This window comes from Dipodomys spectabilis, unplaced genomic scaffold (genome assembly GCF_019054845.1).
Source record: "Dipodomys spectabilis isolate Male_0828 unplaced genomic scaffold, ASM1905484v1 ptg000118l, whole genome shotgun sequence".
Lineage (NCBI taxonomy): Eukaryota > Metazoa > Chordata > Mammalia > Rodentia > Heteromyidae > Dipodomys > Dipodomys spectabilis.
The window spans coordinates 3098844-3381353 of record NW_024870795.1 but is presented as its reverse complement, the minus strand read 5'-3'; the positions used below and the strand labels follow the sequence as shown (position 1 = coordinate 3381353).

Below are 282510 nucleotides of genomic sequence, written 5' to 3'. Positions count from 1 at the left end.
ACTTGAGCCACAGCGCCACTTCCGGGTTTTATCTTTTTGCTTATGTGGTGCTGAGGAATCGAACCCAGGGCCTCAGGCATGCAAGGCAAGCGCTCTACCACTGAGCCACCTTCCCAGCCCCTTTGGAGTTTTCTTTTGGCAGGTCCTGGGGCTTGAACTCAGGGTCTGGGTACTGTCCCTGAGCCTCTTTGTGATCAAGGCTAGCACTTTACCACTTGAGCCACAGCACCACTTCTGACTTTTTCTAAGTAGTTTATTGGAGATAAGAGTCTTATGGACTTTTCTGCTCAGGCTAGCTTCAAGCTGTGATCCTCAGATCTCAGCCTCCTTAGTAGCTTACAGACATGAGCCACCTGCACCCGACTGAATTTAGTTCATTTTTACCACTATTATTTCATCCTAAATTTTTTGTATATTAAGCAGAAATTAATACATTTTAAAAGGCCATTTAGAAAAAAATCAGCCACTTGAAAATTTTGTTTTATGTTGATCAAATGTTATAAAAAAAATTGTGTCTTCATTTGAACTTACTGGCTATAGTGGATCTTTTTGGCTTTTATTCAAATGGCTAAATTTGTTTGGTAAAAAGGACTTGTGTGTCCTGACAGATCTCAGTGTAATTACATTTTTTTGTTGTTGTTAAATGGTACCAGTTTATCATTAGCTTGTATTGAAACTTTTTGTTTTATGTATTAATTTTTTGGGGGGTCCTAGAGCCTGAACTCAGAGCTTGGGCACTGTTCCTGAGCTTTTGTATTCAAGGCTAGCACTCATCACTTGAGCCACAGATCCACTTCTGGCATTAGTTATTATTAATCATAATAATAGTGTTTATTATTATAATGGGGCTAAGACTCATGGACTTTTCCTGCCTGGGTTGGCTTCAACCCATGATCCTTGGATCTCAGCCTTCTGAGTAGCTAGGATTATAGATGTGAATGAGCCACTAGAAACCCAGCTATATACTTTCTCTTGAGAAATAAAATCTTAAGTTGGTGCCTATAATCCCAGATACTTGTGAATCAGAGATCAGGAGGATGGTAATTCAAGACCAGCCCAACTAAGTAGTTCAAGACCAGTCCAGGCAAGAAGTTAGGCCAGGCACCGGTGGCTCATGCCTGTAATCCTAGCTACTCAGGAGACTGAAATCTGAGGATCAGGATTCAAAGCCAGCCCAGGCAGGAAAGTCCGTGAGACTCATCTCCAATTAACCACCAGAAAACTGGAAGTGGCACTGTCACTTAAGTGGTAGAGTGCTTGCCTTGAACTGAAGAGTTCAGGGACAGCCCCCAAGTCCAGAGTTCAAGCCCCACAGCTGACAAAAAAAAAAAAGTAAGTACCTTAACTAGTAGTTGAGTGTGGTAGTTTACATAGTATAGTTCAGGCTGGCCTGGGCAAAGATTATAAGACCCTCTGCCCAAAATAACTAAAGGAAAAAGGGCTGAGGGCATATCTCAAGTGATAGACCTGCCTGGTAAGCTTGAGGTCTTCAGCCCCTATTACCACAGTGTGGTGCATACAAGTGATCCCTAAGGAAACAGGCAGAAGGGTCTCAAGCTATAGGCATGTGTGGGATATATAGCAACACCTTCTCTCAAAAAAGAAAATAGTTGGCACTGATGGATCATGCCTGTAATCCTAGCTCTAGCTACTCAGAGATTGAGATCTGAGGGTCGTTGTTCAAAGACAGCCTGGGGAAGAAAGTATGTGAGGCTCTGTCTCCAATAAATTACATAGAAAAGTGCTCTGGCACAAGTGGTAGAGTGCTAGAGTTGAGCTAGATAAAAAATGCTCAGTGACAGAGCTCATGCCCCAAGTTCAAACCTCAGGACTAGTACACACACAAAAGAATCTTGGTTAGGGATGTAACTCTGGTACAGAGCTTGCCTAGGGTGTGTAAAGTCTGCATTCCAGCACCAGTAGAAATTTTATATTTGTTGTTATTATTTGTTGGTTGTGGGACTTGAACTCAAGGCTTGGGCACTGTCCCTGAGCCTCTTTGTGCTCAAAACTAGCAATCTACCACTTGAGCCATAGCGCCACTTCTGGTTTTTGAGTGGTTACTTGGAGATAAGAGTCTCACTGGGCTTTTCTGCCCTGGCTGGCTTCAAACCACGATCTTCAGATTTTAGCCTCCTGGGTAGCTAGGATTACAGGCATGAGCCACCAGAGCCTGGCTAGAAAAGAATTTTAAAGCTGGGTCCCAATGGCTTATACCTCTAATCATAGCTACTTAGGAAATGAGATCTAAGGATAATGGTTCAAAGCCAAGCCCAGGCAGGAAAGTTAATGAGATTCTTAGATCCCGTTAACCATGAAAAAAGCTGGAAATAGAGCTGTGGCTCAAGTGTTAGATAACTGAGGCCCTGACCTCAAGCCCCAGGACCAACACATACAAAAAAATTTTTTGAGGGGCTGGGAAGGTGGCTCAGTGGTAGAGCGCTTCCTTGCATGCATGAGGTCCTGGGTTCAATTCCTCAGCACCACATAAGCAGAAAAGAAAGCCAGAAGTGGCATTGTGGCTCAAGTGGTAGAGCACTAGCCTTGAGCTGAAGAGCTAAGGGACAGCGCCCAGGCCCAGAGTTCAGGCCCCACAAAAAAAAAAAAATTTTTTTTTTAAGGAAAAATTTTACTATTTGTGAAATTTATGTAGTAATCACAATCTCAATAAAAATTATAAAAAAAATTTTACTGAGTAATACTTCAATATAATATATAGAGAGTTAATGAAAAAATTTGATCTAAATACAATAAACTGAATGTTCAGTGGCAGAGGATCATGCCTGTAATTCCAGCTACTCGAGAATTTTGGACTATCTTGATCCAGTCCAGTTCTGAAATACTGTCTGAAAAGCCACTAAAACGGAGGAGCTTTGGTTTTAACTCAAGTGGTGGTGCTTGCATAACAAGCTCAAGGTTCTGATTTTAGCACCCATTATCACCAGAAAATAAGTGTAGCCAGCATTAAATGCTATTATTGAAACTTTGTATATAGAAAGTAATGTAGATATGCTTGTTAATTGTGATGTCTCTTCTATTTACTTTGCCAAAGGTGAAAGAAAAGATAAGTGAGGCTATTTGTTGTGTATGGCAAAGTGTCTTTAGGTGCTTCATGCTTGTAGTTTCAGGTACTTGCCAAGGTGAGTACCCCAGGAGGCTGAGGTAGGAGGATTACAAACTTAAGACCAGTCTAGGCAAAATTTCAGGACCAGCATACACAAAAATTTTTTGAAGAAATTTCTTTTTTTTGGGTGGGGGGAGGGGGTCTGGTCATGGGCCTGAACTCTGGGCCTGGGCGCTGTCTCTCAGCTCATCAGCTCAAGGCTAGCGCACTACCATTTGAGCCACAGTGCCACTTCTAGCTTTTTTCTTTTTGCTTATGTGGTGCTGAGGAATCGAACCCAGGGCCTCATGCATGCAAGGCAAGCGCTCTACCACTGAGCCACCTTCCCAGCCCCAGAAATTTCTTTTTAAAAAAAAATGTTTTAAAATTTTTTGCCAGTCCTGGGGTTTGAACTCAGGGCATGAGCACTCTGTCCCTGAGCAGCTTTTGCTCAAGGCTAGCATTCTACCATTTGAGCCATAGTGCCACTTCTGGCCTTTTCTGTTTATATGGTAATGAGGAATCAAACCCAGGGTTTAATGCATCTAGGCAAGCACTCTACCACTAAGCCACATTCCCAGCCCTTGAAGGAACTTCGAAAGGGTTATTTTAATTCAGATTTGTTTAGATTATGTTAATCATTGGGCAGTGCTGTGCAACCTTAAAAATAAGTAGAAAATTCCTGAGGATATTTTCATTTGTATTTACTTTTCATAGTAGTGGAGTTTAAACTCAGGGTCTTGCACTTGCCAAACAAGTTAGTTTTTTCTTAGTTTTCAAATTGGATTTCATGTTTATGCTCAGGCTATACTTGATTGTGAGCCTCCTTTTTTTTTTTTTTTCTAGTCGGTGGTGGGGCTTGAACTCTGGGCCTGAGCGCTGTCCCTCAGGTCTTCAACTCAAGGCGAGCGCTCTACCCCTTGAGCTACAGCGCCATTTCTGGTTTTTTGGTGGTTTATTGGAGATAAGAGTTTCACAGACTTTCCTGCCCAGGCTGGCTTTGAACTGTGATCCTCAGATCTCAGCCTCCTGAGTAGCTAGAATTACAGGCGTGAGCCACCAGCGCCCGGCTTTTGTGAGCCTACTTTTTATACTTATTGCATAGCTAGGATGACAAGTACAAGCCACCATGTCCAGTAATGGGGTTTGAACTCAAGGACATTGTCCTTGAATTTGCTTTGTTTTTTGTTTTTTGCTCAAGGCTAGCACTCTACCACTTTGAGCCATAGCTCCACTTCCAGTTTTCTGGTTGTTAATTAGAGGTTAGAGCTCACAGACTCTCTTACCTGGGCTGGCCTCAAATTGCAATCCTCAGCTCAACCTCCTAAGTAGCTAAGATTTACAGTTGCTAATCACTGGCTAGTCCAACTTTTTATTGGTTGATATCAGGGGTCTAGGGAACTTTTTGCTTGGGCTGGGCCCAACCCTCTATCCTCCAAATCTACTACTCCTAGATAGCTAGGATTATAAGTCTGAGCCATATTGCCTAGTTTCCCCACCATACCTAAGACAAGGTTACACTCTTGATCCTTCAGCCATTAGGAAAAAAAAAATTGGGGGATTTTCTTAAAAATGCAGACTGATGCATCGGAGTTGAGGTGAAATAGGAGTCTATTTCAGCAAGTTCCTAGGTGAAGCCAGTTTTCCTGATTCCATTTTTAAAGTAGAGTCATAGATAATCTCACATTTCAGCAGATTTCACAGACTAAATCTTAGCTATCAACAACAAGTGCTTACATTAGTTTGCCTGTACCTGTTTGGTCGAGGTTTTTAAGTTGTGAAGGGATGGTATAATTCAGTGGTAGACCACTTTTGTATGCAGAAGGCCCTGGTTTGATTCCTGTGCCACCGAAAAACCAAAACGAAAAAACCAGGAAACATTAGGTAAGGTGAAATGAATTTAGAAAGTAGGTCTTAATAGTTTCAGGGAATTGCTAGCAAATAATAGGAAGGAAAACTAAAAATACAAGCTGAGTATTAGGGAGAGAGTAGATAGAAAACAGGTTATAACAGGAGTTATAGAAAGTAAAAAATATACTTAAGACTTATAAAGGGAAGACTGGTAGGTTAATAAAAATAATGTGATATATTTATGTTTGAGCTAAATTTGCCCCTCAAAGAAGCTAATATTCTTCATTATGACAAACTTCAAGTAAACTAAGGAGAAAATCATTAAAGGTGAATTCAAAACAACTTTGAAGGATTAAGAAAGGTGGGAAATGTTCAAGAAGGATATCCAATTTTCTTTCTGGCTACTTAAAATTTTATTTTGAACTAGTGTAAGACCCACAAGAAGTTGCAAAAATAGTAGAGTTCACCTAGCCACTCCAGATCCACCATGACAACACCTTAGATAACTGGTTCCTCATGAAGCCGGGAAACCCACAGGGAGCAGCCTCTGCAACTGAAAGTCAGACCTTGTTTGGGAATGTCCAATTATTAACTCAATGGGAAAAATAAAAATATACAAATGATGTATGGAAAAGTACTTTATTTTCCTTTTTTACGGCAAGCTCTTTCCCCCCTGTGGTAGGTTGGTAATACCTATAAGCGATGATGAGAGTTGTGTGTCCCAGGCCTTGTGCTACGGAGGCGTTTTACACGTAACCCACAACACCACAAGGTAGGTGTGTAGTCCCTGAATCACACATACAGAAAGAACTCAGACATTGAGGTAAGTGAGATTTGTAGCTAGTGGCTACCTAAGAGGGGCAGAGGCACAGTTCAAACTCTGCTCTACTTGACTGAAGTGTGCATTCTGTGTGTGTGTGTGTGTGTGTGTGTGTGTGTGTGTGTGTGCGCGCGCGTGCACATGCGCGCGCGCGCGTGCTTCCTTCAGAACTTGAATTCAGGCCCTCAAGCTCTCACTTAACGTACTTGCTGTCTGCTGACGATTTCCCTCTTGAGCCACAACTTGAGTCAGCATTTAGCATTTTACTAGTTAATTCGAGGTGGAGTCCTGAAGACTTGCCTGTCCAAGCTGGCTTGGAGCATGATTCTCTGGATCTCAGCCTCCTGAGTAGTGAGGATTACAGATGTGAGCTACAGGTGCCTGGCTTGAGGTGTACATTCTTAACTAGATTGGAAGCAGATGTAGTATGAGGCAAATGCTAAATTTATATTTACTTTAAAGCTCTTTGAATCTAATGCCAGACTAGTTGAAATTTAAAGTAGGGGGAATGGCTGTAGTAGAACACTTGCTTAGTATCATATTCAAGACCCTGGGTTCCATCTCCAGCACCAAAAAAAAAAGTGTTTTGTGCAAGATTAAGGATTATTAAGGTCTTTTTTTCTCCCTTGCACTTTATGTTGAAAATTGACATTTGTTTTGCTTTTCTTCTGTCATTTATTTAGAAAAATTTAAGCCAAAAGTTGTTGGATATTAGTCTCTAAGAAAGCCAGTTGGGGGCTGGGAATATAGTTTAGTGGTGGAGTGCTTGTTAACATACTTGAAAACCTGGATTCATTCCACATCACTGGGGGAGATGACCTTTGTTGTTATTGTTGTTTGTTTATTGTTCTCAAATCTCAGCCTCCTGAGCACCTAGGATTAAAGACGTGAGCCATGGGCACCCAATTTAGCTTTTTCTTTCTTTTTTTTTTTTTTTTTTTGTGGGGGCGTGTCCGGTTGTGGGGCCTGAACTCTGGGCCTGGGCGCTGTCCCTCAGCTCTTCAGCTCAAGGCTAGCACTCTACCACTTGAGCTACAGCGCCACTTCCGGCTTTTTTCTTTTTGCGTATGTGGTGCTGAGGAATCAAACCCATGGCCTTGCAAGGCAAGCGCTCTACCACTGAGCTACCTTCCCAGCCCCTAGCTTTCTCTTTTTTAAAATAGTTCTAATTGCTGTGTTTGTGATGGCACACGCCTGTAATTCCTTGTACTCCCAAGACTGATGGAGGAGGATCCTGAGTTTTGAGGCCAGCCATGGCAGCTTAGTAAGATCCTGTCAAAAGGGGTGGGGTGTGGCTCAGAGGTACAGTGCTTACGTAGAATGCAGTGTCCTGGGGTCTATGTCTACTACAACAAAGAAACTATAAACTACCATTTGGAACTTAATGTTAGGATGGGAGAATTGAAGTCAATGTGTTGAAATGTCTATAATTTCAAAGACAAGCCTGATGGAAAAACTAATAAATGTTTCCAATGTGCCATTGTCTTTAAGTTTCTTGTGTTAATATATTTAACTTTATATAAACCCTGGAAAATATAAATGTGATACTAAGACAAATACTTCCATCCAAAACTTTGTAGCTATCAGGGCTACGATTTGGTACTCAGCCAGGTGGGTGTGGAATGAGCTGACACTTATCAACCACTGCACTGCTTTCTACCTTTTTACTTCATGCAGTCCTAAGAGGTAAATGCCATCAGGCTCCTTTGAAATATTGAAAACCTTGAATATTACCAAGTAGGTAGCTTAACAAATTCTTATTTATTTTTTTTGGGTCCGGTCATGGGGCTTGAACTCTGGGCCTGGGTGCTGTCCCTCAGCTCTTCAGCTCAAGGCTAGCACTCTGCCACTTGAGCCACAGCACCACTTCCAGCTGTTTTCTTTTTGCTTATGCAGTGCTGAGGAATTGAACCCAGGGCCTCAGGCATGCAAGGCAAGCGCTCTACCACTGAGCCACCTTCCCAGCCCGCTTAACAAATTCTTAATAGGTGGGACAATGGCTGGTTTTTGTAGGAATCGAAGAGTTTAAGAACTGTTTTGTGTTGTGATACCTAAGTTGATAGTCTCTGGATACCTCCCTTTATAAGTAAGTGCACTTATTGTGGCCTTCATTAATTGAAAATGACTGGCTGTGTGTGTGTGTCAGTGTCCCTGTACTGGAACTTAAAATCAGGGTCTTGTTTGTTTGTCTGTTTGTCATAAAGCTTGAATTCAAGACCTGTCAGGTTTTTTTGTTTTTGTTTTTAATTTTGCTCAAGGTTAGTGCTCTATCTCTTGAGCCATAGTTCCACTTCTGGCTTTTTTGGTGCTTAATTGGAGATAAGAGCCTCTCTCAAAGACTTTTCCTTCCCAGGCTGGCGTTGAACCACAGTCCTCAGACCTTAGTCTCATGAGTAGCTAGGATTATAGGTGTGAGCTACCAAGCCCTGCTGATCCACATTTTTTTAAAAAAAATCCTTATTCCCTGAAACACCTCTTTCTTGGGTCTTTTGTTCTACTTTAGAAACTTCATCCTCTTTCAGGCTCAAAGGATTTTATGTTGATTATTAATCATAATCATTCCATTCTCATGACACGATAATTTTGAGTAACAGTTATTACTGTTTGTTTTAACAAGCATTAGGAGACTAGATGGTCCTAACACTATAGCATGGAGATAAGTAGGGACATCTGGCAAAGGGGACGAAGGAATAGAGACTTCTGGGAAAAAAGTGCTTTGAGAGCACCTCTAGGGATTGAACCAGGACCATACAAGCACTCTGAAACTTGACTCCCCACCCAGTCCCTAGGAGCACCTCTTGATTCCACAAATTGCAATCTTAATCATTTTATTTAATCATGTCATGCTGATTCTTTTTGATAACTTCTCAATTTCTCATCAGTCCAATATCCCAATATTTTTAACCTTTAAAAAAATAGTACATGACTTGGAACCAGTATAGAAATAAATACCAGACTAGCCATAAGAATTAACAGCTGTACTTGAGTACTTGATTAGAATTCCAACTAGTTGATTTTTTAAAAGCTTACATTAACAGCTGAGTGCTGGTAGCTCACACCTGTAATCCTAACTACTCCTGAGACAGATCTGCGGATCACAGGTTGAAGCCAGCCCAGGCCGAAAAGTCTGTGGGACTCTATCTCTAACCACCAGGAAGCCAGAAGAAGAGCTGTGGCTCAAAGTAAGTGGTAGAACGTTAGCCTTGAGCAAAAAAATCCTAAGGAACACACACAAATCTAAGGACTAACAAAAATACTAAGTACTTTGGCCAAGCCTAGTACTGGCACAAAACCAATTTGCATTAACAGATTCTAAGAATTCAATAGTACTTTTTAAAGTCAATTACATTTTATTTATTAAAACATCAAGTTACATCAACTTCTGACATTTTTTTCCTCTTTTGCTACTAGAGTGTGAATTTAGGGCCTTGCCTTTGCTAGGCTGGTACAACATCATTGATGCACTCTCCATTATTTGCACTGCTTATTTTTGAGATAGAGTCACTTCTTGCTCAGGCACACAGGTGGGCTTTCATACACCTATTTTAGTTTTCCTCTCCTCACTAGAATAGCATTTGGGCACCATCATGCCCAGCTGTCAGTTGGTTTCCCCCATTGAGCTAGTGTGTGTGTGTGGGGGGGGGGGGTGTCATGGGGCTTGAGCTTGGCCTGGGCACTGTCCCTAAGCTCTTCAGCTCAAAGCTAGCACTCTACCACTTGAGCCACAGTGCCACGTCCAGCTTTTTCTGTTTATGTGGTACTGAGGAATTGAACCCAGGGCCTCATGCATGCGAGGCAAGCACTCTACCACTGAGCCACCTTCCCAGGCCCTGAGTTAATGTTTTATAAAAGAGATTAAGTCTACATGTATCCCAACATATATGACTTGTAACTTGTAGAACATTACTGTGAACCTGAAAGCTACTTCCTAAATTATTATGCCTTTAATCTTTACTCCTTATCTCTATTTGTCCTACACAATTGTGATTATCATTCACACAAACACAAAGATTTCCATTGTGTCATGATGTCAAAGTACTTTAAGTTTTAGATCTCTCCTTAGTTCCCTGATTCTCCTTTGGCCTTTTACTTCTTGCCCAATCAGGCTACAATTTTTGAGTGCCTTCCTGACAGATTTAGGAAGGTTATACTGACTCTTCATGTCCTGGTCCAGCATAACTCATCATTCCCTAACACCTGGGAGAGTCCGTTGTTCTGAGACAAATTAGGATACACTGTCACTGATGAGAAAGGAATAAATAATATGGCTGACCTTTCAAACTCACAAAAATTATTTTTTTTTTTTTGTTGGTCATGGTGCCTAAACTCTGGGCCTGAGCGCTGTCCCTTAGCTCTTCAGTTCAAGGCCAGCACTCTACCACTTCAGCCACAGCACTACTTCCAGCTTTTTCTGCTCATGTGATGCTGAGGAATTGAACACAGGGCTTCATGCATGCAAGGCAAGCGCTCTACCACTGAGCCACCTTCCCAGCCCACAAAAAATAATTTTTAGACTCCAACTAGTGGGCCCTCCTTTTTTGGGGGGTGGGGGCAGGGGAGCAACTTCGTGGTAAATTGGAGATAAGAATCTCACTGCCTTTCCTGCCCACGCTGACTTTGAACTGTGATCCTCAGGTCTGAGCTTCCTGAGTAGCTAGGATTATAGCCAGTGGCCCCCTTCAGGGAGCTTTTGGAGTCACAAAAAGACAGGTTTCTGGCTAATTATTTGGAGTCTTTTGGATTTTTCTGTCTAGACTGCCTGTGAACCCATGTTTGAACCACTGGTGCCCATCGGCTATTTTTTTTGGGTCCAGTCGTGGGGCCTGAACTCTGGGCCTGGGCGCTGTCCCTCAGCTCTTCAGCTCAAGGCTAGCGCTCTACCATTTGAGCCACAGTGCCACTTCCGGCTTTTTTCTTTTTGCTTATGTGGTGCTGAGGAATCCAACCCAGGGCCTCATGCATGCAAGGCAAGCGCTTTACCACTGAGCCACCTTCCCAGCCCCTGCGATTTTTATTTCTAAAGCCAAAAGTGCTAGAATGTTGCTGTGGTTTGTTTCCATATTGGCATAGTCATACATACTGTGGGGAAGTGTAACGAACAGTGTTTTCATTTAATAAGCTCCCATAGTTACATGGCTTCCTATGGCTTTTGTGTTCTAGTGGTCTCTAATTGGGAAAACTACAAAGAAGGTTGGTATTTTGATCTTGGCCATAATATCTACTATTACTCATAAAACAACTCGCATTCATTGTGTTGCTATTGATAGCTAGACTCTGGAAGCTATATGATCTTAAATGCTAACTCCTGAGTTAAGGAGAACAGGTTCACAGAGGTTAAATGATGGTGGGACAGCTAGTTTGTGACAAAGCAAGTACTAGAGTTTAGAATTTGCTCCTCTCATCTTTCTAGAAGTACAACTTTTGGGGGGGCGGGGGGCGGTCATGGGGCTTGAACTCTGGGCCTGGGTGCTGTCCTTCAGCTCTTCAGCTCAAGGCAAGCACTCTACCACTTGAGCCACAGTGCTACTTAGGGTTTTCTGAGTGGTTTATTGGAGATAAGAGTCTCACAGCCTTTCCTGCCCAGGCTGACTTTGAACCATGATCCTCAGATCTCAGCCTCCTAAGAAGTTAGGATTACAGGCGTGAGCTACCAGCGCCTGGCTGAAGTACAACTTTTTAAAGAAAGACAGTACACTTAAGTTTGACTTGGGAGGTTTTGGGGGAGTGTTAGTACTGTGATTTGAACTCAACCTCATGCTTACTTGGCAGGTGCTCTATCTTGAGCCATATCTCCAGTCCTCTTTTGCTTTAATTTTTTTCAGATATGGTATCACACTTCACCAAGGGATAGCCTCAGACTTGGATCCTCCATTTTTGCCTCCTAGTATCTAGGATCACAGATGTGTACCACCACACCCAGTTTATTTGTTGAGATGGGAGTCCTGCTAACTTTTGCCCCAGCTGTCCTCAAACAGCAATCCTCCCCATCTTTGCCTCCTGAGTAGCTGGGATCCCAGGCATATATTGTCTACAGGGCCTTTTAGGGAGGGTGTGTGTGTACTGGGACTGGGGCTAGAACTCAGGGCCTCAAGTTCTTGCTCATCTTTTTCTGTCATGGCTGGTGCTCTACTATTTGAGCCACTTCAGTACTCACACATCTTCAGTACCACACATCTTCAGTGGATTTCATTTTGTCATGTCCTTGTTGGGACAAGATAAAAAGATCAAAAGGGTTTTTTTTTTTTTTTTTTTTTTTAACAGTACTGAATGAAGTTCAGCTGGCCTCATGCTTGCTAGACAGGCACTCTGCCACAAGCCACATTTCTACCCTGGGTTTATGGTTTTTCAAGTTGATTTGCTGTGTGTTTTTGTCCTTGACTTTAGCATTGTAGAATATTTTTAGCAGGTGTTATAATTGAGGATGTGTTCTTTGCGTGTGAAAAATTTAGTCTTTTTAATGTTTTAATACACTTTGAGACATTACTGGGTAGGTTGCCCAGGCTGGCTATGGACTCTAATCTTCTGCATCATCTTTTCCCCCTTTTCCCAATATTGCAGGCATGTGCTGCAAAAGTTTTAGCTTTTCAGAGAAAAAAAGAAAAAAGTTTAATATAAAGTGTAGAACTTGATGGCTTTGCTTGTCCTTTGGACAAACCTAAACATTCAGTTCACACGTCATTTTATGGTGCTCAAAGAGCACCTGCTGTTATGCTTGAGGCCTTGGGTTTGATGGTAACAGAACAGCAGGGAAAAAACAGACACACATTACCACACATTTCTGTCTTTTGCTGTTATTGGGGTTCGGGCTCAGAGCTTCGTGCTTTTAATAGGCTTTCCTTTTTTTTTTTTTAATCAGTCATGGGCCCTGAACTCTGGGTCTGGGTGCTGTCCCTCATCTCTTCAGCTCAAGGCTAGCACTCTACCACTTGAGCCACAGTGCCACTTCTGGCTTTTTGTTTTTTCTGCTTATGTGGTGCTCAGGAATCGACCCCAGGGCCTCATGCATGCAAGGCAAGCACTCTACCACTGAGCCACCTTCCCAGCCCCGCTTTCTTTTGGCAATCTCCCACATGAGTCACCCCTTCCAGCCCTGGTTTTTACTGGTTATTTTGGAGATAGAATGTTGTAGACTTTTCTGTCCTTGCTGGTTCGGAACTTATACCTCTTCCTCCGTGCCCCCCCCCCCCCCCCCGTAATTCCTTTCTCTTTTCCTTTTTTCTTTTCTTTTTCTTTTTGGTCCTGGAGCATAAACTCAGGATCTAAGTACTGTCCCTGAGCTGCTTTTGCTCAAGGCTAGCACGAACCATACTGCTACTTCCAGCTTTTTCTGAGTAGTTTATTGGAGATAAAGAGTCTCATGGGACTTTCCTGCCTGGGCTGGCTTTGAACAGCAATCTTCAGATCTCAGCCTTCTGAATAGTTAGAGTTACAGGCATAAGCCACCAGCACTGGGCTACAATTTCTTATTAGCATATATTAGTAGTACAGGTTTTGTTTTATGTTTGTTTTACATAGTGGTAGGGGTCAAATCCAGGACCTTATCATGTTGGCAAGTGTTATTACCAGTGTGCTGCCCCTTTACCCTTTCCATCTTTCTTTTTTCTTTTTGCCTATCCTGGGGCTTGAACTCGGGGCCTGGACACCATCCCTGAGTTTCTGTTGCTCAAAGTTAGTACTCTACCACTTTGAGCCATAACACTACTTCTGGCCTTTTCTGAGTAGTTTATTGGAGACAAGAATCTCATGGCCTTTCCTGCCTGGGCTGGCTTTGAACCGCAATCTTTAGATCTCAGCCTCCTGTGTAGCTAGAATTACAGACTTGAGCCACTGATGAGGGCTCTTTTCCCCCTCTTTTTTTTTTTTTTTTTTGTCGGTCGTGGGGCTTGAACTCTGGGCCTGGGCGCTGTCCCTCAGCTCTTCAGCTCAAGGCGAGCGCTCTACCACTTGAGCTACAGCGCCACTTCCGGTTTTCTGGTGGTTTATTGGAGATAGCAGTCTCTTGGTCTCTCCTGCCCGGGCTGGCTTTGAACCTCAATCCTCAGATCTCAGCCTCCTGAGTAGCTAGGATTACAGGTGTGAGCCACCAGCACCCGGCTTCTCCACCTCTTTTTAATGCCAATGATTATTGATTGGTAGTGAGCCAGAGGAGGAGGAGTACTTTAACTTTTTGGTCAGCTTCTGTAAAAAGAGAAGTAACAAATTTTCTTGCAGGTCTAAAATTTAAGTATCATCAAATACATTGTCAAAAAATCTGCATTTGCAGATGCCAGCCAGTTAGGAAAACTCTCAAAGGTCCTTGCTTTTGCCTTTGCAAAAATAAAAATATCCTAGGGGTTGGGGATTTAGCTCAGTGGAAGAGTACTTGCCTTGGCAAGTGCAAGGCCCTGAGTTTGGAACTCATCTCTGAAAAAAAAAAAAGGTGAAAATATCCTATAAAGCAGTATTTATATAAATAATGCCCTGTGTTTCGCTTTACTAGTAGCATTTAGTCAGAGTGCTTTTAGGGGCTTTTTAAAATCTTCATGCCACTACATTACATGTGAGGACATTGAGGTACAAGGATGTTTAACTTGTTTTCCCCCAACTTTATCCAGGTAGTTTCTAATTGACCATGAATTAATTACTATCTAACAGAACTGTTTTTAAAAAAGTATTATAGATTAACGATTTTTACTTTTGTTTCATTATTTTGTTTTTACCTTTCCTCTTTCCTTCTTTCCTTTAACTTCCCTCTTAACACCAGTATTTAAACTTTAAATACTAGGCTCTAAGTTTGCTGTGTTGGTTAAGAGCCCCATACTCAGAGTAGAAAATTCAAAATGTGATTGGGCCAGTGGCTCACGCCTGTAATCCTAGCTACTCAGGAAGCTGAGATCTAAGGATCATGTTCAAAGCCAGCCCCGGCAGGAAAGTCCGTGAGACTTTTTTGTTGTTGTTGGTCATGGGGCTTGAACTCTGGGCATGGGCACTGTCCCACAGCTCTTCAGCTCAAGGCTCACGGACTTTCCTGCCCAGACTGGCTTTCAACCATGATCCTCAGATCTCAGCTTCCTGAGTAGCTAGGATTACAGGCATGAGTCACTGGCACCCGGCTCCATGAGACTGTTATCTCCAATAAACCACCAGAAAACTGGAAGTGGTGCTGTGGTTCAAGTGGTAGAGTGCTGGCATTGAGCTGAAGAGAGCAAAGATAGTGCTCAAGCCCAGAGTTCAAGCCCCATGACCAACAACAACAACAACAACAAATAATTCAAAATGTATTCATATTTTTAGAACTTTTATAAGACATCTCAGAATGGTTAGTCTTTACAGAATGAATTTACTTCATTGGCCAGTGTCTTTTTTAAATTTTTTTTGTTTTGATTACAGTTTTTTGGGGGAGAGCTATCAGCATCCTCTCTGCCTGTTTATAATAAAATTTAAATATTCTACATGTTTTCCTGGGTATCTGTCAGAGATGGTATAAAATTTGGTAAGTAATATACTACGATTTTTTATGTCTTAGAGGTTTTTCATTCAATCACGTTTGAGTTTTTTTCTGGCCTTTATTTGTTTTAAAGCCATAGTGATTCTGAGTAGTTTTAACTGAAAATGCTTGTGCTGATGCTAATTTTGATCTCTTCCCACTAGCCTATATCGACTGTTCCATCTTAATGGAGGACCTAGGTAAAAAGTATATGGAACATTTTCTAACATTAGGGTTATGAGAAATTTCTTATTGTTTAAGTACATACTTTAAGTATTCAATCTAACAGTTACTTACAAGACAATGTAAATGTGTTATGTAAGCCAAAGCAATTAAGGATATTTTAATTCTCTTCTTAGTATAAACATGGCATTAATTTTCATAATTCCTTAAAACGTTCTCTTATATTACTTCAGGACTTTTTTTTTTTTTTTGGTCGGTTTTGGGGCCTGAACTCAAGGCTAGCGCTCTACCACTTGAGCCACAGCGCCACTTCCATTTTTTTCTGCTTATGTGGTGCTGAGGAATTGAACCCAGGGCCTCTTGCATGCAAGGCAAGCATTCTTGAACCATTGAACCACCTTCCCAGCCCCAACTTCAGGACTTTCTTAAGATTTAATGACATTTCCTCTCTGAGTGAATTTTTGTGTGTATGTGTGTGTGTATACACACATGTGTGCACTTGAACTCAGGGCCTGGGCTTATCTCAGCTTTTTTGCTCAGGGCTGGCTCTCTACCACTTGAGCCACAGCTCTACTCCTGGCTCTTTGGTGGTTAATTGGAGATAAGAGTCTACTAGACTTTTGTGCCCAGGCTTGTCTTCTTCTTTTTTTTTTTTTTTTGTCTGTTGTGGGGCTTGAACTTGGCTTGGGTGCTGTCCCTGTGCTCTTCAGCTGAAAGCAAGCTCTCTACAGCTTGAGCTGCAGTGCCACTTCTGGTTTTCCGGTGGTTTATTGGAGATAAGAGTCTCATGGACTTAACTGACCAGGCTGGCTTTGAACTGCGATCCTCAAATCTCAGCCTCCTGAGTAGCTAGGATTACACACTGGCACCTGGCTCAGGCTTGGCTTCTAACTGTGGTCCTTAGATCTCACCTTCCTGAGTAACTAGGATTATACACATGAGCCACCAGGTCCTGGCTGTGGGTGAAATTGTATGCTGAACATTTGAGTTGTTAATGGAAAGTGACTAAAAAATTATTGTAAAACGTATTTTGAATCGATTAGTACCACACAGGAATGCTTTCTTCTGTTTCTGAAACCCTCATTAGGTTTTTGGTTTTTGTTTTGGTTGGTCATGGGCTTGCACTTGAGGTCTGGGCACTGTCCCTGGATTCATTTTGCTCAAGGCTAGCACTCTACCACTTTGAGCCACAGCACCACCAGTTTTCTGGTGGTTAATTGAAGATAAGAGTCTCATGGGGACTTTCCTGCCCATGTTAGCTTCGATCTTCGATCCTCAGATCTCAGCCTTCTGAGTGGCTAGGATTATAGATGTGAGCCACCAGTTCCTGGTCCCTCAGCCCCGCATTAGAGTTAAAACTGTGTCAGCTCACATTTTGGAGATGGTCATGTGGCCATGAAGCTGGTCCTTGTAAGTTCTATTCAATGACTGCAAGAAATAGAACACCAAGGAACCTTAGGAGTGACTTAATCCTTTTCCTTTTTTATTAAGTTGTTTTTAAGCAACTAAAAAAAAATCTATTAATATATGCCACACAGTTTTAACTTTTTTTCTGGTTGGTCCTGGGGCCTGAACTCAGGGCCTTCACATTACGCCTGAGCCTCTTTGTGTTAAGGGCTAGTGCTCTACTACTTGAGTCACAGCGCTACCTCTGGCCTTCTCTGAGGAGTTTATTGGAGATAAGAATCTCACGGACTTTCTTGCCTGAGCTGGCTTTGAACCAGGATCCTCAAGTCTCAGTCTCCTCAGTAGCTAGGATTATAGGCTTAAGCTACCAGTGCCTGGCTACAATTTTAATTTTTTTTTTTTTTGGTCGATCGTAGGGCTTGAACTCTGGGCTTGGGTGCTGTCCCTGCACTCTTCAGCTCAAGACGAGTTCTCTACCGCTTAAGCCACAGCGCCACTTCTGATTTTCTAGTGTTTTATTGGAGATAAAAGTCTCATGGATTTTCCTGCCTGGGCTGGCTTTGAACCAAGATTCTCAGCTCTCAGCCTCCCGAGTAGCCGGTGTGAGCCACCGGCACCTGGCCAGTTTTAACTTTTAAGGGTCATTTTAGTGACTTAAAAAAAACCCACTAACACATGAATCACTATCAATACATTTATTTTTGAACACAAGCTATTTTTAGTGCTTTTTACCTGGAACGAGCTGAAAGTATGTTTATACTGCATTACTTTTGAGCAGATTGCCTAGTTAATAATTGAACAGTACTGGGTTGTCCTGCAGTCAGTGAGAACGCAAGCCTTTTATGTGTGTAAGACTGGTTCTCTCCCCACATTTTGTCTCCATAATCAATCTTTTTTTTTTTTTTTTTGGTCGGTTGTGGGGCTTGAACGCTGGGCCTGGGCACTGTCCCTGCACTCTTCAGCTGAAAGTGAGCTCTCTACCACTTTAGCCACAGTGGCACTTCCGGTTTTCTAGTGGTTTATTGGAGATAAGAGTCTCACGGACTTTCTTTTCTGGGCTGGCTTTGAACCTTGTTCCTTAGATCTCAGCCTCCTGAGTAGCTAGGATTACAGGTGTGAGCTACCATAATCAATCTTCAAGACCACAGATCTGACAACCACTTAGGAGAGGCTGAGAATAATATGTCAAAAATATTCCCCTTTGGGCTGGAAAGGTGGTTCAGTGGTAGAGCGCTTGCCTTGCATGCTTGAGGCCCTGGGTTCAATTCCTCAGCACTACATAAGCAGAAAAAAAAAAAAACCCGAAAGTGGCACTATGGCTCAGATGGTAAGCACTCTACCACTAAGCCCACATTCCCAGCCCCTAAAAACACAATTTTTAATTTATCACTGTAAAACTTAATGAGGTTGGGGGTGGCTCAGTAGTAGAGCATTTGCTAGCATGTAAGAAACCTTGAAATTCGATCTCTAGCACTGCAATAAATATTTAATATTTGGAAAAAATATTTTAGTCAGGCAAATACTTGTATAATAAAATTTCAGGAACTTACCTGTTTCTTAATGCCAAGAGAAATAGTCTAATAATATAAGAATAGCTAGGGACATATGAAAATACTGCACCCATTTTTTTTTTCTCTCTCTCTTTTGGTACTACTTTGGATTTCCTGCTTGCTAGGCAACTAGTGTTCTACTAACTTGATCCATGCCTCCAGCCTTTTTATCTTTATGTTTGTCTTTATTATTAATTAACTATTTTTGCCCAAGACTGGCTTTGGACTATGATTCTCCTACTTATACTTCTCACTTGGCTGGGGTTATGACATATCATGCTTGTTAAGATTTGAGGGGAGGTCTCACTAAAGTTTTGCCCTTGCTGGCCTCAAACTCAAAGCTATAACCCTCATAAGCCCTCTGCTTCCCAACTGTCTATTTTTTAAAGAGACAGCCCAGCCAGGCACTAGTGGCTCGCTCTGTAATCCTAGCTATTCAGGAGGCTGACATGTGAAGGTCACAGTGTGAAGCCAACAAGGACAGGAAAGTCTGAGACTCTTACCTCCAATTAACCACCAAAAAACCAGAAGTAGACTGTATCTCAAGTGGTAGAGGGCTGGCCTTGAACAGCAAAGCTAAGGGAAAGGATCCTAATCCTCAGTGAAAGCCCAAATAACATAACTGGCAGTGTTCATTCAAATTCATAATATTGAGCTTTTGTTCTTTGCTTTATTATTGTTTATTTATTTATTTTTGGATGTGGGGCTTGAACTTAAGGCCTGGGAGCAATCCCTGAGCTCTTTTGCTCAAGGCTAGTACTCTACCACTTTGAGCCACAGCTCCACTTCCCATTTTTGAGTGGTTTTTGGGAGATTCTCCCGGGGACTTTTCTGCCCAAGCTGGCTTTGAACAGTGATTCTCAGATCTCAGCCTCCTGAGTAGCTAAGATTATGGGCATGAGCTATCTGAACCTGGCTACTTTTTTCTTTTTAGTGAAAGTATTGGAGGTTGAACTCAGAGCTTTATGCCTTTGCTCTAGTTTTTTTGCTCACAGCTGGTACTCTACCACTTAAGCCACATATGCTGTTTTGACTTTGCTGGTGGATTAAGAGTTTCTTGGATTTATCTGCCAAGCCTGACTTTAGATCTCAATGTTCTAAGTAGATGTCTTAAGTAGCTAGGATTTTAGGCGTGAACGACTAGTGCCTGACTATTACCACTTTTAATACTTTCAACTTTTTTTAAACATTTCACTCAATAGTTGTATAGATTTGAAGAAGGAGACCTTGATTCATGTAGCTGTGTGAATGATGGTATTAAGAGACACATACATTAGCGGATCATGAAAGGAGAAAATGATATTGCTAATTTGCCAATGGTTAGAAAATAATAGTTAATGTATGCTAATAATTGTTGTTGTTGTTGGTTGTGGGGCCTGAACTCTGGGCCTGAGCTGTCCCTCAGCTCTTTAGCTCAAGGCTAGCACTCTACCACTTAAGCCACAGTGCCACTTCCTACTTTTTCTGTTTATGTGGTGCTGAGGAATTGAACTCAGGGCCTCATGCATGCAAAGCAAGCACTCTATCACCGAGCCATCTTCCCAACCCACTAATAATTTTTTTTGTTTTTTCGGGGGATCCGGTCGTGGGGCCTGAACTCTGGGCCTGGGTGCTATCCCTCAGCTCTTCAGCTCAAGGCTAGCACTCTACCACTTGAGCCACAGTGCCACTTCCGGCTTTTTTCTTTTTGCTTATGTGGTGCTGAGGAATCGAACCCAGGGCCTCAGGCATGCAAGGCAAGCGCTCTACCACTGAGCCACCTTCCCAGCCCCAGCCCCCCCACTAATAATTTTTTTAATGGTAATAAGTTTTATGACTCTTGCCACCCATATATATGTGTATATATATATATATATATATATATATATATATATTTTATTTATTTATTTATTTTTTGCCAGTCCTTGGGCTTGGAGTCAGGGCCTAGGCACTGTCCCTGAGCTTCTTTCTCTCAAGACTAGCACTCTACCACTTGAGCCACAGCACCACTTCCAGCTTTTTCTGTTTATGTGGTACTGAGGAATCGAACCCAGGGCTTCATGCATGCTAGGCAAGCACTCTAAGCCACATCCCTGGCCCTCTTGCCAGTTGTAATAACAATATTCCTGGCTCTTGAGAGGCTGAGGCAGGAAAACCTCACGTCTGAGGCCAGCCCAGGCTAGATAGGAGAAACCTTGTCTCTTTTAACAGCCAAAGACTGTGGACCTTAGCCACCTATTTAACATGTGGGAGCCCATAAAAGGTAATGATGGCATTTTCCTTTGAAGTTCAGACTAGCCTTTGGTTCGTGATCTTGCAGCAGCTCCAGCCATTGCTCCTGTACCACTACCCAAAGGGAAGGTGGAATCCTTTCACTTCATTCCTCACAGTCTGCTGAGACCATGATGGCAAAGGTTCACTCTTGGGATACAAGATAGAAGAAAGGGAGGACTTTGGCAAACATATCCTTCAGGTAATACTTTATATGAGAAGCAATAGTTGTTGTTGTTTGTACCAGTCCTGGGGCTTGAATGCGGGGATTGGGTGCTGTCCATGAGATTCTTTTTCTCAAGGCTAGTGTTTTATCACTTGAGTCAAGGTTCCACTTCCAGTTTTTTCTGAGTAGTTTATTGAAGATATGAGGCTCATGGACTTTCCTGCTCTGTCTGGCTTTGAACATGGATCCCCAGATTTCACCCTCCTTGGATTACAGGTATGAGCCACTAGCACCCAGCTAATGGTTCTTTTAACTACAGATTTGCCTCTAGTTTCCCTTTTGTTGTTGTTGTTGTTGTTGTTGTTGCTCATGGGGCTTGAACTCTGGGCCTGGGCTCTGTCCCTCAGCTCTTCAGCTCAAGGCGAGCGCTCTACCACTTAAGCTACAGCGCCACTTCCTGCCTCTAGTTTCAACATTGATTCCTCCCCAGACAACTTTCCAACTTCCAAAAGCTTTGGCACAGTATCTTTAAAGGAAGTGGGAAGAGTGCCTGCAAATGTTAGAAGAGGGAAACATTTTCTCAAATTAAAAAAGTAAATAAAGGCAGTGACTGAAGTGTAGTTTAGTATTAGGCCATTTGCCTAGTGTACATAAGGCTCTGGATTCAACCCTTCACACTGCAAGTGAGGAAGAGAGACAGAGGGAGGGAGAGAGAGGGAGAGAGAGAGAGAGAGAGAGCACGCAGAGGAGCTGAGTGTTGGTGGCTTATGCCTGTACTCCTAGCTACTCAGCCTGTAATCCTAGCTACTCAAGAGGCTGAGATCTGAGGATCATGGTTCAAAGCCAGCCCAGGCAGAAAAATCCGTGAAACTCTTATCTCTAATAAACCACCAGAAAACTAGAAGTGGCGTTGTGGCTCAAGAGGTAGAGAGCTGAGGGACAGCACCCAGGCCCAGAGTTCAACCCCCACGGCCGACAAAAAAAAAGAGAGAGAAAGTACCAAGTACCGAGGAAAGGCTGCAGGGAGGGAGAGGCAGTAAGCACGAGGTAGGGATGGTAACTATCAAAAGTAATTTGTGGTCTTTCTATGAGGATTGCTTGGAACTAACATAAAATGAGGGTTTTATTTCTTAGGCATTATATTTGAAGAAGAATGGAAAGGTAGCTCAAGGCACAATTGTTTTTTGTATTTTTTTTGTCAGTCATGGGCCTGGCCACTGTCCCTCAGCTCTTCAGCTCAAGTCTAGCACTCTACCACTTGAGCCACAATGCCACTTCCGGCTTTTTTCTGCTTATGTGGTGCTGAGGAATTGAATCCAGGGCCTCATGCATGCAAGGCAAGCGCTCTACCACTGAGCCACCTTCCCAGCCTCTTAAAAAATTTTTCTTAAATAATTTTTTAAATTTATTTTTTGTCAGTCATTCAGGGCCTAGGCACTGTCTCTGAGCTCTGCCACTTTGAGCCACAACTCCATTTTTAGTTTTCTGGTGATTAATTGGAGATGAGTCTCATGGGACTTTCCTGCCTGGGCTGGCTTTAAACTGCAATCCTTAGATCTCAGCCTCCTGAGTAGCTAGGATGACAGGTGTGAGCCACCGGTGCTCAACTCAAAAATAATTTTATTATTACTAATAATGTGTTGTACAGAGGAGCTGCCATTTCATAAGTCAGGCAATGAGTACATTTTCTTTTTTGAACTATGTCACCCCCTTCTTTTGCTTTCCCCTTTCCTCCTTCCATCCCTGCTTACAATTCACATAGGTTGGAGGCACAAATTTGCAGCAGAAGCTCTATATATAGAGAACAGAAATGACTAGTTTTGTTTTGTGTCATTTCAGGGACTTGAATTTAAGTCCTCATACTCTCAGATTTCTTGCTCATGGCTGGTGCGCTACTATTTGAGTCATGCCTCTAGTCAGGCATTTTACTGGCTAATTGGAGATGGAGTCGCCTCATAAAGCTTTCTCCTCAGGCTAGCTTCAACCCATGATTCTCTAGGTCTCAACCTCCTGTGTTGCTAACTTTACAGATTTGTGCCATCATTACCCTGCTAGAAACCATAGGAGAAGGCTTCATGAAGATCATTTTGGGGGCTTCAGATCAATGGAAAACAGAAAATATTTGAGATTATTCTCAAGATTTTTTTCTGGTTCCTTAAGTCCTCACAATAATGATTATATTTAACTAGTTGCTTTATAAAACATTACAGAGGTCGCACTTGTTAACAGTGTATCAAACTGTAGTTAACAGTTTGTTGAGTATGTTTTATTTATGTATTTATTTTTGTCAGTTGTAGGGCTTGAACTCTGGGCCTGGGCGCTGTCCCTGCACTCTTCAGCTCAAGGAGAGCATTCTGCCTATTGAGCCACAGTGCCACTTGTGATTTTCTTGTGGTTTATTGGAAATAAGAGTCTCACAGAGTTTCCTGCCATGGCTGGCTTTGAACTGTGATCCTCAGATCTCAGCCTCCTGCGTAGCTAGGATTACAGGCGTGAGCCACCAGCGCCTGGCTTGTTTGTTTGTTTTGTTGAATTTTATAAAGGAAATGAAATGCCAAATCCTGTTAAACTTGTTCTGGGACAGCCTAGAAGAGATTTTTTTTTTCAGACACTTGAACCAGGTAAATACAAACAGGCAGAACTTCTCTTACCCCATGGAGTGCTCCATCAATATGAATACTCTAATAAACAGCAACTAAAATAATTTATTATTATTATTATTATTTTGTCGGTTTTGGGGCTTGAACTCTGGTCCTGGGCGCTGTCCTTGAAATCTTCAGCTCAAGGCTAGCACTCTACCACTTGAGCCACAGTGCCACTTCTGGCCTTTTCTATTTATGTGGTACTAAAGAATCAAACCCAGGGCCTCATGCATGTGAGGAAGCACTCTGCCCAGCCACCTTCCCAGCCCCTCAAATAATCTTAACAGACACTAAGTTAAAATGGTGTGACAGCATTTCAGGAGCAGAGACTGCAGTTTATAGTTAGCCTTTTGTTTTACTATGTCCACAGCATCTTAAAATCAGAAGAGATTGCCATATTTAGGGAATCAGTAGCCATTTTACCTCAACATTCACTAACGGGCCAGTTGGCTCATTGAGTTTTGCCATTGACTTTGGTCCTGAATTGAGAGTGAAATAGAGGTGCTGGGACAAATTAGCCTCTAGTCACAATATGTCTTGAGAATATTTTTCTCTATAAAGACATCCTAGGCAGGGAGTGTTGAATATTGTGTGAAAGCAGTGTTGCTTCTGTTGGAAATGCATATTTTCAAGCTTTACGTAAACACTTGACAAGGTGGCAACTGCATTTGTTGTAGACAAATGAGAAACACTGGCTCCCAGCTCTCCTTACCTTTTTTGCTCAAAAAAAGCTGTCACTTGAGCCACAGCTCGGCCTCTGGCTTTTTAAAATTTTTATTGTTATTATAAAGGTGATTTACAAAGGAGTTACAGTTACATAAGTCAGGTAAAGAATATATATCTTTTTGGACAAGGTTACCCTTTCCTTTGCTCTCTCCAGTTTTACCTTCCCCTCTTCATCCACAACTTCTATAGTTCATTTTCAACATAATATCTAGTGAGTACCATTGCTGCATTTGTTTACCCTTTGTCCCTCCATTTCTGTGTCCCCCTTGCCCTAAAGACAGATAAATGAACAAACAAGACAAAAAGCCCTTGCTGGGAACGTGGCTTAGTGGTAGAGTGCTTTCCTACCATGCATGAAGCTCTGGGTTCGGTTCCTCAGTACCACATAAACAGAAAAAGCTGGAAGTGGCGCTGAGGCTCAAGTCGTTGAGTGCTCGCCCTGAGCAAAAGAAGCTCAGGCACAGTGCCCAGGCCCTGAGTACAAGCTCCAGGACTGGCACAAAAAGAAAAGTAACAAAAAAACCTCTTACTTCCATTTCCTGGTGTTCATTTCAGTAAATATTATTATTATTAATTATTAATATTATGTCATATGATCAGATGCACACAAGCATTGTGCCTTTGTGTTCCTCTCCTTAAGCGTATTCTCCTTTGGTCTCACTGTGTGTGAATGCCTAGAGTCATGTATGATTTATCATTTCCCAGTGTATTTTAGATCTAGCTTGTGTATATGAGTGAAAATGTGCTGTTTGTTACTTAACATGATTTATTCTAGGTCCATTCATTTCTTTGCAAAAGACATATTATTCTTTCTATTTTTTATTTTTTATTTTTTTGGGGGGTCTGGTAGTGGGGCCTGAACTCTGGCCTGGGCACTGTCCCTCAGCTCTTCAGCTCAAGGCTAGCTCTCTACCACTTGAGCCACAGTGCCACTTCCGGCTTTTTTCTTTTTGCTTATGTGGTGCTGAGGAATCAAACCCAGGGCCTCGAGCATGCAAGGCAAGCGCTCTACCACTGAGCCACCTTCCCAGCCCCATGTTATTCTTTCTAATGGTGGTATAAAATTCCATTGTGTATAGGTACCACATTTTTTGGATCCACTTATCTAGTGTAGGACATCTGGGCTGTTTCCATAGCTTAGCTATTGTGAATAGCACAGTAACGAACATGGATTTGCAAGTGTCTTTACAATATCCTGGCTTGTGATGTTCTGGGTAGATGCCCAGGAGTGGTATTGTCTGTGTCGTAAGGAAAGATGTATGTTTAGGTTTTTGGTAAACCTCCAACTGCTGTCAAAAGTGGTCACTTCTGTCTTTTTGCTGGTTAGTTGGAGATGAGTCTTTTGGATTTGTATGCCTAGGCTGATATTGAACTGTGATCCTCATGTCTAAGCCTCCAGAGTAGCTAAGGATGAGCTAGCTACTCTTTGTGAGCCACTACTCTGTGTGAGCTATACTAGTGTGAGCCACTAGTGCTTAGCTTAGAACCCCTCTTTTTTTCAGGTTCAGTGGTCAACTTCTTATTAACCAGGCATAAATAGAAGCCAAAATAACCAGTTCTCCAGAGCATGAGAGTGATTGCCTTGAACACAGGTACAGATACAATCATCACAGAACTCAGCCTCCTGAGTAGCTAGGATTACAGACATGAACCACCTGAAGGTAGTTTCACATGCTAACTTTTTCTTTGCCTTTCTAGCTGCTAAGGTAGATAAAAGTCACTGTAAAGTACATGTTTCTAAATAACATCTAGTGTGTATGTTCCTGAGCCACTGAGTGTATCACTTGGAATCCATGCCCATTCAGCAAGGATCCTGCCTGGTCATGTGGTCAGAATGCACACATTCTGCTCTCATATTGATAGCTTTTCCTACCGTTCTCCCTAAAGCCAGTCTGTCACCTCAGACTTCCCCTCATCTAGAGACTTTCATGTCCATCCCCAGACCAGTGAGCTAGCTCTGCCACATCTGGGTGCCACAGGGACTTGAGTTGTCAGTAAGTCAGGGTAGCCAACCTGTTTATGATTTATTGGGAAACTAAATGTATTTTGTTTTCTCACTACTTGATGTGTAGAAAGTTTTGATTTTTAAGTTATGAATTGAATTGGAAAAGTGTGAAGGCATTTCTTGGTTAGTTTCAGATGAATTCTTCAATATATTTTTTTCTTACGTAAGTTTATTTTAATGTGTACCTCCTATAAATAAAAAAGTAGTTGAGTGAGCTGAGTGTGGTGGTGCAGTTCTGTAATCACAGCAGTAGGAACTCTTAAGTAGAAGACTGTGGAGTTGAGTAATCTGAGATGAGTAACTTAATGAGATAAACCTTTTAAATTTAAAGCTTGTGCCAATGATAATCAGAAAAAGTTCGATTTTTTTCTGGTTTAAGTAGTATGTAAATTAACTAATTAATTAATTATTTTGTTGGTTGTGCGGCTTGAACCCTGGGCCTGGGCACTGTCCTTGACTTTTTCAGCTCAAGGTGAGTGCTCTGCCAATTAAACCACAGAACTACTTCAGTTTTCTGGTGGTTAATTGGAGATAAGAGTCTGAAGGACTTTCCACTTTCCTGCCTGGGCTGGCTTTGAACCATGATTCTCAGATCTCAGCCTTCAGTATAGCTAGGATTACAGGCATGAGCCACTGGCACCCAGCAGAATTACTGTGGGCTAGGTTTTTGTTTTTGTTTTTTGGCCAGTCCTCAGTGCCAGGGCTCTGTCCTTGAGCCTCTCTGTGCTTGAGGCTAGCGCTCTACCACTTGAGCTACAGTGCCACTTCTTAAATATACTTTAAATTCTTTTTCTTTTGTTGGTCATGGGGCCTGAACTCTGGGCCTCGGCGCTGTCCCTCAGCTCTTCAGCTCAAGGATAGCGCTCTACTACTTGAGCCACAGCACCACTTCCAGCTTTTTCTGTTTATATGGTGCTGAGGAATCGAACCCAGGGCCTCATGCGTACCACTGAGCTACCTTCCCAACCCCATATACTTTAATTTTTTTTTTTTTTTTTTTTACAGACAAGATGTTAAATTCTTTTTTTTTTTTTTTTTGGTCGGTCGTGGGGCTTGAACTCTGGGCCTGGGCGCTGTCCCTCAGCTCTTCAGCTCAAGGCAAGCGCTCTACCACTTGAGGTACAGCGCCACTTCTGGTTTTCTGGTGGTTTATTGGAGATAGGAGTCTCACGGTCTCTCCTGCCCGGGCTGGCTTTGAACCGCGATCCTCAGATCTCAGCCTCCTGAGTAGCTAGGATTACAGGTGTGAGCCACCAGCGCCCGGCTAAGATGTTAAATTCTTTTACCTTTGCTGTGGTTAAAACAACCTAAGAACCAGTCAAGCTCCCCTTCTACCAATGACATACAAACAGTGGCAGGACTACTTTTAGTACAGAATAAACAACTTTCAAGGAAAATTAATTTTTAACTAAATTAAACATGTTACCAATAAATAAAAAAATCTAAAGGTAGTATCTTCAATTCTACAATCCTGGCATAACACTTACACCAACTTAAAAAGTAAAAATTTCTCCCCAATAGTAATTACAGGTATTAATGCAGCAAGCTATGAAATGAAATTACTCCAGTGTATTTTTTTAAAAAGAAAAATCCTAGCAACCAAACTTGAATTTTAAAGTGTTGGCATTTCTACAAGTTTACACATTCTAAATAACTAATATTTTCTTAGAACATAATTCAGACAATTGTTTGCATTTCAATATATTCTTAAGGAAATGATTAAAGGAACATTTAGTACACCATATCTGAAAGAGCTTATATTTCTGATTTCCCGCTACAAAAAGCATCAACTTCTATTTAGAACTGTAACTAGCGATAAATTATACTTCAAGAACATAAACATTTGGTCTGATGTATCAATTAAAATGATCTAATGACATCTGTTGCAGATAGGAAGGTATTTTAATCCTATGTACAGAAAAAAAAAAGTACAGCTGTCTCCTTGTACTTGAAATATATAAAACCAACACTACTATTTACACACTTAAAAAATTTAAATTTATTTAAGTAAGCATAGTGCACGTCCTTAATGGAAAAAAGCATGTTATAGGGAGCTGAGAAGCCTGATGAGATTGTTAAACTATATATATGTTATCTGAAGAAGCATATCTGCTTTTTGGTTCAGCAGTAGAGCGCTTGCCTTGCATGCATGAGGCCCTGGGTTCGATTCCTCAGCACCACATAAACAGAAAAAGCTGGAAGTGGCACTGTGGCTCAAGTGGTAGAGAGCTAGCCTTGAGCTGAAGAGCTGAGGGACAGCGCCCAGGCCCAGAGTTCAGGCCCCACAACCAATCACAAAAACAAAAAACAAACAAAAAACCCACTAAGAACAATTTGCTAGCATTCATCATTGGTTCCTTTCATTAGGGTTGCTTTTCCTCTCTATGCTCTTCCTGCAAAATCAAGGACAGACGTACTAAATTGCTAACTTAATGTTTGGTCTTCTTGAGAATCATAAATTCTTTAATTGAACATTTTCTAAAGGAAGCAGGGTGCTGGTAGCTTACACCTGTAATCCTGGCTGCTCAGGAGGCTGAGATCTGGGGAGCCCAGTTCATAGCCTGCCAAGGGAAGACAGATCCAAGAGACTCTAATCTCCAACTAACCAACAGAAAGCCAGAAGCAGGGGTGTAGCTCAAGTGGCAAAGGGCCAGCCTTGAGCAAAAAAGCTAGGCAAGAATGCAAGGCCTTGGGGGGCTGGGAAGGTGGCTCAGTGGTAGAGCGCATGCCTTGCATGCCAGAGGCCCTGGGTTCGATTCCTTAGCACCACATAAGCAAAAAGAAAAAAGCTGGAAGTGGCGCTGTGGCTCAAGTGGTAGAGCGCTAGCCTTGAGCTGAAGAGCTGAGGGACAGTGCCCAGGCCCAGAGTTCAGGCCCCACGACCGGACCCAAAAAACAACAACAAAAAGAATGCAAGGCCTTGGGTTCAAACCCTAGAACTAGCACTGTTTCTGTTTTTTGTTTTTAATTTATAAAGGAACACAGAAGCCCGGTGTGGTAGCTTGTAGTCCCAACCCTTCTGGAAGGTTACTTGAGCCTGAGTATAAGACTAACCATAGAAAACTCCATCCTGTAGCCAACTGGTGCTGTGAGCTTGCCTAAGAGGTGGTTTTTATTAAGGAAAATAACTGGCAACTCATGTCCACGTACTTCTAAGTTATGACGCATGCCAGTTAAAGTTGTGAGACCTTAGACTGCACCCCAATCACTTAATTTTATGTGTTTCCCTGTTTACTTCCCTGTTTACCTTCAAGATTTCCTGATTGATGCTGAAATGGAAGCCAGCTGATGCAGAGATTTGGGGAAATGATATCCGAAGAATGCAAAGGGAAATATGAATTCTTTTCTAGCCTTCCCAAACCTGCTTTGTTGTGTCTAATCCAGCACAGTCAGAGGAAAAGAACTGAGTTCGTGGAATTTGCCAGCTAAGCCTTACAGCCATCCTTAATGGAAATATACTGAATATATACTGAATATATGGAAATATACTGAAAAAGGTAAGTGTACTGTCTGCCCTGAAGGAAGGGACATAAAGGTAGGTAGTTCCTTTATTCTAAGCTTCAAAACCTTTCTTTCCTCTCTTCAGGGTATGTCTCACAGCTAAGCTGGAACTTGCATCAAAATAGTGCTTTTAAAATTATAGCTGGGGAGCCGGGCGCTGGTGGCTCACGCCTGTAATCCTAGCTACTCAGGAGGCTGAGATCTGAGGATCACGGTTCAAAGCCAGCCCGGGCAGAAGAGACTGTGAAACTCCTATCTCCAATAAACCACCAGAAAATCGGAAGTGGCGCTGTAGCTCAAGTGGTAGAGCGCTCGCTTTGAGCTGAAGAGCTGAGGGACAGTGCCCAGGCCCAGAGTTCAAGCCCCACGACTGACAAAAAAAAAATTATAGCTGGGGGTGTGATAGTACACCCCTGTACTCCCAGCACTTGGGAAGCTGAAGCATGAAGATCATGAATTTGAGGCCAGCCCAGGCTGTATAACAAAACCTGGTCTCAAATTCAGTTGAGTTTCAGCCTAATCCCTCAGCGTATAAAAAAAGAAAAACAAAACTTGGAATGTTTCAAAGGTCTTATCAAACTACATTTGTATTAGATAACAATCAGAGTAAAATTATAGTTTCCATGGTTTCTGTTTTTAAAGCCACCAAATTTGTTTTATAGACAGAGCAAAATTACTGGGAATCAATTATTCACATACATTGCACATATCTATGCAGTAGGCATTGTGCCAGGCCCTGGAGTTACTTTTTTATTTTATTTTAATTTTTTTGGGCCCGGTCGTGGGGCCTGAACTCTGGGCTTGGGTGCTGTCCCTCAGCTCTTCAGCTCAAGGCTAGCGCTCTACCACTTGAGCCACAGCGCCACTTCCAGCTTTTTTCTTTTTGCTTATATGGTGCTGAGGAATCGAACCCAGGGCCTCAGGCTTGCAAGGTATGCGCTCTACCACTGAGCCACCTTCCCAGCTCCCAGGCCCTGGAGTTACAAAGGTGGACTAGCATACAGAATTCATGTCCTCAACGAGTTACTTTGGTGCAGTGGAGAGAGGATTTTAGCTTAGGGAGTCAGCATCTGATAGCATGAAGCAAATTCCATTTCCTCATCCACAATTCATTCTAATAACCAGGAGCATATGTGAACATTTACTACAAATTACTAAAGCCTAATTTCCAAGTAGGGTTACTTGGCCTACATTTGTAGAACTGTGATCTAGAGACCAGCACCTAGGCTGATCGTAGAGCCTACGTTTCTTTGTTGTAGGGCTTCTTTGTTGTGCCTGGGTGCCATCCCTGAGCTCTTTTGCTCAAGGCTAGAGCTCTACCATTTTGAGCCACAGTGTCACTACCAGTTTTTTGGTGGTTAATTGGAGCTAAAGGGTCTCAAGGACTTTCCTGCCTGGGCTGGCTTTGAACCATGATCCTTAGATCTCAGCCTCCTAAGTAGCTAGGAGTATAAGCCTGACTCACCAGTACCTGGCTAGAGTCTACACATTTAGTTTGGGTGTGATACTTATATGTCATACCTTGCTGCAAGTACTAGATCAATTTGTATATTGACCCTACCTCTTCACCCAGACACAGAAGTCTGACCTGGAATAGGGGAGAAGATCTGGCTCAAGTTCCTCTGCTTTTGGAATGTGGACCTTCTCTTGTAGCTGCTAAATCAAGAGAAGTCCAACTCCTGCTGAGCTGTTCTCCAGGATTCTACAAACAGAACAGATTAGGTTTAGTGCAGAAGTGAAGAGAAACCACTGAGTAACTTCAGGTAGGTAATGACCCTCCCCTCCCCATGTATGCATAGCCTCACACCTCTGGCTCTGTTGTGTTATGCTGTAAATCTGATTTGCTATTAATAAACGGTTTCCTGAAGCAAGTGGGCATTTTGTCTCATTTCCCATTAGATTCAGATTCATTATCTACCTTATTATATTACTGACACCTCCTTCAAAACTGAAGGTGTCATTAAAGTAAGTGCACTTCTATATACCTAATACTGTTGAGGGTTAAAAAATACCTATTTGAGCTGGGCGCTGGTGGCTCACGCCTGTAATCCTAGCTACTCAGGAGGCTGAGAGCTGAGGATCTTGGTTCAAAGCCAGCCCAGGCAGGAAAGACCGTGAGACTCCTATCTCCAGTAAACCACCAGAAAACCGGAAGTGGCGCTGTAGCTCAAGTGGTAGAGTGCTCACCTTGAGCTGAAGAGCTGAGGGACAGCACTCAGGCCCAGAGTTCAAGCCCCACGATAGACAAAAAAAAAAAAGCCTATTTGAATACCAGGTATAGTGGTACACACTGTAATTCCAGTTCTGAGTGGTTTCTCTTCACTGAGAGGAAGAGGCCAGCCTGGGGCTGTACAGTGAAACCTATGCAAAAAACCTCAAGGGCAAAGGATCTTGACTCAGTTGCAAGAGTGCTTGCCTAGTGTAAGCCAGACCCTGAATATGATCCTCAGCAATGCTCTAGTGAAATCAAGTTAACAGTGAGGTTTCCCTCCAAGTGAGTTCTGCTTCGGGAAATACATGGAAGCCGGCCTGTAAGGTGGCTCAGGACAGGGTGCACCACACACACAAATTAGAATTAAATATAAGAAGGGATCAAATGGAAGGCAATTTGGAATCTAGGTCTTTTGGATAACGAAGTAGTAGTTGTCAGAACCTAATTTCAAAAATGAAATAATACTGATGGGGGCTGGGAAGGTGGCTCAGTGGTAGAGCGCTTGCATGCCTGAGGCCCTGGGTTCAATTCCTCAGCACCACATAAGCAAAAAGAAAAAAGCTGGAAGTGGCACTGTGTCTCAAGTGGGAGAGTGCTAGCCTTGAGCTGAAGAGCTGAGGGACAGCGCCCAGGCCCAGAGTTCAGGCCCCACGACCGGACCCAATAAATAAATAATACTGAGTGTGACTTAGTGGGAGAGTGCCTGCTTGGTATGCATGAGGTTTGGGGCTCAGTCCTCATCACAAAAAAAAAAGAAGAAGAAAAACTCAACCACAGTGAAAAGAAATACATTTTTTAAAACCCTAGAATACTTAAAATACACATGGAGGCAGGGAGTTTTAAAAAAGTCTAGTTATCCGTTTTCCTGGCTCCAAGTCCCTCACTCTTTCTAATAGATCACAGATTTCTCATAAGCATTTGTTGAACATCTCAAAATGGTGAAAAAAAAAATACAAGGACCAAGTGGACAGTGTTTCCCAAAGAAAAACATGAGTTGGTTGGATTTAAATTAGACCTTTCCCTACTCTGACCAGCAGGTGGCCCTAGTTTCACATGTAACAGGTTTTTATGGCTTTCTAGACTGTACCGTGTGGTTAAGAAATGCGTGATTTGGTTTTGGGTTTTTTTGGTCGGTCATGGGGCTTGAACTTGGCCTGGGCGCTGTCCCTCAGCTCTTCAGCTCAAGGCGAGCGCTCTACCACTTGAGCCATAGCGCCACTCCCACTTTTCTGGTGGTTAATTGGTTATCTCCAATTAATTGGCACCTGGCTTGCATGATACTTTTACCCACTGATTATGATTAAAAGATCATAATTTCAAGCCAGGCACTGGTGGTTCAAAGCCAGCCTAAGCAGGAAAGTCCTTGAAACTTTTATCTCCAATTAGTCAACAGAAAACTAGAAGTGGTGCTGTGGCTCAAAGTGGTAGAGCACTAGCCTTGAGCAAAAAACAGCTCAGGGACAGTGCCAAGATCCTGAGTTCAAGCCTCATGACTCACCCCTCCCCTCCAAAAAAAAAAAAATCCTTTGGGCTCCTATTGATACCAGGATATAGTTCAGTAATTTCAATGCAATATAATAAAAAAAATCTTTGTTAATCAGCTGGGAAGGACAGAGGGAAGGTAACTGGAGAGAATTTCTGTCTCCTTCCTCTTTTTCTTCTCTTCTACCTTTTTTCTCACTAATTTTTCCGTTTTGTCATGAGATATACCTTCAAGTTTATTGCAACCTAAGACAAACTTAGACATTTAAATGCATTTACTGTGATACCACTATATTAACCACCTAGGTTGTGCAGTTAATACTATGTTTTGCTTCCTCTAGACAGTTCTTCCTCTTATCAGCTAAGTCATTGTATTCTCAGGATTCATTTCAAAGTCAGTGTTGTTATAAGAAAGTATTTCATTTCTTGCCTGGGTTCTTGATGCAGAATTCTCAAAACCCTTGGAATTTCCTGACTGGTGTCTTTTGTTGTTCTTAAGAATTTCCCTCTTCCCTTTTTAAAAATCACAAGCTGGGTACTGGTGGCTCATGACTGTAATCCTAGCTATTCAGGAAGCTGAGATCTGAGGATCATAGTTCAAAGCCAGCCCAGGCAGGAAAGTTCCTGAGATTCTTATCTACAATTAACCACCAGAAAACTGGAAGTGGTGCTGTGGCTCAAGTGGTAGAGTGCTCACCTTGAGCTGAAGAGCTCAGGAACAGTGCCCAGGCCCAGAGTTCAAGCCCCACGACCGACCAAAAAAAAAACCCACCTGGGTTTATGCTGTGGAGGTGACTACCAGGTGGCTGTTTACCAGAAAAAGGGCTGGAACTTTAAAAAATGTATATATTGATATTATATAAAGGTGATGTACAGAGAAGTTCCTGCTATTTAAGAGTACATTTCTTTTTGGACAAAACCCCTTCCCTTGCTCTCTCCCAGGAGAGCTGAAATTTTGTTCCTAACCACCAATCTCCAAGAAGGAGCTGAGCTGGAGAGTAAGCTCTATAAAAACAACAGAACTGGGCTGGGAAGGTAGCTCAGTGGTAGAGCGATTGCCTTGCATGCATGAGGCCCTGGGTTCGATTCCTCAGCACCACATAAGCAAAAAGAAAAAAGCCAGAAGTGGCACTGTGGCTCAAGTGGTAGAACGCTAGCCTTGAGCTGAAGAGCTGAGGGACAGTGCCCAGGCCCAGAGTTCAGGCCCGACAACCAGACCCCCCCAAAAAACAAAACAAAACAAAAAACAACCCAGAACTATAGCCAGGTGTTAGTGGCTCTTGCCTATAATCCTAGCTACCCTAGAGGTTGAGATCTGAGGCTTGTAGTTCAAAGCCAGCCAGCTCAGGCAGAAAAGTCTATGAGATTCTTATCTCCAGTTAACCCCCCAAAAAGCTCAACAGAGAGTTGTGGCTCAAGCAATAGAAGACTAGCTTTGAACAAATAAAGCTCGGGTATGGCAGAAATATATCTTGGTATCAGGCCCTGAGTTCAAGCCTCAGGACCAGACGACCCCTTCCCCCTCACAAAAAAACAAACCAACAACAACAAAAACCCCACTGATTTGATGCATGTCTGGGTGGGGAGGGATGAGTGGGGGGGGGTGAGCGTCGGGAGCAGAGGGTCCATCTCTAATCATACCCCTGTCCCTCTGCATTATTTCCATCTAGCTGTTCTGAGTTGTATCTTCTATCATTGGTAAAAACCTATGGTACTTTCCTGAGTTATCCAGTATTGCAGAGGCAAGGAGGACACTTGGGAATCCCCTGTTTATAGGCAGTCTGTCCAAAGAACCAGAAGCTGACACTTGCAACTGGCATCTGAATTCGAGACAGTGTTTGGAGCCTGAGTATGGGATTCACATTGACTCAGTAGGAATTGACAAGAGTTCCTTTGACTCATCGGCCACCCTGTTGGTGTCCTGAGCATTTGGAGAATTGGTTACTGGTGTAGAAAAGCAATTCTCACATTTGCACTGTGAGCAAAGGAGTAATTTCCTTATACAGTAGGTTACAGATATCAATTTAGTACACGACCCCCAACTAATGCAGCCATGATTAGCTCTGCATCTACCAGCATAAATCCTTTGCGTTGGCAGCATCTCTTCCATGAAAGCATCATCTGCTGGGGGTTTAGTTGATGGTTCTTGTTTGATGGAGCTCTGTTTGGCCAAGCATCACAATAAAGACGTTGCTGGCAGCCTGCTGACATGGGGTTTACCCAGCATGGTCCAAGATTGGGTAGTCAAAGGTCCAAGGCAGGCTCCTTGTCTTCGGCAGGAGCCTTCACAGGGGGTAAGCTTCCACTCTTCCGCTCTCCTGACATGCCTCCCACCTGCTGCGAGTTTTCTAGGAGAAACACTGTTCCTTCCCACATGGATTAGGGAACAATGTCAGTTTCCGAAGCAAAGTGTGTTGCTATGGGAACCTAAAGTTATTTGCAGTTGCAAAATGATGGCGAGTAATCAGTGACACAACCTGAAACACTCCATAATTGTCCTTCAAGAAGAATAGGGTACAATGTTTTATTCTTAGGTAGGGGGAACTTTTGTGCTTTTATCCCCAGGGGAGCTGGGGGGAGGGGAGCAGAAGGGGGAGGGGAAAAGCAGCTCTGGTATGCAGACACACTCCTAGTGGTCCCGCCTTGCCCTTCTGCTATGGATCTCTTACAATTCATTCCTCTTCCAGAGCTGCTTTTCCCTTCAGGAAGATAGGGCATCAGCAGTCTAAGGCTGACCATCAAGCTATGGGTTCTCTAAGGGAATGGGTACCTGCATATTTGGAAGGCCTGTGAGGGAAGGAGCCTTGGTAAGAAGGTGGTCTACATAGCTCTGCAAAAGCCCCACATTCCCACAGAACACAAATCTACACACAGTTCTCAGCCACTGCTGTGACCATGCCATTACTATAATAGAACTAACCTGCTGTCCTGGGTCTGGAGGTGGTGTGGAGTGTGGGGGGAGAGGGAGTGGCTCATGTTTGAAATACTTCTAATTTTCACTTACTGCCTAATTTATTTGGGGTTGTTAAGGAGCAAACCCAGGGCCTCATATGCTTTACCACAATACATGATAGTCCCCTTGCCAATTTTGTTTTGTTTTGCTTTTGCTTTTGCTTTTGCTTTTGCAGGGTCTCCCTATGTTGTTTTAAATCCTTGGACTCAAGCAATCCTCAGATCTCCCATCTCAGCCTCTCAAGTAGCTGGGACTATAGATACATACCCCTGTACCAGTGACAGTGCATTTTTAAAAAAGATGATCTGATATAGTTAAAGCAACAATGTTTATGAACTTAAAGGAAGAGCAAACAAGAATTCAATAAGCCCTATAGGACTTTAACATCTGCTGCAAAGATTTGTGTGTGTGTGCACGTGTGTGCGTGTGTGTGCTGTGTGCGCACGCATGTGTGCATGTGCGCCCGTGCCCACACTGGTCCTGCAGCTTGAGCTCAGGGCTTGGGTGCTATTTCTGAGCTTCTTTGATGTAAGGCTAGTGCACTACCACTTGAGCCACAGAGCCACTTCCAGTCTTTTCTGAGTAGTTTATTGGAGAAAAGAGTCTAACGGACTTTGCTGCCTGGGCTGGCTTCAAACTACGATCCTCTAATCTCAGCCTCCTGGTTGGATTACAGGCATGAGCCATCAATGCCCAGTTACTGCAAAGACATTTGAAAGAAGTCAGGCAATCGTAGCTCATGCTTGTAATCCCAACTACTCAGGAGGCTGAAATCTAAAGATTGAGTTCAAAGCTAGCCAGGGCAAAAATATCCGTGAGACTCTTCAGTTAACTCAAAAAGTGCAAGTGTGGTTCAAGTTGAGTTTCAAACTTGAGGTAAAAAGTTAAGGGACAGCACTCAGGACCTGAGTTAAAGCCCTAGTATCAAAGAAAATAAAAGAAGGAAAGTGCTGCTAAACTCCTCGGTTTCCACCCCTGGTGTTGCTCTAGTGGGCGGGAGGAAAGATGGCTAATCACAAACCAAATGTGAGTGCTTGGGAGAATCTCAGCCATCTGTCTCCGCTCTTAGTCCTGAGGACATAGCCTTCTCTGAGAATTTGATAAAAGCTAGGAGCCATTTCTTTTTAGGTACAATTCAGGGAGCTAAAATCTTTATCATGAGGCTGAGGTTGTAGCTCAGTCCCCAAGACATAAGCACATCTTCCTGTGTGTGAGGCCCAGGTGTTCCGTTCCACACCACAAAAAAAAGGAAAAGAAATGTATCCTAGATCCTACTCAATTCGCTTTCATATTGTAGTTAAAGATTGTGATTTTCACAGTTAGAACATGCAGGAGTATTTTCATGATGAGGTCATCTACAGATAGATTATATTTTACTCTGAGCTTCTCTAACAACAATTACCTGCATCCATTACAGAGCCTTGGAAAAGAAGGTATTAGATAGTCAAAATGCTGGCACTGTTTTTGTTATTGTGCTGGTACTAGGTCTTGAACTCAGGCCTGGGTGCTATCCGTTAGTGGTTTTCTTGTTCTTTTTGTTTTTGCCAGTCCTGGGGCTTGAACTCAGGGCCTGAACACAGTCCCTGGGCCATTTTGTGTTCAAGGATAATGCTTTACCACTTGAGCCACAGCGCCACTTCCGGCTTTTTTCTTTTTGCTTATGTGGTGCTGAGGAATTGAACCCAAGGCCTCAGACATGCAAGGCAAGCGCTCTACCACTGAGCCACCTTCCCAGCCCACTTCCAGCTTTCTCTGAGTAATTTATTGGAGATAAGTATCTCGTGGACTTTTCTGCCTAAGCTGGCTTTGAACCCTGATCCTCAGCCTCCTGAGAATGTAGCTAGGATTACAGGCATGAGCCACCAGCACCTGGCACCGTTAGCTTTTTCACTCACGACTGGTGCTCTACCACTTGAGCCACAGCTCTACTTCTGGCATCCTGGTGATTAACTGGAGACAAGAATCTCACAGATTTGGGGCTGGGAAGGTAGCTCAGCGGTAGAGTGCATGCCTTGCAAGCATGAGGCACTGGGTTCGATTCCTCAGCACCACATAAACAGGAAAAGCCGGAAGTGGCGCTGTGGCTCCAGTGGTAGAGCGCTAGCCTTGAGCTGAAGAGCTGAGGGCAGCACCCAGACCCAGAGTTCAAGCCCCATGACAGGCAAAAAAAAAAAAAAAAGAATCTCACAGATTTTCCTACCTGGGCAGGCTTCAAACAGATCTCAGCTTTCTTTTGTTGTTTGTTTGTTTTTTGTTGGTCGTGGGGCTTGAACTCTGGGCCTGAGTGCTGTCCCTCAGCTCTTTAGCTCAAGGCTAGCGCTCTACCACTTGAGCTACAGTGCCACTTCCAGTTTTCTGGTGGTTTATTGGAGATAAGAGTTTCACAGACTTAGGGCTGGTAAGGTGGTTCAGTGGTAGAGCGCTTGCCTTGCATGCATGAGGCCCTGGGTTTGACTCCTCAGCACCACATAAGCAAAAAAGAAAAAAGCCAGAAGTGGCACTGTGGCTCAAGTGGTAGAGCGCTAGCCTTGAGCTGAAGAGCTGAGGGACAGCGCCCAGGCCCCACGACTGAATCAAAAAAAAAAAAAAAGAGTTTCACAGACTTTCCTGCCTGGGCTGGCTTTGAACCACAATCCTCAGATCTCAGCTTCCTGAGTAGCTAGGATTACAGACATGAGCCACTGGCGCCCGGCAAGATCTCAGCTTTCTGAATAGCTAGGATCACAGGCCACCAGAGCTGTCAGTGCTATTTAAAACACACATTTAAACAAGATTCTGATTGCTTAGACAACTTTCAAACTTTGCCAGTGGTTCATGTTAGGACTTCCAGAACTCTTTAAACCAAAAACAGGTGGCTTCTGAAGGTAGCAGAGGGTTCCAAGGGAATCATAATTAATTGCACAGGGCTCAACAAACTGATGAGGGATGATTATGGTTTGAAATATTGATGCTTTTTTTTTTTTAAATTTTTTTGGTCCAGTTGTGGGGCCTGAACTCTGGGCCTGGGCGCTGTCCCTCAGCTCTTCAGCTCAAGGCTAGTGCCCTACCACTTGAGCCACAGCACCACTTCTGGCTTTTTTCTTTTTGCTTATGTGGTGCTGAGGAATTGAACCCAGGGCCTCAGGCATGCAAGGCAAGCACTCTACCACTGAGCCAACTTCCAAGCCCCGAAATATTGATACTTTTAGTACTGTTTTTCATGGATACATAGGGGAGCCTCTTCTCTCTCTCTTCTTAAGCTCTTTGTAATCTATGACAATGATTTAGTAGGCTCTGATTTTATAGGCTGAAATGAAACATTAAAAAATAGTATCTTGCGGGGCTGGGAAGGTGGCTCAGTGGTAGAGCGCTTGCCTTGCATGCCTGAGGCCCTGAGTTCGATTCCTCAGCACCACATAAGCAGGAAAAAAAAAGCCGGAAGTGGCGCTGTGTCTCAAGTGGTAGAGCGCTAGCCTTGAGCTGAAGAGCTGAGGGACAGCGCCCAGGCCCAGAGTTCAAGCCCCACGACCGGACCCAAAAAAAAAAAAAAAAAATAGTATCTTGAGCCAGTAGCCAGTGGGTGGCTCATGCCTATAATCCTAGTGCTCAGGAGGCTGAGATCTGAAGGTTGCAATTCAAAGCCAGCCGGGGCAGGAAAGTCCATGAGACTCTCATTTCCAATTAAACACCAAAAAAGCAGAAGTGGTGCTCAAAGTGGTAGAGTACTACCTTTGAGCAAACAAGCTTAGGGACAGCACCCAGGTCCTGCGTTCAAGCCTTACTACTGACAAAAAAAAAAAAAAATCTTGGAGGATTGGGAATATAGCTTAAGAGGCAGAGTGCCTTCCTAGAAGTATAAGGCTCTGAGTTAAAACCCTGATGTTATGTATTTAATCTTGGACTAAGGGTATTATAACTCTATGGTAGAATACTTAGAATATACAAAACCCTAGATTTGATCTCTACACTGCAAAAAAGTAAATTAAAAAAATTTTTTTAGATTTGATTCTCATTGGACCATCTCTTCCCCCTTACCTGGAAATTTTCTCTATCTCTGCCTTGCATGGCAGTATAGTATTTACATCAGTTGGCATGTTATCAGTGTCCTTTTTACTAGTCTGTAATTGGAAAGGTTGGTTTTGCAGTCAAGACCTTGCCTTGTATTTGAGAATGATGCTCATTGAAATCCTTCTAAGGAATAAGTTGGACAACCATAGAGATAATGCTGCCAAAGCCCCTCCAAGAACTGAGGTTCTAAACCCAGTTTACAGAGCTCAGTCTTTTTTTTTTTTTTTTTTTGGTTAGTCGTGGTTCTTGAACTCTGGGCTTGGGCGCTGTCCCTTCGCTCTTCAGCTCAAGACAAACACTCTCCTGCTTGAGCCACAGCGCCACTTCCAGTTTTCTAGTGGTTTATTGGAAATAAGAGTTTCATGGACTTTCCTGCCTGGGGTTGGCTTTGAACCACAATCCTCAGATCTCAGCCTCCTAAGTAGCTAGGATTACAGGCGTGAGCCACCGGCACCTGGCCAGAGCTCAGTCTTGTAGGTGGAGAAGGAAGGTCACTTGCCCGCAGGCCCAAGGATCTTGGATATTTGAGGATGCAAAAAGAGAGGAATTTACCCAAATTTCTTGTTAAAATTTCCAGCACATTTTAAATGCCTACGTGGTAAATTAGCATTCTTGCTATTATAATTAGGCTAACCCTAAAGAGCATCCTTAGTTTACAATTAACCTTTGTTTGAGATTATTATTAATATTATTAGCAGTTTCCTGCTTGCTAGGCAGGTGCTGTAGCCACTAAGCCACACCGCAGCACTTTTCTCATTGGTTATTTATTTACTTGTATATGTATTTATTTTGCAGTATTGGGGTTTAAATCAGGACCTTGCACTTGCAAGGCAGATGCTCTAATACTGTACCACACCTCTAGCCCCTGCACTAGTTTTGTTTTGTTTTTATTTGTTTTGTTTTGTTGTAGGGCTTGAACTCAGGGCCTTGGGTGCTGACCCTGAGTCTCTTTGTACTTACAGCTAGCTAGCTCTACCACTTGAGCTACACTGCCACTTTCGGTTTTTGAGTGGTTAATTGGAGACAGGAGTCTCACAGAGACTTATCTGCACGGGATTGCTTTGAACCGCAATTCTCAGATCTCAGCCTCCTGAGTAGTTAGGATTATAGGCGTGAGTCACTGATGCCCAAGCTTGCACTAGTTTTTTGTTTTTTTTTTTCAAAATTTTTATTGTGTTTAAGTGGTTACATAATCCCCCAAGTTTCACAGTATTGTGGGATAGTGATGCTTAGTTAATGTCACAAACACATTCTAACTTTCATGGGGCAAATTGTCTATCATGCTCTATAACATGTGTGAGTTATATGAACTTTGCGATACAGTTATTTCTTCCACATTGGGTGATATGTACATTTGTTTTGCATAGCATCAGCTGTTCCCTCTTTCCCACTTGTTCCCTCCCTCCCATGGCTGCCATTGAGTTGCTAAGTTCATTTTGGTCAATGTCCAGTGCAGCTGATGGGTCCCGCTGTTCTATGTTTTTCCCTGATTCCCTCTAGTTCTGTGTCGTCCTCCTGGTTTCCCTCCTGTGTGCACATATATATCATACATGTGATCAGCAGCATGGGGTTATCTAGTAGTGCTTTGACCAGATGAGTGGAAGTCCTTTGTTTCTTAAGTCTTGTTAATTTTGTCGTATCACCTTACATTTTGGATTTAACATCCACTTATCAGGGAGACCATGTGCCATTGGTCTCTTTGCTCTTGGCTTACCTCGTTCAACATGATGCACTAGTTATTTTTGAGATAGGTCTCTCTATCCATGAGTATGCCTCAGCCATGATCCTCCTATATTATGATGACAAGCTCATGTCACCACATCCAGCTTTATGTAAATATTTCTGCCCCTTGGCCGCTTCTCAGCCTCCCACTTACCTGGGATGACAGGATGGATGTCACTGTGTTCAGTTATTGGTTGAAAATGGTATTTTAGGATCTTTTTGGGGGACCTGGGCTGCCTTCAAACCTTGATCATCTCAATCTCAGCCAAGTAGCTACTAGGATGAGTCATACACCCATCTTGAGGGTTTTGTGTGTATGTGTGTGTGTGTGTGTGTGTTTTAAAATCAATAGAGGTATATTTGTTTCCTGTTGCTGCAACAACTTGTCACAAACTTGGCAGTTAAAGCGAGTCAAATTGTGCAAGAGATGTAGTTTAGTAGTAGAGTGTTCAGTGGTTAGAAGTATGTGTTTAGCATATACTGGACCCTGGGATTGTTTGCTCTCCAGTACCACAAAACACATACACGCACACACACACACACACACACACACACACACACACTTATTATCCTATGGTTCTGGAGGCTAGAAATCCAGATTGGATCTCACTGGGTAGAAATTGTGGTGCTGGCTGGACTATATTTTGGTCGTAAGGGAACACCCATTTCCTTGCCTTTTCTATCTTTTAAATCTGTCCTAAATTGTTTGGCTTATGGCCCCTTCTAATTTCAGAGCAAGCAATAGGTGGTCAATAATGCCATCTTGTTATGATCCTTTTTCTTGGTCACTCATGGGTCTTGAATTTAGGGCCTTGGCACTGTCCCTGAGCTCTTTCGCTCAAGGATAGCACTCTACCACTTTGAGCCACAGCTCCACTTTGAGTTTTCTGGTGGTTAATTGGAGAAAAGAGTATCATGGGCTTTCCTACCAGGGCTAGCTGTGAACTGCAATCCTCAGATCTCATCCTCTTGAGTATCTAGGATTATAGGTGTGAGCCACCAGCACTCAGCTTTCTGTTCTGCCTCTTGTCAACCACTTTTGGGCCTATCCTATCCACTTAATCCAGGATAATTTCCATCTCAGGTAACACATGCATATCATCCCAACAATCACAAGAAACTTAAAATAAGAAGATTGAGGCTCAGCCTGGAGGAAACTGAGACCCTATCTTAAACTATAACCAGTGCAGAACCAGACTTGAGGCCCTGAGTTCAAACCCCTGGGCAAAAGAAAGAGAGAGAGAGAGAGAGAGAAAAGAAAAAGAACAACCAAGACAGAAAATGTAGTTTTGAAGCTCAGAGTCAGCCCACCAACTCTTGCCTTTTCCACAGCTAGAACAAGAGACCCCAACATTCCCCTTTTTGGCTTTTGCTAACTGGGTTACTAGCACCCAAAGAGCTTTCTTTAAAGTGAACAGCACACATTAGCATATCTGAAGTCTAATTTACATCACAATTGCCCCCCCCCCTCTCTCTGAGCTTCAAGTATAGAGGTCCTGCTCCACTTCCTGGCTCTGCAGCTCACTAACTTTTCTTTGACTAACTTGAAATGTCTTCAGAGGAGGAACTGAGAGCTTTCCTGGAAAGTTGGGGTTGGTTGTGAATGGGATGGTCCCACCTACATCACCACCCCTGTATTGACAGAACCATTTTTTGCTCTAGGCTAGTGCTCTACCACTCGAACCACAGCTCTAGTTCCAATTTTTTTAGTAATTCATTGGAGGTAAGAATCTCATGAACTTTTTTGCCCAGGCTGGCTTCAAACCATAATTCTTAGATCTCATTGAGTAGCTAGGATATAAGTGTGACCCACTGGCACCTGGCAGCATTTTGCTGCTTATTTTGGAGATGGATTCTTGCAGACTTTCCTGCCCAGGATGGCCATGAACACCTATCCTCTGATCTTAGCCCCCTGAGTAGCTAAGATTACATATGTAAACCGCCTGTGACAGTCTAAGTGAAATTAATTTTTAAGTTTAATGTAACTGTGTGTGTGTGTGTGTGTGTGTGTGTGTGTTTGCGTGTGTGGTGGTGGTAGTCCTGGGGCTTGAGCCCAGTCTTGGGTGCTATTCCTGAGCTTTTTTGTTCAAGGCTAGCCTTGACTACTTAAACTGCAAGATTTTCTTTTTCTTCCTTTCTTTCTTTCTTTTTCTTTCTTTCTTTCTTTTTTTTTTTTTTTTGTTGGTTATGGGGCTTGAACTCTGGGCTTGGGCACTATCCCTCAGCTCTTTAACTCAGGGCAAGCACTCTACCACTTGAGCTACAGCGCCACTTCCAGTTTTCTAGTGATTTATTGGAGATAAGAATCTCAAGGACTTTACTGCCTGGGCTGGCTTTGAACCATGATCCTCAGATCTCAGCCTCCTGAGTAGATAGGATTACAGTCATGAGTCACTGGTGCCCAGCTAAACTGCAAGATTTTCTTAGCTGAAACTATCCCCTTTAAGCAAACTCCCTCTGTCTATCCTCCCTCTGCACTGGACATTGACACCACCGATTAGCCTCCTATCAACACAGCCCACAGTTTTGGAAAGAGCCTGAGACCAAGGCCATGTCAGGTGCTGATGCCCCTGGCAGACACAAATGTGTTAAAACCTGGAAACTACTCATTCAAAATAAGATTGCTCTCCCACCCTACCTCCTCCATCTCTCCCCCCTTCTATCTGCCCTGCCTGACTTTACTTTTTCTGCCTAATATTGAAAGGGACCTAGTTGTAAAGGGGTACTCCATTTCCCCTTCAGTGAAACTGAGGGATACTTGTTTGCCCTTCCCAGGTTTTCAGCCTGAATAAAACCTGTTGGTCTGTTGAGTTCACCTTTCTGCTCTTTTCTTCTTCTTACAGCAGATGTCTGCCTCCATTCTTGCTTCTGATGAGAGAATAATTCAGGCAAGAGTCTAAATGTAAAAATGATAGGGACATGGTAAAGGGCAAAGAAATATTTATCATGTGGCTCAACTGATCACCAGTTTTCTTCTGGGCATGTGTAATAGTTGGAGAAAGGAAACCTCCATGTGGTTGTTCAAGCAGGAGGGAGTGTATTAGCAAAACCAAACTGTCAGCCTGCACAAGATGTGTGCAGAGGAGCAGACTTATGGCAGGGAGAAAGGCTATATAGGGAGAGGGCGGGGAGGAGATGTAGCCACAGAAGATGTGGAAGTGACCTCAGAGCCTGAGGTACCTCCCACTGCCCCCAGATGAGCCAGTTACCTGGGTTACAGGTGCTAGGTGGGGTCTTCTAGAGAGGAGAAAGAGCCATGTTTCCCTGGGGGACCTAACATTCCAGCCTTTTGATAGTTATAAAGGGATATTGATTCTCTTTGGCTACTTCTTGCTGGCTAGGGGCATCGACATTAGGGGTAGAAGTTGGAGATGTCATCTGGTCTAGGAGAAGGTGGTAGTAAGAGTTCCATGGTGGTGAATGTGCATATGTGTCTTTGGATGAATCTGAAAGAAGTCTTAGGATGTAGGGGCTGAACAAATAGAAAAAAAAATATTAGAAGGCACACAAACAGCAGAAGTAAAGGCAACCATCCTTTCAAAATGGAAAAAAAAAAAATGGATGACTTGGCTAGTTCCTATCTTCTGAGTTCTAGGCAGTCCTGGAATTGGTAGACCATATCCCTAACCACTCCTGATTAACATCTGGCAACTGGGTTTGGGAGAGAATGGTGGACTGGTTAAGAATAACTAGTCAGCCAGGTGCTGGTGGCTCACACCTGTAATCCTATCTATACTCAGGAGGCTGATATCTGAGGATCATGGTTTGAAGCTAGCCCAGGCAGAAAAGTCCAACTAGCCACTCAAAAACTGGAACTGGCACTGTGGCTCAAGTGGTAGAGCACTAGCCTTGAGCACTAAGGACCTCAGGTACAGCATCTAGGCCCTGAGTTCAAGCCCCACAACTGGCAAAAAATTTTAAAAAGAAAAGAATAGTTAGATGTGGCAGGGGGGGCTGAATTGGAGTTGTTAAAGGACCTATGCGAGGCCTTGATTTTTTTTCTTTAACTGTTCTATGGATGTCTGGACTATAGAGAATGGATGGGAGACCCTGGAAGGTTCCAAGGCAAACTGTCCTGAGTCCAAGACTCACTATAACTAGAAATAGCTGGTAACAAAGGCAAGAATGTAAATTCCTGACCAGTTAGAAGAAGGACAGGTATGAGCATTGGATAGGCATGCTTATTAAGTATTTTCTTTTGATCTCCCAGCCCTAGTTAGTTTTGAAAGGGCAAACAGAAAGTGATTTTATTTAGGATCTGACACCATCCCCTCTTTTCTGCACAGTTCTTCCAACTGGCTCTGGATGGACTGTCATTGCCAGCACTAGCTCTGTCTGGGTGGGTCTAGGAGGTGTCTTTCTGGGTTGGCATTTTTACTAGTTACTGGGATGATATGTCCCAGTTGACTAATGGCATGTCCCACATTGATTAAATTAGAGGGTTTTTGTCTGATTAAATTAGAGATTTTTGGTTTTGTTTTGTTTATTTCCAATTGAAGCGAAAAGGAGATCAATAGAAGTAGTTTTTAAGCAGGGTTTACCTGAAACTTAATTGAAAATAGACGTTAAGTTTGAACAATAAATACTTGCAAGAGTTATCCTTCTGTGAGTCTGACTCAAATCTGTAATGACAAAATTCAATAGTGGTCATAATGAGAGTTTTGAAACAGCAGCTGATTAAATAATCTAGTTAATTTCTAACTGAATATGGCACTTTAGGGTACTAATTGAGATTAAAACCCATTGACAGTTCCGTGTCCAAGATATGTTACATACTTGGGAAACAGACATTAGACACATTTGTTCACACCTAAATCTGATGAGCTTCTTTACAGTTTAAAACTGTCCTTTTTTTCTTTTGGCCTGTGGAGCCAGTTAAGTCTTGGTTACCAGAAAACGTTTAAAATTGTTTTGGTAAACAGACACATTAGTAAAAAATGGACCATTGAATACTTGCTATAGAGTAAGGGAAGTGTGCCTGGTGGAAGAGTGGGGGCCACATGAAAACCCACCATGTAGCCAAGATGGTGAATTTCTGGACAAGTCACTATGATAAAAAAGTAAAAATGCTTTATTAAGTAAGCAAGCAGACAAGCAGACAAACACAAGCAGAAAGGATCACACGAACAGTGTGTGTGTTCTCAAATGGAGGAAGAAAAACAGACAGATTGAATGACTACAAGACAAGGAAATTTACCTTTCCCGAGGAGATGGCTGGGAGGCTTATACCTACCCCCATCCTGTGTCAGTCACAAAGGCCTGGCAGGCACAGGGATGAAGGTGAAGTGTTACCAGATCTTTCACAGATTTTCCTTCTCCATTTTTCTGTTAGCTCCCTCCAAGGATGGGGAGTGTGGCTCTCAGTATTCTGGCATTCTTCTACCACCTCCCACAGAGAGACAGCTTTTAGGCCAGGTTATGGTCCTCAAAGCTGGTGCAGCATAGATGTTCCCCAGGGCAATCTTTGGGGGTACAATGCTCCCTTCATCCTAAATGAAGGAAAGCCTTCATGGAGCTTCTTGTAATGCCCCATTCAGGACACAGGGCCAGTGAGGGAAGGAATGAGGCAGCCAGGAACCACAACTCTGAGCAGGAAAGAAGTTGGCTCCCAGCTTGAAGAAGTTTGGCAAGCTTCCGGTGCAGGAAGGGAAAACATCCTTGATAGTCTCCCACAGCAAACGGACACAACCTGGTTGACAGAGAATACCAACTCTTCACCCAGAAAAGGCCAAATCTCCCCAGAGGAAAGTGATTCTCATGGTGGAGGAAGAATGTCTGCTTTCTGATATTCCTCAGACTAGAGCTTCAGCCTGGAATAAAGCCCTGGCACTCCCTTCCCCATTTGAGGACCCAGGATGGCTTCTTTGCACACTGGCTTTTCTTTTTCTTTTTTTCTTTCGTCAACTTAAGACCACCTAGCAAATACTATCACATGAGCCATGCCTACAGTCTAGGATGGTAGGGTTTTTTTGTTGTTGTTGTTGTTGTTGTTGTTCTGGGGCTGAGAATTAAGTTCAAGGCCTTTTGCATGCTAGGCAAGCACCCTAACTTTGAGCTACAAGCTTAGCCCAGCCCAGCCCTTTCCTATTCTTTAAAGGTGGGCTAGGCTAGCCTAAGGCCAGCTAAGAGGAAGACAGCAAGAAGCCCTGAATTCAAATCCCAGTACCAAAAAATACCCCCAAAATACAGAGAGACAGACACACAGAGACAGACACAGAGAGAGAGAGAGAGAAGGAGGACGATAAGGAGGAGAAAAGGACATTGATTATAGTTAAAGTAGGGAGTTTGAGTCTGACCCACACTATCTTGGCCACATGGTGGATGGTAGGTCTGGCATCTTGTCTTCATGGTAGGAGAAGGTGAAGCCTTCCCCTCCCAGATGATAGGCATGCCTAAATCCTTGGAGGCAGGGGTGGGCATTTCACTGATAGGTTTCTAAATCTGTCAGACTGAGAGTTTCCTATGACCCTTCCCCCTGACCTGACCCTATTTATGCCTGACCAGCTCAGGTGCCGTGATATTATGCCACATGTCTCCGTGGTCTTGTCCTGTCTCATGTCTTTTGGCTCTTCTCTGGTTACTATGGCATCTGAATTCAGCTCTCCACTGGATCTGAATTGGTTTGTTGGTATTGTTTTTGTTCTTTCTTCCCTCTCTGTCCTTCATGGCTCAGTTTTGTACCAGTGTTAAGTATTTGTTGGCTACTGGTCTTTGAGACAGGTGTCCACCATGCAGTTGCCAGCCTTTTAATCAAAACACCAAGATTCAACCTCTCAAAATGTGGCTCCTCTGTTTTCTCACCTTATAACAGTAGCAAGTTCACTTTACAAAAACACTAACAGACAAGTTGAATGGTACAGTTCCAATCACCAGCACTATTTTTTATAATGGTACAAAGCCAGCTTTTGGTGGCTCATGCCTATAACCAAACTGCTGAGATGGCTGAGATCTGAGGATCTTGGTTTAAAGCCAACCTGGGCAGGAACGTCTGTGTGAGACTCTTATCTACAGTTAACCATTAAGAAGCTAGAAGTAGAGCTATGGTAGAGCAGTAGCCTTGAGCACAAAGCTCCAGTACAGCAGCCAGGCCCTGAGTTCAAGAATCTTCAGAAGGGCTGGGAAGGTGGCTCAGTGGTACAGTGCTTGTCTTGCATGCATGAGGCCCTGGGTTCAATTCCTCAGTACCACATAAGCAGAAAATGCTGGAAGTGGCACTGTGGCTCAAGTGGTAGAGCGCTAGCCTTGAGCTGAAGAGCCCAGGGACAGCACCCAGGCCAAGTTCAAGCCCCACAACTGGCAAAAAAAAAAAAAAGGAATCCCCAGAACTGGGACACACACACACACACACACACACACACATTCAAAATTGCTTTCCTGCCATGATTTTGATTTGTCAGTGTGTGGAGGTGGAACTTTTGAGATGGCTTAGTGAAGGATCATGGGACCCCTGACCCTGGAAAAGGTTAAGGAAATTCTTACTAGAAGGTTGTTATAAAAGGAGCTAGTCGGGCTGGGAAGGTGGCTCAGTGGTAGAGCGATTGCCTTGCATGCATGAGGCCCTGGGTTTGATTCCTCAGCACCACATAAGCAGAAAAAGCTGGAAGTGGCGCTGTGGCTTAAAGTGGGAGTGCTAGCCTTAAGCAAAATGACATCAGGAACAGTGCCCAGGCCCCAAGTTAAACCCTACACACAAAGGCGCCTACCTGGTTCCTCTTGATTCCAGACATGACCACTTGGTCAATAGCCTATCCACACCCTTCTGCTGGTTAGTTGTTGATAAGATTCTCCCAGAGCTGGGCGCTGGTGGCTTATGCCAGTAACCCTAGCTACTCAGGAGGCTGAGATGAGAATCTCTGGTTCAAAGCCAGCCTGGGCAAGAAAGTCCACGAGACTCATCTCTAGTAAAGTACTCAGGAAAAGCTGGAAGTGGCACTGTGGCTCAAGTGGCAGCTAGCCTTGAGTACACAGAAGCCCTGGGACAGCACCCAGGCCCTGAGTTTAAGCCCCTGGACCAGCAATGAATAAATAAATAAATAGATAAAAAGAATCTCTCAGATTTGTCTTCCTAAGCTGGCTTCAAATTTGATCCTCAGACTTCAACCTTCTGAATAGCTAGGATTACAGGCTTGCACCACCAATGAATGCTGTATTTGCACTTTTTTTTTTTTTTCAGTTGTGGGACTTGATCTCAGGGCCTTAGTGCTGTCCCTGAGCTCTTTTGCTCAAGGGACTCTACCACTTTGAGCCACAATGCCACTTCCAGTTTTCTGGTGATTAATTGGAAATAAGAGTCTCATAGACTTTCCCACTTGGGTGGCTTTGAATTGCAATCCTCAGATCTCAGTCTCCTGAGTAGCTAGGATTAAAGGCATGAGCCAGAGGTGCCTGGCCTGTCTTTACAATTTTTTTGTTTGTGTTTTTTTTGGTCAGTTGTAGGGCCAGAACTCTGCACCTGGGCACTGTCCCTTAGCTCTTCAGCTCAAGGATAGCATTCTACGTCTTGAACCACAGCTCCACTTCTGGCCTTTTCTGCTTATGTGGTAGAGGAATTATGCAGGGCAAGCATTCTACCACTGAGCCACCTCCCCAGTCCTGTTTTTGTTTTTGTTGCCCATCCTGGATCTTGAAATCAGGGCTGAGTGCTGTCCTTCAGCTTCTTTGTGCTCAAGGCTAGTGCTCTACCACTTAAGCCACAGCTCCACTTCCATATTTCCAGGTTTTTTGGGGTTTTTTTTTTTTGTTTGTTTGTTTTTTGTCAGTCATGGGGCTTAACTCTGGGCCTGGGCACTGTCCCTGAGCTCTTCAGCTCAAGGCTAGTGCTATACCACCTGAGCTACAGCACTACTTATGCTTTTCTGAGTGGTTTATTGGAGATAAGAGTCTCGAGGACTTTCCTGCTTGGGCTAGCTTTGTTTTGCTTTGTTTTTTTGTTTTTTGTTTTTTGTCAGTCATGGGGGTTGAACTCTGGGCCTGGGCGCTGTCCTTGCGCTCTTCAGCTCAAGGCGAGCATTCTACCACTTGAGCCACAGCGCCACTTCTGGTTTTCTAGTGTTTTATTGGAGGTAAGAGTCTCTTGGGCTTTCCTGCTCGGACTGGCTTTGAACCTCAGATCTCAGCCTCCTGAGTAGCTAGGAGTACAGGCTTGAGCCACCAGTGTCCAGCCATATTTGCAGTTTTTAAAGCAGAAAAATATAACCTGAATACCCAGAGTCTAGAGTGTAGCTCGGTATTAGAGTACGTGCTCAGCATGCACAGGGTGCAGGGTTCAATCCCTCACAAGAACCCAACAATTAAATGCAGCATGTGTCTGTCTCCCTTGTGTCTGCCCTGGGTCACTGGGATCTCCCAGGGCTCAGTTTCCACTTGAATAAAGTGGGCCTCTCCAGGGTCCTTCCTGGCTTTAACAATTCATAAGTCTAGGGACATCTTTGTTAAACCAAGGAAAGCGTTCAGAGCCTGAGTCTGACAGCCCATGCGAACGCCTCCCCGCTCAGCAGCAAAATATATTTCTGTCTTGACATCTATGATGGAAGCTTAATTGCCGATAAGTGGCTGACATCTGGATTAGATGCATTTGGGAGGCTTAGAGGAACTAAATCTATCATGGACTTCGGAAGCTCCTCCAGAGAGCTGGGCTACCAGAGAATGAAGGGAGGGGCCTACGGTATGGGGGGACACCAGCTGGGCCATGGGACCTGTGAGTCCCCTGGTATGACCTCCTCTGCAGCGCCTCAGCGAGAAGTAGCAGCAGAGCCAATAGATGCCATCTCTAGGATGCTGTGGTTCCCTGGCACAACAGTATTCACTTCTGTGGTCCTGTAGTGTGGCTGACAGCCCCATGAGGTATCTACTGGTGAGTACTGTTGATTGATTGCTTAGTATGTGCCAGATCTGTCCTAAGCATTTGATGTCAAATATCTCACAATGTTATGTGGTAGGTACTAGTATCCCCAAGTCAGAGAAAAAAGGGCATAATAGCTCAAGTCAAACAGTTTGCTTGGCACTGGTGGCTTATACTTGTAATCCTAACTACTCAGGAGACTGAGATCTGAGGATTGAGATTTGAAGCCAGCCCAGGCAGGAAAGTCCATGAGACTCGTATCTCCAATGAACTTCCAAAAATTGAGAAATGGAGCAGTGGCTCAAGTGGTAGTACACCAGCCAGCCTTGAGTAAAAAAAAAAAAAACAAGTGAAATTGTGAGGCCCTGAGTTCAAGCTCCAAGACAGACAGACAGACACACACACACACACACACACACACACACACACACGTGTAGAATTGAGACCCAAGCAGCTCCAGAATCCACACTCTCAACTTGTCTACTGTCTTGTAGGATAGCTCTGAAGCACGTGTTATTACTTCCATTTCCAGTAGGTCAAATGACTGACAATAACTGCACAAAATGCATGGAGAGTGCGGATCCCATGGAGGTTTGTGTGTTCTCAAAGCCTATACTGTGTGCCGGCTCTGAGGAGTCATGGAGGGGACTCAAAGCACACTTATAGACGGCCTGGCAGGCAGGACTGTCTTTGTCCTAGACCTATCAATTTACCACAAACCCTTACGCCAGTCACAGCCTCTTTCTGGATTCCCCCAAATCCTTCTAGTAAATGAGAGGGTGTAGGATCTCCCTGATTGTGACAGGTCCTGTAGGATGAGATGGAGTAAGGAGACGAAGGCTTGACAGAGAAAAAAAAGAGTGGGCTTCATATTATAATTATTGTTGTTGTTATTTATTTTCTAGTTGTGGGGTCGAACTGAGGGTCTAGGTGCTATCTCTGAGTTCTTTTTTTTTTTTTAACTTTTTAAAAGCATTTAATTTATTGAAACACTCCTGTTTACATAGATCTGCTTGTATTGTTTTGCTCTGTACTGACACATAAATAAAGTTTTCTACATTATTTTCAGGCAGGGGTTGTGGTAAGATTTTCTTTTGTGTTTGTAATATTATCATTTAGAGTTTGTCTCCTCACCATGGAAAAGAGATTTTGGTTGTTGTCAGTGGTTATTTTAAGAGTGAGCACATTTAGGAGCTACTAGGCCTAGAGCAGGGTATAAATAAGGCCCATTTACTTTAGGATCAAGGAGCTTCTTTCTCAACTTCACAAAACGAGTCCTCCACCACTGAACTCCATTCTCTCTGGAGGCTCGATGAAGGCTAACCAATCTGACGTGTGTGTAGGTAACAGCCCCATGGACTGGCACTTGTAAACAGCCAGCGCCAAGCCCATCAAGTTCCCAATGAGATAAACCAGACCCTGAAGAAACTTCTGGCTTGAACTCTCTAGCATCTTGAAAGTGGCTGAAATGGCCATGAGTGCCTGGACAGGCCATCATGCACACCATCATGGTAGGGAAGATGGAGATGGTGTTACCGGCCATGTACATGATGAAGAGGTTCATGGGGATCTGTTTGAGGGGGCCCAGGGTGATGTCCCAGCAGCGACGCATACATGAGTTCTTAACTCCACTGCAAACAATCTGAGATTGGGATGGTGACTGGGTTCAGGATGACGGATGAAGGCAGTAAATTAAAGCCCCATAGTACATCCTGGCCGATTACACGTGTAGAGTCCTGCTGCCTCCACTGGGTCTGCTCAGCTCAATGGCCCACTTGAACCACCAGCCTCGGCTGGCGACCAGGCCGCCCAGACTGAGTTCTTCTGCTCAAGGCGAGCATTCTTACCACTTTGAGCCACAGCACCATTTCCAGTTTTCTGGTGGTTAATTGGAGGTATGAGTATCATGGATTTTCCTGCCTAGGCTGGCTTTGAACCAGGATCCTCAAGTTTCTGCCTCCTGAGTGGGTAGGATTACAGGCGTGAGTCACCAATGTCCAGCTTCAATTTATTTTTACCTAGTATACTAGGGTTTGAACTCAGAGCCTCAAACTGACTTGGCTTGCTTGCTCAATGATGCTTTATTATGGAAGCCATTACCCAGCCTGGCTTTTTTCTGCTTACTTTGGAGATAGAGTCTCTCAAACTTTTCTACTTGGGCTAGCTTGAAATTGAGATCCTTCACATCTCAGCCTCCTGATAGCTGGGATTATAGAAGTGAGCAACTGGGGGCTGGGAATGTGGCTTAGTGGTAGAGTGCCTGACTAGCATGTGCAAAGCCCTGGGTTCAATTCCTCAGTACCACATCAACAGAAAAAGCCAGAAGTGGTGCTGTGGCTCAAGTGGTAAAGTGCTAGCCTTGAGCAAAAGAAGCTCAGGGACAGTGCCCAGACCATGAGTTCAAGCCCCAGGACTGGCAAAAGAAAAGAAAAAGAAAAAAAAGTGAGCAACTAGCACCCAACTCTGCTTCCAACTCCAATTGAGAACAGAAGAGGTGACAATGCCCTGTAGTTTAAATCCCCAAACCACCCTTCTACATCTCCCTGCTTCCTCTTAGAGGAAAAGAACGAGGAAAGTTACCACAAACATGGTAGCTTATAGCTGGGTGCTATTCTTTATAAACTACCTAGTCTAATGGTATTGTGTTACATCAGTCTTAAATGGACTAGGGCAAGGATTCAAGTCCAGGTCCTGCAATTTCTTTTTTTCCTTTTCTTCCCCCCACCCCCATACTGGCGTTTGAATTCAGGGCCTAGGTCCTGTCCCTGAACTTCTTTTGTTCAAGACTAGTGCTCTATCATTTGAGCCACATCATCACTTCCAGCTTTTTCTGAGTAGTTTATTGAAGATAAGAGTCTCAAGGGCTTTTCTGCCTGGGCTAGCTTTTAATTGCGAGCCTCAGATCTCAGCCTCATGAATAGCCACCAGCAGCACCTGGCTTTCCTCCTCCCTTTTTTCTCTATGATTATTCTTTCTAGGTCATACAAACTGGTCCTTTTTATTTTTATTTTTTGCCAGTCCTGGGGCTTGAATTCAGGGTCTGGGCACTGTCCCTAAGCTCTAGTGCTCTACCATGGTGGCACTTACAGATTTTTTTTTTTTTTTTTTTTGGGTCCGGTTGTGGGGCCTGAACTCTGGGCCTGAGCGCTGTCCCTCAGCTCTTCAGCTCAAGGCTAGCGCTCTACCACTTGAGCCACAGCGCCACTTCCGGCTTTTTTCTTTTTGCTTATGTGGTGCTGAGAAATCGAACCCAGGGCCTCATGCATGCAAGGCAAGCGCTCTACCACTGAGCCACCTTCCCAGCCCCACTTATAGATTTTTTTTATGAGATAAGTCTCACAGACTTTCCTGCCTAGGCTGATTTTGAACCGATACCCTCAGATCTCAGCCTCTTGAGTAGCTAGGACTACAAGCATAAACCACCAGTGCCTGGCTAAATCTTGCCATTTCTTTGCTGTGAGAGCAAATTACTTTCCTTCTCTGAGTCTCAGCTTCCCCAGTGTACAATAGGGAGCTAGTACTGTCTCCTGAACTCCACTGTAGATTGTCTGAGAGCATGCAGCCACCAGTTACAGCAGGACACAGGAAGCGGCAGCTGTTACTGTTTTTTGGAAACACGTGTTTGAGCACTACAATTCTAAGTAGTTCATTTGGTGAAGGCAACATTTTTCTTGGGAGCAGATGCCCAGTGGCTGTGATGACATCTGTGGACAAAAAAAAAAAAATCTCTCCTGGATGAAATGAAGTGAGGTGATTCATGGATGCAGGGTGTCTAGCACTTAGGGATGTGGTGCTCCAAAGCTGAGAGTTCTCACCGGTATTTAAAATTCAGCAGGCTTTCTTATGCAGACTTTAAGCGGCTTTAGCACAAGGTGAATGGCTAAGATTTGCAGAGAATATTCTTCAGAAATTCAGCTCATGCTGTCTGTCAAGAGACTGGAATCTTGCTGGACACTGGTGGCTCATGCCTGTAATCCTAGCTACTTGAAGCTGAAATCTGAGGTTCACTGTTCAAAGACAGTGCAGGCAGGAAAATCCTTGAGACTCTTATCTCCAATGAACCACCTAAAGGCTGGAAGTGGAACTGTGGCTGGAGTGGTAGATCACTAACCTTGAGAAAAAAAAGAGTTCAGGGACAGTGCCCAGGCCTTGAGTTAGGTTCTGTCTGTGTATTTTAAATAAAAGTTGCTTGTTGACAAGCTTGAATTTGTAACTGGAAGAAAAAAAAAGCCTGAGCGGTGAACTGTAAGGTTGTCATGGAAACAATTTTATGTAAACTTTATTTAGGAGCAGAGGAAGAAGGGGAACCAGCAAAGATAAGAAGTACTTCTAGATCTAGGCACCAGTGGCTTACCTTGTAATCCTAGCTACTCAGGAGACTGAGATCTGGGGCTGGGAAGGTAGCTCAGTGGTAGAGCACTTGCCTTGCATGCCTGAGGCCCTGGGTTCGATTCCTCAGCACCACATAAGCAAAAAGAAAAAAGCCGGAAGTGGTGCTGTGGCTCAAGTGGTAGAGCACTAGCCTTGAGCTGAAGAGCTGAGGGACAGCGCCCAGGCCCAGAGTTCAGGCCCCACTACCGGACCCCAAAAAAAAAAAAAAGAGACTGAGATCTGAGGATTGTGGTTTGAGCCAGTCTGGACAGACAAATCTGAGAGACTGTCATCTCCAGTTAACTATCAAAAATGTAGAAGTAGAGGCATAGCTCAAGACATACAGTGTGATTCTTGAATGAAAGCTAAACAAGAGCATGAGGCTATGAGTTCAAGCCCTAGTACTACAACCACCCCCACCCAAAAGAAGTAGAATTAATGATGCTTTTCTATTTGAATTAAACTAATGTTTGCATTTTTTGTTTGTAATGGCCTGGCACTGAAACCACACCTGGATAGCTTGGGAAAAACTCTCATGTAGACATCACCAACCGGACTGGGAGGAAACCACACCTGGATAGCTTGGGAAAAACTCTCATGTAGACATCACCAACCGGACTGGGAGGAAACCACACCTGGATAGCTTGGGAAAAACTCTCATGTAGACATCACCAACCCGGACTGGGAGGGCCCATTATCCTCCTCTTTTGTCACAGGCTACTCAAGTGACTTGCTCAAGGTCAGGAGCTAGTGAGTCACGGAGTGGGGATATGAACCCAGCTAGAGAGATTCCTGGGCCTAGCTACCAAGACACTGCATGCTGCTACTCAGGCTATGTGAGCCACTATTTGAGCTTGTTCTACCTAGAGGCTATTTGGGAACAAAGCAGGAGGGGACATGGGGGGGTGGAGGTGGGAGGGGTGCTTTAGTGGCTTTGACCTGTAATGCTAGTTACTCAGGGAACTAAGATCTGATGATTAAGGTTCAGAACTAGCCTGGACAGAAAGCCAGTCTCTGTGAGATTCTTTTATTTCCAATTAGCCACCAAAAAGCTGAGAGGGGAGCTACAGCTCGGGGGTAGAGCACCTGCCTTGGGCAAAGAAAGCTAAGGGACAGCACCTAGACTCTGAGTTTAAGCCCTAGTGCTGCCACCAAAAACAAATATTCCAATTTGGGAGTATCCTGCTAAAGAGATGGTAAGAATGGCTAGAATTCAGACCAGAAGTCCTCAGGATTCAGGATTCCTAGGTTAAAAAAAAAAAAAAGGCCGGGTGCCGGTGGCTCACACCTGTAATCCTAGCTACTCAGGAGGCTGAGATCTGAGGATCGAGGTTCAAAGCCAGCCTGGGCAGGAAAGTCCGTGAGACTCTTATCTCCAATAAACCACTAGAAAACTGGAAGTGGTGCTGTGGCTCAGGTGGTAGAGCACTCGCCTTGAGCTGAAGAGCACAGGGACAGCGCCCAACCCCAGAGTTCAAGCCCCACAACTGACAAAAAAAAAAAAAAAAGTTCTTTCTCCTCCCCAGTGTTTCACTATCTCAGTTTTTAGTTAAGCCATCACCTGTAGAAAGCAGAATGCATCCAGCAGACCCAAATGCTAAAGAGAAAGGGCAGGAAGCTCGTGAGGTCTCATATTAGCTGGGCATGTGCCAGGCTAGCCTCCCTATCATAGCAGAACAGCCATCAGGTACCTGTAGCTCCTGGGAAGGAAAGAGCTACAGAAGCCTTGGCAAAAAGCTTATGGAGGTGACAACCATTGGCTGGGACCCTTGAGGCAGGGACCCGCCCATGGAGTAGCTTCAGTTCCTTTTGACTATTCTGCTTTGCAGTATTGTTGCTCATTCTTGATGAAGAAATGAAGGCAAGATGTATGACCTTGCTCAAGGTCACAAGGTTAGGAAATACAGAGCCTGGACTTCCCAGGTCCTCTTTCCTGCCCAGCTGACCAGACCCAGCTCTTGTACTAAGTTACTGTCCCATACTGAGGGACAGTGATCCTCCTTCCATTCCCTCCAAGCTACTGGATGCTCCCTGAGGCCAGAACTGCGAACACTCCCCTCTGTGGAATGGACCTTTGATTGATGGATGCAACTCCTTTATGAAAAATAATTAAAAGCAGCCAACTGGGCGTTTACAGTCTCAGCTGTTGCCACCTCTGTTATTTCTGAAATAATTAATGACGGAGCCTGTCTAATCTCACTTGAGGTGTGAGGAGCAGGGGAAGGGAGGGGGCTGCTGCCTCTGCTCCAGGAGGTTCTTGGAGGTTTATTTTTATAAACTGGGCCTTGGAGCCTTTGCTGAGCTGGCCCCGCTTTCTGGCTCTGCAGCTACACTGCAGGAGCCTGTATGATGGCTGAACCAGCTGGGTGGGGTGTCCTCCCAAAGGGATTGCTCCCTGAGGGTTGCTTTTCCTCACCCCCACCCCAGGATCCTGCCCAGTGCCACTCATGGCCCACAGTAGAGTCAGAGGCATTGCCATGGTACGTGGTCACCCCAATATCACTTCCACACCAGCACCTCAGGAGTGGAGCATTGTCTTCTTCACACACACACCCAATTCCTTTCCCTCTCTCTGCGCATGCGCTCTCTCTCCTTTTCTTTCTCTCTCTCTCCCTTCCTCTCCTCTCTCTCTCTCTCCCTCCCTCCCTCCCTCCCTTCCTTCCTTCCTTCCTTCCCTCCTTCCTCCCTCCTTCCCTCTCTCTCTTTCCTTCCTTCCTTCCTTCCTTCCTTCCTTCCTTCCTTCCTCCCTCCCTCCCTCCCTCCCTCCCCCTCTCTTTTCTTTCTTTCTTTCCTTCCTTCCTCCTTTCTTTCTTTCTTTCTTTCTTTCTTCTTTCTTTCTTTCTTTCTTTCTTTCTTTCTTTCTTTCTTTCTTTCTTTCTTTCTTTCTTTCTTTCTTTCTTTCTTTCTTTCTTTCTTTCTTTCTTCCATTCCTGGGGCTTGAACTCAGGGCCTAGGCACTGTCACTGAGCTTCTTTTGCTCAAGGCTAGCACTCTACCACTTGAGCCACAGCACCAATTTGGCTTTTTCTGTTGATGTGGTGCTGAGGAATTAAACTCAGGGCTTGATGAATGCTAGGGAAGCACTCTACCACTCAGCCACATTCCTCTTTCTTTTCTTGTCAGTTGTGGGGCTTGAACTTGGGGCCTGGGTACTGTCCTTGAGCTTTTGCACTCAAATCTAGCACTATACCACTTTGAGCCACAGCGAAACTTCTGGTTTTCTGGTGTTTAATTGGAGATAAGAGTTTCACAGCCGGGCGCTGGTGGCTCACGCCTGTAATCCTAGCTACTCAGGAGGCTGAGATCTGAGGATCGCGGTTCAAAGCCAGACCGGGCAAGAGAGACTGTGAGACTCCTATCTCCAATAAACCACCAGAAAACCGGAAGTGGCGCTGTAGCTCAAGTGGTAGAGCGCTCGCCTTGAGCTGAAGAGCTGAGGGACAGTGCCCAAGCCCAGAGTTCAAGCCCCACGACCGACCAAAAAAAAAAAAAAGAGTTTCACAGACTTTCCTGCCCGGGTTGGCTTCAAACTGTGACCCTCTCAGTAGCTAGGATTACAGGTGTGAGCCACCAGCACCCAGCATCACCCACATTTTCTAATGGGGAGGCTAAATTAGCTTTAAAAGCAAAGTCACCTACCTAGAATCCTGCCAGTAGCATGCAGCAGAAGACAAGGTCTCCAGGAACCTGATGCTGGGGGAGTGTAGAGGGAGCAGGCGCTAGGGATAAAACCCAGGGCCTGGAGTGTACAGCTCATTCTGCACCCCTGAGCTGCACCCTAGCCCCAGTTCTCTCTTAACCAGAAAATCAGTAGGGGAGCAGGAAAATCTCCTTGGGGGATTAGAGGCATGGTTTACTTGGTAGAGCTAATGAACGAAAGTGTCAGGTACCAAGTTTGAGTCCTGGTCTTAGACCTAAGAAAGAGAGAGAAAGAGCAGGGGGAGGAAGAAAGAAAGAAAGAGAAAGGAAAAGCCAGGCGCTGGTGGCTCACATCTGTAATCCTAGCTACTCAGGAGGCTGAGATCTGAGGATCGCGGTTCAAAGCCAGCCCGGGCAGGAAAGTCCGTGAGACTCTTATCTCAAAAACTAGGAGTGGTGCTGTGGTTCAAGCAGTAGAGCGCTTGCCTTGAGCTGAAGAGCTGAAGAGCTGAGGGGAGCTGAGGGACGGCGCCCAAGCCCAGAGTTAAAGCCTCATGACCATCAAAAAAAACAAAACAAGAAAGAGAAAGAGAGAAAAAGAAAAAGAAAAGAAAGAAAGAGAAAGAAAGAAAGAACGAAAGAAAGAAAGAAAGAAAACCTCCTTCAGGGGCAGGGGCCAGGCCAGGACCCCAGGAATTCCCACCTTCACCTGCGTGTGTCTCTCCTCTTCTGGTCCTGAAAGATACATTCAGATCCCTTCTGCATACGGGGTAGTCACACATTTCTTACCTCTTCTTGGAGGCGTCAGGAGAAACAAGCCTGTTGGGTACAACGCAAACCTTGAGGACAAGAGGAGCAACTTTCATCTTCCACAGCAGGTCTCAGGCAGATAAGAGTTCTTCCTGTTGTACTGGAGACACAGGAATGCCATGAAAATCTCCAGCCCAGAGCCCTCAGCTCAACTCAGCACTGTGACCAAAAATAAATCATTGACCATTTATTTTATTTATCTATTTACTTACCTATGTTTTAAACTGAGGGCCTCTTTCCTAAACTTGGCATTTTAGCTCGTGGCTAGTGCTCTACCACTTGAACCATACCTCTAATTCTGCTTTTTGATAATTAATTGAAGAGTCTCTTGGGGATTTGTCTTCTAGGGCTGGCTTTGAACTCTGATCCTTTGATCCTCAGATTTCAGCCTCCTAAGGATCTAGGATTGCAGGTGTCAGACACTAGAGCTAGCATAAGCATTTTGGCCTTTCATAGTCAACTTCTATGAACTGTTCATCTTTTTCCCATTTTCAACAGTGCATTATTTTCTTCCTAGTTCCTTTGTGTGTGTGTGTGTGTGTGTGTGTGTGTGTGTGTGTGTGCGCCAATACTGAGGCTTGAACTCAGCCTGGGCACTGTCCTTGAACTTTTTTTGCTCAAGGCTAGCTAGCACTCTACCACTTGGAGCCATGCCTTCACTTCGGTTTTCTGGTGGTTCATTGGAGATAAGAGTCTCCTGGGTTTTCCTGCCTGGGCTAGCTTCAAACTTCAATCCTCAGCCTTCTGAGTAGCTAGAATTATAGGCATGAACCAACAGCACCTGGCCCTAGGTCCTTCTTAGGACTTTGTTGTTACGTTTTGTTTTCAAGTGCTAGGGATGGAATGCAGGGTCTTGCACATGCTAGGCAAGCACTTCACCACTGAACAGAACCTTAGCCTTTGGTATTTGAGGCAAGGCTTCAGAAACTGTGGGGCCACGCTGTCCCCAAACTTTCAAGCCTCCTTTCTGCTTCCATCTGTGAGCTGGACAATTTTTTGTACTAGCCCTTTGTGATATATATATATATATATATGTATATATATATATATATGTAAAATTTGTAGTGCTGGGGATTGAATCCAGAGCTTCGCGCACACTAGACAAGCACTCTATCTCTTAGCTACGTCCTCAGTCCTAAACTCTTGTTTTCTGTGGAAATATTTTCGTTTAATCTGTTATTTTGAATTTGTTTACAGTGTCATTTGCCATAGAGAAAACTTTATCTCTTATGTAGTCAAATCTGTCACCATGATAATATTTTAAGGAAGAGAAATGTATTTTTAAGGTACAAATTTTAATTTAGACAGTGTAATTTTGGTGTGAAGGTTGATTTTGCTTGCCTGCCATATGCTTGACTATTCTAGGTAATGTGAAAAATAGAAAATAACAGGTCAGTTTATACAGCAAGCTTTTTTTGACTGCTTTGTTTATAATGACTCCTCTACCTCCAAAGGATTATGGTGTCATCATGACAATGACAACGGCCATAATAAAAGCCCCTACTGTGCACAGCCATGATAAAAGCCCCTACTGTGTGCAGCCATGATAAAAGCCCCTACTGTGTGCCAAATAATGCCACATACATTACTCCTTTCATCCATATAACAGCTTCTGGATGCAGGTACCTTTTAATATATATATATATATATATATATATATATTTTTTTTTTTTTTTTTTCTGGTGTTTACTTGGAGATTAGAATCTCTCAGACTTTCCTGCCTGGGGTGACTTTGAATCACAATCCTCCGATCTCAGCCTCCTGAATAACTAGGATTACAGGCTTTGTCTTCTGAAAGTTAGAAGTCAAGGCCTCCTGCTTGCTAGGCAAGTGCTCTCCCACTGAGCCCTTTTGCTTGTCTGGGCAATGTCCCTTAACTTTTTCCACACACAGCTAGTGCTCTATCATTTGAGCCACAGCTCTACTTTAGGCTTTTTGGTGGTTAATTAGAAAAAAATAAGAGTCTAATAGACTTTCTTACCAGGACCTGTCTTTGAATCCTCAAATCTCAGCTTGGAACTAGTTATTTTTGACTTAGGCTTTACCTCCTGCCTCCATGAACATGATCATTCTGTTTTAGGCTTCCTGTCATAGCTGGGATAATAGAACCCAGCTATTGGTTGAGAAGGAGTGTCACTTATATGCCCAGGCTGATCTTGAACAGTGATCCTTCCTGACTCAGCCTCCCAAGTAGCTAAGGTTACAGGCATGAGCAACTAGCTCTTGGCTTTTTGTTGTTTGCAGTGCTGGGAATGGAACCTAGCATGCTGGCAGAATAATAGGATTAAGCTACATACAACCCCAGGTTCAGCCTTCTAAAGTGTTCAATTCAGTAACTTTTAAAGTATATTCACAAAGTTGTACCAGTTACTACTATTTCAATCCAGAATCTCTTCATTACCCCCCAAAAGAATGCTATATATTGTCCTTATCTCTATTTTATTTATTTAGTTATCTATTTATTTATTTTTGTTTTTTTTTTTTACCGGTTGTGGGGTCTCAACTCTGGGCCTGGGCGCTGTTCCTCAGTTCTTAAGCTCAAAGCTAGCCCTCTACCACTTGAGCCACAGCGCCACTTCCAGCTTTTTCTGCTTATATAGTGCTGAAGATTCGAACCCAGGGCCTCATGCGTGCAAGACAAGCAAGCACTCTTCCACTGAGCCACCTTCCCAACCCCTCCATTTTATAAATGAGAAAATTTAGGCTTGAGAAGCTTATATAACCAGCCAAGACCACACAACTAGTCCTGGATTTGAACCAAAGCCCCATTGCCTGGCTGGCAATTAGTCTTTTCAATGAAGAGAGCCAGATAAGTAAAAATTTCAGGGTCATTTGTGAATAAGTAAGACTATTTTTCTCTTACTGAGAGAATAAATTTTAATTTAGACAGAACAAACAAGAGGAAGTAATTTCTAACTGTCCTCACATGGCCAGACAGGGACATAGAAATCGTTCTGAGGACTAAATTCAGACCGATGTAATGGAGCCAGTCACTCCAGTCCAAGGTCAGGAGCACCAAATGTGCAAGGTATCTTCCATCTCAGCAATCCTGTGTCTAAGGGTGACCTGGCACATAGTAGGTCCGTTAGAGGGCATAATGTGACATCGAACATTTCATGGAGTGCGGGCACAGTGGCTCACATCTGTAATCCTAGCTACTCAAGAGGCACAGATGGGGAGGATTGTGGTTTGAGGCTAGCCCAGGCCTCATCTCAATCAATTAAAAAAAAACTGGGTATAGCCTGCCATCTTAGCTATGAAGGGGTGGTAAACAGGAAGATGGCAGTTCAGGCTAACCTAGGGAAAAAGTGAGAACCTATTCAAGAAATAGCTGAAGCAATAAGGGCTATCAGTATGGCTTACATGGCCTAGTACTTACCAAGCCCTAAGTTTAAACCCAAGAACCACTAAAAAAGATACATATATATATATATATATATATATATATATATATATATATCTGTGTGTTGTCCAGCATTTTTGAGTCTCACAGAGCCATAAAGGCCTCTTTCTTTGATCTGCATCAACCCTTTACCCAACAAGAAAGGCCCTTACTCTGCTAGTCCCCTACTCATTGGGCAGGCAGGCTGTACCACCTGACCCTCAGCCTACAAATGTCACCAGCAGTGGGGCTGTGGAATGACTCACACACTTAGGAGCCCAAAGTCACCACGCCCTCCAAGTCACTTTGAAGTCGACCTCCCAAAAGCTAATAATGGGCTTGTGATCAGCCTCAGGTCTCCTGAGGTGTGTGAGTAGGTTTATTTACTTATTTATTTGTCGGTCGTGGGGCTTGAACTCTGGGCCTGCGAGCTGTCCCTCAGCTCTTCAGCTCAAGGCGAGCGCTCTACCACTTGAGCCACAGCACCACCTCTGGTTTTCTGAGTGGTTTATTGGAAATAAGAGTCTCACAGACTTTTCCTGTCCAGACTGGTTTTGAACTCGATCCTCAGATCTCAGCCTCCTGAGTAGGTAGGATTAAGGCTGAGCCACTGGCGCCCGCTACGTGAGTAGGTTTAGTTAGTAACTTCTGCTTGAGTTCATCTGTCCACGTGTTTCAGTAGTACCATCTTGTATGCTTTCGAGGGTGCTCCTCCCTGTATCCCTCTGTCCCTCCCTTACCTAGGGGAATAGGAGGCCTGGGCCAGAGGACGTCCTGCGGCCCTTTCCCAGCATCACATCTGCTTTCTCCTTTTTGTTTTTTAATTTAAATTTTATTGTAAACTGATGTACAGAGGAGTACAGTTACATAAGTCAGGTAATGAGTACCTCTCTCTCTCTCTCTCTCTCTCTCTCTCCCTCTCCTGCCAGTCTTGGGGCTTGAACTCAGAACTCAGGACCTGGGCTCTGTTCCTGAGAGTGCTCAAGGCTAGCACTCTACCACTTGAGCCACAGCCTCACTTCCAGCTTTTTCTGTGTATGTGTTACTGAGGAATCAAACCCAGGATTTCCTTCATGCTAAGTCAACACTCTATCACTAAGCTACATTCCCAACCTAGTATACTTCTTTTTGAACAGTGGTACCCTCTCCCTCATTTTCTCCCACTCTTTCCCCTCCCAACTTCACCCCCCCCCAAGTTGTAAAGTTCATTTCAGTGGGCTCCTCTCACTTAGGTCTGTGGTTCGGGTAAGAAAGACAGGGTGTGGATACAGCTCCATCTGAAATAGTGCTATTTCAAGGTTATTTCAGTTATGAGAGCCAATGCCCTCCCTCCCACCCTTCGTTTTGTTTAGAGTCTTGACTAATTACATACTCAGTCTATGAGTAAAGCATTCCCAGTACTTGCTACACATCTTGGCATGCAGTCTTATTCAAGGAAGGCTCCCATATAAAGAGAGAAAAAACTTTATCTGTGAGAAAGTCAGGATTAAAATGAAGAATAAGAAGTTAGGGCCTGGATGTAGTTGAGTGATAAAACATGGAACACTGGCATGATTTAGGGGAAGTCCTGGGTCAGATTCCCCAGTAATGGAAGAAAAAAGTCTAAGACCATCACAAAACTGGAGCTGAGGGGTAATAAAGAGGGTTAGTCTGATCATGGTACATTGTATATATGTATAGACGTTCCAAAATGAAATCCCCTTGTACAATTAATTAACACTAATAAAAATGTAAAAAAATTAAAAGACACACACACACACAGAAAATAACTTGAAGCTGGGTACCAGTGGTTCCACACCTGTAATCCTAGCTTCTCAGAGATCTGAGAATCTCAGCTCAAAACCAGTAGTCACCAAAGAATGGGAAGCGGAGGCTCAAGTGGCAGAGTGCCAACTTTGAGCAAAAAAAAAGCCCAGTGACCATGCCCAGGCCTGAGTTCAAGCTCCAGTACTGGCAAAAAAAAAGAAACACAATAATGTCTAATTTCTAATGTAGTTCAGTCTACTGACTACCACGAGAGTCGAGGCAGGAGTGTGACCTGGGTGCTCAGCCGTGAAGCACTCCCCACGCAGAATTCAGATGGGGCTCCGGCTTGGCTAGGGAGAGATTCCAGCTGTGTTTCGCTCCATCTGTCTGGAAGTTAGCATCCCTTCAGTTCTGTATGCAAGCCATAACCCGCGTATTGTGAGCAATCCCTGTGGCTTTAGTGCCCAGCCTGGCAGGCAGTTGGGTCTACATTATGGTTACTGCAGATCTCTTGAAATATTTTTCATGCTCATCTCCGCTTGGAATTAGAGCAGTTACTATCCTAGCTGCTCAATCGTGTTACTGAATGTGTGGATAAAGAAGCACTTATGACTATATCATGGATTTAAAAGTACGTTTTGACAACTGTATTTGGTTATCATTTGTGATTCTAAGCAAACTGTTTCACAAATTCAGAAACATGCTCTGAGGAATGGTCCATAGCTTTTGTTTAATTGTCACAGGAGCTTCTAACAGTGAAACAAGTCAGAGGTCCTTCATCTAGCCATATTGTATTGTTATACTTAGAGTATGGTTCTTAGGCCTGGGGAAATCTCAGACTAGCCAGCTTGTATCCAGCATCCATAGCACTCATCTCACAAGATTATTATAATATTTAAATGAAAGAGACTATGTGGCCTGCTACATAATGTGTAGGAAAAAGAAATCTGTTCATATTTACTATTTTCTTTTTTGGGGAGGTGGGGTCAGTTGTGGAACTTGAACTCTGGGCTTAGGTGCTGTCCCTGAGCTCTTCAGCTCAAGGCTAGTAACCTACCACTTGAGCCACAGCACCACTTTCTACTTTTTCTGTTTATGTGGTACTGAGGAATTGAACCCAGGGCTTCATGCATACTAGGTAAGCACTCTACCACTGAATCATTTTCCCAGCCTCGTATTTACTATTTTCTTTTCCCCAGTGCAAGGACTGTACCACTAAGCTATATTCCCAACCCAGTTTCTTCAACTTAATTATTTCTCAGTACAGGATTGAATGGGGATTCAACTTGAGCTATGCCCCAATTATTTCTATTTGTGTGTATGTGTGCAAGTGTGTGTGTGTGTGTGCAAGTGTGTGTGTGTGTGTGTGTGTGTGTGTGCGCGCGCGCACGTGCCTGTCCTAGAACTTGAACTTAGGGCCTGGGCACTGTCCCTGAGCTTTATTGCTCAACTCTAGCGCTTTACTACTTGAGGCATCGCTCCACTTCAGGCTTTTTTTGGGTAGTTAACTGAAGATAAAAATCTCACGGACTTGCTAGCCAAGGCTGGCTTTGAATGGCTCTCCTTAGATCTCACCCTTCTACCCTTCTGAATGAGCTAGGACTACATGCATGAGCCATTGGCACCCAACCCTATTTCTTCAACTTTATAATGAGGTCGCTAATTTGTAGCAGTGTTTTGATGAAATTTTTATATGTATAAAATACTTCATATAATATCTGGTATAGAATGGTTTTCAAAAAATAGAAGCCACTCTTCTCACTGGAAGTCTCCCCAGGGCTTTTCTGAAGAAAAGCTGGAGACAGGCCAGCTTCCTTCCAAGGCTTCCTTCTGTGACAAGGCTGCTTGCTTCTACTAGGTGATAAGCCAGTGTTTGGACATTTCTCCTTCCTACCTGCTGCCCCTGTCGTCCCTTCACCCCATCAGAATAAGCCTGGCAGGAAAAACCTGTGCTGTCACCACATGGAAAATACCAGGTAAGCTGGGTGTCAGTGACTCATGCCTGTGATCTTAACTACCCAGACAGAAGGCTGAGATCTGAGGATCATAGTTTGAAGCAAGCTGAAGCAGGAAAGTCTGTGAGATTTTTTTAAAAAGTAAATTGCATGGTTTAATTCAATAATCTACACTAACTGAGAGAACAAAAGAGTTCAAGATTATGTGAAATTGTAGCTGGGTGCTGGTGGCTCATGCCTGAAACCCTAGCCTCTTAGGAGACTGAGATCTGAGATCATGATTTGAAACCAGCCCTGGCAGAAAAGTCCTTGTGAGATTTATTTCCAATTAACCACTCAAAAACTGGAAATGGCACTGTGGTTCAAAGTGGTAGAACACTGCACTAGCCTTGAGCAAAAGCTTTCAGGACAGTACCCAGGCCCTGGGTTTAAACCCTAGTACCCACCCACCCCAACCCACCCCCCAAAAAAAGATTATATGAAATTGCAACAATTCAAAAAGAATTAATAGTTGATTAGGAAAGGGTTTTTGGTAAACTGAGTATAAGTAACCCTGGGCTCTAATAATTCTTTTTTTTTTTTTTGGGTCCGGTCCTGGGGCCTGAACTCTGGGCCTGGGCGCTGTCCCTCAGCTCTTCAGCTCAAGGCTAGCACTCTACCACTTGAGCCACAGCGCCACTTCCAGCTTTTTTCTTTTTGCTTATGTGGTCCTAAGGAATCGAACCCAGGGTCTCGAGCATGCAAGGCAAGTGCTCTACCACTGAGCCACCTTCCCAGCCCCTAATGATTCATTTTTTCCCAAAGATAAGGTCTTTTTTTTTTTTTTTTAATGGAGTGGGTACAGTTTCATAAGTAAGGTAATGAGTACATTTCTTTTGGAACAATGTTACCCCCTCCCCCATGAGACTTTTTTTTTCTTTTTTGCCAGTCCTGGGCTTGAACTCTGATCCTGGGCACTGTCCCTGAGCTTCCTTTGCTCAAGGCTAGCACTCTACCACTTGAGCCACAGTGCCACTTCCGGCTTTTTCTCTTTATGTGGTACTAAGGGATCGAACCCAGGGCTTCATTCATGCTAAGCAAGCACTCTACCACTAAGCCACATTCCCAATCCTGTGAGACTCTTATCTCCAAATAACCACCAGAAAACCACAGAACTAGAACGGTGGCTCAAGTAGTAGAGTGCTAACCTTGAGCAAAAGATCTCTGGGACAGTGTCTAGGCTCAGAGTTTAAGCCCAGGACTGGCCAAAAAAAAAAAAGAAAAAGAAAAAAAAAAAGAAGCCGGGCGGCGGTGGCTCACACCTGTCATCCTAGCTACTCAGGAGACTGAGATCTGAGGATCGTGGTTCAAAGCCAGTCCGGGCACGACAGTCCATGAAACTCTTATCTCCAATAAACCACTAGAAAACCGGAAGTTATGCTGTAGCTCAAGTGATAGAGCGCTAGCCTTGAGCTGAAGAGCTGAGGGACAGCACCCGGCCCAAAGTTCAAGCCCCCTGACCAACCAAAAAAAAAAAAAAAGAAAAGGACCAGGTGAGAGAGCTTGCCTAGCAACCACAAGGCCTGAGTTCAAATCCATAATACTACCAAAAAAATTACTACTAGGGGCTGGGAAGGTGGCTCAGTGGTAGAGCGCTTGCTTTGCATACATGAGGCCCTAGGTTCTATTCCTCAGCACCGCATAAGCAAAAAGAAAAAAGCCGGAAGTGGCGCTGTGGCTCAAGTGGTAGAGTGCCAGCCTTGAGCTGAAGAGCTGAGGGACAGCGCCCAGGCCCAGAGTTCAGGCCCATGACCGGATCAAAAAATAAATAAATAAAAATAAATAAATAAATAAATAAAATTACTACTAGTAGTAGCTCCACTTCAGGCTTTTTGTTGGTTAATTGGAGGTATCAGAGACTTACAGACTTTCCTTCCTGGACTGGCTTGAATCTCAATCCTCACATCTCAGTCTCCTGAGTAGATAGTAGATACTACTACAACTACTACTGTTGCTGCTGCTGCTGCTAGTAAGAGTGTTAGCATTTTCCCAATCTCCAGTGCTTTTAACTCCACTCAGATCTGAACTCCTCCCTGCCCTAGAGGTCCCACCAGGATAGCTGGCCACTTGCACTCTCAGGCCAGACCTACCTGCACATGCAGAGTACATCCCACTACCACCAGTCCCAGAGATACCACCTGAACAGGGCCAGATGCCATATTGCTCCCTCTCCCAAGGACGATATGGCCCCTCTAATAAACCTTGAAATAATCTTTCTCCTGTGCCTGCCTGCCTCCACATGGTCCCCTGGGATGGCTGGGATGGATCCTAATAAATAGTAGTAAAATACCAGATGACTAGAGCTGAAATGTCTGGATCTTGTGCTATAAAGATGCAAACTGAGAGGCTGGGAATGTGGCTTAGTGGTAGAGTGCTTGCCTAGCATGCATGAAGCCCTGGGTTCAATTCCTCAGTACCACATAAACAGAAAAAGCCACAAGTGAGGCTGTGGCTCAAGTGGTAGAGTGCTAGCCTTGAGCCAAAGAAGCTCAGGGACAGTGCCCAGGTCCTGAGTTCAATCCCCAGGACTGACTACATATACACACAAAAAAAGATAGAAACTGAGTCCAGAGGGTGAAGGGACACAGATTTATCCACTGCCCTTGCTACACACTGCTGAATCTCTTCTTATCCTCCCTGCTTGGCAGTAAAAAAAGAGACAATGAAGGGCAAAGGTCCTGGATTCTGTCTCTAGTACTGGAAAAGAAAGGAAAAGAAAAGAGAGGGGCCAGGTGCGGATGGCTCACTCCTGTAATCCTGGCTTCTCAGGAGGTGAGATCTGAGGATTGTGGTTCAGCTGGACAGGAGAGTCCACGAGACTCATCTCCATTTAAACACCACTGGCCTTGAGCAAAAGAAGCTCAGAGACAGAGATCAAGCTCCAGGACCAGGATGAGAGGCAGGGGAGGAAGGAGGGAGGAGAGGAGAGGAGAAGAGAGGAAAGGGGAGGGAAGAAGAGAGGAGAGGAGGGGAGAGGAGATTAGAGGACAGGAGAGGAGAGAGGAGAGATGATCCCAGAAGGAGTCAACCCTAAATTTTGCAGGATTAGGTGTGTAAGGAATGAACCTAGTAGGAGAGCCAGTTACTAAGTATTTACTTGTGCCTGGCCTTATGTTAAGTGCTGGCTACACATGGCTGGCTTCTCATCTTCTCCCTTCAATCTGTGACTCACAGAAAAGGAGGCTGCATTACTTGCCTGAGGTCACAGAAGTAGGAAGGGGCCTGCTGACACCCAGAGGCCCTTCTGTGACTTTCTCTCGCTGTGTGGCTTGGGGCCCAGCCCCTGCAGCCCCTGCACCCCCCTCTCCACCTGCTGTCAAGTCACCCAGGTTGAAGATGGGAAGGAACTGGGCTGGATGCCTGCTGCCCCTGCCATGGACAATCCTCTCCTTCTTTGTCAAGACCGCAGGGTGGCCTGGGCCTGCTAATTGGGTTTGTATTGGGGCTGATTTATATTTGTGCTCAGCATGCATCCGCACCCCCTACCAAGAAAGCAGATGGGCACGTTGTGCCTTTGAAAGAAATATAATTAAGGCAATTTAGCATCTTCTTCAAAGGATGCTCTTCCTCCACTTGGTGGAAGCATATTTTGGAGCTGCTTTAGAGTGTTTGAGGTTTGATTCTGTGGTACTCGCAGCTGGCCCACTTTGGAGGAGGCTGGAGGAAGAAGAAGGAAGCTTCTATTTATTATTTTTAAATGCGTAGGGTCTGGGTCAGGAAGGGAGAAGCCAGCAACTCCACTCAGGGCTGGTGGCCACCTGCTTTGTGGTCTTTTTGAGAAACTGTCTTCCTTTTTGAGCGTTGGTACCACGTTTTGCAGTGCTAGAGGGTCAAGCCAGGACCTGAAGTGTGCCAGGAAGAGCTCCTCCACTGAGCTCAGACCCCACCCTCCTGACACATTTGTAATTTACATAAAGAAGCAATCTGATGTTAACTGCAGTCCTAGAAGATTCAGGATCCTCGGAGATAATGAACAAATCTTTCCCACCATCCTGACTGAAGCCAGACTGGAAAACCTTGGGTTTAAATGCAAAGCAAAACAAAACAAAAAACAATATAGAGCTATTTAAAAACAACTATAGGGCTGGAATGGAGCTTACTGGTAGAGTGTTTGCCTAGCATGCATAGAGTCTTGGGTTCGATTCCTCGGTACCACACAAGCAGAAAAAGCCAGAAGTGGCACTGTGGCTCACATAGTAGAGTGTTAGCCTTGAGCAAAAGAAGCTCAGGGACAGTGCCAGGCCCTGAGTGCAAGCCCCAGGACTAGCAAAAGAATAAAATAAAATAAAAAATAAAATGAAAACAACTATAGAACTGTAGAGCCAGAAATAACTTTAGTGACTCTGTGTGTGTGTGTGTGTGTGTGTGTGTGTGTGTGTGTGTGTGTGTGTGTGTGTGGTGTGTGTGTGTGTGTGCAGGTATTAGGGTTTGAACTTGGGGCCTGGGTGTTATCCTTTAAGTTTTTCACTCTGGGCTGGTACTCTACCATTGGAGCTACAGCTCTATTGCTTGCTTTTTGGTGGTTAATTGGAGATAAGAGTCCCGTAGACTTTCCTGCCTTGACTGGCGGGAACCTCAATCCTCAGAGCCCAGTCTTCTGAGTAGCTAAGATTACAGTGTGAGCCATTGGTGCCCATTAATGTAATGTGAACAGAAAGATTATTGATATAAAACAGTTTGTCAGGGGCTGGGGGTTTAGCCCAGCAAGGCCCTGGGTTCGGTCCTCAGCCCTGGAAAAAAAAATAATAATAATAAAAAAAATAAAAGAGTTTGTCACAAGCTTCAAATCACTGTTTTTCTTTTATATCTATTTTATTTAAGTCACATGAGTCTCAGGCTTAAAAAAAAAAGCCAGGGGGCTGGGAAGGTGGCTCAGTGGTAGAGCACTTGCCTTGCATGCACGAGGCCCTGGGCTTGATTCCTCAGCACCACATAAGCAAAAAGAAAAAAGCTGGAAGTGGCGCTGTGGCTCAAGTGGTAGAGTGCTAGCCTTGACCTGAAGAGCTGAGGGACAGCGCCAAGGCCCAGAGTTCAGGCCCCACGACCGGACTCAAAAAATAAATAAATAAATAAATTTTAAAAAGTCAGCTGGGTACTGGTGGCTCACACCTGTAATCCTAACTACTCAGGAGGCTGAGATCTGAGGATCATGGTTCAAAGCCAGCCTTGGCAAGAAAGTCCTTGAGACTCTTATCTCCAGTTAATCACAGAAAAAGCCAGAAGTTGTGCTGTGACTCAAAGCAGTAGAGTGCTAGACTTGAGCAATAAGACCCCAGAGACAGTGCCCAGGCCCAGAGTTCAAGCCCCAGGACTGGCAAAACAACAACAACAAATGCCAACAATATGGTGTCCCGAAGAAAATAAAAAGCAACAGTGCCTTGCACTTACCCACTCGGCTGACATTCAGTTCTTGCCTGAGATTTCTTTCAGGTTACCTGCATAGCATAGCTGTGCTTTTGTTTACTGATGGCTCCTTCCTTTCCTTCCTTTGGCAACACTGGGGTTTGAATGTAGGGCCTTGTGCTTTATATGCATTTTATAGTTGTACCGCCAGCTGTGCATATACACAACTGCATTTGGAGGCACCTGAATGGGACCATAGCCTATAAACTATTCTGTGACCTACTTTTTCCTCTTCTTTTTTGTTTTGCAGTGCTAGGGATGGAACGCAGAACCTTGACTATGCTAGATAAGCACTCTATCACTGAGCTACAATATTATACTCCCAGCTCTTGTAACTTATTTTTCACTAAGCTTTTTTCCAACGAGAACTTACCACATTAACACACTGAAATGTATTGAAATCTGAGGGTCTGGGAGGTAGTGCAAATGGGGAATGGAACTCAGGACCTTGCTCCTGCTAGTCAAGTGCTCTATCACTGGGCCATACTGCCAGCCCTACATTTTTTAAAAATTCTTAATCATTTGATGATAGTTCATAATACAGATATAATATTATTTGTTTAACCAGAAGGCATTGAAAGGCATTTAGGTCATCTTAATATTTTTTCCTCCACAATGATAAGCAATCTGTGCATGTGAGAGTATTTTTGTAAGATGATACTTAACAATAGACATGTTAAAACACCTTCCTTATGCAATAATTTGACAGACACTGTGAAATTGTTCTAAAGTAAATAAATAAATACCCCCAAATACTGCCCCCATCTGCCCTTGTCCTGGTAAGTTAGCTGGGGCATTCCCCAACCCCAGCACAAGCTGTGTGTTAGCAATCATTTTCAGTGTCTTTAGATGGGGATGAGGGAGCATCAACCTTCACATCGTAAAGTTACCTTTCCAATGATTGTTTCTTCCTGCAGGAAATTTGGAGATTCTTTGTGCTTTGAAGGGAATATCTGAGATTTCATAAAGAGGTTTAGGAATCTCCAACGTGTGTCCAGCAGTGAATTATCCATTCCAGAAGTTTCCATTGGATTTCAGAGACTGCCAAAATGTCTTCTCTTTGGAGAGATGAGAGCTGCTCTTCCCCCCATCTGAAGGTTAAATTTGGAAGTCGCACTCGTGTGTTATTATTATTTTTCTTTCCTTCTTCATTCCTGCCTTTCAGCTTTGTCTCATCCCTGTGGGAGTGGTGGGGTGGGATTACACAGTAATGAGCCTGCTGGATGTGTGGGTTTACAGCAGCAATCCTACTTCTCTGCGCTCAGTTCAACATGAGCAAGAACCCAGCTCCTTAGCAGACTTCTCTCTGTACTGATACACTGCACATGCGCACAGCTGAAACCCCACCAGGCCCACGGGGCTTGGGAGCTTTAGGGGCCAGAGGAGGGAAAGACAGGGAAGCCACTTTTCAGAGCAGTCAGTGGGGGGGGGAAGTGACACACGGTTAGCTACTCCCTCTAGCCTCCTTACAGCTTGCTTCTGAGTTAGCCCAGCCCTTCCCTCCTGCTTTATTCCTTCAGAATGGCCTCACTGAGAATTTCAGTCCTACTTGTTTTCAGTCTCTCTTAAGGGTAGTTGTTAGGATTCCTGTTTTCTAGTTAGAAAAGTCATCTCAAGCCAAGTTGACCAGGGCCCCAGAACCAGCCTCCTGTTAGGAGTCCTGGATCTATCAGTTCTCAGCTATGAAACCTTGGGTAAGTAATTACTCTTTCTGTTTTTTTGGGGGGTTGGGGGTGGTGCAGGGCCAGGACTCTGTGTACCTGATGCTTTGGCTAGTGCTCCACCAACTGAGCCCCCCCTCCAACCCCATGATTACGCTCTGTCTGCTGTCCCTTCCCTTCCCTTGCCTTCCCTTCCTTTGCCTTCTTTCTATTTTTGGTCAGTACTGGATCTTAAACTCAAAACCTTGCGCTCTGGAGCTCTACCACCTGGATCAGGCCTCCAGTTCTACCTTTTTTGCTGGCTAGTTGGAGATAAGGGTATCTAGGTTTCATCTACCCGGGCTAGCTCCAAAGCTCAATCCTCAGATCTCGACCTCCTGAATAGCTAGGATTAGAAGCATGAACCACTGGTACCTCACTTTAGTTCTTGTCTCCCCCCTCCCCTCCCCCCTCCCCTCCTCCTTCCCCTCCCCCCTCCCCTCCGTACCCTGAGGAGAGTGATTTCAGCCCTTTGATCTTTAGATTATTCCTCTATAAAATGGATGATAATTCCCTTTCTCAAAGGCTGTTGTGAAGATTAGTGAAGTAATATTTAAGTTTTGTCCCTGGTGCCTGAGAAAGTTACGGGGGGGGGGGGGGGGGGGGGCTGCCACCTTCCTGGCTCAATCTGTTTCACTGGATGAATTCAGCCTTTCCCCTAATGCATTGAAATGTTGGCTGATCAGCAACTGAGGATTCTGTCTCTCCCCAAGGTCTGGATTGGTCCTGGGAGAACTTAGGGGCATTGCTGACTAGCCCTCATCTCTGCTGCTTTGATCAGGCCCTGCCCTCTGGCAACAACTTCCTCCCTGGTCTCCCCCATGACAGGTCCTCATCTTCACTTGACCTATACTTTCTTCTAGAGTTTTCCCCACAGCATACCAGTCAGCTCAACAACTGTCTATCAAATATTTGACCTAGGGGGCCTTTGCTGTTGTTGTTGGCTTGTTCTCTGGACCCAGGCCCTTGTCTGTGCTGAGTGCATGCTCTATTTGTGAGCTACATCCAGCCCCTTAAATGCTTGATTTTTTTTCTCCTTATTTGTTGTTGTTGTTGTTAGACACAAGATCTCACATATGTAGCCTAAGCTGGCCTTGAACTCCAGAGTCCCCCGCTTCTGCCTGGGATCACTGTGGTATGCCTGCCACCACACATGGTGTGGTGCTGTTAAAAATTGTCTTTGCTTTGTTTATGTGACAAAAAATTCTCTGCTTGACTGAAAGTCAGGCCTTTGAACCCTCTCCCTGGCCTCCTTGTGTATCTCCTCACAAAATCTACTTTCAGAAAGATGATTTCTCTAAGTCTGTTTAGCAAGAAGTCTGCCCCCTGCCTTCTTCCATAGCTGATCATCTTTTTTTTTTGGTCAGTCGTGGGGCTTGAACTCTGGGCCTGGGCGCTGTCCCTCAGCTCTTCAGCTCAAGGCCAGCGCTCTACCACTTGAGCCACAGTGCCACTTCCGGTTTTCTGGTGGTTAATTGGCGATAAGAGTCTCACAGACTTTCCTATCCAGGTTGCCTATGAACCTCGATCCTCAGATCTCAGCCTCCTGAGTAGCTAGGATTATAGGTGGTGAACCACCGGCTCCTGGCCCATAGCTGATCATCTTTAATGTAGGGTCCCCTATCCTCCATGCCTCTCCAGTACCCAGCAAGAGTCTGGCTAGCTGGGCTTCCCTAGAATGACCCTCACGCCTGATGTTTCCTCTTAATTTCTTCCCACTTGCCTTGCCTGTGACTGTGCAGTGCGTCCTGTATTAGTATCACACTCTCACTCCCTCGCTGGGATTCCTGGCTGTGGTCTCACATCTAGCTCTGTGGTCCTAAACAAAGCCTGCCGAACATGCTTAAACAAGTATCATCAAAGGATTTTTTTTTTTTTGTCGGTCGTGGGGCTTGAACTCCGGGCCTGGGCGCTGTCCCTCAGCTCTTCAGCTCAAGGCGAGCACTCTACCACTTGAGCCACAGCGCCACTTCCGGTTTTCTGGTGGTTTATTGGAGATAGGAGTCTCACGGTCTTTCCTGCCCGGGCTGGCTTTGAACCGCGATCCTCAGATCTCAGCCTCCTGAGTAGCTAGGATTACAGGCGTGAGCCACCAGCACCCGGCTTAAAGGATTTTTTTTTTAAAGAACAATATCAGTAGAAACATTTGGGAATAGCAGCAAGACTTTACCTGTTTCCATAGCTGCTTTAAACTTCATTAAATTTGCACTACAGAATCAAAAACTCCTTAAGTTTCTTTTTTTTTTAAAACATGGAATTTTTGCTTTCTTTTTTTTTTTTGGGGTCTGGTCATGGGGCCTGAACTTGGCCTGGGTGCTGTCCCTCAGCTCAAGGCTAGCGCTCTACCACTTGAGCCATAGTGCCACTTCCGGCTTTTTTCTTTTTGTGTATGTGGTGCTGGGGAATTGAACCCAGGGCTTCATGCATGCAAGGCAAGCGCTCTACCACTGAGCTACCTTCCCAGCCCCTCCTTAAGTTTCTATAGGGAAAGATTTTTGTCCTGGGGCCCAACCATAAATGTCCCCTGTGGGATGAACCTCTTGCCAGGGCTATCTTTAAGATATAAGAAAGACTCTTCTCTCTTTCCCTCCCTCCTTCTCTCCCACCCTCCTTCTCTCCCTCCCTCCCTCTCATCCACCAGCCCTGCCTTCCCCTGGGATTTCTATTCCCCAGGCCAGGCAATAGAGCTCTTAATTAAATTCTCTTGTTAGAAGTGGAGCCAGAAGGAAAACAAACAGAAAATCCTGTCCTCGGGATGGTTAGGCCTCCTGCTGACTCAGGCTGAGATAGCATCACTGACCGCTTAGGCATCCAGCCCTCCCTGCTCCTGGAAACTTCCTGTTGGTGCAGGCAAGTTGGGCAGGCAGCTCAGCCCAGCTCAGCCCACCACGTCTGGCCCAGAGGAAATTGCGATGGGAGGTCCAGGCCTGTTATCAGGAGTCTCAGAGTGTTCCAGTAAGAAATGAGTATTTGGTCTCCAGTCCATGGGAAGAAAAGAGGACAGGAGGCTTCAAAGATGGGAAAGAGGGCATGGAGACACCCAGCTGTGGATTCAGGGACCAACGGGGTACATGTCCCCAAAGGCAGCAGGCACCTGATCCTCTGTCCCATGCCTTCCCTGGGGACTCTTTTCTCCCCTAGCCACACGCTAGAGCACCTAACTAGGAGTCAGGAAGCCCCAAGTCTAGTCAGAATCTGTTACTAGGTCACTGTGACTAGTTAATAATTGATAACCAAGCCAGGCACTGTGGTCCATGCCGATAATCCTAACTAATCAGGAGGCTGAGGTCTGAGGATGGAAGTGTGAAGCCCATTGAATTGGGGCAGGAAAGTCTGTAAGACTCTTATCTCCAGTTAACCACAAAAAAAATTCTAGAAGTGGGGCTGTGGCTCAAGTGGTAGAGTGAAAAAGCTAAGGAAGAGTGTGAGTTCAAGTCCCAGGATTGGTGCATGTGCCAATGCATACACGTGCATGCACTCTCTCACACACATACACACACACACATCAGAGCCAAAAGTGTTGTGCTAAACCTCAAACATGGATGATCTCACTCAATTCTCCCAACTTGATCCTTTTCCAGACAAGGAAACAGGCTCAGTGAGGTTAAGTGACCAACTTGGAGTCACACAGCCAGAAAGCAATAAAACTGAGAATCAAACCACGTGACCGGGCTCCAGAACTCAAGCTCCCAACCATACTCTCCTGTAAGTTCCTCCTAAGCCCTGATCTGTAGATTAACAGAATTGGTATATTTGAACTCCTAAGACCAGAGCGTTCCAACTTTGACATTTTGTGCTTTATGCAACACTCACTGTATTGATGGGGCCCTGAGCTGGGAATTCAGAGGCAAGCAAGGCTTCACCTCTGTCTGCAGGTTGTAAATTCCTTGAGAAGAAAAATCACATCTTAATTATCCTTGCTGGTCCTGCACCACTAACACAGCAATGTGGAAGGAGATGGACTCAGAATACTTTAGCACCTGATTCCCAGGGAATCAGACATAACTAAGGTCTTGTTACTAGCCTTGTAGAGAGAAATTGACTTAATTTGTGTGTCTGTCTCTTCATCTGCAGAGTGGAAATAGACAATAGTTCTTTTGCCCAAGGGTACGGGAGATGATAAGTATAGTGGTTGGTACAAAACCATGACCCAGTAAACACTGATATCTGGACACATTAGACTTTCCAATGTTCACTTCACCCTTGCCCTAGCTGGTGGGTTTCGCAGTGCCCCTCTCTAGTGTCCCAAGTAAAAGCTGGGAACTAGTTCCTGAACCTGCCCAGCCATATCCTGAGCTGTAAGGAGGAGGAAAGAGTCCGAGGCTGGTCCTGATTTCTGATTCCCAGGAATCCTCCTCTGGGCTGTGATTCCTTCCAGGGGGCACACACGTCCCCACTGTCTAGACAGAATGTCCCTGAAGAAACTGCACAGCACAGTTTTGTAACAAAGCCTTCCCAAGACACAAGTCAATACTGGACACAGGAGCTAGCCAACACTTCAGAAGAAGGAAGGCCCAGGGAAGAGTCCTGCTTTTAGAGGCTGGACCCTGAGGAGTAGGAGCGGCTGGGCAGCTTCTTCCATTCACTTCCATTCACTTATCCATTTATCCCTCCATCTACCCAGGTTCAGCATGTGCCAGGCTCAGAGCTAGGCATGTGGCTACCTAGGTGAATAAAATACAACCTTCCCCCTAGAGTGCTCATTGTATTAGGGGAGATGGACACAAAATAATCATGGAAGGTGCAGTGTCCACCCACAATGACAATAACCAAGGATACTCACAGTGTTCCCTCCCTGCCAGGTACTGTACTGTATGTGTGCCATACCTACATATTAGGTACCTTACTGGATGATTTCATACTGGCCTTCATCATGACTCCATGAGGCAGGCAGAGTTCAGCATGACCATTGTACAGATGAGCAAACTGAAGCTCACAGAATTCAGACAACATGCCTAATTGTCCAGTCTTGGAGCAGTGCAATGAAGAGTCAAACCCCATTAGAATCATAGGGCCTATACATTTCACCCCACATCAGCAGGGAACTCCAGAGAAGGGAACCACCCTCTTCCACACAGGAGGAATGGGGGTACCACTTGAGAAGGGCATTTCCCAGCTTGGCCTGAAAGGGTGAGTATGGATGGACAAGGAGGGAGGAGGCTTCTTATGTGCATTGGAAATGGGAGTGGGGACTTTCTAGATGGAAGAAGTGTGGCTCTGGGAAAGTTGGGGAACACAGGGTGGGTATGATTGAAGAGAATCAGGAATACCAGGATAGAAAGGCCAGACCTGCTCAGGAGCTGTGGGAAGTGGAGGTCTTCAGTCTGGGGATCAGAGCTGGATTTAGAAAATCTACTTTAGGAAAACATGGACAGTAGGTGGCAGGGAGCAGCTAAGAGTTAGTCCAGGTGTGTGTGTGTGTGTGTGTGTGTGTGTGTGTGTGTGTGTGTGTGTGTGTGATGATGATGATAACAATGACAGAGACTGGGACAGCGATGCTAGATGGGTATCCACATGGGTACTAGGACTTCTAGCCTCCCCTATCCAGTCTGCCATGGCCTTGCCCAAGCTCTGCCCTGGGTCCCTTGGCTCCAAGGGTGAAGAGATCATGCCATGTCCTGGCCTCCAGACTTTATCGTCTAAGGGGGGCCCCCTGTGCCTCCAGCCCACCTCAGCCACTCCCTGCCATATCACCACATCTAAAACCCTGCAGCTTCCATTTGCAGGAATCCTCTCTTTAGCCTCAACACTGCTGCACAAGTTACACCTCCCAGGAGACCGCCCCTGCTTCCCTTGCCCTGTCTGCTAGACGCCTCCTCCCATCCTTCAAGGCTCAGCACAGGGCAGCCCTGCCCACGGCCCACCTCCCGAGTGGGGGGTGCACCTCTCTTCCTTCCAGCGCAGGGCTGTGTTTCAGATGCGGGTGGCTTCTTTCCTTGCACCACAAGCCCCTTGAGTCCAGGGATGGCTCTTCACAGATCTGCTGGCCCAGGAGAGGGGCTGAGAAGCTGCCACAAACCCTCTGCAGACCCAGCCTTTTTTGCCAGCCAGCTTTCCAATGTCTCTTACCATTGTGAGCTGCCTTTATCATCATCCATTGTGATCAGGTGCTACATTAGAAGGCTTCTCAGGAGAGGTTTGCCCCGCTAATGCCCTACTTAGGGCAGCTTTTGGGACCACCAGGGTCTTTTTTTTAATCAAAGGACACACACCCAGAATGTGCCCTGGAGATTACACGTGTAAATTTTCAACTGCAGGAGCTCCAAATGCTGAGCTTTGCAGAGAAGAGACCCTTTGCTGCTTTGAGACTCTGGGTCAGGGTCTATTTGGGGCCATGTCTGCAGTTGGCATGGTTCAATCTTCTTATTTCCTATGTGGGCAAAGAGCCCAGGACCTGAGCAGAGTGGAGATGGTAGAGGTGTGGTTGCCTGCCGATAACTCCTGACTATTTGCCAGAGATTTATTTGCCTGGGATTTGCGCTAAGACAAAAAGAACTTGTGCATTATTAATGATCATTGATCACAGCCTTCCAAAAAAGAGAAGAGATTGAGAGGCTTCGAGCCAATCATCAGATGATAAGCCAGAAGAATGAGGTGTAGGCACAGGAGGGGAGGGCCAGGTGGGTAGAGAATTTTGTGCAGACAGAAGGACACAGAAGGACACTGAGAAGAATGTGAGGAAGAGCCGCGGAGTTTGGGGGTGTGCCAGATTCTAAACAGCTGTGTGGGGTGCCTGTAGATGCAGCCAGTCTCCTCCTGACCCCCAGCTAAGAAGACTTCCTGACAGAATGTTAGAGGGGCAGAAGGTCACTTAATAATGATAACAGGGACAACTCATCAAGATGCTCCTTATAACAAGGCTTCAAAAGACCCAAAAACACTGGCAAGGACACAGCAGACCAGCTCAGTCCGGGCTGTAGGAAACGTGGACACACACCCGGCCCAGGCTCTGTGTCTCTGGGGTGGAAGTCCCCTGCTGTTTCTCTCTTTAAGCTCAAGTCTTCTGTCTTCCCTGGCTCTCAGCACCCCGACACCTGCTGGAACCCTGCACAGCCCGGCTGGCCCTCAGAATCCTCTGCATTACCCCCTCTGACCTCTACGGCTTGTCCAGCCCTGGACCTGGCTGGTGCTGTCCACGCCGGATGGTGCTGGGGCAGCACCCCTTCCTCTGCCGTCTGGCTCCAACGCAGTGAGTTCTCCCTCTCTGCCTCCTTTCCCCCTTGATTGCCCTTCATAGTTGTGTGTGTGGCGTAGGCGTTTGGGGGCGCCCCCCCCCCCAGCCTTCAAGCCCCAGGCCCCGCACCCCGCCCTCGGTCCCGTCCACGTGCTCTGCCTCGATCGCACCCGGCACAGAGCAAGTCAATATCTATTTCGTAAAGAGAGAAAGGAAAATCCAATTCGGGATGAAGACAGGAAGCAGGGGTGCGCGGGGCCCGGCCCGGCCCTTCTCGGGGCGCACTCGGACCCCCGCCCGGCCCACCGTCCTCCCACAGGTGGGGAATGGGAGCGAGCCCGGGGCCTCCGCCTGCGTCCCAGACCCGGGCAGGTAGGGACTCGAGGACCGGAGAGGCTGGGACTGGGGGGGGGGGGTCCCCTCCTGGAGGGCGGGGGCCAAGTGGGGAGCGAGCCGGGCAGGGGAGGAGCTGGGGGGGGAGCGCGGGGAGCGGCGGGCGGGGCGGGCGCGGGCAGAGCGCGGAGCGCGAGCCGCAGGGCGCTGGGAGCGCGGCGGGCGGCGGGCGGCGGGCGGCGGGCGGCGGGCGGCGGGCGGCGGGCGGCGGGCGGCGGGCGGCGGGCGGCGGGGTCTCGGCGGAGACGAAGCCGGAGCTCCAGGATGCCGGGACGGTGAGCGCGCACCCGGAGCCCGTCCGCACCTGCCAGCCCCGGGCAGTGGTGAGCGCCCGAGCCCAGTGAGACCGGGGAGGGGGCGCGGCGCAGCCCGGCACAGCCCGGGGGTCCCGAGGGTCTTGCGGGGGGAAGAGGCGCGCGCAGGGGGCGCCCCTAACTCGCAGCCGCCTTGCGGCGCCTCGGGACGGGCGGGGCGCCAGCCGGGCCCGAGGGCAGCGTCCCGGGTCGCCGTCGGAGCCTGGGTCCCCGGGGCGGGCACAGGTGGCCCGGGCTCCCGGACGCGCGATTCCGGCACCCGAGGGGCGCGAGGGGCTCCCCGAGGCCGGGGCTGCGACGCCCCCACGTGGCCCTGGGAGGCCGGGGAAGCGGGCGCTGCCCCCTGCCGGCCAGGTCGGGGCGCAGCTCCGGGGCACCTCCCCTCCCCACGCCCCGCGCCGCCTTTCTGGGGGGGCCTTGGAGCCTGGCTCGGGGAGGGCGCTGGCTTGCTTGTGACCTTGGCCGGGTCCCTGGCATCTCTCCGGCCTGGGTATGCACAGCCATCCTGGAGAGGATGCTTCTCCAGCCCGCAGACGCGTGGGAATCAATGGGATGCCATTTTAATTAATGCATTTCTGTGAGGGTCCTGGGGCTTGAACTCACGGCCTGGGCGCTGTCCCTGCGCTGCCACTTGAACCACACACAGATCCAGCTTTTCGCTGGTCAATTGGAGATGAAAGTCTCGTGGACTTTTTTTTTTTTCTTCTGCTAGACTGACTTCAAACTGTGATCCTCCAGCTGAGGTGCCATTTTATTATATCCTGTAAAATCTGTGACAAGTCTTAGCTAATCTAGAAGGGTCCTAAGAAAAAGACTGCGTTATTGCAGATGCAGAGAATAGGAGCATGAATCCTGCCCAGGATCTTACTCCTTGTAGGAAGCTGTAGGGCTAAAACCCCCTGCTGTGCTAGCTCTGGGGAAAGTTGAAGGATTAAGGCAGGTTGGCTGCATTAACAAACTGCCCTTAGCTGTGCACTAACTGAAATCTCTGGAAAGCTCTTAACCTCTCTGAGCAGCAAGAATAACAATGTCCACCCCTCAGGCTTGTTGTCAATCCAATGGGCCCATTACTTAACAGAACACCTGACCCTCAACCAGAAGAGCTCAGCTGCTGGAGGCATCGCCACGCTGGTTCATGGGAGCAACCTCCCATCTCCTCCTTGGGATCCCTTGCTGGTGTTTGCAGGCTGAGCATGTGTTTGCTGTTTGTGACAGCAGAGTGGCTACTTGAGCAGCTGGGCCTTCGATCTTCGATCCTGCCCTGCAGGTGGGCAAAAGTGGATGGGCTTGGCATGGACTCATCCAGAAAGCCAGGCCCTGGCAGGGATGTAGGAAATTGGGGTACAGGCCCTGGCAGGGGATGTAGGAAGTTGGGGTGCAGACCAGCCGGGCATGACTGGAAAGGCCTGAAGCTTCCACTCTGTCCACTTTGTACTGAGCCAGAAATAGAGAAGTGCTTCCTCAAAGTTTGCCAGCAGCCTAATGGGTAGGTACTGGAGTGGGTCCCCCGGAGATCCCTTTTCTCCCAGGCCGTGGATGAATGACTGAACTGTTGTTGTTGTTGTTTTGTTCTTTGGCAGTGCTGTGTATATGAGCAGAAATGCAGCTGCAGCGAGCTTGGAGTTCCCAGACCTGAGAGGTCCTTCTTATGGTAGATGCCTAGCCTCAGGCCCTAGGAAACTGCCTTCAGCTTTAACGTTCCCTCTCAGCAGCAGTTAACAGTTCCACCACACACTCTCCCTCCAGCAACACTCTTCTCTTGGCTCTTGAGACAACACTGTCCTCTCTTTCCTCTGTCTTCTGTTGATCAGGCAGACACGGACCTTTGCACTGCTAGAAACTGCTCTGTTCTCCAGAGCCCCTTCTGCCCTTGTAGGCCCTCGTGATTGCATCCACCCCTCTGGCTTTAGTTACTACCCCCTCTGTGCACGTGACTCATGAATTGATATCTCCAGCCCAGAGCACTTCTTGGGCTGGCAACCTATCCATTTATTGTCAGCCAGTCCTTCGTTGCTCAGGCCCTGCGGATACAGCAATGAGCTAGACAGAAGGTATGTGTTAATAGGGGAGGCATAGGGAGCGTATGGAGAGAACCACCAAATGAGTGGAAATATCAGATAGGCCTGTGGTAAGTGCTAAAATGAACACAGTCCGAGGTAAGGGAGGAAGAGATATGGTGTGTCGGCTGGTCAAAGCGGTGATATTTAAGTGGGCAGCTGGTAGAAAGGGGTGAGGTCAAGGTCGGGGGGAGAGGGGGAGAGTAGACCACAAAGGGCCTTATGGGTCATGGTGAGGGTTTGGGATTTGATGCTAAGAGACCAGGGAGCCATTGGAGGTTATAAATAGGGGACAGAAGCTAAGTGTGGTGGCAACACCTGTAATCCCAGTACTAAGGGGGTGAGGCAGGAGGATGGAGAGTTCAAGGCCAGCTTGGAATATGCAGTGAGACTCTGTCAAAAATAAAGAAGGGCCGGGCACTGGTGGCTCATGCCTGTAATCCTAGCTACTCAGGAGGCTGAGATCTGAGGATTGTAGTTCAATGCCAGCCAGGGCAGGAAAGTCCTTGAGACTCTTTTTTTTTTTTTTTGTCATGGGCCTTGAACTCTGGGCCTGGGTGCTGTTCCTCAGCTCAGCTATTCAACTCAAGGCTAGCGCTCTACCACTTGAGCCACAGCGCCACTTCTGGCTTTTTTTCTGCTTATGTGGTGCTGAGGATTCGAACCCAGGGCCTCATGCATGCAAGGCAAGCGCTCTACCACTGAGCCAACTACCCAGCCCTCCTTGAGACTCTTATCTCCAATAAACCACCAGGAAACCGGAAGTGGCTCTGTGGCTCAAGTGGTAGAGTGCTAGCCTTGAGCTGAAGAGCTCAGGGTCAGTGCCCAGGCTGAGTTCAAGCCCTACAACCAACAAAAAAGGAAAGAAAGAAAGAAAGAAAAAGAGAAAGAGACAGAGAGAAAGGAAGGAAGGAGGGAGGAAGGGAAAGAGAAAGAGAGGGAGGGAGGGTGAATACTGTTACTTATTGTTATTATTGTGTGTGTGTGTGTGTGTGTGTGTGTGTGTGTGTGCACGTGCCAGTACTGACTAAGCCTCTTGTTCTTAGTTTTTTTGCTTAAAGCTGGCATTCTATCACTTGAATGCCACTTCCAGCTTTGTGCTAGTTAATTGGAGAGAAAGGTTTCATGAATTTTTTCTGCTTGGGTGCCTAGGCTGGCTTCAAACTATAGTCTTCCAACCTTCTTAGTGATTAGGGGAAGTGGATGGTGGTGGCTGCTGGGATTTTTTTTTGTGGGGGGGGTCTGGTCGTGGGGCCTGAACTCTGGGCCTGGGCGCTGTCCCTCAGCTCTTCAGCTCAAGGCTAGTGCTCTACCATTTGAGCCACAGCGCCACTTCCGGCTTTTTTTCTTTTTTCTTACGTGGTGCTGAGGAATCAAACCCAGGGCTTCATGCATGCAAGGCAAGCGCTCTACCACTGAGCCACCGTCCCAGCCCCGTTGCTGCTGATTTTGTATGCATGGTGGTAAGGACCGGAGCCAGGGTTTTGTGTTTGGCATTTGTGTGTGTGTGTGTGTGCCAGTCCTGGGGCTTAACTTCAGTGCCTGGGTGCTATACCTGAGCTTCTTTTGCTCAAGGCTAGCACTCTACTACTTGAGCCACAGAGCCACTTCTGGCTTTTCTTTTCTTTTTTTTTTTTTTTTTTGCTGTTGTTATTAACTAGAGATAAGAGTCTCACAGAGGTTCTTGCACAGAATGGCTTGAACTGCAATCCTCAGCTCTCAGCCTCCTGAGTAGCTAGGATTACAGGCATGAGCTACCAGCACCCAGCTTACTTTGGCATTCTACCATTGAGCAACACTCCTGTGCCCAATGCTATATTTCTCTAGAGTCTATTTGTTTGGTTTTGCTTTTGTGTTGATATCAGGGTTAGAACTCAGGGCCTTGTGCTTTCATTAAATTGATTGCTCATAACTGGTACTCTACCACATGAGGTATACCTCCAGTCCGGCTTTTTGTTAGTTAATTGGAGATGGAGTCTTGCAGCCTTTGCTGCCCAGGCTGGTTTTGAACTTCAGTCCTCCAGGTCTCAAACTCTTTAGTAGCTAGGATTACAGACATGAAGCAAGTGTTCAGCTCCAGGGCCATGTGAACTTTACAAGAGTTGTTCTAGATTCCTTATGAGTGCTCCAGGCACTGGAGCAGAGAGGAGATGAGCACATCTTGGCAGTAAGCTGCACAGGCAAACCTAGAGTCCAGAGAGGGATGCAAGGAGAGAGAGTTCAGGCCAGTGGACCAGGGAATGGCAGCTTCCTAGACAAAGGCCTCCTGGAAGCTTCTATGTGAGAAGGGGAATGGGAAAGATCGCTCTCCCAGGCAGAGATCAGAGCCTGACCCAAGATGGGAAGAGAAGACAGAGGACTGGAGATGGGACCTGCAGGGACGCGAGCAATCTGTGCTGTTAAGACCAAGTCTTTAGACTTGGCCAGTGTCTTGTGTGAGCCTCAACGTCCCCATTTCTGTGAGATCACTGATGAAGAGCCAGGGCAGATTGGGAGAGAGAACCCCAAGTTTGAGAGCTGGGCTGGGGGTGTGGTTCACAAATCCCTGGACTGGATTCCCAGCACCATGAAACACAAAGAGGGAGACGGGAGGGAGAGAAGCGAAGAAAAAAAGGGGAGGAGATGGAAAAGGAAGGGCAGGGCAGGGCAATCAAGTTTCGCAGCTGGCATGGAAGAAGAGCAGAATGCCAGATATTGTCAGAAAGGCTGGTCTATACCAGAGAAAGATGATGGCTTGGCTGGGTTTGAAGATAACTAAAAGGCAATTGGAGCCAGAGTTATAGAAAGGAAAACCATATTCTTTTGTTGGTTCTTTGAGTACATCTTTTCTTTTTTTCTTTTTCTTTTTGTGTATGTGTAAGATGGGGTTTGAACTCAGGACCTTGTGCTTGTTCGGCATGTACTCTATGGTTGAGCCACACTTACAGCTACATTTTTGCTCAGGTTATTCTGAGATAGGGTCTCTATTTTTGTCCAAGCCTATGCCTGGACTATAATTCACTTATTTTGTGCTCCTTGTCCTAGTTGGGATGACAGGCACACATAGCTTCTTTTGCTGAGATGTATTCTTAGTGGACTCTCCTGCCCACGCTTGCCTGGAAACTCCATCCTCCTGACTTCAGCCTCCCATGTAGCTAAGATGACAGGAATGTGCCAGAAGAGATCTTGCTGAGCCAGGCACTGGTGACTCACGCCTGTAATCCTAACTGCTCACGAGGCTGAGATCTGAGGATCCCGATACAAAGCCAGCCCAAGACCAAAAGTCCATAAGACATTTATCTACAATTAGTCACTCTCAAACTGGAAGTGACACTGTGGCTCAAAGTGGTAGAGCACTAGCCTTGAGCACCAAAGCTCAGGGACAGCACCCAAGCCCTGAGTTCAAGCCCCATGAATGACAAAAGCAAAAGCAGGGTGTCAGTGGCTCAGGGCTGTAAATTCTAGCTACTCAGGAAGCTGAGATCTGAAGATCCTGATTCAAAGCCAGCCTGGGCAGGAAAGTCTGTGAGACTCATCTCCAATTAACCACCAAAAAAGTGGAAGTGGCGCTGTGACTCAAGTGGTAGAGCACTCGCCTTGAGCTGAAAAGTTCAGGGACAGCACCCAGGCCCAGAGTTCAAGCCCCATGACCAACAAAGAGAGAGAGAGAGAGAAAGAAAGAGAAAAAAGAAAAAGTTATCTCCCAGATATCTCTCGTTACATCCAGGCTGGTGTCAAACCATGGTCCTCTCATCTCAGCTTGCCAAGTAGGAGTGCAGGTGTAAGCCACTGGTCCCTGGCTTCCTCGAGCAAATCTTTGTTGAGTACCTGTCAAGATTAAGCCCAAGACATTCATCCATGAACAAAGTCAAACCGCAACTCCAGAGATGTCCCACGTTGCGGGGAGAGAAACCCACAAACACTGGCCTGCCTGCACATGCCCCCAGTACCAGAAGTGTTTCCCTAGGGCCACTGGTGAGTCTTCCCAAGATCACCAATACATGTTAGGCATCAAGGACTTTGATTTGAGGAAACAGGCCCAGTGAGGTTGAGTGACTTACCTGAGGTCACACAGCTAATAAGGTAGCTGGAAAGCAAGTTGTCTTCCTGACTGGTGGCTTCACCAAAATCTGGAGCTTGTGCCCCTACTCGCTGCCACATTGTGCCGCTGAGCAGGGAAAGCAGATGGTAACCAGATCTGGACCCTGTAAACACTGAACGCAGTGTTTGATTTCTAGGAAATGAAGTCCTTTCGGTTAGTACCTTGTTTATGCAGTCAGCCTCTCTTCTTCCCTGAAAATGGTCTCGTTCTGTCAGCTCCAGCGCTCTCTGGAGATCCAGATGTGCAGCATGTGGAGTCGGGAGACTCCAGGCAGGTTGCACTCCATGGCCAAAGCATGCAATTCTTTCTCGAGGGTTCTTGCAGAGCACAGTCAGCCTGCCAGTCTGCTCTCAGGATTGCCCCCACTGTGAGAAATCGAGTGGTTGGGGGAGACTTGAAACTGTCCAAAGCATATGGCATGAGCCAAGACTTCCCTCCTTCATCTCAGGTTCCTGTGCAATCAGGAGGCAGTGGATGGCACACTGGGCCCTGGTGGGAGTCTGCAGACTCTGCCTGGAATTCGCTGTTGACTTTGAGCAAGGCTCTCAGTCTCTCTGAGCCTCTTTGTGTGTCACCATGAAGGAGGTAGATTGGGCAATTTGTAGGAGTCCTTCTCACTCTGAGCCTAAGTGAATCCCAGGGCTGACATTACGATTGCCCTCCTCACAGGCAAAACTTCAAGCCCTGATCCACACCCCCAGATGTTGCCTTTGTTTTTTGGTTTTGGCAGTTGTGGAGCATGAACTCAGGGCCTGGACGCTGTCCCTGAGCTCTTGTGCTCAGGGCTAGCCCCTGAGCTCTTGTGCTTAGGGCTAGCCATCTACCACTTGAGCCATAGCTCCACTTCTATTTTCTGGTAGTTAATTGGAGGTAAGAGTCTTGCAGGGACATTTCTTCCCTGGATGACTTTGAACTGCCATTTTCAGATCTCAGCCTCCTTAGTAGCTAGGATTACAGGTGTGAGCCACCAGCGCCCAGCTAGATGCTGATTTTGTTTGTTTATTTGTTTTATAAAATCTCTAGGCAGGCATGAACACAGCCAATGGTAAGATCGCCTGCAGTTACCACTTCCAACCTTTCCTTTGGGCTGTGCCAAGTGCTAAATAAAGATGCTGTGTATCTGCCTCTTACCAGGCCTGGCAGAGGGAGACTTGGTTCAGGAGGAATGATGGAGCTTAGCACACAGCATGATCCCAGTAAAGGCTCTGTGTGTGTGTGTGTGTGTGTGTGTGTGCATGCGTGCGAGTGCACACACATGCACATGAGCCAGTCCTGGGTCTTGAACTCAGCACTTAGACTCTGTCCTCCAGCTTTTTCACTCAGGCTAGTACTCTACCACTTTGAGCCACAGCTCTACTCCGTTTAGGGGGAGAAGGGGCGTTTAACTGGAGATGAGTCTTGCAGACTTTCCTGTCTGGGCTGGCTTTGAACTGCAACCCTCAGATCTCAGCCTCCTGAGTAATTAGGATTATAGGTGTGAACCACCAGTGACCAACTAAAGCTATTTTCTTGTTTGTTAAGATGGAGTGTTCTAATGGATCCCAGGCCGGCCTGGAACTTGCAATCTTCCTGCCTAGGAGAAGCTTAGGGCAGTGCCTGGTACCCAGTAAGCTCTGGTACCCAATGCTGGTCTTCTCTAGCTCTGGCCACCCCCTAACCCCACCCACAGAGCTCCCTGTACTGTACTGTTCCACCCTCCCCCCAGGAAATGCAGTGTCCCAAAGTGACCCCTAGGGGGTGATAGCACCCCACTGAAAACCCCTAGTACCAGAGTAGCATTGTCCAATAGAAAGATAAGTTAGGGAGGTGTGGCTCAGGTAGAGTACTTGCCTAACACAGGTGAAGCTCTGGGTTCCATCTCCCAAAAACATATACATCCATACAGACAGTAATTTTTTAAGATATACATTGTGTGTGTATGTGTGTGACAACTGAAAAAATGCTTTGGAATTGTTTGTAGGTTTGAGACAGGTTCTCCTTTCATAGTCCAAGTTGGCCTCCAACTAGAGATCTTCCTATCTCTACCTCTCCAGTGTTGGGATGACTGGTATGCACTACCACACCCAGCTGATAAATGTAGTTTTTAGATCCATCTATCTGTTTATCCATCATTAGCACAGGACTGGAACTCAGGGTCTCATACTTGGCTCAGCTGGTTACTCAACACTTGAGCCACACCTCTAGCTGGGCTTTTTGATGATTAGAGATAGGTTCTCATGAACTCTTCTGCCCAGGCTGACCTCAAACTGAGATCCTTTGGATCTCAGCCTTCTGAGTAGCTAGGATTATGAGCCATCGGCATGGGTCTTTTTATAGTGTGTGTGTGTGTGTGTGTGTGTGTGTGTGTGCACGTGTGTGCACGTGTGTGCAGGACTTGAACTTGGAGCCCTGCACTCTAGCTCAAAGCAGGCACTCTACCACTTGAGCCATACCACCACTTCTGGCTTTTTTCTGGTTAATTGGAGATAGGATATTCACAGACTTTTCTGCCTGAGCTGGTTTCTAAACTGTGTTCCTCCAATCTCAGCCTTCTGAGTAGCTAGGATTACAGGCATGAGCCACAGCTCCTAGAGTGGCTTGTTTTTTGTTTGTTTTCTTTTTGTATTAATACTGGGGCTTGAACTCAAGGCCAGAGTGCTGTCCCTTAGCTTTTTTCCTTAAGGCCGGTACTATACCATTTGTGCCACAGCTCCACTTGTAGCTTTTTGCTAATTAATTGGAGAGAAGAATCTCATGGTCTTTTCTGCCTGGGCTAGCTCTGAACCAGAATTCTTAGATCTTAATCTACTGAGCAGCTAGAATTACAGCTGTGCACCACTGGCACTTGCTTCTTCTATTTCTTCTTATATGTATTTATTTTGAAGATTAACTTGCAAACTAAGCACAGTAAGGTTAACAATAATAATTAAATAGAATGGGACTGGAGTCATGACCCAAATGGTAAAGCAACAGCCCAGTAACCAAGCTGAGCAAGTGCAAACTCCAGTACCACCACAGAATTAATAATAATAGAATGGTGTCAGATGCCAGTAGCTCAGACCTGTAATCCTAGCCACTCAGAAGGCTGAGACCTGAGAATCATGATCTGAAGCCAACTTGGGCAGGAAGGTCCATGAAACTCTCAACCACAAAAAGCTGGGAGTGGAGCTATAGGTCAAGTGGTAGAATGCTAGGAAGCACAAAGTTCGGGGACAGTACCCAGTCTCAGAGCTCAAGCCCCAGAACTGGCAAAAATCAATAAATAAAAATAGGATGATTATCACAATATACTGTAATATAAGGCTAGGATTTGGCTTAGTGGGTAGAGCTCAAGACCCTGGGTTCCATTTGTAGCAGGAGCGCACATGCCCACACACACACACACACACACACACACACACACACACACACACACACACACACACACACACACACACACACACACACTGTGACTGCGGTATCTCTCTTCTTTCTTCTCTATCTTTTTGCACACAGCACTCACCTTGTGATGAGCGATGATGTAATGTCCTAGCGATGAGAAGAGGTCAGGGGAGTGCCTTGGGCCTACATGCGGTGTGAAGTGGCTACAACCTAGGGGTGCTGTGAAGGCCAGCTCCGATACCAGGACAGTTGATCTGATAACCGAGGTAGCTCCTCTGTGACTAATGGGCAGGCCGCGTGGGACATATATAGTATGGAAACCCTGGATCAAGAAAGAGATGAGTCACATCCAGGGTGGGACGGAACAGAACCACGGCAGACTTGATCACACTGCTCAGACCCTGTGCCTAATTTAAAACTTAGGGACTGCTCAGTTTCTGGGACTTTCCATGGTATATTTTTGGATCACAGTGGACTCTGAGGTCACTGAAACCATGGAGAGCAAAACTTGCAGATAAGCAGGGCCCACTGGAGCTGTAACTTAAGGAACAGTCTGTTCTACCATGTCGCTTCTGTTAATAGTGTCCATTTTCCACATGAAAAATCTGAGCCAGAGGTCCAGGTCTGCCTAGGACCAACAGAAGTGCTGTTGAAGGCACTTAAACACTCAGGCTCTTCTTAATCACTCTTTTTAGCTATTTTTGTTGGTTTTGTTTTGGTTAGTACTGGTCCTGGGGCTTGAACTCAGGGCTTAGGCACTGTCCCTGAGCTTTTCTGGCTCAAGGCTAGCGCTCTACCGCTTGAGCTACAGGCTCCACTTTTTTTTTTGGTAGTTAAAAGAGTCTGATGGCTACTCAGGAGGCTAAGATCTGAGGATCGTGGTTCAAAGCCAGCCTGGACAGGAAGTCCATGAGACTCATCTCCAATTAACTACCAAAAAACCAGAAGTGGCACTGTGGCTCAAGAGGTAGAGTGTTTGCCTTGAGCTGAAGAGTTCAGGGACAGTACCCAAGCCCAGAGTAAAAGCCAAATGACTACCAGTACCACCATCACCACTACCACCAATGAAAGAGTCTGATGGACTTTGCTACCCTGGCTGGCTTCTAACTGGGGACCTCAGATCTCAGCCTCATAAGTAGCTAAGATTACAGGTGTGAGCCATGGGTGTACAGCTTACTTTGTAGTATTTGGCGGATCATAGCTTTTTATAAAAAGTTTTTTTGTGGTTTTGTTCTTACAAAAGTAAAAGTGCCTGAAACACAAGAGTATAGCCTGATTCTTTATGCAGATGAACACATCTAACCCAAGAAACAAAACAAGATCTGCCCTAGAAGTACCTCCTGCTACCTCTAACCTTCCCTGCAAAGGTTCATCAGTGGGCCGCAGCTTTGCCTGCTGGTGAACTTTGCAATGTCTGCTGGCACATGGTGTCTGGCTTCTGCTCAACTCTCTGTGGTTCTATGCATCTGGACCTGGTTCGCCCTGACTCCAGCATCCTGCCTCATCAGCGTACCACAACTATGCATCCAGTCTACTGCTGATGTTTTGCTTAGGTAGTTTCCAGTTTGTTACAAAGAGTGCTGCCGGTGACAAGTTCTTGTAGACATCTTTTTGCTGGACATGCATGCTTTTTAATTTAATTTCATTTTATTTTTGCAGTGCTGGCGCTCCCACAGAACTATACCACAAACCTCATTCAGGGTTGAGTTGAGTGGACTGCTGTAAGTGGAAAGGCTAGATCAGAACTTCGCCTGCTTTCCCCCTGACACCCCCCCAACCCTTGCTTTTTGCAGATTTTTTTTGGGGGGGGTCCGGTCATCGGCCTGAACTCTGGGCCTGGGCGCTGTCCCTCAGCTCTTCAGCTCAAGGCTAGCACTCTACCACTTGAACCACAGCACCACTTCCGGCTTCTTTCTTTCTGCTTATGTGGTGCTGAGGAATCGAACCAGGGCCTCATGCATGCAAGGCAAGTGCTCTACCACTGAGCTACCTTCCCAGCCCCTTTTGCAGGTTTTATAATTAGAGAAATGAACTGTGAGACGGACTTGCTTGCACTTCCATAGACTGATTAGAGTTTAAAACACACACTTACCAAGTGCTGGTGGCTCATGCTTGTAATCCTAGTGACTCAGGAGGCTGAGATCTGAGGATCCTGGTTCAAAGCCAAGTCCAGGCAGGTAAATACATGAGACTATTGTCTCCAGTTAACCACCAAAAGGCTGAAAGTGGAGCTGTGGTTCAAATGATAGAGCACCAGTCTTGCACGAAAAAGCTAAGGGACAGCACCAAGGCCCTAAATTCAAGCCCCTATATCAGCACAAATAAAGTAAAACTGTTAGGTACCAGTGGCTCATACCTGTTATTGCTGAGATCTGATGATTGCAGTTCAAAGCTATCCCAGCCAAGAAAGCCCATGAGACTTTTTTTTTGCCAGCCCTGGGACTTGAACTCAGGACCTGGGCACTGTCCCTGAGCTTCTTCTTTGTTCAAGGTTAGCACTCTACCACTTGAGCCACAGTACCACTTTTGTTTACGTGGTACTGAGGTATTGAAACCAGGGCTTCATGCATGCTTAGGCAAGCACTCTACCACTAAGCCACATACCCAGCCCCCATGAGACTCTTACCTCCAATTAACCACCAGAAAACAGGAAGTATGGGGCCTGTAGGGCCCAGCCCCGGAGCTCAAGCCCCATGACCAACAAAAATAAAATAGAACTTGCACTCGGACACAGAAAGATGTACACACTCACATCCTTGTGGGAGTGGGGAGGCAGGGGGCAAGTGTTTTTGTACAATGGAAAGCGCTCTGATTTGTGGAGTGTTTTCCCTAGCCAGGGCTCACTCATCGATGCCACACAGCTTCTAAAGAACACAGACATGAATTCCTTGGTGGAGGATTTATTCTACTGCCACAAATCTTCTCTCGCAGAGTCCGTTGCTTTTTCTCTAAAAGGAAGAGATTGGCTTCCACACATCCATTAAAGCCATCTATCTTCCTTGCTTGTGACAAGGTTTTATGACTTGGTTAAAGATCTTTCAGAAAGAAGAGGGGAATGATTCCCCTCTTGCAAGTCCCCTGAGCCCTGGGTGGGAAACTTCAGTCAAGAGAAATAAAGGGGGCTCTGACTGTGTTGCCCGCCACTGTGCCAATATGCCCCCCCTCACTAAAACCACAGAACACTTCTGGGAGAAAAGTGGTGTCACCCCAATTTACCGATGGGGCAGAGGGCCCAGGGGGCGGGGGAAGGATTTGTCGATATCCCCTAGGAGGAATTGTTGGGTGAAGAATGTCTTGGTATAATTTTTGTTGTTGTTGGTGGTGGTGGGGCTTGCACTCTGGGCCTAGGTGTAATCCCTGAGCTCTTAAGCTCAAGGTGAGCACTCTACCTCTTGAGCCGCAGCACCACTTCTGGTTTTTTGAATGGTTAATTGGAAATAAGAGTCTCAAGGACTTTCCTGCCTGGGCTGGCTTTGAACTGTGATCCTCAAATCTCAAGTTCCTGAGTAGCTAGGATTACAGGCGTGAGCCACCAGCGCCTGGCTTTCTTGGTATAATTTCTTAGGAGCTGTTGGGTCTGTTTGGACTAGCCTTGAGCTAAAGAGCTGAGGGACAGGGACTGGGAAGGTGGCTCAGTGGTAGAGCGCTTGCTTTGCATGCATGAGGCCCTGGGTTCGATTCCTCAGCACCACATAAGCAAAAAGAAAAAAAGCCGGAAGTGGCGCTGTGGCTCAAGTGGTAGAGCGCTCGCCTTGAGCTGAAGAGCTGAGGGACAGCGCCCAGGCCCGGAGTTCAGGCCCCACGACCGGACCCAAAAAAATTAAAAATTAAAAATAAAAGAGTTGAGGGACAGTGCCCAGGCCCAGAGTTCAAGCCCCATGACCAATCACAACAACAACAACAAAAGAATTGCTAGAAATGAATTTTTTTTTTTTTTTGCGTAACAGGTCGTCACTCATGGACATCTAAAAATGGGAAGGAAGACTCTTCTCTCCCCTGGCAGGTAGAATCTCTCTCTCTCTCCCCCCCCTCTGTATCTTCCTTGTTTTTTGCAGATCTCAACAGACCGATTTTCTTTGTTTACAGATACATAATCTGCCACAAAATCTGGTGTGTATGTGGGTGTGATCCTCAGATCTTAGCCTCTTGAGTAGTTAGGATTACAGGTCTGAGCCACCGGCACCCAGCTCACTTGTCTTTGTCATTCAAGGTGGTGCTCTACCACTTGAGCCACACTTCCACATCCAGACTTTTGCTGAGTACTTGGAGATAAGACTCTCACTGACATTGGTCTGGCCTGGCTTCTAACTGAGATCCTCATATCTCAGCTTCCTGAGTAGCTAGGATTCCAGGTATGAACCACCACCACCAGCCCTGGTTCTGGAGGGTTTGTGAAGTTGCTACCACTGTGTCATTTGAGGGGAGCAGGAGCAAGTGGGCCACTGTTGCCTGGCAGGTGGTCTGTCCTGAGGAAGCACTGTCGTTCCTCCAGGTAGTTTTGGTCTCCATGAAGACATCATTGACCAGTGGCAAGTCCTGCCCTTCCTGGGTTCTAAGGCGACTGCCCAGTGACTGCAGGGAGACTGGCTTAGAGCAGACACATACACAAATAGAGGCAGAGCTGCAAAGCTTTGCGCTCTTAGTTTGTTCACAGGCCCAACAAAAGCGGCTCTGTGTGTGTGTGTGTGTGTGTGTGTGTGTGTGTGTAAAATATGTATGCATAGACTCATTATATAGCATCCTTCTTGTTCCTGTGGCTTCTGATGAACCAACCCATAGAAGTTTCACTGTTGTGCACATCCATGAGCACTGGATCCTGAAGTGATTCCCACATTATTAGTTTCACGCCGCAATACCAAATTATTCGCTAACTGGGTTCCTACAGCAGGGCACTGGTGGCTCACTCCTGTAATCCTAACTACTCAGGAAGCTGAGATCTGAAGATCATGGTTCAAAACCAGCGCAGGTAGGAAAGTCGGAGTCTCTTATTGCCAATTAACCACCAAAAAGCCGAAAGTGGAGCTGTGACTCAAGTGGTAGAATGCTAACTTGGGGTGGGACAGGGGATGGGGGGAGACAACACTCAGGCCTAATTCAAGCTCCAATAGTGGCACACATATGCACACACACGAATCCCACAAAATGTATCTACCTGCTGGGGGAAATGGCATGTCCAGAGGCCGTAGGATGATGGGCATTTCTCCCAACCTTGCGCAGCCAACAGCAGGAAAGGAGAGAGACAACCCTGAAGCCTGCCGGGCTTTCTGGTCAAGGTTGTCACTCTGTCCTTTTTCCTGAGACATCACCCAGGGCTAAGTCACCCACCAGGCTCCCAGCCATGCGTCACCCACACCTCGGCCTGTGTGAGGTCACTGGAACACCTCCAAGCTCAGGAGACAGTCTCTGGGGAGACTGGGCTTGACCGCTCCTCATCTTGCTCACCCAGGATGTCTGCAGGGAAGAAAAACTCCAAACAGTCCAGCCATTTTCCTTGGGAACCAGAGTGGGAGGAAAACCAATGGGAGGCTTGGTCGAATGGAGCCTGGAGCAGGAGGGGGCTGTGGGGGGAGCTGGAAACATAAGTCACCAGTCACCTTGGGGTTCAGACTTGTGCCCGCCCGAGGCTTTTCTTGCTGAATTGTAGCAATGTGGAGAAAGGTAGAAATTTCCAACACTGTGGACCCGGTTCTTCCACTTCCAGCTGGGTGGCTTTGGGCGGGTGACATCACCTCTCTGAGCATCTATTGGCCCATTTGTAAGTGGAGGGCCATACTGTCCCCTGAACGGCTTGGGTGCTTTAGCTCTGGCTGACTGCCTGGAGCATAGAGAGAATGCCACAAACAAGTCAATAATCCTTTTAAACTTGGGGATACATTTCCGAATTGGTAGATTAGGCTTTGCTTTCTCAATTAAAGCTCTTTTCTTCTGGGCAGATATGTTTTGTTTCCTTTTATTTTTGGGGGGTCTGGTCGTGGGGCCTGAACTCTAGGCTTGGGCGCTGTCCCTCAGCTCTTCAGCTCAAGGCTAGTGCCCTACCACTTGAGCCACAGCACCACTTCTGGCTTTTTTCTTTTTTGCTTATGTGGTGCTGAGGAATCGAACCCAGGACCTCATGCATGCAAGGCAAGCGCTCTACCACTGAGCCACCTTCCCAGCCTGGGCAGATATGTTTTTAGATGAAGCAGCCATGGCTTGGAGTGGGAGGAAAACACAGCAAGCTTAGCTTCCTTTTTATTTTGTTTTACTCTGCTTTGAGATGGGGTCTTCTTGTGTATTCCAGGCTATCCTCCAGCTCAGGCCTCCTGCCTCAGCCTCCTCTATGTTGAGAGTACAGGTGGGCCCCACTACACCTGACTCAAATTTAGCTTTTTAATGTTTGAAAAATCTAATCAAAAGATACAGACTGAACTTCCCTGGCAAGGCCCTGAGCCCAGCTGAAGAAAAGAAGGGAATCATGACACTGATGCTTGATGCCTTTCAGCTTTTTCCTAGGCTCCCAGGGCTGGTCACTGTATGGGGAAAGAAGTCTAAGACTCAGGGAAGGAAGGGGGTTCACTCCAGGCTGCACAGCAAATCTTGAGTAGAACAGACATTAAAGCTCAGGTTGCTCTGGGTGCTGGTGGCTCACACCTGTAATCCTAGCTACTCAGGGGACTGAGATGTGAAGGTGGCAGTTCAATGCCAGCCTGGGCAGGGAAGTCTGTAAGACTCTTATCTCCAACTAACTGCCAGAAAGTGTCACTGGGGCTCAAAGTGGCTGAGCACTAGCCTTGAGCAAAAAGAGTGAGTTCAGGGACAGTGCCAGGCTCTGAGTTCAAGCCCCATGACTGACAAAAACAAGCAAAAACAGGTTGTTTTGTCAGACTCCATCTCAACTAATGACTGGGTGTGGTGACACACATCTGACACACATCTCCAGTGACACAGGGAAGCACAAACAGGAGGATCACAACCCAAGAAATAAAAGGAGATCCTACTTTGGGAATAACTACTGCAAAAATAACCATTGCACTATGGTCCTTGTGGTAGAGTACATGTCTAGCAAGAGCAAGGTCCTAAATTCAATCTCCAGTCCTGCCAAAAAGGAAAATAAAGATAGCCAGGCGCCGGTGGCTCACGCCTGTAATCCTAGCTACTCAGGAGGCTGAGATCTGAGGAGAGCAGTTTAAAGCCAGCCTGGGCAGGAAAGTCCATGAGACTCATCTCCAATAAACCACTAGAAAACCGGAAGTGGCGCTGTGGCTCAAGCGGTAGAGCGCTCGCCTTGAGCTGAAGAGCACAAAGACAGTGCCCAAGCCCAGAGTTCAAGCCCCACGACCAACCAAAAAAGAAAAAGAAAGATGTTCTGGGAGTGGAACATCGATGGAACATCGTTGAACGTATATTAAATTGAGAACCATGAAAACTCATAGGCAAGCATGATTGAAACTTTTTTTGTTGTTGTTGGTCATGGGGCTTGAACTCTGGGCCTGGGTGCTGTCCCTGAGGTCTTTAGCTCAAGGCAAGGGCTCGACCACTTGAGTCACAGCATCACTTCCAGTTTTCAGATGGTTAATTAGAGATAAGAGTGTCATGGATTTTCCTGCCTGGGCTGGATCCTCAGATCTCAGCCTCCTGAGTAGCTAGGATTACAAATGTGAGCCACTGGCACCCAGTCATCGCTTTTTCTTTTTGGCCATGGGACTTGAATTCAGGGCATGATAGTTAATTGGAGATAAGAGTCTTACAGATTTTTCTGCCCAGGCTGGCTTTGAACCATGATTTGCAGATCTTAGCCTCCCAAGTTGTTAGGATTACATGCGTGAGCCATAGGACCTGGCTACTTTTCTTATTATTTATTTGAATTTTCCATATTTCCTAGCGTGAGCATGAGGGACCAAAAAACCCCTACCCTCTTTGAGCTGGACACTAGTTGCTACTCCTAGATACTCAGAGGGGCGAGATCTGAGGATGGAGGTTTGAAGCCAGCCTGGACAGGAAAGTCTGTGAAACTCTTAATCTCCAATTAACCACCAGAAAACCAGAAGTGGAGCTGTGGCTCAAGTGCTAGAGCACTAGCCTTAGGCAAAAAAGTTCAAGGACAGTGCCCAGGCCCTGAGTTCAAGCCCCACAACTGGCCAAAAATAAAATATAAAGCATGAACTAGAAAAAAAGAGAAGGAATGAGAAGCTGACCTGATACTCCGTAGAGCAATGCATGGAGTCATGATCTGATGCTTTTTCCTGTGTCCTCCCGCCACACCCTGTGCCCAGCTGGGCTTGGTTGAGCTTCCCTGCCTGAGTAAACAGAAGGAAGCTTTCTGGTGCACAGTTTACAGCGCTGATTTCACGTCGTTGTCTCAAATCCGTGGTAGTTCCAACAGCTATGACTCTGTCCTCTGGGAATTGTGGGGGTGGGGATGCCCCTCTCTCCCCCATCTCCTCCCATTTGAGAAGGGCAGGTTTATAATATTACAGTCAGCATTGAGCAGCAGCAGCCTTTTTATTCTTATAATTCCAACCTTCAGATTCATCTTGCTAAAACCTAACTTTATCTTTTTTTTCTTCTTCTTCTTTTTGAAGTCCCAGAAGCATCCATGTCAGCGAGCGGATAGCGATCTCGTTTATTTGGCCTTCTCTCCAGTCATGCATTCTTCCAGTCTTGGTAACCAGAATGTTTTGTCTGTTCAGCCTCAAAAACGATCAGTGGGACGGGAACCAGAGTTCAGTATTTCATGATGCGTCAAAATGAGCCTGGGAAAGCTGAGCTGCGGCCTGTATGGCTTCTCTGAATCCACTGGTACTTCTTTTCATCTCTAGTTTTCAAAGTTCCCTGGAAGCAACCTGATAGTCCACAATCTGCTCTGATCAGAGATTGGGGGAGGGAGGGGATTTTGAAGTGTTCATTCCATCGGGAGCCCAAAATGCCAAAAACATGAACCCCAGGTTGTCTCCCTTTGTGATATCCTGACGATTATCTAACAAACTTCAGCTTGTGTTCCTGGGGCCTGGGCTCTCTGCTGGATGGACAAAGGTTCCAGAGCAGTGAGCCTAGTGGCGCTCACTGCCTCCATATTCTTCAGCCTCATCCTGAGGTCTGTCCTCTGCTGCTTGGCTCTCACCCTCGAGAAGCAGAAGTGATGACTTTGCTCTGGGGACCAAGCAAGCAGAAACCCTGAGTGCAGCTGTCTGTAGAGAGAGCGAGCCTCCTAGCATGTCTCCACCCAACCAGTCAGTAGAAGGCCTTCTCCAGGAGGTCTCCAACAGATCCCTGAACACGACGGGGACCCCAGAGGCTTGGGATCCAGAGACCCTCCAGGTACTGAAGATCTCCCTGGCCGTGGTCCTGTCCATCGTCACCCTGGCCACTGTCCTCTCCAATGCCTTTGTTCTGACCACCATCTTGCTCACCAGGAAGCTCCACACTCCAGCCAATTATCTCATTGGCTCCTTGGCCACCACCGACCTCCTGGTTTCCATCTTGGTCATGCCCATCAGTATTGCCTACACTACCACTCACACTTGGAACTTCGGCCAAATCCTCTGTGACATCTGGGTGTCTTCTGACATGACGTGCTGCACAGCCTCCATCCTGCATCTCTGTGTCATCGCTCTGGATAGATACTGGGCCATCACAGACGCCCTGGAGTACAGCAAGCGCAGGACGGCAGGCCACGCAGCCTTGATGATCGCCGTGGTCTGGGTCATCTCCATCTGTATCTCCATCCCACCGCTCTTCTGGAGGCAGGCTAAGGCTCAGGAGGAGATCTCAGACTGCCTGGTGAATACTTCCCAGATCTCCTACACCATCTACTCCACCTGTGGGGCCTTCTACATCCCATCCCTCTTGCTCATCATCCTCTATGGCCGAATCTACGTAGTGGCCCGGAGCCGAATCCTGAATCCGCCCTCTCTCTATGGGAAGCGCTTTACCACGGCCCATCTCATCACAGGCTCTGCGGGGTCTTCCCTCTGCTCACTCAATCCCAGTCTCCACGAAGGCCACTCACACACAGCTGGCTCTCCTCTCTTTTTCAACCATGTGAAAATCAAGCTGGCTGATAGCATCCTGGAACGCAAGAGGATCTCTGCTGCTCGGGAAAGGAAAGCCACGAAGACCCTGGGGATCATTCTGGGAGCTTTTATCATCTGCTGGCTGCCCTTCTTTGTGGCATCCTTGGTCCTACCCATCTGCAGGGACTCCTGCTGGATCCACCCAGCTCTCTTTGACTTCTTTACTTGGCTAGGCTATTTAAACTCCCTCATCAATCCTATAATCTATACTGTGTTCAATGAAGACTTCCGGCAAGCATTTCAGAAGGTTGTTCATTTCCGGAAAGCCTCTTAGTCTTATTTTGTGGTGAATCACTTTATCTCTTGGGTCCTATAACTCCAACTTGGATTCTCTCTCTCTCTCTCTCTCTCTCTCCCCCTCTCCCCCCTCCCTCTCTTTCTTTCTTCCTCACCCTCCCTCTCTCTTTCCCCCTTCCTCTCTCTATCTCTCTCTCTTTCCTGAGACCTGGGTGAATTTATGGTATCTTGAGTCTTGGGCCAATCAACAGAATTATGTGTTTGGCGGCCCTGATCCTCTTGCTGACTGAGCCTCTCAAAGCTGGGCCACTTGCTGTGTGGAAGAGGACGGGCCTGCTGACTGCCATTAACATAACCTTTTCCTGGTTCCTCTCCATGGAAGAAACACGACTGACAGGATTCAGGTGAGGAAAAAGTTCCACCCTGTATAAAAGATTCTGACTCAGAGGGAAGGCCTTCTAGGTTTACCTGAGATTTATACATACAACTCATGACCTGAATTGAAAGAGAATTTAATTTTGATTCGAAAATAACACCAGCCAGGTGCGGGGTATCATGCCTATATTCCTAACTACTCAGGAGGCTGAGATCTGAGGATCGCTGTTCAAAGCCAGCCTGGGCAGGAAAGTCCATGAGACTCTTATCTCCAATGAACCACCAGAAAATCAGAAGTGGCGCTGTGGCTCAGGTGGTAGAGCGCTTGCCTTGAGCTGTAGAGCTCAGGGACAGTGTCCAGGCCCAGAGTTCAAGCCCCACAACCAACCAAAAGAAGAAAGAAAGAAAAAAAAAATAACAAGATTTCTCTCACTGGGTCCTCCTTGCCTAGAATAGTGACTTAGGGAGAAATACCGAAGGTGGGAAAAAGGAATGAGATGATTAGAACCAGACCAATCACCACCTACCCTTCCTTCCCAACATGCCTACACCGTCTTTATAAGGTTAAAACCATGATCCCTGACTCTAATAGATTAACAGGTATTGAACTCACCAAACTTTGAGTGGGCCACCATGGGGAATTTTTTTTCTGAACTATTTTTTTATATCCCATTCTCATTAGCGTTCTTAAGATGCTGAGTCTTATCAAATAAAATGCATGAGACGTCACAATCAGCAAAAGTGTTTGGGTGAACTTTTTTTCCCTCTCTCTACCTAAGTGTAGAGACTTGCAGCTCAACTTGGTCTCCAGCATTTTCTCAGCACGTACCCGACCTTGTACCTGAGACTTGCAACTATTACAGTGAGCCTCAAACAAGGCTGTCAATGTAGCATGACAATTAAAAACTCAAACTGGCTAGGTGCCGTGGCTCACCCTTGTAATCCTAGCTACTCAACAGGATGAGATCTGAGGACTGCAGTTCAAAGCCAGTCTGGGCAGGGTGCCACTGGCTAACACCTGTAGTCCTAGCTACTCAGGAGGCTGAGATCTGAGGATCATGGTTCAAAGCCAACCTGGGCAGAGAAGTCCATGAGACCCTTATCTCCAATTAACCACCAGAAAACCGTAAGTGGAGCTGTGGCTCAAGTGATAGAGTGCTCGCCTTGAGTTCAAGAGCCCAGGGATAGAACCTAGGCCCAGAGTTCAAGCCCCACAACCAAAAAAAAAAAAAAAAAGCCAGCCTGGGCAAAATGTCTATGAGCATCTTATCACCAATACCCAGAAAAGGCTGGAAGTGGCTTAAGTGGTAGAGCACTAATCTTGAGGAAAAGAAGTTCAAGGATGGAGCCCAGGCCTAGTTCAAGCCCAGGATGTGGGCAAACAAACAACAACAACAAAAAGAACTCAAGCCAGCCAGATGTTGGTGGCTCACGCTTGTAATCCTAGCTACTTAGGAGGCTGAGATCTGAGGATCACAGTTTGAAACCAGCCTGGGCAGAAGTCTGGGAGACTCAAGCAGCAAAAAAAGTCAGAAATGAGGTCTAGCTCAAGTGGTTAAACTTGAGTGAAAAAGCCAAATGAGAGCGTGAGGCCCTGAAATCAAGCCCCGGTACCAGCCCAAACAAACAAAAACTCAGGACCTGGGGCTGGCGATGTAGTTCTTGGCAGAGGGCTTGCCTGGCATGAACTCAGGCCTGGGTTTTTCATCTCTAGCTTTAGGGGAGGGAGGAGGAAGAGGAGTGGGAACTCCCAGAGACCAGTGTTTCAGTTCAAATCCAAATGCTGCCAGTTTGTAGCTAGGTGACCCAGGGCTTCTTTCTTTCTTCTTTCCTTCCTTCCCGCCCCCTCTCTTTCTATCAGTCATAGGGCTTGAACTCAAGGCCATGGCACTGTCCTTGAGCTTCTTTTTACTCAAGGCTAATACTCTACCACTTGAGCCACAGCACCACTTCTGGCTTTTTCTAAGTAGTTATTGGAGTTAAGAGTCTCATGGACTTTCCTGCCTGGGTTGGGTTTGAACTGTGAGCCTCAGATCTCAGCCTCCTGAGTAGCTAGGATTACAGGCGTGAGCCACCGGTGCCTGGCTGATTTCTACATCTCTAATTTGAGACCTACTGAGTTAGTTCTTGCTGTGAGGCCTCTCCCTGAGCCCAGTATGTGCCCAACTCCCAGCATCCTCCTATGATCCCTGTCCAGCGTCTAGCTACAGTACATTGTATGTATACATTCATCAACTGACAGATTGAATTATTTCCATTTTTTTTTGCTATTATAAATAATTCTGTGAGTCAAACACTGGTGGCTCAGACCTGTAGTCCTAGTTGCTCAGGAGGCTGAGATCCAGAAGATTGTGATTCAAAGATAACTCCAGCCAGGCACTGGTGGCTCATGCCTGTAATCGTAACTACTAAAGAGGCTGAGATCTGAGGATCATGGTTCAAAGCCAGCCCAGGCAGGAAAGTCCATGAGACTCTTATCTTCAATAAACCACCTGAAAACCAAAAGTGGTGCTGTAGCTCAAGAGGTAGAACTCAGGCCCAGAGTTCAAGGCCCACAACTGACCAAAACAAACAACAACAACAACAAACTCCAACAGAAAAGTCTGTGAGTCTCCATTTCCAATTAAACCAGAAAGAAAACCTGAGCTGGAGGCATGGCTCAAATGGTAGAGTGCCATCCATGAGCAAGAAAGCCAAGTGAGAGCATGAGGCTCTGAGTTCAAACTCCAGTATTGGCAGAAACTAACACTCCAATGAACATTCTGGTTTGTGTTTGCATGGAGGAGACATTTTCATTTAGCTCAGGAAATGTATCCATGGAGTGGACTCACTGCATGATTTTCTTTCTCTATTTGGCCTGAAGAAATGCTGTTTTTCAAAGTGGCCACACTAGCTTTCCTTCCCATTAGCAGTATGTAACAGTCCCAATTTGTTCATGTCCTTCTTGTTGTCTTTTTTTAAATTATTGTTATTATTATAGTCATTCTAGTGGGTGGAATGTGGTATTTCCTTGAATGGCCAACTTTTTTAAAAGGGCCAGACGGTAAATATTCTCAGCTTTACGAGTCATACCATCTCTGCAATTGCTCAACTCTGCCAAGAAGCATGAAAGCAAGCCCCAGACAGCATGTAAATACATGAGGCATGGCTGGGTTCTGAGGAAGTTTTACTTAATGAAAAGTAGCTGCTGGAGGGGTCACAGTGTGTAAAATCTGATCTGGATGAGCGGCCACTGCCCACTCCATCCACTCCTTCTGCATTCCTTTTCCACCTTTATTTTTAGGTTTTTTGTTGTTGTTGGTGGTGGTGGTGGTGGTTTTTTTTTTTTTTTTTTTTTTGGCTGTTGTTGTTCAAGATCAGAACTTAAAGTTGGTATCTGATTCTTTCACTCATTGGCCGGCACTCTACTACCTGAGCCATGCCTCTAACCCCTAGTTTTAATTTTTGGAGATTAAGTCTCCCTGTGTAGCCGAAGCTGGCTTTGATTTTGCAATCTTCTGCTTCTGCGTCCTGAATGCCGAGAAATGAGTCGAGCTTAATGTGTGTGTGTGTGTGTGTGTGTATGTGTGTGTGTGTGTGTACACATGCGCATGCACTTAGACTCAGGGCTTAGGTGCCGTCCTTGAGCCTTTTGGTTCAACTGTCCTATTGCTACTTGAGCCACAGCTCCATTTCCGGATTTTTGGTAGTTAATTGAAGATAAGCATTTTATGAATGAGCTGGCAAGGTGGCTCAGTGGTAGAGTGCTTGCCTTGCATGCATGAGACCCTTGGTTCGATTCCTTAGCACCACATAAACAGAAAAAGCTGGAAGTGGCGCTGTGGCTCAAGTGGTAGAGTGCTAGCCTTGAACTGAAGAGCTGAGGGACAGTGCTCAGGCCCAGAGTTCAGGCCCCATGACCGGCAAAAAAAAAAAAAAAAAATTCATGAAGCCGAAGCCCTGGGTTCGATTCCTCAGTACCACATATACAGAAAAAGCCAGAAGTGGTGCTGTAGCTTAAGTGGTAGAGTGCTAGCCTTGAGCAAAAGGAGCTCAGGGACAGTGCTCAGGCCCTGAGTTCAAGCCCCAAGACTGTCAGGAAAAAAAAGAAAGACCAAGTCTTGGGATGTGGCCTCAAATTTCTGGTGTTAAGCAACCCTCCTGCCTCAACCTCCAAAGTGGCTAGAATGACAGGTATGCACAGCTCTGCTTGGCTTCCCTAGTACATGCGAGGCAAGCACTGCTAAACTACACCAAAGCCCAGCAGGGCAGTTTAAAAGCAGCAGTTCCTGGGCCTCAGGACATGAATCCTGGTGCTGAATAGCTGGGCACTGTTCACACAGCACAGTACCCATCAGCCCCATCGCTTTCACAGCCCATCGCCTTGGCACAGCTAAGCACGCCGCCACTCTCACGGTCTCACCCATCTTTGTGTTCCTGGTACCTGGTGCCGAGCCTGCATTCCACTAATGATAATAGCAGCATTTATTGGGCTCTGACTATGTACCCAGGAATGCCCTAAGCATTTTATGAGGGTTTATGCCACCCACATGAAATTGTTCCTATCATCATTCTTTAGATAAGAAGCTGGAAGTCTGAAGAAATGAAATCATTTGTCCATACAGCTTGTACATGGTCAGGCCAGAATTCCAGCCAGACAGCTCTGCCTAGAATCTACACTCTGAACATCTAGAGGATGGGGCCAGGTTCCAGCTGCCACATGGCTGAGTGGCTTGTTAAGGCATCGGGGAGATACTGGCTGGGAATTAGGGAGACTGAGCCGTTCCACGTGGGTAACAATGCCAGCCTCAGCGGGTGCTTAGGGACGAGGACTGTCCCCAAGGAACTCATTAATTAAGAATCAGACAGAGTCTGTAATCTCCCAGACTGCAGGATGAGCCTGGAAGTTAGGTTTGGCCCCTGGGTCAGCCTCTGACCCTCTCCCTGCTCTGGACTCATTTTTTAATTTTTATTTTTTGGTTGGTCGTGGGGCCAGGGCGCTGTCCCTCAACTCTTCAGCTCAAAGCTAGCGCTCTACCAGTTGAGCCACAATGCCACTTCTGGCTTTTTCTGCTTATGTAGTACTGAGGAATTGAACCCAGGGTCTCATGCAGGCAAGGCAAGCGCTCTACCATTGACCCATCTTCCCATACAGATTTTTGTCTCCATACAGATGCTGGATTCTTGCAGGGCTCACAGTCCATCTGGGGACCAAAGTACAAGGAATAAACTAGAAAGGCCGATGGCTTGTCCTTCACCATGGCTGTCTTGTACTCCACTCCTGGGTTTGAGTCACGGGAAGGTGGACTGGGGTGGGTTAGGAGATGAAGCCCTGTTTGCAGTCACTTGCAAGGTCCAGTGTCCCCTCTAAGGGAGCTTGGGGTGGGACATTCATTTCCTTTCACCAGGGCTCCCTGCATTTTGTTTTCTGGGCTGCAGTAGGGACTCTAGGCCTGGAGGATCTCAGCTCTGGAGACTTTTTCTATGCCATACTAGAGCCTGAACTTAGGGCCTAGACACTGTCCCTGAGCAATTTTTGCTCAAGGCTAGCACTCTACCACTTTGAGCCACAGCTCCACTTCTGACTTTCTGGTGGTTTATTGGAGATAAGAGTCTCATGGACTTTGCTGCCCCAGCTGGCTTTGAATGGCAATCCTCAAATCTCAGCCTCTTGAGTAGCTAGGATTATGGGCATGAGCCACCAGCGCCTGACTTGTGCATTGTCTTTTACAATGCTTTACTCCCTCAACCCCAAAGAACTTGATAATGTGGGAACTGCTTTATCCTCATCCCATAACTGGGTAAACGAAAACTCAGAATGGTTACGCAATGTGCTCACACTGAAATAGTAAAGTTAGGATTCATAGCGAGGTCATGTGATCCAAGGACCAGCATTGCTAGTTGCCAGTGGTGAGCCGCTGCTGGATCAGTCGCCTGACTCTTTGGCTCCCCACCAAATGTCCTTGACCCTCTGCGCACACATCTTGGCATGGGATGCTCACTGCCTTTCTGTTGTTTAACCGTAACTACAGAAATGAGGCACTAGCCTGGTATTAGGTTTATTTTTTTTTAACTAGACACTCTAAGGATGCTTTATAAGGCCGTGTGCGGTGATACATGCCTGTGTACCACCAGTGCAAGTCCCAGAGCTCTTCGGGTTAGAAGATGAAGCCAGCAGCTTCACTGCCCTTCTGGAGGAAACAGAGTCACCTTAGACATGGAAGAGTCAATCCCTCCCCACGCTACTCATATAAGAAACCTGATTCCAGCTGGGCACCAATGGCTCATGACTGTAATCCTAGCTACTCAGGAGGCTGAGATCTGAGGATCATGGTTTGAAACCAGCCTGGACAAAAAAAAACAAAAAAACAAAAAAACAACTATGAGACTCCCTCCTCCCCCCTCTGAGTTCCAGTCCCAGGACTGGGACACCAAAAAAGGAAAAAAAAAAAAAAAAAGAGAAAGAAACCTGATTCATACTGGTTCATTCCAGGCTTGTCCACCAGGTGGCGCAGAGGCATTGGAAAAAGGGACTGAAACCAGAAGTAGGTGGGCATCTTACTCAGGTGGCATGGGCTGGTGGTGAAAAGCTGAGACACAGGCATCAGACATCAACCGACCTGGCAGGAAGTCTGTCTCCCCTTTGCTACCAGGGACCTCCTTGACACCTGGCTGTTGAGGTAGCACTGGCTCATAGAATGGGGCACAGGATGGGTTGTCATTTCCCAGGGCTCTGCACACAGCTTGAGGTTGGTGTTCCTTCTAGATGGATGAGGGACCACACCAGCCTGGCAGAGAAGCTTCTGCCACACAGATGGCACAAGTTCCTGCCACCACACTGAGAAGCTTCACACTCTGCTTACTTACACATGTTCATCTCACACCAAACAGAGAACTGCAAGTTCAGAGTCTCTGAAGCTGGAAACTGTGAATCATTTGGGGACCTGAAGGAAAAGGATTAGAGGAGAAGTAGGCTGGGCCTTGAGACCCCGCCAAGCCGTCTGGTTTGAACTTTATCCTCGGAGAAACCAGGAGCTATCAAAGATCATTCAGTGGGGCTGGGAATGTGGCTTAGTGGTAGAGTGTTTGCCTAGCATATACGAAGCCCTGGGTTCGATTCCTCAGTACCATATCCATAGAAAAAGCCAGAAGTGGAGCTGTGGCTCTAGTGGTAGAGCACTAGCCTTGAGCAAAAAAGAAGCCCAGGGACAGTGCCCAGGTCCTAAGTTCAAGACCCAAGGCTGGCCAAAAAAAAAAATCATTCAGTAAGAGAATGGTGCAGTTCAATCACTGTTAGACATACTCATTGTACAAGTTTGAAGGGAGGAATGGAAGTGGAGAGGTCAACCAGGAAGCTGAGAAAATAAGCGCTGCAGGACCATTGTCATGGTGGTTGCTGATTTCCCATCCACCTGGAGTTTCCCATGGGTCCTGGGACACCCCAGTGAAACTGTCTTGGCCATGAGACAGTTAGTACAGGGTAAGGGGCTGCCCTGAGGGCAGGAGAAGGATGGGGCCCAGAGCAGGTATTTTAGATAATCCCTGAAGTAAACAGACAGCCTAGGAAGAGACAGATTGGCAAAGGGAGGAAATAAGAGCCTTGGGCAGGAGGGAGGGCAGAGGCTGTGTAGTCTAGGGATTAGAGACTCCTGAGGGTACCAGATAGCTCTTTCAGTTCCCAGCTCTACTATGTCTTGCGTGAACTGAACCAGGACACTTTGCCATGTGAGCCTTAGTTTCCTCATCTGTAAATCATAATTATGAATAGGGATCGTGTGTGTGTGTGTGTGTGTGTGTGTGTGTGTGTGTGTGTGTGTGTGTGCGCTGGTTCTGGAGCTTGAATTCAGAGCCTGGTGCTATCCCTGAGCTTTTTTTTTTTTTTTTTTTTGCCAGTCCTGGGGCTTGAACTCAGGAGCTGGGCACTATCCCTGAGCTTTTATGCTCAAGGCTAGTATGCTACTATTTGAGCCACACCTTCAGTTCTGGCTTTCTGGTGGTTAATTAGAGATAGGACTTTCCTGCCTGGGCTGACTTTGAACCACAATCCTCAGATCTTAACCTCCTGAGTAGCTAGGATTTCTGGTGTAAGCCACTGGCACCTGGACAAGGTGATGTGCATAAATGAGGTTTAGTGCAGGTCTGGGTGTTGAAGCAAAGCATCTGACAAGGGGAACTGCCTGTCTCCATTCCCCAGGGGTCGTAGCCATTCAGATCACACTGGCTCCATCTTTAGCCCAGTGCTTCCAAAACCAGGCCAGCCTGGGCTGGCACCACACTGAATCAGGTCAAAGGAATTCCAGCCAGAAGCAAAGAAACCATGTTTTGGTCAGCTCAGGGCCAGCATTCAGAAGAACTGACCATGTCTGTCCTACTTTTTTGAAACACTGCAAATTATTCTCCATCTCCCAAGTCTTCTGGGTGGGCAAGACTCCCTGCTTTATTTTATTGGCTTCTTTCTCATCTTGTGATTGTGCACCAAAGTCTTCTTATAATTCTAGCTATTGTGATTCATGTTTTATATGCACTCTTTCAAGAAGTCATTATGGCACCTCTCCTAAGTAGGTCCTATTTGTTATTATCTCCATTATAAGGATAAAGAAACTGAAGCTTGAGTCTGGGAAGGTGGCTCAGTGGTAGAGCGCTTGCCTTGAATGCATGAGGCCCTGGGTTTGATTCTTCAGCACCACATAAGCAGAAAAAGCTGGAAGTGGTGTGGCTCAAATGGCAGAATGCTAGCCTTGAGCTGAAGAGCTCAGGGACAGTGCCCAGGTCCAGAGTTCAGGCCCCACAACAACAACAAAAAGAATGAAAGAAAGAAAAAGAAACTGAAGCTTGAGCTAGGCACCAGTGGCTCATATTTGTAATCCTTGCTACTCAGGAGGCTGAGATCTGAGGATCATGGTTCGAAGCAGCCCAGGCAGAAAAGTCCCTGTGGGACTCTTATCTCCAATTAACCACTCAAAGGCTGGAAGTGGCACTGTGGCTCAAGTGGTAGAGCACAAGCCTTGAGCACAAAAAGAAGCTCAGGGGCAGTGTCCAGGCCCTGAGTTCAAGCCCCATAACAGAAAGACAGACAGAAGGAGAGGAGAGGAGAGGAGAGGAGAGGAGGGGGGGGGAGGGAAGGAAGGAGGAAGGAAGGAAAAGAAAAGAAAAGAAAGGAAAAGAAAGAAACAGGTTTGAATTGGTGAAAAAAGAAAAGTACCTGGGTCTGTCTGATACCAACTGCTTGGCCTGTGCGCAGGTCAGGAAATACTTAAAACCCTCAGTTCCCTCAGCACCCTGCCCCCACAGTTACTGGTAAATAAGAGTACCAAGACTTGTCTGGGCCAAAATCCAGTAGAGAAACAACTAACTCACAGTCCAGCGGCTGTGGTGAAACTGACTGGGGTACCAGCTCTTGCATTCGCTGTGGTTAATTATACGAGTTTCCTCTGAGAAGTTAGGGCAGGGGAGTTGGGTTTCTCCCAAATCACAGCCCTGATTCTTCCAATCATGACAGAGCAATCGTTTTTCTTTTCTCCTTTCTGGGGCCTCAAGCATGCACATACTAAGTACATGCTCTACCACTGAACATGCTAATACATGATTTACCACAGGACACAGGCCCACTATATGATCTCAATATATATGATCTCCATCTATTTTAATCCTTCTAATGACCTCAAGAATGGGGTTTTGTTATTTTATCTCTCTTCTTGGTGGTTTTGAACTCAAGACCTAAAGCTGGCTTAGGTAGCCCTCTACATTTGAGCCACACAAAGGAGAATGGCTGGTCTCCATCCCTCAGAGCCCGTTTTTGCTTTAGTTATTATTTTTTATAAGGTCTTGAGTTATTACTTGGCCTTAGACAGTAATCCTCCTACCACACCTCTTCTGTGCCTGGGATTACACACGTGTACTGCCATGCTCAGTTTGTTGCTTATGATGGGGTCTCAGTACCTTTTTCCTTAGTCTGGTCCTGCAACATGGTTATAATCCACCCAATCTCTGCCTCTTGAATAGCTGGGATTACAGATATGAGTTACTATGTTTGCCCTCTTATTTTTTTTTTCCCCAGATGAAGAAACAGAAACAGAGAAGTTCAGTAACTGCTTTAGATCATGTGACTGGTGAGTGGTAGAGCCAGGGTTCAAAACAGCATGATGGAGGCTAGGGTGTAACTCAGTGGTAAAGCAGTTGACTAGCAGGCACCAGGCCCTGGGTTCCATCCCTAGCACCGCAAAAAAAATTAAAATAAAACATCATAGTCTGGCTCCAAGGTCTGCACTCTTAATCACATGTTTACTACTTCCTATACAATTTGAAACACATGCTGTTTCCTTCTTTGCTTTGACTGCCAGGAAACTCAGAGCCTCGGTTTTTGTTCTGTCATAGTTGCCATCCTTAGAAAACTTACCCTTGCATTTCTACTGTAGTTACTTTTTCATCTTTCTCCCTTCTCCACTGGCCTTCTGCCCAGGCTTTCATTACTCCTTGACTCTTCCTCTTTAATTATTGATCAGATGGTTTTTCAGGCTGCAGCAGAAACCACCTCAAAACCTTTTTTTAGACTAGACAAGACATAAGATATTAATAAGATGAACAGAGAGAGACTTTCCAAGCAGGGTACTGATGGCTCAGGCCTGTAATCCTAGCAACTATGGAAGCTGAAATCTGAGGATCTGGATTCGAAACTAGACCCGACCCGGCAGGAAAATCCATGAGACGCTCATCTCCAATCAGCTACCAAAAAGCCATCAGTAGAGCTGTGGCTCAAGTGGTAGAATGTTAACCTTGAGAGAAAAAGTTAAGGGACAGTAAGTGCGGAGGCCTTGAGTTCAAGCCCCAATACTCACACACACACACACACACACACACACACAGGAGTGAAAGAGATTTTGTGACCAGTTGAGCCAGCCGGCTGATCACAGTCACGGCTAGATGGATGTCTTGGTGAATCTTCCATGCAGATCACGCATGCTCTGTCACACGGCATATACAAGGAATTCATCAGTCTCCTTTTAGTTAAGTTATGCCAACTGATGTACTAGAGGAATCCTGAAATCTCAATGTCTGAATTCAGTGTGTGTCCCACTCGACCAAGGAATGAGCGAGACCAAAGTTGACTGAAGCCTTTGCCACATTCAGTGTGTGGCTTCCAAGGTCATCCCAGCATTGGCAGATGGGAGAGCAAGGAGAGAGCAAGCTTGCCTCTGAGCCTCTTTAGCCGGGCTCTGGCACGCATCGCCTCTGTCTCCTCCCATTGGTGGAAACTAGTCACTTACCTAATTGCAATGAGAGCTGGAAAAATGTAGTCTAGTCTGCTTTCTCTGAAACAATGCTCTCTATATATAGGAAAATATATGGACTGAATTGCTGACATTGGTCCAACTCACCAGAACTTAAAATTATTGAACCATATACTCTGAGCTGTGGTTCAAGTAGTAGAGTGCTAGCCTTGAGTGAAAATGCTAAGGGACAGGGCCCAGGCTCTGAGTTCAAGCCCCAGGACTGGCACGCACGCGCGCGCGCGCGCACACACACACACACACACATACACACACAGAGGAACATGTACATTTTAAACCAAACATATGGGATATTGTCGGGGAGAGAGTTCACAGTATTAAGGAATATTCAACCAGAGGCTGCTGAATGGCTGAATTTCCATTTGACAGAAGGTTCTGGAAGGGGTCAAGCTAGATAGTCTACTAGTCTTTCTAAGTCTCTGCTTCCATGTCAGGCTTCATTCCTGCTTTGTGCTACCTTCGGATGGCACTGGGGACTCAGAACCAATTGCATGAGATGTTGGTTCTCAGGGTTCCTCAGTTGTAACGAGGGAGAGGGTAGTGGCCCAGTCTGAGCTCTGGAATCAGGACGCTGGAATTAAATTCTTTGTTGCTGTGTGATGCTGGAGAAACCATTCTCAGTGTCCACATTTATAAAATAGGGAGGAGGGGCTGGGAATGTGGCTTAGTGGTAGAGTGCTTGCCTATATGCATGAAGCCCTGAGTTCAAGTCCTTAGTACCACATACTCAGAAAAAACCAGAGGTGGGGCTGTGGCTCAAGTGGTAGAGTGCTAGCCTTGAGCAAAAGAAGCTCAGAGACCATGCCCAGGCCCTGAGTTCAAGGCCTAGGACTGGCTAAATAAATAGGTTAGCTGCCTCCACACATTATGAGGATGCAGTAACAGAGTTCACTTCTACTGGAAGTAGAGGTGTGGCTCAAATGGTAGAACATCAGCCAAATTACAGTGTGAGGCCTTAAGTTCAAGCCCCAGTACTGGCATATGTACACACACACACACACACACACACACACACACACACACACACTACTTTGAGGGGTGGGATGTAGCGCAGTGGCAAAGCGCTTGCTTAGCAAGTGCAACGTCCTGAGTTCAGTCCCCAGTATCAAAAAAAGAAAAAAAAGCCCACTTTGCGCATGGAGGTACCTGGGGTGTGGCCATGGGTTTTGAGGACTCTGCACACGTCCCCTTTATCTAGTAGGACCTCAGTTTTCTCATCCGAAGGACCCGGTTAATCACCTTACCTCATGGGGTTGGAATCTGCGGTGTGGGGTAAGTGGGTCGCCTCGGGCCAGCGGTCAGGATTGTAGGAGGAGTGGGGAGAGGAAGGGGGAGGAGGAGAGGGGGAGGGGGGAGGAAGGGTGGGAAAGGGAGGGGGACAAGGAGGAAGAGAGGGAAAAGGAGGGGGAGGAGGGAAAAGGAGGGGAAGGTGAGAAGGAGAGGAGGGGGAGGGGAGAGGAAGGAGGGGGAGGAGGCGGAGCAATGGGGGCGGAGAAGAGGCGGGGAAAGGGAGGGGGAGGGGAAGAGGTCTCAAGCTCCCCAGACGGACTTTCCCGGCGGCACGTCGGCCGCCCGCCCCGCCCCTCCGCCCCCCTCCCGGGGCAGGAGGTCCGCGGGGTCGCTTCCCCCGGCTCAGGAAGCGCGGAGAGAAAGCCAGGAACCCGGCCTGCGGGGCCCGGGGCCCTCCGCCCGGCCTTGGGCCGCAGGAAGCCGGCCGGCGGGAACGCCCTGGCCGTGGGTGGGGATCGCGGGCGGGATCGCGGGCGCCGCGCGCCGGGCCGGCGGCTTCCCAGGCTGTCACCGCGGCCGCCCCGCGCGCGGCGCCTGCGCCCGGGTCCCCGGGCCGCGGAGCGCCGGGCGGCTGGGCCGGGCCGGGCCTCGGAAGGGCGGGAGGGGGAGCGGGAGAGGGGAGGGAGGAGGGCGGGGAGCGCGGCCCGCTCTGGCGCGCCGACCCCGGGGCTCGCGGCGGGTCGCCCGCCCGCCCGGAGTCCACGCGGGGTCTGGAGGCCGGGGGAGAGCCCGGGGCCCCCCTCTGGGGTCCTAGCTGCCCCGGGGGGGGCTGAGATCTGAGGAGGGGGGTTCCCAGCTAGCCGGGGCAGCCAAGTCCGGGAGACTCTCATCTCATGAGCCACCGAAAAGCCCGAAGTGGCGGTGCGGCTCAGGTGGTAGGAGCACCAGCCTCGAGTGCGGGGAAAGGAAGCTCAGTGATAGCACCCAGAACCCAGAGCTAGGATCGGACGCCCGAGAGAAACATGGGAAGGAAGCAAGAGCGGACGCTTCCCGGGACCGCAGCACCTTGGGGCGCAGCGTTCCCGGGCTGCGGCCTCGGCCTCCCCGCGTGGCGGCTGCGTGGTCTTCAGCCGGGTCCTCCGCCTCTCCGAGCTGCCTTCCCGGCCAGACCCGCTGGGAAGCCCGCGGCGCCCGGGCCGCCGGCGCCCTGCGAACCGGGTTAAGCAATCCTGTTGAATGTTGTCCGGTTTCTACTTCAGCCCCAAGGTCGGGAAGACCGGGACCTTTGCTCCACCGTAGCCTGTGCGCTGCCTGGCACCCGTTGGCACTCGGCCTTGGTTATGAAATAAATAAAAGGGCTGGAGGAGGGGCCGGATGCGTGCCAGCCCCTTCATGAGGGGCTGGGAGGCATCAGAAAGGAATCCCAGGCTAGGGGTGCGAATGAAATGGGCTGGTGCAAGGCGGGCAGCTCCTGAGCGCAGAGGGGAATCCAACCACCGAGCAGAAGAGCTGGGCTAATAATGGCTTTCCTTTCTCCAATGCGTTACCACCCACAAAGCACTTCATTTGCATAAAATATCTGCGCACACCTCCAGCTAAAAGGGGTGGGGGAAATGCTGCTAAATTCTAGGGCGTGCACTAACCCTCCCCCCATCCCCCGGGGCGAGGGCTCTACCACTGAGCTGCAGCTTCAGACTCTGGCACCTGCTGGGGGCCGGGGAGGCCCTGCACGCCAGTGCTCAGGTTTGAACACTCAGGGCTCAAGGCTGGGGGTGGGGGGTGGGGGGAGTCTGCCACTTGAACCGCAGTTCCACTCGTGGATTTTTCTTTTTGTGGTAAATTGAAGAGTCTCACAGACTTCCGTCTGAACTGGCTTCGAACTGTGATCCTCAGAGTGCAGCCTCCTGAGTAGCTAGGATGACAGGTGTGAGCCAATGGTGCCTGGGTTCAGGACTTGATCTTTGACGTTTCTGACATTACACGGGTCTTGGTGTAGACCCCAGTAAACGGTGTAACTGTGGGTAAGTTGCTCAACCTCTCTGGAGCTTCGCTTTCCTAACCAGTAGCAATGATGATTCCTATCACCTATCTGAGAAAGGAGCTGTAAAGTACCTGGCAATAGTGGGAACCCTGAAGTATGAGGGGTTTTAAAATCATGCCACGTGCAAACAGTAGGTGAAGAGAGAGTGGCTTTATCCTTTCCACTGTCACTTCCTACAATTCTTAGGAGACTTTGCTACCTGCCATGACCATCTTGCATTATAATTGATTGTTTGCCAACCCACAAAAGTGAACCAACCCTAGCTTAATTAGCATTGTTTTTATATCTGCCTTTATTGCCTCTTTTTCTGATGACAAAGTAATGCCTACTGCTTGTAAAAAAATTAAATTGCAGAGAGATACACCACAGGAAAAACGAAAGTGCACATTGAAGCACAGTGGACACAGGTATATGAGGCACAGTAGACCAAGATGCTGACCTGTTGTTACTCTTTGGGAGAGGAGGAAGTGGTGCTCTGGCTCAAGTGGTAGAGCACTAGCCTTGAGCTGAAGAGCGGAGGGACGGGGCCCAGGCCCAGAGTTCAGGCCCCACGACCAATAAATAAATAAAGTACATTAATTTAAAATATATAAACCCTGTTTTAAAAAAAAATCTTTGGGAACGGAAGGGTGGACATGTGGACATGGCACTGTGTGACAGCTTCATTTCATGTGTCAATTAGAAAAGGCTGTGGGGTGTACAGATCCTTTCTGGATGTGTCGGTGAGGGTGTTCCAGAAGAGATTGGTGTTTGAATTGACTGAGTAAAAGAAGATTGTCAAGCCAGGTGCCAGTGATTCACACCTGTAATCCTAGCTACTCAGGAGGCTAAGATCTGAGGATCATGGTTCAAAGCCAGCCCGGGCAGGAAAGTCCATGAGACTCTTATCTCCAATAAAAACCACTAGAAAACCGGAAGTGGCGCTGTGGCTCAAGCGGTAGAGCTCTCGCCTTGAGCTGAAGAGCAAGGACAGCGCCCAAGCCCAGAGTTCAAGCCCCATGAGCGACATACATGGAGAAAGGGAGGTAAAAAGAAAGGAAACAGGTGAAAGCCCTTCATTTAATTCTTTATATCCTCCGTATATTTCTCCATGTATAGATGAAGCATACTGTGATCATGTTTTAGACTGTAATCATAATTCTGTCACGCTTTTATTTTTTTTAATGCGTCTTTTACTTAACTATGCATACTAGATACTTTTTCTTGCAAATCTACCACTTGCTTATGTATTTATTTATTCATTCATTCATTCATACCAGCCTTTTGGTGGTCAATTGGAGATAAAAGTCTCACAAAGGGGCTGGGAAGGTGGCTCAGTGGTAGGGCGCTTGCCTTGCATGCATGAGCCCTAGGTTCCATTCCTCTGCACCACATAAGCAAAAAGAAAAAAGCCGGAAGTGGTGCTGTGGCTCAAGTGGTAGAGCACTAGCTTTGACCTGAATAGCTGAGGGACAGTGCCCAGGCCCAGAGTTCAGGCCCCATGACCGGATTCCCCCCCCCCCCCAAAAAAAAGAAGTCTCACAGCAGGTAAGCCTGGTACTGTGGACTCACACCTGTAATCCTAACTATTCAGGAGGCTGAGATCTGAGGATTATAGATGAAGCCAACCCAGGCAGGAAAGTCTGTGAGACTTCTTTTTTTTTTTTTTGGGGGGGGGGGATCCGGTCATGGGGCCTGAACTCTGGCCTGGGCGCTGTCCCTCAGCTATTCAGGTCAAGGCTAGAGCTCTACTGCTTGAGCCATAGCACCACTTCTGTCTTTTTCTGCTTATGTGGTGCTGAGGAATTGAACCCAGGGCCTCATGCATGCAAGGCAAGCACTCTACCACTGAGCTACCTTCCCAGCCTCTGCTTTTTTTTTTTTTTAACAGACATAACTTTTTTGTGCTTTGTGTGTGTGTGTGTGTGTGCTTGAATTCAGGACGTTTGCACTCTAACTTGGCCTTTTTCCTCACAGCTAGCATTCTACACTTGAACCACACCTGCTCTTCTGGTCCTGGGGCCCTGGACACTGGCCCTGAACTCTTTTGAATAAGGCTAGTGCTCTACCACTTTGAGCCACAGGTTTTCTGATGGTTAACTGCAAAGTCTCACAGACTTTTCTGCCTGGGCTGGCTTTGAACCATGATCCTCAGATCTCAGCCTCCTAACCGCTAGGATTTACTGGCATGAGCCCCTGGCACCTGGCCTTGCTTGGCATTCTTGCTCAACAGCTAGCACTCTACCACTTGAGCCAATCCTCTAACCAAGTTTTTTTTTTTTTTTTTCCTTTACTATTTAACCGCAGATGGAGTCTCATGAACTTTTCTGCCTGGACTGGCTTTGAATTGAGATTCTCCATGTCTGAGCTTCCTGAGTAGCTAGGATTACAGATGTGAGCCACTGGTGTCTGACTTGGAGTTTCTTGAAGACAAGACTATTATTTAGCCTTTTTTTTTTTTCCAACCGGAGGCCAGTGCAAGAGAGACAGAAGGGGAAGACATGTTAAAACTGATAACCACCACTCTTTCCTGGTCTCTGAACTAAGCCTTTCTACATGTTACGTTATTCAACCCTTACAGCCAGATGTGAGACAGGCTCTGTTAGGAATCCCATTTTGCAGATGGGAATGAGTGCAGAGGCTTGAAAGGCCCAGGGTATGTATAATAACTGTTAAGTGATGATTCCTGATCTGTCCTGTGCCAAATCTTTTGCTATCAATGATGAAAAAGGGGTATTGGGTTGTGTCTCAGAGAGATAGTTCCACCTGCAGATTCTCTTGTGTGTACTGACTTCTCCCTTACCAGGGTTTACAGTACTTGGAGTTCACATGAGCAAAGGAAAGGGGCTCAGGAGAGAGCCGTGTGTGTGTGTGTGTGTGTGTGTGTGTGTGTGTGTGTGTGTGTGTGTGTGGGTGGATGTCAGTGGTAGGGTTTGAGCTCTTTTGCTTAAGGCTAGTGCTCTACCAATTTGAACTACAGTGCCACTTCCATTTTTCTGGTGGTTAATTGGAGGTAAGAGTCTCACGGACTTTCCTGCCAGGGGTGGCTTTGAACTGTGATCCTCAGATCTCAGCCTCCTGAATAGCTAAGATTACAGGCATGAGCCCTGGTGCCTGGCTGAGAGGGCCTTTTTGTGCTTGCAGCAATCTTGTGGCTACACTTCCTTTTCATAGGAAGCAGCATTATACATTTTTTTAATTAAGTTTTTTTTTTAATTGTGAAAATACTGTACAAAAGGGTTACAGTTACATGAGCAAGGTAATGAGTACATTTCTTATCCAGCATTGTTGCCTCCTTTGTTTTTCCCCTACCATCCCTTCCCTCCCTCCTCCTCAGCTATCTCCCCTCTCCCCCCCAGCAGTATTTTTGATTGTCCTCTTCTAAAACTAAGCCACAATTTGTTAGGGGCCCTTGAGGATTAGCTCAGGCGTTTCAGGACAGCGATTTGCCTGTCCATAGGACAGGAAATTAATCAGAACCCCAAAGCCCTTCTCTTCTTCCCATAGGCTGGCTGCTTTGCTGCAGTTCTCTTGAAGGCCAGTAGAGATGCCAAGGGCAGCTCAACACAGATCCATCTCTGGGTAAGGAATGAGAGGAGGAGGGCATGTGGCAGAAATGGGTCAACTTTGCCGCAAAGAACTTGCAGGCAGAACTCACAGATGTCTTCAACTTGGAGAGGTGCAGCATGACAGAGAATGCCCTGGGGCCTTGGACTTCACTGCAGAATTCACCTGGGGTCTGGAGCCTGGAATGCTGGTTCTTGTTTCAATGGTAATGCTTTCTTTGCAGGGCCATTCTCAGGGCCTCTTCCTGAGGTCCTTAATGTTTGCCACTGTGAAATAACTGGGAGGATTATCACGGGATTATTGTGTGGTGTTAGGAGCAGGAAATATGTACGGCAGGACAATGAGGACAATGTTGAAGATAAGAATGACAACCACATTGCTTGTGAAATGCTGGGCCTGGTGCTTTCTATACAATAGTACATGTAATTTTGAAACAAACACTACAAGGACCATATTATTATCCAAGTTTTATAGATGAGAGACTGAGGCACAAGGAAAATTAGTAGGAAGTAGAACATGAGTCTTTTGACATCAGAATTTGAGCTCTACAATGGGTGCATTCTGCCCACCAGAAAGTGCTAGGAGCATTTGTGTGTGTGTGTGTGTGTGTGTGTGTGTGACTTGAACTCAGATCCTTTATGTTCTAATCCAGCGTTTTCCTTTAAGATTAGTGTTCTTATCACTTGAGCCATCTCCAGTTCTAGCTTTGTGCTGGTGATTTGGAAATAAGAGTATCCATATTTTTCTTCCTAGCTGACTTTTTTGGGGGGATGGGGTGGGGTGGGGTGGGATGGGGGAGAAGCAATCCTAAGGCTTGAACTCAGGATCTGAGCATTATCTCTGAGCTTTTTTTGGTCAAGACTAGCCATAGCTCCACCTCTGGCTTTCTTGGTGCCAAAGCATCTCATGGACTTTTCTTTGTGGGCTGGCTTAAATGGAAATCCTCAGATCTCAGCCTCCTGAGTAGTTAGGATTATAGGAGTAAGCCACTGGTGCCAACTTTTTAAAAAAATTCAATCTTTTTATTATTATAAAGGTGACGTACAGAGGGTTTACAGTTACATAAGTTTTTTTTTTTTAAGTTAAAAAAACCCCGACAACATATGGTCTTACTATGTAGGCCAGACTGGCCTAGAACTCACTATGTAACCAACTGGATAGCCTGGAACTCCAGCTTCCTCTGGCTCCACTCTCTTGAGTGCTGGGAGTACAGGTGTGCATCACCATGTCAGGCTGGAGGTCATCTTGATGCAAGTTGTAATATGTCTAATGGGAGTTTGACTCAGTGCCCCTGGGCATTGAGAGCAGAGAGGTTGGCTTCTGGCTAAGAGGCCTGGTGCATGGAGATGTGAGAGCAAGGGAATAGCATGAGCCAAAGGGGCACATGTGGGAAAACAGTGGGTGTGCTGAGGGAAAGTTTGGATAAGCTTTAGAGCATGTGTATGGGAAGGTAGGAAGTGATCATACCAGGCCAGGGCTTTGGCCTTTGTTCCATAGGCAATAAAGACCTTGCACAAGAGATGTCTCAAGAGACCAACCATGCTGCTGCAGTCGGAGAGGAAGCAGCCCTTAGCCCATCTGTGTCCCGGCTTGTGGATGCTGCTGGATGCCAGTGTGTGGGAGGGCATCCGTAGGGAAAGTGTGTCTCTGACTGGCTTGTACTATTGGGTGTGGGTCTTTTGCTCTGGTTCCCTTCAAAGCCTTTCTCTTTCTCCTTATTGAGCCTTAATTTAAAGGCCCATAACAAGCATGTCATAAATCACTGGTGGTGGGGGGACTTTTGAGATCATCTGAGATCATTGCACTTTAAATTTTTTTTTTTTTTTTTGTATCTGGTCGTGGGGCCTGAACTCTGGGCCTGGGCGCTGTCCCTCAGCTCTTCAGCTCAAGGCTAGCGCTCTACCACTTGAGCCACAGCGCCACTTCCGGCTTTTTGCTTTTTGCTTATGTGGTGCTGAGGAATCGAACCCAGGGCCTCTGGCATGCAAGGCATACGCTCTACCACTGAGCCACCTTCCCAGCCCCATGCACTTTAAATTTTAAAGAAAGTGAAAGTAGAAACATAGTTGGGAAGGGTCTTTCCTAAGATCACATAATAAATTAATAGAAGGGCTAAGGACTGGAACTCATGTCTTCTGAGTCCAAGTCAAGAATTCCTTATACACATTTGTGGAGTGATTACTCCTACCACGTTCTGGGTTAAGTGCTTTCTGTGGATGACTGCATTTAATCCTCACAACCCCTCTGAGAGTGCCCCTGGTGAATTCAGGAAGTTTTGCCTTCTTTGATTTCCCACAGTGCCTGGCCTAGGCCTTGGGTCTCTAGCTGGGGGGCGGGGGGGGCAATGAAAACTTGAGTTCAGTCGGGCGCTGGTGACTCACGCCTGTAATCCTAGGTACTCAGGAGGCTGAGATCTGAGGATCGCGGTTCAAAGCCAGCCAGGGCAGGAATGTCCATGAGATTCATCGCCAATAAACTACCAGAAAACCGAAAGTGGCGCTGTGGCTCAGGTGGTAGAGCACTTGCCTTGAGCTGAAGAGCTCTGGGATAGTGACCAGACCCCGAGTTCAAGCCCCTCGATCAACAAACAAACAAACAAAAAACAAAACTCCAACGAGTTCAAACCTTGGGCCTGAGATGGGCGGAGAAAAGATAGAAGGGGCGGGCCGGACATTCAGCCCCGCCCACTAAAGCAAACCCCGCCTTTCGGAACGCTGACGCAACATTAGCCCCGCCCCTCATTGTCAGTCCCGGGGAGCCGGAGGAGGCGCCGGCCGCTGGGAGCTGAGCGCCGGAGCCTGAGGCGGCGGGAGCGCAGGCTGAAGCCGCCAAGGTGAGGGGCGAGGCGGGTCGGCGAGGGGACGGCCGGGGCGCGGCGCGGGGTCCGGGGCGGGGGCCAGGAGGGGGCGGCCGGCCCGCGGAGGCGTCGGGGAAGCCGGGGGCGGCGGGGCAGAACCGGCGGGCACCGCCGGGAGGGATGGGGTGTGAGGCGGAGGAGAGTTTGGGAGGTTGTGGGAGGACGAGCTCCGGAGGAGCGGCTTGTTTTTCGGGGGGTCGAGACCTTGGGAGTGCTTGGGAGTTGAGGGGGACACTCTGAGGAGATTCTTGGCTCCGGAGGGGGAGGGCCGGCGCTGTGGGGGCGCCCCGGTGGGAGCGCGGTGCTGCGGGGAGGGTCGGGGCCGCGGCGCCGGGCGGCGCTTCCGGGGGGCGGGGGTCCTCGGGGCGCGGGCCGGTGGGGGCGGGGCGCGCGGGCAGCCGGCCGGCGGGGGGCCGGCCCGGGCCGGGGAGGGGGCTGCGCGGGGCCCGCGGGCACCGGGAGGAAGGAAGTGATCATACAGGAAGAGCCGGAGCCGGGAACCGGGAGCGGGAGGCGGCGGCGGCGGCGGCGGCGGCGGCGGCTGGGAGCGCGCCGGCCGGCCGGCGTGCGGGAGCCGGCTCGGAGCGCGGGGTTGGGGCGCGGGGCGCGGGGCGGCGCGCTGAGGCGGGGAGGGGGGCTCGGCAGCTGTCGGGGTCTCGGCGGCCCGCGCGTCTCGGCCGCTGCGGATTTCGCAGCCAGGCCGGCGGGCCGGGAAGGAATTCGAGGCATTCGCTTTGTTTAAGTTGCCCGTAGACAGTCCTGAGGACTAATTAATGGTGGAATCTGCGGGGGGACACGCGGGCGAGCCCCCCGCCCCCCGCCGCCGCGAACTTTCCGCAGCGCCGCGGCCGCCCTGCGCACCCCGCCCCGCCGCCGGGCGGGCGAGGGAGCCATGGCTTCCCCAAGCGCAGGAATGCAGTGCGGTTTTTCGGGGGGCCCGGTGGCCTTGGGCTGCCGCGGCCTGGCGTGCGGGGCGAACGGTGTCCCGAGGGTTTGTCGTGCTGGGCTGTGCCGCCCGGTGCAGACCTCGCCGCGGCCTGCGGTTGGTGTTAATGACCTCGGAGGAGGTTGTGCGAGCCGAGGAAGACCGCGTTGCTCGGGAGCAAGCATCTGTTTCTTCATCGCGTCAGCCCCTTTCCTAACGCCGCGGAGCCTGTCGTGGCTTGTTTCGGAAATGCCGAGGCCAGTGCTCACCCTGCCGGGTGGGAGAAGGGAGCGAGTGGGCACCGGACAGCCCCCTCCCGCCCCCAGGCTCTGCAGTGCTTTTTTTTTTTTTTCCTTTTTTTTTTGCAGAAGGCCGGGGACTGCTTGCAGATTTTTGCACCTTCCCTGACTGGAATGACCTTGGGGAAAGGATTGTGTTTCCGAGCGCCTCGTGGTGGCTTATCTGTAGATGGAGGAGAGACTACTCTCTGGACTGCCCTGCCTTTTGGGGCTATTGTGGGTGGGGGTGGAGTTTGTTCAGGATATTTCTTTTACCTACTGCTGTGGTTCTGGCCTCAGCAACTGGACTGGTGACAGAGCCGGGAAGAATTCAGATCACCTAGGAAGATTTAACCGCTCCAGATTAAGGGAGGGAGGGGTTTGGATTTTTTTTCTTTTTAGGAGGGTATTTCCTGTCAGAGAATCTGTACAGTGTGTTCCAGATTGCCTTCTGTCACTTTGTGTGCAGCTGTGGTGGCATTTGTGTGGTTAAATTGAATAACGCCATAGAAAATTCTTCTCTTGTTAGAAATAATTGTTTTGCTCAGAATTCCCCGTGGGACAGATTAAGGTTTTGCTCAGTTTACTCGGAAGAATTTTCCAGGTTTCTAAAATTAAATCACTTTTCTAAACATAGTAACTGAAGATTGAAAAACTGGAAATAGTGGAATGTGGAGGGAATGGATTGTAGTATAAACAAGGCAGTAAGGTAGAGATTCATTGTTGACCAGTTAATAATATGGGTTGTTGGGCTGGGAAGGTGGCTCAGTGGTAGAGCACTTGCCTTGCATGCCTGAGGCCCTGGGTTCGATTCCTCAGCACCACATAAGCAAAAAGAAAAAAGCCGGAAGTGGTGCTATGGCTCAAGTGGTAAAGCGTTAGCCTTGAGCTGAAGAGCTGAGGGACAGCGCCCAGGCCCAGAGTTCAGGCCCACAACTGGACCCCCCCCCCAAAAAAAAAATAATATGGGTTGTTAACTAGGCTTTTTTGATTACTTTTTAAAAAAATTTTAGTAATTTGATACCAAGAAAGAGAACCATTGTTGAGTTGCTACTGTCTGCCCAATAGTATTGCTAGGTGGTGGTGGATATCTTTTTATGTGTGTGTGTCTGTATCTATGTGTAGGTCCCTAGGGCTTTAATTCGAGGCCTGGACACTGTTCTGAGCTTTTTTCCCCCCGAGGCTAGTGTCTAGCACTTGAGCCACAACTCCATTTCTGGCTATTCGGTGGAGATGAGTCTCATGGATTTTCCTGCTGGGACTGGTATTCAACAGTGAGGCTAAGGTCTCAGCCTCCTGAGTAGCTAGGATTAAAGACATGAGCCAGTACCTAGCTGGTGGATATCTTAAAACTGAAAGTCAGAAGCTAAAAGACAGATATAACCAATAGAAAGTGGAGCTAGACTGACTTGGTGCTAGTGTCACCAAGGTTGGAAGCCAATCCCCAGCAGAAAAGTCCCTGAGACTCTTTTTTTTTTTTTTTTTTTGGTTGATTGGGCTTGGGCGCTGTCCTTGCGCTCTTTAGCTCAAGACGAGCGCTCTACGGCTTGAGCCACAGTACCACTTCTGGTTTTCTGGTTGTTTATTGGAGATAAGAGTCTCATGGACTTTCTTGCCTGCGTTGGCTTTGAACTGTGATCCTCAAATCTCAGCCTCCTAAGTAGCTAGGATTACAGGCGTGAGCCACCTGCGCCTGGCAACCCTGAGGCTCTTATTGCCAGTTAACCACCAAAAAGCTGAAAGTGGGGCTGTGGATCAAAGTGGTAGACTAGCGTTGACCCGAAAAATTAGGGACAGCACCCAGGCTCTTAAGTTCAAGCCCAAGAACTGGCATTAGAAGAAAGAGGGCTGAGATGTAGTTTAGTGGCAAAGTGCTTGCCTAGCAAAAGCAGTGTCTTGGGTTCAATCCCTAGTATCAGAAAAGAAAAGATGAAGAAAAATGGAAGAAAAAGAATTAAAAACAAAAAGCTCTTTAAGAAAACAGGAAGTGGGGCTGTGGCTCAAAGTGGTAGAGCTCAAGCCTTGGGTATTTTAGCTCAGGGACAGCACCTAGCCACTTAGTTCAAATCTGTTTTGAGGGTCCACAGTTATTTACACTATGCATGCTGCCTTGAGAACCAGGAAATGTAGTTTCTTTTTCTTTTTCTCTTTTTGTTGGTCGTGGGGCTTGAACTTTGGGCTTGGGCACTGTCCTTCAGCTTTTCAGCTCAAGGCTAGTGCTCTACCACTTGAGCTGCAGTGCCACTTCTAGTTTTCTGAGTGACTTATTGGAGATAAGAGACTCCCGGACTTTCCTGCCCGAGCTGGCTTTGAACCATGATCCTTAGTTCTCAGCCTCCTGAGTAGCTAGGATTATAGACTTGAGCCACCAGCCTTTGATTCAGTCCCCGTGTTGGTCTTTGTGGACCCTAGAATAAGCTATTGAAGTTTATTTTTTGGTGTTTTTGCCTTTTTCCAGTAATATTGTTCCTATGCTTTTGAGGTATTCTACTTTTCTGATAGACATACAAGGATTGGTCAAGGTATATCCCTTCATGCAATAAGTGTTTAATTTTTTGCTTATGTTAGAAGGATTTATATTAAAATACAGAGTACCAGGATCATGTATTTCTTAGCAAGGGGATAGGTAGCTAGTGAGCCTTCCACTGTAGAGGCCACCGTTAAAGTATCATTCATAATCAGAAAATGAACCAGTTTTCATGTAACAGCATTTTGGGACAGTGTCAACTCACAGTAAAGCACCAGATAGTCCAGGCTGAAGTATCTGCTATAAATTTATACACATATCAGATGCTGGGTAAATGCTGAATGAGTATATGTATGCATTATTGGGATATAATTTATGTTCAATATAATCAACCAATGTTTGGTGAGCTTTGACAAATGTCCTACCACTATCATTTTATTTATTTATTTATGGGGCTTAACCTCAGCATCTTATCCTCTTGTTGGCTTTTTCTTGCTCACAGCTGGCTTTCCCTCACTTGAACCATGCTTTCTGTCATTTTTTTTTTTTGCTGGTTGATAGAACCTTGAGCATTTTTCTGCCCTTGCTGGCTACCACTGTCTTTTAAATTGTTATTTTTTTGGGAATAGGTAGCAGATGGATACCAGGAATGTTAGGAGGTTCCAGTGCTCTTCCAGTATCAGTGGATATTGGACAGTCATTGTACCAACTTTGTAAGAATCAAGGGAAACTTAGATGTTTAATGGTGAGGTGAATTAGAAGAATAGGAGAGGGAGAGACACATCTCATTGAGGGCAAGTTTGTGAGGAAGTACATTTTAGTTACTTTAGTTACTTTTAGGCAATAGGGTATATATTTTTGGGGAAAAACTACAAAAGATTTATTAAGGAGTTGAACTTTTTATTTTTGTCATGGGGCTTGAACTCTGGGCCTGGACACTGTTCCTGAGCTCTTCAGCTCAAGACTAGCACTTGAGCCACAGCTCCACTTCTGGCTTTTTCTGTGTGCTGAGGAATCGAATCCAGTGCCTCATGCATGCGAGGCAAGCACTCTCCCACTGAGCCACCTTCCCAGCCCAAGAAGTTCTTAATATGATTAGCATATGTCCAAATAATTAAAGGTGAAGATTATGTAAAATGGTTGAAAGTCTTGCTGTACCATCTGTAGTGAAATATCTTCAATGTTAATCTGTTGTTTTAGCTGATATTCCATAGAGGGAAGAATATGTAAGGTAGAATTTGTGGCTTGCTGGGAGCACACACGATTATTTTTTTTCCTTTCTCTAATTTCTTTAGTCACTGAACCTGACCCATTTGCTTTAGTACAAGTATCCATTTCTGACTTAGGAAATGCTTGAAACTTTTGCTGTAGAGTTTCTAAAAGCCCCATTACTATTTCATCTTTCTCCTTTCTCTTTATTTCTGTATACTGACTGTTGTACTATTTCCTCTCCCACCTAAGAATGGGAACTCTTTTTTTTTTTTTTCTTAATCAAGGGTTGGTTCTTTATATGCCATTAGAAAAGAATAATTAAATTAAAATAACCTCCAGAATACCTACTCAACATTTTGAGCTACTGTAGGTAGTAACTGTAGGTAAGTACTAACTCCATGAGGTAGTCATTATCCTCACTCTATCCACGAGGGACTTGAGCTCAGAGCAGTTATTGCCAGAACTAGTGAGGGGCAGATTATTTGAGCTTAAGTAGGTTGATACTCAAGTTTTAAGATCTTTTTTCTTTTTTTCTGTTGGTTGTGGGGCACTGTCTCTGAGCTCTTTGCTCAAGCCTAGCACTGCCACTTTCAGCCAAGTGCCACTTCTATTTTTCTGGTGGTTAATTGGATATGAGTATCATGGCCTTTCCTGCCCAGGCTGGCTTTGAGCCATGATCCTCAGAAGGATGAGATCTGAGAGTCATGGTTCAAAGTTAGGATTAGAGGTGTGAGCCACCAGTGCTCGGCTTTATTTTTTTTAATTATTTTTATTTATTTATTTATTTTTGGGTCCCGTCATGGGGCCTGAACTCTGGGCCTGGGCGCTGTCCCTCAGCTCTTTAGCTCAAGGCTAGCACTCTACCACTTGAGCCAGAGCAACACTTCCAGCTTTTTTCTTTTTGCTTATGTGGTTCTGAGGAATCGAACCCAGGGCCTCAGGCATGCAAGGCAAGTGCTCTACCACTGAGCCACCTTCCCAGCCCCATCGGCTTTATTTTCTTATACTTTCTGCTTTACTGTGGTGGGGTGTGAGGTCAAGATATTAAAGTTTGAGCTACAGTATCAAAAGCATTGTTAGCTTTATAAAAATTACAGTTTGCAACTATTTCTGTTCCTTTGTTTTTGTTGTTGTTGTTGATATTGGGGCTTGAACTAAGGGTCTCATACCATGGCTGGTACTCTACCAATTAAGCTAGTCCACCCTGCCTAGCTTTTTGCTGGTTGATGGAGATAGTCTTTTTTTTTTTGCTGATCATTGGGCCTGAACTCTGGGCCTGGGCACTGTCCCTCAGCTCTTCAGCTCAAGGCTAGCGCTCTACCACTTGAGCCACAGCACCACTTCCAGCTTTTTCTGCTTATGTGGTGCTGAGGAATCGAACCCAGGACCTCACGCATGCAAGGCAAGCACTCTACCACTGAGCTACCTTCCCAGACCCGAGATAGAATTATAAATTCTTTTCTGCTTGGACTGGCTTTGAACTGTGGTCCTCCAGATCTCAGTCTCCTGAGTAGCTAGCATTACAGGTGTGAGCCACTAGCACCTATTTTATATTCTATCTAAAAGCTTCCATCAGGTTAGTTCCTCAGAGCCCTCTTTTTTTTTTTTATTTGTTATTGTAAAGATACTGTATAGAGGGTTACAGTTACATGAGCAAGGTAATGAGGACACTTCCTATTGAGCGTTGTTACCCCCTCCATTGTTTTCCCCCTACTATCCCTTCCCTCTGTACCTTCCCCGAGGTTCTTTTTTTTTTTTTAATTGTGATTGATTACATAATTTCCCAAATTTCACAGTATTGTGGAATAATGATGCTCATTTAAAGTCACAAGTTCATTCTAACTTTCCTGGAGCAAATTGTCTATCACAGTCTATAACATATAACGGTTTACACATATACACCATACATGTGATCAGCAGCATGGGGATATTTAGTAGTGGTTCGACCAGATGAGTGGGAGTTCTTTGTTTCTTAAGTCCTGTTAATTTTGTCGTATCACCTAATATTTTGGATTTTGCATCCACTTATCAGGGAGACCATGTACCGTTTGTCTCTTTGCTCTTGGCTTACCTTACTCAACATGATTCCTTCTAGCTCCATCCATTTCCCTGCAAATGCCATTATTTTGTCATTTCTAATGGCTGCATAATGTTCCATTGTGTATAGATACCACAATTTTTGGATCCATTCATCTTGGTGGGGCATCTGGGTTGTTTCCATATCCTAGCTATTGTGAACAGTGCTGCAATAAACATGGAGGTGCGTGTGTCCTTGTATATTGGTTCCTGTTGTTCAGGGTAGATGCCTAGAAGTGGTATGACTGGGTCGTAAGGGAGGTCAATCTTTAGCTTTCTAAGGACCCTCCAGAGTGCTTTCCAAAGTGGTTGTATAAGTGTACATTCCCACCAGCAGTGTAATAGGGTTCCTCTTTCTCCATATCCCCTCCAGCATTTGTCGGCTGATTTGTGGCTGTGGGACATTCCTTCAGAGCCCTCTTATTTGCATGTCTCCCTTTATTCTTGCTTTAAATGGACAGTCATTTTTAAAATGTATGTTATTAGAAACTTTAATAAAACTTAAAAAATTACCATGCCTTTTTTTGAAGTGTGTGTGTATGTATGTGTGCAAGTAAAAGTGCACATATCCTATGCACCATTAGTGAGCTTTTTTGGCTCAAGGCTAATGCTTTACCACTTGAGCCACAACTCTACTTCTGGCTTTTTGGTGGCTAATTGGAGATAAAAGTCTAATGGATTTTTCTACCTGGACCTGGCTTTGAACTTCGCTTCTCAAATCGCTGCTTCCTAAGTAGCTAGGGTTACAAGTATGAGCCACCAGCACCCAGTCTTAAAGAAGTTTTCAATAATGAATAAGGGCTGGGCGCTGGTGGCTCATGCCGGTAATCCTAGCTACTCAGGAGGCTGTGAGATCTGAGGATTGCGGTTCAAAGCTAGCCTGGGCAGGAAAGGCCATGAAACTATTTTTTTTTTTTTTGGGTCCAGTCGTGGGGCCTGAACTCGGCCTGGGGACTGTCCCTCAGTTCTTCAGCTCAAGGCTAGCACTCTACCACTTGAGCCACAGCGCCACTTCTGGCTTTTTTCTTTTTTGCTTATGTGGTGCTGAGGAATCGAACCCAGGGCCTCAGGCATGCAAAGCAAGCGCTCTACCACTGAGCCACCTTCCCAGCCTCAAGTCCGTGAAACTCTTATCTCCGATAAACCACCAGAAAACAGGAAGTGGTGCTGTGGCTCAAGTGGTAGAGTGCTGGCCTTGAGCTGAAAAGCTGAGGGACAGCACCCAGGCCCAGAGTTCAAGCCCCAGAACTGACACCCCAAACTTCTCTCCCCCCCAAAAAACATATATTGAATAATTTAGTCTTATAAAAAGTGTATGCTGTGCTGGGCACTGGTGGCTCATGCCTGAAATCCTAGCCACTCAGGAGGCTGAGATCTGAGGATTGTGATTCAAAGCCAGCCTTGAGCTGAAGAGCTGAGGGACAGTGCTCAGGCCCCATGACCGACCAAAAAAAAAAAAAAAGTATACTGTACTCTGTGGCTCATGCCTGTAAATTCTAGCTACTCTAGAGGATGAGATTTGAGGATTGTAGTTTGAAGCCAACCCAGGAGGGAAAGTATGAGACATCTCCAATAAACCACCAGAAAATTGGAAGTGGTTCTGTGGCTCAAAGTGGTAGAGTGCTAGCCTTGATTAAAAAATCTCAGGTATAGTGCCAGGCAGAGTTTGAGCTCTAGGACTGTCAACAAACAAAAACAAAAACAAGGGGGCTGGGAAGGTGGCTCAGTGGTAGAGCGCTTGCCTTGCATGCATGAAGCCCTGGGTTCGATTCCTCAGCACTACATAAGCAGAAAAAAAAAGCCGGAAGTGGCGCTGTGGCTCAAGTGGTAGAGTGCTAGCCTTGAGCTGAAGAGCTGAGGGACAGTGCCCAGGCCCAGAGTTCAGGCCCATGACCAGACCCCACCCCCCAAAAAACCCTCCCAACTAACTTCCTGCATGGAACCCTCAGACTCCAGTTCAGTAAACTATACAGCAGTTCTCACATAAATTAGAAGTAAAACAGACTTCTTAGTCACTCTGTATTTGATAGTATTTTAACAAAAGAATACTAGCATACATTTTCTGGGTCTGGGTACTGTCCCTGGGCTCCTTTTTGCTCAAGGCTAGCACTGTACCACTTGAGCCACAGCACCATTTCTAGCTTTTCCTGTAATTAATTGGAGATGAGAGTCTCACCGAGTTTCCTGCCCGGGCTGGCTTCAAATCACCGTCCTCAGATCTCAGCCTCCTGAGTAGCTAGCATTACAGGTGTAAGCCACTGGTGCTCAACTAGACTGGAGTTTTACAGTGATGCATCAATAGGATTTGAATAGGTAGAAAGTTGGAGGATGAGTTTCCAGGTTAGGGCAAAACAAGGGCAAAGATAACTGTGATTGGAATAAACTTTGTGATTGATTGAACATGAGTGTACTTGCCTGATCCAAAATACAGCTTAGGTTATGGACTAGAAGTTAAGACTAATTAATGAGTAATGTTCAGTCAAGTTGTGAACAGCATCAACAGTCACTCAAGAATTGAGACTTGTTGGGTGCTGGTGGCTCATGCCTGTAATCCTAGCTACTCAGGAGGCTGAGATCTGAGGATCATGGTTCAAAGCCAGCCTGGGCAGGAAAGTCCATGAGACACTTATCTCCAATAAACCACAAGAAAACTGGAAGTGGCGCTGTGGCTCAAGCAGTAGAGCCCTCTCCTTGAGCTGAAGAGCTGAGGGACAGCTCCCAGGCCCAGAGTTCAAGCCCCATGACCGGGAAAAAAAAAAAAAAAAAGAAGACTTGATCTTGCCAATTTTTGGGAACCAATGAAAATTTATAAATTTGACAATGACTTGATGTAGTTGGAATCATAAACTGATTGATTCGTCAGCTGGAAATCAGTACAATACTGGAAAAGAGCTTAAAAATTTCATTTTAGCTGGGCATCTGTGGCTTAACACCTGTAATCCTAGCTACTCAGGAGGCTGAGATCTGAGGATTGCGGTTCAAAGTCAGCCCGGGAAGGCAAGTCCATGACACATCTCCAATACAGTAAATCCTCCAAAAATCAGGAAGCAGAGCTGTAGCTCAAGTGGTAAATGTTAGCCTTGAGCAAAACAGTTCCAGGATAGTGCCAGGGTGAGATTAAGCCCTAGGACTGGCACAGAAACTTTTTTTTTTTTTTCCATTTTAGAAATTCTTACCTGAACATTTAGCAGGTCATGAATTTAGAAATTGAAGTGAGAAAAAGATACATTGGAGAGGTTTTGAGAAAGGAAGAGATAGGATATGATGATGACAGAAAATAGAAAGTAAAGGTAACTATGATTATGAGCTTGATAGAACTGAGAATTACTTGTATTAGGTAACTGAAGTCAGAGAAGGAAGGACTTTACATCTCTGCATTTTATTTTCCTTTATAGCTTTGTGTAAGTACCTAATCAGTACCCTCATGGTTAAATAGATTAGCTATCAAAGGGAGAGGAATTTTTGGGATACATTTATTTTGGGATTTTTTTTAAAATTGTGATATAACAGATTTTATATTAACTATGTAGCAATAAACTGGTTCAACTTGGTGGCTTAGTGTATAATGCTTAGTTAAAATAATTTTCTATCTGCTTTGAGTAGACAGTTACTTTAGACAGTAACACTGTGTGGTTGGTACTTGGATATGTATTAACAATTAAATCTTTACAACTATCTCCTGAAATAGGTAATATTATTCCAGCTTTTTAGACAAAGTGGAGCTCAAAGAGGCTTAAGAAATGTGTCTGGGGAGACTGGTAGATTTAGAATTTTAAATTGCTTCCCAAAGCCCATATCCTTTATGTTACTCTTTCTCTGAGTTAGGCATCACAAGAATAAGAATAAAGAATGAGTCAGTAATTCATGTTGAAGTGCTTACCCAAATATTTATCAATAAGCCCTATGCTTTTCCATCCTATCTGTGTGTGAAAGGGGGACTTAAAAGACCAAGTATGATTTTAGCTCTAGTTCTAGTCATATGGCATTCATTTATCTTTTGGATAATGTCCCTTTTGTCCTTTGAGAACTCTTAACAAATCCCTATTAAAAACAAATGTCCAATTCAAAAAACAAACACAAACTGTTGACACAGTTCAGCAATTCAGTTTTGGCAAATGAAATTAAAAGATGTTTCAGGGTGAAGCTTCTGGGAAAGTAGATTTTAAAGATCATTCCAATAGAAAATGGTGGGCTGGTATTGCTGAAGATTTGTACTAAGGCTTGAAAACCAGGATCTGTTCTCAGAGCTTTCTCATTCAAGGATGATGCTGTACCACCTGAACCCTACCACCACTTCTATTTTTTTTCTTCTGTCATTTGTGGGGCTTGAACTGTCCATGAGCTTTTTTGCTCAAGGTTAGTGCTCTGACACTACAGTTCCACTTCCTTTTTTTTCTTTTTTCCCCCCCTGGTGGTTAATGTAGATAAGAGTCTCACAGGAAAGTCCTGTCTAGCTGGCTTCAAACCTTGATCCTCATATCTCAGCCTCCTGAGTAGTTAGGATTACAGGCGGGAGCCACCAGCCTCCTAGCACATCCCAGGATTATTTTATTCTTTTCTGGTTCATTTTGGAGATGAGTTGAGAATTTGAACCTGGCTTTGAACCTCTATCTTCAGATTGCCGTACTTAACATGTTTGTTTTTTGGTATGTTCCAGTTGTTCCTTCACCTTGTCCTTTGCAGCTGTGTGGTCTTTAGCTTGCTTACTCTTCTTCCTTCATCTTTGCCGCTGATAATTACTTCAAAGTTCTACCTACTGTTATTGCTTCAGTATTATAAAGGTCAGCCCCACCCCTTTCTACTTCATTCTTGATATTCCTTTACCAGGCATTTGTACTGTGTCTGGTAGACTGTATAAGTGTAAGCAAAGTCCTAGATTGTTAATTTTCCAATATTCCCTTTATCTCCCAATCCATAGCTGAAAGTAAGGCTTATTCAGGAATGAATACTATTATTATTATTTTTGCAGAATACTCTACAACTCCTTGGCCAAGGAAGGGAGCAATAATTTTTCTAGTTTTTTATTGTCCTTCTGGACCATTGTTTTTATCTTTTTTTGGGAGGGGCCAGTCCTGGGGCTTGAACTCAGGGCCTAGGCACTGTTGAGCTTTTTAAAAGCCCAAGGCTAGTGCTCTACCACTTGATACACACCTTAATTTCCGGCTTTTTAGTGATTAATTGGAACTCAGAGTCTCATTGACTTTCTTGCCTAGGCTGGCTTTGAACCGCAGTCCTCAGATCTCAGCCTCTTTTTTTTTTTATTTTTAATTTTTATTTTTGCCTGAACTCTGGGCCTGGGCACTGCCTCTCAGTTCTTCAGCTCAAGGCTAGCACTCTACCACTTGAGCCACAGCGCCACTTCCGGCTTTTTCTGCTTATATGGTACTGAGGAATCGAACCCTCATGCATGCAAGGCAAGCAGTTTACCACTGAGCCACCTTCCCAGCCCAGCCCCATCAATTTCCTTCTGAGTAGCTAGGATTATAGGTGAACCACCAGCAGCTGACACTCAGGCTGTTTTTGCTTTCTTTTTGCATTTTCAAAGTCCTTATCATCTGTTCGTTTCCCATATTTATTGCTTTGGTGACTAATCCACATGGATTAGTTTTCTTTATAGCATTCCCTGGTTTTCACTTTGCATAAGTATTTCACTAGGAATTCTGACAGTCTCATTCTGTAGTCCAGTCTGGCCTCAAACTTAGCTTTCCTAGTTCTGAGATTACAGGTATGTGCTACCATGTCTGCTTAGTACTTCACTCTTTACCAATTATCTTCCTTGTATCTGAGTCATTCCTTTTTGAGGCCTTCTTTTCAGGCTATGAACACACTGAAGGCTCTTCTCTCCTAAAATAAGTCAATAAAAACCATTGTCAGTCGGGGGGCTTGGACTCAGGGCCTGGGTGCTATTCCTGAGCTGTTTTGCTCAAGGCTGTCACTCTACCACTTTGAGCCACAGCACTACTTCCAGTTTTTGGGTGGTTAATTGGAGATAAGAGTCTCACGGGGTGCCCCACGGCTGGCTTCAAATTGCAATCCTCAGGGGCTGGGAAGATGGCTCAGTGGTAGAGCGCGTGCCTTGCATGCCTGAGGCCCTGGGTTCGATTCCTCAGCACCACATAAGCAAAAGGAAAAAAGCCGGAAGTGGCGCTGTGGCTCAAGTGGTAGAGCGCTAGCCTTGAGCTGAAGAGCTGAGGGACAGCGCCCAGGCCCAGAGTTCAGGCCCCACAACCGGACCCAAAATAAAAACAAAAACAAATTGCAATCCTCAGATATCAGGTGTGAGCCACTGGCACCTGGCTCATTCTGTCTTCAAGAGCATTTTGTGTACAACTTTCTTTTTATTCTCCACCCCCCACCCTCCTTTTCTCTCTTTCTCTCTGCTGGTGTGGGGCCTGAACTCTGGGCCTGGGCCCTGTCTCTCAGCTCTTCAGCTCAAGGTTAGCGCTCTACCACTTGAGCCACAGCACCACTTCCAGCTTTTTCTGCTTATGTGGTGCTGAGGAATTGAACCCAGGGCCTCATGCATGCAAGGCAAGCACTCTACCACTGAGCCACCTTCCCAGCCCCTCTTATCATTTCTCTTGTTTCTGTAAATTTGCTTTCAGAAGATCTGCTATAGCATGTAACCAGGAGTTTTTCATAGCTTTTGTCTTCCTTAATCTGCTATATTGGTGCTGTCTATCCTCTGTTCTTTGACTAGGAGATAAAAGCATGGGTTTGGCATGTAGCCTGGCAAAACCATTCTATGTGGTGTTGGACTCTGGTCCTCCTCTTGTGACCTATACTGTCTAGAAGACAAGGGGTGGAGTGGGTTGGCACTGTGCATCTTACAGTGCTCTTCACCTTGTGGACTTAAGTAAATAATTGATTTGACTTGCCAGTCTTCCTGCTTTTCTCTTCCTCTCTTTCCTGTTGTAGCTTGTGTATAAATAGATTGTGTATTGTGTATAAATAGATTACCTGCTCCTGATCTTGACTGATTAAAACTATAATTCAAACAATAATCTGATGTATTTTTCAGAGCAGACTTTTGGAAAGAGTGATATGGATTGAATCCTTTGGTAAAAAGTTTGAGAAGGGCTAGTGAGTACCAGTGATTGGTTTGAGGAAATAAAAAATTAGGTTCTCTTAGCCGGGCGCTGGTGGCTCACGCCTGTAATCCTAGCTACTCAGGAGGCTGAGATCTGAGGATAGCGGTTCAAAGCCAGCCCGGGCAAGAAAGACCGTGAGACTCCTATCTCCAATAAACCACCAGAAAACCGGAAGTGGCGCTGTGGCTCAAGTGGTAGAGCGCTGGCCTTGAGCTGAAGAGCTGAGGGACAGCGCCCAGGCCCAGAGTTCAAGCCCCACGACCGACAAAAAAAAAAAAAAAAAAAAAATTAGGTTCTCTTGTTTTAGTTTGATTTTCTTGGACTATTTTCAGAAAAAAAAATCGGATTCTATCACAGTGAAAATAATTACAATGAGCATTTCAGTATCATAGACTTTTCAAGCTTATTTCAAGAGTGTGATAACAGCAGTGCCCTATGACAGTTCCTTCAGGGAGTTTGTTAAGATATTGACCTGATGGGGTTGGAGGTGTGGCTCAGGTGATAGAGCGAGCACCAGCCAGTGAGTGAATGTTTAGTTTCATATACTAAGTTTGAGTCCCCATCCTGGACAAAAAAAGATTTTGACCTACATTTGTTTAGACCATTTCAGTTGTAGAGGTAACTGAGGAGTATTGTGAACAAATATGGATTAGGCTTATACAACCTGAGTGAGATGACATGGGTTTTCAGTTCCTATTCCTGCCCTTCTTCCACAAAATGTTTGAGATGACATGAGAAATGCCTGTGTTTTGGAAGTGCTGGTTCTGGGTCTTGAACTCAGAGGCCTGGGCACTAGCTCTGAGAGTTTTTTTTTTCCCTCAAGGCTAACACACTTGAGCTACAGCTCTACTTCCAGCTAGTGTGTGTGTGTGTGTGTGTGTGTGTGTGTGTGTGTGTGTGTGTGTGTGTGTAATTGGAGATAAGAATCCTATGGACTTTTCCTGCCCAGTCTGGCTTTGGACCACAATCCTTAGATCTTAGCCTCCTGAGTAGCTAGTTTTAACAGCCATGAACCACTGGTAGTTGGCCTGAGTGAAACCATTTTTGATTATTGTCTTGTTAAAGATCTGTGAAGACTTGTTTCCTGATGTCTTCCTTAGAGATTTGAATCATTCTCTGTCTTCACATATTTATTGTCTTCTTCTTGTATTTATGGGATTACTCAGTTTGGAGAGGATATAGAACTTTGGACTCTAGAGATTCAGCTTTAGTCTTTGTGATTGTCTGCCATATGAACTTCTGCAATTCACTCTACTCTTTGGGCTTGAGATTAGTCAAATGAAAAGGTAGATTAAATGCTTTTTAAGAAAATAAGTACCAGGCTGGGAATGTGGCTAAGTGGTAGGGTGCTTGCCTAGTACATATGAGGCCCTGGATTTGATTCCTCAGTACCACATAAACAGAAAAAGCCAGAAGCGGCACTGTGGCTCAAGTGGTAGAGTGCTAGGCTTGAGCAAGAGAAGCTCAGGGAACTCAGCCCAGGAGCTGAGTTCAAGCCCCAGGACTGGCCAAAAAAAGAAAAAAAAAAGGAAGGTAACTGCCACTTTAGTGATAGTTTTAGAGATTTTTTTTTTTCTTTTTTTGGTTGGTTGTGGGTCTTGAACTCTGGGCCTGGGCGCTATCCCTCAGCTCTTCAGCTCAAGGCGAGCGCTCTACCACTTGAGCTACAGCGCCACATCCGGTTTTCTATTGGTTTGTTGGGGATAGGAGTCTCACAGTCTTTCCTGCCCGGGCTGTCTTTGAACCGCAATCCTCAGATCTCAGCCTCCTGAGTAGCTAGGATTACAGGCATGAGCCACCAGCACCCAGCTTTAGAGATGTTTTGACAGAAAGCCACATACAGTGATAAGATTACTTTACCAGTACAATCAGAACCATTTGGCTGGTGGTTAATTTCAGTGGTCAAGCACTTAGCTTAATGTGGGTGGGACCTTGAGTGAGAGCTCCAGCAACACAAAAGTTAAAAAAATGGGGCTGGGAAGGTGGCTTAGTGGTAGAGCACTTGCCTTGCATGCATGAGGCCCTGGGTTCGATTCCCCAGTACTACATAAACAAAAAGAAAAAAACTGGAAGTGGCACTGTGGCTCAAGTGGTAGAGCGCTAGCCTTGAACTGAAAAGCTGAGGGACAGCGTCCAGGCCCAGAGTTCAGGCCCCACGACTGGATCCCCCCAAACAACAACAACAACAACAACAAAGTTAAAAAATTTAAAATTGAATAATTAAAAAAATGCAACAATTTGTACTAAGGTGAAATTACCATATTATTACATGGTATCTAGAGCCTATCTAGCTATAGGCTCATAGTGATAGAACTTGCAGGTACTTGTTTACTGACAGCAACAATGTTACATGTATTATAAAATTATTAGAAAAAAATATTTTTAAAAACCTACCTAAGCTGAAGAGCTGAGAGATAGTGCCCTACCCCAGAGTTCAAGCCCCACGATCGACAAAAACAAATCCACAGGATTGTGAGTTTAAGGACATTATGGTCATCTCTATAACAAATTTTACATCAGCCTGGACTGAATGGTGAACTTCGGTCTCAATTGAAAAGGCCAGATGCTTGTGGCCTTTTCTACCTTACTCAGGAAGCTGAGATCTGAAGATCGTATTTGAAGCTAGCCTGGGCAGAAAACTTTGTGAGACTTTTTTTTTTTCTTCCTTCTTTCTTTTTTTGGCAGTCATGGGGCCTGAACTCTGGGCCTGGGCACTGTCCTTCAGCTCTTCAGCTCAAGGCTAGTGCTCTACCACTTGAGCCACAGTGCCACTTCTGGCTTTTTTTTCTGCTTATGTGGTGCTGAGGAATCAAACCCAGGGCTTCAGGAATTCAAGGCAAACACTCTGCCACTGAGCCACCTTTCCAGCCCTCTGTGAGACTCTTTATTTCCAGTTAACTAGCAAAAATCCAGAAGTGGAATGTGACTCAAGTGTCAGAGCACCAGCCTGGAGCAGAAAAGCCACGTGAGAGCACGAGACAGGCTGGTTCAGTCCCCAGTTTAGCATTCACAACAAAAACATTTTTTGCATAATAGATGCATTACAATTAGTATTTGTGGACCAGTTGGCGTAGTTTAGTTAGAATACTTGCCTAGCATGAATTAGGGTCCTGGGTTCAAGCCTTAGTACTTCTTTCTCCCTTATAAAATCTAGAAAATACTACCAAAGAGCAGAGATGGTAAAATGTGAAACCTAATGTACATGACCCCATTTCAAGATTACATGATTGCTTTGGAACAAAACTTTTTAGCTGTTTGTTTACATGGTAAATGGGTAACTAACGATATTTACTCAGTGCTCACTATGTACCAGCCACTATGCTGAGATGAGTTTATAATTTAATTCTTAAATTCTTTGTGGTATTACTCTTATTTTATACATAAGGACCTTAAAACACAGGTACCTTGTCTAGATTGTTATTAAATGCCATATTGTGTGACCAGGTCTGGATTCCATAGCCTCTGTTCCAATAAATTACGTATTGCATTTTCATCTCCGAATGCATTAGTGTATTGGTATATGGTGGTAGGCATAAAATAATTCAAGTATTTGTTGGCTTTTCAATTAGGTTATTGTCTTGGCATCCTTAGGTCATGTGCTATAAATTTATATCTTATACACATATTAATTTAATAACATACATTTATTGACTTCTATGGTCTAGATTTGAATTCCAGTACTATTGTGTAATGTTTATGTAAACCTAGGAAAGGAATTCTTTCTCTGGACCTCAGTTTACTCATCTGAAAAGTGAGGTTAATAGTGTCTATCTCAGGGTTACTATGCGGAATTAACAAGTAGCTTATACAAAGGATTTTGAATGAGATGAAAAAAAGACCGTAAATGTTAGCTATTATATTTTCTTCACATGTTCCTTTGAATGATTCAGGGTCTAGAATTGTATGTGTAGTCCCATTTTACAAGAAGCCTCCCTCTCCCCAAATTTAGGTATTTGCCTAAAGACACAAGAACAAAATTCAAAGGAATAAAGTTTAAAAGATTATTAAACCCTACTCTGAAAGAAAGAAAAAGAAAAATATAAGAAGGTTTGGAATGAGTGTTGTGGTAGGCATCTCTGAAATAGGCAGAAGGAACCTGTGGTATTTGGAATGAGAGATCATTTCCAACTCCTTTTTTTTTTTTTTGGTGGCAGGGAGGGTCAGTCATGGGGCTTGAACTCAGGGCCTGGCGCTGTCCCTGAGCTCTTTTTGCTCAAAGCTAGTGCTCTTATCATATTAAGCCACAGCTCCACTTCTGGTTTTCTGATGTTTAATTGGACATGAGTCTCATGGACTTTTCTGCCCAGGTTGGCTTTGAACCCTGATCCTCATATCTCAGCCCCTGAATAGCTAGGATTACAGCCACTAGCACCCTGCCCAACTACTCCGTGGTCATTCATTATTTTCCTTCTGTTAGAGGAAAGGTGGAGAATGTTGCTGTGTCATTTCTACATTAGTCTAGCAATCTAGCAAGCTGAGAAGCAGCGCTTAAAGGATATTGAATTTATAGGGAAACGGTGTACCTTTCTATGTGGAGAAAAAGGATAAAATGACAGAGACATGAGCTACCAGTTTAACCTATTGCTGTCATGTGAGTTTTTCATGGATTTAGCTATTACACGGCTTCAACTGAATTCTACTGTTTCCATGCTGTGTCAGTTTCCTGCAGCCTTTAGAGGCATTTTTAGGATCCAAGTGTTTTGTAGCCTTTTGCTTCTTTGATACCTCTCAACTGTCAGCAGCTGATTTTGCTGCAATATATACTGCATGATCTCTGCATTGCTGTAACCAAGTCTGAGTCAGACTTGTCCTTTTTCCTCTCTGATTAGAAGGTACTTTTTCTTTGCATTGATCCTGTAGACTATGGCATTGGAAAGCCTGAAGTATGATGAGAATTAACCTTGTATGGGCGCTAGCACTCCTCCAGTGATAGTCCTCTTATGTCTAATATATATATTATATATAATGTGTAACATATATATATATACATATTAGACATATATATTTTCTTTTCTTTTCTTTTTTTTTTTGGGTCCAGTCGTGGGCCTGAACTCTGGGCCTGGGTGCTGTTCCTCAGCTCTTCACCTCAAGGCTAGCGCTCTACCACTTGAGCCACAGCGCCACTTCTGGCTTTTTTTTTTTTTCTGCTTATGTGGTGCTGAGGAATCGAACCCAGGGCCTCAGGCATGCAAGGCAAGCGCTCTACACTGAGCCACCTTCCCAGCCCATGTCTAATATATTTTAGAAAGAGTGTCTTCAGCAAATGTGTATTGTGCCTCTCCAGGCAAGGGACTACTGCCATATTAGTCATGGGATATGCTGAGAGGATAAGAATGAAGCATAGGTTAGATGTAGCAATATGTTTTAGTGGACAAGAGCTTTAGTAGTAGTGGCCGCCTTGGATTTAACCCCAGTTCTGCTCTTTGAGTGCAACCTTGAGAAAATTGCTTCGTTTCCTTGAACCCGTTTTCTATCTGTAAAACAGAAATACTGATAGTACCTAGTTCTTAAGACTATTGGGACGATTAAGTACGGTAATAAATTTATAATACTTTATGGGCTGCATGGATACAGTCTTGTGAGCTGTTATTAACCTTTCTGAAGTTGAATTTCTTGTTAAAATTGGGATATTTGTATCTATCTCTTGATTTATTATAAAAATTTAATGAGGATAGATGTGTGGATGATCTCTAACGCAAGTTTTTATTTGGTGCCTCATTTTTATGGTAAAGAAAAAAATAAAGAACCCAACTTCTATAAGATAGTAGTTCTTTGGAAGAAACCGATTGAAAAGCTAGCTACCTGAGTCGTACCAGTAACTAGTAGTTACTGAATTGAGACCTTTATGCTTTTATTCAGTTGATACTATTCTATTTCCAACTTAAAGGATCACTTTGGAGTCTCTTTACATAAAAAAGAGCCAGCTGTGGTAGTGTGTACTTGTAGTTCCAGCTGCTCAGGAGAGTGAGGTGGGAGGGTTACTTGAGCTCAGGACTTTGAGACCAGCCTGGGCAATATTACATGATTCTTTTGAAAAGAAAATATGGGAATACATGCATGTGATAAAATTGGAGGGATTTGAACGTAGGGCTTGGAACATGAAAGAGGCAGGGCTTTTATCACTTGAGCTGTACTCCAGACCAATAAATCCCCCTCCCTCCACCATCCTGGACCTAAACTTTTGTGCTTCAGGCTAGCATTCTACCACTTGAGCCATGGCTCCACTTTTCAGCTTGGGCTGGCTTCAAACCACACAATCCTCAGGTCTCAGTCTACTGAGTTAGGACTAATGCAGGTGCAAGCCACCTGCACCTGGCCCAATAAATTTATTTTAAGGATGCAGTTTGGTGGACTGTGTGTGTGTGTGTGCGCGCATGCGTGCGTGCCAGCACTGAGGCTTGAACTCAGGGCCTTGGACTCTTGCTCAGAAATTCTACTTTTTCAGGAAAATGTATATAACTAGAACAAATCATGTTAAGGGAGGTAAGCCAAAATCAGAGAGACAAACTGAATATGTTCTTCCTTATATGTGGAAGTTAGATCTAAGACAATGGAACATGACAAAATACATAAAATTCTAGATTCTCATATACAGAGAGACCAAAAGAAGATAGTCTATAGGAGAAAATCACAAAGGTGTACTACCCAAGTGCCTCTTCATATGTATATAAAATAATATACATACTGAAACAAACTCCAAAGTTACGGAAACAAAGGACTTTTTTGGTGTATTCATTCACGTGCACATCTGTGGGAAAGTAGGGGTAGGGCTCAGAATCAAAGGAAAAAGAGTGAAAAAGTGCAGCAGTGGAGTACACTGGACATTGATGAAAGTAAACTTTGCAACTTGGTAGAGATGGGAGGGAAAGAATGGGAGAGGAGGGAACAGACGATACTATGACAAAGGAAATGTACTTATTACCTGACACATGTCAAGGTAACCCACTGTATGTCAATAATAAATAATAATAAAAGGCTGAGCGCTGGTGGCTCACACCTGTAATCCCAGCTACTCAGGAACCTGAGATCTGAGGATCACTGTTCAAAGCCAGCCCAAGCAGGAAAGTCTGTGAGACTCATCTCAAATTAGCCACCAGAAAAGCAGAAGTGGCATTAATGGCTCAAAAGGTAGAGTGCTTGCCTTGAACTCAGGGACAGCACCCAGGCCCAGAGTTCAAACCCCATGACCGACCAAAAAATAAAAGCTCTACTTTTTTTTTTTTGCTGGTGGCTGGAATTTTGCCACTCAAACAGTTCTAGCTTTTTGCTGGTTAACTGGAGATAGGAGTCTCTTGGATTTGTCTACCTGGGCTGGCTTTGGACCTTAATTTTCAAATCTCAGCCCCCTGAGCAAGGTTATAGTTGTACAACATTGACTGTTTGTGGGACTCTTAGAGATAGTGACAAAAGGCTTTATCTCCCTGGGTCTCACCTTTTGCTGTGGACATCTCTCCTTAGTCCCAGTGGTATGTATTTGTCACAGAGAGAGTGAGTTGAGCATCCAGGGAGATAAGTAGGGCGACATGGAACTAGTGACTAACAATATAGCAGGTCAGATGGTTCACACATAATGGGGTCATGAGATGAACAGATGTGTCAAGTCTCAATATGGATCATGGAAGAGGGACAGGATCACAGAGTTGAGAGGAAGCTAGATTCTGAGGGCCTTATTTTTCCATATCACTACAGCACTTGTCTTTTTTTTTTTTGTCGGTTGTGGGGCTTGAACTCTGGGCCTGGACACTGTCTCTAAGCTATTCAGCTCAACGCAAGGGCTCTACCACTTGAGCCACAGTTCCACTTCTGGTTTTCTGGCAGTTAATTGGAGATAGAGTCCAGCAGACATTTCCTGCCTGGCTGGCTTTGAATTGGTGTCCTCAGATCTCAGCCTCTTGAGTAGCTAGGATTAGGATTACAGGCGTGAACCACCAGCACCTGGCTTATCTATTTTACAGTCACAGTGGCGGGTGTGAAGTGGTTTTGGTTTGCATTCATCTATGGGTAATGATATTGAGCATATTTTTGTGTTCTGTCTTGTGGATTTTGCTTTGTTTGGTGTTTGAGCCAGGGTCTTGCATCCTCTTGCCTTCTCTCTTGAGTGCTGGGATTCCATGTATGCACCACTCCTTCCGGCCCTCATTTATTTTGAAAGTTTCGAAAACCCAACAAAATTGAATGAGCAGCATCCACAGCCCTTTTATATAGATCAGTGGTTCTTGTATCTGTGGATTCATAGGGGGCTCCAGAGACGTCCTATACGGGAATCTGCAGAGTCAAAACAATTTCAATTAAATACCAGGACATCATTTGCCTTTTTCGACTATGGTAACATTGTACTAATGCTACAAAAACAGCCAATGGTAGTTCAAGCTCCTGGTGCCTTAACATAAATTAAAGAAGCAATATTAAATTATATTGGTGGTAATAATACTCATGGGCATAGATATAACAAATACTACATTAAAGGGATAAATGTAGAAGCAGATCTAAGAGTGCAACAGTGGACACTAGGTGGTTTGTGGACCTGTGGTAAGATTAGTCAATCTTTCTGTTACTTTTTTAAAAATAGTTTTTTTTTTTTGTTTGTGGGGCTTGAACTCAAATTCTGGGACCTCTTGCTGAGCTCTTTTGCTCAAGGCTAGAGCTCTACCACTTTGAGCCACAGCACCACTTTGGTTTTCTGGTGGTTAATTGGAGATAAGAGTCTGATAGACTTTCTGTACAGGCTGAGGCTGGCTTTGACCTGCAATCTCAGGCCTCCTGAGTAGCTAGGATTATAGATGAGTCATCAGTGCCGAGCAACCTGTCTGTCTTTGAGACAGGGCCTCACTGTGTCCCAGGCTGTTCTCCAATTTACTGCATACCCTAGGCTGGTCTTCAACTTGCCATTCTCCTGGCTTAGCTTTCTCAGTACTGGGATTGTAGACAGATACAACATGCTTGTTATGTCACTAAATGTAGAGTTGGAGTCAGTAAACTTTTAAAATAATGAGTCAGAAATTAATATTTTTGGCTTTGTGGACCATGCTGTCTCTTGTGAGGAGAAAGCTGTCATAAGTAATATGTAAATAAATGGACATGATTGTGCTCTAATAAAACTTAGTTTTCAGTATAGCTTACTCAAACTTTTGTGTGTGTGTATGACTGTAATAACATTTTCCTTTTGAAGAATCCAGACCAGTTACAGTCTTCATTTTCTCATGCCTAGATTTAGGGTAAATGTTTTTGTCTTGAAATGCTACATTGATGGTACTGTATGTTTCCTTTGTGTTGTGTTCAAAGGCATGTTGATGGTAAGTTTCTTTCCATTGTAAAGGTACTTCCTCCCCTTTGTCAGAATCTGTGGGATGACTTTGAGAGAATGAATATCCTGTTCTTTAACCAAATGGTTTCAGCATCCATTGATATATTATTGATATATATATATATATATATATATATACATTATATAATATATATTAATTGATATATATTTGTAGGTTTGGTTAACATCCATTTAAGTAACAACAGCAATAATAAGTAATCCTCATGATCTTAGAGGGGCCTTTTTCTTTTTTTGGTTGGTTGTAGGGCTTGAACTCTGGGCCTGGGTGCTGTCCCTCAGCTCTTCAGCTCAAGGCTAGCACTCTACCACTTGAGCCATAGCGCCTTTTCTGTTTATGTGGTGCTGAGGAATCCAACCCAGGTCCTCATGCATGTGAGGCAAGCACTCTACCACTGAGCTACCTTCCCAGCACCCTAGAGGGGCCTTTCTATGTATATTGTTACTGTGATTTTGTTTAGTTTCTTGATTGTGTTTAGTTTCTTCTTATAGATTTGTTTCTATTGAGACTGAAAGATTAAAAAAAGAGGCTGCCAGATTGAGTTTGCATGTGTTGTGCTGACACACTTTAGAAGGAATGTTCCAAAACATAGTGCCTTTCTCCTCTGAGCCCAAGGCTGTTTAAGAAGGGGTGTAGCAGGGTACTGTGGCACAAACCTAAAATCCTAGCTACTTGGGAGGCAGAGATGGGAGATAGCAATTTGATGTTAGTTTGGGCATAAAAGTCCAGGACACTGGCGCTGGGAAGGTGGCTCAGTGGTAGAGCGCTTGCCTTGCATGCCTGAGACCCTGGGTTCAATTCCTCAGCACCACATAAGCAAAAAGAAAAAAGTCGGAAGTGGCGCTGTGGCTCAAGTGGTAGAGCTCTAGCCTTGAGCTGAAGAGCTGAGGGACAGTGCCCAGGTCCAGAGTTCAGGCCCCACGACCGGACCCAAAAAAAAAAAAAAAGTTCAGGACACTTTCCATCTCAATCAATGGCTAAGTGTAGTGGTGTGCACCTGTCAGCCCATCTCCAATGGAAGCACGATGGCTGCGCATAGTAACATGTGCCTGGTATCTCCAGTGATACAGGAAACACAAGTTAGAGGGATTGTAGGCTGGGCATTTTGGAAATAACAGTGCAAAAAAGGTAGCTTAAGTGGTGGCGTGCTTCCTTGCAGCAGTGTAAGGCCTTGAGTTCAATCCCCAGACTGACTGCCAAAACAAAAACTAGAAGGGATCTGGCCTAGGATGGACTGTTTTGTCCTTGGTAGGTTTTCCTGTTATATTTCTGTCCTTTAATGGTCAATGGTTCAGTTTCTGGATGGTTTGATTACATGTTAAATCTTTTTTTTTTTTTTTTGTTGGTCGTGGGGCTTGAACTCTGGGCCTGGGCGCTGTCCCTCAGCTCTTCAGCTCAAGGCGAGTGCTCTACCACTTGAGCTACAGCGCCACTTCCGGTTTTCTGGTGGTTTATTGGAGATAAGAGTCTCAGAGTCTCTCCTGCCCGGGCTGCTTTGAACCTCGATCCTCAGATCTCAGCCTCCTGCGTAGCTAGGATTACAGGTGTGAGCCACCAGCGCCCGGCTTTACATGTTAAATCTTTTATTGAAAGTTACTCAAGTAGTTACAGTAAGAAAAATGCACTAAATAATCCTTTTAAGTGAACCATTTTCCTTTACCAGCTTCTAATGAATTGATAGAAAAGTTGATATAGTATAATATTTATCTTTTACCTGGATTTTGTAATTGTCTTATACTTAGGTAGGTTTTTTTTTTTTTGGTCAGTCATGAGGCTTGAACTGGGCCTGGGTGCTGTCCCTGAGTTTTTTTTGCCAGTGGTCTACCACTCTGAGCCAGAGTCATTTCTGGTTTTCTGGTGGTTAATTGGAGATAAGAGTTCCACAAACTTTTGAACTGGGCTGGCGTTTGAACTGCAATCCTCAGATTTCATCCTCCTGTGTAGTTAGGATTACAGGTGTGAGCCACCAACACCCGGCTTAGGTAGCTATTAATAACAATAATAATAATAATAATTTGTTGTTGGTCGTGGGGCTTGAACTCTGGGCCTGGGTGCTGTCCCTCAGCTTTTCAGCTCAAGGCTAGCGCTCTACCACTTGAGCTACTGCACAACTTCCGGTTTTCTGAGTGGTTTATTGGAGGTAAGAGTCTCAAGGACTTTCATGCCAGGCTGGCTTTGAACTACGATCCTTAGATCTCAGGCTCCTGAGTGTTAGGATTACAGGCATGAGCCACTGGCCCTTGGCTTTAAATCTTTATGAACTCTTCTTTCACCTTCCTTTTTTTCCCCCTCAATGTGGGGCCTGAACTCTGGGCCTGGGTGCTGTCCCTTAGCTCTTCAGCTCAAGTCTAGCGCACTACCACTGGAGCCAAAGCGCCACTTTTGGCTTTTTCTGCTTATGTGGTGCTGAGGAATAGAACCTAGGGCCTTGTGCATGCAAGGCAAACACTCTACCACTGAGCCACCGTTGCAGCTATTTTATTATTAAGCAGTGACACAAAGATATCTCAATTCTGTAAGTCAGGTTATGAGTATAGTGCATCTTGATCATTGTTCTCTCCCATTTTTCTCTCTCCCATCTCTACTCTTGTTTGTAGTTGAATTTTTACATAATGTACATTGACTGTAATGATTGCATATTTGCTTACCTTCCTCTTTTTGTTTGTGTACTTTCCACTCAAACATGTAGCTACAAGTAGGTGCCTATTATTAGTTGTATATATATATATATCTCAAAAAAGTTTTTTTTTCAGGCTAGGGATGTAGCTGAGTGGTAGAATGCATGGCATGTGTTACAAGACTTTCAGCACTGGGGGAAAGAAGGAAAAAAATTTTGTATATGATAAGCTACAGATGTGTAACCCTCACGAGGACAGTGTACTCCCAAACTACTGTAGTATTACCACACCGGAAAAGATTGTTTCTTTTCAGTCCCTAATCACATGCCTCTAGATTTCTCAGGAATGTCTTTTATAGTTTTTGAGAAATATTCTCTGAAGGCACAATAATAGGGGAGAGATTAACATATAATTGGACAATAAAGTTCTCTGTGTGGTCTCCACGTAGAAAATAACTACTATGTTTATATGGTGCCCTGCAGGTCCGCTGTAACTGGTTGTATTTCATTGGTTAATAAAATGAGATCACCAGACTGAGAGCAGGGGTGAGGGAGTAGCGAGATGAGGAATTCTATTTTTTTGGTAGTATGAGTTTGAACTCAGGACCCCTCACGTGCTTTGCTGATACTCTACCACTCAAGCCATGTCTCCAGGTCTACCTTCTCTTTGCTGATTGTTTTGGAGATGGATTCTTGTGGAGTTTTCTGCCCAGACTGGCTTTGAACCTTGAACCCATGGATCTCAGCCTCCTGAGTAGGTAGGATCATAGTTGAGAGTCACCAGTGCCTGGCCGGATCAGGATTTCTTTAGTTTATGATCAACTGTTGAACTTTTTGGAATGTCAGTGAAGAGAGCTGTATGTAGCTCACTGGTACAGTGTATGTCTAGCATGAGTTTGATTCCCAACACCATTAAAAACAAAAAAAGAAAGCAAAAAGAAACCTAATATTAATGATGAGTGTGATAAATTGAAAAAGCAAGAAATTAGGAGGGCACCTGTCTCCTGATAGGTCTTTAGAGAATATTTGTTGACCTAAAGATCTGATTAGAGAGATTTAACTGAAAAGCAAAGATTTTCTTTCACTAGTTGAAAATTTATTTGGGGATTCCAGTGTATTTAGTGTTGTAGGAAATATTGAGAATGTTGAGAAAAATATTTAATGTTCTTGAGAACTACATTATTAGCTAAGAGGGAACAGACTCATTCTGGTTTTGGTTAATATTTTTTTACTGCCTTCTTTTGTATGCCAGACAAGTATAATAGGCACTAAGGATAGAGTCAGTGGTAAATAACTCTGACCAAAATCTTTGCTTTTCAGAATGGAGTGTATGCAGGCTGGGAAGGTGGCTCAGTGGCCGAGTGCTTGCCTTGCATGCATGAGGCCCTGGATTTGATTCCTTAGCACCACATAAGCAGGAAAAAACAACCCAGAAGTGGTGCTGTGGCTCAAGTGGTAGCGTGCTGGCCTTGAGCTGAAGACTGAGGGACAGCATGCAGGCCCAGAGTTAAGGCCCCATGACTGACAAAAAAGAAAAAAAGAATGGAGTATACACATTCATTTGGAGAGAGATTCCAATGGGATGTTTGGATGCACATTAGAAAACAAATCACTTTGATACTGTGAAGGAGTAATGGGAGGAAAGGAGTGCAGCTTTACTCTGGATCACCAGGTAAGGCATTTCTAGGGAGTTTTTTTTTTTTTTTTGGGTCCGGTTGTGGGGCCTGAACTCTGGGCCTGGGCGCTGTCCCTCAGCTCTTCAGCTCAAGACTAGTGCTCTACCACTTGAGCCACAGCGCCACTTCCGGCTTTTTTCTTTTTGCTTATGTGGTGCTGAGGAATTGAACCCAGGGTCTCAGGCATGCAAGGCAAGCGCTCTACCACTGAGCCACCTTCCCAGCCCCTTCTAGGGAGTTATAGGCAGCTAAGGGAGGATCTGGGGAAAGACAATAGCAGGAAGATCCTCAGATTGAACTGGCATGTATAAAGGACCAGGAGGCTAGTGTATAAGGCACAGAGATAGGAAGGGACCAGAGGGTGATAGAAGATTGTGATAGGTGATGAAATAGGGGAGGCAAATTCAGTAGAGGGTTTTTTTTTTTTTTTGTGCCAGTCCCGGCTTGAAGTCAGGCCCTGAGCACTCCCCCTGAGCTTCTTTTGCTCAAGGCTAGCACTCTACCACTTGACCCACAGCACCACTTCTCACTTTTTTCTGTTTATGTGATAGGGCTTCAGGCATGCTAGGCAAGCACTCTACCACTAAGCCACATTCCCAGCCCTAGAGTTCTTATTTATTTATTTATTCATTCATTCATTTACTTACAAACTTACTTATTTGTTGGTTGTGGGGCTTGAACTCTGGGCCTGGGCACTTGTCCCTCAGCTCTTCAGCTGAAGGCACATGCTCTACCACTTGAGCCACAGCGTAACTTCCGGTTTTCTAGTGGTTTATTGGAGATAAGTGTCTCATGGACTTTTCTGCCCGGGCTGGCTTTTGAACCATGATCCTCAGATCTCAGCCTCCTGAGTAGCTAAGATTACAGGCGTGAACCACCAGCACCCAGCTCAGAGTTATTATTTTATTTATTTATTTAGTTATTTTTATTTTGCGGCGGTCGGTCGTGGGGCTTGAACTCTGGGCTTGGACGCTGTTCCTGCACTCTTCAGCTCAAGGCGAGCGCTCTACAATTGAGCCACAGTGTCACTTCCAGAGAGTTTGTATTTTAAATGATGGGAAACCACTGAGGATAAATTGATAATAGCATCTATCAGACTGTCCGTCTGTCTATCTATCTATCATCTACCTGTCTAATGTTACCATCTATTCCTGTAGATTTTAGGCAGGGTCTTGCTATGTAGCCCAGTCTACCCTTGAACTAGAGATCTTCCTGCTTTAGCCTCCCAAATGCTGGGGTTTAGATGTATGTACCACCATGTGGTTAGAAATGACTTAAACTTTCACTGGTTGAAAGATTTGGAAGCCAGCTTGAGCTACATAGTCAACCATGTTCCTCCATCCCCCCATAGAAGAAACCAAATTCCCCAAAATAAACAATGAAATAATTAACTTGGTTGAATCTTGAGGATAACCTTTCTCTTTCCTTTTTTCACTTTTTTCCCTAAGTCTTTGCTGAGTAACCATTTTTTTGGGTATCATTACACTGGTGGGAATACTAAGAAATGACTTATTTTACACTTTTTCAGGTGTTCTGATATTCTTTTGAGGGGGTGGCAGTAGTGGAAGGGGAGAGGGCCAACAGAGAGGGTGAATGAACATGAAGATGGCCCATGTAGTTTACTTGCATGAATGAATAGAACGGGGAATTGTTTTAAGATTGTTTTAAGAAGGGGGAGTAGGATGGCAGAGAGTAATGTAAGGGTGATGTCGATCAGGGTATGGTGTCTGCATGTATGGAAATGTCACAGTGAAATCCCCCTTCCACAACTAATATATGCTAACTAAATGCCAATATAAGCTGAAAAAGGGAGGAGTTCTGTGTTGTAAAAGGCATATATGTAATAAGGCACACACAGTGTTCATAAATGTACTAAGTAAAAGAGGGGCATGTGTATTGTAGGATATGCTTATGTGCTAAATGGTATTAGGTACTCAACAAGGGAAAGTTAATAAGCAGTGAGAATGGAAGGGTTCCGGAAAAGAAGAGATAGTGCTGATTTGTTTCTTAGATTTGATGAGGTGGAGAAAGGCATTCCAGGCAGAAGAAATGTCTGAATAGTGGGCTGGGAAGGTGGCTCAGTTGTAGAGCGCTTGCCTTGCATGCCTGAGGCCCTGGGTTCGATTCCTTAGCACCACATAAGCAAAAAGAAAAAAGCCGGAAGTGGCGCTGTGGCTCAAGTGGTAGAGCACTAGCCTTGAGCTGAAGAGCTGAGGGACAGCGCCCAGGCGGAGTTCAGGCCCCACAACCGGACCCCCCCCCCCCAAAAAAAAAAAAAAATAATGTCTGAACAAAGGTATGGTGTGAGGAATTTGTCCTTGGGCAATAATGAGTAGATTGGCCTGTCCTTAGGTAGGAAAATGATACTGGCCTGCACTCCAGGAATTAAATGACAGTCTCAAGAACTTTGACTTTAATCTGTAGCTGTTGAGGGCACTTCTTTTATACTCTTCCTCTTCCTCTTCCTCCTCCTCCTCCTCCCTCCTCCTCCCTCCTCTCTCCTCCTCCCTCCTCCTACTTCTCCTTCCCCATCCTTCTCCTCTTTCCCCTCCTTCCCCTTCTTCCCCTTCCCCTTCTCTTCCTCCTCCTCCTCCTCCTCCTCCTCCTCCTCCCTCCTCCTTTTCCTCCTAAATGGGGCTTGAATGTGGGGCCTGGGTACTGTCCCTGACCTCTTATGTTCAAGGCTAGCCCTCTGCCACTTTGACCCACAGCTCCACTTCTGGTTTTCTAGTGGTTAATTGGAGATAAAAGTCTTATGGCGGGGCTGGGAAGGTGGCTCAGTGGTAGAGCAACTTGCCTTGCATGCATGAGGCCCTGGGTTCGATTCCTCAGCACCACATAAGCAAAAAGAAAAAAGCCAGAAGTGGTGCTGTGGCTCAAGTGGTAGAGTGCTAGCCTTGAGCTGAAGAGCTGAGGGACAGCGCCCTGGCTCAGAGTCCAGGCCCCACAACCGGACCCAAAAAAAAAAAAAAAGTCTCATGGACTTTCCTCCCAGGCTGGCTTTGAGCCTCAATCCTCAGGTCTCAGCCTCCTGAGTAGCTAGGATTTACAGGTGTGAGCTACAGGTACCTGGCTTTATGCTTCTTATTTATGTTAATCCCTTGTGTACTAAATTTGTTTATTCAGCTATTATTACCTACTGTGTGCCCTTGAATTCTAATTCTTAACAACTTTGATCACTTGCAGATGTAAAATTTAAATTGGGATTCTGGCACATGGCTTATATATAAACGCAGTAACAGATGTGGAAAATGAAGGAAGCGGGGGCAGATCTTTCCTAAGGAAAGTTTGGTGAAGGATAATTTGCTGAATAGTTAGAAGGTTTGGTTGTTGATGGGTTAGAGGAAATACTGAATTATAAGAAAACTATGTTGTTAAAATCTGTTCCGAGACTGAGGCGTATTGTCATCTTTACAATCTGAATTTTGTTAGGGCAATCGTCATTCATGACCATGGAGTCTATGAGACTCCATTGGAGATGGAGTCTTATTGGGCTGGCTTTGAACCTTAATTCTCCAGGGCCCAGCCTCCTAACTAATTAATATTACAGGCATGAGACTCTAGAGCCTGGCTCAATGATGAGATTTTTAGATTAGAGAACCGTTATGTAATACAGCTCTGGTAATTCCTGAACAGTTTTTCTTTTACCTACCCCCTGGTTTAAATATGTGTGTGTGTGTGTGTGTACACACACATATATATACACACATATAAATAAATATATATATCCCATGCTAATCTCAGCATTGTTATTGATAAATGTACTTTTTATGGCATTTAATTAGAACTGATGCTATCTTTTAAGACTATTGAGTCTTTATATTCTGCCTTTTTTTTTTTTTTTGGTCGGTTGTGGGGCTTGAACTTGGGCTTGGGCGCTGTCATTGCCCTCTTCAGCTCTAGGCGAGTGCTCTACTGCTTGAGCCACATCATCACTTCCGGTTTTCTAGTGGCTTATTGGAGATAAGAGTTTCACGGACTTTCCTGCCTGGGCTGGCTTTGAACCTCGATTCTCAGATCTCAGCCTCCTGAGTAGCTAGGATTACAGGCATGAGCCACTGGCTCCCGGCTCTGCCTAATTTTTTTCAGCTTATAGAAGATGTAAAAACCCAGCATATTAATTGGCTTCCCTAATCATATTTATAAGCTATCCCTAAGAAAGAGAGCTTTTATAGCTGTAAGAAATAATCTAGAGCTGTTGCTGGTGGCTCAGGCCTTGTAATACTAGCTACTTAGGAGGCTGAGATCTGAGGATCTCAATTAGAAGCTAATCTGGGAAGGAAAATTCATGAGATTCCTATCTCTGGATGTGGAGCTGTGGCTCAAGTGGTACATTCCCAGCCTTGAGTACAAAAGCTCAGGGACAAAATGAACTCAATCAAATGGAAACAATGTTTTGTTTTGTAAGAGTTTCAGGGAAAGCTGGGGGCAGGTGGCTCACCCCCGTATTCCTAGCTATTCAGGAGGCTGAGATCTGAGGATCAGAGTTTAAAGCCAGCCGAGGCAGGAAAGTCCGTGAAACTCTTCAATAAACCACCAGAAAACCGGAAGTGATGCTGTAGCTCAAGTGGTAGAGCACTCGCCTTGACCTGAAGAACTGAGGGACAGCGCTCAGCCAGAGTTCAAGCCCCACGACTGACCAAAAAAAAAAAAAAAATTTTCACTTTCCTGCCCAGGCTGGCTTTGAACCTCGATCCTCAGATCTCGGCCTCCTGAGTAGCTAAGATTACAGGCGTGAGCCACCAGCGCCCGGCTTGTTTTCATTTTGTCTTTAGGAGGGTAAGGAGGAGCACAGAAATGGAGAAACAAAGGGTAAACAAATGCAGCAGTGGTACTCACTAGACACTATGTTGAAAACGTACTTTACAAATTGTGGATGAGAGGGGAGGGAAAAACTGAGGGAGAGCGAGGGAAGGGGTGACATTGTCCAGAAAGAAATGTACTTGTTACTTGACTTAAGTAATTGTATCCCCTCTGTGACATCACCTTTATAATTACCATTTTTAAAAGTTTGCTTTATATATTGAAAACAAAAGACAAGTACGCTCAGGGACAGGGCCTAGGTTCTGAGTTGAAGCCTCAGGACTGGTGTGCATACACATAACACACACACACACACACACACACACACACACACACACACACACACACACACACACACACACACACACGAAACAAGTAGATAAGTGCCATAGCATGAAGGTAGTTATCTGAGTATAGAGGAAGGAGCCCAGACCCCATCACGTGCCTTCCTAGGTCTGTGGTGAGGATATTGCTATAATCCTTCTCAAAACAAATAGCACATTATTGAGGTAAATATTCTAGTTCTCTGCTATTGAAAGAATTAACAGTGTATTTGGAGAGACAGCACTAAGACATAAAAAAAAGATAAATAATACATAGACCACATCCTCTCTTAAAAATAAACTAACTGGAATTGAAGATGTTTGTTTCAGTGCTTTATGTCCAGTGGGTCTTTTGATAATGCTAGCTGTAATACCTTAAGGATCTCACATTACCATGCTTTTATCCAACCATCAGTGCATACTAATAATTACTTTTGTATAATACTATAGGGGTTATTATACTTGAACTTTAGGGTACCATTAGATACGGGAGCAAGTATATTTCAAGCTGGAACTTAGAGGTTAATAACTTAAACTCAAGTTTTCCTTCACATCTGCCTTTGAGTGCACAAAACCACTGCTGCTTATGGCTTTACCTGCTTTATATCTGATTCCCACCTGATATGGTGATGGGGGTGTGTGTACTCCCACTTGGATGGGAGTATGGGGTGGCAGGATTGCTTGAGTCCGCAAGTTTAAGGCCAGCCTGGGCAACATAGTGAGAGATTCTGTTTCATAAAACAAATCAAAATAAAACCCAGGAAACCACCTCTCCTAGTAATCCCCCTAACTTCTTAAGTAATGAATTGTGCTATGCTGAGTATTTATACATATATGTATATATAAATAGCTAAGCTGACTTAATTTATATAAGTATGTCATCTATATTCATCTGGAATTTTATACACATCCCTGAAAAGGCATTTTCCATTACTTTTAAGAAACATTAAAGGGAGTTAAATGAGTCAGAATTTTCTTTTGTTTTTGAAACTAAAATTTAAATTAAAGAATTTGATCCTTTATCTGTATTTGGGAGGGTAAGTGGGGAGCACAGAAATGGAGGGACAAAGGGTGTACAAGTGCAGTACTGGTATTTACTACACAGTGTTGAAAGTGAACTACCCTTGTGGGTGGGGGTAAGAGGGAAAAAACTGGAAGAGAGCAAGGGAAGGGGTGGGGTGACATTATAATCATAGGTGTGTTAGCTGAGTCTTGACAGGAAGTGTTTGGCTAACTTATTACAGAATGGATTTTGGCCACAGTATACTGTGTTCTGTTTTGATTGAAACTGCAGCTCTTCAGGTGTTCCTAATGTTAACGTTTGACTTCTCACTTGGTAGAAGCCATGTCACTTCTATGGAGTATAAGTCATTGGGAAAACCTGCAGACTAAACCTTACCTTTAAGGCTTTGTTTGAAATTGAGCTGGTGGACAAATTACATATTACCATAGAGTAGTGAAAATCAGGTACGGGGCACTGTTCTGGTGGTGGTACCTATATCCAGTTTCCTGAGTGGATATAGCCATGGGAAGCCAGAATGGCCACACAGGATAGAAAGTCCAGCAGATAGTGTGTTAAAGCCAGTAAACTACAAGGAATGAAAGATTTAATATGCACATATTATATGTAATATATATTTATATATATAAAATATATGCACTGAGATTTATTTATTTATTTGTCGTCATGGGGCTTGAACTCTGGGCCTGAGCGCTGGTCCCTCAGCTCTTCAGGTCAAGGTGAGCACTCTAACACTTGAGCTACAGCGCCACTTCCAGTTTCCTGGTTGTTTATTGGAGATAAGAGTTTCACGGACTTTCCTGCCCAGGCTGGTTTTGAACCGAGATCCTCAGATCTCAGCCTCCTGAGTAGCTAGGATTATAGGGTGTGAGCCACCAGCTCACTGAATTTTTTGTCCTCCCTCCCCTCCCTCCCTCCCACCCCTCCCTCCCTTCCCTCCCTTCCCTCCCATTCCCTCCCTCCCTTCCTTCCTCCCTCCCCTCCCTCCCTCTCTCTCTCTCTCTCTCTCTCTCTCTCTCTCTCTCTTTCTTTCTTTTTCTTCCTTCCTTCCTTCCTTCCTTCCTTCCTTCCTTCCTTCCTTCCTTCCTTCCTTCCTTCCTTCCTCCCTCCCTCCCTCCCTCCCTCCCTCCCTCGCTCCCTCTCTCTCTCTCTCCCCTCCCTCCCTCCCTCCCTCCCTCCCTCCCTCCCTCTCCTCTCTCCTTCTCTCTCTCTCTCTTCTTTCTTTCTTTCTTTCTTTCTTTCTTTCTTTCTCTTTCTTTCTTTCTTCTCTTTCTTTCTTTCTTTCTTTCTTTCTTCTTCTTTCTTTCTCTTTCTTTCTTTCTTCCTTTCTGGATCTAGGACACTACATCTCAGCATGATTTTTTTTTCTTTTGTCAGTCATGGGACTTTCCTGCACAGGCTGGCTTCAAATAGTAATCCTCAGATCTCAACCTCTTGAGTAGCTGGGATACAGGGGTGAGCTACCTGTGGCTGGCCCAGAAGTTACCTTTACTTTTGGAAGTAGAAGGAAGGATGATTCCCTTGTAAAATGATTGGAATCAGCCATATTCTCACAATATCTAACTAAAGGGAGGAAGTGGATTTGGTGCTGTTGCAGATCAGCCTGTATGCCATCTTTGGAACACATATACTTCACACTTTGAATTATAGGCTATACTTCTCCATTGAATTCAGATGTCCAGGGGATCTAATGAATTTTGTCCCTTTGGTTTTGAAGTCTTTGACTAACAGAATGTAGATGCAAAACTACTGGATCGACCACAGATCCATTTAATAAGAGTCTGTTGGAAGATAGTAGCTGGGAGCTTATAATTTTAACAAGAACCCAGGTAATTCTGTATCTGTACTGAGGTTTGAAAATTGTTGCTTGTAATCTTGTCGATTGAAATCATCTTTACCCCAGGCTTAATCTGGGAGGGCAGGCAAGTACTTGCTTATAAGACTCGTTATTTTACATAATTTACATAAGAGCTTGTATTAACTTTTGCATTGCTTTAGCTCTTGGCTCTAATTTCTGGTATACTTGTATCCTCAATTTTAAGGAGTGTTGATGAGACGGCAGAAAACAAAATCTTCATCTTCTTTCCTTACCTTATTTTGTGTTTTCACCATCAGACACATCCCTGGGAAATAACAGCCTCTGAACAGGGAAGGCTGAATTGGCTCTACACCTGACAGGCTTGCTCATGTTAACCATTTCTGTTGTCTGTTAATGTCTAATTATTTACTTGTGATTAATATGTATATGTATATATATTATGCAAATACTTTAATAAAAGAGAAAGACAGGATGCTGAGAAAGTAATTGTTTTAGTAGTAGACACTTAACAAATACTAAATTTGGTTTCAGAGCAAGAGAGGGAAACAATCATCAAAGGCAAATTTAAGCAATTTGTATGTACTGGTCAAACCAGATCCTTAAAAGTATCATAGGCAACCGGTGTGTTAGTGGGCACATTGTTGAGAAAGTATGCACTATTGCTCCAGCTTTAACTTTCATGGAAGCTCTATTTCTGTCAGTTTTTGTTTTTGTTTTGGTCGTGGGGCTTGAACTCTGGGGCCTGAGTGTGTGTCCCTGAGCTCTTCAGGTCAAGGTGAGTGCTCTACCACTTGAGCCATAGCACCACTTCCAATTTTCTGGTGGTTAGTTGGAGTTAAGAGTCTCATGAACTTTCATGCCCCGGCTGGTACCCGGCATCTGTCAGGTTTTAAGAGCTGAAAAAGAAGCTTGTCTGCTAGGCCCCTTCTCCATGTTCGTGTCAAGCTCAAGACGTTATCCTTTGCCTTTTGTGTAGTGTCAGGGTTTCTGTTGAGATTGGGCTTTTTTATTAAAGAAACTAAGATTCAGAGAAGTAAAATTATGTTTCCCTGACTAGAGTTAGAAGTCAGGTAATGTGGTTTCCTTCAATGGAGTCATCCAATGTTGTCATCTTTTAAAAATGTGTCCCTTAGCCGGGCGCTGGTGGCTCACGCCTGTAATCCTAGCTACTCAGGAGGCTGAGATCTGAGGATCGCGGTTCAAAGCCAGGCCGGGCAGGAGAGACTGTGAGACTCCTATCTCCAATAAACCACCAGAAAACCGGAAGTGGCGCTGTAGCTCAAGTGGTAGAGTGCTCGCTTTGAGCTGAAGAGCTGAGGGACAGTGCCCAGGCCCAGAGTTCAAGCCCCACGACCGACAAAAAAAAAAAAAACAAACCAAAACAAAAAAAAAAAGTGTCCCTTTTTCAAAAAAGATATTATGCCTTTTTTCTTAAAGTTGCTGTTAGCTTTTTTTTTTCTTTCAATTTTACCTGTTTAGTGATTGGGAGAGCCCATTGAAGTATGAGTGGAAATTTGTATCATCTTAATACAAATTACACAATATTTAAAAGAAGAGCTCCTGAAATTAGGCATGTGAGTAGTAACTGGTTTTGAGTCTCATTGCAAAATAGTAGAACAGTGCTCCCAAAGAAAGGGAGGGAGTCTTTGCTTGGTACCATATACTGTATTTATGCTCTTTTGCTTGGTACCACTTCCTGTATTTACTTTCCCTCTTTGCTTAGCCATTTGGCTCTATAAACTCAATCCCTTGTGAAAAAGGTTTGGTGTTAGCATAAGATGCTTGAGTTGGCAGCAGGTTGGACACCTAGCCTCAACTTTGCTTTAAGCTTCTGTTTCTTCTCTTTGGGACTTACTTTCCTCATCTTTATTTTAAAGGATGGACTGGATATTTGTTTACCAAGGATGTTTCTACTTCAATATTGCTTGATTTCATGAATCTAAGGTTTTGGTATTGTTTGATGAAGGGCTTTATCTTTTCAGTTTACTTTGTTGCACAACATAGCGTCTGTTTTAGAACTTTACCACAATGCTTCTTGGGTGGACTTAGGCTAAGTTTTTATTTCAGGAGAAATGTTTCTGAGAGTATAGATTTTATAGATAACTTTTTTTTTTTTTGAGTTACAAAAGGAGCTGGGGCGCCAGTGATTCATGCCCTGATAATCCTAGCTACTTAGGAGTCTGAGATAGGAGGATCCCAGTTTGAAGTCAACTGAGGCAGGAAAGTCCATGAAACCCTTATTTCCAATTAACCAGCGAAAAGGCAGAACTGTAATTGTGATTTAAGTGGTAGAGCACTAGCTCTGAGCACAAAAGCTCAAGGACAGTGCCCAGGCCCTGAGTTCAAGCTGTAGGACCAGCACAGCCCCCCCCCCCCCAAAAAAAAAAAGTTGTAAAAGTAACATAAGAGCTAGAGAAGGGTACTTGAATCTATTGCAAAGAATAAGGAATAAGGAAGTTCAAAGTCCACAGTTTGTGCTTTGGGAAGAGGAATGCTGGCTTAACCCCAGGCCTGAGAGCCAGAGGAGCCACCTGCGACAGTTTTCTAGCTTTCTCAACACTCACTTCTTAGTGGTATGATTTGAGTTTCTCTCTCTTAACTATGAAAAGCTGCTATTTGACTTCTTTGGCTTAGACTATGGGAGTTTATTTTTTTCTGTAAAAAGTCACTTTAGGAAGGATTAGCCTAATGATTCTTGGAGAGTTCTCAGGGCAGGCTGGATGTCTGTGGTCTTAAGTGGTAAAGCACAATCTGGCTCTGTCCTGGGCACCATTTGCTCTTAGTCTGTGTTCTTCTAGGTGGGTGTGGCTCTTTCCATTCCTGCCTGAATGAAAAGCATTTAGTTGACTTCCTGATCATGCCCTATCTTGTCTTTCATTTTTTTCTTTGCTTTTCATTATCCTTTGCTGCAGCTCAGCTCTTGAAGTTGTGACTCTTACACAAGGCAGGAGCCAGGAAGCTTTGTATATGCTTGTTTATTAGAAGAGAAACTTTAAACGCTTGAGTTATGAAAGGAGTTTAGGTCTCTTTCTCTGTTTACAGGCCAAAGTTAGGATGAGAAGAGGGGAAACAGGGAAGTATGGAGACGTTGATACAATAATCACTGTAGACTAGATGAAGGACAAGTAAATTGAATCTTGGGTTGCTGACAGTGCAGAAATATTTAAGGAATGCCTCCGTTTTGATAATAGGTTATTTATAGTTTATAGAAAAAGAGTAGTTTCATCATCTTACTGGAATCTTGCAGTCACGTTTGTAACCTAAACTAATCGGCTTAGGCTGCGCCAGAAATGTGTCAGGTGGCATGCTTATTTTCTCCTAACTTTTAGTACTGTTTGGCTTAACTCCTGCAATCCTGCCCCTGGGCTTCCAGGCAGTTAGTGGGAGGAACTGGTGAAGTGGGTGAGCTGCTGCTGGTTGAGATGCTGGCCCGAGGAGGGAATTTGCATGCTAGCATTCATTCACTTGGGCTATAGATGTGGTATTTAAAAACCAGAGAGTGTCTTGTACACTATAGGCATGATTTTTGGTGAAACTTCCTTAGAACCTGATTTGCTGTTTTGCAATTAATTTGACCTTCTCTGCCCATCTCTTGGCTTTTGAACTTTTTCTTTTGTTGTTGGGGAGGTGCTAGGAATTGAACTAAGGACCTTGAATTTGCTAGGCAAGGACTTTACCCCTTGAGCTATGCCTACAGCCTTTGTCATTAGTGGTTTTTAGTGGATCTTAAGCTGTTTTTCATGCAGCACATCTTTATTAAGTGCTATTCAAATGTCCTTTGGGTTTGTTTCTTAGAGATTATGAATTTTATATATGTTATACCACTGAAGAAATCTATCTGCCTGCCTACCCCCCCCCCCCCCCCCCCCCCATCCTGGAGCTTGACTCAGGACCTGGGTGCCATCCCTGAGCTTTTGTGCTCAAGGCTAGTATTCTAAAATAAAAGTAGGCAATAAGAATGAAACAATTATACAATTAGGTTAGCTGTGCATTACTGAATACCAGAGTGCTGGTTTATAACTTTTTGCTAGAAAATGTTTTGCTATAGTATCTTTAACTTTTTTTTTTTCCTTTGGTCGTGGGGCTTGAACTCTGGGCTTGGACGCGGTCCCTCAGCTCTTCAGCTCACGGCAAGTGCTCTACCACTTGAGCTACAGCACCACTTCTGGTTTTCTGGTGGTTTATTGGAGATAAGAGTTTCATGGACTTTCCTGCCTGGGCTGACTTTGAACTGCGATCCTCAGATCTCAGCCTCCTGAGTAGCTAGGATTACAGGCGTGAGCCACCGGCGCCTGGCTTTATCTTTAACTTTTTGATCAATGATGTAGACCAGCAGTTGGAGTATATAGCTATTCATAACTATTTCTCCCCTCTCCTCCCCATCCCCTTTTCTTACCTCTCTCCTCTCCCCCCCCCCTTCTTCCCACTGGCCCCTCTGGTCCCTCTTCCCCCCACTTTTCCTTTCCTTTCTCTCCCTTCTCTCTCTTACCCAGGTTGGTCCTGAACTCCCAGTTTCAAATGATCTGTTGTGTTTGCCTCCTGAGTAGCTGGGATTTCAGGCATATGTCACCATGCTTGTGGAGGACCATTCTTAAAGAGAGGTGGGGTATAGGGATTAGAATGTGAATATTGTATGGGCAATTGAAGCAATCTTGGTAGATTAGAACATGGGATAGAAGTGAGATATGGCAGTGGAAATGGTAGTATTTTCCCTAGCAAGTGTAAGAACTGGTTAGTAAGTTCTCTTTTAGGAGAAACTGAGGGCTAAGGATGGAGTTCTACTAATAGGAACCTCAAAAGTTGGTTCTTCAACTTAAGAATTAGACTGTAGGACTGGGAAGATGGCTCAGTGGTAGAGCACTTGCCTTGCATGCCTGAGGCCCTGGGTTCGATTCCTCAGCACCACATAAGCAGAAAAAAAAGCCAGAAGTGGCGCTGTGGCTCAAATGGTAGAGCGCTAGCCTTGAGCTGAAGAGCTGAGGGACAGCGCCCAGGCCCAGAGTTCAGGCACATGACCGGACCCCCCCCCAAAAAAAAAAAAAAAAAAAAAAAAAAGAAGAATTAGACTGTAAAGGAAATAACTAGGTATGATTCCTTTCCTGTTACTTTTTTTTTTTTTTTGGTCGGTTGTGGGGCTTGAACTCTGGGCCTGGGCACTGTCCCTGAGCTCTCCAGCTCAAGGCTAGCCACAGTACCACTTCTAGTTTTCTGGAGGTCGATTGGAGATAAGAATCTCATAGACTTTCCTTGCCTCGGCTGGCTTCAAACCACAATCCTCAGATCTCAGCCTCTTGAGTAGCTAGGATTATAGGCAGGAGCCACTAGCACCTGGCTTCCAGTTTGTGTGTGTGTGTTTGTGTGTAGATCAAAAGCTTTTTAAAATAGGTGAACAAATTGGAAAATAGGTCATTCTCATCAATCCAGAGGCTTAAAGAATTAAAAAATTAAGTGGTTCATGCTTATAATCCTAGCTATTTATGAAGTGGAGATCCAGAGGATTGCTGTTCAAAGCAGAAAAGTACCTGAGACTTAATAAGCAAAAAGCAGGACTGGAGGTATGGCTCAAGTGGTAGGTAGAGTGCCAGCTGAGGAAGCCAGGCTCTGAGTTCAAACCTTAGCACTATTAAAAAAAAAAAGCAGTTATATATAGGATTTGGAGAAAATGTTAAAATATTTATTTAGGCAGGGATTTTTGTGTGCCATAATCAAGTGTAACAAATGATAGTTCGCTGTAGTTCCCTGTACTAGGAAACCATGTAGTGATTCCATCTGGATTGTGAGGCATTTAACCACTCTCTGTTCTCTTTAGATACTAACAATGTCCAGGGGCTGGGAAGGTGGCTCAGTGGTAGAGTGCTTGCCTTGCATGCATGAGGCCCTGGGTTCGATTTCTCAGCACCACATAAGCAGAAAAAGCTGGGAGTGGCGCTGTGGCTCAAGTGGTAGAGTGCTAGCTTTGAGCTTTGAGGTGAAGAGCTGAGGGGCAGCACCCAGGCCCAGAGTTCAGGCCCCAGGACTGACAACAAACAAAAAACGTCCAAACACTGTTATTTTAACTCAACACATCTAAGTTCTTAACAGTCAGGTGGGGAGAGGATGCTGGTTACCAGCATCAACTGTAGAACACACCCAGCTCAGGAAGCCAGGGGAAAGTCAGAGGAGCATACGTAGGCTCTGGCACCACAGATCACCAGAATTGGAAAGCCTTTGGGGCTCCTGAATTTTACCCAGCCTCCTCCATCCTACCTTTTTTTTTTTTTTTTCAGGGGTGGAGGGGGGGATTTGTTTTTGGTGGTATGGTGATTTAACTAGGGACTTGTGATTGCTAGGCCAGGTGCTCTATAACTTGAGCCAGACTGGCTAGGTTATTTATTTATTTATTCATTTATTTTCCAGAAAGGATCTTGTGTTTTTGCCTAGGCTGGCTTCAGACTGTAATGCTCTCACTTACAACCTTCCATATGTGTTGGAGTTATGTGTATGCTGCCATGCCTGGCTTATTTGTTGAAATGAGGGCTCAGTAAACTTGTGCTTGGGCTGGCACAAACTAATCCTTCAGATCTCTGCCTCCTGAGTAGCTGGCATTATAAGCTTGAGCCATTACACTTGGTTCCCATTTTTTTGTCTTAATGAACCTTTATGCACCCCATTTCTCAGTTAGGGACTCGTGACCAAGCTTCCTTCATTGTACTCACATACATGTAACTCCACCCCTTATCTTCCTCCCTCTGAACCCAGAGCTCCATGCGTTCATTCCATTACTGAGTTCTACCCCTAGCTCTCCCGTATTTTCAAGTCAGTTTCTAACTATAATTTTATATATTTGTATATGAATATGCGTGTATCTATAGGTACATATACACACACATTCTAGGACCAGGTCAGTATTTTAAAAATAATAAAACTCACTGGGCGCCGGTAGCTCATGCCTGTAATCCTAGTTACTCATGAGGCTGAGCGCTGAGGATTGTGGTTTAAAGCCAGCTGGGGCAGTAAACTCTTATGAGAAACCACTAGAAAACTGGAAGTGCTGCTGTGGCTCAAGCAGTAGAGAGCTCATCTTGAGCTGAAAAGCGCAGGGACAGTGCCCAAGCCCAGAGTTCAAGCCCTACAACCAATCAAAAATAATAAAACTCTACCAATTTAATATATCAAAATGAATATGAATCCATCAATATCATTAAATGTCAAGTTACTTGGATGTTTTTCTCAAGTTAAATTTTTGTGGTTTGTTTGAATTAGAATCTAAAGTTCACACTTTGTGATTGGTTGATAGGCTTCTTAAGACTCTTAGCCATAGGTCCTTTTTTCCATTTCTCTCCCCCCCCCCCCCCCCCCCCCCCCGATTTTTTTTTTTTTTTTTGGCTGGTAACTGGTAATGGGTCTTGAACTTGGGGCTTGGTCATGGTCCCTGAGTTTTTTTGCTTAAGGCTAGCATTCTACCCACCTGAGCCACAGCTTCACTTCTGGCTCTTTGGTGGTTAATTGGTGTTGAGAATTTCATGGACTTTTCCTGCTTGGGTTGGCTTTGAACTGGGATCCACAGATGTCAGCCCCTTGAGTAAGTATGATTACAGGCATGAGCTAGTGGCACCTGGCTCTCACTGTGTGTGTGTGCGTGCGTGTGTGCGCGTGTGCGTGTGCGCGCACACACGTGCACGCGCGCCCGCCCCCCAGTCCCTTGAACTCAGGGACTAGGTGCTGTCCCTGAGCTCTCTTTTGCTCAAGGCTAGCATTCTACCACTCGAGCCACAGTTCCACTTCTGGCTTTTTCTGAGTAGTTTATTCAAGGTAAGAGTCTCATGGACTTTCCTGCCAGAGCTGGCTTTGGAACCACAGTAATCAGATTTCAGCCTCCCTGAGTAGTTAGTATTGCAGTGCAGGTGTGAGACACCACTTCTTTTTAAAGAAAAACATTTTATTAACATTTCTTAGCTACTGTTATGTAGTAAAATTTAATAGCTTTGTAAAAAGGGTAAAAAATTATTATCACTTTTTCTGCAAGCTAGAACCTGGGCCTGCAGCTCAAGCCTGTCATCCTAGCTACTGGTTTGAGGCCAGCCTGGACTTAACTTATTAAGTAGTTTTTGTCTATGACACATTAATAAGTGTTATGTTTATGTAGGTAATAAGTGTTATGTTTATGTAGGTCAGCAACACAGTTCAGTTGTCAAGAATCATAGGGAGAATAGGTTGACTGGTTCCAGGCTCTTTAACGCCTATAATCCTAGCTACTCAAGAGGCTGAGATCTGAGGATCTCGGTTCAAAGCCAGGCCGGGCAGGAAAGTCTGTGTAACTCTTTATCTCCAATAAACCACTAGAAAACCGGAAGTGGTGCTGTGGCTCAAGTGGTAGAGTTCTCACCTTGAGCTGAAGGGCTTGAGGGACAGCGCCCAGGCCCAGAGTTCAAGCTCCACGACTGACAAAAAAAGAAAGAAAAAAAGAAATGACCGCTGGGAAGGTGGCTCAGTGGTAGAGCGCTTGCCTTGCATGCATGAGGCCCTGGGTTCGATTCCTCAGCACCACATAAGCAAAAAGAAAAAAAGCCGGAAGTGGCGCTGTGGCTCAAGTGGTAGAGCGCTAGCCTTGAGCTGAAGAGCTGAGGGACAGCGCCCAGGCCCAGAGTTCAGGCCCCACAACCGGACCACCCAAAAAAAAAAAAAAAAAAGAAATGACCCTGTCTTCAGGTTCTTAAGAATTACTATGGCCAGAGGCTTTGCTCACATAGGTAAGCCCTGAGCTCAAACCCCATGACAACTATCACCAAAATAATAACAGCAACAAGGTATTGACTATATATGTTACACTTTGCCAGGCTTTTGGAAGTATAAAAGGAGTACAGAAGAATAAGGAGATTACCATTTTTTTTGTGGTATAGACACTAAGTACAAAAATGAGAAATTAGCATAAGCTCCCAGACCCCTCATCTCTTCTCAAAGACATTTTCCTTAGGTAAACTCAGTCTACTTCATTGGCTCTAGTAACCATAACTTTATGGACATGACTCATACACATTTACATCTCTAGCTCACATCACTCTTGTGGACTGTAGACCCATCTAATCTATTGTCAGTCAGGCACTGTTCTAGGTACTATGGATATAATGAGCTAGAGAGAAGTAGAAGTGGTTATAAGGGGGAGAGGCAACAATAAACAAATAAAATATCAGAATAGAGGTAAGTGCTAAAGTGAGCATAAACCATGGTGATATATTAGAGGTTGAGAATAACTTTATGCTTGCTGATCCAAGCTTTATTAAGGTGGTAAAACTTATGCTGATCTTTGACCAAGAGGAGTCAGCTGTATACAAGGAAGAGGGAACAGCTAGTATGAAGGCCATAGGGCTGGAGTGAATTCAGAATACACATTTCTTTCTAATATGTCAGGGACCTAAATGTGGCACTATGTATGTTCGGCAGGTCGTTTACACGTGCTGGTGTGAGTTCATCAGTATCCTCACTAGTCTCTAGATCTTGGTCCAATCTGCTGGTCTTGTGTTTAGATGCTGCAGCTGTTAGCTTGCTACACAAATGTCTACGTGTTTACTCGCTTCTGTAGTGATAATTAACGATAACAGTGTATGAGTCAGTGCTGGTTTGTGAGCTTTACTTGAGTGGTACTTCAAGTGAATGAAGAGCATGTTTGTGTGCTAATGGGAAAAGAAAGGTGATGACTTAAGAGAGCAGGGATAATACATATGCAGATGAGAGGGAATTGGATCTACAGTGAATGTGAAGAATTATATTTTTTGTCTGTCTGTCTACTTACCTGTTGGTTTATCCATCCATCCATCCATTCATCCATTCATTCATCCTTTCATTCATTCATTGTGGGTCTTGAACTCAGGCCTAGGTGCTGTTCCTGAACTCTTTTGCTCAAGGCTAGGGCTCTCCTAATTTGAACTACAGTTCCACTTCCAGTTTTCTAGTGGTTAATTGGAGATAAGAGTCTCTTTTCTGTCCCCGATGGCTTCAAACCCAGGTCCTCAGAACTCAGCCTCCTCAGTACCTAGATTACAGGCGTGAGCCACTGGTGCCCAGCAAGAATTGTATTTTATAGAGCAGAAAGCACTCTATCTATTGCAATTGTAGGGGAAGCAGGAAACTGGCATAATAGATTTGAAAGTAAGAAAACGAGGGTGTCTGGATGTGGCTTGGTGGCAGTGCCATTAGCTGGTGGAGTCTAGATGTTTATGGAGAGGAAAAGGTGACAGTCGTTTTGGAGAATGGGAAGGTGAACCTAGTACAGAAGTTAGCAGGGTTTCTGGCCATTGAAGGGACAAGGCATGTGTATGAAGTTGGTGGTGATAAATTTAAAATGACGCTGGCTGATAATACTAGTGGTTAAACAATGCTGGTTAAAACTCCATGGTGCCTAGGACTTAGTTTGGTTTAACTAGAATTGACGTTTTGACTATGAGTCGGGAAGGAGGGCAAATGATTGATTAAAGGCATTTGTAAGGGACTGATAATGAGGGAATCATGAACATAAAGGGGGACATGAAATTCTGTTACTTATCCTGTCTCCTCTTTTGTAAGATAGTTATGGTAGTGTCTGTCACAGAGTTGTAAGGCTTGAGTTTGTCTGTATAAAATACTTAGAATGGTCCCTGCTTAGTACATGGTTGAGTTATCCACTCATTATTATCAGTTGTCATTGCCATCAACAGTCCACAACTAGAGAACATGCTTCCTAACTGGCATCTTGTCATAATTCTTCATTCCTTAAATCTGTTATCCATACTGAGGCTAATGTGATCTTCTTGAGACACATAGGTCTTTTTTTTTTTTGTCAGTCATGGGGCTTGAACTCAGGGCTTGGGCACTGTCCCTGAACCTCTTTGTGCTTAAGGCTAGCACTCTGCCACTTGAGCCGCAGCACCACTTCTGTCTGGCCTTTTCTGTTTATGTGGTACTAAGGAATTGAACCCAGGACTTCATGCATGCTAGGCATGTACTCTATCACTAAGCCATATTCCCAGCCTGACACATAGGTCTTAATTCCTACTTAGTACTTAAATGACTTCTGTAGCTGTTTGGTTAAAGGCCCAAATCCATAATTTTGCCATCAACTCACATGGTGTGGCTCTCCAGCTTCCAGTGGTTCTGACCACATAGAACCACTTTTTTAGCTCTTCAAACTTGACACATTTCCTTTTCTACTTGGATATTCTCATTAGGAGAGCCTGCTTGGATCTCCCTGAGTCAATTTTTGTTGTTTTACTTCATGCAATTTGTTCTCAATACTAGGATTCTTTTTTTTTTTTTTTGGGGGGGGGGGGGGGTCCGGTCATGGGGCCTGAACTCTGGGCCTGGGTGCTGTCCCTCAGCTCTTCAGCTCAAGGCTAGCGCTCTACCACTTGAGTTACAGCGCCACTTCTGGCTTTTTTCTTTTTGCTTATGTGGTACTGAGGAATCGAACCCAGGGCCTCATGCCTGCAAGGCAAGCGCTCTACCACTGAGCCACCTTCCCAGCCCCTCAATTCTAGGATTCTTGTAAACTATTAGTAAACGATTAGTGCCATGAACTTTTTTTTTTTTTTCAGTAGTGGGGTTTGAACTCTGGGCCCTGGGTGCTGTCTCTCAGCTCTTCAGCTCAAGGCTAAGGCTCTATCAGTTGAGCCACAGCGCCACGTCCGGCTTTTTCTGTTTATGTGGTGCTGAGGAATCGAGCTGAGGGCCTCATGCATGTCAGACAAGCACTCTACCACTGAGCCACCTTCCCGGACCGTACCATGAACTTTTGTGAAGATGGACTGCTTTTACTCTTATCTCCAGTGCTGACCTCAGAGATTGATGCATTGGTAGGTAATCAGTATTTCAATGAATTAAAAAAAACACACCCACAAATAAGAACAAACTACTCTTCAGCTACCATGTAGATTTGTGATGTTGGAGTATGGAATAGGACCCGCTGTCTGGAGGAGTAAGAATTGAGAGCACTCCCTAGAGAGGTGGTACAGTGGAGAGGAAAAAGCGTAAGTTGGAGCAGAAATACCTGGGTGAGGATCCACTTACCACTAATCAGTTGAGCTTATCTGATTTAGGGTTACAGTGAAGATTTATAGATGAGAGTCCTTTTGATTCCTTTTTCCTTAGGGTAGTTGTTGTCACCCCGGCTCTAATCCTATGGTCACTTGATTCATCATAGACTCTTAGAGGTTAAGGGGACCCAACATGTGGCTAGTTAGCCAGCTTTCTTTTTTTTTTTTTTTAAATTAAAAAAAATTTTTTTTTTTTTGGGGGGGGGGGCCCGGTCATGGGGCCTGAACTCTGGGCCTGGGCGCTGCCCTCAGCTCTTCAGCTCAAGGCTAGCGCTCTACCACTTGAGCACCACTTCCGGCTTTTTTCTTTTTGCTTATGTGGTGCTGAGGAATCGAACCCAGGGCTTCATGCATGCAAGGCAAGCGCTCTACCACTGAGCCACCTTCCCAGCCCTAGCCAGCTTTCTTTAGTATTATTTATTTCTGTAGCCCAGGCTAGTCTCAAACTCGTGATTTTCCTGTTTTAGCCTTTCCAGTGCTATAATTACAGGTGTGGATCACCATGCCTAGCTTTGTCCAACTTTCTTAAGAGAAGTGAACAACTAACAATTTTAGACATGTGGTTCTATTGCTAACCCTCATCATCATGGGCTAATTGTAAGGAAGCCTAGTGTGAATTATAGACTACTTGTGAAAAGAAGTAGCAGAGCCAGTTTCGGTGGTGCTTTGAAAGAAGGTGGCCACTTCTCAAAAAAAATAATACTGATCTCATTAGTCTTATTATTTATCAGTAAGTGATCCCAAAGGACGCGAAATTCTTAATCCTAATTTTTTTTTTTTTTTTTTTGTCAGTCATGGGGCTTGAATTCAGGGTCTTGGCACTGGCCTTGATCTTTTTTGCTTAAGGCTAGCACTCCACTACTTTGAGCCATAACACCATTTCTGGTTTTCTGGTGATTAACTGGAGATGAGAGTGTCATGGACTTTCCTGCCCAGGCTGGTTTTAAACCGCGATTCTTAGATCTCAGCCTCTTGAATAGCAAGGATTACAAGTGTGAGCCACCAGCGCCTGACTTTTTTTTTTTTTTTAAATTGTATTCTTTTTTTTTTTTTTTTGTCTTTTTTGATACTAAGGCTCGAACCCAGGACATTGCACTTGCTAGGCAAGTGCTTTGCCACCAAGTTACCTCCCAGCCCTCATTCGAATTGTAATTTTGTTTTCAGTCTTAGTTCTGTGGTGAGGTGTGAAAGAGCCTGATGTACAGAAATGAAGTTGCTATTCCTGTCCTGTTTCCAGCTTTCAAAAGGGGTTTGAAGTCTCTTCATTTTGCTCATGTGCCATAGGGGGAGAAACATTTTTACCTTCTCATCTCAGGGGTTACATAGATTTAAAAAGAAATTATCCTGGAACAATCAGAAGCACTTTTGGATAAAAGAGTATTTTAGTAGTCCTCTGTCATGAAAATCTCTACTATTAACTAGCTTTTTTTTTTTTTTGGTGTAGGAAAGCTAATCCTCTACCACCACTTGAGCCATAGCTCCACTTTTGGCTTTTTGGTGGTTGATTGGAGATAGGAGTCTCAGGGACTTTGCTTTCCTGGCTGGCTTCAAACTTTGATCCTTAGATCTCATCCTCCTGGGTCGCTAGGATTACAGGCATGAGCCACCTGGTTTGATTTTTAATTAGAACTTCAGCTGGACTCCTCAGACCACAGTTCCCAAAATAGGAAATTATCCCACACCAGTCTTGTCTTTCAAACTTCTCTCCAAAATCTGCCTTTTATTTATTTCAGATAGTTGAATTTTTATTTTATCTAGTTTATTCATTATGGAAGTATTTTAGGGACAGAAGGACTCAGCCATGCTTATGTTAACTTCTTAGTCACCTCAGGCCAAGTATTTTCTCTCTGGGACTTTTCTTCCTCCAGAAAGAGAGAAGTTGGACTCCATGATCTGTAAGGATTTTTTCAGCTCTGCTTTAGACACATATACTCGCCACCACTCAGCACCAATAGTGACAGTCAAGCAGCACCAGAAGGGGTGCCCGTGGGAAGTGGTACCGGGAAGGGGGCTTTTCTCAGGTGGGACGTGCTCTGAAGGGCCGAGAGCTTGATGGTATTTGCAGTTATCTTTTGTTTCTGACCACAGAGGCCAGCAAGCTGAAGATTCAAGAAAGAAATGGCTTTCAGAAGCAAGGGGAAAATATTCCTTTTTGCTTCTGACCCTTAGAAATTAAGGAGACAATGTAGACATTTGAAAACAACTCAGAACTGGGAAGGGTGGCACTGGCCTGTAATTTTAGCACTTAGGAGGCTGAGGCAAGAAGGTCCTGAAACAACCCAGCGAGACCTTTTCTCAAAAAGAAAAGATCATCTGGAGTTCTTGTTTGACTTTTAGCATTGCATCCATCTTACTTTGCAAAGAAAAGGCCCTCTGGGCCTTAGCAACATGTCAACAGATTTGGCAGTGGGTGATGGGTGCTGGGCCTGTAGTTTTTTAAAAATATTTTTAATGCTTTATTGTAAATGAAAATTAAGAGACTACAAAAGTATTATGAAGCAGAAGGCACCCATTATAGGTTAAACTGACTCACTCTGTAGGGGGCACAAGGACCACACTCACAAAGGTCATCAATAGTGAGATTACTGACAGCACGCCATCTACCAGCTGAAATTTCACATAAAAACAAATTTAAAGGGACACTGGCTACTGTTGACCTCTTAGCCAGAGAATATAGAAGAGAAATCATCTACAGGTGCCTCAAGTCTCCACAAACACATAGTTTTACAGAAATAAGCCCAAATTAAGCAAGAATGTCAGGTGATGTTGAAGCTTGCTCTTGAGAGGCAATCTGCATTTTAGGATGTTTGATCACACTCTTTCTCCTGCTGAATCGTTTCCTTTGAAGGAAGAGTGTTTTTTTCCTCAGTATTAGTTTTCTTCAGTTTTGATCTGTCAAACTTCTCCACTTCGGACATGTCTGGCTTATCACTCATCTTGACTGGAGGCTTGGTGGCTGGCTTGGAGCCGGTTGGGTCTATAGTTATTTTTTGTTGTTGTTGTTGGTCATGGGGCTTGAACTCTGGGCTTGGGTGCTGCCCTGAGCTCTTAGCTCAAGGTGAGCGCTCTACCGCTTGAGCCACTGCACCACTTTTGGTTTTCTGGTGGTTAATTGGCGATAAGAGTCTCAAGGACTTTCCTGGTCGGGCTGGCTTATAACCGTGATCCTCAGAGTTCAGCCTTCTGAGTAGCTAGGATTACAAGCATGAGCCACTGGTGCCTGGCTAGGTTTTTTTTTTTTTTTTTATTTTTTTTATTTTTTTAAAGCTAGCAGAGCAGAAACTTTATGACATGTCTGAGATACAAGTATAGTAGATTCATATAGCCCAGATTTATGTAGCCATTTGTTAGATCTCTAAGAGGACAATAAAATGAGAGTCAGCATTGTAAAGGAGCCTTCACAAGGACAGACTGTTTACATCCTGACTGCTGATGACTAAGTTGTTAAGACCTTGGAGGGGTGGGGAGAATCACTTGGCTTTTTTTTTTTTGTCAGTTGTGGGGCTTGAACTCTGGGCCTGGGCACTGTCCCTGCACTCTTCAGCCCAAGGCGAGTGCTCTACCGCTTGAGCCACAGCGCCACTTCCAGTTTTCTAGTGATTTACTGGAGATAAGAGTCTCACAGACTTTCCTGCTCAGGCTGACTTTGAACCGTGATCCTCAGCCTCCTGAGTAGCTAGGATTATAGGCATGAGCCACCGACACCCAGCTTCACTTGGCTTTTAAAAAAATTATTTTTTATAATTGTTTAAAAGAACTAAGAGAAAGTTTATTACGGGAGTGAGGGTGAAGGGTGCTTGGAATCTCCAAGCTCTCATGTCTCTCAACTTTTTTATTCTTTCAACTTGGCTTTTTAAAATTTAGGGGTTATTTTATTTTTGCAGTAGTACTAGCCCTTGAACTCAAGGTCTCACATCTCCCTTGTCTTTTTTACTCAAGGCTAGCCCTCTACTACTTGAGCCACACCCCTACATCTGCCTTTTTGGTGGTTAATTGGAGATAAGTCTCAAGGACTTTTCTGCCTGGGGTAACTTTGAATTGCAACCTTCAGATCTCAGCCTCCTGAACAGTTAGGATTACAGGCTTGAGCCACTGGCATCAGACTGAAATTTAGATTTTTCACCCATAAGACCATCACATTGTCTTACATAAAACAAACACAATGCCTGGATGGGAGATACTTTACAGATGCTGAAATATGAGTTCAATATATATTATATATTGGTGCCAGTCCTGGGGCTTGAACTCACAGCCTGGACACTGTCCATGAACCTTTTTCTTCAAGGCCTCAAGCTCTATTACTTGAGCTACACTTCTGTTTCTTAGATTTTTTTCTTTGAGTTTTTTTCTGAGTCCCTTTCATGGGCTGACTTTGAAATATGATCTTCAGATCTCAGCCTCCATAGTAGCTAGGATTATAGCTGTGAGGCACTGGCATCAGATCTGACTAATGTAGCTATCCTCTATCTATCTGTAAATCTGGTTTTCTAGACCATCATAATTTTAGTAGAATCCCAGTTGTATCCCTAAGTGATTGTGTGGCTCATTGTCCTAAGCCTTAAAATAAGAGCCTTAAAATAAAAATAGTTCATTTCTGAGGTGCTTCTTGGCTTCAAGATGCTGTATATCAGTGTTTAGACTACTGGGGAATATATGTGTCTCAGTTAACGGAAAGAATTCCTGAGACCCTGTCATCAGGGAAGGGGACATCTCATGGAGCCAACTTCCTTCAAGATGAAGATGCAGATCCAAGCTTTGTCTCTTCATTGTATGAGAAAGAAGCCCTTGGTCTGATTCATACTTTACCTATCTCTTTTTGTTTTTTGCCTTCTGTGCAGGTCAGAGACAATTGCTGTAGAAAGATAGTGACTGTTTCTAAGACAACAAACATTGGGGGACCAGGCTGAAGGACTGACAGAAAGCATCCAACCACCTAAATGGTAAGTCTGTTATAAAGTGACGGCTGCCCTTCCACATACACATATACATACATATACGTACTAGGGTTGGTTGGTGTCTGCAGCCTTTATAACATCCTGGTGCTACAATGGAAGGAGAAAGCCACTACTTGTCCATGACTTGTTGGGAGCCAAGCACTAGGTAAGTAAGTACTTCACACGTTTGTCAGTCTACCACAGTCTGATAAGGGTAAAAAAAAAAAAAAAATCTTTAAATGACGTCAGTGACCTTGGGCCAAACTACCACTTAGTGAATATTTAGAGCGTGTCAAATACAGGCCTCTATGATGTACCTTTATCTCCCTTTTTACTGCAGCCCTGAGAAGTTAGTGCTATTATTATGACCACAAGGGGGCGACATTAGAGAGGTTAAATAACTTTTCCAAGTTTATACATGTAATGAGAGAACTAGGTTTCAAATCTAGGTTCATTACAACTATAATATTTCCCTATGAGAAAGGTGTATTTTTGGTTGAGATAGTGACTGACTTAACTTTGGGAAGCTTTTTATTTTTTTTTGGAGGGGGTGGTACTAGGGTTTGAATTCAAGGTTTTATGATTAGGCAGGCAGTCTACCACATGAGCCGTACTTCCAGCCCTTTTTTGGATAAGGTCTCAGGTTTTTGCACATGGTTAATCCTCCTATTATGCATCTGTGTATTGAGATTAAAAGATGTGTGCCACACCACCACACTTGTTGAAGGGTACCTTGCTAACGTTTTGCCCTCTTGGGCCCTGAAGTAATCATCTGAATTCTTACCTCTCAAGTAATAAAAGAAACTTTTACTAGGTGCTGGTGGCTCAGGTTTGTAATCCTAGCTACTCAGGAGGCTGAGATGTGGGGACTGTGGTTTGAAGCTTGCCTGGGTAGGAAAGTCCACAAGACTCATCTCCAGTTAAGCATCAAAACCCAGAAGTGGACTGTGGCTCAAGTAATAGAGTGCTAGTCTTGAACAAAAAAGCTGAGGGACAGTAAATTTTGTAGAGACACACACACACACACACACACACACACACACACACACACACACACACACACACACACACACACACACACACACACACACACACACACACACACACACACACACACACACACACACACACACACACACACACACACACACACACACACACACACACTGAGTCTATGACCACTTAGTTCCTTTTTGCTAGCCCTTAAGGATTTTTGTATATGCATACTTTGTTGGTAGGGCATGGGAGAGCACTAGGGAAGCAGGAACCAAAAAAATGAGAGGTCAGCCAGTGGCCAAGGGATTGAGTGTGAAACAGGGAGTCCTCTTAAGAGTTACTAGATACTGGGAGGAAAGGTAGACTTTTCAGTCTGTCTATCCCATCTAGGAAAGGGGTAGTTAGGAATTATAGGCACTCTTGAGGATGTGGGGAACTTCCTGGAGCAGTTACGTGTCTTAGGTTATGAAATTAGGGTCTTTTGTTTTCTTTCTTTCCTTTTTTTTTTTTTTTGGTGCTGGTACTGGGGATTTAACTTGGGAGACTCATACTCGGCTCCTACTCCCCTCTCAGTACCCGCAGCTGGAGATCTTACCACTTGAGCCATAGCTCCACTTCTAGATTTTTGCTGATTGACAATAGAGTCTCACAGACTTTCCTACCTAGGCTGACTTTGAACTGCAGTCCTCAGGTCTCAGACACCTGAGTAGCCAAGGATTGTAGGTATGAGCTATTTAGCATTCAGCCTGCAATTAATTTCTGACTGGGTATCATTTTATTGGAGTCCCAATGCTTTTTTATATAGTTGGTGAAATTTTTTTTGTGAGGGAAACAATTTCATCAGCAAAATGTATTACACAACTTATTTATAAATGGAACTTTTTTTTTGTTGGTTGTGGGGCCTAAACTCTGGCCTGGGCGCTGTCCCTCAGCTCTTCAGCTCAAGGGGAGCATTCTACCACTTGAGCCACAGTGCCACTTCCAGCTTTTTCTAGTTATGTGGTGCTGAGGAATCAAGTCCAGGGCCTAATGCATGCTACCTTCCCAGCCCAAATAGAACATTTTTTATACACTGGGACTGGTATTGATGACAAAAATGGAACACTTATTACATGTTTGGCACAATTCTTAGAGCTTAGTGTCAACATTAAATAAAACAGAAGAAGCCTTGGCTGTCCAGGATTCTATTCTGATGAATAGAAATAGATTAAAAAAAATCAGAATAACTATATATGTGAACAAATAGGTAAATAAATTGGTGTCCACCAGATAGCATGTGCTAAGAAAAAAAATAACAGGCTATTTGGTTAGAGATGATAGGACTCTGAGGGATCGCTGTTTTATATAAGGTGGCCAGGAAAGCTTCTGATGATGGTACACTTTAGGTTCTATTTATTTAGTCAGTCCTGGGGCTTGAACTCTGGGTCTGGGCACTGACACTGAGCTCTTCAGCTCAAGGTGAGTGTTCTACCTACCACTTGAGCCACAGCATCACCTCCAGTTATCTGGTGGTTAATTGGAGATAAGCCCAGTCTGGCTTTGAACTGTGTGCCTCAGATCTCAGTCTCCTGAGTAGCTAAGATTGCAGGCGTGAGCCACTGGTGCCTGGCTCTCTATTTTTATTTTTATTGTTACTTTTTGTGCTAGTCTTGGGGCTTGCACTTAGAACCTGAGTGTTGTTCCCTAATTTTTTTCTCTCAAGGCCAGTGCTTCTAGCTTTTTGCTGGGTAATTATAGAGTGTGAAGGTGGATCAGGTGGTCTCTAAAAGTCCTTTTCAACCTGAAGAATCTGAATGCTAGAGGGCTACTCACCCTAAGGTTTGCATGTGTGTCTATAGAACATGAACTTGTGATTCTCAGCGCTTTCAGCTTGGTGGTTAATTGGTGATAAGAGTCTCACAGACTTTCCTACATGGGCTGGCTTTGAACCCTGGCATTATCTACTCATTTTTATGGCCCACACCTATTGCAGTTTCTCCTCTAAGCCCTGTGTATAAATTGGTACGGTTTTTGCTGTACCACTAGGCAAAAGGCCAAAGGCAAGATTTTGTGACAAATCAGTTAAGGTAGATTGGAATAATAGAATAAGCTTCTTACAAAAATATGTAAACAGATCCCAGGTGCTGGCTGCTCTCTCCTGTAATTGTAACTACTAAGAAGGTTGAGATCTGAGGATCATGGTTTAAAGCCAGATGGGGCAGAGAAGTGTATAATATTCTTAATCTCCAGTTAACCACCCAAAAGCTGGAAGTGGAGCTATAGTGTTCAAGTGGCAGAGCACTAGCTTTAGCTTTGAGCAAAAAAACCCCTCAAGAGACAGCACCTAGGCCCTGAGTTCAAGCCCCAGTGTGGGCGTGTGGGTACATGCGCATGTGTGTGCACACACAATTGTAAATAGCTGGGTGTCCATAGCTTATGTCTTTATAATCTTTGTTCAGTTATTCAGGGGGCTGAAATCTGAGGATCTTGGTTCAAAGCCAGTCCAAGCAGACAAATCTGAGATTGTTGTCTCCAATTACCAGTGGAAACTAGAAGTGGAGGTGTGGCACAAGTGATAGAACACTAGCCTTGAGGGTAAAAAAAAAACAACAAAAACAAGTTGAGAGCATGAGGCTCTGAGTTCAAGCCTAGTACCAACACCTAAAATGAAAAATAAAATGAAAACCAAAAATCCTAGGGTTCCCCCAACCCTCCATTTTTGGAGAATGAGGACACATGTAGGTTGGGGGAAAAAGACAGGAGGGACGCTAAGAAGACAAAAGTGAAAGAAAATGAACCAAGAGAAGCCGGGATGGAGCATGGGGGGAGGGGCAAGAGCTGAGGCTGAAGGAAGGGACAGAACCTTTGTGCTTCACAAATTCCTAAGCTTTCCTGTTTATTAAGAACTGAGCATGGGCTCCACCTGGTGGCTCTGGGCTTAAAGTACATCTAGTGGCTATCTATGCCCTTGAGGTTGGAGGCATTTGGTATCTCTTAAAGTTCCTCTTTCAGTTGGTTTACTTTTGCTTTAGACTTTCTCATAGAGATGATGATGATGATGATGATGATGATGATGATTATTTTGGTCCGGTCGTGGAGCCTGAACTCTGGGCCTGGGCACTGTCCCTCAACTCTTCAGCTCAAGGCTAGCGTTCTACCACTTGAGCCACGGCACCACTTCCAGTTTTCTGGTGGTTTATTGGAGATAAGAGTCTCACGGACTTTCCTGCCTGGGCTGGCTTTGAACCGCGATTCTCAGATCTCAGTCTCCTGAGTAGCTAGGATTATAGGCGTGAGCCACTGGCTCAGCTATTGCCTGACTTCTTACTCATGGATGGGTCTGTACCATTTGAGCCACACTTCTACTTCTGATCTGATTTTCTTTTGCTGGCTAATTGGTGATAAAAGTCTCCTGGGTTTGTCTGCCTGTACTGACTTTGAACCAAGCTTCTCAGATCACAGCCTCCTGAGTAGCTATGATCATAAGCAGGTACCAGCCCTTGGTGCCCAGCAATTTGTATTGCTTTTAAGTCATAATAGCTCCTAGATACAACTTTTTCCTTATAGAGATCTCAGGATTCATTAGAGCTTTGCTGTCAAGGGCTTTTCCACATTATCTCAGAACAGTGCTGGGGAGAGATAACAGTAGGTGTGTGTCATCCTCATTTTGCAGTTAAGTGAAACAAACTTAGTTGACTAGATGAATTATGGAAAGGTTAATGACTCTCAGACTGCGCAGATGGCAGATGGTTAAGACTTCCTTACCCTTTGCCATGGGAATTGGAGCTTCCTTTTACATTTTTCTTTTTTTGCCAGGGTGATACTTGGTATCAGCTCAGTTTTGGCCATCAAGAACCTGTGATTTTGTGCTGGTTTATTCAAGCTTCCTCAGTCAACAAATTTGAGCAGCATGTTATGTTCTTGGCACAGGATTACGGATGAGAACTAAAATGCAGGTTTTAGGTTTGGCTTACTGATAAGGCTTCTGCTTTTCTTCTCTAGACTGATAATGGTCTCCAGTTGTCAAAGAAGATTGTGGATGCTAGGAGAAAGGTAACTGTTTCTCATCCCTCGAGTGTACCTGGATTCCTCCTGGAGCCCACAGTGGCTAGTAGTAGACATGGCGGAGTTTGCGAGCTACAAGGATTCAGCCTCCAGCCGACACTTGCGGTTTAAGTTACAAAGCCTAAGCCGCCGCCTGGATGAGTTGGAGGAAGCCACCAAAAACCTCCAGAAAGCGGAGGATGAGCTGCTGGATCTCCAGGACAAAGTAATCCAGGCGGAAGGCAGCAACTCCAGCATGCTGGCTGAGGTTGAAGTCCTGCGCCAGCGGGTGCTGAAGATTGAAGGTAAAGATGAAGAGATCAAGAGAGCAGAGGACCTGTGTCATCTGATGAAGGAGAAGCTGGAGGAGGAGGAAAACCTCACCCGGGAGCTGAAAGCTGAGATTGAACGGCTGCAGAAAAGAATGGCTGAGTTGGAGAAGCTAGAGGAAGCCTTCAGCAGGAGCAAGAATGACTGTACTCAGCTTTGTCTGAGCCTCAATGAGGAGAGAAATCTGACCAAGAAAATCTCCTCTGAGCTGGAAATGCTCAGAGTCAAAGTGAAGGAACTGGAATCTTCCGAGGACCGCCTGGATAAAACTGAGCAGAGCCTGGTGTCAGAGTTGGAGAAACTGAAATCCTTAACTCTAAACTTTGTAAGTGAGAGAAAGTACTTGAGTGAAAAAGAGAAAGAAAACGAGAGGCTGATAAAAGAGCTCACTCAAAAACTGGAGCAGAATAAGAAAATGAGCCGAGAGTACACAAGAAACGCCTCTAATCTCCTAGAAAGGAACGACCTGCGGATTGAGGACGGCATTTCGTCCACGCTGCCGTGTAAGGAGTCCAGAAGGAAGGGCGCACTGGACTATCTAAAGCAGGCCGAGAACGAAACAAGAAACAAATCCGAAAACGAGAAGAACCGGAATCAGGAAGACAACAAAGTCAAAGACCTGAACCAAGAGATTGAGAAACTTAAGACCCAAATTAAACATTTTGAATCTTTGGAAGAAGAGCTTAAGAAAATGAGGGCCAGAAATAATGACCTTCAGGATAATTACCTAAGTGAGCAAAATAAAAACAAAATCTTAGCCAGTCAATTGGAAGAGATAAAGCTACAAATCAAGAAGCAGAAAGAGTTAGAGAATGGGGAGGTGGAAGGGGAAGAAGCTTTCATAGCCAGTAAAGGCCGGCATGAGAGGACTAAGTTTAGAGGCCACGGGGGCGAGGCCCCTGTGTCCAGGCACGTGGCTCGGGAGCTGTCTCCCCAGCACAAGCGAGAAAGGCTCCGGAACCGCGACTTTGCCCTCAATAATGAAAACTATTCTTTGAGCAACAGGCAGGCTTCCTCTCCCAGCCTGGCCAGCAGGAGGGCAGCCAAAGCTTCCAACTCGGGGGCAGACAGCGGGACTCTGGAGACCAAGAGAACCGAGGACCGAGGTGAAGGGAAGAAGGCCAGGGAGCAGCCGCCAGTGCTCAGCCGCTACCCCCCCGCCGCTCAGGAGCACAATAAGGTTTGGAAGGGAACTTCCAAGCCAGCGACTGAAAGCGGACTGAAGGGAAAAGTAGAGAAGACAACGCGAACATTTGGTGACTCCACTCATGCATCTGTTCCCAGTGACACTTCGAGTAGAGCTGAGAAGGCCTCTGATGCCCCTAGTGAAGCACACTTTGGCAAGAGGGCCCAGGCGCTTGGCAATGGAAGTCAGGCGCCTCAGGCCGCAGACGCCGGCTGTTCTAAGACCGTCGGAGCTCTGGCGTCATCTCGAAGATCCTCCTCAGAAGGGCTGGCAAAGGGCAAAAAGGCTACCAATGGTCTGGAGGCGGATGCCAATTCCCCCAATGCCAAGGCTCCTATTTTATCAAAGTACCCTTACAGCTCCAGGAGCCAGGAGAGCATCCTTCAGGGCTTCTCCGCCCCACACAGAGAAGGCACTGAGCAGCCGGTAGCCGTGGTGACAGAGGACAGTAGTCAGCACGAAGCCCTGCGGTGTCGTGTCGTCAAGTACAGTGGCAGAGGGAAGCCAGACTCAGATGACGACCTGGACGCGACATCGCTGGTCACCGCCAAGCTGGTCAATACAACTATCACTCCAGAGCCGGAGCCCAAACTCACGCCCAACTCTCGAGACAAGGCCAGATCCCGTGGGGGCGCCAGAACCTTGCTATTCGAGAACGAAAACAATGCCGGGGTAGAAAATGAACCTGGGAAACCTGTCAGGGCCTCCACCAATGCCACGGAATTCCCGGACACCAATGGGGCAGGGGGCAAAAGCCAAAGGCCTTTTAGTCCCAGAGAGGCCTTGCGGTCCCGAGCAGTCATCAAACCTGTTATCATTGATAAGGATGTGAAAAAGATCATGGGAGGATCGGGAACGGAGGCTGTGTTGGAGAAACAGAAACCCAGCTCCAAACCAGGGTCCAACACAGTGACCAGCAGCATTACCATTTACCCTTCCGACAGCAACCCTCGGGTCGGCCCCGGGGAGAGGCACACAGCCACCAGCAACATCCAGGTGGGCTCCCCAGACCTCGCAGCTAGTAGCAACCATGTGAGCTCCCCTTTTGAGCTCTCCATTCACAAACACGACCTCACCTTGCAGCTTGCTGAAGCCGAAAGGGTGGGAGATGGCGCCGCAAAGACAAGGCTGGAAACGGTGGTGTCTCGCAGCAGCATTCTGATCAAGCCCTCGGATCCGGTGGAGAGAAATAGCCATAGCTCCTCTGCGGAGACAATCAGGTGGAAAAGCCATAGCGCCCCCTCAGAGGTGGGCTCCTCGGACGCCAGGCACGTGACGGTGCGCAGCGCCTGGAAGAGCAAGCGGGACCCAAAGTCCTCAGAAGATGCCTCGCCTCGGGCAGGAAGAAACATGGAGGCTCCCAACGCCTATACCCAGAGGTCGTCCACAGACTTCTCAGAACTGGAGCCGCCCCAGGGCTCGCTTTCGGAGCAGGGCTTGCGGAGGGTAGGAAATGCGGGCGATGCCCTCGAGCTCTCCTCCAGAAGGACCCAAAGTAGCCTGACTGTGTCAGAGGTGCTTACCCGGCGGAACCGGGCAGGAGACGCGGTCACGGCTGTGGCATGGAGCCACTCGGCAGGCCTGGTGAGTCCCCCTCTGCCCCTACCCCCCTTGCCCTCTCTGCTGAACCGGGGGAACTGCCCACTGGGCAGCACTTGGCAGACATGGGTGGGTTGCTCAGAGCTCAGATCTTTCCTCCAGCTTGTCTTATCCACGCTCTCCATATGAAGGGGAGTGGGAAGCTGTGGGCCTGGTAGAGGCCGAGAGCAGGCCTCACCTGTGCCTACTTTGTCAGCTAGCACCCTGTTTGTCCTGCACCCCAGCTAGCTGCCGGCCTGTTGCCATCCCATCACATGGTTTAGTGTGGCTCACCACAGGACAAGAATCCAGAGCCGCCATCTTAGGTGGGAGACAGGATGAGAACAGTGTCTGGAGAGACTGGGGAAGGGGCTGTGACGCAGGTGACGGGTTCCCTGAGGCGCCTCGTGTCTCTGTAGGCACTTAATTAACACTTGCTGTCCACGCTGTCCTGCGCAGGCCCCCAGCAGCGCCCTGCAGGTGTTGCCCATTCTTCACATGTAGAAGCTGGAGGTAAATCCTTACCCCAAGTGTTACTCTTACCGTAAGAGCTAAGATTTGAACACAGGATTCCAGTCTACTTCCCACCTTCTTAACCAATCTTCCTTACTCATTTTTGTTATTTTTTGCTCCATATTTTCTTTGAGAAGACAGAGAACATTAAAAAGGCAGTTCTGCTGGGTGGCGGTGGCTCATGCCTGTAATCTTAACCTACTCAGGAGGCTGAGATCTCAGGATCATGGTTGGAAGCCAGTTGGGGCAGGAAAGTCTGTGAGACTCTTATCTCCAGTGGACTACCAGAAAACCGGAAGTGGCATGGTGGCTTCAAAGTGTTAGAGCTCAGGGACAGTGCTTCAAGCCCCATGGCCAAAAATAAAATAAAATAAATGGTAGTACTGCAGGAGAGGCGTGGGGAAGGAAGATGGGGTCTTGGGGTTCCGGAAGCTTGGGATGTGAGAGAAACTGAGGGTGAAGGGCGGCCACGCGACCTCTTGGGGAGGCCTGGGGCGCGTTGGGAGTTGCCAGGCGGGAAGAAAAGCTGCCTGCTCTGCTCTTCAGCGCACTCCCTCCTGCCCTGCACCCCTGCCGCATGCAGCTGCATGCACACAACTTGGGAGCTGCTGGCCACTTTTTTTTGGGGGGGGGGGTGTCTGGTCATGGGGTCTGAACTCTGGGCCTGGGCACTGCCCCTCAGCTCTTCAGCTCAAGGCTAGCACTCTACCACTTGAGCCACAGTGCCACTTCCAGCTTTTTTCTTATTGCTTATGTGGTGCTGAGGAATCGAACCCAGGGCCTCAGGCATGCAAGGCAAGCGCTCTACCACTGAGCCACCTTCCCAGCCCAGCTGCTGGCCACTCCTGAAGGGACCCATCCCACACCACCAGTGAGATAGAGTGCATACTTCCTTGTCCACTGGGGTTGCTCCCTGATTTCCAAAGAGTTTCAGGGGTGCTGACTTGTTCCTTGCAGTTACGCTGGGGTCTCGTGGCGCCAGGTTGGAGAGGGCCCCTGGGGTTGGGGGTGTCTTCTTTCCATTGGACTGCCTCATCTGCTCACTTCTCTCCCTTTGTCACTGTTGGTACAGGAGGAAGGTGAGGACTGCATGCTCGGTGTGTGCAGGCGAGTGCACAACTCCTTGGAGCAGCCTGAACTGCCGGGGAAGCAGGGGCTGCAGGAGCCAGGCCGCATCTGGGCCGAGGAGCGGCTACGGCCAGCCAGGCCTTGTGCCGAGGAGAACTGAAGCCGGGGGCGGGCCGCTGTCTCTCTCTACTCCTGCTTCTCAGCTTCCCCACCTTCTGCCCTGTGAAAGGTCTGGAGCCAGTTCACCAGGCCACACTAGGCCTTGGCTGGGAGACTGGTAGAAAGCTGGGTTTTGTGGCTCTGGTAATTTTTGCCATTTGGCTGGAGGGGACGAGAGACGACAAACTGGACTACCCATGCCCAGCCTTCCTTGATGCATGAGTCCTCTCCTCCCCATCTCCAAGGAGCGTGGACAGCTGTGGCCTCCAGTAGCAGTTCTGCACTGTGTAGCCTGAGCACTCTTGTCTGCTCCTTGGTGGGGTTCTGAATCATGGAGCAGCCTCTTTTCTGTGTGGCTCATGCTGATTCTGTCTCCTCACCGCATCCACGTGGCTCCTTGTTTGCCCAGGGGTTCAGCTACCCACTCCCAGTTCCCAGCTATCAACTCCAGAGAGGGGGCGTCCATTTCTATTTTAACTTCCATTCCTCAGACTTTGAAGGCAGCAGGGGTCTGTGCTGCCTCCTAGGGGTTACAAGACCACCCTTAGGTTGAAACTTCTCGGCCTCGGCCCCCTGGCTGACCTGTTCCTGGGGGCAGAGCATGTAGATGCCCAATGGATTAACACCGTTCCTCTCCACCCCAGCTCACTGCTCACCATCCAAAGGCACCAGAAGTGCACATGCCCCATGCATCTCCCTGGACATCAGTAATGCCTCACCTGCACACGCTCCTGTGGCTAGACTTCATCGCTCCCACTTTGGGGAACTCCTAGACTAAGCTGGGCCTTACCGGCATACTCTGCTTTCTAGGAAGTGGCCAGTAAGGAGGAAAGCAGACAGGAACAAATGAATTCCCTTTAGCCACTCCACAAGCAATAGTTTCGCAAAAGGCATGGACTGCGACTGCTCCCTTCTGGACAATGATGACCCCCCCCCCCCCGCCCCCCCGGAGGCCTTGCACTTTACCCACACAGCAGCCCCTAGTTTCTGCAGGTGGACGATGGAATGGATGACTTTACTGGAGGATGGGTGGAAGCTGCCCACTGAGGGCCTCGGATGGATACAATTGAGTCCAGCAAACGTTTTAGGAAGCCACATAGAAATTGTTCTCCTCTCAACCACATGGGAAAGTTAAGAAACTTAGGTTCTTGGCTCAGCTTTTCCGTAGCACACTCAGTTCAGAAGGGAACCCACGGCTGCCACAGACGCGGTGCCCTTTTGCCTCCCCTGTGCTCTGACCATCGCTAAGTCTTATGGGTGTCCCAGTACCCCCAACTGCCACGAGTTCCTCCAAACGGACATCCTGTAAGGACAATCTCCCTCAGGTTCTTGTTTCTGCCATTCAGTGTGATGAACTCCTTCCTTTCTGGGAGGGTGTTGCCAGGGGTTTGTGTTTGGGGAGCATTTTCCCTCCTGCCTTCACGTGAACTGTCTTTCTGGGCTTAGGTTTTCTCCTTTGCCCATGTCTCTCTCACTTCTCACCACATGAGGAAGAACTCGGAGCGGCTCCCTAGGTCTCTGTTTCTAGTCTGTGAGGGGATTGGAGGGCCCCCACGGGCTCATGTGGTACTAGCCTTGCACAGCACCCCACGCATCTCAGGCTGGTTCTGTCATTCACACCATCTGTGTATCTCCTGTTCCTGTGCCTCTGCTATGAAATTCCTGGTAACAGGAAGACTCAGAACTTCCTCGGGACTGTGAAGGCCGCTCTCCTCCCCCAGTTAGGCACTGGTGTCCGTCCACCTTTGTCTGCATCAGACTTGGCCATCCTGCCAAGGCATGGAGAGTGCTGCCTTCTCCTTCAGGGACAGGAATGTCTTGCTGTTAATGTCTGTTTTCTAAAGCTTTGCCAATCCAGCTAAAGGCATGGTCACGTGACTCGCCGTTCCTCATGGACAGTTGAAATGATGCTTTCAAGATCTTTCTGCTGTTTCTCCGGGATTGCTGGCCAGAAACTTGCTCACAAAATGCTGCAGATCTCCCACTCACAGCCCCCGCCATTCTCTCACTATATAGTTGGCAACCCTGAGAGTTGAGAGGAAATGGAGCTGTGTGTGTGGGCGGTCAACTGAAGACATAGGAAGCTAGGTCCCATGGGCTCTTTCATGCTTATAGAAGCAGAAGCCATGCCTCAAAAGATCTCACCAATTGTTTTCGTCTCTGGGTGTTGGAGTCCTAGAATCTGGTGCTGTAGTTCCTGGTGCCAAAGTCTGGATCTTTACACATTTCAGCAGCACCAACAATATCCGTCACTCTTCAAAGTGTTCTGTGGACAAGGGGCAGCTGAAATCTGAGTGCAATAGGATTTGATTGTAACAATTACTTCAGGTTAAATATGTCTCTAATCTGCACACATTCTAGAACCGCTGTAAAATAGATTTTTATTTTTAAATGTCCTCAGCATTGCAGAGAATAACTTTACTAACAGTGAAGGCTGGAGGTTCAGTTCCTCCAGGCTTCAATTAGCTGGCTAGAGGCTGGCTCTGATTCCAAAGTTAGATGGCACATTTCTGAAAAGCAACCAAGGTGTGACCATTTGGACCCGGGCCTCATAATCAGGGATGCTGGAGGAAGCCTCCAAGTACAGGGAGACCTGGGGATAGAGTAGTTGTCTATAATCAAACCAAATATTTTCACGGTCCCAGCCAACAAACCCACTTTTATGACGTGTTTCTCTTCTGCAGCCTGGGGCCGACTCTAAATTGTGCCAACAGATGTGCCACTGTGGGAGGACCCCCAGTGAAGCTGGGGAGCCCTGACCTACAGAGCTGCATGACTAGCGGAAGAGCTGTATGTCCGGGGCTGGCTGGTGTCTTCCACCTGGCACTGTCTCTTGTCATTCTGGTTCTAAAACAACTAGAGAAAGCTATAAGGGGTGGTGGACAAAGCTGTGGTGGGTTGAGTGGCAATGAATCAGTAAAGAATGGGTTAAAGGAGTGTTTGGGGCCAAGGACTTCAAGCTCATCGCAGGCAAGCTTGCACAACAGTCATCGCCTCATGGGCTGGAAGTGGCCCCTAGAGCTCTTGGCATCCTGGGGCCAACTTAGTTCTTTAGATTGAGTGGGTCAGTGCCAAGTAAAGGAGCAGGACCAGAGGCTGGGTCCTTGCTCCCTTTTTTTGGTGTGGTTTCCTTTGTTGTGACTAAAAGACTCCATTGGAAAAGCTGCTTTTAGGGATTATCTTTTGAATACCCACCCCAAGTGGGGGATACACCTCAACCAAGACCACAGGAAAGGGGCCCTATTTTCCTGCTGCTTCACAGCCCAGAATGGAATGTATTTTTAAGAGAATAAAGTCTATTTTTTTGTATTTTAAAGATTGGGAGGGCTAGGAAGAAGATAGCCTTCAAATAACCTGTTATGCATTCTAGGCCCCTGTGTTGGGGGCATCAGGCTGTTCCATCACACCTGCTTGCTCGGGCAGGACCTCAGGCCTCACCCATACCCCTTGGAGTCTAGCTGCAGCAGCTTCTACATTCCTGCTCTAAGCACGGGACCAAGGAGGCCAGAACCTGCCTCTGGAAACCAGGGCAATGCCATGAGCAGTGGCTCAGGGTTCCTTGGGTGCATGTGTATAGTTGAAGCTGCCTGTCTGCATGTATCCTTCGGCTCTAATGCTCTCTGTTGGCTCTGCAGCACAATATGTAACCAATAAAGCTCCCTCGTTTCCACTTGCTTGGTGTCAGTGGTGCCAATTCTGTTGTTATCTCTGCATAGCTGGTATAGTTCACTATTTTAGATAAAATGCCTAGCTGTTGATGTTGCAAGGACTAGAAATGTTAGTCTAGAGAAGGATCCACATATGAGTACCAGTTAAGAGTAAAAATGAACCAGTCAGAATGAAGCATTTGCTAGTTTATTTCAGGCCTGCTATTGTCAACAGGCTCACTGATCTCTCAAGCTGCCTATGCAACTTATTTAAAAACTAAAAAGCATAGAAAAGCACCAGCCACTGACAAGACACAGTAACTAACCTACACAGGTAACAATATACAATGGCAGAGGTGAGATTATGATGGAGGCTGTTGCTGTGTGTATCTCCCACCTATCAGTCACACTTGTTTCAATGTATGTGGGTATGTGAGAGCACACAGCAGTCTTAGGGCTTGAACTCGGGGCACTGTCCCTGAGCTTTTGTGTAGGCTCATTCGCTGCCACTTGATCCACAGCTCCACTTCCAGCTCTTTGGTGCTTAAGTGGAGTTAGGAGTCTTAGGAACTTTCCTGCTCAGATCTCAGCCTCCTGAATAGTCATGCCTGACTGTGTTTTTAGTGCTGTCACTTATTCCAGGACTAAAAAGTCAGATCCCACAATGCAAGGTCTTTCTCAAGGTGGGGGAGGGGGAAGAAACCCTGGTGGTGTGGCTCAGCAAGCAGTAAAGGGGGCTGAGCAAGTTGCTGAGTTTAAACCCCAGTAACCCCCAACCCCAGCAGTGGATTCTAAGGAAGAACTGGTTCCTAAAGCAGATTACATCTATTTGTAGGCCAGTGCTAGAAGCACCTGGAACACTACTCCATGTTGTAGACATTTTTACCTTATATAGCAAAGGGCAGGAGATGGGACATTTTAGATTATCTAGGCTGGCCTTAAATGTAATCGTAAGTAGCCTTAGAGGCAAATCTGACTAAATGGGAAGGCACCACACCAGAAGACACACAAATGGGTTCTTTTGTTCAGAGCCTTTGCAATAGAGGCAAGCCCCTCCCATTTTAGATTGGCCACCAACATTTCCAAGGGGAGATGGGGCCAGTGGCTCATGTCTCAATCCTATCTACTCAGGAAACTGAGATTTGAGGACCATGGTTTGAAGCCAGCCCACCCAAAAAGAAAAAAGTCTGTGAGCCTCATCTCTTAATTAGCTACCATAACAGCTCAAGTGGTAGAGAGCTAGCCTTGAGCAAAAAAGCTCAGGGACAGTAGTAGTGCCCAAGCCAAGTTCAACACAGGCAAAACAAAACAAAAACCTCCACGAGGGGCTGAGTATAACTTGGAGGTGATTTCTAGCATGGACAAGACTGAGTTTCATACCCTACCCAACACCCAAAACCAAGTTTTGTTTTTTTTTTTTTTTTTTGGGGGGGGGGGGGACTGGGAAATAAAGGCAGAGTGCTCTGACAGAGAGGGGCCCAACTTTGTTCAGAATTGTTGGGGGTTTTATGTGGGTCATGGGGTTTGGACTTGGGGCCTGGGCACTGTCCCTGAGCTCTTTTGCTAGCACTCTGGTAGTAACTGAGATCAAAGTTTCATGAACTTTCCTGCTCAGGCTGGCTTTGAACCGCGATCCTCAGATCTCAGCATCCTGAGTAGCTAGGATTACAGGTGGCAAACACCAGCGCCTGGCTTGAATTGTTTTATGTCGAAAACTCAAGGTTTCCTGGTACACTCCTGATACATGTCAATCTTAGCAGAAAAGGTAAGCCAGGGAGCTATGCTCCCATTCTTTTTTGGTCCGTTATGGGACCTCAACTCTGGGCCTGGGCGCTGTCCCTCAGCTCTTCAGCTCAAGGCTAGCGCTCTACCACTTGAGCCACAGCGCCACTTCCACCTTTTTTCTTTTGCTTATGTGGTGCTGAGGAATTGAACTCAGGGCCTCATGCATGCAAGGCAAGCGCTCTACCATTGATTACCTTCTCAGCCCTCCCACTCTTTTTTTGTAAGCAGTTCTAATTTAAAAATGGAGAAAACGCATATATTATTATTGAGGTAAAACGTGCATTTCCAAAGAACCACTCAACCAAAAGAAAACGACAAATTTTATATGAAGTTTTATTCTCAAAATATATATTAAAAAAACAAAAACAGCCACCAACCAAACATCAGGAGACTAAGACATCCCAAAGAATTTGCTCGTCTCCATCTTTATGAACACAATTCCAAATGAATGGACAAGTTCTTCGGTGCTGTCAAATCAAAGGAGCCAGCCCTGATTACCAAGTCAGGAGCTTGTCAGCTGCGGGTGAGCCCAGGTCCCAGGTCTGGCGGGCAGTTTCTCGGTGGGATCTAGTATTGCTAAGAGCTTTGCTTACATGGCAAAACACACGCTGGCCTTCTGCAATTCACTTGTCTCACATGTTAGGGGACTGCTGTGCAGGGACACCTGGAGTGGCCTGGCGAGGCAGGGTATACATGGCTCCCAAAAACTGGTCTGCAATCCTTCCTGCTTCTCGAAGCCCACTCAGGAGAGCACCATGGACTGTGGCTGGGTAGTTGCGGATCGTATGTTCCCCCGCAAAGAAGAGTCGAGGGATTGGCTAGGAAATAAAATCAGCAGGTGGTTTTTTTTTTTTTTTTTTTTTTTGCAATACTGGAACTTGCTCATCCTCCAGCTTGACAGGAAGGTTCTAGACCACTTGAGTCATGCCCTCAGCTTAGTCTTGTGTTTAAATCGACAATTCCTTTTGCTCCTGAAGTATTGATTTCCACCCTTAACTCTCATTACCTTTTCTACATTCTACCAAAATTTTACCAGAAAGCATTTTTCCTCAAATTGACAGTAGTAAAGAGGAAGTGCACCAGTTATTCAACAGTTTACTGATCTCACATTCTAGAGTTTTCTTCACCTCAGGCAGTGTGCCTTACTGGCTAGGGGAGGAGAGGATGCTAAGTACTGTGAGCAGGAAGTATAGAGCACTGCTGCAGGATCCACTCTACCTGTGCACCCTCAGGTGAGAGCAGACCACAGGCTCTGACGGGTGCTGAGGAACCCTGACTGCTCTTCGGCATAGTCGAAGACCCTAGGCAGCTACTTGGAGGCATGCCCTGGAAGTGAGCCTCTACAAATTCTGAAGCTACAATTTTTTGTTTCCCTGTCGGTCCTGGGGCTTGAACTCCAGGCCTGGGCACTGTCCCTTAGCTCTTCAGCTCAAGGTGAGCGCTCTATCACTTGAGCCACAGCACCACTTCCAGTTTTCTAGTGAGATAAGAGTTTCATGGCCTTTCCTGCCCAGGCTGGCCTTGAACCTCAATCCTCAGATCTCAGCCTCCTGAGTATCTTAGGATTACAGGCATGAGCCATGGCTTTTTTTTTTTTTTTTTTTTAAGGTAAAAAGAAGTTACTGACTTGTGACTTTAGACTGGTTAGATTTACAGAGCCAAAACAGAACATAAACATAGCTCCTTCCTTTACTCTTCGGTTGTTTCTCTGAGAATCTAATGATAGAATGACCAAAATCTAAAAAAATAGATTTCCCAACAGACACAGATGTTCTTCTAGTTTCTCACCTGTGGGGCACCTGGAATTGAGGGGCCAGGAGTGATTGGCTGAGCCATTAAATCATAGTCATTTCCAGATGATCCTGCAGCTACGTAAGAATAGGAGCCCCGGGCCCAGGGATCAGCACGCCAACGAGACACCACAGTTTCCTTGGGCTAAAGGAAAGATCAGGAATAAAGTCATTACTGACACCAGGACAGACCAGCAGTAGTCAGGGCAACACTGGGAGCCAGGTGATGGATACCCCTGCTTTACCATGAACTGAACCAAAAAAAGACCAGACACTGCACCATGCCTTCTTGTTTATGAATCCAGAGACCTACAGTGCGTTTGACCTTCCTTCTCCTACAAATTCATAGGGACTATTAATGTCTCCCTTCAAAAAAAATAAGGGGCTAAAGGACTTTAAAAGAGATCATCTTCAGAGCTGTTTGCTGGAGTTTGGTTACTGTATCTTTTTTTTTTTTTGGGTCCAGTCGTGGGGCCTGAACTCTGGGCCTAGGCGCTGTCCCTCAGCTCTTCAGCTCAAGGTTAGCGCTCTACCACTTGAGCCATAGCGCCACTTCCGGCTTTTTTCATTTTGCTTTATGTGGTGCTGAGGAATCGAACCCAGGGCCTCATGCATGCAAGGCAAGCGCTCTACCACTGAGCCATCTTCCCAGCCTTGGTTACTCTATCTAAAAGAAGGAATAACTTGACAGAAACACAGCTAGCAGTGGTCCAGCTCCTGTTTGGAGGACTTTATTCCCTTCTCTTGATATACTGGGGTTTGACCTCAAGGTCTTGTAGGCACTCTGCTCTGTGAATCATGCCCCTAGCCCTTTTTTTGCCTTTTCAGGTAGGCTTTTTGTTGTTGTTCGTTGTGGGGCCTGAACTCTGGGTCTGGACGCTGTCTCTCAGCTCTTCAGCTCAAGACTGTGCTCTACCACTTGAATCACAGTGCCACTTCTGGTTTTCTGAGTGGTTTACTGGAGATAAGACTCTCATGCACTCTCTTGCCTGGGCTGGCTTTGAACCACAATCCTTAGATCTCAGCCTCATGAGTAGTTAGGATTACAGGTGTGAGCCATCGGTGCCCGGCTAGGCTCACTGCTGTTTTGTCCTGGAGCCAGCCTGGGACTATATTATCCTACCTTCACTTCCCTAGTAGTTGGGATTATTGGCATGTTCCACCAGACTGTAGGGTACTAATTCTAAACATTAGAATTCTATAAACACAGCATGTACAACTTCTCCATAATGAATCTTTTATGTATTCCAATTTTGTTCTGACCAAGAACTTAGGCTGCAAACATCAAATAAGCCAAATACTGGTTTAGTAAGACACCAGATCCCTGTGTGTGCTCTACCTTACCTGGGGCACGGCACTGCTACCAAAAATCCCTTTGAGAATGGCCAGGCACCGGCCAACGATCACATCATCGCTTATGTTCTCCATGATGCCAGCAGCTTCTCCTGCCACCAGGGCTAACAGGATGGGAGCTGGGGAGACAAAGGATGATCCAGGGTTTCCCTCCAGATTTCTCAAGAACCTGCCAAGCCACACCTCAGTCCTGTAACATCTGACAAATGGTGGAAATCAAGTTGTTTCTGAACTCTCTCAGGTGTGGGCTCACAGGCACTGTGCTGCTTGGAATGAACACCATAGAATATGGCAGCCCTCAACAAAAGGCAACTGGAAGCTGGGTGCTGGTGGCTCATGCCTGTCTGTAATCCTAAATACATAGGAGGCTGAGATCTGAGGATCGTAGTTAGAAGCCATTCTGGGCAGGAAAGTCTGTGAGTCTCTTATCTCAATTAACCACCAGAAAACCAGACGTGGAGCTGTGGCTCAAAGTGGCAAAGGGTAGCCTTGAGCACAAAAGCTCAAGGGCAGCACCCAAGCCCTGAATTCAAGCCTTATGACAGACCACCCCCACCACACCCCCGAAAAAACTAAACTAGCAAGACAATTCAGATCTGAAGCATAAGGTCCATGTCCTGAAAGGTCACTTTCAAACACTACCAATTGAGTACCAAGACTTTAAAGCTAAGGAGAGAAAGCCAAGTTGGGAAAAGTGAAGAAAAAGTGGTTTGGGTCCAGGCCATAATACTTGCCTTGAGGCAGTACACAGCAGGCACAGGATTTAAGGACACAGGCCTAGGATTTTAAGGGCACAGTGTGCCAGGTGCTGAGGAGTGAGCAGAGGGGAAGCAGTACACCACAAGGCTGACACTGCCACGATCTCATGGCCTGGATGGAGAAAAGCCCTGAGCCTCTGTGTGCACCGTGCAGGAACAAAGCACCTTCTCTGTGGAGTCAGAGGCCTGGGGGTTCACTTCAGGCAGCAGCGACAGGGAGCCGGTGGGGAGGCAAAGTATGCCAGCGGTGAGGCCTTGTGGTCTAGGGCATGCCCTGCCTGTGGCCCTGCTGTCAAGGGCACGCCCTGTGCAGTGTCCGTGGTGCATTCTTTTCTTGGAGTGAGTTGGGATACAGAATTACAAGCAGACCAATGACAAGAAAATAACTGAACAGGACAAGGATGTGAAACTACCATTGAAGGGAAGTGATCAAAGGTTCCAGGGCAAGTGAATTTGAGAATGAAGAACACCCCTCCCCCCACCTGCTGCCCCCCCCCCCCCAGCAAGATTCCCTCAGCCTGTCCCTCCCAGCAAATGTGATTCTTTGTGTGCTCTCAACACTGCAAAAGGATTTTAGAACTTGCCATGGAGTTAATGAAAAAGATATACATACTCGAGAAAACCCTAACTATTCCTCTTAGGTTCCCGTAAGGATATGGAAACTAGGAAGCGGTTACCTTTGTACAAGTTCCAGAAGAGAAAGAGCTCGCCCCGGCTGGCAGTTGTGCTGCCAACATGCCCGAACAGATTAACACTTGGGTCCCAGAACACCCGGTCAAAACACAGCACCACCTGTCACAAGAAGGGGGGCGGTGAGTGGTGCTGGGTCTTAGATCATGGCTCCTCCGACTACTAACACCACAAACTGACTTCTGATGCAGCTCAGAAATTGTTATTATGAATGTATTCTTTAGGATGACATTTTTGACTCTATAATTTTGTAGGTTTGGGTTTTTAAAAGTGAACATATTTGGAGCATCCAAACTGCTAGGACTATGGTTGGGATCCTAGATGGCTGAGAGCACAGGCAAGCACGGCTATACAAAGAGGACTCGTCTCTACAGTGAGGAGGGCGCACAGGGAAGGCCTAGAGCATGTCACCTTGTTAAGGTTGCCAAATCCCATCCTTTGGACTGCAGATGTTTTCCACTCAGGAAGAGGTGGCACAAACTGTACAGCTGGTGGCTGCTGCTTCAACACACCCAGGGGGAGGGTACAGAGAACAGCATCACACTTATAAATAAAGGTCTGACTGGTGGAGCGCGTATTCACAGCGATCACTTCACATCCTGGAGAGGGTGGTGAGAAGAGACTTGATTGGGGCTAAAGGTGGAATCAAGGGGGCAGAGAGCACCAAGCACTTGGCGTCAACAGGCTGTTTCTTCTAGTTTATGCATGGATCTATTTATACATGATACTATTTTCCTTTCAGATAAGGAAACAGTCTGGGAGGCTGGGAAGGTGGCTCAGTGGTAGAGCGCTTGCCTTGCATGCCTGAGGCCCTGGGTTTGATTCCTCAGCACCACATAAGCAAAAAGAAAAAAGCCGGAAGTGGCGCTGTGGCTCAAGTGGTAGAGCGCTAGCCTTGAGCTGAAGAGCTGAGGGACAGCGCCCAGGCCCAGAGTTCAAGCCCCACGACCGGACCCCCCCAAAAAAAAACAACAAAACAAAACAAAGAAAACAGTCTGGGCGCTCATGACTGTCATCCTAGCTACTCAGGAGGCTGAGATCTAAGAACCACAGATTAAAGCCAACTTGGGCAGTAAAGTCTGTGGAACTTTTATCTCTATTAACCAAAAGCTGGAAGTAGAGCTGTTGCTCAAGTGGTAGAATGTTACTTGAACACAAAAGAGGACAGTGCCCAAGCCCTGAGTTCAAGCCTCAGGACTGGTACCTCCCCCCTATCATCACCAAAAAAAATCACCAGGAGAGCTGAGTGTAAGGCTGCACAGGTTACAATGGCCAGGACAAAGGCCAAACTCTGCTGAGTTCTTGCTGCTCTCAAAGTGCTAAGTAACTTACAGCAACATCCCAAGTGAACCAATGACTTGCCCACAGACTAGCTGCACAAGGATTGAAGAATGGGTCCTGAGGACTCGCCCAGACCACATATGCATGGCCTCCCACTGTGGTGTGGCCTTGTCTTGAGAGAATGCACCATGGGGCTAAGCTTGTCAAAAAGTGTGCTCAAGGCTGGCCTCAGAAGTGAATGGCATTGATTTAATCTCAAATGAATGCTTATGTAATTGTATGCATATAATACACTATCAAAAACTATTTTGAGGTGTGTAAGAGCTCAGTACATGGCCATTTCCTGTGGCTGCAGAACTCTGGGACGTGACCTTGGTTACACTCAACTGTTCTCCATTGCCTGCTAATTTTTTCATTTATAATACCTCCACAGACCCAAGTTTTTATTTAGGAGCTACAGTTTACCTAATGCTTGACAAGGAACTATCCCTCACAGTCTTGGTGCAGTCTTAACAGATAAGGCTCTGCCTTACCTGTAAAACAGTCACATACCTGAAGCGGTGTAGCGGACCTGTCGAACTGCTGTATTCAACTTAATATCTAGGCCTTCAGCCAAAGCCACAGGCACACACGAGTACCCATTCCTCACTGTCAGGTGGCTGCCAGTAAATTCAAAGTCATCGTCCTAACAAGGAAAGAAAAGGGTCTATTTCCACATTCATCACTGCTATCTGTACTGAGTTCTGTATGATTGTTGGAAGAATATAAGCTTAGCTGGGCGTTGATGACAGATGCCTGCAATCGTAGCTATTTAGGAGGATGAGACAAGGATCGTTGTTTGAGGACAGCTTAAACACTTAAGTTTTCAAGACCATTTCTTGGCCCATAATTGGATATGGTGGCATTCACCCAATCAATCCCAGGTACAATGGGAGGAGCTGCTTGCCTTATAAGCATAAAATAGGCACAGGTCCAGGCAGGAAGCAAGACCTTTTCTCAGAAATAATCAGGCTGACAGGCATGGGTGGCTCAACCCTATAATCCTAGCTAAAAACTTAGGAGGCTCAGTTCTGTAAAGATCTCAGGGTTCATCTTTCGAATAACTTGCAAAAAAGATGGGCCAGAAATGCAACCCAAGTTTAAACTCTAGTAACTGCCTAAACCAAAAATAAATAATAATGCAAAAAAAAGCTAGAAATGTGGTTCTGTGGCAGAATGAACTATGAAGTTTGAGGTTTTGAGTTCAAACATTAATTCTAACAAAACCCCAAATTTGTAGAAAGAGACAGTAACTAAGGAAATTATTCACAATTCAACTTTAGCTGCTAATCTATGGGAAGTGGGATTATAAAGGACTTTTGTTTTCTCTTAAGTTTTCATCAGCACAGTACCACATAAATTCACAGTTTAGGGGAGGTGTGTAGAAACACGTATGATCAGAAAGCAATAGACATCTGTTGAAATAGCAGATTTACTATCCTAGTTACATTTTCATTTACCTAAGAGCAAAATCTGATTTTATTCTTAAAACTTACAGATTTTGAAGTTGAAGAAAATTTCACCAACTAGGTGAAAGCAACCCATGATTATGAAGGGAGGCCCGAGATAATTCAGATAATGCAAGCAACATTTGGGCTAGAAGAACTCCCCCCCCCACCAAAAAAAATCAGCCTATTCATTTGAGTTTACCATAAATTTTTCTATAAAGAAAACCTTTTTTGTTGCTAGTAATGGGAGTTTCATCTCAGGGTCTTGTAGCTGTTCAGTTGTAACTCTACCACTTGAACCACACCTCCAGCCCTGTTTTGTGCTAGTTAACTGGAGATGAAATCTCATGGGCTTTTCTGCTCATAGCCCAGTACCTCCAAGAAAAAAAAAAAATTACATTGAAAGCACGTTTAACATAAAGTCCAGGGGCTGGGAAAGTGGCTCAGTGGTAGAGTGCTTGCCTTGTATGCATGAGGCCTTGGGTTCGATTTCTCAGCACCACATAAGCAGAAAAACCTGGAAATGGTGCTGTGGCTCAAGTGGTAGAGCGCTAGCCTTGAGCTGAAAAGCTGAGGGACAGTGCCTAGGCCCAGAGTTCAGGCCCCACGACCAAAAAAAAAAAAAAAACCAAAGTCCAGCATACCAGGGACTCTGAGTTTGGCAATTTGATACGCCTGTATTAATAGCTTAATAAGAAACCCAGGAAGTTTGTTTAAAGAAATTGACAAGATAATTCTATTTTTGTGTGTGTGTGTGTGAAAATACAAAAGACTTGAAAGCCAAGCTCATGCTGTAATCCTAATTACTCAGGAGGCTGAGATCTGAGGATTGTGGTTCAAAGCCAGCCCGGGGAGGAAAGGCTCTTATGAGACTCTTATCTCCAATTAACCACCAGAAAATAGGAAGTGCTGCTGTGGCTCAGGTGGTAGAGCACACTAGCCTTGAGCTGAAGAGCTAAGGGACAACCCCCAGACCCAGAGTTCAAGCCCTATGACTGACAAAAAAAAAACAACAAAACAAACAACAAAAGACCTGAAAATAGGGGAAGCAAGCAAACAAACAAAAACATTTCAATAATGGACAAAGTTGTTGAACTCAAGGCCTGGGTGCTATTCCTGAGCTTTTGTGCTAGTCTATAGATGTACATTTACAAGACCAATGGAAGACAAAAGAAGACACTGTGCTGAAATGGAAAAAGATGGGGACTATCTAACCTCTCACTATACACAGAAGTCAGCTCAAGATGGATTATAGACCTACAGCTAAGAGCTAAACTCACAAAACATGGGAGAAAATCTTTGTGAACACAGATAAGACAAATGATTTTTAGGATATAAGAAGAATAAACATGGGGTTGAAATTGTAGCTTAGTGGTTGTGTTGAGCATGCTCGAGGCCCTGGGAACAATCCTAGAACCACCACCAAGTAATAATAATAGTGATGATGAGTAAAAAATCCAAAACAGATGGTGCTGGTGGCTTACACCTGTATTCCTAGCTATTCAGGAGGCTGATATCTAAGGATCTTGGTTTGAAGCCAGTCCAGGTAAAAAAAGTCTGTGAGACTCTTATCTCTAATTAAGCACCCAAAAAGCCAGAAGTGGAGCTGTGGCTTAAGTGGTAGACTGCCAGCCTTGAGCATAAAAGCTCAAGGAAGCTGGGTGCTGGTGGCCCATGCCTATAATCCTAGCTACTTGAGGCTGAGATCTGAGGATGGCAGTTTGAAGCTAGCCCAGGCAGAAAAGTCCCCATAGACTTATCCTCAAGTAACTACTCAAAGGAGACAGAAGGGGCGCTGTTTCCCAAGTGGTAGAGCCCTAGCCTTGAATACAAAGAGGCTCAGACAGTGCCCAGACCCGGAGTTCAAGCCCCAGGACCAAAAAAGAAAAAAAGTTTAAGAACAGCACTGAAAGGAAAACAAAAACAAAAACATGGGTTGGGAAGATGGCTCAGTGGTAGAGCTTGTCTTGCATGCATGAGGCCCTGGGTTCGATTCCTCAGCACCACATAAGCAAAAAGAAAAAAGCCGGAAGTGGCGCTGTGGCTCAAGTGGTAGAGTGCTAGCTAGCCTTGAGCTGAAAAGCTGAGGACACTTTCCTGACCTGGCTGGCTTTAAACCTTGATCCTCAGATCTCAGCCTCCTAAATAGCTAGGATTACAGGCGTCCACCACTGGCACCCAGTGGGTCCCAATAGTGCTGTGAACTTTTTTGTGGTCATGGGCTCAAACTCAGCACCTGGGCACTGTTCCTGAACTCTTTGCTCAAGGCTAGTGCTCAACCTTTTTTTTTCTTTTTTTTGGGTTTGGTCATGGGCCTGAACTCTGGGTCTGGGTGCTGTCCCTCAGCTCTTAAGCTCAAGGCCTAGTGCTCGACCACTTGAGCCACAGCGCCACTTCCGGCTTTTTTCTTTTTGCTTATGTGGTGCTAAGGAATTGAACCCAGGGTCTCATGCATGCAAGGCAAGCACTCTACCACTTAGCCACCTTCCCAGCCCCCTGCTCAACCATTTTGAGCCACAGCTCCACTTCCAGTTTTCTTGTGGCTAATTAGAGATGAGTCTCGTGAACTTTCCTATCCAGGCTGATTTTGAACCTCAATGGTCAGATCTCAGTCTCCCGAGTAGTGAGGATTACAGGCCTGAGCCTCCAGCAGATCACGAACACGAACACACACACACACACATACACACACACACACACACACACACACACACACACACACAAACACACACACACTCTCTCTTTTTTTCTTTTTTGTTACAGTTGCTAGCCAAGCACTTTGCCACTGAGCTACATCCCAGCCCTACAAGACAATTTTTTTTTGGGGGGGGGGGGGGGGTGTCCGGTCGTGGGGCCTGAACTCTGGGCCTGGGCACTGTCCCTCAGCTCAAGGCTAGCACTCTACCACTTGAGCCACAGAGCCACTTCCGGCTTTTTTCTTTTTGCTAATGTGGTGCTGAGGAATTGAACCCAGGGCCTCGAGCATGCAAGGCAAACGCTCTACCACTGAGCCACCTTCCCAGCGCTAAGACAATTTTTGTATAACATAAATATGACAGCAGACTTCTGGCCAGAATTTAAAGGATTTAATAAGCTATTTACAATTTAGCAAACAAGATTATAAACAATCAAGCTTAGGTGCTTTTATTTTCTTTCCCCTTTCTTTTTTTGGTGCCTGTGCTGGGGCATGAACTTAGGGCCTTGGATTCTTGTTTGGTTCTCTTGCTTTAAGAGTCTCTTGGATTTGTCTGTCTAGGCTGGTTTTGAACCTCAATTCTCAGATTTCAGTCTCCAGAGGAGCTAGGATTACAGGCCTGAGTCACTGGTGCCAGCTACAACTAGATTTTTTTTTTTTTTAAATGGGCAAGAAGTGTGAACAGACATTTCCACAAGAGTCAGTAAGCACATGGGAGATGTGTCTCCATGCGAGGCGTACGCCCTGCTCCACCCAGTGGAATGGCTAATGTTTTATTACTACATTCTGGTACAGAAGTGAAGCAAATGAATGCAGTTTAGAATCTACTTTCCGACTGGGAATGTGGCTTACTGGTAGAGTGCTTGCCTAGTATGCATGAAGCCCTGGGCTCAATCCTTCAGTACCATCTACACAGAAAATGCCAGAAGTAGTGCTGTGGCTCAAGTAGTAGTGCTAGCCTTGAGCACAGAGAAGCTCACTCAGGGACAGTGTCCAGGCCCCGAGTTCAAGCTTCAGGACAAAAAAAAAAAAAAAAATCTTTCCATAACGTCTAGCAATTCTATTCCAAGGTATTCACAAAAGACATACACATTCTAGTAACTTCATTAATAGCTAAAAATCCAGAAAGAACTGTTTATTCATTTGCGCATCAGCATACCAGCAAATGGATAAGCAATCTATGACAGCAGCTTTGTGCTGAGTCAGTCACAGTCACAGGCAGAAGGTTACATACTGTACCAAGAATGAAACTGTGGAATGAAACTAGAGTGCCTGGAGCCGAAGCATGAGGGATTCATTGCAAAGGAAAAAGAGAAAACTACAGGATGATGGAAATGTTCTATGTCCTGACTCCTGGCTCCTGACTAAGTCTCGCAAATCATTGAATTGTTTGCTTAAAATGGATAAAGTGTGTTATATACAGTAGACAATATCTTCTAACAACACACATACACACACACACTCACACACACTCACTCTCTTCTCTTATTAAAGAGCACTCTTGGGTATCTGTAAATAATAAATGATAAAGGCTTGTTACCTGATCCCAATGTTTGAGGGACAGGGTAGAAAGAGGTGTGGCATTAGCAAATTCAAGATTTGCAAAATGCCAATCAAGTATTTGTCTGTCTCTTGATGAGAGATACACATCACTGAAAAAATAAGAACAAGAAAGTACAGAGTTAACAAAACCATTGCTGCTATTCTCAACAAGAAAGTACAGAGTTAACAAAACCATTGCTGCTATTCTCAACAAGAAAGTACAGAGTTAACAAAACCATTGCTGCTATTCTCAACAAGAAAGTACAGAGTTAACAAAACCATTGCTGCTATTCTCAACAAGAAAGTACAGAGTTAACAAAGCCATTGCTGCTATTCTCAACAAGAAAGTACAGAGTTAACAAAACCATTGCTGCTATTCTCAATGAGCGGGCGCCCTGGAATGTAAGTTAGGCATAAGGACTGCACCTCATGTAAAGAGATCTGAAGTCACAGGGTAGACTCTTACTGTTTCATGCCTAGTGCCTATAGCAGTGCCAGCCTCACCTCAGTTAGGAAAACAAATTACAGCGGGACTTCATTTATTGGAAAAATAAAAAACATTTCTTCATACTAAGTCTTCTTGCATTATAAAAGTTTCTGTGATGGGGCTGGGAAGGTGGCTCAGTGGTAGAGCGCTTGCCTTGCATGCATGAGGTCCTGGGTTCGATTCCTCAGCACCACATAAGCAAAAAGAAAAAAGCCGGAAGTGGCGCTGTGGCTCAAGTGGTAGAGCGCTAGCCTTGAGCTGAAGAGCTGAGGGACAGCGCCCAGGCCCAGAGTTCAGGCCCCACAACCAGACCACCCCCTCCCCCCAAAAAAAAAGTTTCTGTGGAAGTCTATTTTCTACTTTATTTGTTGGTTCTGGTGCTTGAAATCAGGGCCAGCACTCAAGGCTAGTACTCTACCAATTTGTGCCACAGCACCACTTCCCGTGTTCTATTTTAAATAAAGTGCAGATTGAATTACAAGGAGAAGCATCAGTGTTTCTGATGACATGGAACATCAGTTACCTCCTGAACTCCAATGTACTGAGCGTAATGTGTGTCCAGTCTCAGGAATTAGGAATATTTAAAGCAACATCTTTTTTTTTTTTAAAACCATAGTTAAGACAATTTCCATCTGTTACATCTTTACCCAAATATCAAATCTTATGGTGAAGGGCTGTCTTTTCAAAGACTGTCTGTTTAGATGTCAAGGATACTCTTTCACATTAAAACATAAAAGTAGAGGATTTATAAACCTGACAGGTAGCCCTATGTCCACAGATATTTCCCATTCACTAAATATACTTTCATCTCAATTTAACACAAAAAGAACAAAGCAATCTGTTTGGTTTTCCATACCTTGGAGGATTGGCTTCTAATTCTTGAAGTTTTTCTTCTAGTTTTCCTTGTGTTTCAGCTAATTCGTCATATTCCTGATAAGATTTTTAAATTAAGAGCATTAATTTATCCCAAAAGATGTGATTATCTTTGTAGCTTATTATCTAGACAGTAAGACTTGAGTCATCTTTGCTGCTTAGCTACCATGGAAAGCACAGTTCACTTTAAGGGCAGGCTAGATAGAGCAGGGATTCCTATCCTGGTCAAAAACTACAAGCCTAGCTGGGTGACAGTGGCTCACGCCTGTAATCCTAGCTACTTGAAGGCTGAGATCTGAGTGAGGATCATGGTTCAAAGCCAGCCTGGGCAGGAAAGTCCGTGAGACTTTTATTTCCAATAAACCACTAGAAAACGGGAAGTGGCGCTGTGGCCCAAGCGATAGAGCACTTGCTTTGAGCTGAAGAGTGCAGGGAGTTCAAGCCTCATGACTGACCAAAAAAACCCCAAACAGCAGCAACAACAAAACAAAAAAACAAAACAAAATACAAAAAAAACTACAAGCGTAGGGGTAAGTTGGAGGAGAGAGATTCTAGAATACAAGGGTAAAATTAAAGGAAGCATATATTAATAGTGTGCCTCAAAGTACAGATAAAAAACAACCATTTTCTGAGCATTTATCATGGCTCAAGTGCCAAAATAAGCAACCTAGAGACAGAATTTTATTTACGCTTCACAACTAGTTTACAAGTTAGGTTTTATTAATGCCTAACTTGTGATGGCTGAAATAACTAAGGAGCCTAAGGTCACAGGGATAGGAGGCACCAAGTTAGGGAATGCAGCTTGACTTCAAATGACTGCATTCATTACTATTATTCTCAACTGTCAAGGTAAAACTTCCCTGAAAAAGCGGTTCTCAAACTAAAGTAAGCCATTAAGTTGCTATGGTTACGTGTCAAATCACCCTCTTAGCACCTGAGATTGGCTGGGACCAGGCTTTCTCTAGTTTCCCTCATCTGTGCTGTTTTTTCACCAAGTAAACCCAGGTGGGTGCGTGTCACAGCACACCTTGCACAGAGCAGTCAGGTCCCGGTGCTTGCTTTTCACTAGGAACTCAGCAGTGATATCTCTTGGTGGCTTTACTTCAGATGCTTCTTTATATTGCTGATGGAGCTCTTTAATTTTCTCTTTCAAATTTACCATCTAAAAGGGAAAAGTACAAATTTACTATTCCAAATAGCAATGGAATTTGTCCCCAAATAATACATACCCCTGCCTTTGGCTTCTCCCCCAAATTGGGTGAAGTCCTTGGAAATCTCTAATACCCATTCTACATCATGGCACTTGAGAAACAGGAACGAAGCAATTCTGAAAGGGCAGGAGTATTTAAAAAAAAAAAAAAGTATTGGCAAGTCTATGTATTCTATCTGCCACGACAAGAACCTCATTCTCCATTTATTCCTGCTACTATGTTCTGTCTGGCTTGCCATGGGCCAAGAACTGTGGGCTAAAATCTCTGAAACTGGACATCAGTAGACATTCTATGAAGCTCTGATGACCAAACATGGCACTGAAGCCAATGTGTAACGATAGCATGGCAAGTCAAGCTCAATGAATATAGCCAAACCAGCAGCAGGCTGTGACAAGACTGGGATAACCCAGAGATATAACATGGAGAGGCAAGGAAGTGCAGCCATTTCACCTGTCAAACACATGCTGGTTTTTCATGTATGTATGTATGTATGTATGTGTGAGACACACGTGGGAAATGGAGGTGGTAATGTTGAAAAATAATTATAATTCTCAAGAGAAATAATTATGGCAAGAACTAGCTCTGACTTGGTAGGTCTTCATCATTGAATACTTGGCCCCAATACACTTGATCTTCATCCAACCCTAGAACTGTAAAGACTGCGATGAGCCAGCTACTGCATACAGGAAAGATCAACTTCCTCTAGCAACACTGGTTATTATTTTAAGTATAATTCGACCCAGGTATGCAGTCCTCCTCAGGGAGACAAAACAAGCCATGCTTTTAACATTTCTAAATTAGAGACTTTTCCTCCTATTTGAAGTTTCTTTAGCTATGAAGAAATATAAAATTGAACCTTATTCAGAAGTTCTTTCAGCTCTTCCTGAGTCTTTACTATCTTCTTCCAGTGTTCAATCTGCTCATCTTTGACATGCTTTTCTTGTAACCTATGAGAGACATCATAATACACCAGCTAGTCAGCTCTGCAGCAAACACATTCAAGATCATCCAGGCACAAAGGAACACCTAACACTTGGGGAACAAGGAAGTTAGCTGGTAACAAACAAACTGTTCTGTAGGCTATGTTAAATACAATAATAATGCCATAAATGCAGTAGATTTTAGAACTGAAAGGGACTGTAATTACTTCCTTTTTAAATACTTTCACACGCAAGTAAGTAGAAGGTAGTTCAAACAAGGTTTATTGAAAATGGCAGATCTGTAAATGGATTTTACTATATGATTAGCAGAGTACTTACTGAATGACAACTTCCAGTGCCTGGCCCAGGGACACAGGTTTATTATTGAGGACATTGAAGTCTAGCTGATGACTAAGGTAAGAAGTGGCTTCTAGCAACCGGTTAAATTCTTGCTCTACCATTTCATCTTTCTCTTTAGGAACCTGAAAATCCAAGTATAGCAGAGTTGGTCCTTATAAAACTAAACACAGCCATCCATGAAGACACGAATGCTCTGCGGTGTTAAGAGTCAAAATATGCATCTCAAAGGCAAAAGAGGATAATGATTTGGTTTTCTTTTCTATGAAGTGGTTAAGTCCATTTAAATGAGATATGGAATGTTCTAGCCCTGATTCCTCCCTTTTCTCCCGCAGAGCTGAGGTTCCACCTATGGTTAACAGCCACACGATTTACACTTGCGCTAACTGAAGCTACATGGAGCACAAGGTGCACTGCTGACATGCACTGAGCTGAGCTGAGCTGACATGCAAACATACACTTGAGAAGTCCCAGAGAACAAAACTTTGCTCACATACCTGAAGACCTTCAGAATAAGGGCAGGATAGGAAAAGAAGAAGCCCAAGTGAGTGGCTCCCCTCAAAGATGACAGAGTGTCAGGGGGAAGGAAGTTCAGAGCAAGAGGTAGAATTCATGGCGAGTAATAAGCACATACCCTTGTGTGTGAGAAGCTATTATTCTTTGGCAGAATAGCTTTTTCTGGCACTGATAACTTAGAGTTGAATGTCAAAGTTCTTAGACTATGAGTAACTGAGATACCAGAAGGGGGACTATCCTCTAGGCCAGTCTGTGCTCCACACTCCGCTACCATCTGTTAGTTGACACCACGCCTCAGCTACTAAGTATTAAGGCCCCAAAGCAAACTACCTGCAGTCTTACTGCTGAATTCATGGCAGCAGGGAGGGAAGGAAAATGGAGGCTTTAGGCAAGCATTGATTTCTGTAAGCTGGGAAATGAATGGGAAACAGGATTCAAAAAAGCATGGAATTTTGTTTTGCACTCAATATAAAACTGGTGGCAAGGGGCTGGGAAGGTGGCTCAGTGGTAGAGCACTTGCCTTGCATGCATGAGGCCCTGGGTTCGATTCCTCAGCACCATATAAGCAAAAAAAAAAAAAAAAAAAGCCGGAAGTGGCGCTGTGGCTCAAGTGATAGAGCGCTAGCCTTGAGCTGAGGGACAGCGCCCAGGCTCAGAGTTCAGGCCCCACAACCGGACCCAAAAAAAAAAAAAGAAAAACTGGTGGCAAGAAAATGATTAGAGGTAACTGACTGTTGACAAGATCATCACAGTAAGATTCCTTCTCTCCTGTATTCCCCCTCCCCACCCCAAGCTCTACTTTTGCCCCTGTAACTAAAGAGATGAGTAAAGCACTATCCTGTCTCTCACTCATCACAAAATAAGGCTAGGAGATGAGTTGCAGTGTGAGGGGAGAAATGTAACCAGTAAGGGAAAGACTAAGGAAGAAGCTCGCCACTCTGCTCTGGATCTGTAAACACGGCAGATACCACAAATGGCTGAATCAAGCTTAAAGCCTCAGTCAAAAGACTAAATTCATGTAAGAGAAAATGCTATCACTGTGAATGAGAGAATCACCTTTAGCCTTAAGGAAATCTAAACTCCGAGGAACCTTGTGGTTCATGTGGAGAGCTGAGGCAGAGAATCAGACTTTGGATGCCTGGTGCTATTTATATTAGAGTGATCCCAGGATCTGTGATCCACAGTAGACTACCCACTCAACTCCATGGCTGAAAGGAGAGCTGCTGCTGCTGCTGCTCCTATGACTGAATGAATGCGCATACAGACGGGAGCTCATGGAAGAGCCCTGTCAGGAATCTCACTCACTTTATCACCACTTCCTCAATGACTTGATGGATATAACCAGAAAAACAGATTCCGCTTACAAACTTTCCACTTCCAGGGCAACTCCTGCAATGATGCTACAAAAATCCATGTAGTTATGCAATCCTAATTGAAAATAGTACAATGTGTAAGACTGCTTTTCTTGGCATACAAAGAGTGCTTTCTGTCTGTGGCCTCTAGAATGCATAGGAAGAGGATGCTAGCGCAGGAAGAGGGCCTGGACATCTGCCTCCACTGCAGGGCAGAATATGCCAGTAAACAAGAATCAAAGTGGGCCAGATTAAAGCTCTTCCAGTGCCAACTGGACTGCTTGTTTCAGACAAGCTTTAATCTTTGTGATTAGGACAACAGTCACATGGAGGAGTCCATACTAAGAAAGTATGCAGCACTCAGCCTCACTAACTGGGGTCTAGGGTGTGTGGTAGAGGAATATTTAAAGGGACACTGTCAAGGTTACAGGGACCAAATTGACCTTTTGTTTCTTCCCTCTATTTTCTGAACAGCCTGCTTGGTTCATTACACTTTCCCCTTTCCCACCCACATTCCCCACAAAAAAAAAACTGACGTTTTACATGCGCTTTCGATGACAAAAACTCTGATGGCACCAGCCCAACATATAGGCGCAACTCTACAACAACAAACCAGTGTGAATGTGGGATGGAAGAGATCTTTGAAAGGAAACTGTGTCAAGCTTTTAATGGGTTATTGTAAACAGTGAGGAGAAAATGATTTGAAAAATTATGAAAAAAATACCTTGACAGTGTCCTTTTAACCAGTGCAGCAGAGAGAGAAATAAACTGTAAATAACAGCCCAACAGCCACGTCAAGTTTAGTTTCGTATGACAGCAGTAAAATCAAGGCTTTAAACACATAGCATGACAGAAGCATTCTGTAGCTTAGAAGCTGCAACCACCAGGGACAGACTGTACAGAGACCAAAACAGGGAAGAAAAGCGTAGAAATGACCAAAAGAAAAGCAGTTTAAAAAAGGCGGGATGGGAGGGGTGTCAGGAAGCAGTGTGGAACAAAGCAAAATTCAATAAAAGAATGGAAAAACACAGAACAGTAACAAGAAAATCAACAAAAACTCAAACCGAGGTGCCAGGACACCAGGACAGGACTGCATCTCCACGCCCCACTCAGACCCGAGACTTATGGGACTTAGTCAGTAGCCCAGCCCCAGACATTTTTTGCCTAGGTAAACAACTACAGGGATGTTAGCTTCCTACTGACTCTTCTTCCATCAACTTTAAATTTTTATTTCAAAATTCAAGGAATATTTAGAAAGTGGCAGACAACTTACTTATTCAATAATGACCAAGAGACACTTAACATAGGTTTTTAATGTTTAAAGTTTGAAACCATTTCTAAAAATCAACTGGTCAGAAATGTTTTGCTTGACATGACCAGATACTTGAAAGAATCTGGCAATGGCTGCTAACTATGTGTGTTCCGGATTACGTCTTGCCCCTCAGAAACCCTTGGATCCTTGTTGCTTCTCCATATAGTTGAAGAACAACAACTTTAGGGAACTAAAAATATTGGCAATCTCTAAACCCAAGTTGGAATTGTTTTCATTTTACTCGTCCACTTAACTCTGGGTCCTTAGACTGCATCCTGGGAAAGGATCTCAATAAACCATCAAAGGATCTCAATCCAGGTTAGAGGGTGGACATTCTACATTACAACATAGTAACAGCTTCCAACAGCAAACTAGGAATTCTTTTAAAGAAAGGATCAATAATACAAAGCTGTCTATCAAAGAAGCAGACAAAAACAGTATTACTTTAAATAGATTCTGGTTATGACTTCCCAAAGCCATTTATTTCTCTATGAAAGTACCAGGTAAATACAGTACCTTTCTAAATTTTTTTGTGGTGTTATATAGCTTAGGTTGGCCTTGAACTTATAATCATCCTGCCTCCGCCTCCTGGGTACTACAATTACAGGCATGTACCAATAAGCTTAGCTGTACCTTTCAAATTCTGAGATCTAATGAATTCCATTGTTTCTACATGAATTAAATTTTGTTTTGTTCTTGGAGACTGTATGAAGCATCCTGAGCATGAGTGATCACAGAAGGACAGCCTTTATATCTAGTCTGTGTAGAATAAATTTAGTGAAAGCCAAACAAGGTTCTGGAGAAGGTATCAAACACCAGAAGCTAATCTCTAAAGAAGGAAGCTCTCCTCAGCATTCCATTATCACAAGCATTGTAATCTTCAAACGCACTGACATCTATCTTACTTCCAGTCATCAGAAGCTCAGCAGCTGAATGGATTTACATGCAGCACTATGAAAGGTACAGAAAATTCTAAGGCAGACTGAGAATCCCTTAAGAATTACACTTTGAAAAATGTGGTAATTGGGCTGGGAAGGTGGCTCAGAGGTAGAGCGCTTGCCTCGCATGAGTGAAGCCCTGGGTTTGATTCCTCAGCACCACATACACAGAAAAAGCCAGAAGTGGCGCTGTAGCTCAAGTGGTAGAGTACTATCCTTGAGCAAAAGCAGCTCAGGGACAGTGCCCAGGCCCTGAGTTCAAACCCCAGGACTGGCCAAAAAAAAAAGAGAGAGAAAAAGAGAGAGAAAAAGAAGAAAAAAGCTGGGCACTGGTGGCTCAGCCTGTAATTCTAGCTACTCAGGAGGCTGAGATCTGAGGATCACGGTTCAAAGCCAGCCTAGGCAGGAAACTCCATGAGACTCCGATCTCCAATAAACCACTCGAAAACCGGAAGTGGTGCCGTGGCTCCAGCGGTAAAGCACTTGCCTTGAGCTGAAGAGTGCAGGGACAGTGCCCAGGCCCAGAGTTCAAGCCCCACGACTGACAAAAGACAAAAAAAAAAAAAAAAATCTGATAATGCCAAACCTGGCCATAAAAGACCAGTAAACCTCCTCCTTGCTACCGACTTCTATCACATTCAACTGCGCACTTCTAAAATTATGGTGATAGAGAACATTGTTCCTTCCTCTGGTAAGGCCCAGAGGAAGACATTCACACAAAGTATCTCTTAATTCAGATTCTCCCAAACAGCTATTATTTCAACAGGACAAGTGTATCTTTAATCCTAAAAAATTCAATATGGTTCTTATAAATGGAGACTGTTGCCTCATCCTCATCTTAGAACTGGTTTGTTTTTAACCTATTTATTGGGGTGGGTAAAGGGGTGCAAACATGTAACTCAACTCTAACAGGGTTAAGTACAGAGTAGAGGTGTGCTCAGTACATTGTTGTTAAATAAATGTAGTTCAGGAAAGCAAAGTATTATTACAGTACATATATAAAAGGGGAAAATTATTTTGAAACTTAGGATCATTACAAGAAGGCAAGAGACTTTTTACATTTAAAAACAGCAAAGAAGTTGGATGCCAGTGGCTCACATCTATAATCCTAGTATCTCAGGAGAGGTTGAGATCTGAGGATCTTGGTTCAAAGCCAACACTGGCAAAAAGTCTGAGACACTTATCTCCAAATACCACCAGAAAATGGGAAGTGGCGCTCTGGCTCAAAGTGGTAGAGTGTTAGCCTTGAGTGAAAAAGCTCAGAGGCAGCGCCCAGACCCTGAGTTCAAGTCCCATGACCAACAAATAATAATATAAAAAACAGCAGAGATTAGCAGTTATGATTCTAAAGAGGAAAGAAAGACTGCTGTAAAGACACTGAAGATGGGCTGGGAATGTGGCTCAGTGGTAGAGTGCTTCCCAAGCATGTGTGAAGCCCTGGGTTCAATTCCTCAGTACCACATAAACAGAAAAGCCGGAAGTGGCGCTGTGGCTCAAGTGGTAGAGCACTAGCCTTGAGCAAAAGAAGCTTAGGGACAGTGCATAGGCCCTGAGTTTAAGCCCCAGGACTGGCAAAAAAAAAAAAAAAAAGACACTGAAGATTTTTCTTCAAAAGATGAAAACTAAAAAGGAAAATAGGCCTGTGTCTTACAAGATACTCCATATAAACACAAATGAAAACTTGGGAGTTCTACCAGGTGTTGAGTACATATGCAGTGTATGGAATCTATTCAGTATAGTATATAGTCAGTGGGCTTTTTAAGAGACCTAGCATCCACCCCCTTCAAGTGTCAGCTTGCTTGCGTGGACAGTTAAAACCACTGCCATCAAAGAAATCAAGATCTCAGCTTCTCAAAGTAGTCATGGAGCCTTTGGATCTCATTTGGTAACAACACGTACCCCAAAGATGATCAGAGATCTTGTAATGTAGAATACTTCATCTGATTAAGACATGCTTTTTATAATTTAAAAGAAAAAAAAAGGATATCAAAAGCCCCTAAAGTTATTAGTGGATAACCAGCTACATGCAAAAAATATTCAAGGTATTTCCTATCTCCCCCATCTATAAGTTTTTGGTATTTTACTGGTCCTGATACAAAGTAACCAATTCCTAACCTTCTCCTTGTCCAGTTAAAGGTGATTATAGTCTAGTTAACACTTTTATTGTCAGTCAATCTGTGGGCAGCTGCCATATTAGCTTGTTTGGGTGGGCTTTTTGGGGGTTGGTCGTGAGGCTTGAACTCAGGGCCTGAGTGCTGTCCTTGAGGCTCTTTATGCTCAACGTGAGCACTCTACAATTTGAGCCACAGCGCCACTGCTGGTTTTTGGGTGGTTAATTGAAGATAAGAATCTCATGGAGACTTTCTGCCAGGCTGGTTTTGAACCCTAATCCTCAGATCTCAGCCTTCTCAGTAGCTAGGATTACAGGCGTGAGCCACTAGCGTCTGGCTACTTTAGCTTTTTTATAGGCTTAAGACATAGAAGATTTCTTCTACCTTCTTAACATCTCTAAAGTAATTTTCTACTCTAAATTATTGTCATTATTATTTGCTGCTGGTATCAGGGCTTGATACTGTGCATGGCTGGTGCTCTATATCATTGCTCTATCACCTCCTCTACCTCTGTCTTTTTGATGGTTACCTGGAGATACGAATATCAAGGATTGGGCTGGGAAGGTGGCTCAGTGGTAGAGTGCTTGCCTTGCATGCCTGAGACCCTGGGTTTGATTCCTCAACACCACATAAGCAAAAAAGAAAAAAGCCGGAAGTGGCGCTGTGGCTCAAGTGGTAGAGCGCTAGCTGTGAGCTGAAGAGCTGAGGGACAGCGCCCAGGCCCAGAGTTCAGGCCCCACGACTGGGCCCTCCCCCCACCCCCCACCCCCCACCCCCAAAAAAAAAGAATCTCAAGAATTTATCTGCCCAAACTGGCTTCAAACTAGGATCCCCAGATCTCTGCCTTTTGAGTAAGTAGGACTATAGGCACAAGCTATTGGAGCCCAGTTTCTCTATATTATATTCTTTAATAAAAGAGCTCTTATTCTGGTCATTCAGAGCCACAAAATAAACTTTTTATTTTTTTGGGGTCCAGTCGTGGGGCCTGAACTCTGGGCCTGGGTGCTATCCTTCAGCTCTTCAGCTTAAGGCTAGCGTTCTACCACTTGAGCCACAGCACCACTTCTGGCTTTTTTTCTTTTTGCTAATGTGGTGCTGGGGAATCAAACCCAGGGCCTCATGCATGCAAGGCAAGCGCTCTAACACTGAGCCACCTTCCCAGCCCCAAAATAAACTATTCTTATTAAAAATAAATATAGGCCAGGCGCCGGTAGTTCACGCCTGGAATCCTAGCTACTTAGAAGGCCGAGATCTGAGGGTCACAGTTCAAAGCCAGCCTGGGCAGGAAAGTCCATTGAGACTCTTATCTCTAATAAACCACTAGAAAACCAGAAGTAGCGCGCTGTGGCTCAAGTGGTAGAGCACTTGCCTTGAGCTGAAGAGCTGAGGGACAGCGCCCAGGCTCAGACTTCAAGCCCTGACCAAACACAAAAACAAAAAAACAATCCTACATAGATCAGAGTTAAATGATAACTATCAGTTTCAACGGGAAACAACTCCTGCATACAAAATGCAAAAAAAAAAAACCAAACAAAAAACACATCTCAAATGATCAACTTTTTTTTTTTTTGGGTCTGGTCATGGAGCCTGAACTCTGGGCCTGGGCGCTGTCCCTCAGCTCTTCAGCTCAAGGCTAGCGCTCTACCACTTGAGCCACAGCGCCACTTCTGGCTTTATTCTTTTTGCTTATGTGGTGCTGAGGAATCGAACCCAGAGCCTCAGGCATGCAAGGCAAGTGCCCTACCACTGAGCCACCTTCCCAGCCCCTCAAATGATCAACTCTTTAACTTAAAAGGATATATAAGGGCTGGTCCTGGTAAAGTAGGGGTCATCTAAGCCAGGAGATAAAGTTCACTTTTTTCACTGAGGAAGTCTACTATTCAGGGGCATGGTTAACAAAGTATTTTATTACTGTACTGGCTGTTTATGGTGTCCATACACTATGTTAACAGTTCAGACTGGAAACTGGAGCAGGTCATACTTGAATAATACATACTGCTATTTCAAAACAGAAGCTAAACAGAAAGTGTTAAACAGAAACAAAAGAAAAAAAACAAGCTGGGAGTACAGCTCAGTGATAGAGCATTTGCCTAGCATGCATGGAACTCTGGATTTCAGCCCTTCTCCCAGTTCTACAAGGAGAACAGAAGTATTACTAGGTCCTCTGGGCTGGTAGTGAATGCCCATGATCCTGGCTGAAGCAAGAGGAAGGAGTCTAAGTTGGAGGTTAGCTTGAGCTACATAGTGAGACCTAGTCACAAACAGTTCACCTAATACCAAGAAAATGCTTTTCTGGACATCTCTTCTAGAAAAAAGTTCTCTCTAGTTAAGAGTAAACAACTGCTCTACGTTCAGAAAAGTCTAAAGAAAATAATGGTGTCTCAATGATCAGTGACAATTATTAGTGTAGAGTTACTAACTGGAGTTGGTAAAAATTTCTACTACAAACTTGTGACTTTCAGTCAGGCCTACAAAATAAAGGCTTAGGGTAGTCTAAGCCAATCTAACAGTGGCTAAATTATTCAGTGTCCAAGATGGACCACATTTAGACCGCTGTCATACTGGCTGTAACAAGCTCCTATGCCTGTGACCAACAGATCCTTACACTACCCATGCATCTTCATAAGTATGACTATTTGGCTGTTTATTATAAGCCTATTAAAACTTTAGCCTACAAACACAAAGTCATGAAAAGCATGTGAAGCTAAAGCACACAATGGAAGCACAATACAAAGAAATGAAGAAGTACATTTAAATTTCAGAGGTCTCTTGGAGTGGCCACAGTAATCAACCAAATAAAAAGATTACTTGTCTAGTTAGCCTTCATTACAAGTCTAAAGATAAAATACCTAACTGGATATGTAAATTTGTACATATGCAATGATTCTTTCCTATATAGCTTTGAGTTAGGAAACCCAGAAAAATGTCACACCATTTCTCAGTTTATGTAATTTGTATGTACTTCAGTCACATATTACTTCCATATTTTCAACTATAACAAAAAAATTTTGAAAAGTTTTGTTTGTCTTCAACTTACAGCTTGTCCATTGGCTTCATAAAGTGGACATTTTTGCTTGATCTTTGCTAGTTCCATATTTACTTGCTTGCTGACTACAGCCATGGGATTCCCACCTACAAAAAATTAAATGAAATTCAGCTTACCTATGAGAAGGGAAGAACACTTTTCAAAGTAAAAGTATCTTTTCTCAGAATAAAAAATGCTTATTTGAGTGTAGTGACACCTACCTGTACTCCCAGCATTCCAGAGAGTGAGGCAGGAATATTAAGATTCCAAGGCCAGCCTGTGCTACCTGCTGAGACACCCCTATCTCAAAAAACCAAGGACTGGGGATATAGCTCAGTGGTACAGTAAGTGCCTAAGATGTGAAAGGCCCTCGTTCATTCCTAGCCCAACTTAAGGGTAGGTTGAATTATAGCTAATAAACAGGCTCAAAGAAAAACCATGTAAGATAACACATAAACAAAAAATGACACACAATTTCCTAAAGTTACAGATTCCATACATAAAAGGATTACAGCCCATGTATTATTTTCATCTTTTTTCACTTTGTAAAATATTGTAGACATCATTTCATGTTACTATGGAGCTGCATAATGCTTAGCTGGCTACAAGGGTCTCAGTGTACAATAATTTCATCTTTAAATCTGTGGTTTTGAATGTTCTACCACTATAACAGTGCCATATTAAAAACATATTTCTAATATAGTTCTTAGAATAATTTCCTACAACTAAAAAAGGATCCCTGAGGTTAAAAGATGTATGTATTTAAATTTTGCATAGGGTGACTACTTGGCCATTTACTGTGCTCTAACAGAAAAAAATTACCTGCTCTGCTTTGATCACTTAAAACTCATGCTTTAGTTTAGTCTCCAGTATAATATAGACACTTTAACTCCATTATGAGAATTGGACCAAGTCATTAGGGTGAATTTTCATGATTGAATCTTCATGACTTTGTTAGATAAAAGAAACCAGAAGAGACACACACAAACATGCACATGCCCTGTGTACTGCCATATGATGACATGTGCCCTTTCAGGTCTGTCTGCAAGGCCTTCACCGGTTGTACCCTCCCCCATCTTGGACCAGAAGTGTGAGTCAAAATAGACCTTTCCTCTTTTTCTTTTCTTTTTTGCCTGTCCTCTGGGCCTGAGCTCGGTTCCTGAGCTTCCTTTTTGCTCAAGGCTAGCACTCTACCACTTGAGCCATAGCCAACTTTCAGCCTTTTCTCAGTAGGGTATTGGAGACGAAGAATCTCACTGAGCTGGGCACCAGCAGAGTGCGCCTGTGATCCTAGCTACTCAGGAGGCTGAGATCTGAGGACTGCAGTTCAAAGTCAGCCCAGGCAGTCTGTGAGACTCTTATTTCTAATTAACCACCAGAAAACTGGAAGTGGCTCTGTGGCTAGAGCACTAGGCCTTGAGCTGAAGAGCTGAGTTCCAGGCCTAGAGCACCCAGGCCTAGAGTTCAAGCCCCACTACCAACACACACACACACACACACACACACACACACATACACACACACACACACCCCTCTCATGGACTTTCCTGCCCAAGTTCAAGCCCCACTACCAACACACACACACACACACACACACACACACACACACACACACACACCCCTCTCATGGACTTTCCTGCCCAAGTTCAAGCCCCACTACTAACACACACACACACACACACACCCCTCTCATGGACTTTTCTGCCCAAGTTCAAGCCCCACTACCAACACACACACACACACACACACACACACACACACACACACACACACACACACACACACACACACACACACACACACACACACACACACACACACACCCTCTCATGGACTTTCCTGCCCAAGCTGGCTTTGAATCTTGATCTTACTCAGCCTCCTGAGAAGCTAGGATTACAGGCATGAGCCACCTGCATCTGGTAACCTTTCTCCTTTATGATTCTCACAACCCTAGTCCTATATTACTGTCCAATGAAAACAAGAGTCACACAAAACCCTAATCAGTATTTTTTTCCTAGTCCTGGAGCTTGAACTCAAGAGCCTGGGCACTGTCCCTGAGCTTCTCTGTGCTCAAGGCACAGTGTCACTTCTGGCTTTTTCTGTTTATATAGTACTGAGGAATTGAACCTAGGGCTTCACACATGCTAGGCAAGTACTCTACCACTAAGGCAAGTACTCTAGGCAAGTACTTTACCCAGCCTCCTAATCAGTATTTTAAAAGCTATACTTATGTAGCTTCAAAATGTAAACTTAAACAATTTTAGGCGTTTCAGTAGATATGTACTGAAGCATAAAACTAAGAACTACTTACCAAGACCTGTTACTACCATGGCTCCAAGATCAGCTACATAATTTCCTTTGCGAAATGTAGCAACTCGACCTCCAACACGATCCTGTTTTTTAAGAAATGGAATAGCCAAAGTCATCGATTCTATTTTTTTTTGGGGGGGGGGGGGGTCCGGTCGTGGGGCCTGAACTCAGGGCCTGGGCGCTGTCCCTCAGCTCTTCAGCTCAAGGCTAGCGCACTACCACTTGAGCCACAGCACCACTTCTGGCTTTTTTCTTTTTGCTTATGTGGTGCTGAGGAATCAAACCCAGGGCCTCGAGCATGCAAGGCAAACGCTCTACCACTGAGCCACCTTCCCAGCCCTTTCCCTGCCCAAGTTCGATTCTATTTTTTGAGGGCAGGTACTGAAGCTTGGATTCAGGGCCTGAGCACTGTCCCTGAGCTTTTTTGCTCAAGTCTAGCACTCTACCACTTGAGCCACTTCTGATTCTTTTTTTGTCGGTTATGGGGCTTGAACTCTGGGCCTGGGCACTGTCCCTCAGCTCTTTAGCTCAAGGTTAGTGCTCTACCGCTAGAGCCACAGTGCCACTTCCAGCTTTTTCTGCTTATATGGTGCTGAGGAATCAAACCCTCAATGCATGCAAGGCAAGCACTCTACCACTGAGCCACCTTCCCAGCCCAATACACTTCTGATTTTTTGGTAGTTAACTGGAGAGAATTTCATGGACTTTCTTGCTCAGGCTGGCTTCCAATGGCAATCCTCAGATCTTAGCCTTCAGAATAGCTAAGATTACAGGCATAAGGTGCATTAAAGCCAGGCTCATCAATTCTATTTTAACCATAGTATCTCTGGCATACTAGAGCTTGATCTTTCCTAACCTAAAAAGAAAGGCTAGTCTGCAGTTTATATGGAGTGCAATCAACAGGACTGCAGATACCATAAGCAAATAAACATTAACCAGAACTGAGGGAAAGGTAACAAAATGTAAGAGATACACATTAATAGCCAGAGGTACATGTAATCAAAGTACTACTGTCTCTCTAGCCCCATACCTTTCTACACACACACACACACACACACACACACACACACACACACACACACACACACACACACACACACACACACACACTGTGCACGTGATGCTCAAGAGCCATCCACGGGGAAAATACATGTTCACAAATTCCAATGCTAAAAACCAACTTTTCTGGTACCGTGGCTTAACTCTTGTCCCTAATCACTGAAGTTGGCTGTGGGATTTTTGGTTTGTTTTGAAATAGGCTAAGAGTCCAAGGAGCTTTTCAATTAAATTTGAAAAATCATTCATGACAATTATTTTCACCACGAACCCTAATGTGATGTTCACTTTTTCACTATATGCCATCACCTTTTATTCTTTTAGTTTTCATTGTTCTCCACTAATAATTAAGGGAGCCTTAGTTTCATCAGGGCCTACAAGATTACCACAAAGAAGAATTAATTGCTACCTACAAGAATAGGTCCCCTATGTAAGAGCTGCCTAGTGAGAAATAATGAGCTGAAAATATCCATCCAAAAGACATACTGAAGCCTTACAAATAGTAAATAATCAATAAGAACTTATCAAAACATTATTGTCTAAAATGCTTTTATCCACAGAATGGCCTGTTGTTCCATATTAAGAGCACTTGCCCAGCAAGTATGAAGCCCCAGCACCAAGCCCCCTCTCCAATAAAAAAAGCTTCATCCATGACAGATAGTTTGTAAACCCGAAGTAAATCCTTTACCCTGGCTTCCAGAAGTGTGACATCCATTCCAAAACTTTGCAGTTGTCGAGCTGCTGCCAAGCCGGAGACCCCAGAGCCTATAATAATTACCTTACCCGTCTTTTTAGCTACGGGAAAAAGAAAAAGAAAAAGGAACAATATTAGAATATCTGGCTATAGTGTTTCTCTTTTTACTCATGAAAACCTCTGGGTTCTTAGCATAACATCTTAAAAGTAAGCAGTTTGGTTGTTTCTAAAATACCTAAAAACAAATGCCTGAAATGTATAAAGTTTAATTTGATATTGAATGGTTATTTTTTTTTTTTTTGGTCAGTTGTGGGGCTTGAACTCTGGGCCTGGGTGCTATCAGTTCTTCAACTCAAGGCTAGAGCTCTACCACTTGAGCCACAGTGTTATTTCCAATTTTCTAGTGGTTTATAAGAGATGACAGTCTCATGGACTTTCCTGTCAGGGCTGGCTTTGAACTATGATCCTCAGATCTGAGCCTCCTGAGTAGCTAAGATTACAGGTGTGAGCCACTAGTGCCCAGCTTGATAATGTTCATAAATCAAATATATTATCTGGAGAATTAGTTTCTCCTCACTTTAGTCATGCAATGATGGTAGTGCTACAAACAAATGAACTGTGTTTATTTAACTTAGAGCTATACTAGGACATATTCTGAGTAAAAACTAGTTCCTTTAAGCTCTACTTTTATTTCTTAAATTAGTATCCCTTTCTTTGTGTAGGTGTGCTGGTACTGGGGCTTGAACTCAGGGCCTGGGCACTGTCCTTTAGCTTTATTTGCTTAAGACTAGTGCTCTACCACTTGAGCAACAGTTTTACTTCTAGCTTCTTGGTGGTTAATTGGACATAAGAATTTCAGAGATTTGGGCTGGGAAGGTGGCTCAGTGGTAGAGTGCTTGCCTTGCATGCCTGAGGACCTGGGTTCGATTCCTCAGCACCACTTAAGCAAAAAGAAAAAAGCCAGAAGTGGTGCTGTGGCTCAAGTGGTAGAATGCTAGCCTTGAGCTGAAGAGCTGAGGGACAGCGCCCAGGCCCAGAGTACAGGCCCCATGACCGGACCCCCTGAAAAAAAAAGAATTTCAGAGATTTGTTTGCCCAGATTGACTTCAAACCTTGATTCTCAGACCTCAGTCTCCTAAGTAGCTAAGATTACAGGCCACTGGCAAGCCAGCTAATATTCCTGTTTGAAGTTTCAATTCTCAAAATATTCCTGTTGCTTAGACCCCTGGCAGATATTATTCAAACACTATGAACAAGGCCAGTAGTAAAAAGAAAAGACAGAAAAACCTCAAAAGTCTTGCCTGCATAACTGACATCTTCCTGTGTGTGTCTGTGTACATATGTGTAAGTGTGTGTGGGTGGGTGTATGTGTCAGTTATGGGGCTTGAACTCACACTCTAAGTGCTGTCCCTGAGCTTATGTGCTCAAGGCTAATGCTCTACCACTTGAACCACAGCTCCACTTCTGACATTTTGTGACTTACTGGAGATAGGTTTCAAGGAGACCATGTACGGGGTGGCTACATCTGTAATTCTAGCTACTCAGGATGTTGAGATCTGAGAATTATGTTCAAAGCCAGCCTGGCCAGCAAAACCCATGAGACTCTTATCTCCAATTAACCATCAGAAAACCAGATGTGATGTGACACTGTGGCTCAAAGTGGTAGAGTGCTGGCTTTGAGCAAAAAAGAGTTCACAACAGCACCCAGGCCTTGAGTTCAAGCCCCATGACTACTATCATCACCAACAACAAAAGTTTCAAGGATTTGTCTGCCTTGGGCTGGCTGCCTTGAACTGTGAGCTTTAGCTCTCAGCCTTCTGAGTAGCTGGGATTACAGGTATGAGCCACTGACACCCAGCTGACTTCTATTCTTAACAAACTTATTTTAATAATAAAAAAAATCCTTTCCAAAGTACCTATCAAACCAGAAATTAAAGATTTTACTCCATTTATTTATTTTCCTCTAGTGAGGTTTGAATTCAGAGCCTCATTACGATCACTTAGCTTTCTTGCTCATGGTACTCTACCATTTGAGCTATGTCTCCACCCTGGCATTTTCTAGTTAATCAGAGAAGTCTCATTCTGTCCTGGCTGGCTCTGAATTTCCATCTTCTAATTCTCAGCCTCTTGAACAGGTAGGATACAGGTATAAGCCATTGCTGCCCATCTTAAAGATTTTAATTCTGACATAAAACAAGGAGAATAGTTTGACTAAATACAGACTTAGGAATAAAAAAGAAATGTTAACAGTATTATACAGTCCTATAATAAAAACTTAAAACCACTAAATTCACTGTCCAGACAGGTCCTTACTTGGGAGGGGTTTTATCCTCTTATAGATGCCAAAGTTGATGAGACCATGACGTTCTAAGTAGCTGTGAACTCGGTGGACAAGTACAGTATCGCCTACAGAATAAATTAAAACACGTGATTTACATTTCCAGAAGTTAAAAGGAAAAATCTCCCAACTCTCTTCTTTCTCCACTGTGAAGTAGTTTTAAGATACTTTTGTTTGCACACACACACACACACACACACACACACACACACACACACATACACACACGGTGCTCACCAGTCCTGGGGGTGGAGCTCAGGGGCTGAGCCCTGTCCCTGAGCTTTTTTGCTCAAGACTCGTACTCTACCACTTTAGCCACAGCTCTACTTACCCACTTTTTAGTGGTTAAGTGGAGACAGTCTCACAGACTTTCTTGTCTGGGCTGGCTTCAAATCACAATCCTCAGATCTCAGTTTCCTAAGTAGCTAGGATTACAGGTGTCTGGTGTCTGGCTCAGTTTTATTTTTTGTTGGTCATGGGGCTTGAACTCTGGGCCTGGGCACTAACCATGAGCTCTTCAGCTCAAGGCAAGTGCTCTACCACTTGAGCCAAAACGCCACTTCTGGTTTTCTGGAGGTTTACTGGAGCTAAAAGTTTTCTGCCCGGGCTGGCTTTGAACTGTGATCCTCAGATCTCAGCCTCCTGAGTAGCGAGGATTACAGGTGTGTACCACCAGTGCCCAGCAGGCTCAATTTTTTGTAAGATTCATTTGTTTTGCTTAGTACAAGGTAACACAGAATGTAAACATGAATAAAAAAATTAATTATCAATTAACAAAGAGGCTTCTAAAAAGAAATACCAACTTTGTAATCTTATTGAACATACTTACTGTTATAAGGAGCTTCTAATTGTTGAAGAGTAGCCTCAAATGTCAGCTGTATCTTTGGGTTATCCAACCACAACTGCAACTATATTTAAAGGATATAAATGACATAAATTATATTAAAACAAATAGACATACTATTTGACAATTTGTAAAATCATATTTTTAATTTTTAACAATTCAAATATGGGTTTTATTATCATATAGAGAGTAAGGGTTAAATTCCTAACAAGGAAACCAAAGTAACACAAAACTGCCAAATAAGTAAATTAATGAAGAAGCTGGAGGATATCTGGCCTAGTATGAAAAATGTCTAGTAATTTGTCAAAGTCATACAGCTAGTAGGAAGCAACTAGTTTTATACCTAGGGTCACAAGATGCCAGAGGTACTAAGTAGATAAAATGCCACAAAACCTACCAGTTACTAGTGGCCCATGCCTATAATACTAGCTACTCAGTAGACTGAGATCTGAGCATCCAAGTTCAAAGCCAGTGTAAGCAGACAAATCCTTGAGATTCCTAGCTCCAGTCAACCACCAATAAGCTAGATGTGGCTGGGCACTGCTAACCCTATAATCCTAAGATATTTAGGAGGTTGAGATCTGAGGATTGTGGTTTGAAGCCAGCCTGAACAGAGTGAGACTCTTATCTCCAATTATGTAGAGCTATGGCTTAAAGTCATAGCACTAGCTTTGAGCAGAAATGCTCAAGGAGAGTGTCAGGCATCGAGTTCAAGTGTGGTAGGACACACACACGCACGCACATGCTCTCACACACAAAGCCAGAAGCAAAACTAGGGCTCATGCGGTACACCACCAGCCTTGAGTGAAAAAGCCAAGCGGGAGCATGAGGTCCTGAGGTCAAGTCCTCAAGCACATCCTACATGCCAGCCAAAAAAACAAACACACACAAACCCTCCAAAAACCTAATGATCAAGTAGCTATGCAGAATAAGGAGAAAAGTGTCAAGGATAACTTCTATTTTTGGCATCTACAACAAAAGGAGTCTGGTATACCACTCACAGAATGGGGTCACTAAAAATGAATAGAAGCTGGATGCTGGTGGCTCACACCTATAATCCTAGCTACTCAGGAGGCCGAGATCTGAGGATCACAGTTCAAAGCCAGCCCGGGCAGAAAAGTCTGTGAGACTCTTATCTCCAATTAACCACCAGAAAACTGGAAGTGGTGGTGTGGCTCAAGTGGTAGAGCACTTGCCTTGAGTTGAAGAACTCAGGGACAGTGCCCAGGCCCAGAGTTCAAGCCTCACGACTGACAAAAAGAAAAAAGAAAAAAGAGAGACAATGAATCTACGTCTAAGACAACCAAGAAAAAATATAAAAAAATAAACAGCATGGAAAAGGTAAGGTCTGGGCTTCTGAGTGGTAGTTAAGGGCAAATATGCAAAAGAGGGTTCTAGAAGAAAAGAGCAAAGACAAGAAAGGACCTCTTATTAACAAGGACAGACTCAAGCTTAGGGTGATAAAACAGAAAAAGATCTTCCAAGAAAATGGACCTGAAAGCAGACAGGAGTACCATACTTACATCTGATATAATAGGCTTAAAACTAAAATTGGTCAAAAGAAACAGAGATCACTTCATACTAATAAAGAGAATGATCCAGCTAGAGGAAATTGCACTTCAGTAAATAAACTTTTCCTGTATGAATACTGCATGGTGTTGTCGTATTCTCTTCATTGGCTACCTAATTAAACCCACCTATTTAATTTACCTTACACTTTCCTCTCAGGCCTTCGTAGCTCACTTTCCTAACAGGGTCTTTGTAACAACTGGCCTCCTGCAGACCACTAACACTCCTATAAAGACTCCAAAATTTGACCTCTCAAAATGTAACTTCTCTGTTTTCTCACCATATAACAAAACTACAAACTAGACAATACAGATGAGAAATATGCATTAAATGGGGAAAAACTGAAATAATTTCCCCTAAAGTCAGAAATAAGGATATCTACTCTCCTCACTCTTATTCAACATATTGCTCTAATTCCTAGTGAGAGCACTAAGGCAGGACAAAGAAAAAGGACTCAATTAGGGACACAAGAAATCAACTTATCCTTATTGGCAGATGATATGATCTTATACTTAACAGACCCTATAAGTTCCACCCAAAACCCAAAAATTTTGGAAACATAGCAGGATACAAAAATCAGTATTCAACCACCAGTAGGTTTTCTATATACTAACAAGGAACAGCCTGAGAAAAGAAACCAGGAAAAAAATTCCATTCACAATAACTACCCAAACAATAGCTATGAACCGAAGAAGAAAGAGAGCTCTACAACGCCAACTGTAACATTTTTTTTTTTTTTGGTCGGTCGTGGGGCTTGAACTCTGGGCCTGAGCGCTGTCCCTCAGCTCTTCAGCTCAAGGCGAGTGCTCTACCACTTGAGCTACAGCTCCACTTCCGGTTTTCTGGTGGTTTATTGGAGATAGGAGTCTGCCGGTCTCTCCTGCCCGGGCTGGCTTTGAACCGCGATCCTCAGATTTCAGCCTCCTGAGTAGCTAGGATTACAGGCGTGAGCCACCAGCGCCCGGCTCAACTGTAACATTTTGAGGAGAGAAACTGAGGAAGACATGAGAAGATGAAAAGATTCTATGCTTATGGTTTGGCAGAACTGGCATCATGAAAATGGCCATACTACCAAAAGCAATGTACAAATTCAATGCAATAATCATCAAAATCTCAGTATCACTCCTCACAGAATTACAGAAGCCAATTTGAAAAGTTCATATGGAGGCATAAAAGATGTCAAACAACAAAAGTAATTCTAAGTTTAAAAAAAAAAAGTGCCTCTAGAGATGTCACAATACCAGATTTTCAAAGCTGTAGTAACAGAAACAGTTTGGTTTTGGCACAAAAAAAGACCCAATGACCAACAGAACAGTATAGAAGACCCAGCAATAAAACCACACACCTACAGCTAATTTTTGTCAAAAGAGCAAAAACGTAGACTCTTTCAGAATGTTGGGAAACTACGTACCTAGCTGTAGGAGGAGGCTGTGTCTGGCCTTCTCTCACCTTATACAAAAACCAACTCGCAACTGGATTCAAAGAACTTAAGGTGCCAAATGCCAGTGTTTCACGCCTAGAATGCTAACCACTCAGGAGTCTGAGATCTGAAGATCCCAGTTTGAAGTCAGCCTGGGCAGGAAAGTTCCTGAGACTCTTATCTCCAATTAACATACAAAAAGATGGAAGAAAAGCTGTGGTTCAGCTGATAGAGCACCAGCCTTGAGCAAAAATGAGAAGGGACAGCATCCAGGCCTGGCACAAAAAACAAAACACCTGAATCTTTTAACTCTACCATAGGAATATGTAGGCTAAACTCTGGAAATTATGGCACAAGTAAAATTTTTTTGAAAAGGACTCCAGATACCCAGAGATAGGAGCATGAATTGACAAGTAGGATTATATAAAATTAAAAAGGTGGGCTGGGAAGGTGGCTCAGTGGCAGAGTGCTTGCCTTGCATGCATGAGGCCCTGGGTTTGATTCCTCAGCACCACATAAGCAGAAAAAAAAAGCCGGAAGTGGCGCTGTGGCTCAAGTGGTAGAGTACTAGCCTTGAGCTGAAGGACAGCGCCCAGGCCCAGAGTTCAGGCCCCACGACTGGACTCCCCCCCCCCAAAAAAAAATTTTAAGTTATTGTATAGCATATCAATTACTAGAATCAAGATAACTCACGGAAGGAGAAAATATCTGACACCTATTCAACAGATAAAGGATTAATATTCAGGATGCAGGAAGAACTCAAACAACAAAAACAAAAACCCAACTAGAAAATGGGCAAAAAGGGGCTGGGAAGGTGGCTCAGTGGCAGAGCGCTTGCCTTGCAATGCATGAGGCCCTGGGTTCGATTCCCCAGCCCCACATAAGCAAAAAGAAAAAAGCCGGAAGTGGCGCTGTGGCTCAAGTGGTAGAGCGCTAGCCTTGAGCTGAAGAGCTGAGGGACAGCGCCCAGGCCTAGAGTTCAGGCCCCACAACTGGATCCAAAAAAAAAGAAAATGGGCAAAAAAACTGGACAGGACAGTTCTCACAAGAAGTAAGATGGCTAACAGACACATAAGGAAATGTTCAACCTACTTTGCCATAAAGGAAATGTAAATCAAAACCATACTAAGATTCTATTCTCATCCCAGTCAGAATGGCAGCCATCAATAAAACAATATCAAATGTTAACAAGAACGAGAAGAAAAAGGAACACAGTGGGAATGTAAACTATTGTAGCCACTATAGAAATCAGAAGGGAGGTTCCTTAAAAAAGCTAAAAATAAATCTTCCTCATGGTCCTACCATACTAATATTGGGAATATATCCAAAGGAGAGTAATTCAACTTACCAGAAAATATTTGTATAACATACCAGAAAAAATTATGTATAACTGTTTACTGCAACACTGTTCACAATAGCCAAATGACAGGGTCATGCAAAGTGCCAACAACCAATGAATAAAGATGTGGCATTTTTGCACATTATACAGCCATAAAGAAAAAAAATGAATTCATTTTATTTACAGGAAAACAGATACAATTGAGGGTATCATATTAAACCAAGCTAACAAAACCCACAAAAAACTGCATGTCTTTGCTCATATATGGAATCTAGATCTAAAACACACATGTATATGTACATGTACACACATATGCAATTATTTATATTTGTATTATTTAGTTCATATTAAAGAACTATTTAGGAGGAAGAGGGAAGGGAAAAATTTAGCAAACAATGCAAGTATATATGAAAACAGCATACACAACCTCAATGAAGTGACTAATGGGGATAGGGGACAGGGAAAGAGAAAAAAGACTGTGGGGTTACTAGTGAGAGGGTCTGGGTTAACAAGGAAGAAGATGGTTATTTTCAACTGTGAAAACAAAATAATGAAGTCTGTTTAAATTGTTTTGAGAAGGGGAAACATGGATAGTGACAGACTGAAACATACTGTAAACCTGTGGAAAGGTAATCATGAAATTACCTCCCCTGTGTAACTAATGTAAAATGATGATGACGATGACGATAAAGACCTTCCTTAAGGAGGTCCCCAGAAGTTCACATGATGGACAGCTGTTAAGGATCCAACTACACATCAGTGATAGAAAACAACTACCAGGGGCTGGGAAGGTGGCTCAGTGGTAGAGTGCCAGCCTTGAGCTGAAGAGCTGAGGGACAGCGCCCAGGCCCCACGACTGGACCGCCCCCCCCAAAAAAAAAAAGAAAAAAGAAAACCACCACCACCAGGGAAGCAGAAAAAAAAGCAGGTACCATATTTAATTTAAATCTTGGCTGAAAATTACCAAACACTTCTCCATAGACAAGATTCTAATCAAGGAGTTAATTTGGTGAAATGTAAATAAACCAAATCTATCATATGGGTACTCCACTTCTCTATGATCTCTCTCAAGAGAAAATTGAATACACACACACACACACACACACACACACACACACACACACACACACACACACACACACACACACACACACACGAGAACTAGTTGGGAATGGCAGTGCTCAGAGGCAAAGAGGGGAGGGAAGAAGGAGGATGGAGGAGGGGAAGAGGAGAGAGAGTAGAGAAAGAGAAGGAAAATTCATGGCCAGAAGCCACAACTTTACCGTGGACCAATCCTTTTCCAAATCTTGACTTTTGCCAATACTCAAATTCAATTAAATTATGAAAACTCCCTACAAATAAAACAAAACCTGACAATTTTATCTAAAAATTTTACTTAGGTCCAATTTTAACATTTTAACAAGCTACATAAAGATGTTGATTCAATTATGAGACAAATCAACCTCAGAAAAAAAGGCCACGAAACTTCCATCCACTTTTTTACAAAAATTCACCCTGGGAATGTGGCTCAAACAATAGAGCCCTTGTCATAGTGAACATGAGGTCTGAGTACCTCAAGATTCTTTTTTTTTTCTATTTTTTCCCATAGTCTGTAAATCATAAGCACTTTTCAAAATCCAAGTGAAAAGAACACTGGCACACATGGCCACTTACTGTGCGATTTCTGATGAACAGGAAAACCTTCTGGGTCTGCTGAGGCCCACTGATGATGTCTGGGAAACACGCTGCTTCTTGAGAAGTCATCCGGTCGTGCGGAAGCCGGCTCTGGAAAGCCGCACCTTCCACACCTAGTAAAGGAAGCAGAGGACCGCTAGGAAAATGCAAGGGCATACAGGACTTATTTTATGTGCTTTAAGATAATTAAATATAGTACCTGGTACCTGCTTTACTACTTACACATAATTGTTGCAATTGCATTAAATTTTGAAACACTTTAAATTAGTTGGAAACATTGTAATAGAAGTAAAATGAACAAAAAGGTATTAGGACAATTAGGAGAATACAAATAACAGAACAAGTGTAGATTTAACTTAGAAAGTGGCAGTTAAGCTACTGAGAGGTCTGTTTCCACAAACACATGCATTCACATGGCAAACACCACCTAGAAAATAATAGTGATTAACAAGAGGTCAAGCAGAAATGTCTAGTCTGGCATGGGCTATACACTAAAACAACTGCTCTTAAGACAAGGAAGATATTCAGACATGAGCACATACATCCTACTAAAAAATCCAGCCAGGCGCTGGTGGCTCACGCCTATAATCTTAGCTACTCAATAGGATGAGATTTGAGGATCGTGATTCAAAACCAGCCCAGGGCAGGAAAGTCTGTGAGACTTATCTCTAATTAACCACCAGAAAAAAAAAAGCTCAAAGTGCTAGCCTTAAGTTCCTGGCTATTAGTTCAACTCCATAACAGACAAAATTAAAATCAACAGTCCTTCCATTTGTAACTCCAATCTAAAATTAAAGAGTCAGGACAATTAATTATTCCTTAGGGAGAAAATCAGAAAGAGCTATACTGCTGGTACCTGGTAACTCATGCCTGTAATCCTAGCTTCTCAGGAGGCTGAGATCTGAGGATCATGGTTCAAAGCCATTGAAGGCAGTAAAAGGCAATAAAGTCTGTGAGACTCTTTTTTTTTTGTTGGTCGTGGGGCTTGAACTGTGGGCCTGGGCGCTGTCCTTCAGCTCAAGGTGAGCACTCTACCACTTGAGCTACAGCGCCACTTCCGGTTTTCTGGTGGTTTATTGGAGATAGGAGTCTCACAGTCTTTCTTGCCCGGGCTGGCTTTGAACCGTGATCCTCAGATCTCGGCCTCCTGAGTAGCTAGGATTACAGGCGTGAGCCACCAGCGCCCAGTGAGACTCTTATCTCTAATTAACCACAAAATAAAGCCAGAAGTAGAGCTCTGACTCAAGTGGTAGAATGCTAGCCTTACAAAGAAAAGTCCAGGGACAGTGCCCAGACCCTGAGTTCCAGCACCTTGGGGCAGTATTATCAGAGATGCTGGTTATTTCATAAATGTGAATTTTCACTAAATGTTTTTTCAGCTAGGCACCAGTGGTTCATGCCTATAGTCCTAGCACTCAGGAAGCTAAGACCTGGAGAATCTCAGTGGTAGAAAAATCCTTGAGACTCCATCCCCAATTAACTAGCAAAATGTTGGCCAAGAGGTAGTGCCAGATATGAGCACACTAATTCAGGCAGAGTGAGGGCTCTGAGTTCAAGCCCTGGTACTAGGAAAAAAAAAAAGAGTCTGGACCCTATGTTGAAACTGAACTATGTAACTTGGGGATAGGATAGAAATACTGGGAGAGACTGAGGGGAAGAGATGACAAAAAGAAACGCACTCTTGGGCTGGGAAGGTGGCTCAGTGGTAGAGTGCTTGCCTTGCATGCATGAGGCCCTGGGTTCGATTCCTCAGCACCACATAAGCAAAAAGAAAAAAGCCGGAAGTGGCACTGTGGCTCAAGTGGTAGAGCGCTAGCCTTGAGCTGAAGAGCTGAGGGACAGCGGCCAGGCCCAGAGTTCAGGCCCCACAACCACCAAAAAAAAAAAAGAAAAAGGAGGAGGAAGAAGGACAAGAAAGGAGAACATCTTTGATGTTATCAGTCTCCTATCCCCAAAGCTAAACAAAACAAAACCGAAAAATGTCTCGCATTATAAAGAACACTATTATCTAACAAGAATCTTGAGTACCTGGACCAAATACCACTTATCAGCTATAGTTCTCATGTGTGCAATTAACATGAAGATTAATTAGCTCCACTACACCACTTCTCAGCAGGCATGTGCACATGCCTATTAATTCCATCACTCAGGAAGCTGAGATAGACAGTACATTTGAGACCATCTTGGTCACACAGCAAGTTCAAGGTCAGTCTAAGTTACATAGTGAGACCTGTCTCAAGAAGTCAAGACAAAAACAAATAAAACTCCTCTTCTCCCCGCCCAAAATAGTTGTCTTGCTTAGATATTTTTCTAAATGTTTAGTAAGTGGTCACTGAGTATTGACCCTACTGCAACATACTATTTTTCAATGACAGGCAGAAATATAAAACATTTTAAAACTCCTATTATAAAGGACACTATTATCATACTATTATCACACTATTATTTCATACTAGTTTGGTTCTTCACTTTAAGTGCTCTGAACAAAAATCACTTTACTACTCAGGAGGCAGAGATCTGGGGATCAAGGTTCAAAGCCAGCCCGAGCAGGAAAGTCCATGAGATTCATCTTCAATTAACCACCAGAAAACCGGAAGTGGTACTATAGCTCAAGTGGTAGAATGCCAGTCTTATGTGCAAAAGCTCAGAGACAATGTCCAGGCCCTGAATTTAAGCCCCACAACCAACTGGGGGAAGGGGGGAACGAACCACGCTAATACAGTTCACTAATTGGGCCTTTTGAGAATATTAACAATTAAGAAATTAAGGTCTTATGGCAACTTCAAAGTACCTTAATAAACTGAAAATCAAAACTTTAGACAAATGCAAGGAAAAAAAAGATGTGATGTTTATACATGGAATAATGTTCTTTTCTACCTATATCTCCCATACAGCCTTCTTAAAAACTAATTATTAAGTAACGGCATTAATTTTCAAAATGAAAAATGGCCTCTAAAATCTCTTTCCTTTTGTGTTTGTAGATAAGACTATTATTCAAGGAATGAGGACACTTATCAAACGCACACAGAAAAACCTACAATAGAAAAGGATACCCTCTTTTCAAAGAAACAGAAATGTTAATATGGAACCTAACCAAATCAGAACCAAAGTCAAGGCATGTTTCTTAACAGGCAATATTTCTTTTTTTGGGGGAGGGGGTCCGGTCGTGGGGCCTGAACTCTGGGCCTGGGCGCTGTTCCTCAGCTCTTCAGCTCAAGGCTAGCGCTCTACCACTTCAGCCACAGCACCACTTCTGGCTGTTTGCGCTTTTTTCTTTTGTGGTGCTGAGAAATCGAACCCAGGGCCTCAGGCATGCAAGGCAAGCGCTCTACCATTGAGCCACCTTCCCAGCCCCAAAGTTTACCACAGTTCACTTTGGATAATACAGCTTCTAAGTGCTACTTTTCAAGGAAAACATCTTTAGAGTGCAATTAATTTAAAATTTGTCCTTGATCATTTCAAGTACCAATAGTACATAAAATTCAGAAGTAGGGCTAAGTACCGGTGGCTCACACCTGTAATCCTGGCTACCCAGAAGACAGAGACCTGAGGATCATGGTTTAAAGCTAGCCTGGGCAGGGAAGTCTGTAAGAACCTTATCTCCAATCAAACATCCCTAATGGAAGTGAGCTGTGGCTCAAAGTGGTACAGTAATAGCCTTGAGTACAAAAATGCAGTGACAGCATCTCAACCCCAAGTTCAATCCCTGTGACTGACCAAAAAAAAAAAATCAGAAGTAATCTGTAGTTGGTCCAGGAATGTAGTTTTACACATCATTGTTTGGATGCACTTAACAGATCTGGAAATTTAGAAATCTTGAATGTTCCAAAGAAGGTTACCCTAGGGCTGCCTACTTCAGTCTTAACTTCTGCTCAGTTCCTCCCAGTGCATAACTTCACACAGGCGGATCTATCATCACTTTCCAGAATACAATCACGCTAAAGGACTGGCTCTTTCTTATTGGTTTAAAACATAGAAAAATTAAGTATTTAAGGGAATAATCTATATTTTTCAAAACTAGGGGCACTAAAGTGGTATAGAGCTCATCTAGCAAGCTAGTGAGGCCCTGAGATTAATCCTATAGTACTGCAAAATTTACAAAAGAAGGGGAAGGAAGAAGAGGAAAAAAAGGAAGGTGAGATTATAGGCCTTCCATTCCATAACATGGTTTTCCTACTTCTTATAAAACACAGCCTTACTGACTACAGGAACGTATTGAAATAGAAGTAAACAGAAAATAAGGTCTTGTCTCTTATCTTTCATTTTTAAAAGTAAATTAACTATAACTAGACTTGTAGCTAAAAAGTGAAAAACAAAAACCCGATGGAAACCTATACAAGACTTGACGTGAGTAAACAAAAAATGCATCCTATCATGTGCGAATAAGTTTCAAAACAGAAAGAACAAGGAATAGTAAGAGGATATGAGAAAGAAAACAGTTATTTCTTATACTTTAGATTTTAGACTATTAGGGTATATGCCTGATTTAACTGGTTTATTAGGAATAATCTACATTTACTAAGAAGCTGATCCCTGGCTCTCAGTCCCCTACCACTGTTGTTTTATCCCTACTCAAGTCATTAAATTTCTTCAGGCTTCTTTTGAGATCTAACTCAAAATAGAGGAAACAGAATCCTATCTGTTCAGGGCTAGTAGCCAGCCAGACAAGATGACCTCAAGTTCCTTACTAGCTCTGAGATTTAAGATCTACACATCAACTTGGATTTTTAAGACAAGATCCCATGAAGGTAGGGTCATTTAGCTTCATTGAAAGAGAAGAATGGTGATCATTTATAGACAGTTTCTAACTCTGATTGTTTCACAAATGCCTCATTCAGAATGAAGACCTAAAGAAAGAAGGTTTCAGTCAGAATAGTCACCATCACTCACCCTGGACAAATGAAAACTTATGATATACTAACAGAAATTCAATAGCACTTTAGTTTTAATAAAAGTCTGTCTTACTTTCAGCAATACACCATATTGCTTACTTCAGCAGCAGAGTAATGTCTTATGAAAAAAGAAGGCCCATTCCTCAACAGTTCCAAGAAGATCTACTTGTGCATTCTTAATGCTTTATATGCCATAAATATTTTTACAATGAGAATTTCAATTCCTCTAAAATAAACAAGTACCGATTTACCTCCAAATTCATTTAAAGAAGTCCACTTCTGCTGGGCCTGATCGCACATGCCTGTAATCCAAGCTACTCAGGAAGTTAAGATCTGAGGATTGTGGTTTATAGCCAGCCACAAAAGTCCAAGAGACTCTAATCTCCAATGAACCACCCAAAAACTGGAAGTGGAGCTGTGGCTTAAGTGGTAGAACGTTAGCCTTGAGCAAGAAAAGCTCAAGGACAACGCCCAGTCCCAGAGTTCAAGCCCAAGACAGTAACAAAAAAAAAAGTCACACCAACAAAAAAAAGTCCACTCCTAACATCTGGAGCCTATTAATGCAGAACTATCTTTGATCCAGGAAAGTAAAATACAAATACTCTGTACCTGCTATATATGCTAACTGCAACAGACATGTAGTGGTAGAACATGTTTGTAATTATAGTGATGTGGGAAAAGGGATATCAGGAAGATTGCAGTTTAAGGTCAGCCTGAGCAAAAGGTTAGTGAAATTCTGATTATTTCAATCAGTAAGTTGGTTACCTAAGTGGGAGGTCACAGGTAGGAAGATCTTGGTCAGAGTCCAGCCCCAGACAAAAAAAAAAGTGAGACCCTACCAGAAAAACAAAGTAAAAGGGGCTAGGGGTGTGGCTCAAGTGATAGGAGTGTCTGCCTTAGGCAAACTAGAGAACTAGAGTTAAATCTCAGTTCCACCAAAAGTAAATAAACAAAAATAGGCAAATAATTTAAAGTAGACTTAACTAAAACACAACAACCTCCTACAGTAAGGTAATACCTAGCTCAATCCTATCAAGATGCATTTATAAAACAGCGTTCATTCCAGGAACACACAGAAAAATCCTACAAAAGGAAATGGATGAAATCTAGACGTGTTGCTTTGGATTCCTACAATAAACTGTTTCCAGATGGTGGCTCCTATGAACTTTTTATTTTTTCCTATTAGCAAAAATCTGTATTGTCTGGCCTGGAAAGTAAGAGCTTTGAATATACTTTTTAAAAAGCTAATTTTTACCCAAGGAGTATTTTTCACTTTCTTTTTAAAGGTACACAATTCCTATTTCTACTTCTCACATCAAGTTACTTTTACTTCAACTACTGCTGGTGAAAAACAAATGTGCCATCTCCTCAAAAAAGTGAAGAAAAGTGGAGGGCTGAGATCGGCCTGAGGACTTCAACAGGTTTTGCTTGCCTTTGTCTGGCTATACTCTACTGCTAAACTACTCTGTTCTGTGCGTTAGATTTCCCCTGTGCTTCTGGCTAAGATGTGGATACCACAGCCAAAAATTTGCAAGCATCAATCCCTGATTTGGCGGCTCTTGCTACTAAGTGGCAAGCATCTACTGCCACCCTCACCTGATGCTTGGCCGTCTCCATACCCTCCAGAACTGTCGTCTTGAAGTCCTCCTGCTTGCCCTGTGGAAGGAAAGAGGAGAACTCAGGGACCTTACTCCATAAATTAAGATAATATCTGGACATAAAGGCCTAATAGTTGGTGAGTCATGATTTTACCACCAACTAGTAAACCCATAGAGATCTCCTTCTGGAATCAAGGCCCAACACACTGATTCTTGCTGAAAGACAGTGAAACAAAGCATATAATACTTCTAAGCACTAAATTCCTGTTGCCAGTCTTAATTAATCTAGGCTGGGGGTGTGTGTGAAAATGGTTTTCAAATGTCTTCTACTAACCATTCCTGCACAAAGAGTGGGTGTGACGACTCTAGGACCTGAAATTCCTACAATTCAACATCTATTCATTATTCCTTTAACTTTTTTCTGAAAAGATAAATAAGACAACGAGAGACATAATTTTAGTGAAAAAATGCTCCCCTTTTCCTCAAAACAGGGCATATAATTAAAAAGGTTCAGCTCCAAAAGTAGTTCCATTTGCCATACACAAAAACTAAAGCTTCACATGACAATATTTCCTTAGTAAAACCTTTTAAGGTACACCCTAAGAAACTCTGGTAGAGGCCAAGCACTACAGTCACACATTTGTGGGGTAAAGGGAGGTAGAGGGAAACAGGCAAGATCTTGAGCAGGTAGAGGGAGATCTTCCACTTCAAGCTAACCCAGAAATCTTGCTAAGAAATGTTCCCTATTGATTAATTTGTAAAAGTAACTTCAAGGAAAAGAGTCAAAGCTTGAAAATTCAATCTAAAACAGACAAGACACAGCCTATCTTCCAGACGCTTCCAAAATCTACCAATGGCGGAGGCTATGATGTCTTCAGTTTCTGGAAACCTGGTATACTTACGAGAAAACAACAGTGTAACTTTTGGAAGACACAAAACATTATCTTCCAGTAATCTAAACCTGTGCAAGATTCATTAAACAGCTTATTTTCAAATGCTTCAGCTGCAAAGTACTATGATTATTCCACTATTTGCATTAAATGAAACAGGAAAACCAACTATAGCCCTCTTACTATGAGACTTTAAAGGGAAATTTTCATCCTTATGTATATGCAAAATTTAAATAAATGATATTTGACCCTCTATACTTAAAAGAGAAAAAAATCTTCTAAGATTATGTCACTATGTTCTTATCTAAATGGTCCTGAGGTTCTAGAAAGGTATAATCAGTTAAGAGTCAAGGCACAATGTACATATATATTGTTTGTAGTCCCTGGAAAATAGCATATAATCATGAAGACCAAGTGCAATTACTAAACCCAATCTACAAACATCTTGAAAATATAGGTCCTACTGTTTAAATTATACTTAAAAGTTTAAATCACATGTAATTTAATCCTAGTAAATTGTGGAATTATTCATTAAAAACTATGTCACAGAGTTAAAAAAAAAAAATGTTAACCACTGCTGCTTCAGTTCCAAACAGAACTAAGTATACCAGAACACTAAATCATATCAGGGGCAGGAGGAGGCCACAATAGGAAAGCAAACAGAGTTTTCAATATTTGCGCATTAACAATAACAGTCAATGATTTTGCTCCTGACATGTGCCATGGAGGCACATTTATTCCCTATTAAAACTTTCGGAGATGGACAATGGTGGCTCACACCTGTAATCCCAGCTACTCCAGAGGCTGAAATCTGAGGATTACAGTTCAAAGCTAGCCTGGCCAGGAAAGTCCATGAGGCTCTTTTTTGGGGGGGAAGGGGTGTCGGTCATGGGCTTGAACTCTGGGCTTAGGCGCTGTCCCTCAGCTCTTCAGCTCAAGGCGAGTGCTCTACTACTTGAGCCATGGCACCACTTCCAGTTTTCTAGTGGTTTATTGGAGATAAGAGTCTCATGAACTTTCCTGCCCAGGCTGGCTTTGAACACGATCCTCAGGGGCTGGGAAGGTGGCTCAGTGGTAGAGCGCTTGCCTTGCATGCATGAGGCCCTGGGTTCGGTTCCTCAGCACCACATAAGCAAAACAAAAAAAGCTGGAAGTGGCGCTGTGGCTCAAGTGGTAGAGCACTAGCCTTGAGCTGAAGAGCTGAGGGACAGTGCCTAGGCCCAGAGTTCAGGCCCCACGACCGGACCCACAAATAAATAAATAAAAATAAAAATGAACACGATCCTCAGAGCTCAGCCTCCAAAGTAGCTAGGATTACAGGACTGAGCCATCAGCCCCTGGCACCCACACCTGGCTCATCAGGCTCCTTCTTATCTCCAATTAACCACCAGAAAACTGGAAAGTGGCTCTGTGGCTCCAAGTGGTAGCTTGCTAGACTTGAGCAAAAGACCTCAAGACTCAGGGGCAGCCCCCAGGTCTTGAGTTCAAGTCCCAAAACAGAAAACAAACATACAAACAACAACAACAAGTTTGAGCCGGGCCACCAGTGTCTCATGCCTGTAATTCTAGCTATTCAGGAGGCTGAGATCCGAAGATCTTGGTTCAAAGTCAGCCAGGGCAGGCAAGTCCCTGAGTGCACTAGCCTTGAGCAGAAAAGTTCAGCAACAGTGTTTAGACCAAGTTCAAGCCCCCACAACACCCTCCACCCAAAAAAAGTATGAGAAAAATATAAAAAGTGTTCAATACCCTAGAAAGATTTTTTTAAAGGAATCCCTCGTAATACAAAAAAAATTTTTAAAGACATAAAAATCCCAAGCAGACAAATAAAGAGTAAACCAAGTAGAAGACATATCTGCAAGAAATAATGTAAATAGAAAACAAAAGTTAAAAGTGCTAAAATTGGCTTGCTGTAAGTCAGAAGTAAAAAAAGGTGAAAAGGATTGTCTTTTCCCTCCTCTCTCCTTCCCTCTTTTTTCTTTTTCCTCTTTTCCCCCCTTTTCTCCTCCTTCCCCTCTCCCTCCCCCTCTTCCTCCTTTCTTTTTTTGGCATATGAAACAGGAGCTCAGGGCCCTACACTTGTGCTAGGCTTTATAGCTCAAGACTGGGCTGGCTTCAAATCATGATCCTCAAAATTTCAGCCTCCTGGGTAGTTAGAATTACAGACATGCATCACAGGTACCTGGCTACTTTTTTCTTCTTCTTTTTGGATAGGGTCTCACCCAGGATGCCTTTCACTTCTCTTGCCTCAGCCTCCTGAGTGCTGAGATTACAAATGTACAACATCACACCTAGCTAATCATTTTGCTAGTAATAGTACACATGTAAACATTTACAGCTGGGGCTGGGAAGGTGGCTCAATGGTAGAATGCTTGCCTCCCATGCAAGAGGTTTTGGGTTCGATTCCTCAGCACCACATAAGCAGAAAAAGCTGGAAGTGGCACTGTGGCTCAAGTGGTAGAGCACTAGCTTTGAGCTGAAGAGCTCAGGGACAGTGCCCACCCAGGGCCAGAATTCAAGCCCTACTACTAACCCCCCCCCAAAAAAAAGATTGATAATAAAACCAAATTTACAGAATAAAAGTGACTGTGTAGCCAGCCAGGTGCTGATGGCTTACTCCTGTAATGTCAGCTACCCTGGAGTCTTATCTCTAATAAACTACCAAAAAGCTGGAAGTAGAACTGTGGCTCGAGTGGTAGAATACTAGCCTTGAGTAAAAACAAAAAACAAAAACAAAAACTCAGGGATAGCCCTCAGGTCTGAGTTCAAGCACCAGGATAACAGAAAGCAAGAAATTCAAAGAGAAAGGAGGGGGGAGAAGAAAAGGAGAGAGGAGATAGGGGAAGGGAGAAGAAGGGAGGAGAAAAAGAGAGGAAGAGAGAAAGAGAAAAAAAGGAAGGAACGGTGACTGTGAACTTGTTTATCTCAAAATGAACTTGATAAACTTGCAAGGACAATATTTCAGAAGTTAAAATAATCTTTGGCCATGTAATCATTACTGTGTTAATAATTAGTTCTGTTTCTCATTTAACTTGATATTTATTGAATACCTGCCTCCCAAATTGCCAACCATAAATGCAAACACAGAAGAGGTAAAGTTCCCAAAGGATTTTTATCATCTGTTTGGGCAAAGAGGATAAAATTCCACCAAGAAGTTTTTTAGTTGTTTTTTAAGTGCTGGTTCTGGTGCTTGAACTCAGGGCCTGAATGTTTTCTGTTCAGGCTAGCACTGTAACACTTGAGCCACTGCTCTACTTCCAGCTTTTTTGGTAGCTAACTGGAGATAAGACTTTCCTACCTGGCCTGTCTTTGAGCCACCAGTGCCCAGCTTGTTTTGTTTTTTTAAGGGAATAAGCTAATACACACTTAAGGATTGGGAAAGCTTTTTTTGCACAAGTCTAGAGACATTTGGATAGACTGAGAAAACAAGAACCACCACTAAGAGCCAGAACATTCACAGGTAAGAAGAAAACAGACATTGAGTATGCCGAGAACTGGGCAGGACACCTGTTTACCATAGCAGATGGTAGAAAGAGTAATGGGAGACAAGTGGAGGGAAGGGTCATCTTTGAGTCTAAATTAAGGTATCTTAATAGTAATGGTTTTTGAAAGAAAGTAGCAAAACAAGTCATATTCTAGTTAAACTAATTTGGCCACTTGGTACAGATGGAGTAGAGGGACCCAGACAAAGGAGAGCCAACTGAAAGGCTACTGAAATAATTCAAATGTGAAGTGAAACCTACTTTGAATGTTTGAATACTGGGTAAGCAGATAAGACATAGCAAATCAAAGGATTATGAAGAAGCCGGTCTGTAATCCTAGTGCTACTCGGGAGTCTGAGATCTGAGGATAAGGATCAAATCTAGCCAGAGCAGGAAAGACTATGAGACTCATCCAATCAACCACCAAAAAAGCCAGAACTAGAGCTGTAGCTCAAGTGGTAAGAGCACTAGCCTTGAGCCCACAAGCTCAGGGACGGCATGAGTTTAAGCTCCAGAACTGGCACCAAAAAAAAAGGGGAGGGGAAGCTACGATAGGATAGAACAATAGATTTGGCAAAACAGATAAAATACTCTCAAGATGACTCTAAGGTTTTTAAACTCAAAAGACTAGTAGTAATACAATGGAAAAAAATGGAAAACTTGGAATATAAGCAAGTAAAATTAAATGACTGTTTTCTAAAGATAGCTGGAAATAAAGAACTCAGAAGTATGGGTTTAAAAAGACTTTAAAATTGGGGGCTGGGAAGGTGGCTCAGTGGTAGAGCGCTTGCCTTGCATGCATGAGGCCCTGGGTTCGATTCCTCAGCACCACATAAGCAAAAAGAAAAAAGCCGGAAGTGGCGCTGTGGCTCAAGTGGTAGAGCGCTAGCCTTGAGCTGAAGAGCTGAGGGACAGCTCCCAGGCCCAGAGTTCAGGCCCCACGACCGGACCCAAAAAGAAAGAAAGAAAAAAAAAAGACTTTAAAATTGGGGGGTACCAAAAAATTCAACTGATGCTGAGGCAGTTATATGACTTATGAGCATGAAGAAAGACACAGCGAAAAAAGTAATTGGTCAACAGAGCTAAACTGACCACACCAAAGGCAGTAAAAATTGAGAAAGGATTTATCAGCAATTACTGCTACCTCATGCTGCCTACCTACTCTCTTAAAAACATCATCCGTGTAAACTGCTCATTTTTTTCCTGCAACCTATCTGCTTACAGAATACATGATTTATAGCCACAAGAAGAAAGTTAACCAAGTAAATTGAGTTTTCAGATGTAGCCTATACAAGACAGAAGAAAAAGCCTCAGGGAGTGGTTCCTTTGCAGCACACACAAGAGGCCTTTTAACAGTGCTGTGATCCCTACTGTGTCAAAAACATATTCTAAATGAAATTTGTGGGTTTTGACGAAAACAGCAATCCCAGGGTTAATTTAAAACACTGACCTAAACCTAATGATCTAGAACAGAGAACATTGTTCTGCTCAAAATGGAAGCCTACCTAGAACAGTAACTGCACCACTAAAGTCGCGCCAGTGGGAAGTTTAACAATCTTATTTTTTTCTGTAGGGTTTGAAACTCAGGGCCCAGGCGCTGTCCTTGAGCTTTTTCACTCAAAGCTAGCGCTCTACCACACTTGGAGCCACAGATCCACTTCCAGTTTTTCTTTTTTCTTTTTTTTTTTTGTCGGTCATGGAGCTTGAACTCTGGGCTTGGGTGCTATCCCTGCGCTCTTCAGCTTAAGGCCAGGGCTCTACCCCTTGAGCCACAGGGCCAGTTCCAGTTTTCTAGTGGTTTACTGGAGATAAGAGTCTCATGGACTTTCCAGCCCAGGCTGGCTTTGGACCATGATCCTTAGATCTCAGCCTCCAGAGTAGTTAGGATTACAGGTGTGAGCCACCAGCACAGAGCACCACTTCCAGTTTTCTAATGGTTAACTGAAGATAAAGAGTCTCATAGAGTTTCTTTCCCTGGGCTGGCTTTGAACCATGATCTCAAGATCTCAAACTTCCAAATAGCTAGGATTTTAGGGTAAGGCCCCAGGCCCCAGATGCAAGTTTACTTTTTTTTATCCAAAGAAATAAAAAGCTAAGCCGGGCGCTGGTGGCTCACGCCTGTAATCCTAGCTACTCAGGAGGCTGAGATCTGAGGATCGCGGTTCAAAGCCAGCCCGGGCAGGAGAGACTGTGAGACTCCTATCTCCAATAAACCACCAGAAAACCGGAAGTGGCGCTGTAGCTCAAGTGGTAGAGCGCTTGCCTTGAGCTGAAGAGCTGAGGGACAGCGCCCAGGCCCAGAGTTCAAGCCCCACGACCGACAAAAAAAAAAAAAAAGAAATAAAAAGCTCAGGCCTGAGAAAGTGGCTCAGTGGTAGAGTGCTTGGTAGCATGCATGAAGCCCTGGGTTCCATTGCTCAGTACCACATACACAGAAAAAGCTGGAAGTGGTGCTGTGGTTCAAATAGTAGAATGCTAGCCTTGAGCAAAAAAAGCTCAGGGACAGTGCCCAGGCCCTGAGTTCAAGCCCCATGACAAGAGGGAGGAGAGAGGAGGGAGAAGAAGGGAGGAGGGAGGAGGAATGAGGAGAAGGGAGGAGGAAGAGGAGGAAAGTAAGAGCTCTACAAGCCAAAAAGAAAAGTAAATCTTTTAGAAATGATGGAAAGACTTTGAATTTTCATGTGCTATTTATTTACCTAGACATTCCATAGTAGAGATCTTGATAATTACCTAAGTGGGTGCAAAGCACTGGTTCATATAGTACACCTCAAAATGTTCCATAGAAAAGCATAATTCAGATGCTGTGTTATGTTGCTAACTTGCTTTAAAGAGAATATTAAACTTTATTTTAGAGCTTCTATTAAAAGTACTATTGTGGTGGAACAGAATAGAAGATCCAGAAATAAATCCACAGGCCTACAGCCAGCTGATATTCGACAAAGGAGCCAAAGACATGCAATGGAAGAAACACAGCCTCTTCAACCGCTGGTGCTGGGAAAACTGGGCAGCCACATGCAGAAAACTAAAAGTGGACCCCAGCCTATCACCATGCACCAACATCAACTCAAAATGGATTAAAGACCTTAACATTAAACAGTGTCGGACACAGTAGTTAGCATTCATTATTTGGTAACGACTGTGATTACCATTTTTCTACCTTGTTCATACTTTCCCATATCCATTTAAAAATAGTCTTTGACATACAATGGAAGAAACAGCCTCTTCAACCACTGGTGCTGGAAAAACTGGGCGGCCAACATGCAGAAGACTAAAAGTGGAACCCAGCCTATCACCATGTTGATCAACTCAAAATGGATTAAAGACCTTAACATTAAACCTGAATCTCTGAAACTACTGCAGAACAGAGTAGGAGAGACACTTGAACTAATAGGCACAGGAAGGAACTTCCTGAACAGAGTCCCAGGGTCACAACAAATTGGATAGAGACTCAACAAATGGGACTACCTTAAAATAAAAAGCTTCTGCACAGCTAAAGCTATCGCAACCAAGCTAGAAAGACAAACAACTAATTGGGAAAAAATATTTACCAGCAATATATCAGACAAGGGGTTAACATCCTGTATATACAGGGAACTCAAAAAACTAATCCCTCCCAAACCTAACAAACAAATTACTAAATGGGCAAGGGAACTAAAGAGGGACTTCTCAAATGAAGAAATAAAAATGGCAAAGAAACACATGAGGAAATGTTCATCATCCTTGGTAGTGAAGGAAATGCAAATAAAGACAACCCTGAGATACCACCTTACCCCAGTCAGAATGTCCCACATCCACAAATCAGCCAACGACAAATGCTGGAGGGGATGTGGAGAAAAAGGAATCTTATTACACTGCTGGTGGGAATGTACACTTATACAGCCACTTTGGAAAGCAGTCTGGAGGGTCCTTAGAAAGCTAAAGATTGACCTCCCTTATGACCCAGTCATACCACTTCTAGGTATCTACCCTGAACAACAGGAACCAATATACAAGGACATATGCACCTCCATGTTTATTGCAGCACTGTTCACAATAGCTAGGATATGGAAACAACCCAGATGCCCCACCAAGATGAATGGATCCAAAAATTGTGGTATCTATACACAATGGAATATTATGCAGCCATTAGAAATGACAAAATAATGGCATTTGCAGGGAAATGGATGGAGCTAGAAGGAATCATGTTGAGTGAGGTAAGCCAGGAGCAAAGAGACAAACGGTACATGGTCTCCCTGATAAGTGGATGCTAAATCCAAAATGTTAGGTGATACGACAAAACTAACAGGACTTAAGAAACAAAGAACTCCCACTCATCTGGTCGAGCCACTACTAAATATCCCATTGCTGCTGATCACATGTATGGTGTATATGTGTACACCGTTATATGTTATAGACTGTGATAGACAATTTGCTCCAGGAAAGTTGGAATGAACTTGTGACTTTAAATGAGCATCATTATTCCACAATACTGTGAAATTTGGGAAATTATGTAATCACTTAATCACAATAAAAAAAAAAAAGAACCTCGGGGAAGGTAGGGAGGGAAGGGATGGTAGGGGGAAAACAATGGAGGGGGTAACAATGCTCAATAGGAAGTGTCCTCATTGCCTTACTCATGTAACTGTAACCCTCTATATAGTATCTTTACAATAAAAAATAAAAATAAAAAAAAGAAAGAGCAGTCTAAAAAAAAAAGTACTATTGTGGGCTAGGAATGTGGCTTAGTGGTAGAATGCTTGCCTAACATGCATGAAGTCTGGGTTCAATTCCTGAGTACCACATAAACAGAAAAAGGCAGAAGTGCTGCTGTGGCTCAAGTAGCAGAGTGCTAGCCTTGAGCAAAAGCAGCTCAGGGACAGTGCCCAGAGTTCAAGCCCCAGGACTGGCATAGCTAGCTAGCTAGCTAGATAGATAGAAGTACTATTGCAACAATACATACCGGATAACAATGAAAATTTTCTAATAAGAAAATCCTTTTGCTTTGCTCAATCTGAGATTCTCAGAATTCTGGCAATTTTCTTCTTCCTAGATATGAACAATTTCCCTCCCACTGTAAGTAAACCTTAGGTTTAGACTTATATGAAGAAGATATAACTTCATAAGCATCAATCTGTGTTCCACAAATAAAATATAAAAATCAAAAGAAAAAACCCACAAAATCCTATCTTCACAAGTTTAACATCTGTGGGCTGGAAAGGTGGCTCAGTGGTACAGTGTTTGCCTTGCACGCATGAGGCCCTGGGTTCGATTCCTTAGCACCATGTGCGCAGAAAATGCCAGAAGTGGCACTGTGGCTTAAGTGGTAGAGTGTTAGCCTTGAACTGAAGAGCTGAGGGACAGCACCCAGGCCCAGAGTTCAAGCCCCACAATCCACAAAAAAAAAAAAACAAAAAAGTTTAACATTTGTGATCAGTAAATATGGCAAAAATGTTACATTTGTTATTTGATAGAGTTGACAAATAGATTTTGATTGTTATTTTTGTTTTTGTTGTTGTCAGTTCTAGGGCTTGAATTCAGGGGTTGGCACTGTCCCTGGGCTTCTTTGCTCTAGGCCACTGTTTTACCACTTTGAGCCACAGGGCCAGAGAGTCTCAAGAACTTTCCTGCCCAGGCTGGCTTTGAACTACAATCCTCTCAGATTTCAGCCTCCTGAGTAGCTAGGATTACAGGTATGAGGCACTCTTTAAGTACAATATAACCAGATCAAATAAACAATGGTGGCAAAAAGAGTAATAATCTAAGATGTTATTAAGAAAATAAAGTTGGGGCTGGGAAGGTGGCTCAGTGGTAGAACGCTTGCCTTGCATGCATGAGGCCCTGGGTTTAATTCCTCAACACCATATAAGCAGAAAATGACAGAAGTGGCACTGTGGCTCAAGTGGTAGAGAGCTAGCCTTGAGCTGAAGAGCTAAGGGATAGCGTCCAGGCCCAGAGTTCAGGCCCATGACTGACAATATATATATATCAAGAAAAAAGAAAAGAAAAGAAAACTAAACAAATAATTTATCCTTAATAAAAAGCAAAACATGGCTGGGCGCCAGTGGCTCAAGCCTGAAATCCTAGTTACTGAGGAGGCTGAGATCTGAGGATCTCGGTTCAAAGCCAGCCTGGGCAGGAAAGTCCGTGAAACTCTTATCTCCAATAAACCACCAGAAAACTGGAAATGGCGCTGTAGCTTAAGTGGTAGAGTGCTCGCCTTGAGCAGAATAACTGAGGGACAGCGCCCAGACCCAGAGTTCAAGCCCGTGACCGACAAAAAAAAAAAAAAAAGGCAAAATAATCAATAAAATTTACTCACACATTAAGAAGCTCAATCTCTCAAAAGACCAAGCATCTGACTCAACAGTTTTGCCAGACAAAAACAGTAAAGATCTAAAACCCAATGAACCTAAAACTGCTTCAACATCATTCCTTTAAGTCTAATGTAATATTTCCCAAATCCAATTGTGAACAAAAACTTTATTTTAAAACACTAAGAGAGCAATTGTACAATATGGTGACTATGTTAGTGATAACACATTGTATTCTTGAAAACTACTGAAGGTAGAATATTAAGCAGTCTCACCACAAAAGAGATAACTATGGGAGGTAATGTCTATTTTAATTAGCTAGATTTAGTCAACAAAATATATATTACTTCAAAATATATATTACTTCAAAACAGACTTACACAATAGATTCATACAATTGTTATCTAACACTTTAAAAATTAAACCTTCTGAATTCTCTCGCCACTTTGTATCCAACTTTATTGTAGTGTCCTCACTACAGTGTATAGCCAATTGCTAACAATTGCACCCATCTGGACCAAATTCTTTGCAGAAGAGTCTAATCTTTATCTTTGAACTCTTAAGATCCAGCACTATACCAGCATCAAAGCATAGTTATATAGCTTATGTGGGTAGAATAAAGTGAGTGAGGAGCCACATCTGGAAGAATCTTATTTTGTGATTAGAATAACTATTCCTTTTTTGAAAGGAAATTTCCCTCCACATAACCAATCCTCTACTTTTGGCCGTTCCTGCCTCAAAGACCTTCTAGAATTAAACTGAAATGTAATGCACAAATGAGGTCCCCCTTCTATTAAATATGTATACATTTTCATCTTATGCCAGGCATTATATAAATAATCTGAGAGTAGGACCAAGTGTTATGCAGTTTAGTTATCTTGGTCCAGTTATAGATCTCTCAAAATATAGGAATTCTGAGTTGATCTAGATCATCTTTTTCAGATTGTCATATTATTTTCCTTAGTCTTCTGGTAAATTATTTTAGACACAATTCTAAGTCAGAAATTTGAAATGATGCTACTCAAGAAAAACAAATCAGGGGCTGGGAAGGTGGCTCAGTGGTAGAGCGCTTGCCCTGCAAACCTGAGGCCCTGGGTTCGATTCCTCAGCACCACATAAGCAAAAAGAAAAAAGCCAGAAGTGGCGCTGTGGCTCAAGTGGTAGAGCGCTAGCCTTGAGCTGAAGAGCTGAGGGACAGCGCCCAGGCCCAGAGTTCAGGCCCCACGACCGGACCCAAAAAAAAAAAAAAAAGAAAAGAAAAACCTATCAAGAAAATTAATCCTATGTCTGTTTTCTGAATCAATTATGCATCGTATTTCATATGATTAGTATTCAAATAATTCTAGGCATTTACTTCACACTAGCAGGTCTAAAAGACAATTTAGTTCACACTAGCAGGTCTAAAAGACAATCTGACAATCTATTAGTAGTGAATTCCCCAGACACATCTGGTAAATCTACAGACAGGTCATCTACTGAGCAGTGAGGTGTAATAAAAATCCTGTAATTTTTCCTGTAGAGGTAATTTTCACCAAAATTGAAAGCTACCTCTCCTCTGACTCCACATGTAGGTATATAGAGAGAAATCTGAGAATTGTTATACATGATTTAAAAAAATAATAAAGGGGCTGGGAAGGTGGCTCAGTGGTAAAGCGCTTGCCTTGCATGCTTGAGGCCCTGGGTTTGATTCCTCAGCACCCATAAGCAAAAAAAAAAAAAAAAAGCCAGAAGTGGCGCTGTGACTCAAGTGGTAGAGCGCTAGTCTTGAGTTGAAGAGCTGAGGGGCAGCGCCTAGGCTCAGAGTTCAGGCCCACGACTGGACTCAAAAAAATAAAAAATAAAAAAATAATAAAAAGAGCTAAACTTAAGCTATGTGCTAGTCACCCACACTTGTAATGCTAGCTACACAGGAGGCTGAGATCTGAGCATTGTAGTTCATAGCCAGAGACTTTTATCTCCAATTAACCAACAGAAAACCTGTGGCTCAAAGTGGTAGAATGCTAGCATTGAGCATAAAGAGCTCAGGGACAGCACCCAGACCCCAAGTTCAAGCCCCACGACCTACAAAAAAAAACAAAAAAACACCCAAATTTATTCACCTGAACTCTGACCATAACTATGCAGGTACTTGCCACTATCCCCGACACCTGCTACCAACTGCTGTCGATATGTTGGCTTTGCAGAGAGAGCAAGGCACTTTACAAGCAAAGAATCACACAAAATAAGGAGCTATCAGCAGCATGGATTACTTTTTTTTAAGTAAGGAAATCAATCCTTGGCTTTTCTCTTCAATTTTTTAATGGATTCATATACTGAATAAATAAGCAATGATGTAATTGACAAATACAAACATAAGGATTTTAGATTTTTTTAAAGAGTAAATTCTTATTAAGAATAAAATACTGTATATTCCAAAATATAGAGCTGAATTTCAACAAAACTAAGGCACAATGTTTAATAAGGCAATTCACATAGAAAATTAGTTAATGCAAGCTTACAATGTTTTGATGTTTCCCTTCTTTTTTTTTTTTTTGGTAGGTTGTAGAGGCTGAACTCTGGGCCTAGGCTTGTTCCTCAACTCTTCAGCTCAAGACCAGAGCCCTACCACTTGAGCCACAGCGCCACTTCCGCATTTTCTGCTTATGTGGTGCTGAGGAATTAAACCCAGGGCCTCATGCATGGGAGGCAAGCACTCTACCACTGAGCCACCTTCTCAGCCCTTCCCTTCATTTTGAAAGATAATTTAAAAGATTCTGCGTTTGCACTTTATTATGAATAATCAAATCTTTTTGGTCCTCAATCTTTTGTTATGTGAAAATCTTCATAATTGCCCTTGTGATCAAATGTCACTGAACCAAACTTCTACCTATACCTTTCATATAATATGGGTTATTTAGCATTTTTACAACTTAGGGTCTTGCTCAGGCTAAGCAAAAGCTTTGCCACTGAGCTACACTTCCCAGCTCAATGTAAATTTTTAAATTATTTTCACCTCACAGTTTGTTACATCATCGGGGTCATGTGATAAATTGTAAAATTGAAAACATAGACTTTTTGTTATGCCAAACTCTCACATCAATGATTTTTGTCAACTTATTAACAGCTTTTCTTTTAACCATATTTATACTTCCAAAGATACCATGTTCAAGAAAGAAATAAATTCTAGAATAGAAAAACTCTAGCCCAAAAGAATATAAACAAGATAAGCATCTTTCCTAATTCCATCAATAAAGTAGATTATATTAATAGCATAGAGCTGTTAGTTGTCAGCAGTTAACCAATGCTTAATGAAGCCTTCCTCACTGAAAAAAATGGCACATACGGGCAAGTGCTTTTACACACACACACACACACACACACACACTTCAGTTAACCAATGCTTAATGAAGCCTTCCTCACTGAAAAAAATGGCACATACGGGCAAGTGCTTTTACACACACACACACACACACACACACACACACACACACACTTCTGATCAATCTGAGAATTTCATTAACTTGAAGAAGCTTTGAGAAAGGTATCCTAATAGCCTATTCCAAGCTTCCTTTTAGAGCTAGGAATGTTGTTCAAGCAGGCACTTTTCAATACTGCCTCCCCCTCCAACACATTTTCATTAATGTTTCAGACAATATACAACAAAACTACATCTAACTCAAAATAAAATATATCTTTTCAAATCAGAGTTCTGTAGTACAAATCTAAGACTTGGAAATATCAAGATTCTTATAGTAAATTTCAGTTGCTAAGACAGTAGAGGTGAGAACTAAAGCATGCTTTTGTATGAAAATAAAAACGGAAGAATGATCCAATATATATAGAATACAGGAGGTGTGGCTCAAATGGCATATTACAAGCCTGAAGCCTGAGTTTAATCCCCATTATTGCCAAAAAACAAAATGAAACAAAATAACAGAAAAAAATTTTTTCCAATAGAAGGCTACTTCAATGGTGGGGAAATTATTCTAAACTAATAAAGTACAATTGAGTGAAATTTTATTCTTTTATAGATGCTCCACTGTTATATGACACTATTAATAATCAAACATACTCAATGAACAGGGGATCATTGCTGTGACCTAAGGAGGAAGAGAGGAAGTTTTCATTTTTATAGAAAAGGTTCTAGGACACAAAACCATCATTTTTTGAAAACAAATATGTCGTGATACAGTAAGTACAAAAATACACAGAAACATTTAAACAAAATAAGGTAGGTTTAAAAACAGTATTTGATATTAAAGCTTCTTATTTACCTATTTATCAGAACTACACAACGCTACAGAAAGTTATGATCAAAAATTGAAAATGCAAAACCAATGTTTAAATCTAGAAAACTGTTTCCCAATAAAACAAACCCAATCCAAAAAACAAACAAGAACAACAACAACAAAAAAATCAGTTTCTGTTAAAAAATAAACACAAAAAAAACACCTTTGGAGTCTGGCTATATAAATCAGTGGTAGAGTATGTGCTTAGCATGAAGAAACTCGAAGTTCCAACCCCAACAATCTCCCCCAAAATATCAACTGATATTTGATATCAAATAATACCGAGAACATTTTTCCATTGGCTGAAATCAACTAAACCCAATTACCAAAGTACTTGTCTCTCCAATCCTCATCTTTAATTCCTTTACCCCATCTCTTACACAGAATATCAGATTGATTCTTCTATAGCAATATAGCAGTTCAACCTTTTTTATGTTACAGAACCTAAACTTAGTATTACAATTCTTGTCTGGCATGCTAAAAAATCCTGAGTTAGATTCCTATTACTCCACACCTGCTCAAATTCCTGACCAAGGTTACCCACAATATGGTTTTCTAGCTTCCTCCTCTCCAGGCATTCCTAGAACTTCTCCAAATTGTTTGATCCTCTGACATCACAAGACTTGTGCTTTCCAAATGAACAAAGTTGGTTTTGTTTTTTTTTTCTTTCTTTCTCTTGTCAGTCCTGGGGCTTAAACCGACGGCCTTGGGTACAGTTCCTGAGCTATTTTGTCCAAAGCTAGCACTCTACCACTTTGAGCACAATTCCATTTCTGGTTTTCTGGTGGTTAATTAGAGATAAGTCTCACAGACTTATCCTGCCTGGGCTAGCTCTGAACCATGATCCTCAGATCTCAGCCATCTGAATAGCTAGGATTATAGGTGTGAGCCATCAGTGCCTAGCTCAAAGTTGTTCTTTTTACTTAAAATTAACACTTCAGAAAGCAAAGCAAAATTTTCCAAAATTTAAAAATTGGTAAGGGTGAAATGTAGGCAAATGTTATCTATTTTTAAAATAAATTCCTAGTCACTATATAAACTGAAATAAAAAGGTTTAGTAGGAAACAAGCATCTTCTCTCAAGATTGTAATATACTTATTGCAATTCTTTGTGTATCTATGTCTCTGTGTGCAATCTGGTACTGGGCATTTAACTCTGGGCTTTTCACTCTTTCTCAACTTTCTATCATTGCTGGTGCTCTTCCACTTTAGCTATGCTTCCACAGCCTAGCTTTTGCTGCTTTTAATTGGAGATAAAAGTCTCATGGACTCTTCTGCCTGGGCTGGCTTCAAACCGTGATTTCAGATCTCAACCTCCTAAGTAGCAAGAATTACAGGTGCCGAGCTGGGAAGGTGGTTCAGTGGTAGAGCGCTTGCCTTGCATGCATGAGGCCCTGGGGTTTGATTCCTCAGCACCACATAAGCAGAAAAAGCTGGAAGTGGCGCTGTGGCTCAAGTGGTAGAGTACTAGCCTTGAGCTGATGAGCTGAGGGACAGTCCCCAGGCCCAGAGTTCAGGCCCCACGACCGGCAAAAAAAAAAAAAAAAAGAAGCCGGGCGCTGGTGGCTCACGCCTGTAATCCTAGCTACTCAGGAGGCTGAGATCTGAGGATCCCGGTGCAAAGCCAGCCCGGGCAGGAGAGACTGTGAGACTCCTATCTCCAATAAACCACCAGAAAACCAGAAGTGGCGCTGTAGCTCAAGTGGTAGAGCGCTCGCCTTGAGCTGAAGAGCTGAGGGACAGTGCCCAGACCCAGAGTTCAAGCCCCATGGCCGACCAAAAAAAAAAGAATTACAGGTGCAAGCTACCAGCAAGCACTCAGCTAATGCTTACTCAGTTAAGATTGGGGGGAGGGGGAGTCTCACAAACTTTTTGCCTAGTTGGCCTTGAGTTAAGATCTTCCAGATCTGCATCTGGAATAGCTAGGATTATAGATGTGAGCTACTGATGTCTGGTTAATTTTGTTATTTTATATACTGAAAAATTACAGCTGTTATCAAAACAACTCTAAGCACTGAAGATCCTCAACTTAGATAAAATTCCCCAAAATATATTAAGATAATCTATTTAAAGTGAAATAGTTATAGTATAGTAGTACTATGTTATAGTAAAGTAGTACTATGTTATAGTTAAGTAGAAAAAGGATGGTTCTTCAAATCCTAAATCCCTTTGCTGCAATACTCTGTATAGGAACAATGCCTGGCATTTATGTAATAAAAACATACTTCATTCACAAAAAAGAAAATACCCAAATCAAAACTTGGTTTAAAATTTTCAGAGGATAAAGAAGATTATCAGCTTGTCCTGAGCAGAGAGATTTGGCCTCTAGGCAGGAAAGAGATGAAGAAGCAGAAAATAAAAAAAGTTTATCATACTGAAAATACTGAGGACCACATTAAGAGAAGGTAAAGTAGCATCTGAGATATCAGATGCATATGTTATGCATCATTGCATAATACTTAAGACAGCCTTGACCTGAGAAAGTAGCGGCAATTTATGACAATTATTTTGTTAGCAGATGCACAGCAAAGGCAGAAGAAAAAAAAAAAGGTTAAGGAACAAAAATAGTATAAAACAATGAATAGAGGAGTAAAAGAGGTGTGGAGATATGACAGAAGAAGGGAAGACAGCTAAATATAAGAGGAAAAATCAACAACATGAGTGTTGATATTAAAAAAATTAGGCATGTGTTTAGACATTTGTCACCACTGAGATGAGAAACTTTCTAACAAAGACACGAGTAATAAATCATTTTAAGTTCTAGGAAAAATCACTTCTTGAAAAACCTTGGGATGAAAGAAACTAGAATCTAATCTTTCACTGTTTTCAAATAGTATTCCTTTACTACATTTTACTTTGGAAATTATATAAATTTTTAAGAATTTTAGTCAGAATTCAGCTCTAAACCTGAATTAAAATTAATACTTGATGCTGTAACAGATATGATATGAAATTGGGATCTTATTTTTATTTATTTATTTTGTCGGTCGTGGGGCTTGAACGTGGCGCTGTCCTTGTGCTGTCCTTGTGCTCTTCAGCTCAAGGCGAGCGCTCTACTGCTTGAGCCACAGCACCACTTCTGGTTTTCTAGTGGTTTATTGGAGATAAAAGTCTCACGAACTTTCCTGCCCGGGCTGGCTTTGAACCTCGATCCTCAGATCTCAGCCTCCTGAGTAGCTAGGATTATAGGCATGAGCCAGCAGCGCCTGGCTTGGGATCTTATTTTAAAAAGATATAGCAGTGGCATGGATCAAGATGGTTTGCAGTCATAACCTGACTTCTGGAATTGAAACCTCTTTGTATGACTATTTAATAAGAAGATATATGGCTAAAAAGACTACCGAAGTGAGTGGGCCTGGAGTTAATGAAATATAAAAATGATTACAAGGAGCCAGGCATGGTAGTTCATGCCTAGTATCCCAGCACTCCTGAGGTGAGGGCAGGAGAATCTCAAGTTCCAAGTTTCAAGACCAATATGAGCTACAGAGACTATGTCTTTAAAAAAAGAGAAAGAAGGACTGGGAAGGTGGCCTAGTGGTAGAGTGCTTGCCTTGCATGCATGAGGCCCTCGGTTTGATTCCTCAGCATCCCACAAGCAGAAAAAGCCGTAAATGGCATTGTGGCTCAAGTGGTAGAGCACTAGCCTTGAGCTGAAGAGCTGAGGGACAGCGCCCAGGCCCAGAGTTCAGGTCCCATGACTGGCCAAAAAAAAAAAAAGAGAGAGAAAAAGAAAGCTGGGTCTAGTGGCTCACACCTGTAATTCTAGCTACTAAGCAGGCTGAGATCTGAGGATTGTGGTTCAAACCCAGCCCAGGCAGGAAAGTCTGTGAGACTCTAATCTCTAATTAACACCAGAAAATCAGAAGTGGTGCTATGGCTCAAGTGGTAGAGCACTCGCCTTGAGCTGAAGATCTGAGGGAAGAGTACCGAGGCCCAGAGTTCAAGCCCATAACCAAAAAAAAAGAAAAAAAAAAGAAAATATATATTTATTTACAATCATTCACCAAAAAAGTGCTCTTCTCAAAATTGACTCAAACCATAAAGGTTTTTATCGGAAAGTATATTACAAATGCATAATTTTTAATTTGCAAATCATGTTTCCTTTAAGCTATCAATCAGAATCATCATTGACAGAACTCGTTCTTTGAGTTTAAGGTTATATGTTTTCTCTAATCATTTATTTTCCCTACTTTCTACCCAAATTATATTGCCACTGTCCTTCCAGAACAGTACCATCCTTTCCTTTCCTCCAAGATATGGACAGAAATACACACAGAAACTGCCGATATGTATACATACACATAGACACACAAGGCAAGAACCCCAACAGCAAAGCAGAAACCAAAGATGAAGACATAAATAACACAATACTGTGAAGTAGAATATCCTATTCTTATTTCTAGAATAAAAGAAGTCATGGTTGGTCACTCTACTCACCAGATGGCTCTTCAGGCTCACTTTCATTTTCTTCCTCAGGTGGGGCTTGAGGAGGTGGTGGTGGTAGCTTCTTTTCCTTCTCTGCTTTGGCATTTCTCTCTTCTTCTGAATAATACTCATCTTCTGAGAGGTTGGCCAAACTCTCATCCATCTCTCTGTATTCTACCTATGAGGAGATTATACCAGCATGTGTTAAATACAGTGAACATCTGAAATCAGACTCTACTTGGAACCACTAGTAAATATGAATAGCTTTCTAACTTCAAACTTTAAAGGAAATATATGCATGTAGCAAGGAACAAACAAGTTTATAATAAGTAGTTATTAAAAATCTAAAGCCTTGGGGCTGGGAAGGTGGCTCGGTGGTAGAGCACTTGCCTTGCATGCCTGAGGCCCTGGGTTCGATTCCTCAGCACCACATAAGCAAAAAGAAAAAAGCCAGAAGTGGCACTGTGGCTCAAGTGGTAGAGTGCTAGCCTTGAGCTGAAGAGCTGAGGGACAATGCCCAGGCCCAGAGTTCACGACTGGACCAAAAAGAAAAAAAAAATCTAAAGCCTTCTGCCAAGTGCCTATGGCTCACACCTGCAATCCTAGGTACTTAGGAGTCTGAGATCTGAGGATCATGGTTTGAAGCCAACATGGGTGGGAAAAGTCTGAGAGACTCTTATCCCCAATTAGCTACCAAAACGTTAGAAGCAGAGCTGTGGCTCAGGTGGTAGAGGATCAGCCTTAAGGAAGAAGGCTTAGGAACAGCACCCAGGCCCACAACTGACATCAAAAAAATAATACAATTAAAGCTTCATGAAACAATTCTGTGTCAGTTTAACTTGATCTATAATTTTTACATTATGACACTGTCTAATTTAAATCACTGAGTTTCCCTACAACTCCTAAAAATAGTTGTTTTGGATTTTTTTTCCACTGTGTACATATAATGAATACACTGTAAATTCAACAAATGACCAAAATAACTTTCAGACAAAAATAGTTAACTAAAGCTGGGTGTGATAGTGTGTAAGCCCAGCACTCAGGATACAGAGGCAGGAAGATCTCAAATTTTAGGCCAGCTTGGTTTACAAACCAAGATCAAGGTCAGCCTGAGCTACAAAAGGAGATACTGACTTAAAGACAAAGGGCTGATAAAATATGGAAACAGACCAGATGCCCCACAACAGATGAGTGGACCCAAAAAATATGATATCTATACACAATGGAATTTTACACAGACATTAGAAAGAATAAAATAATTTCATTTGCAGGGAAATGGATAGAACCAGAAAAAATCATATTAAGTGAAGTAAGCCAAGCTCAGAGAAACAAATGGCACATGTTGTTTCTGATGTGTGCAAATTAGATATAAAATGCACTTAGATATGAGAAGTTCTACAAGATTTTAGATACTCACACACAATGAGACCCAAAGAGGATATTCTTAGGAGAGAAACACAAAGGCGCAATGTCTAAGCGCCTCTTCATATTTATATAAAATAATATACATGTGGAAAGGAACTCCATGATATGGAAATAAGAGACTTATTTTTGAAGGTTTTGATGATTTTGTCTTCTTTACCTTTTGTATGGTATATTCAAGTGTACATCTTGGAAGGGGTGGAGGAAGGGTACAGAACTTGAGGGAAAACAAGTGAAAAGGTGCAACAGTGGAGCTCAATGGACATTGAAAAAAGTGAACTATACAACTCATGAATGGAGATGGGAGAGAGGGAATGGAAGAGAATGAGGGAACAGAAGACACTGTACAAAAGGAAATGTTCTCAGTACCTGACTCATATAAGTGTAATCCTTTTGTACATACCTCCATAATAACAATGAAGTAAATTAATTAAAAAAACAAAAACAAATAAAACAAGGAATGAATACACCTGCCTAACATTCACCATACTCCAGAGTATGGTCAATTATGAACATGTATATAAACATGTAGTTAACCAAAATGCCACGTTTGTCTAATAAGCCTGTGTTTCTAACTATTCCATGGGTCGTGGGGGAGGGGAGGAAAGACAAGTTACAAATAATAGTGATCCCTCAACTATGAAAGGTGCATTTCCTTAAAAATTCTACCTAAGGGGCTGGGAATGTGGCTTAGCCGTAGTGTTTGTCTAGCATGCATGAAGCCCTGGTTTGGATTCCTCAGTATAACATAAACAGCAAAAGCCTGAAGTGGTTCTGTGGCTCAAGTGGTAGTGCTAGCCTAGAGCAAAAAGGAGACAGTGACCAGGCCCTGAGTTCAAGCCACATAGCTGTCAAAAAACAAACAAACAAAAAACTGTACCTAAGGGCTGGAGAATGTGGTTTAGTGGCAGAGTGCTTGCCTAGCATGCATGAAGCCCTGAGTATTATTCCTCGGTACCACATAAACAGAAAATGCTGGAAGTGGCACTGTGGCTCAAGTGGTAGAGTGCTAGCCTTGAGCTTAGGGACAGTGCCCAGGCTCTGAGTTCAAGCAGTAAACAAATTGTACCTAACTGATGATAAAGAATCCTTATCAGAACAAATTAAATGATATGGAGATTTAGACTTCCAATCTTACTAGTAGTTTACACTCCAGTCATAAAGAAGACTAAGAGATCTTCCCCATTCTACTAATGACTTTGGTAACTTAGATTTTTAGCAAAGTATTGGGTAGAAAGCTATTGTAACCCTAGCTACTTAGGAGGCTGAGATCTGAGGATAGCAGCTGGGGCAGAAAAATCCATGAGAATCTTATCTCTAACTACTAAAAAGCCAGAAGTGGAGCTATGGCTTAAGTGGTAGAGTGCCGGCTTAGAGTGAACAGTACCCTGGGCTTCAGTCCTTCAGTTCAAGCCCTGTGGTGATATATATATATATATATATATATATATATATATATATATATATATATCTGTTACGTAAATCTTAGAACTCTTTTTTTTTTTTTTTTGGTCCGGTGGTGGGGCCTGAACTATGGGCCTGGGCACTGTCCCTCAGCTCTTCAGCTTAAGGCTAGCGCTCTACCACTTGAGCCACAGTGCCACTTCTGGCCTTTTTTCTTTTTTTTTGCTTATGTGGTGCTGAGGAATGGAACCCAGGGCCTCAGGCACTCAGGCATGCAAGGCAGGCGCTCTACCACTGAGCCACCTTCCCAGCCCCCTCTTAGAACTCTTGAAGCAAGGCTTATCTAAACTGGCCTCAGCTTGCTTTTCATTCCTTATATGGATATTCTCCAGGAGTAGGGAACCTTTTTTCTTCCAGGGGCCATTTGGACACTTATAACATCAGTGGAGGGCCATACAAAATGATCAATATAGGCTGACATCTGTGGGTAGCATGTGTGTCTGTCCCAAGTATTTTGAGAGCTTTGAGAGCTGGAAGTTCCCCATCCTAGCTAGCAACTGAGATTGTTTTTGCTGACCCCAAATGGGTGGGTATGTTTTTCTAGCTCCTTTCTAGTTTCTCCCCAAAATAAACACACTGCTCATTTGTCTTTTTAAAGTTTAGAGTAAAACCAGGTACTGGAGGCTCATGCCTATAATTCTAGCTACTTAGGAGGATCTGAGGATCACAGTTCAAAGCAGCCCAGGCAGGGAAATCTTGAGACTCTTATCTCCAATTAACCACTAAAAAGATGGAAGTGGAGTATGATAGAGTGCTAGCCTTAAGAAGAAGAAAAAAAAAGAGCTCAGGGACAGCACCCAGGCCCTGAATTCAAGTTCCAGGGTAAGCAAAGAATTATAAAGATAAAAATCTTACAGAAGCAGGGTGCTGGTATACCCACAGTCCTAGCAACCCAGGAAGCTGAGATCCAGAGGTTCACAGCCACCCTCAGTAGAGAAGTCTTTGACTCGATCTCAAAAAATAATCAGCAAAATGGAAATAAGAGGGTTTTTCCTTTGTTTTGTCTTATTTGGTCATTTATCTGTCCTTGGGGGGGGGGGCACAGAAATAGAGGGACAAAGGGTGAACAAATGCCAGCAGTGGTACTCACTAGACACTGTGTTTAAAATGAACTATAGAACTTGTGGGTCTAAACAGAAGGGGAAAACTGGGAATAAGGGAAGGGGTGACATTGTCCAAAAAGAAATGCACTCCTTACCTAACTTAAGTAACTGTAACCCTTCAGTACAATAACAATAAAAAAAAGTTGGGGGAAGGAGGACTAATCAGCAAAAGCAGGGCTGGAGGCTTGGCAGAAGTGGTAGAGCACCGGCTCCCCCAAGCAAGCTGAACTAAGGTGAGCTAGCATGAAGTCCTGAGTTCAAATCCCAGTATCCTCCCCATCCCTCACCCCCAAAATTAAAAACCTATTACTAAAACAATTTACAACATTTTTCTGGGTACCAGTCCTGGGGCTTGAGTCGAAGGCCTGTGTGTTGTCCCTGAACTTTTTTTTTGCTTAAGGCTAGTGCTCTACAACTTGAGCCACGGCTCCACTACTGGCTTTTTAGTGATTAATTAGAAATCAGTCTCACAGACTTCCTTGTCTAAGCTGGCTTTGAATGGTAATCCTCAGATCTCAACCTCCTGAATAGCTAGGATTATACAGGAATGAGTCATTAGCACTGTGCTTGCAAAACTATTTTTAAGAGCCTATTTTGGGGAGCAGAGGTTGGGGGAGTACTAGTTCTGGGGCTTGAACTCAGGGCCTGTGTGCTGGTCCTTCTGGCTTTTTAGTAGTTAACTGGAGATAAGTTTCACAGGCTTCTCTAAGCTGGCCTCAAATTACAACCCTCAGATCTCAGCCTCCAGAGTAGCTAGGATTTGGGAAGAGAGCCACTAGCACCCAGCAGAAAAAAAACTAATTTTGTTTAACCTAGAGTTTTATTCCTTTATTAGCTTACTGCTCTGAAAAGATATTAATATAATTTTATTACCATTAAGGTGTTGCATAGAAGGATTACCGTTTCATAAGCCAAGTAATGAACAGATTTCTTTTAATCATCCCTGTTTCTCCCTCCCATCCCTGCCCACAAAATTTGCTTTTTCCATGGGTGTCTATTGACTAGCATGACTACATTTGTTCACTCTTCTTCCATTTCTGCATCCCCATTGCCCTCCCAAATGACAAAAAGCAGCAACGACAAAACTCCTAAAACAAAAACAAACGACAACTCCACTCAAGGGTTTTTTGTTTTGTTTTCTCAGTCCTGGGGCTTGAAATTGGCCTGGGTGCTTTCCCTCAGCTCTTCAGCTCAAGGCTAGTGCTCTACCACTTAAGCCACAGTGCCACTTCCGGCTTTCTTCTGTTTATGTGTGCTGAGGAATCAAACCCAGGGCCTCATGAATGCAAGGCAAGCACTCTACCACTGAGCTACCTTCCCAGCCCCTTCTAGTTTTTTTTTAAACAAACAAAAAAAGGGACAAAAATTAACAGGTACTCAACATCATTACTATAAATCACACTATGATGAAATACCTCAATATCTACTAGTTTAGCCATAATAAAACAAAGACACTTTTAGAACTCTTTTACCCTGGTGGTGAAAAATGTAAAAAATTGTGCAGCTGCTACTGCAGCTTTAGCAATAGTTGTTCACAAAGGCAAAAATCAATACCATTATGACTTAGCAGTTCCACTTCTAGATATTATAGGCGAGAGGTAAAAACATAGGTTCACATACAAAATGTACATAGCCACATTATGCGTAATAGTCAAAGGTGGAAACAACCCAAATGTCCATCAAATTTTGGCTAACAAAAGGATAAATTCCATGTAAGTAATTATTCAGCTATACTGAACTACTACATGGGCTGGGAAGGTGGCTCAGTGGTAGAGCACTTGCCGTGCATGCATGAGGCCCTGGGTTCGATTCCTCAGCACCACATAAGCAAAAAGAAAAAAGCTGGAAGTGGCGCTGTGGCTCAAGTGGTAGAGTGCTAGCCTTGAGCTGAAGAGCTGAGGGACAGTGCCCAGGCCCAGAGTTCAGGCCTCACGACTGGACCCAAAAAAAAAAAACACCAAAAAATTAAAAAAAAAAAACTACTACATGATTAAACCTTATATGATTTCATATAAACTATCAGAGTAAGCCAGGCTTATGCATGGTGGCTCATGCCTGTAATCCTAGCTACTCATGAGGCTGAGATTTGAGGACGCAAGTTCAAAGCCAGCCAGGGCTGAAAAGTTCCTGTGAGACTCATCTCCAATTAACCGCTCAAAAACCAGAAGTGGAGCTGTGGCTCAAAGTGGTAGAGCACTAGCCTTGCGCAAAAGAGCTCAAGGACAGTACCCAAGCCCTGAGTTCAAGCCTCACCACCACCAACAAATTCAGAATAGGCAAATTCATAGTGGTGCTGAGTGCACATCCTTAGGGGAAGAAAAAAAAAAAAAAAATCACTGGGGGCTGGGAATGTGGCTTAGTGGTAAAGTGCTTGCCTAGCATGCATGAAGCCTTGGGTTCAATTCCTCAGTACCACATAAACAGAAAAGGCCAGAAGTGGTGCTGTGGCTCAAGTTGTAAAGCACTAGCTTTGAGCAGACAGTTCAGGAAAAGCATCCAGGCCCTGAGTTCAAGCCCCAAGAAAAAAAAAAGAAAAAAAGAAAAAAAATCACTGAATCATACTTAACAATGGAGACTTTTATGGAGACTATGTGAATCTCAATTGTTTTTTTAAGAAAATATCATATGGTTTCTGGTCACACTTCCTAGTGAAATAGTAAAATAAAATCCTATTGGGTTTGTGACCTCTATTTCATTCATAAAGGTTGTGGTCACCAACCTCTGTGCTTTTTCCTTTTTTTTTTTTTGGTTGGTTGTGGGGCTTGAACTCTGGGCCTGGGTGCTGTCCCTGAGCTCTTCAGCTCAAGGCTAGAGCTCTACCACTTGAGCCACAGTGCCACTTCCAGTTTTCTGAGTGGTTTATTAGAGAAATAAGACTCTCAAGTGCCTGTAATCCTAGCTACTCAGGAGGCTGTGATCTCAGGATCACAGTTCAAAGCCAGCCCAGGGAGGAAAGTCCATGAGACTCTTATCTCCAATAAACCACCAGAAAACCACTGTGGGTCAAGTGGTAGAACTCTAGCCTTGAGCTAAAGAGCTGAGGGATAGTGCTCAGTCCAAGTTCAAACCCCAAAACCAACAACAAAAAACAAAGTCTCACAGACTTTTCCTGCGTGGGCCGGCTTTGAACCATGATCCTCAGATCTTAGCCTCCTGAGTAGCTAGGATTACAGGCATGAGCCACCAGTGCCTGGTTCCTCTGTGCTTTTTCTAACCCATGATTTGGTAAAGGCCCCTCAAAAGTCTAGATTTATTTTTCCAGAGGTTTCTCAAGCAGACAATTCACACTGAGGGCTCTCAGTCTCAGTAACACTCATCTCAAGAAGCACTTCATCCCAATGACTTGGTATTTGTGCTTAAAAATGATATATAGGCCAGGCGCTAGCTGCTCACGCCTGTAATCCTAGCTACTCAGGAGGCTAAGATGTGAGGATCACAGTTCAAAGCCAGCCTGGGCAGCAAAGTCTGTGAGACTCATCTCCAATTAACCACCAGAAAACCAGAAATGGTGCTGTGGCTCAAGTGGTAGAGTTCAGGGACAGCTCCCAGAGTTCAAGCCCCATGAAAGATATACAGCAGCCAGGACCAGAGGTGTGCACCACTCCTTTCAGCTACCATTTTCCCAGCTACTCCAGAGGATGAGTTGGGAGGGTTTGAGCTCCAAAGTTTGAGACCAGCCAGGAGAAACATGAGACCTGATGTTAAAAACATAAAACCACAGATAATCTTGCACGTCTCAATTATGTAAATCGCACCATTTTAGTTAATACTTATCATGTTTTTTTACAGTGTTAAGAATGAAATCCAGGACCTCACATATCCTAGGCCAAGGCTCTACCACTGAGCAACACCCCAGTCTACTTATGAATTTATTATTTTTGTTTTTGCCAGTCCTAGGCTTGAACTCAGGGCCTGAACACTGTCCCTGAGTTTCCTTTGTTCAAGGCTAGCACTCTTCCACTTGAGCCAGTGCCACTTCTGGCTTCTTCTGTTTATGTGGTACTGAGGAACCGAACCCAGGGCTTCATGCATGCTAGGCAAGCACTCTACCACTATGCCAACCTCCCAGCCCCCAACTTATTCTTATATTGAATTTTTTCAACCAGAATATGAAGTCTCCAGGAAAAGCCCAAGTCAGCACCCTAACCCCGCCCTGCCCCAGTGCCCTTATGAGTTACTGTCCCATGTGACCCTTTGTTCCAGGAGACCTACCCTCTCCATCACAAGTGGGGAGCTCACATGAGTTAGGCTGCTCACTTAACCAGGTGACTTTAGTTGTTGAAATTGTGTGCCTCAGGGCTGGGATGTAGCTCAGTGGCAAAGCGCTTGCCTAGCAAGTGCAACGTCCTGGGTTCGATCCCCAGTACCAAAAAAGAAAAGGCAAAAAAAAAAAAAAATACAGAAATTGTGTGCCTCATTCCTAAAACAGAGCTAACAATACCTGCCTGTGTGTTCAGTGAGAGGAACATTTCGGCAATATTCTCAACACAGCTGTGGGCACACAGAAGAAGAGTGAGGCAGATATTGTCTTTATGCCCTGTGGGGTGCCAAGTCTTTTTTTTTTTTTTCTTCCCATAGACTTGTATTTTGATTAACATAGATATTCGCCCTTGTTCACCGGCTTTCTCCAAAGACCACTGGGGAGGGTAAAAACAAAGACGCAAACTCCTGGCTGACAGCACACGTTTAATGATGATCATCATCAGTACGCGACTAATAGTAATAATAATAGTGAGGAGGAGAAACAGCAGCACTTCCCTTTCTTTCCTGTACCCTGACTGACGCGCTTTAGCAACAACCCAGGAGCCACCACCCAGCTTCCAGTCGGTGACCAACGGCCGTGTCTCCAACACCCCCAAGCCGCGACTCCACGACGGGAAGCCATTTTCCCCCCGGCCAGAAGATGCCAGGTGCTCGGGGCTCCGGTGACAACACCGACCCAGCCCGCCCCCCAGCCGGGTCCCCGCGTCCGCCGGTCCCAGCACAAAGGAGACCCGCCCCGGTGCCCGCCCCACCCGACGGGCGGACGGCCCTGCGGCCGCCGGGACCCGGCGGGACCCCGGGCCGCGTCGCGGAGCCGGGGTCGGGCTCGGGGCTCACCTTCGCCCGCTTGCGCCGGCTGGTCCGCCGCCCCTCCTGAGTCTCCGCTATTCCGGTCTCCATGGGGGTCGCAGAGCCCGGCACCACCGTGGGCCCGGCCGGAGGCCCCGCGGACCCCGGAGGCTCGGCCAGGCCCCCGGGGGGCGAGGCCCGCGGAGGCTCCTTCTTGCGCGGAGTGCGCTCCCCGACCGCGCCCGGCCCGACCTCGGCGGGGCCTGCCAGGCCCGCGGGCGGCGCGGCCGCCTCCGAGCCGTTCTCGGCGCCGCCCGCCGTCCCCGGGCCGGTCTCGGTCCCGGCCGCCGCGGCCGCCGCCGCCGCCGCCGCCGCCGCGGCCGCTGCCTTCTTCCCCGACAACATTTCGGGCCGCCGGGCCGCCGCCGGCCGCAGGGGCCGCTCGGTCTGACGCTCCGTGGGTCCCGAGCCGCCTCGCTTCACACCGTCCGCGCGAAACCCGCCGCCGCCGCCGCCGCCGCCGCCGCCGCCGCTGCTGCTGCCGCGCTCGCGCAAGCGCCGTGCGCGCTCCCGCCGCGTGGAGACACAAAAAAGGGCCCGAGCCGCCCACAGGCCCCGCCTCCCCCGTACCGTGGAGCTGCGTCCTGGCGGCTAGAGCAGCGAGGTGCCGGCCTAGAGCGCCCCCTCGGGCTAGGGAGTCGCTCCCAGCGCCGTGCGAGCTCCCGGCGGACGCATCGGCCAGGCTTCCCCCGCATCGTTCGTTCCTCCGCCGTTCACTCATTCTTTCACGCACGCACTCGTGCGTCCCTTCAACCGGTGTAGCGACGCTCTCTACGAGACAAGGGATTGGAATTCCTGGCTTTCAAAGACCTCGCGGTCACTGGGGAAAACTAGAAAGAGCCGCTTGGGCCTCGGGGGCAATAAAATGGAGAAAAGTGAGATCGAGTGGAACTGTCTTCTCCGAGCCTTTGTTCTTCCTCCTGTCTGCACCCTCCCCCGCCCCACTCCATACGCCCTTGGCCCCTCCCACACAGCCCGGCCCGGTCCCCCCGCGTCCCAATCCCCCTCCCCATCCCACACAGCCCCAGCCCTCCCCCCCCCCCGCATCCCAACCCTCCCTCCCCATCCCACACAGCCCCGGCCCACCCCCACATCCCAACCCCCCCCTCCCACACAGCCCCAGCCCACCCCTCTGCATCCCAACCCCCCTCCCCATCCCATACAGCCCCAGCCCACCCCTCTGCATCCCAACCCCCCTCCCCATCCCACACAGCCCCAGCCCACCCCTCTGCATCCCAACCCCCCTCCCCATCCCACACAGCCCCAGCCCACCCCTCTGCATCCCAATCCCCCTCCCCATCCCACACAGCCCCAGCCCTCCCCCCCGCATCCCAACCCCCCCTCCCCATCCCACACAGCCCCAGCCCACCCCTCTGCATCCCAACCCCCCTCCCCATCCCATACAGCCCCGGCCCACCCCCACAACCCAATCTCCCCATCCCGCACAGTATCCCAAACCCCCTCCCCATCCCACACAGCCCCAGCCCACCCCCCATCCCAACCCCCCATCCCACACACTCGGTTCATTCCACCCAGTCCATCCCCGCCCATCTCAGCCCACCCCCCCCCACTCCCGTCCCACACACCCCTTCGGCCCATTCCCCCCCCCTTCTCTACATAAAGACCCTGCAAGGACCCAGTCTTGGAACAGGTCCTCTGTTTTTCCAATTTATTTCCCATTATTTACCCAGATCTACACTGCCTGTCTTTAAAGTAACTATGTTTTTTAAAGCCATTAACTTTACATGAAGTTTAAGAACTGGTAATACCACTCTGTGGTGATGAAATCCAGTCTGGCTGGCTTAGAATAGGATAGGTTGGCTACAAAAGAGCAGGAGGGAACTAGCTAGAGGAAAAAACAATTTTTTTTTTTAATTTTGAGGTTCGGGGGTTTGAACTCAGAGCTTCTTCCTTGCTAAGCATGCACTCTTACACTTGTACCAGGCGCTCCATTCTGGAGGAAAATGTTATCTTGTTTGGGATGATGGACAAGGATGTAAATATTCATCAAAACTCATTGATCTAGGGACTGGGAAGGTGGATCAGTGGTAGAGTGCTTACATGCATGAGGCCCTGGGTTCGATTCCTCAGCACCACCTAAGCAGAAAAATGCCAGGAGTGGCTCAAGTGGTAGAGGGCTAGCCTTGAGCTGAAGAACTGAGGGACAGTGCCCAGGCCCAGAGTTCAGTCCCCATGACTGGCCAAAAAAACTTACTGATCTACCAGGTGCCAGGCTACTCAAGAGGCTGAGATCTCAGGATTGCAAGTTCAAAGCCAGCCCTAGCAGGAAAGTCTGTGAGACCTTTTTTTTTTTTTTTTCCCAGTTGTGGGGACTGAACTCTGGGCCTAGGCTCTGTCCCTCCCTCTTCAGCTCAAGGCTAGCACTCTACCACTTGAGCCACAGCGCCACTTCCAGATTGATTTTCTGCTTATGTGGTGCTGAGGAAATCGAACCCAGGGCCTCATCATGCATGCAAGGCAAGCACTCTACCACTGAGCCACCTTCCTAGCCCTGTGAGATTCTTATCTCCAGTTAACCATCAGAAAACCAGAAGTGGTGCTGTGGTGCTGTGGCTCAAGTGGTAGAGCACTAGCCTTGAGCTGAATAGCTCAGGGACAGCACCCAGGCACAGAATTCAAGCCCCACGACCAAAAAAACCCCCAAAACAAAAACAAAGTAACTCAGCCAGGTGCCAGTGGCTCACACCCGTAATCCTAGCTACTCAGGAGGCTGAGATCTGAGGATCACAGCTCAAAGCCAGCCCAGGCAATAAAGTCCATGAGACTCTTAGCTCCAATAAACCACTCGAAAACCAGAAGTGGTGCTGTGGCTTAAGTGGTAGAGTGCTTGCCTTAAACTAAAGAGCGCAGGGACAGTGCCCAGGCCCAGAGTTCAAGCCCCATGACCGACAAAAAAAAAAAAAACAAAAACCTCATTGATCTATGTAAAAGAGGCATATTTGTATATGTGTATTTGTTTTATATAAACAACCAGGATGTGGTGGTACACCTCTGTAATCTCAGCTACTTAGGAGTTGAAGGCAGGAGAATCCTGAGTTCCAGACCCATCTGGGCAAAGCTAGCTAGATCCCATCCCAAAGGAAATGGCTGGAGGTGTGTGCCAGAAGTAGTAAAGGGGTTGAGGGTAAAGGCTGCTCAATCCCTAGGATCAATTCCCAGTACACTAGAGGAAAAAAAGAAAAGCAGACAAGAAAAAGGTTGCACAACTAAGTCCAGGAAGGGGGAAAAACCCTACAAGACAAAAAAGATGTAACTCTAGGCAATTCATGTCTCAGCTATGAACGCTATTCACATGGCCATTATAAACATCATCCATGAATTCTGTTTTAATCAAAGTGATTATTATTGAGCCAGCAGAGTTTGTGGGGAAAAGTTGATGGATTTGAGGGAGGGCTGATGAGGTGGGCATGGAGGAGCTAAATCCTCCTCCATTATAAAAGGATGTCAAAATAAAGAAGTCAAGAAATAACTGTATAAACATACTTTTATTAAACAACTTCCCCTTCTCCCCTCCAGCCCCTGGCAGCCCCCCTCCACTTTCTGCCTTCATAAATTTGACTCCTCTAGGTACCTCACAGAATGTGTCTTTCCATAACTGGCGTATTTCACTCAGAATAATGTCTTTAACAGGCCATGATTCCCTTCCTCTTCAAGGCCGGGCAATATTCCATGGTGTGTATAAATTACATTTTGTTGTTGTTTGTAGTCATGGGGCTTGAACTCAGGGCCTTAGCGCTGTCCTGAGCTCCTTCACTCAAGGCTAGCATTCTACTACTTTGAGCTACAGTGCCATGTCTGGTTTTTGAATGGTTAATTGGAGATGAGTCTCATGGGGATGTTTTTGCTTGGGCTGGCTTCAAACCATGGTCCTCAGATCTCAATCTCCTGAGTTGCTAGGGTTATAGGTGTGAGCCACTGGGCCTGGCTAAAGTACATATTTTTAACCTACTCATCTATTGGAGACTTGGCTTCTGTGAATGATGCTGTGAACATGATACACGAGTATCTCCAGACTCTGTTTTCATGTCTGGAAGTGGAATTGCTAGTGCAGCTAAGCTATTTTCTAAAAGTTAATCACCTAGTCATCATTTGATAAATTATGAGTCAAAAATTTACCTTCCCCTAAACTTTAGGGCCTAAAGTTTCAGTGACAAATAGGCAGGCTTGTTAGGTGACTGTGAAAGTGCACACAATGATCTTTCTGCCTTATGTCCAAGTTCTAGGTCTTTATTTTTTATTTTTTTGCAGACACCTCCACTATTAGTAGGTGCTCTGTATCACTGGCCATCTTGCTCGCAGGAGTTAGACCTAGAAGTACTGCTGAACAGCGAAATATCACTAAGACCTACCTCACCTACCTGTTATGAGGATATCATGAGGTGATAATGGGAACTGCCTGTCAGTTTGTCACACAGTGGGTGTTTTAAGCCATAGTAGTTAATATTACTGTTACACGGAAGCTGGGTGGCAGAAGGAGGCGATTCAGAGTGGGTAGCCATGACTTTTGTCATGGCAGGGACTGAGGCAGGATCCTGAGGCCTGTCCTCCTCCATACCACAATGTTGGGGGAACTAATACTTCTTTTTAGGAGTTTCCATGGGCTTCTTGCTTCCTCAGGCACCATAGGAGCAGTGGTGGCCTGGCTGATTAGCTATAAACCAATCTTGTTTGGGTTCCTACTCTTTCTGTTGTTGCTTAGCAACTGGCTTGTCAGACATGAATTCACACCCCAGCCCTCCGAACCACAATCCCAGCAGGTAAGTAGGAAGGGACTAAGTTTCATCTGGGAGTTAGACTGGAGATGAGGGATTGCTGAGTAGGTATCAGGCTAGGGGCAAGAGTGAGGAATTCAGGACTCTCGTCTCAGTTTCTGCTCTCTGGCAGATAAGTCATTTCCTTCTCCAAAGTCTCAGTTGGCTTAGTTGTAAAATAAGGGCCATCCTTTCACCTGTTACCGGGTTCTAGAGCCACAGAGTTCTTGGCCTCATCCCAGAACTTAAGGACAGACACAGTGAAGCTTGAAGCAGAAGCAGGTCTATTAATGCAAAGCAAAGCAAATGTGTACCCACCATATGGGGTAGTGGGTAGGTTCAAGAAGGAGCTGCACTGGAAGTCCCAAGACCTCAGGTTTTATTAGGGATCTGATGGGGATGGTCAGTCCTGAAAACTGAGTGTATATGTCACTGACTTCTGTAGACTGGATTATATGTCATCCACACCTTCTGGATGTCAGGGAATTCATGGCTTTGGAAGGTTAGAGCTGAGCTCTCATTTTTTGGTAAGCTCTGCAGGCTTTGGGTAAGGAAAACCTTGTTGTATCATCATAAATCATTCCTTTCATGGCTGTCCAGGCTGTAATTTTGTATCAGTATCCAAGCAGTGTTCTTAGTCATCAGGTTTCTTAACTCCCCAATCAATATGCCCTCAAATAATGTGAGCTTTACAATCTTGTAAGGGGGATGCAGATGTCTTAGAAAGTGTTTCTTGCCATGCAGGCCTGCTGGCCCTCCCTGCAGGTGTCTGTCGGGTGGTATCTGAGGCTGAGGTGGTGGAAAGGAGCCACGGGGCAGCTGCTGGAGAGGTCTTGGCTATTGATGGTGCTCATCTTGAGGTATTGGCTGAAAACCCTGGACACCATCATTTGCAGATGAAAAAAAAAATTGTTTATGCCAGTCCTGGGGCTTGAACTCAAAGCCTGGGCACTGTCTCTTAGCTTTTTCACTCAAGGCTATCAACTCTACCACTTGAACCACAGCTCCATTTCTGGCTTTTGGGTGGTTAACTGGAAATAAGCATCTCATAGACTTTCTTGCCTGGGCTGATTTTGAACCAAGATCCTCAGATCTCAGCCTCCTGAGTAGCTAGGATTACAGGTGTAAGCCACCAGCATCTGGCTAAAATCCTAATGTGTTAATGCTAAAAATGTCATCCATCTTGTTTAGTTCTACTCTGCATCTGGAACAAAGAAGGAAGAAGAAAAGAAACAAGGAAAAGAGGTAAGTGCAGCAACTCCAGTTCTCTGGAACTTTCTTTTTGGGGGGTCTGGTTGTGGGGCCTGAACTCTGGGCCTGGGCGCTGTCCCTCAGCTCTTCAGCTCAAGGCGAGCCCTCTACCACTTGAGCCACAGCACCACTTCCGGCTTTTTTCTTTTTGCTTATGTGGTGCTGAGGAATCGAACCCAGGGCCTCATGCATGCAAGGCAAGCGCTCTACCACTGAGCCACCTTCCCAGCCCTCTCTGGAACTTTCTGTGCCTGGACACCCCCAACCACTCTACTCTGACAAAGAGATGCTGCCTTCCTTATAGTATTGTCAGGGACCACCTTGCCACAGTCTAGAGGGGCATTTCAGCTGGCCATAGAAAGGTGACTCAGATCTACTTCTGAGACCACTTGAAATGCTTTACTATCTAGGAGTACAACAATCAGACAACGTTGAGACTGACAGCCCAAAAGAGAGTTCAGGCTCTCAATTTATGACAAATAGTTGCTCCTTTGGTTATCAAAACATAGATCGTTAAGAATTAATCTTAGCTGGGTACTAGTTCACACCTGTAATCTTAGCAACTTAGAAAGCTGAGACCTGTAGGATGGAAGTTTGAAGCTAGCCCAGGCAGAAAAGTCTGTGTGATTCCATTTGCAATCCATCAGCAAAATGCTGGACTAGAGGCATACCTTGTGGGAAGGCACCAGCCATGAGCTCAACACAGTTGAGCAAGAGCATGAGGCCCTGAGTTCAAGCTCCTATACCAGTGTGTGTGTGTGTGTGTGTGTGCGTGTGCGCACGCGCATGTGTACACACAGGATTAATCTCTAGGGCTGGAGGTTTAACTTAACTAGTAGAGCACCTTTCTGAGTACACGGACCCAAGTTCAAACCTCAGTACTATCCGCCCCTCCCCCACCCCAGGAAATCTCTAGAGATTCATTCTTCACATTTAAAATGACTTTGAATCATAATTTCCATGGTTATAGAAATTTTTATTAGATAAACATTTTTCTTCTTGGGGGGCTAATACTGGGGCTGAACTCAAGGCACCACATTCCCACTTTCCTGCTCAAGGCTGGTCCATACCATTTGGACTGGGTAGAGCCTTTTCCTGGTTAGTTGGAGATGAGTCTCACAGACTTTTTTTTTGCCAGACTGGTTTTAAACCTTTATCTTCAGATCTCAGCCTTCTGAGTAGTTAGGATTGCAGGCATGAGCCACTGGCACCTGATTTAGATAAAACATTATTCTTTAGGGGGTCGGCCTTGGGATTTGAACTTGGGCCTCACACTTGCTAGGCAGGTGCTCTGGCACTTGAGCTATGGCCCCAACCATTTTTATTTAGCTATTTTTAAGGAAGGGTCTGTATTTTTGTCAAGAATCTAACCTTATACTACAATCCTTCTACTTATATTCCTGCTGCCTAGCTCCAGGGGTCTTGCTAACTCTTTCCCCAGTCTGGCTGTGAACCTTCCCCCTCCCCATTTCCACTTCCCAAGCAGATTCTACAGGTGTGAGCCAACGCACCCCGATAATAGGGTAACTTTTATAAGGGTCCAGGATGAGAGTAAAATGTAAAAGACAGTCTCGCTATATTGGTAAGGAAGCAGTTGGGTTACCAGAATCAAAGGAGAATAAAATGACTTGCTCCTTGACCATCTGGCTTGGCTCACCAAAATATGTGAACTGGTTCAGGTCACCAGATCTGGAGAATGCAAAGTTCTCCATCTCATCTGAGAAAGAACTCAAGGACAGACACTGGAGATTGAAGCAGAAAGAAAGTCTATTAATGCAAAGCAAAGCACAGTACACCCACCAGATAAGGGAGATACTCAAGAAAGAACTGCCCTGGAAGTCCCAAGATCTCAAGCTAGGGAACATGGGGTGTATATGGAGGTTGTCAGTCCTGAAAATTGGGTGGAAGTGTCATTAACTTCAGTGGCCTGGACTATACATCAACTCCTCCAACATGTCAAGCAGGGCACATCGTGGCGGTGAGAGCTTCATTTGAGGAAGACTCCATTATGTATCCCAAATCATTCCTTTAAATGTCAGCAGTCCAGGATGTACTTCCTTATCATCATCAGCATGTTTCCTAGCTCCCCATTGAGGTCTTGTGTCAATCCTCAACCCTCCTACTTCATTTGATGTCAACATCGTTGACAGCAAGCAACAATATCAGTGAGTAGATGATACTAGAGAGACACTTATCAACAGTTATGACTCTAAAATATAGTGACGAAGACAGCAAGAAGGCACAGAGATAATGCCAATGTGTTAGTCAGCTTTCTGTTACTCTAGCAGATGCCTGAAACAATCATAAGGAGAAAAGGTTTATTTTGGATAGCAGTTTTGGAAACGGAGATTCCCAAACTGCAGATTCATTGCTTTGAAACTCCAGTGGAGCAGGGGTGCGTGTGAGGGTGTGGAGGATGTATCAATACATAGGGAACCACAAACAGCTTGCCTCATGACAGGAAATGAAAAAAAGCTAAAAGGTCAAGGTCCCACAATCCCCTCTGAGAGGATGTCCCCAATCACCCAAAGACCTCCCCTGAGGATCTACCTCCTGAAGGTACCCACACCAGCAGCACTGTGATTGGAGGATCAAGCCTTTCATGTAACTCAGAGAATAAGGGAACAAAAGCAGACTGCACCTAATGTTTAAAAGCATGCAAAACCTATATTGTTCATGTAGGCACTTATGTAGTGAAAAATGCCTCAGCCTTTGGCACTTTGGTACTGACTGGGGTAATTTTTTGTTTTGAGGTTCATCCTGTACATGAAGTATAGCAGTGTTCTACCCTCTGTATGGGAGATGTCAGTATAGAACTCCCTACCTTAGCTTGTGAAAAACAAAAACCATCCCCAAGCATTGCTAAAAGTGTCCCAAGGAAGGCAAATAGCCTTCCATAAAATTAAATTTTCCATGAAAGAAATAAGTACCGAAGTCAAGGAGGTGACGTTGGGGTGGAAGAGGAGTTACCGTGGGGAGGAGGGATCAACAGTGACTTCAGTTATGTTGGTGAGATTTTATTTCTTAAGCTTGTGTGAGAACACAGGAATTTGGTATACTCTTTTTATACACTGGAATATTTCATTTTAAAAGGTTTTAAAGCTCCAAAGTTTCTAATAAAAAAAAAAAATCAGGAAAAAATAACATGACTGTTCACTAGGGGGAAGGGGCAGAGGAAGATTAATGAGGGTCACAGAGACTTGAGCATACCGTAAGACCACAGGGACTTTGCAGTTTGAAGTCTCATTGGCCTAACAAAATGCAAAGCAAAGTTATGGAGACAGATATATTCAGGCTAAGGGCTTTATGTCTTCTATAACTAGAATATTCCTTTGAATCAGAGACAAGTGGATCTTAGGAGTTTGGAGCCTTATGATAATGAGAAAGTGACCTTCCCTCCCTGGACTCCAATTCTATTTTATTATTTTACCTTAGTTTAGTGGTACTGGGGATGGAAACTAGGTCCTCCTGCATGCTAGGCAACCTTCTATCAGTGAACAACATTCCCAGCCCATAATCCCCACCCTCCCCCAGGTTGTGGGGCTTCAACTCTGGGCCTGGGCACTGTCCCTCAGCTCTTCAGCTCAAGGCTAGCACTCTACCACTTGGGCCACAATGCCACTTCTGGTTTTTTTGGTGGTTAATTGGAGATAAGAGACTTTCCTTGCCCAGGATGGTTTTGAACTGCGATCCTCAGATCTCAGTCTCCTGAGTAGCTAGGATTACAGGCATGAGCCACTGGCTCCTGGCAGCCTTCTGGCGGTTAACTGAGATAAAAACAGTGTCAAGGACTTTCCTGCCTGGGATGGCTTCAAACCCCAGTCCTCAGATCTCAGCCTCCTGAGTAGCTAGGATTACAGATATGAGCCACCAGTGCCTGGTAGCTTTCACTCACAAACTGTAGCAAATATGCTCTCCCTGCTAGCAGGTGTGAGCACTGATTAATAGTTAAGAAAATGGCATGGAGCTGGGCATTGTGGCACATAATTCTAATCCCAGAACTCAAGAGTTTGATGCATGAGGATCAAGAATTCAAGGCTGACCTGGGCTATATAGTGAGACACCCTGTCTAAATAAATAATGCGTAAATAAGTAACAGATAAAATAGAATAGGTGTTTGGAGCAGGAAGAGATGATCATTACTGACCAACTTTACCCTTTTTCCTGGTGGGGAGCTTAGGAGGGGGAACAGAAACCACCAGTTTCCGAAGCCAACACCAACAACCGAGCTATGAACATGAAAGATATCGAGAAAATACATGCCTGCTTTGCCCTCCAGGACAAGATCCTCCAACGCTTGGTGTTCAGTGAGATGAAGCTGAAGGTCTTGGAAAGTCAGATGTTCCTCATGTGGAATAAGATCAATCACCAAGGGAGGTCTAGCAAACACTGGAGCTGCTCCAGGAGAAAAAACAGAGCACGGAGGCAGGAGTCCATTTTCTCTACCATCTCTGATTGTACTTCCAGTTTTCCCACTGAATGAGACTGAAGTGGGCTAGCCTCTGCTGATGTCTTGATCCAGCACCTTTTTGTTGTGGTGGTTCCTATAACAAATTACCTGAGACTGGGAACATTATGAAGAGGGTGATTTAGTTCACAGTTCTGGGGATAAAGAACACAGTGGGTAGCATCAAATGGTGGGAGTGTGTGTGTATGTGTGTGTGTGTGTGTGTGTGTGTGTGTGTGTGTGTGAGAGAGAGAGAGAGAGAGAAAGAATGAGACAGACAGGCAGAGACAGAGAGAAACAGATAGACAAAGGCAAAGAGACAGATCATGTAATGAGAAAGTAAGAGAGAAAGCCAAACTCATTTTGTAACAAACCTCTCAAGGTAACCAATCCAGTCCCAAGTCCCTGAGAAAAGCATTAATCCTTGCTGATGATAGTACCCCAATAACCTAGTCCCCTCCCACTAGGACCTACTTCTAAAGGTACTATACCATGTCACAGGACCCTTATATGGGTGAACTGCTGGCAGACAAACCAGAGCACTCAGTAAAACCAGCTGTGGAATGTTCTGGTCACACTGTAGAGAACAGGGAGACCAGAGGCTGCTAGGTCACCTCACTACCCACAGCACAGCAGGTCAAACCCAGCCCAACAGGGCTCTGGAGTCTGTGCCTTCTGCTTTCCTAGGGTCCCCTTCATCCTAGTCTAGCCCTTTGCTGTTCCTCACTCTCCTGGTCCTCCCTCCCTTCTTCCCTTGTACTCAGAGGCCAGGGCAAGCACTGCCAAGCATAGCTCTGACAGTGACCTTGCTGGCTCCCGACCCAGTGTCTCTCTGCCATGGTTGCCAGAATAAAACCATCGCATCTTCCTGGGGTGTCCAGGGCCCCCTAAGTTCTCTTCTAGCCTTCCTTCCTCTTCATCATTCATTACATCCAAGCTTCAAATGGTGTCAGAGGATGCCGAACACCAGACGCTTGTGTCTGTCTGCCATGGCTATGAACTACCAGAGTACAGGACTCAGGACTACTTTAAATTCAATACCCTAAGTGGTCTTAAAGGAAAAAGATTTTTCTATACATGTTTAGCAAGTATTTTTTTTTCTTTTGGTTATGGAGCTTGAACTCTGGGCCTAGATGCTGTTCCTGAGTTCTTCAGCTCAAGGCTAGTGCGCTATCACTTGAGCCACAGCACCACTTCCGGTTTTCTGGTGGCTAATTGGAGATGAGTCTCATAGCCTTTCCTGCCCAGGCTGGCTTTGAACCATGATCCTAAGATCTCAGCCTCCTGAGTAGCTAGAATTACAGGCATGAGCCACCAGTGCCCAGCTAGGAAAGTCTGTGAGACTTTTACTTCCAATTAATCACCAGAAAACTGGAAGTGGCATTGTGGCTCAAGCGGTAGAGTGCTTGCCTTGAGCTGAATTGCACAGGGATGAGCACCCAGGCCCAGAGTTCAAGCCCCACGACCACCACCACCACCAACAACAACAACAACAACAACAACAAAAATTGGCTTATACAACAATGCTTGATAAGAAATGTACTTATTACCTTGCTCCTTGCTCATGTAATTGTAAACCCTCTGTACACAAAAAGATAAAAAAACTGTAAAAAAAAATTTGGCTTATAGGCTGGGAAAGTGGCTCAGTGGTAGAGGGCTTGCCTTGCATGCATGAGGCCCAGGGTTCGATTCCTCTGTGCCACATAAGCAGAAAAAGCTGGAAGTGGCGCTGTGGCTCAAGTGGTAGAGCGCTAGCCTTGAGCTGAATAGCTGAGGGACAGTGCCCAGGCCCAGAGTTCAGACTCCACGACCAACATAAATAAATAAATAAATAAATAAATACTGTCTTAAACTGGACACAACTATAAAAATGATGGTAGAAACAAGCCATGTTAAAGTTCCAACCAGAGCTTCTCTGCCACTGGACCACAGCTGATGAATCTGGGGTTAAAAGATGAGTTAGCAAGTGTTGAGTCGGAGGCAGGCTGGCCTCACTCTGAGGTTCTCCACAAGGAGAACCATCTCTCTGGGACTCCGTGTGACCTAATGCCAGGATGGCATCTCACTGGCAGTCACCTCTCAGCACAATTCCTTCGTGATATTTTGGGGGGTGGGGTGGGGAATTACTGGAGTTTGAACTCAGGGCCTCATATTTCCTAAGTGGGTACTCTACTATTGAGCCATGCCTCCAGACCTGTTTATCCACTTTAAAAATATAGAGTGTTATAGCAGAGCAGACCACAGTCGAAAGCATTTCTGAGCCTTGGGTCTGCACAGCCACAGCCACAGGCATGAATGGAGCTGCGCACTGCCCTCTGTAACAATCATTCCTAGTTTAGACATGACTCACATGCATGCAAGCCTTTATTGTAGCCCTAGACTTTGGGCCAACATCATATGTTTACCTTTGTGTAGTACCAATGCTCCCAGAGCCAGCCTCTAGTGCCAGCAAGGCTCTCCTGGGTATTCACCGATGCTGATTTTCCTCTGAGAACCCACAACTGCTCAGCCATGCTGGAAGAAATGACTTGGGGCCAGTCAGGGCACTACTCATGAATCCACGGCTACTGCTCCATAACCCTGTACCTTGGGACTACTGGCTGACCAGCCAGCAGAAAAGCCATGCTGACCAATGTCCCAGTGGCTTCTGCTGGGGACAAGAGCCCATGGAGCCATTGTAGGAATATCCATGGAAGGTTACACAAAGGACAAGTATGATTGCTTATCCAGAAAGAGGGTGGTTGAGTTCCCTCACTCCCAGGGCGATAGTAGGAGATGGTCTTGAGTCATGAGTGGAAAGCACCCCTCTCCCCGTGGGGGGCTTTCCAAGGAGAGGCAGGTGAGAGCTGAGATTTTATATGTGGACACATGCTGCCACCTTGTGGCAACTTTGCTGTATGGATTCTGGTCGGAGTAAATTCAGAGCCTCGAGAGGGAGAAAAAAAAAAAAAAAAAGCTGCATCTGGCTGGGTGCTGGTGGCTCATGCCTGTAATCCTAGTTATTCAGGAGACTGAGATCCAAAAAAGCCAGAAGTGGCGCTGCAGCTCAAGTAGTAGAGTGCTAGCCTTGAGGAAAAAAAATCTCAGAAACAGCACCCAAGCCCTCAGTTCAAGCGCCAGGACACACACACACACACACACACACACACACACACACACACACTAAAAACAAACAAAACTTGTATCTGGTGCTAGAGCCAACATAAAGGAGGACCTCTCAGACAGCAGCTGGAGGATGCCCTGTGGGCCTCTGGAGTGGATTACCTGATCCAGGTAGTTAGCTTAGCTTTGAGACCTCACATGTTGGAGTCTCAATCTCAACTTACCACTTCCTGAGGACCTTGCTCCTCCAAGGATCAGCTTCCTGGGCTGTGAAAGGGAACCTGCTCTGTGGGACTGCTGTGCAGAACAAAGCCTAGAGTACACGGCAGGGCCGGGGCACAAGCCCTGTCTGTGCCCTGGGAGCTGCTCAGCCCCCTGTGAGCAATCAAGCTTCCCTGCTCACCAATGGAAAAGAGCTGGATCCCAGCTCTGTTGCCATGGCTAAAGTTGCTTTGGATCTGATCTTGGCAAGTCATTTCCTCTCTTAGCCACTCGATGTGAGGTGAAGTTGGGACAAAAATCTCTCAGATTTTCCGCCCTGGGGATCCAGAAGGCCCAGAAGGCTTGCCTCCTCCCATCCACACACCCAACCACAAGTATCTGAAGTATCAGGGAAAGGGAGCAATTTGAGCCTTGTCCTACCACCAGTGCCGGAGAGGCTCTGTGGAGAAGGATGCTGAGGAGGAAGAGGTCTCTTGGTTGCTGAGGGGCCATGGAGCAGCATCGGCATCGCCCAGGAGCACCTCAGAGACAGACTCTCAGCCCCCACCTCGCTTGGCGCCTCAGCAGCTATATAGCTCCAGTAGTCACCAGTATTCCCCTATGCACAGCTGGGCATCCAGGACTGGCATGTAAATTGGGACAGAACAGAACCTGGCCTGCGGCCACATTTCAACCTTGACTACACAGTAGCAAAACAGAACTTTTGGAAAATGGTGGCATCCAGACTGCAACACCTGGACTCTATGGAGGCCTGACCCAAGGATCTGAGTGAGGGGCAGGAAGGTTTTAACTTCTGTGTCAACTAAAGATGGAAGATGGGCAATCCTGGAATGTCTGCAGAGAAAGATCTAATGGCTGCCACAGGGACTATATGTTGATGTTTGGCTTCAAAGCACCCTCCTAAGGTTCTAACACCCAGGCTGCTGCTTTACAAGCACGTTGCAATGTTTTCTCCCTCCCTTCCGCTATCCTCTTCTTCTTTTCCCTCCCTTCTCCACTGCTTTTTCTTATGAGACAAAGTCTTGCTTTGTAGCCCATGCTAGTCCCGAACTCATGGACCCTCTAGCCCCAGCTTCCCAAGTACAGGCATGAGCCATCACATTCTTTTTGTTTGCTTTCGTGCGGTGCGAGGGATTGAACACAGAACCTTAGACATGCTAGGCAAGCAGTCCACAACATAGCTACCTCCCCAGCCCATTGCTATCTGGTCCTGACACCAACTGAGCTCTCACCATCCCCATTTTATACACAAAAACAACAGGGAGAGTCTAGTGTCTGTAACCCTAGCTACTTGGGAGGCTGGAATCTGAGGATTGAATCAAAGCCAACCGGGGAAGACAGATCTGAGAGACGCTTACCTTCAGTTAACCACCAAATAGCAAGGAGTGGAGCTATAGCTAAAAGGGTAGAACACTAGTCTCACATAAAAAAACACTAAAGGAAGCCAGGTGCTAGTGGCTCACGCCTGTAATTCTAGCTAGTCAGGAGTCTGAGATCTGAGGATAGCCATTCACAGTCATCTTGGGCAGAAAAGTCTGTGAGATTCTAATCTCCAATTAACCACCAGAAAACCTTAAGTGGCGCTGTGGCTCAAAGTGGTAGAGCTCTAGCCTTGAGCGAAGAGTTCAGGGACAGTGCCCTGAGTTCCAGCCCCATGATCAAAAAAGAGAGAAGGAAACAAAGAAAGGAGAAAGAGAGAGAGTGGCTGGTCCAGGCTCACAAAGCAGAGGCAGCACTGGGACTGACCCCAGGTTACCCAGCGTGATTCAAGCAAACACCATGGTCCTTAGCAGTAACTGAGGAACTGGGGTGGGTCCAACCCTGCAGCCACCATGTTACCTGTCCACACTGGGCTCAGCAGAGAACAGCATCCCTACCCCTACCCCATCAGCCCAGAGCATCTGGGGTCACATGGTGTGTCAGGGCTGCCTGGCAGATTTGCCCCCTTGCCTGCTGCTCAGGGACCCAGGCACTAATCCCCTTCGCAAAGAGCACTTGGGATTAACATGGGGGGAAATTAGGCACCACATCTGCCAGCCCAGAGAGATTGGATAAAGCTCTGTATCTGGGCCTCAGAGCCCAGGAAGTCATTTGTCGCAGGGACTGATATACAGGAGGGCTGTCAGTGGCACAAGTGGAGCCTGAATTGTCTGTTCTTGACCCTTCTGGAAGGGTAAGTGTGGCCTGACAGGGTTGTTTCTGCACTGGAGCAGGGCGGTGCTGGGGTTGAAGGTAGGCACAGGTCTGGTGGCCAGCCTTCCTGGTCCACCTGGGACTGCGGGGACTTGCTGTGCTAAAACAGGGCAGTCCTGGGCAATCAGGGTGGTCAGCCAGGAAGGTGCCTCTGAGCATGGCTGTCTTGCCTTGGACTTACAAGCAGGTGGGGAGGGGTCCTTCCTCCCCATCCTCATCTGCTCTTGTTGCCAGTTCTCTCTCCCCTCCCCTCCTTTCCAGCCTACTCTACCCCTTTTTGTCTTCACTCTTCTGACTCAGTTTCCCCCTCCTCCCCAGAGTCTCCCGGGGTGTAGACTGGAATCCTCAAGGAGCCGCACCTTCCAGGCCTGGAGGAGAATGAAGACCCAGGTCAGGCCCAGTCCCAAGAAGTAGCCATGTAGCACTCTAAATCACTCCTTGTCACCTCCATCAATACTTCCAGAACCTTCACCTGATCAGGGTTCAGTGCTCTGAATATCTACTCATCAGATTTGCACAGAGAAGCGGTTCTTTGTCACACCTCCGTACCTCTGCCTGGGATGCCCCCAGCTTCCTGCTCAGTTCCACCTTTTCCCCCTTCACACCCAGGGCCAGCTCACCTGCACCCCTCATCTGAGCCCATTATGATAGGTAGGAAGCTCGGTGACAATGATGATTATTTTGCTGGCTTCAGGGTTTGAACTCAGGGCTTCTTGCTTGGTAGACATTCTACCACTTGAATGATGCCTCCAACCCAGATTTTTTGCTGGTTATTTTGGAGATGGTATCTCTTGGGCTTTTCTATCTATGTTAGCTTCAAACTGCAATCACCAGACTCGCTGCCTCCTGCAGAGCTGGGACTATAGATATGAACAGCTCAGTTTTGTTTTTTTAAGACAAGTCCTTTCCTTCCTGTAGCCTCTGCTTTTTTTTTTCCTCCTCCAGTTAGAAATGAAAGGGTTCAACTGATAACCCTTAACATTCTCCCAGAGGTTTAGCTGAGTAGTGGGAGACTGGGCTTTGGGAACAAATCCCAGCTCTAAAATTAGCTTTGTGACTTTGGGCAAGTCACTTAACTTTACCAAGTCTCTTCTGTAACATAAACAGACATACATCACCAGATGCTGTGATGCTCCCCTTAAAAAGGTTTATCCTTATCTGGGCATAGTAACTTATGCCTGTACTCCTAGGTACTGAGGAAGTGGAATAGGGGGACTTTCATCTGAGGATGACCAAGGCAGAAGTATAAGAACTTATCTGAAAAACAAGTTAAGGGGTGGGGGTGGGGGGAAGGGAGGAGATGGGAAGGGATGGAAAATGATGGGAAGGGGAAACAAAGGAGGAGGCAACAATGCTTGATAAGAAATGCACTCATTACCTTGCTCATGTTAATTGTAACCCACTGTATGGTATTTTCACAATTAAAAAAAACAAAAACAAATTAACAGCCAAAAAAGGAGGGAGGCTGGGGCATGACTTAAGTGACAGAACATCTGCGTAGCTCTGAGTTCAAAACTCAGTACGACCAGAAAACACAAAACACCACAAACGAAAAGCCCCAACCACCCACGGTGGGCTTAGCTCAGTCTCTGGGCTACTGGCTGTAAGGTCCAGGCTTGCGACGTGGCTTTCTCAGGGCTGGGTGGCCACAAGCTTTTCCCACCGAGCCTTCTGCCTCCCTCCACCTCTGCCCCTTCTCCCGGTCGCCCCATTTCCGCCCCTGCTCTCTGCAGCAGCCAATGGGACAACTTTCCAAAACTTGCCACGA

The 282510-nt window shown here is 44.8% G+C and overlaps 5 protein-coding genes, 2 long non-coding RNA genes and 1 pseudogene across 12 annotated transcripts; 5 read left to right on the top strand and 3 right to left on the bottom strand.

Moving 5' to 3' along the window:
* Positions 1-27986: 27986 nt before the first annotated feature.
* Positions 27987-46560, top strand: LOC122115270. The gene is made up of 3 exons (XR_006148740.1): positions 27987-28288; positions 40834-40837; positions 46551-46560. It is a non-coding gene; the product is annotated as an uncharacterized LOC122115270 (long non-coding RNA).
* Positions 46561-53129: 6569 nt separating this feature from the next.
* On the bottom strand, positions 53130-89050 carry LOC122115159 (annotated as a pseudogene).
* On the top strand, positions 82784-102781 carry Htr1d (5-hydroxytryptamine receptor 1D). Of its 3 annotated transcripts, none has more exons than XM_042688655.1 (3): positions 82784-82862; positions 96299-96354; positions 100913-102781. In XM_042688655.1, exon 3 carries the CDS (start codon positions 101544-101546, stop codon positions 102675-102677), a length of 1134 nt encoding a protein of 377 aa, XP_042544589.1. In that variant the 5' UTR covers positions 82784-82862; positions 96299-96354; positions 100913-101543; the 3' UTR covers positions 102678-102781. The 3 variants fall into 3 exon arrangements, with proteins under 3 accessions (XP_042544589.1, XP_042544590.1, XP_042544588.1); XM_042688654.1 differs by lacking the exon at positions 82784-82862 and adding an exon at positions 92556-92617; XM_042688656.1 differs by lacking the exon at positions 96299-96354 and having other exon boundaries at positions 82811-82862.
* LOC122115264 lies at positions 96693-103196 on the top strand. The gene is made up of 3 exons (XR_006148738.1): positions 96693-96703; positions 96783-96785; positions 103050-103196. It is a non-coding gene; the product is annotated as an uncharacterized LOC122115264 (long non-coding RNA).
* A 20653-nt stretch (positions 103197-123849) lies between these two features.
* On the top strand, positions 123850-187338 carry Luzp1 (leucine zipper protein 1). Of its 3 annotated transcripts, XM_042688628.1 has the most exons (5): positions 151558-151617; positions 161067-161161; positions 176470-176571; positions 181543-184684; positions 186264-187338. In XM_042688628.1, exons 4-5 carry the CDS (start codon positions 181661-181663, stop codon positions 186417-186419), a joined length of 3180 nt encoding a protein of 1059 aa, XP_042544562.1. In that variant the 5' UTR covers positions 151558-151617; positions 161067-161161; positions 176470-176571; positions 181543-181660; the 3' UTR covers positions 186420-187338. The 3 variants fall into 3 exon arrangements, with proteins under 3 accessions (XP_042544563.1, XP_042544562.1, XP_042544564.1); XM_042688629.1 differs by lacking the exons at positions 151558-151617; positions 161067-161161 and adding an exon at positions 123850-123932; XM_042688630.1 differs by lacking the exons at positions 151558-151617; positions 161067-161161 and adding an exon at positions 171349-171391.
* Positions 174297-174574, bottom strand: LOC122115245 (thymosin beta-15A-like). The gene has a single exon (XM_042688631.1). The coding sequence runs from the start codon at positions 174565-174567 to the stop codon at positions 174430-174432; it is 138 nt and encodes a 45-aa protein (XP_042544565.1). The 5' UTR covers positions 174568-174574; the 3' UTR covers positions 174297-174429.
* Positions 187339-192167: 4829 nt separating the features above from the next.
* On the bottom strand, positions 192168-265206 carry Kdm1a (lysine demethylase 1A). 2 transcript variants are annotated; one of them, XM_042688651.1, is made up of 20 exons: positions 264744-265206; positions 255667-255832; positions 236302-236361; positions 229793-229926; positions 223776-223854; positions 222922-223014; positions 220603-220709; positions 218860-218941; positions 216561-216655; positions 207277-207419; positions 206874-206964; positions 205834-205968; positions 204790-204863; positions 203445-203556; positions 198275-198407; positions 196853-197040; positions 196429-196543; positions 194985-195112; positions 193639-193785; positions 192168-192668 (listed from the first exon to the last, which is right to left on the bottom strand). In XM_042688651.1, exons 1-20 carry the CDS (start codon positions 265098-265100, stop codon positions 192483-192485), a joined length of 2625 nt encoding a protein of 874 aa, XP_042544585.1. In that variant the 5' UTR covers positions 265101-265206; the 3' UTR covers positions 192168-192482. The 2 variants fall into 2 exon arrangements, with proteins under 2 accessions (XP_042544585.1, XP_042544586.1); XM_042688652.1 differs by lacking the exon at positions 236302-236361.
* Positions 265207-269335: 4129 nt separating this feature from the next.
* On the top strand, positions 269336-275400 carry Tex46 (testis expressed 46). Its single transcript, XM_042688775.1, has 2 exons — positions 269336-269533; positions 274959-275400. Exons 1-2 carry the CDS (start codon positions 269336-269338, stop codon positions 275259-275261), a joined length of 501 nt encoding a protein of 166 aa, XP_042544709.1. The 3' UTR covers positions 275262-275400.
* The last annotated feature ends 7110 nt before the right edge of the window (positions 275401-282510 follow it).

Bases quoted from the DNA above. Each gene is read 5' to 3' on its own strand.
- Kdm1a (XM_042688651.1), bottom strand. From the start codon at position 265,100: ATGTTGTCGGGGAAGAAGGCAGCGGCCGCGGCGGCGGCGGCGGCGGCG. The intron at 229,927-236,301 runs GTGAGGGTGGCA...TTCCTTTACTAG, and splicing joins TGGAGACGGCCAAGCATCAG to GTGTGGAAGGTGCGGCTTTC. The intron at 205,969-206,873 runs GTTCAATTTTAT...TTTCCCTTTTAG, and splicing joins TGAAAGAACTTCTGAATAAG to ATGGTAAATTTGAAAGAGAA.
- Htr1d (XM_042688655.1), top strand. From the start codon at position 101,544: ATGTCTCCACCCAACCAGTCAGTAGAAGGCCTTCTCCAGGAGGTCTCC.
- LOC122115245 (XM_042688631.1), bottom strand. From the start codon at position 174,567: ATGAGTGATAAGCCAGACATGTCCGAAGTGGAGAAGTTTGACAGATCA.
- Luzp1 (XM_042688629.1), top strand. From the start codon at position 181,661: ATGGCGGAGTTTGCGAGCTACAAGGATTCAGCCTCCAGCCGACACTTG. The intron at 184,685-186,263 runs GTGAGTCCCCCT...CTGTTGGTACAG, and splicing joins GGAGCCACTCGGCAGGCCTG to GAGGAAGGTGAGGACTGCAT.
- Tex46 (XM_042688775.1), top strand. From the start codon at position 269,336: ATGTTGGGGGAACTAATACTTCTTTTTAGGAGTTTCCATGGGCTTCTT. The intron at 269,534-274,958 runs GTAAGTAGGAAG...TGGGGAGCTTAG, and splicing joins CCGAACCACAATCCCAGCAG to GAGGGGGAACAGAAACCACC.